Below are 226,242 nucleotides of genomic sequence, written 5' to 3' on the forward strand. Positions count from 1 at the left end.
CTGAACCCACCGTCCCTTCAGCTACACAATACTTAATGACCCTGAACCCACCGTCCCTTCACCCACACAATACATAATGACCCTGAACCCACCGTCCCTTCATCCACACAATACATAATGACCCTGAACCCACCGTCCCTTCAGCCACACAATACATAATGACCCTGAACCCACCGTCCCTTCACCCACACAATACTTAATGACCCTGAACCCACCGTCCCTTCATCCACACAATACATAATGACCCTGAACCCACCGTCCCTTCATCCACACAATACATAATGACCCTGAACCCACCGTCCCTTCATCCACACAATACATAATGACCCTGAACCCACCGTCCCTTCATCCACACAATACTTAATGACCCTGAACCCACCGTCCCTTCATCCACACAATACATAATGACCCTGAACCCACCGTCCCTTCATCCACACAATACATAATGACCCTGAACCCACCGTCCCTTCATCCACACAATACATAATGACCCTGAACCCACCGTCCCTTCATCCACACAATACTTAATGACCCTGAACCCACCGTCCCTTCACCCACACAATACTTAATGACCCTGAACCCACCGTCCCTTCAGCCACACAATACATAATGACCCTGAACCCACCGTCCCTTCATCCACACAATACTTAATGACCCTGAACCCACCGTCCCTACATCCACACAATACATAATGACCCTGAACCCACCGTCCCTTCATCCACACAATACTTAATGACCCTGAACCCACCGTCCCTTCAGCCACACAATACTTAATGACCCTGAACCCACCGTCCCTTCATCCACACAATACTTAATGACCCTGAACCCACCGTCCCTTCAGCCACACAATACTTAATGACCCTGAACCCACCGTCCCTTCATCCACACAATACATAATGACCCTGAACCCACCGTCCCTTCATCCACACAATACATAATGACCCTGAACCCACCGTCCCTTCAGCCACACAATACTTAATGACCCTGAACCCACCGTCCCTTCACCCACACAATACTTAATGACCCTGAACCCACCGTCCCTTCATCCACACAATACTTAATGACCCTGAACCCACCGTCCCTTCAGCCACACAATACTTAATGACCCTGAACCCACCGTCCCTTCATCCACACAATACATAATGACCCTGAACCCACCGTCCCTTCATCCACACAATACTTAATGACCCTGAACCCACCGTCCCTTCAGCCACACAATACTTAATGACCCTGAACCCACCGTCCCTTCATCCACACAATACTTAATGACCCTGAACCCACCGTCCCTTCAGCCACACAATACTTAATGACCCTGAACCCACCGTCCCTTCAGCCACACAATACTTAATGACCCTGAACCCACCGTCCCTTCATCCACACAATACATAATGACCCTGAACCCACCGTCCCTTCAGCCACACAATACATAATGACCCTGAACCCACCGTCCCTTCAGCCACACAATACTTAATGACCCTGAACCCACCGTCCCTTCATCCACACAATACATAATGACCCTGAACCCACCGTCCATTCATCCACACAATACATAATGACCCTGAACCCACCGTCCCTTCATCCACACAATACATAATGACCCTGAACCCACCGTCCCTTCAGCCACACAATACTTAATGACCCTGAACCCACCGTCCCTTCAGCCACACAATACATAATGACCCTGAACCCACCGTCCCTTCACCCACACAATACATAATGACCCTGAACCCACCGTCCCTTCAGCCACACAATACTTAATGACCCTGAACCCACCGTCCCTTCAGCCACACAATACTTAATGACCCTGAACCCACCGTCCCTTCAGCCACACAATACTTAATGACCCTGAACCCACCGTCCCTTCATCCACACAATACATAATGACCCTGAACCCACCGTCCCTTCAGCCACACAATACTTAATGACCCTGAACCCACCGTCCCTTCATCCACACAATACATAATGACCCTGAACCCACCGTCCCTTCAGCCACACAATACATAATGACCCTGAACCCACCGTCCCTTCAGCCACACAATACATAATGACCCTGAACCCACCCCACAGATATAACTGCGGGGACTGCGGGTTACGAGTCAACCCGCGCATCAATAGTATGCATGGAAATGCTGACTACACTGTTGACAATGTCTGTGTTGGCATTTTCTCTGGGCCAGGTGACTGATGATTTGGCTGTTGGTCTTTGATCAAGCATAACATTGACTTTCTCATACTATTATAAAAAATACAAGGCTCACAAACAACTAGTAGCCTTCATAAAATTACCTCAAGCGGTTTTAATTGAACTAAAAGACAATCATACTGAAACGCAGTGGTGTAAAGTTCTTAAGTAAAAATACTTTGAAGTACTACTTAAGTAGTTTTTTTGGTATCTGTACTTTACTCTATATTTGTAACTACTTTTACTTTTACTTCACTACATTCCTTAAGAAAATAATGTACTTTTTAGTCCATATATCTTCCTTGACTCCCAAAAGTACTTGTTACATTTTGAATGCTTAGCAGGACAGGACAAGGGTCCAATTCACGCACTTATCAACAGAACATCCCTGGTCATCCCCCCTGCCTCTGATTTGGTAGACTCATTAAACACACAGGCTTCATTTGTAAATGATGTCTGAATGTTGGAGTGTGCCCCTGGCTATCCGTAAATTTAAAAAATGCTTAATATAAGGCATTTTAAATTATTTATAATTTGACTTTTTATACTTAAGTATATTTTTGAAATTACATATACTTTTGATACTGAAGTATATTTAAAACCAGATACTTTTAGACTTTTACTCAAGTAGAATTTTACTGGGTTACTTTTACTTTTACTTGAGTCATTTTCTAAGAATGTATCTTTACTTTTACTCAAGTATGACAATTGGGTACTTTTTTCACTACTGCTGAAAGGGCTATAACATATTTAGATATGATTCTGCAAGTCATCATGGCTACAGACAAGTATGGCCTAAAAATGGGCTGACACCAACAAACTCCACTAAAACAATGGGCGTAATGGAAACAGGTTGTCTTTGTCCCTTTTCCCGCATGGTGTTCCTACTGGTTTCTGTTATGTGTTTTCCCTCTCTTTCTTTCCCTGTAACAATCTCTCTCTCTCTCTCTCTCTCTCTCTCTCTCTCTCTCTCTCTCTCTCTCTCTCTCTCTCTCTCTCTCTCTCTCTCTCTCTCTCTCTCTCTCTCTCTCTCTCTCTCTCTCTCTCTCTCTTTCTCTCTCTCTCTCTCTCTCTCTTTCACCCACAGAACCTGTTTCTACTGTGAGACTGGTGGCCAACAACAAAAGCGATTTATTGGAATTCAAAGCTATGTCAGTCTGTTTTGCTCTTCCTCTGGCTCCTCCCTCTCTTACCTCTTACCGCAACTCTGAGTCACAGCCAGTAATGGAATTCAGCTTAGTGATGGGAACAGCACTCTCACCATAGTCAATGTGACTCGATACAATGGTGGGCCGTTTAGCTGTAATGCTTTCAACGCGTCAGTAATGGAACCACTGAGCCTCTACATCTCAGTATCAGCTGTGAGTATGAGAGTATGCACACACACTCACTTGATGAATTCACATATTTTGGCTGCAGTCCACGTCAAGCTTTGACTGACACTTTACAGTGATTTGGTAATGACACAATAACATAGCTACAATCATACGGCCAGTGATGTATGATCTATCATGATCAATTGATTTTGTACTATAACACATCGGCTCCCTGAATATCCCTTCAAGCCACGGGTTCCTCTCTACCACCAGGCCTACTTGGGTATCATGACAATAATTCCTATCTCCCTACACAGACAGTTCAGACGGTGTGTCCTTCACAGTCAACGGGCTGAACACCACTACCTCTTTCCTGATCGGGTCTATTCTGACCATGTCCTGCTCTGCCCAGTCCAACCCTCAGGCTGAGTTTCAATGGACTTTCAATGGGAAGCATCTGAATTGGACGAGTCTAGATCTGAAGCTATACAGTGCTGTGGAGAGCCAGAGTGGCCTATGCTCCTGCCTGGCCTTCAACAACAGGACCATGAGCTACATCAACGTCACTAGACAGATCACCATCAGCAGTGGGTCAGTGTCAGAACAGCTGGGGGTCAGTGTCTGGCTCCTTCTCCTCTCCTCATTTTCTGGGGTCCTCTTCTGAACGCCAATGGGAAAGCAAGTCTCACTGACTGAAAAATAACACACAGACCAAAAAATGCTTTCAGTTAAGTGAACCCATAAAATATATTTATTCAAACGTTAATTTAATTTACGTAGTGCCATGGGCCAGGGCAATGTGAATAAATTATGCAATTGACAAAAAAATTGTTTTATAATATGGTGAAATAATGTCATAGATATTGCTATAACCGAACATGGTCACTCTTGTGCAATGATCTCTTATTGATGTCACTTGTTACAGTACATCCACTTCAATCAGTGTAGATGAAGGGGAGGAGACAAATTAAATACGGATTTTTAATCCTTGAGACAATTGAGACATGGATTGTGTATGTGTGCCATTCAGAGGATGAATGGGTAAGACAAAATATTTAAGTGCCTTTGAATGGGGTGTCATGACGTTGGCCTGGGGGTAGGTTTATGACAGTCATAAATACCTCTTCCCCCCTTTTTCCTCTCTCTACCCTACTGATGTGAAATTTGAAAACCCCTTGGTTGACATAGAGATTCTGGGAACATCAGAAGGTGGGGGGAAATGAACTATATTCTGGTAATCCGACCAATTGAACATATGCGGTGGTACTTAATGAATAGGATGTCAGTTCGGTTGTCATCTGGCACATTCTCATCAATGATAGGGTGACATAAACTCTACAGTGGAAGGTCTACACATCAGAGTTATCGGATTCACATGGAATTGTTGTTCAATTTAAATGTTTGAATATGAAATTATTCGTGATGGGATTAAATGTGATTTTAGCTTCTAAAATGTAAGAACTGGGTTTTCATGAGTGAATTAGGCCCGACTCAGTGGCCTGCCCACGTAAAGAGACATAGGTTGTAAATTATGAAACACACCCCTTTTCTCCCTCCACTATTTAAGCCCTTGACGAAAATTTAACCTCCTGTTCCAAGGATGTGAGGACGACGGTCCCTACGTTGAAAAGGACTAACATGTCAACTACAGAACTAAGCCAACATCAGCGTGAGCTTTGGTTGCGAATGGTATGAACTTTGAACTTTTATTCACTACAGAAGTGATACCGCCTAGACGTTGAGTTAGCAACAGCAGCTACAAAAGTAAATTAGGAAAGAACAGAGTATCCCCTCTACCACACAACGACGTTACTACAACGTATCCAATTTACCAGCAGAGACATTCTTCAAAGGACAAAGGACTCGGTTGGGCAACACGGCCTTCCATCTACCACCAACCAACCTACCGAAGCGCAGCTCAGAGTAAATATTTATTGCATTTTCCTTTTCCAAATGGGCGGTAATATAGAATGCATAGGATACTGTATTTACGATAGCATGGCTTCTCCCTTGGTTCCTCAAGTCTTCCCGCTCTTTCACTCAAACCCAGCCCCCTTTTCTTTTGTGTACCAGCTGTCATATCTGTTCCGCCCGCTAGGGACGTTTTCCTTTATGACGAAATGTGTAATCAAGGTATGATTCATTCTGTGTATATGTAATTCTGTGTGATTAGTTAGGTATTTAGTAAATAAATAATTAAACCCAATTTTGCATTGCTGATTCAACTTGTTAGCCAGGGTCCGTGAAGATAACCAAGAATTTACAACTTTCAGATGAGACTGAAATAAGGTGATGATTAATATTGACTGCTATTGATGTAAAATATTACTAGGTCTTTAAGAGTTTATTCGGAAGATAATAGCTCTATAAATATTATTTTGTGGTGCCCCGCCTCTCTAGTTAATTACATTTACATGATTAGCTCAATCAGGTAATATTAATTACGAAGAAAGGATTTTATAGAATAGCATGTCATATCACTTAATCCGGCATAGCCAAAGACACAACGGGTATGGTAGTAGGTCCCAGTCCAACAGTTTGAGTGTCAAGAACTGCAATGATTCTGGGGTTTTCACGCTCAACAGTTTCCCATGTGAATCAAGAATGGTCCACCAGCCAAAGGAATCCAGCTAACTTGACACAACTGTGGGAAGCATTGGAGTCAACATGGGCCAGCATCCCTGTGGAACGCTTTTGACACCTTGTAGTCCATGCCCCAGCGAATAAGGCAGTTCTGAGGCCAAAACAGGGTGCAATTAATTATTAAGAAGGTGTTCCTAGTGTTTTGCCAAATATTAACAGAGAAGAATAAAAAAGCAGTAGAAATAATAGAACATGTCAAATTTGTCTGCAAATCATGAATGCACTGTGTACCCTTACGGAACGTTTGGATTTATTCAATAACAACCACAAACATCTGCTTTCATATAGGCAATTAAGATATTTACTGTATGTTCAAGTCATATTACAACAAGAATGTTTGACATATTTTTGTTATTCCACCAGGTCTTAAGATAATTACAGTACTGAGGGGTGTTGAAATACATGTTATATGATTCCTCTCAGTGATACTAATCTGGATAAATAGAACTTGAATAAAGAAAAAATACAATACAAACTGTTTTCAGATAAATCATTCCTTTGCAATTACAGCAGAAATGTTCCTTCTCAGGATGACAGGTCCAAAAATCTGTGGAAAATACTTGTAAAAGATTGGGAAAGAATGGTCATTAGCCAGTTTCCCTAAGTTTTCACATGACTGGGCAGAGGCGCAGTCAATGAGGAGCCAGGCCCAGCCAATTAGAATGAGTTTTCCCCCACAAAAGGGCTTTTTGACAGAAATAAATCCTCCTCAGCACCCCACCCGCCTCCCCTCCCCTGAGTTGATCCTGCAGGTGAAGAAGCCAGACTTGTAGGTCCTGGGCTGGCTTGGTTACACGTGATCTGTGGTTGTGAGGCCGGTCGGACTTACTGCACATTTTAGAATGGCCTTTTATTACACAAAGTGCACCTGTGTAATGATCATGCTGTTTAATCATTTTCTTGATACGCCACACCTGTCAGGTGGATGGATTATCTTGAAAAATGCTAAAATGCTCACTAACAGGGAAGTAAACAAATTTTACAGAAAACTGTAAACATTTTACAGAAATACATTTCTGTGACCAACACTTTACATGTTGCGTTTATATTTTTGTTCAGTGTAGAAAGGAAAGGTATGTGTTTCTATGACAGGTCCAAATATGAATCAAGAATGGTCCACCACCCAAAGGAATCCATTTCTGTGACCAACACAGAAATGTGTTTCTAACACACCCTTGTTAGTCTACCTGTGCCAGGTGTATTTGAGTGGCCTTTTGTATAGAAGCCTTCCTGTTTGTGTCAATCAGGGGATCCTCTAACTGAGAGGACGGGAGCAGAGATGGTGTTTAAAAAAAAGTTCATATAAGAAATAGGAATCATTGTGAATGTAGTGCTTTTAGGCATTGGCACCCATCTTCCACCTCGATCTGCTCTGCTTCTCCCTGGACACTCCCTCCATGAGTGTTCCAAAACATTGTCTGTTTGAGTATGTAAATAAAACGTATGAACCTAGTGGTATTTGGTTGTGAGAAATCTGACATTGCTCTGTTGAAGTCTGTCTTGTAGGACAACTGTACGGACCTCATGGATCTGAAGATGCATTGAAATGATAAAGTCCTATTGAGATTGTACCTTTCTTGTGACGCTGAAAACGACAATAAATTGTTGCATCCTAATATTGTTGTCTGATTCCCATGCTCCACTCCTTCATGCAAAGAACCTTTAGCTCAGTCCTGAGGACCTCACCTCACATATAGAAGCTGTGTAGTATGGTTACAGGAATAGGTTACTGTTAAACCCCCTAAGTTACATGTTTTAACAGAACAATACCAAAAACATGTCATAAATTATGATTCATTTGAGAGTTGCTGCTAAAAAAAAGTTCCACTCATCACGCACTTCAAACCCTTGACCATAGATATACATGTTAATTTGTATTTATTTTTATTTCACCTTTATTTAACCAGGTAGGCTAGTTGAGAACATGTTCTCATTTACAACTGTGACCTGGCCAAGATAAAGCAAAGCAGTGCAACACAAACAACAACACAGAGTTACACATGGAATAAACAAAACATACAGTCAATAACACAATAAAAAAAAGTCTATATACAAATGAGGAAATGAGGTGGAGACAAGGGAGGTAAGGTAATAAATAGGCCATAGTGGCGAAATAATTACAGTTTAGCAATTAAACACTGGAGTGATAGATGCGCAGAAGATGAATATGCAAGTAGAGATACTGTGGTGCAAAGGAGCAAAAAAATGTAATAAATAAATAACAGTATGGGGATGAGGTAGTTGGATGGGCTATGTACAGGTGCAGGGATCTGTGAGCTGCTCTGACAGCTGGTGCTTAAAGTTAGTGAGGGAGTTATGGGTCTCCAGCTTCAGTGATTTTTGCAATTCGTTCCAGTCATTGGCAGCAGAGAACTGAAAGGAAAGGCGGCCAAAGGAGGAATTGGCTTTGGGGGTGACCAGTGAAATATACCTGCTGGAGAGCGTGCTACGAGTGGGTGCTGCTATGGTGACCAGTGAGCTGAGATAAGGCGGGGCTTTACCTAGCAAAGACTTATAGATGACCTGGAGCCAGTGGATATGGCGACAAATATGAAATGAGATACAGCCAACGAGAGCATACAGGTCGCAGTGGTTAGTAGCATATGGGGCTTTGGTGACAAAACGGATGGCACTGTGATAGACTACATCCAATTTGCTGAGTAAAGTGTTGGAGGCTATTTTGGAAATGGCATCGCCGAAGTCAAGGATCGGTAGGATAGTCAGTTTTACGAGGGTATGTTTGGCAGCATGAGTGAAGGATGCTTTGTTGCGAAATAGGAAGCCAATTCTAGATTTCATTTTGGATTGGAGATGCTTAATGTGAGTCTGGAAGGAGAGTTTACAGTCTAACCAGACACCTAGGTATTTGTAGTTGTCCACATATTCTAAGTCAGAACCGTCCAGAGTAGTGATGCTAGACGGGCGGGCGGGTGCAGGCAGCGATCGGTTGAAGAGCATGCATTTAGTTTTACTTGCATTTAACCTGTTATGGCTGCAAGGGAAATCTTGGTCTGAGGTGGAATAAAAGCTATTTCTTTGACGTGACCGTCCACTTCCGGTACTCTGAAGCGCGCGACTTGGACATGGATATGCCTTCTGTTTAGCTGTCGTTATGAACGACTAACATCTCCGTCTTAGATTTTATTTGATACATGTGACCATATCATAGTAACGTATGTTTTTTCAATATAGTTTAATCAGATTATTGAAATTTTTTCGGGAGTTTTGCCGTGTTCCGTTCTCTGACTTTGTTGACGTTGGAGAGATCCGTACCACTTGGCAAGTGCCCATGCTAAATGAAGAGGGATATTTGCCGTTCCATATCAAAACAACGACTCTTCTGGACAAAGGACACCTTGTCCAACATTCTGACGGAAGATCACCAAAAGTAAGAAACATTTTATGATGCTATTTCTAATATCTGTCGTGCATGTGAACTGGTGAACTCCGATTTGACACACTGAACTCTGTCTGAGAAGTAGTTGGTGAACTTGGCGAGGCAGTCATTTGAGAAACCAAGGCTGTTGAGTCTGCCGATAAGAATGTGGTGATTGACAGAGTCGAAAACCTTGGCCAGGTCAATGAATACAGCTGCACAGTATTGTCTCTTATCGATGGTGGTTATGATATCGTTCAGGACCTTGAGCGTGGCTGAGGTGCACCCATGACCAGCTCAGAAACCAGATTGCATAGCGGAGAAGGTACGGTGGGATTCGAAATGGTCAGTTGTCTGTTTGTTAACTTGGCTTTCAAAGACCTTAGAAAGGCAGGGTAAGATAGATATAGGTCAGTAGCAGTTTGGGTCAAGAGTGTCTCCCCCTTTGAAGAGGGGGACCGCGGCAGATTTCCAATCTTTGGGGATCTCATTCGATATGAAAGAGAGGTTGAACAGGCTAGTAATAGGGGTTGCAACAATTTTGGCGGATAATTTTAGAAAGAGAGGGATGTATGTCTTGATCAGCAACTGATGGCTGGCAGAGGAACAAAAGTGGGTACACCCTGTTGTGTTCCAGGACCAGGATTGTTGACCACTGGATGCTAAAGACCCATCTTTCCCCTCTTCACCTGGTGTGCTGAGCTCCAGCACTGTGGAGGTGCTTCCCTCTGAGAACCCAGGCTGTGGGGACAACACATTGACCCTAACCTCCATTAAAGAGGTCAACTCGGGGGTCTATGTGGTCCAGAGCACCAGCCCACAGCTCACAGCCACTTCCACCCTCACTGTGATAGGTGAGACACATCAGACACATCAGCTGATCTTACTATTAGATTAGTTAGATTAGTAATATCCTGCAGGCCCTGTGGGTCTATACTGTAACTACTGTTAACCTGTTTGGGCTGCAGGGGCAGTATTGAGTAGCCAGATAAAAGGTGCCCATTTCAAACGGCCTCGTACTCAATTCTTGCTCGTACAATATGCATATTATTATTACTATTGGATAGAAAACACTCTCTAGTTTCTAAAACCGTTTGAATTATATCTGTGAGTCAAACAGAACTCATTTGGCACAAACTTCCTGACCAGGAAGTGGAAAGTCTGAAATCGAGGCTCTGTTCTACTTCCTGCCTATAAATGGGCATGATACGTATTAGTATACATGCACTTCATAGACCTTCCCCTGGATGTCAAGAGGCGGTGAGAGAAGAAATGTAGTGTTTATCTTGGTCTGAAGTGGAATACAAGCTCTTTGTATGACGTGTCCCCCATTTCCTGTTTTCTGGAGAGCGCGAGGAGGTACATGGATTTGCCTTCTGTTTAGCTGCCGTTATAGGCGACTACTATCTCCGGCTTTGATTTTATTTGATACATGTGACCATATCATCGTAAAGTATGTTTTTTCAATATAGTTTAATCAGATTATTGAAATTTTTTCGGGAGATTTGCCGTGTTTCGTTCTCTGACTTTGTTGACGATGGAGAGATTCGCGCCACTTGGCTAGTGCGCTTGCTAATTCAAGAGGGAAAATGGACGTTCTAAATCCAAACAACGATTGTTCTTGACAAAGGACACCTTGTCCAACATTCTGATGAAAGATCAGCAAAAGTAAGAAACTTTTTATGATGCTATTTCATATATCTGTCGTACATGTGAACTAGTCGTCGGCGCCCAACTTTTGGGTACTCTAGCTATACCGAAGCTGGATGTCGTAATGAAGTAATTTTTTAGAATTCTAACACGGCGATTTCATTAAGAACTAATGGATCTATAATTTCCTATACAACATGTATTTTTTAGTTATGTTTATGAATAGCTATTTGGTCAGAATATGTGTGTCAGAAAAAGTGTCAGAAAAATATCCGGACGTTGTGGGAAAAAGATGCTACGTTAGCACATTGTATAACCACTGATTTCAGCTCTAAATATGCACATTTTCGAACAAAACATAAGTGTATGTATAACCTGATGTTATAGGACTGTCATCTGATGAAGAATATCAAGGTTAGTCAAAAATTATATATCTTTTACTGGTTTGTCACGATCGCTAACTTTTACTGCTGGGAAATGGCTTGTATTTTTGGCTATTGTGGTAAGCTAATATAACGCTATATTGTGTTTTCGCTGTAAAACACTTAAGAAATCGGAAATATTGGCTGGAATCACAAGATGCCTGTCTTTCATTTGCTGTACACTATGTATTTTTCAGAAATGTTTTATGATGAGTAATTAGGTATTTGACGTTGGTGTCTGTAATTATTATGGCTGCTTTCGGTGCAATTTCTGATTGTAGCTGCAATGTAAACTATGATTTATACCTGAAATATGCACATTTTTCGAACAAAACATAGATTTATTGTATAACATGTTATAAGACTGTCATCTGATGAAGTTGTTTGTTGGTTAGTTTGGTTGGTTCTTGGTTAGTTAGGTTGGCTTTGTGCATGCTACCTGTGCTGTGAAAAATGTCTGTCCTTTTTTGTATTTGGTGGTGAGCTAACATAAATATACGTGCTGTTTTCGCTGTAAAACATTTTTTTTAAATCGGACATGTTGGCTGGATTCACAAGATGTGTACCTTTCATTTGCTGTATTGGACTTGTTAATGTGTGAAAGTTAAATATTTAAAAAAATATATATTTTGAATTTCGCGCCCTGCACTTGAAGTGGCTGTTGTCATAAGTGTACCGACACCGGGCTGTTAAGATAGCCTGGCTTGTACCATGACTTGCAGTGTAATACAACAATTCTGCCTGTCTGATATGACGTAGAGATACTGGTTTCATTTGAGTGTGCACCTGTGTGTGTCCTTGTCTCTGTTTGTACTTTTGTGTGTGTGCATAGAAATGCTGACTTAATTGATGACCATGTCTGTGTTGACATTTTGTCAGGGCCAGGTGACTGATGACTTGGCTGTTGGCCTTAATCATCTACATCAAGCTGTGTGAATTGAGTATGGTTGTTTGAAGGTCAGCCATACTCATGGCAAGTATCGGTATAATTCTGCAAGTCACCATTGTTATAGACACGTTTGTAATCAAAACTGGTTGTCTTTGTCCTTTTCCAGCATGGTGTTCCCTCTGGTTTCTGTTAAGTATCCCATCCCCCTCTCTCTATCTCTCTCTATCTCACCCACATGACCTGTTTCTGCTGTGAGACTGGTGACCAACAACACAGACAACTTAGTGGAGTTCAATGGAACCGCTGAGCCTCTTTATCTCAATATCAGCTTTGAATGTCAAGCTTTGACTGACTCTTTACAGTGATTTGGGAGTGACACAATAACACAGCTACAATCATATGGCCAATGATGTATGATTTATCATGATCAATTGATTTTGCTCAAAAACACATAGTTTCCCTGAATATCTCTTTAAGCAACTGGTTCCTCTCAACCACCAGGCCTCATTGGGTATCTACTACATTTCCATAGTAGATACACCGTATATACAAAAGTATGTGGACACCCCTTCAAATTAGTGGATTCGGCTATTTCAGCCGCACCCATTACTAACAGGTGTTTAAAATCGAGCACACAGCCATGCAATCTCCATAGACAAACATTGGCAGTATAATGGCCTTACTGAAGAGCTCAGTGACTTTCAACGTGGCACCGCCATAGGATGCCACCTTTCCAACAAAGTCAGTTGGTTAAGTGTCTGTCCTGCTAGAGCTGCCCTAGTTAACTGTAAGGGCTGTTAATGTGAAGTAGAAACGTCTAGGAGCAACAGCGGCTCGGTCGTGTAGTGGTAGGACACAAAACCTCACAGAGCGGGACCGCCGAGTGCAGAAGCACGTAGCGTGAAAAAATCGTCTCTCCTCTTCAGCATGACAATGTTCCTGTGCACAAAGCGAGGTCCATACAAAAATTATTTGTTGAGATCGGCGTGGAAGAACTTGACTGGCCTGTACAGAGCCCTGACCTCAACCCCATCGAACACCTTTGGGATGAATTGGAATGCCGACTGCGAGACAGGCCTAATCGCCCAGCATCAGTGCCCGACATCACTAATGCTTTTGTGGCTGAAAGGAAGCAAGTCCGCGCAGCAATGTTCCAACATCTAGTGGGAAACCTTCCCAGAAGAGGGAGGCTGTTATAGCAGCAAAGGGGGGACCAACTCCATATTAAATCCCATGATTTTGGAATGAGATGTTTGACAAGCCGGTGTCCACATACTTATGGTCATGTAGTGTACCAACACTGTCTGTTGAGTTATGATAGTAATGCATATCTCCATACACAGATGGTCCAGACAGTGTGTCCTTCATGGTCTTCAACAACAGAACCATGAGATACAGTAACGTCACCAGACAGATCACCATCAGCAGTGGGTCAGTGTCAGTACAGTTGGAGATCAATGTCAAGAAATGCATTCAGTTAAGTGAACCCATAAAATATATTTATTTAAACACTCATTTCCTGTACGTAGTGCCATGGTCCAGGGCAATGTGAATACATTAGGTAATTGACTGAAACAAAACTATTTGAGTTTTATATTATGGTGAAATAATGTCATAGATATTGATAAAACCGAACATGGTCACTCTTGTTTAATTCTATACTACAGTGTACTTGCTGTGATAAAAGTAGAATGGCTATGTTATCGGGAGGGTGTGTGTCCCCACTGGCTTGAAATATATAGAAAGAGAAAATACATTGCACCATAATCAACTATTTAAATATATATTTTGTCAAATATTAACAGAGAATAATACCATGGTATTTACAGGAGCAAAACTTAGGGAAACTGACTCATGACTCTTTCACAATTTCTTACAAATATTTTCCACGGATTTCTGGACCTGTCATCCTGAGAAGGAACATTTCTGGACCTGTCATCCTGAGAAGGAACATTTCTGGACCTGTCATCCTGAGAAGGAACATTTCTGGACCTGTCATCCTGAGAAGGAACATTTCTGGACCTGTCATCCTGAGAAGGAACATTTCTGGACCTGTCATCCTGAGAAGGAACATTTCTGGACCTGTCATCCTGAGAAGGAACATTTCTGGACCTGTCATCCTGAGAAGGAACATTTCTGGACCTGTCATCCTGAGAAGGAACATTTCTGCTGTAATTGCATCCTGATACAGAATATTTCTCTAATTACACTATCATGCTGTCAATGGAATTATTTCTCTGAACATTTTAGCAAAACTTTTTTTCTTTTTTCTTTATTGAAGGTTTATTCTTCCAGATTAGTATCACAATGAGGAGTCATATATCATGTACAGTATTTTAACACCCCTCAGTACTGTCATTTTCTAGAGACCTGGTGGAATAACCAAAATATATCAAGCATTCTTGTTGGAATAGGACTCTGACTTGAATATAAAGTTCTTAATTGTTTTGATAAAAGTTGTTTTAAACAAATTATTATTTTAAATAAATCTAAATGTTCCAAAATGGTACACAGTATATTCATTCGACATATTCTTACAGTATATGGAAGGGAAAGGTATGTGTTTATTTAACAGAACAATACTAACACATCACTAATACTCCTTATTATTTTGTGCTGACTGAAAACTAGTCAAAAAGCATGCCTCATTTGAGACAGTATAGATGATCCTAAAAAAAGTTCCAAGCATCACACACTTCAAAACCTTAACCATAGTTATAAAGCAGTGTGTTATGTGCCCTTGACCCTGTTCAGTGTTTACATCTGCCAACATGTTGGTGACATTCATAAGGAATGACTCTTCACAGCAACACAGCATGTGAGCTGAATCTGCTGGGTAGGACCAATATACCATTATTCAGACGAATGTCATTTACCTGTCAGGAACACGAAGATGGTCACAAAGTTCTGGATGTTTTTAGCTTTACAAACAAAACTCATGACATAGTGTTCTTGGAAGAAACTATTAAATACCTTCAAATTATAACTTTAGCTCTAAAGATTATCGACAGAATTACAATAATTCTATGTGGTAGTTATCTTGTTCTTGGCCCTCATGCCCAGCAGTAACACTCAGACACCTGATACTACTACTCCTAAATATAGTCTGCGTGTTTGGTTAGATAGTGAGATATACAGTGAGCTCCAAAAGTATTGGGACAACGACACTGTTGTTGTATTGGCTCTGTACTCCAGCACTTTTCCATATAGGGTACATCGTGTAAGGAGTGCGTACTGGCGGCAGAGAAGTCAGACGCAGGAGAGCAAAAACTGTGTTTCCAAACGGCGCAGTTTAAAAACAAAAAAACGGATGCACAAGCACTTACAATAAACAATCACCGACAAGGACATGAGGGGGAACAGAGGGTTGAATACACAACATGTAATTGATGGGATTGGAACCAGGTGTGATGGAAGATGAGACAAAACCAAAGGAAAATGAAAAGAGGATCAGCGATGGCTAGAAGGTCGGTGACTTCGACCGCCGAACGCCGCCCGAACAAGGAGAGGGACCGACTTCGGCGGAAGTCGTGACACATCGTTTAGAAATGACAGCACTTTTTGTAAATAGTCCCCCCCATTTTAGGGGACCAAAAGTATTGGGACAAATTCACTTATGAGTATTAAAGAAGTCAAAAGTTGAGTATTTGGTCCCATATTCCTAGCATGCAATGACTACATCAATCGTGTGACTCTACAAACTTGTTGGATGCATTTGCTATTTGTTTTGGTTGTGTTTTCTATTATTTTGTGCCCAATAGAAATTAATGGTAAATAATGTATTGTGTCATTTTGGAGTCACTTTTATTGTAAATAAGAATAGAGTATGTTTCTAAACATTTCTACATTTAATCATATGCAAAAAGTGCTGTAATTTCTAAATGGTTTACCCGATATACAGTAGATGAAAAGACCCTCAACGTCACGGAACCCTCTGGTACTGTTACTCATTCCGTGCACCAGTTTTGGACGTCACCGGCCTCTAGGCACTGAACTGTCTAATTATGCACACCTAGTTCCTTTTTCCCACTGATTGTATTGGTATAAATTTGCCCTTTGTTCTCCATTGGGCTGTTGATTATTGTTCCGATGTCCGTTGGTTGTGTGAGTACCTGTGCCTTGTTGTTTTGGCTTTCGTGCCGCTTGTATTGTGCAGATGATTACAGGTCTCGTTGTGGGTTCTAGTCCCAGATACTGTACATTTCGGTGTTCCTCAAGGTTCCGTTTTAGGACCACTATTGTTTTCACTATATATTTCACCTCTTGGGGATGTCATTCGAAAACATAATGTTAACTTTCACTGCTATGCGGATGACACACAGCTGTACATTTCAATGAAACATGGTGAAGCCCCAAAATTGCCCTCGCTAGAAGCCTGTGTTTCAGACATAAGGAAGTGGATGGCTGAAAACTTACTTTGTGAAACTCTACTTTTAAACTCGGACAAAACAGAGATGCTTGTTCTAGGTCCCAAGAAACAAAGAGATCTTCTGTTGAATCTGACAATTAATCTTGATGGTTGTAAAGTCGTCTCAAATAAAACTGTGAAGGACCTCGGCGTTACTCTGGACCCTGATCTCTCTTTTGACGAACATATCAAGACTGTTTCAAGGACAGCTTTTTTCCATCTACGTAACATTGCAAAAATCTGAAAAATTCTGTCCAAAAATGATGCAGAAACATTAATCCATGCTTTTGTTACTTCTAGGTTAGACTACTGCAATGCTCTACTTTCCGGCTACCCGGATAAAGCACTAAATAAAATTCAGTTAGTTAAAATTTGATCATATTACTCCAGTGTTAAGGCAAGGGCTGATTTCAAGGTTTTAGTGTTAACCTACAAAGCGTTACATGGGTTTGCTCCTACCTATCTTTCCTAGTTGGTCCTGCCGTACATACCTACACGTACGCTACGGTCACAAGACGCAGGCCTCCTAATTGTCCCTAGAATTTCTAAGCAAACAGCTGGAGGCAGGGCTTTCTCCTATAGATCTCCATTTTTATGGAATGGTCTGCCTACCCATGTGAGAGACGCAGACTCGGTCTCAACCTTTAAGTCTTTACTGAAGACTTATCTCTTCAGTGAGTCATATGATTGAGTGTAGTCTGGCCCAGGAGTGTGAAGGTGAACGGAAAGGCTCTGGAGCAACGAACCACCCTTGCTGTCTCTGCCTGGCCGGTTCCCCTCTCTCCACTGGGATTCTCTGCCTCTAACCCTATTACAGGGGCTGAGTCACTGGCTTATTGGTGCTCTTTCATGCCATCCCTATGAGGGGTGCGTCACTTGAGTGGGTTGAGTCAATGACGTGATCTTCCTGTCTGGGTTGGCGCCCCCCTTAGGTTGTGCCGTGGCGGAGATCTTTGTGGGCTATACAATGCCTTGTCTCAGGATGGTAAGTTGGTGGTTGAAGATATCCCTCTAGTGGTGTGGGGGCTGTGCTTTGGTAAAGTGGGTGGGGTTATATCCTTCCTGTTTGGCCCTGTCCGGGGGTATCATCGGATGGGGCCACAGTGTCTCCTGACCCCTTCTGTCTCAGCCTCCAGTATTTATGCTGCAGTAGTTTATGTGTCGGGGGGCTAGGGTCTGTCTGTTATATCTGGAGTATTTCTCCTGTCTTATCCGGTGTCCTGTGTGAATTTAAGTATGCTCTCTCTAATTTTCTCTTTCTCTCTTTCTTTCTCTCTCTCGGAGGACCTGAGCCCTAGGACCATGCCTCAGGACGACCTTGCATGATGACTCCTTGCTGTCCCCAGTCCACCTGGCCGTGCTGTTGCTCCAGTTTCAACTGTTCTGCCTGCGGCTATGGAACCCTGACCTGTTCACCGGACGTGCTACCTGTCCCAGACCTGCTGTTTTCAAATCTCTAGAGACTGCAGGAGTGGTAGAGATACTCTTAATGATCGGCTATGAAAAGCCAACTGACATTTACTCCTGAGGTGCTGACTTGCTGCACCCTCGACAACTACTGTGATTATTATTATTTGACCATGCTGGTCATTTATGAACATTTGAACATCTTGGCCGTGTTCTGTTATAATCTCCACCCGGCACAGCCAGAAGAGGACTGGCCACCCCTCATAGCCTGGTTCCTCTCTAGGTTTCTTCCTAGGTTTTGGCCTTTCTAGGGAGTTTTTCCTAGTCACCTTGCTTCTACACCTGTATTGCTTGCTATTTGGGGTTTTAGGCTGGGTTTCTGTACAGCACTTTGAGATATCAGCTGATGTACGAAGGGCTATATACAGTGGGGCAAAAAAGTATACTTATTTTCCACCATAATTTGCAAATAAATTCATAAAAAATCCTACAATGTTATTTTCTAGATTTCTTTTTCTCATTTTGTCTGTCATAGTTGAAGTGTACCTATGATGAAGATTACAGGCCTCTCTCATTTTTTTAAGTGAGAGAACTTGCACAATTGGTGGCTGACTAAATACTTTTTTGCCCCACTGTAGGTGGCATTTTTTGAAAATACATTTTACCATTTGGTAAATTTCGAACTTCCTTCCTATCGCAACCCTGTTCATCTCTCCAGTCCTGGATGGTTACGGTATTTATGTCTGACCTTAGAGTTATTTACAGCTGGACCGTGTAGATACAGTAAACAGTGACTAGAGTGCTGTGTGTGGAGGCAGAACCTGTGGTTAGTGGGTTTGTATAATAAAGGGTAAACAGAGAGACAGACGGATTCATGTCTCTATTAAATCCCAGTCAATATTACTGAGTGCGAAGCAGTCCATGAGCAAACATGCAATAATAAAGGAACAGCAAAAGGCTTTGATGTAGATGGCATATTCACTCTTAGACAAAAGGATTCCAAAAGGGTTCTTTGCTAAGGGATAGGGTTCTGCCAATAACCATTTTCATCTGAAGAACCCTTTTTCGAAGACGAGGGTTCTTTGTAAGGCAAAGGCTTCTACCTAAAACCTTTTGCCATCCTTCTAAGAAAGGTTTCTACCTAAAACCTTTTTACCATCCTTCTAAGGAAAGGGTTCTACCTAAAATCTTTTTACCATCCTTCTAAGGAAAGGGTTCTACCTAAAACCTTTTTACCATCCTTCTAAGAAAGGGGTCTACCTAAAACCTTTTTACCATCCTTCTAAGAAAGGGGTCTACCTAAAACCTTTTTACCATCCTTCTAAGGAAAGGGTTCTACCTAAAACCTTTTTACCATCCTTCTAAGGAAAGGGTTCTACCTAAAACCTTTTTACCATCCTTCTAAGAAAGGGGTCTACCTAAAACCTTTTTACCATCCTTCTAAGGAAAGGGTTCTACCTAAAACCTTTTTACCATCCTTCTAAGAAAGGGGTCTACCTAAAACCTTTTTACCATCCTTCTAAGGAAAGGGTTCTACCTAAAACCTTTTTACCATCCTTCTAAGGAAAGGGTTCTACCTAAAACCTTTTTACCATCCTTCTAAGAAAGGGGTCTACCTAAAACCTTTTTACCATCCTTCTAAGGAAAGGGTTCTACCTAAAACCTTTTTACCATCCTTCTAAGGAAAGGGTTCTACCTAAAACCTTTTTACCATCCTTCTAAGAAAGGGGTCTACCTAAAACCTTTTTACCATCCTTCTAAGGAAAGGGTTCTACCTAAAACCTTTTTACCATCCTTCTAAGGAAAGGGTTCTACCTAAAACCTTTTTACCATCCATCTAAGGAAAGGGTTCTTTGATGGTTCTTTGGAAGTCAAGAAGGGTTCTAGATGAATAAGCTATTTTATAGTATTTTTGTATTTCTATTAAATAGTGAAATAAGACTTGAAATGTCTATATTTTTTAAACTTTTGTGAGTGTAATATTTAAAGTTAAATTCAAATCGTTTTTTGTTGATGTTGTTTTGTGTCTTCTCACTATTGTTGATTGTTTATTTAACTTAATGTGGCTGTTTAAATAAAGTCCCTTTGAATTTAATTGAATAGTGCCTGAGCATTACTGTTTACCTAAATATCTATATCTATATGGAAATTGTACCTATATGGGAATATTTGTACATGTACAGCAAAAACAGGTTTTTAGAATCTTTTGCAAATGTATTAAAAATAAAAAACTGAAATATCACATTTACATAAGTATTCAGACACTTTACTCAAAACGTTGTTGAAGCACCTTTTGCAGCGATTTCAGCCTCGATTCTTCTTGGGTATGATGCTACAAGCCTGGCACACCTGTACTTGGGGAGTTTCTCCCGCTCTTCTCTGCAGATCCTATCAAGCTCTGTCAGGTTGGATGGGGAGTGTCGCTGCACAGCTATTTTCAGGTCTCTCCAGAGATGTTCGATTGGGTTCAAGTCTGGCCTCTGGCTGGGCCACTCAAGGACATTTAGAGACTTGTTCCTAAGCCACTCCGGTGTTGTCTTCACTGTGTGCTTAGGGTCGTTGTCCTGTTGGAAGGTAAACTGTCACCCCAGTCTGAGGTCCTGAGCACTCTGGAGCAGGTTTTCATCAAGGATCACTCTGTACTTTTCTCTGTTCATCTTTCCCTCCATCCTGACTAGTCTCCCAGTCCCTGCCGCTGAAAAACATCCCCACACCATGATGCTACCACCACCATGTTTCACCAAAGGATGTTGCCAGGTTTCCTCCAGACGTGACGCGAGTTCAATCTTGGTTTTATCAGACCAGAGAATCTTGTATCTCATGGTCTGAGACTTTTTAGGTTCCTTTTGCAAACTCCAAGCGGGCTGAGGAGTGGCTTCCAAATGGCCACCCTACCATAAAGGCCTGATTGCGGGAGTGCTGCAGACATGGTTTTCCTTCTAGAAGGTTCTACCAATCTCCACAGAGGAACTCTGGAGCTCTGTCAGAGTGACCATTGTGTACTTAGTAACCTTCCTGACCAAGGACCTTCTTCCCCGATTGCTCAGTTTGGCCAGGGGGCCAGCTCCAGGAAGAGTCTTGATGGTTCGCCAGGCATAATGGGATCCATGTCATCCAAAACGTTGATTCAAGTTTGGCAAAAATCATCTGGATGCACCTGGATGATCATCAAGACTTTTGGAAGAATGTTCTATGGACAGATGATTCAAAAGTATACCTTTTTGGATGAGATGGGTCCCATTATGCCTGGCGAAAACCAAACACTGCATTCCACAATAAGAACCTCATACCAATGGTCAAGCATGGTAGTGGTAGTGTGATGGTTTGGGGATGCTTTGGTGCCTCAGGATCTGGACAACGTACCTTAACAGAAGGAACCAGGAATTCTGCTCCATTTCAGAGAATTCCACAGGAGAATGTCATCTAGCTGTGAGCTGAAGCTGAAGCGCAGCTGAGTCATGCAGCAAGGAAATTATGCAGAACACAACCTGATGTTTTGGAATGGCCTAGTCAAAGTCCAGACCTAATCCCAATTGAGATGCTGTGCCAGGACTTGAAATGAGCAGTTCATGCTTGAAACCCAAAAAAATATCTGAGTAGGAAGAGTGGGCCAAAATTCCTCCACATTGAGGTGAGAGACTGATTGCGTTTGGTTGCAGTCATTGCAGCTAAAAGTGGCACAACCAGGTATTGGGTGTAAAGGAGCAATTACTTTTTCACACAGAGGAATTGGGTGTTGCATAACTTTTTTAATTAAATAAATAAAATAAGTATCAATTTATTTTGTTATTTGTAAACGCAGGCTCCCTTTTTCTAAAATTGGGTTTTGGTTGAAGATCTGATAACATTCAGTATCAAAACTATGCAAAAATATAGAAAGTCAGAAAGGCGGCAAATACTTTTTCATGGCACTGTAAGTGTTTTCTTGACAGGTTCAATGTGAACAGTGTCTTATGAGCCCACTTTGCCTTAGCCGCTGTGGATGGATCATGAGTTTCAACAGGGTCAGAGAACCTATACCCGGCCTCATTGGCCATGTACCATCCAGCCTTCTCCCAGGACCCGTATAGTACAGACAGAGTTGACCAGATTTACAGTAAACCATAATCAACTTGAAAACACCCCTGTGTGTCAACAGAAAACACAGTGGGGAAAATGTGTGTGGGCAAAACAGGGCGTGGGTAGTTGGGTAGGTGTGTGTGAGTGTGTTCTGGCGACAGGTAGGGTGGATAGGTACATTTGCATCACCTGACTCCAGCAACATTACATGATCCTGAATAAATATTTGCTGATTGAGAGGAGACTGTGACTGAGCAGTATCGACATTTTCGGATTTACCAAGAAGTCTGGACAGTCATTTGTTTAATAGGAAAGTGTCCCGTTCACTTCTGATCCGTGGTGTTTGATAAGTGGCAGAACTATGGAGTATCCTCTGGTGTGGGTTCTCATCCTGGTGCTGCTCAACTTCACTACAGGTAAAGTGGACAATAAGCTCATTCTGGAAATATATTGATGCCTATTTGTGCTTTATGGTACAAACACTTGATTAAATAAGTAACAGGTTGTTCAAATGTCTCTGTTTGGTTCATGCACATCAGTCAAACAGTATCAAGTCAGAAAGGTGGAGATTTCTATTTATCTGCCATTGACAACAATGTCTAGAGTAGACATTAGAAATAGATAGTAGGTCATGTTGTAAATTGTGTGTTCAACTTGAAGGCAATAATTTAAACAAAAGCTTGTATTTCTGTTAAAGTGCCATAGTCTAAAGATTTGATTAATCTCAATTAAAATATTTTAAAGAACTTTAAAGACTTTTGTACTGATTAATAATATCTCAAAACATGAACTAAACTCATCAATCCATACTCTTCTAGGTGTCTCTGGCCAGGTGGTGGTTCCCTCTATGAACCCCTTAGCTGTGGGCAGTAATGTCACACTGAACCTAGTTCCTCAAAGCCACATCAACATAGGGACCTGGTCATATGAAACTACAATCATCGCACTTTTCTATCCTGGTGGCATTAGTGTGAGTACAAGTTATCGAGGCAGAGTCTCATTCAACAGCTCCTCCTCAGAGCTGTCCATAAGCTCTCTCCAACTCAACGACTCAGGACGATATACCGTGCAGGGAATGGAGCCAGCCCTGACAGCTGTGGTGACTTTGTCTGTCCAGGGTAAGGAACTGTCTGTTTATCTTTCTATGATTGTAGACTCTCACTCACTGGCACACATCGTCACTTATGCGCACACATGCTCACCCGCACACTTACTTACCCATTCACATACTTTATTGCAAGCAGGTTCACATGCAAACATACTTGCACATCAGAGGAGGCTGTTGAGGGAAGGACAGCTAATAATAATGGCTGGAATTGAGTGTAATGGAGTGAATTGAATGGTATCAAACACATGAAAACCATGTTTTGATACCATTCCATTTACTCCATTCCAGACATTATTATGAGCCGTCCTCCCCTCACCAGCCTCCACTGATGGGCATACATTATCTATCAGTGATTCATCTCTGTCACAATAATAAAAGTCATTTTCCTGACATGGAAAGCTAACACTTAAATGTGTCAATGTTTTCTGAACCTATAGCGAAGTTGGCCAACATAATACCTTTGAAAAGAATGAACCTGAACAGATCACAGAGCAAACTGTTCTTTTCAAGACATACACAATACTTTTTATGTGTGTGCAAAGAGACTAAGGGCTCTACAAGGCTCAATCCTGAAACTTAGTCTCCATGATAAGTAAACAAAATAGCATATTTAGATTGATTTCCAAAACTAGTTTTACAGTGTGAAAGCAATATCAACTATATGGTTGTAATTCAGTAAGACACAAAAAAAACTTTCTTGAGACACATCCATCTTATCTTGACTGCCATCTACTCTCTCACCCACAGAGCCCATTTCAAACGTGACTCTAAGGGCCAACGCCACTGATCTAGTGGAATTAAACGACACTGCAATTTTCACCTGCTCTGTCTCCTCTGGCACCTCCCTCTCCTACCGCTGGCTGAATGGCAGCTCAGAGGTCACAGCCAGTGACAGAGTTTGGCTTGGTGTTGGGTACAACACTCTTACCATAGTCAGTGTGACACGATACGATGAAGGGCCGTTCAGATGTGAGGTCATCAATGGAATCAGCAATGGCACCAGCCAGCCCATTGGCCTCAATGTTAGATGTGAGTATCAGAGTATGCAGTATACTGTACATTAATCATACACAACAGACATGGATTGTACCTTGTCATTGAGATCCAGCATTCCATGCAATGATGTAATATGCCTATTTTCATCCCAAACCATTCCTCTGTGATCACATGATCCAGATCATTATTTGGAGAGATCATTAGTAGACTGTATTCAGTAGAGCAGGACAGAAACATATTCTAGGTAATGTTTACCCAACACTTCATTGTTATTTGTTCCTCCCATAGATGGCCCAAGTAACCTCACCATGATGGTAGTTCCTGAGATGACCGTAGGACATACAGCCTACAAGACGGGCTCTGTCATCACTCTGTCCTGCTCCGCTCAGTCCAAACCCACTGAGTCCTTCAAGTGGAGGTTTAATGGGACGTTCCTCAATGAGCAAAGCCCACAGCTCAGCCTGCAGAACACCAGAGAGAACCAGACAGGAAGTTACGCCTGCTTAGCCTACAACAATGTCACACTCCGATACGCCACCATGACCACAATGATAAAGATCGTGGGTGAGGCAACATTCATCGTTACGAAATGTCACATAGTTGGTAGTGAATATTTGATTATTGATGGTTATGAATACAATGTTATATCATGGTATTTTTTACCACCAATCGAGTGAAGTTCTCCTCTTCTTTTCACCATAGAGCCGATATCAGCGGTGTCGTTGAACCGTGATGGGAATCTACCGATACTGGATCAGTCCTTCACTCTGCGGTGTGAGGTGACTGGACCTGTAGACTACATTCACTGGCTGATGAACGGCCAGCTCATCTCCCTAAACAACAGAACATTCTTCTCTACGGACAACAACACAATGGTTATCAACCCAATCCAGTTGTCTGACAATGGAGAATATCTATGTGAGGCCTTTAATGCTGTTAGCAACCTGACCAGCATGACATACAAGCTTGTGGTGAACTGTGAGTATTACAAGAGCTGGTAGTCTTTGTCTGATAAAACCAATTCAATGGCCTTGTAGTTAAGAGTGTCCACCCTGAGATTAGAAGGTTGGGAGCTTGAAGTGGTGTAAAGTCCTTAAGTAAAATACTTTAAAGTACTACTTAAGTAGTTTTTGGGGGTATCTGTACTTTACTTTACTATTTATATTTTGGACAACCTTTACTCCATTACATTCCTAAATAAAATTATGTACTTTTTACTCCTTACATTTTCCCTGACCCCAAGAGTACTTGTTACATTCTGAATGCTTAGCAGGACAGAAAAATGGTCCAATTAATGCACTTATCAAGAGAACATGCCTGGTCATCCCTACTGCCTCTGATTAGGCGGACTCACTAAACACAAATGCTTGATTTGTATATGGTGTTTGAGTGTTCCCCTGGCTATCTGTAAAATTTTAAAACAAGAAAATGATGCAGTCAAATTTGTTTAATATAAGGAAATTGAAATGATTTATACTTTAACTTTAACTTTTGATACTTAAGTATATTTTAGGAATTACATTTACTTTGATACTTAAGTAGATTTCAAACCAAATACTTTTAGACCTTTACTCAAGTCGTTTTTTACTGGCTGACTTTCACTTTTACTTGAGTCATGTTTTATGAAGGTATCTTTACTTTAACTCAAGTATGACAATTGGGTACTTTTTCCACCACTAGGAGCTTGATCCCTGGATGAGTCATACCAGCGACTGTAAAAATAGGACCCAATATGTCTTTACTTGGCGCTCAGCATTAAGGATATAGTTTGGGGGTAAAGGCCTGTGATTGACTAGCGACCTGTCCAGGGGATGTACTTGTAAATCAAGCTGCAACACGCTACAGAAATAGGAGATACTGAAGGCTCCTGCTCCTATGAGCTGTTCCAACTTGCACAAGCCAAGGATTGTGGAAGACTACTTATTTACTAAACTTTGTCAAAATAGTAAAACCATAAGATTAACCATACTGTCTTGTGTTTATTAATAGTTGGACCAGAGAGACCTGCTGTAACTAGTCCGGATATAGCAATGACAGGACACATCGTGACCTTCAACTGCTCAGCCTCCTCTCAGCCTCTCAGTCAGTTCAGCTGGTTCTTCAATGGCTCCCAGGTGGCGACTGGCTCAGAGTATGAGACTGTCCCATTGACCTTAGCCAGTAATGGGGAGTACACCTGTGTGGCCTTCAACAACGTCACTGGCAGAAACAGAACTGTCTCCAAGATGCTCACTGTTGTTGGTAAGACGGAAGAGACATCTAAACTGTTTAACTTGTAGATATAGGCCATTCAACATACAGTGGTTGAAGTCAATATCTTGTGATACTCTAACGTTTTCTTCACAGATCCAGTCACTATGACCATGGTGAAAGCCATGGGATCCCAGCCAATACTGAACCAGACATTCTCTCTGACCTGTGAGACCACTGGAACAATTTACTCCATTCATTGGATGAGGAACGGCTGGCCTCTGTATGCTGACAACAGAACAGACTTCTCTATGGACAACAAAACACTGACCTTCAACTCTGTCCAGCATTCTGACAACGGAGACTATCAGTGTTCTGCTTCCAACCCCCTTAGTAACATGACCAGCCCAAACTATAGACTGATCGTGAACTGTGAGTAGTTATTATGGCACAAAACCAAACTTGATATCTGCCATTTAATTCTAATTTTGACCTATAATGAAGGCTAGATGGAATTCATAGTAATGGAGTTGGGGTAAGTTTTGATGCCACTTCTGACACCAATGTAATAAAGCCAAGGGGATGGACTAATGCACTAATGGCAGTTCCAATAGCTAATCTCTATCAATATCTTCATTACCTTGTGTTTCCAGATGGTCCAGAGAGACCTGTTATCATGAGTCCGAATATAGCAATGACAGGATACATTGTGACCTTCAACTGCTCAGCCTCCTCTCAGCCTCCCAGCCAGTTCAGCTGGTTCTTCAACGGCTCCCAGGTGGCGGCTGGCTCAGTGTACGAGACTGGCCCACTGACCTTAGCCAGTCGTGAGGAATATACCTGTGTGGCCTTTAACAACGTCACTGTCAGAAACAGCACTGTCTCCAAGATGCTCACCGTCATTGGTGAGTCAGTAACTGCTACTTAAAATCAAGGGACTAAAACTTCCTTTACTTTGTTTGTGTTAATTTGGTTTTAGACAGTATATGTGCTGTTGAACCTACAGTATAATTAGATGGAAGTTGAGATATAAAGTGCTGAAAAACCATTTGACCTACTTTCCACAGCACCTGTGACCATGACCATTGTGAAAGTCATTGGAGCCCAGCCAATACTGAAGGAGAGATTCTCTTTGACCTGTGACACCGCTGGAACGGTTTACTCCATTCACTGGATGAGGAATGGCTGGCCTCTGTATGCTGACAACAGAACAGACTTCTCTATGGACAACAAAACACTGACCTTCAACTCTGTCCAGCATTCTGACAACGGAGACTATCAGTGTTCTGCTTCCAACCCCCTTAGTAACATGACCAGCCCAAACTATAGACTGATCGGCAACTGTGAGTACACTCTTAGAAAAATGGGTTCCAAAATGGGTTTGCTGCTGTCCCCATAAGAGAACCCTTTTTGGTTCCAGGTAGAACTCTTTTTGGTTCCATGTATAACCCTCTGTGGAAAGGGTGCAACATGGAAGCCAAAACAGTTCTACCTGGAACCAAAAGGGTTTTTTCAAAGGGTTATTCTGTGGGGACAGCCAAAGAACCCTTTTTTGGTTCTAGATAACTACGCTCTTGGAAAAAAAGGTGCTAACAAGTGCTATAAAGTTCAACTTTAACCCCACGGCTTAAGGTGGAATCTTTGAGAACTTCCTTAATAAATATTGTAGTAAAGTCAATGTAAATGTTTAGATCCCAACTCTAACATCATTAAAATATTTTGAAGACCCTTGACCTTCTGGCCAATAACCTCTATTGACAGTCAGATGTTGGGTCTAGCTGATTGTTTTTTGTATTATAGATGGACCAGAGATGCCTGTTATAACGGGACCAGCAATAGGAGTAACAGGACACAACTTGACCTTAAACTGCTTGGCCTCCTCTCAGCCTCCCAGCCAGTTCAGCTGGTTCTTCAACGGCTCCCAGGTGGCGACTGGCTCAGAGTATGAGACTGGCCCACTGACCTTAGCCAGTCATGGGGAGTACACCTGTGTGGCCTTTAACAACATCACTGGCAGAAACAGAACTGTCTCCAAGATGCTCACCATCATTGGTAAGACAGAAGAGACATCCAAACTGTTTAACTTGTACATGTAGATATAGGCCATTCAACATACAGTGATTGTGAATGTAGTCAATATTATTGTGACACTGATGTTTTCTTCACAGTCCCAGTAACCATGGCCATGGTGAAAGTCATGGGTGCCCAGCCAATAGCAGACTACATGTTTGTTCTGACCTGTGAGACCACTGGAACCATTTACTCCATTCACTGGATGAAGAACGGCTGGCCTCTGTATGCTGACAACAGAACAGACTTTTCTATGAACAACAATACACTGACATTCAAATCCATCCAGCATTCTGACAACGGAGACTATCAGTGTTCTGCCTCCAACCCCCTCAGCAACATGACCAGCCCAAACTACAGACTGATCGTCAACTGTGAGTAGTTATTATTGCCCAAAACCAAACTTATCTGCAAATTAAATTCTACATTTGACCTATAATGAGCGCAAGATGGAATTCATAGTAATGGAGTTGGGGTAAGTTTGGATGCCACTTCTGACACCAATATAATAAAGTCAAGGGGATGGTTGGGTATTGCTGGGGTCAGACCAAGCCAATGCACTAATGGCAGTTCCAATAGCTAATATAATACTTCTATCTTCATTATTTTGTGTTTCCCAGATGGTCCAGAGAGACTTGTTATCATGAGTCCGGATATAGCAATGACAGGATACATTGTGACCTTCAACTGCTCAGCCTCCTCTCAGCCTCCCAGCCAGTTCAGCTGGTTCTTCAACGGCTCCCAGGTGGCGGCTGGCTCTGTGTACGAGACTGGCTCACTGACCTTAGCCAGTCGTGAGGAATATACCTGTGTGGCCTTTAACAACGTCACTGTCAGAAACAGCACTGTCTCCAAGATGCTCACCGTCATTGGTGAGTCAGTAACTGCTACTTAAAATCAAGGGACTAAAACTTCCTTTACTTTGTTTGTGTTAATTTGGTTTTAGACAGTATATGTGCTGTTGAACCTACAGTATAATTAGATGGAAGTTGAGATATAAAGTGCTGAAAAACCATTTGACCTACTTTCCACAGCACCTGTGACCATGACCGTGGTGAAAGTCATTGGAGCCCAGCCAATACTGAAGGAGAGATTCTCTTTGACCTGTGACACCGCTGGAACGGTTTACTCCATTCACTGGATGAAGAACGGCTGGCCTCTGTATGCTGACAACAGAACAGACTTCTCTATGGACAACAAAACACTGACCTTCAACTCTGTCCAGCATTCTGACAACGGAGACTATCAGTGTTCTGCTTCCAACCCCCTTAGTAACATGACCAGCCCAAACTATAGACTGATCGTGAACTGTGAGTACACCCTTAGAAAAATGGGTTCCAAAATGGTTTTGCTGCTGCCCCTATAGGAGAACCCTTTTTGGTTCCAGGTAGAACTCTTTTTGGTTCCATGTATAACCCTCTGTGGAAAGGGTGCAACATGGAAGCCAAAACGGTTCTACCTGGAACCAAAAGGGTTTTTTCAAAGGGTTATTCTGTGGGGACAGCCAAAGAACCCTTTTTTGGTTCTAGATAGCACCTTTTTTTTCTCCAAGAGCGTAGTTAACAAGTCCTATAAAGTTCAACTTTAACCCCACGGCTTAAGGTGGAATCTTTGAGAACTTCCTTAATAAATATTGTAGTAAAGTCAATGTAAATGTTTAGATCCCACCTCTAACATCATTCAAATATTTTGATGACCCTTGACCTTCTGGCCAATAACCTCTATTGAGTGACAGTCAGAAGTTGGGCCTAGCTGATTGTCTTTTGTATTATAGATGGACCAGAGATGCCTGTTATAACGGGACCAGCAATAGGAGAAACAGGACACAACTTGACCTTAAACTGCTTGGCCTCCTCTCAGCCTCCCAGCCAGTTCAGCTGGTTCTTCAACGGCTCCCAGGTAGCAACTGGCTCAGTGTACGAGACTGGCCCACTAACCTTAGCCAGTCATGGGGAGTACACCTGTGTGGCCTTCAACAACATCAATGGCAGGAACAGCACTGCTTCCAAGATGCTCACCGTCATTGGTAAGCTAGACTTCAGATTCTTTGCTTTGTTGTGTTCATTTACAATCTGATAAGAATTACAATAAACATACTGTCAGGACCCGGTGCGAGAAACAGTCACTAATAATCGTCAGAACCCAGAAGATGAGGCAGACACAGCAGTACTAGAGATGGTGGTTTAATTAAAGAACAAAATCTTCAGGCAAAGAATCTAAATCCACAATGTCCAAACATAAAGCCAAGAAGCACAAAATGGATATCCTCCAAAATACAAAGAAACTCCAAAGTGGTAAAAACAGCAGGGAAAAACAAACCTCAAAAGACTACTCAAAAATACACAAGAACTAAACCAGAGAACCTCTGGAAAATCCAATAAGAGAATCATATGTTCAGAACAAGGCTTGGGCTGGGGCTGGGTGCTAACATACAAACACTGAGCAAGGAACTGAGGAACACACAGGGTTTAAATACTAACAAGGGAATGACACACAGGTGCAAACAATAATTAGAGCAAGGAAAAACAAAAGGTACAAAAAAGGTGCAATGGGGACATCTAGTGACCAAAACCTGAACAGTCCTGGCCAAAACCTGACAGAATCCCCCTCCTAGGAACGGCTCCTGACGTTCCTACCAGCCTTCTCAGGGTGGAGGGTCCTGAACTGACGAATGAGGTCAGGGTCCAGTATGTCCTTGGCAGGAACCCAGGAGCGCTCCTCGGGACTGTAGCCTTCCCAGTCCACCAGATACTGCCAGGACCGCTGCACCCGGCGGGAATCCAGTATCCGGTGGACGGTATAAGCCGACTGGCCACCGATGACACGGGGCGGAGGGGGAGGTCTGCCTGCCGGGATAAGGGGAGAAAAAACAACAGGTTTTAATAAAGAAATGTGAAATGTTGGATTGATCTTAAGGGATCTGGGTAAGTGCAGGCGAAAAGTAACGGGATTGACTCTCCTGGCAATCTTAAAGGGACCGATGAATCTCTGGGACAGCTTGCGAGACTCCACCCGTAGCGGTAAGTTCTTTGTTGAGAGCCATACTCTCTGGCCGGGGTACAGGGTAGGACCGGGACGGCGACGTCTGTTGGCTTGTCGTTGGTACTGCTGTGAGGAACGCAGAAGATTAAGACGTGCCTTCTTCCACGTTAGCCGACAGCGTCTGATGAACCTCGAGGCTGAAGGCACTCTGACTTCTGCCTCCTGGTCCGGGAACAATAGAGGAGCATAGCCAAACTGACACTCATGCGGGGATATTCCAGTGGAGGAGGAGCACAAGGTGTTGTGCGCGTACTCGGCCCAAACAATGAAGGATGACCATGTGGACGGGTTGTTGGAAACCATACATCTGAGGGTGGTTTCCAGCTCCTGATTCATCCTCTCAGTTTGGCCGTTGGACTCTGGATGGTACCCTGAAGATAAACTGGCCGTGGCCCCTATGAGTTGGCAGAAGGCCTTCCAAAACCTTGAGGCGAACTGGGGACCTCTGTCGGAAACCATATCTTGCGGAATGCCAAAGACTCGGAACACATGGTTAATCACCAACTCAGCTGTTTCCTTGGCAGAAGGTAATTTGGTCAAGGGAACAAACCTGGCCGCCTTAGAAAACCTGTCGATGATGACTAGGATCGTAGTATTACCATGGGACGGAGGAAGGCCAGTAATAAAGTCCAACGAGATATGGGACCAGGGTCGGTGGGGAATAGATAAAGGGTGAAGGAGTCCTTGAGGGCGGAGGTGAGAAGATTTGCCCTGGCAGCACACGGAACAGGCCTTGACGAAAGTAGCAACGTCTTCTTTTATGGTGGGCCACCAGAACTTACGCTGGATGAACTCCAAGGTGCGACCTACGCCCGGGTGACAGGTGAGGCGAGAGGAGTGCCCCCACAGAAGGACTTGGGACCTTGCTGCCTTGGGAACAAACAACCGATTGGCAGGACCTCCTCCAGGGCCCGGTTCGATGGCTTGAGCTTGTTTCACGGTATCCTCCACTTGCCACGAGATCGGAGCCACGATCTTAGCGGCAGGAAGGACAGTCATGTCAGTATCTTCTCGAATGGCAGGAGAGTAGATTCGTGACAAGGCGTCCGGTTTGAGATTCTTCGACCCGGGTCTATAGGTGAGGATAAACTGAAATCGGCTGAAGAAAAGAGACCATCGAGCTTGTCTGGAGTTCAACCGCTTCGCCTGCTGGATATACTCCAGATTTTTGTGGTCCGTAAGCACTTGAAACGGTTGAGAAGCCCCCTCGAGCCAGTGTCTCCATTCCTTCAATGCCATCTTAACCGCTAGGAGTTCACGATCCCCCACATCGTAATTCCTCTCGGCCGGGGTAAGCCGGTGAGAGAAGAAGGCGCAAGGATGAAGCTTCTTGTCTTCACCCCTCTGAGACAGGACAGCTCCAACACCAACCTCTGATGCGTCTACCTCCACCACAAAAGGTTCATCCGCCGTTGGTAGTGTCAGGATGGGAGCAGAGAGGATGCGCTGCTTGAGTCCTTGGAAGGCCGTCTCAGCTTCTCTTCCCCACAGAAACCTTGTGTTGCCACCCTTGGTTACAGCTGAGAGAGGGGCTGCCACCGAGCTGAAGTTCTTGATGAACTTGCGGTAAAAGTTGGTGAAGCCCAGGAAACGCTGAACTTCCTTAACGGACTTGGGGGTGGGCCAATCCGCTACCGCCCCTACCTTCTTGGGGTCCATCTGGACTCGACCGGGTTCTACTATAAATCCCAGGAATTGTACTCGAGAGGAATGGAATTCACACTTTTCCGGCTTAACGTACAAATGGCTGTCTAGGAGGCGTTTGAGCACTTGTCTGACATGCTTAGTGTGTTCTTGAAGGGAGCTCGAAAAGATGAGGATGTCATCCAAGTAAACAAACACGAAGATGTTAAGCATATCCCTAAGCACATCGTTTATGAGCGCTTGGAACACAGCCGGGGCGTTGGTCAGGCCGAAGGGCATCACCGAGTATTCGTAGTGACCAGTAGGCGTGTTGAAAGCGGTCTTCCACTCGTCCCCGGGTTTGATCCGCACAAGATGGTATGCGTTCCGCAGGTCAAGCTTAGTGAAGACAACTGCTTCCTGGAGCAGCTCAAAGGCTGTGGCCATAAGGGGTAGCGGGTAGCGGTTACGGACGGTTATGGCATTGAGTCCCCGGTAGTCGATGCAAGGTCGTAATCCACCGTCTTTCTTGGCCACAAAGAAAAACCCTGCTCCCGCCGGCGAGGTAGATGGACGCATGAGGCCTGCTGCCAGAGCGTCCTTGATGTAGGTATCCATAGCAGCTCGTTCGGGAGGAGAAAGGGAAAAGATCCGACCCCTGGGAGGGCAGGTCCCTGGAAACAGGTCGATGGTGCAATCGTAAGGTCTATGGGGTGGTAGTTTGGTGGCCCTCTGTTTGCTAAATACCGGTTTGAGGTCATGGTAACACTCGGGAACTCGGGACAGGTCGATGGATTCTAGAGACTCGGGAGGGGAACTCGGGGAACTCGGGAAGATACAAGTGGCTTGGCACGTAGGACCCCACTGCTTGATAGTGCCCACAGACCAGTCGATGTGAGGGTTATGGCTGTGAAGCCAGGGGTAACCAAGGACGAGAGGGAACTCGGAACAGGAGATCAGATGAAAGTTCATCACTTCCTGGTGTTGGGAAACTGAAAGTCGCAAGGGGGTAGTGGCACGAGTGACAAGTCCAGATCCCAAAGGGCTTCTATCCAACGTAGTAACCCTTATGGGGTCACTTAGAGGTTCAGAAGGAACGCCATTCTCCTTCGCCCAGACCTCATCCATGAAGTTACCTGCGGCTCCAGAGTCTACCAAGGCTTGAAGAAGAAACTCGTGGTCGTCCCAGGAAAGGGTAACTGGAATGAGCAGGCGGGAGTTGGATGGATGGGAGGAGGTTATGTTTCCCGTTACAGTCCTCCCAGGCCTGCACGGGAGAGTGCGTTTCCCTGGAGCCCGGGACACGTGGAGCGGAAATGGCCCGGTTTGCCGCAATATAGACAGCATCGCTCCCTCATCCGGCGGTCTCTCTCAGCCTGGGAGATGCGTCCAACCTGCATGGGTTCTGGTGGAGCCAGCGAGGATAAAGGTGGAGACTCGGAGCTGGAACCGATAGGAGCTAGGGTGAGAGGTCTACGGTTGAGGTCTCTCTCTCAGACGCTGGTCTATGCGCGAAGCCAACTTGATAAGGGACTCGAGGTTGTCCGGTGGTTCCCGAGTGGCCAGTTCATCTTGGATGGTGTCAGAAAGACCCTTCAAAAAACACACTGTGAGCGCCTCGTCGTTCCAGCCACTTGCTGCTGCCACAGTGCGGAACTGGATGGCATAGTCCGTCACGCTGCGCCGACCTTGGCGGAGAGTCAGGAGCTGTTTGGCTGAGTCAGAGCCGTTGGTAGGACCTTGAAACACTCGCTTGAATTCTTCAGCAAAGGTAGAGTAGCTGGCACAGCAGGGACTTTGGGCATCCCACACAGCAGTAGCTGGAGGTCATTTTGCAGGGCTCTGGCAGTGCACCTCCTTGCACTAAGGCGGAGGTAGCGGTACTGCTGCTGGGTTGTTGCCCTCCTACGGCCTCCTCCACGTCTCCTGATGTACTGGCCTGTCTCCTGGTAGCGCCTCCATGCTCTGGACACTACGCTGACAGACACAGCAAACCTTTTTGCCACAGCTCGCATTGATGTGCCATCTTGGATGAACTGCACTACCTGAGCCACTTGTGTGGGTTGTAGACTCCGTCTCATGCTACCACTAGAGTGAAAGCACTGCCAGCATTCAAAAGTGACCAAAACATCAGCCAGGAAGCATAGGAACTGAGAAGTGGTCTGTGGTCACCACCTGCAGAACCATTCCGTTTTTGGGGGTGTCTTGCTAATTGCCTATAATTTCCACCTTTTGTCTATTCCATTTGCACAACAGCATGTGAAATTTATTGTCAATCAGTGTTGCTTCCTAAGTGGACAGTTTGATTTCACAGAAGTGTGATTGACTTGGAGTTACATTGTGTTGTTTAAGTGTTCCCTTTATTTTTTTGAGCAGTGTACATCAATTCAGTACAGTGCAGTGTTCACTTATACCTTGAGCTCTCACCCCCTCCTTCCACAAAGATGTGCTTTTCCATCAGCCAGGATTTATCTGTGCTCCTCCGTGCATATCATCAGTCAGGATTTATCTGTGCTCCTCTGTGCATATCATCAGCCAGGATTTATCTGTGCTCCTCTGTGCATATCATCAGCCAGGATTTATCTGTGCTCCTCCGTGCATATCATCAGCCAGGATTTATCTGTGCTCCTCCGTGCATATCATCAGTCAGGATTTATCTGTGCTCCTCCGTGCATATCATCCGCCAGGATTTATCTGTAATCCTCCGTGCATATCATCAGCCAGGATTTATCTGTGCTCCTCCGTGCATATCATCAGTCAGGATTTGTCTGTGCTCCTCCGTGCACATATCATCAGCCAGGATTTATCTGTGCTCCTCCGTGCATATCATCAGTCAGGATTTATCTGTGCTCCTCCGTGCATATCATCAGTCAGGATTTATGTGTGCTCCTCCGTGCATATCACAGGACTTCTCATCAGTCAGGAGAGGCCTTGGGAGTATACATTCCTACTGTACACTGCAGTCCACTAAATAATTAAACTCTTCTCATACACAGAGTTTGAACCTAACACTACTTTTAATCTCTAAAGATATAAAAACTCATACTAAGAGGATATTATGATATAAAACAGGAAATATATAAAACAGTAATATAAAACAGTATTTTACAATCCATCAGATCGTACAACCATTTGTTTTATATATATATAAACTCAGCAAAAATAGAAACGTCCTCTCACTGTCAACTGCGTTAATTTTCAGCAAACTTAACATGTGTAAATATTTGTATGAACATAACAAGATTCAACAACTGAGACATAAACTGAACAAGTTCCACAGACATGTGACTAACAGAAATTGAATAATGTTTCCCTGAACAAAAGGGGGGTCAAAAGTAACAGTCAGTATCTGGTGTGGCCACCAGCTGCATTAAGTACTGCAGTGCATCTCTTCCTCATGGACTGCACCAGATTTGCCAGTTCTTGCTGTGAGATGTTACCCCACTCTTCCACCAAGGCACTTGCAAGTTCTAGGACATTTCTGGGGGGAATCGCCCTAGCCCTCACTCTCCGATCCAACAGGTCCCAGACATGCTCAATGGGATTGAGATCCGGGCACTTTGCTGGCCATGGCAGAACACTGACATTCCTGTTTGCAGGAAATCACGCACAGAACGAGCAGTATGGCTGGTGGCATTGTCATGCTGGAGGGTCATGTCAGGATGAGGCTGTAGGAAGGGTACCACATGATGAGGATGTCTTCCCTATAACGCACAGCATTGAGATTGGCTGCAATGACAACAAGCTCAGTCCGATGATGCTGTGACACACTGCCCCAGACCTTGACGGACCCACCACCTCCAAATCGATCGATGAATGGCCTATATCTCCCGCTCCAGAGTACAGGCCTTGGTGTAATGCTCATTCCTTTGAAGATAAACGCGAAATCCGAACAGTACCCTTAGTGAGACAAAACCGCTACTCATCAGTGAAGAGCACTTTTTGCCAGTCCTGTCTGGTCCAGCGACGGTGGATTTGTGGCCATAGGCGACATTGTTGCCGATAATGTCTGGTGAGGACCTGCCTTACAACAGGCCTACAAGCCCTCAGTCCAGCCTCTCTCAGCCTATTGTGGACAGTCTGAGCACTGATGGAGGGATTGTGCTTTCCTGGTGTAACTCGGGCAGTTGTTGTTGCCATCCTGTACCTGTGATGTTCGGATGTACCGACCCTGTGCTGGTGTTGTTACACGTGCTCTGCCACTGCGAGGTTGATCAGCTGTCCGTCCTGTCTCCCTGTAGCGCTGTCTTAGGCGTCTCACAGTACAGACATTGCAATGTATTGCCCTGGCCACATCTGTAGTCCTCATGCCTCCTTGCAGCATGCCTAAGGCACGTTCACGCAGATGAGCAGGGACCCTGGGCATCTTTCCTTGGTGTTTTTCAGAGTCAGTAGAAAGGCCTCTTTAGTGTCCTAAGTTTTCACAACTGTGACCTTAATTGCCTACTGTCTGTAAGCTGTTAGTGTCTTAATGACCGTTCCACAGGTGCATGTTCTTTAATTGTTCATGGTTCATTGAACAAGCATGGGAAACAGTGTTTAAACCCTTTACAATGAAGATATGTGAAGTTATTTATCTTTGTAAGACAGGGTCCTGAAAAAGGGACGTTTCTTTTTTTGCTGAGTTTACACACACACATATATATATATATATATATATATATATATATATATATTTGTTTTATGTATCCAACTATTGCATCGCTGGAACTAAACATTTGATCAAATGACAAATCTTGATACTGTACATAAAGCAATACACTTCCTCTGTCCTCACAGAGGCTATAAAGTCAGTGATGGTGAAACGAAACAAAATACCAATATCATCTGACAACCTAACCCTGACCTGTGATGTCACCGGGCGTTATGACACCATCTACTGGATGAAGGACAACCGGTCTCTGGTCCTGAACAACACCTTGAACTCTGACATCACCATCTCTAACAACTCTCTGCACTTCAGTCCAGTCAAGGTGTCTAACGATGGAAACTATCAGTGCGTTGCCACCAACCTCTTTGGTCCACACACCAGCCCTAAATACCAGCTACTGGTGAACTGTAAGTACTGGTGTTTTAGTCATATTTAAAATAAGCATGTTTATATAATGTAGAAACAGTCAGAAACCCACCACTGGTATGATGGTTAGTGCTATCTGGGATACTTGGAATGTCCCTAGCCTAAACCCTGACATTAACTGTTTTAAATTTCAACCTCAATGGGTTGATGTAAGAGTTGGATGTCCCAAGTATCCTTTATAGACATTTCCCTATTATGACCCCCCCCCCCCCCCCCCTCTCTCTCCGTAGATGGCCCTCTGAGTGTGAACGTCTCTGGCCCAGTCTCAGTGGTGATTGGCTCAGTAATCACAGTCACGCTGAAGTGCTCTGCCGACTCCCGGCCAACCAGCGAGTACGGGTGGATATTCAACAACCAATCAGTGCTAGGGACTGGTCCTTTGATGGCTGTTATCGCCTCCTTGGAGAATGCAGGGGACTACACTTGTGTGGCCAAGAACCCTGTGACCAACATCTCAATGTCCAAGACCATTAGTCTGGATGTCACTGGTAAGTGGGTGGGTTCTTATACTAAGACCTAGGTGGGATGTACCGAGTAATTAAATGTCACAAAGTTGTTTTTATTATGTTGGATTTAATTTGGTTCTAGTTTGCGTACGTGTTTGTGCAGGGATAATTTTCATACATCATGGAAATGCAATACAGAAATTTTCTGAACTGGGGGGTACAGACAGGAATAAAAACAAATACAGTTTTTCAAAAAACGTACTCACTCATTCGCTTTGTCCCCCTCCTCTCCCATTCTTCGTCCCCTCCTCTCCCATTTTTCGTCCCCCTCCTCTCCCATTATCTTCGTCCCCCTCCTCTCCCATTATCTTTGTCCCCCCCTCTCCCAATCTCTTTGTTCCCCTTATCTCCCTTTCTTCTTTCTCCCCCAGGCCACTCACCCGCCCCTCCATTCCTGTCCAGAGTTGGTCTGATGCTGACGGCCCTGCTAGCCCTCTCTCTCTGCCTCTGAGCAACCACTGAGACCACCACAGTAAGCACACTGCATGTCTGTCTGCTGGCTGGGAGCCAATCACTCCCTTCCCTCTACCCTCACTGACTCCCCTCACTGATCTGAAAAAGGACTGGATAGAAATAAGTGGTTTTGTTGATATTGTAATTGCCCCATCTTGCCACTATAGGGCTGGGTTTAGTGTGCTCAGCTCCTTTCCAATGCTTTTACGTTGTGAGGAGAGAGTCAACAAGAGGTCAGATGGGAGGGGTCTATCCCCTTAGAATAGAACCCACCTCGACAGTGTGTTTTTATGTCAATCATCTCTATAAACTGATATTCTTTTTAAAAACTGGTCTTCAACAAGGTAATTGAAGGGGCAAACATCCACTGCTCAGCAGCAGCAGCAGTTCTGTTTCTAAAAGTTCTTAGATATTCACTGCCCTTGTGACTGACTGTTGCCCTGGAGTCCATTCACTAAGTCCCTTTCTGTGTTGTTCTGTGTTTGATCATGTATGTAAACTCTGTTATTTAAGTACAAATTCAGGTGTATTTAACTTGTAAATACCTTAAAGGTAAACATTTCAATTGATAGTACAGTTAACTGGTGTTTATGTAAAATATGGCTTGTTTTTGCATAAGCTTGTAAATTCTCGGAGGAGATGAAGGCTTGTGCTCTTGTCTTATGTTTATATTTCCTCTTCAGTAATTATTGTCTTAAATAAAGTGTTGTCTTTTCACACCTGTCCTACTGAATGGTGCAATCTTGGTTGATTTCTTTATCGGCAGAATTGCTGTGAAGAAATGTGGATCTTGGGCCTCCTGAGTGGCGCAGCGGTCTAAGTCACTGCATCGCAGGCGCTAGAGGCTTCACCACAGACACACTTTCGATCCCGGGCAGTATCACAACTGGCCGTGATTGGGAGTCCCATAGGGCGGCGCACAATTGTCCCAACGTCGACTGGGTTAGGGGAGGGTTTTGCCGGAGGGGGGGGGGGGGGCTTTACTTGGCTCGTCGCGCTCTAGCAACTCCTTGTGGCGGGCCGGGTGCCTGCAGTCTGAACTTGGTTGTCAGGTGAACGGTGTTTCCCCCGAGACATTGGTGCAGCTGGCTTCCTTGTTAAGCAGTTAAGAAGTGCGGACTGGCGGGTCATGTTTCGGAGGACGCATGACTCGACGTTACCCTCCCGAGCCCGTTGGGGAATTGCAGCGTGAGACAAGATCGAAATCGGGTAGAAAAGGGGGTAAAACACAGAAATAATGTGGATCTAATGAAGTAGCAACAGAGGGATTTAGAGTTGCATGATACACGCAAAAGGAAATATAAAATCTAATGATAAAATGCTAAAATAATACATTGGAAATCACTCCACATACACATTAAAAAAAGGTATTACAAAGGACTATAATTATATAATATATATATATTTTTTAAACTAGTCATATTTCTTGAGAGAGCAACATGAGATTACGAAACATGGTTACAAGGTTTATAAAGTAGTTATTAAAGGTCAACTCTTTAAATTGGGATACTCATGAAGTTTTTGCCTTGATCACCCTTTGACATCTCTACCATTTCCATGATCTTCTGGCATTTCCAATGATTCTGGAATCCTTTCCTTAGGCACATTGCCACAACTGGATTGCGTATAGGTCAGAGAGGATGGGAGAGAGATACACAGATTGGTGACTTTGGGAGCGTCCATGGTAACAAGTGTTGTAGAAACTCTTCAATGTACTGCTGTTAGTGTTACAGAAACACAGGACTACTCACAGGCCTTCCTGGGCTTGCGGTAGGATTCCTGGCAGAGGCAGCCTCCACTCAAACCCTCTCTCCTCCTCCCTGAGTGACACAAAGCAAACTGCTGTATTAGCCTGAGTACCATTCAGTTTCTGCCAACTATTTGACATCCAAAAACATTACTATCATGGGCTGTCAGAAACAGAGTGACAAGCAGGCTAGGATTGTATCCACTTACTGGACAAATAGCACTGAGTTCCTAATCACTCACCCTTACAGTCACACAGTCTGTCATGGTGTCTGGGGGGGTTGATCTGGTCTCCAACTCTCCCTGGGTACTACACTGTACCTGTAGCGGCACTGACACCGGAACGTTGTACATCAGTTTCAGGAATCCCTTGGTAGAGAGGATGAGAGAGAGAAAGGTTGATCAGAATGGATATGTACAGTGCATTTGGAAAGTATTCAGACCCCTTGATTTTTTTCAACATTTTGTTTTTACGTTACAGCCGTATTCTAAAATTGATAAAATTATTTTTTCCCCATCATCAATCTACACACAATACCCCATAATGACAAAACTGTTTATTTTTATTTTTTGCAAATGTATAAAATTAAATAAAAAATATCACATTTACATAAGTATTCAAACCATTTACTCAGTCATTTGTTATAGCACCTTTGGCAGTGATTACAGCCTTGAGTCTTCTTGGGTATGACGCTACAAGGTTGGCACACCTGTACTTGGGGAGTTTCTCCCATTCTTTTCTGCAGATCCTCTCAAGCGCTGTCAGGTTGGATGGGGAGGGGCACTGCACAGCTATTTTCAGGTCTCTCCAGAGATGATTGATCGGGTTCAAGTCCGGGCCATTCAAGGACATTCAGAGACTTGTCCCAAAGCAACTTCTGCGTTATCTTGGCTGTGTGCTTAGGGTCGGTGTCCTGTTGGAACGTGAACCTTGGCCCCATTCTAAGGTCCTGAGCACTCTGGAGCAGGTTTTCATCAAGGATCTCTCTGTACCTTGCTCCGTTCATCTTTCCCTTGATCCTGACTAGTCAACCAGTCCCTGCCACTGAAAAACATCCCCACAGCATGATGCTGCCACCACCATGCTTCACTTTAGGGATTGTGCCAGGTTTTCTCCACATGTGACACAAGGCATGCAGGCCAAAGATTTCAATCTTGGTTTCATGAGAGCAGAGAATCTTGTTTCTCATGGTCTGAGAGTCCTTTGGGTGCCTTTTGGCAAACTCCATGTGGGCTGCCATGTGCCTTTTACTGAGGAGTGGCTTCTGTCTGGCCACTCTACCATATGGGCCTGATTGGTGGAGTGCTGCAGAGATGGTTGTCCTTCTGGAAGGTTCTCCGATCTCCACAGAGGAACTCTGGAGCTCTGTCAGAGTGACCATCGGGTTCTTGGTCACATCCCTGACCAAGGCAATTTTCCCCTGATTGCTCAGTTTGGCCGGGCGGCCAGCTCTAGGAAGTGTCTTGGTGGTTCCAAACTTCTTCAATTTAAGAATGATGGAGGACACGGTGTTCTTGGGGACCTTCAATGCTGCAGACATTTATTGGTACCCTTCCCCAGATCTCTGCATTGACAGAATCCTCTCTCTGAGCTCTACGGACAATTCCTTCAACCTCATGGGATGGTTTTTGCTCTGATATGCGCTGTCAAATGTGGGACGTTATATGGACTGGCGTGTGCCTTTCCAAATCATGTCCAATCAATTGAATTTACCATAGATGTACTCCAATCATGTTGTAGAAACATCTCAACAATGATCAATGGAAACAGGATCAAATCAAATGTAATTTGTCACATGCTGAATACAACAGGTGTAGACCTCACCGTGAGATGCATACTAACAAGTCCTTAACCAACAATGTATTTTGAGAAATAGAGATAACATAATATTTCCAAAATAAACTAAAGTTAAAAAAATATACAGTTGAAGTCGGAAGTTTACATATACCTTAGCCAAATACATTTATACTCAGTTTTTCACAATTCCTGACATTTATTCTAAGTAAAAATTCCCTGTCTTAGGTCAGTGAGGATCACCACTTTATTTTAAGAATGTGAAATGTCAGAATAACAGTAGAGAGAATTATTTTTTTCAGCTTTTATTTCTTTCATCACATTCCTAGTGCGTCCGAAGTTTACATACACTCAATTAGTACTTGGTAGCATTGCCTTTAAATTGTTTAACTTGAGTAAAACATTTCAGGTAGCCTTCCGCAAGCTTCCCACAATAAGTTTGGGGAATTTTGGCCCATTCCTCCTGACAGAGCTGGTGTAACTGAGTCAGGTTTGTAGGCCTGCTTGCTCGCACATGCTTTTTCAGTTCTGCCCACACATTTTACATGGGATTGAGGTCAAGGCTTTGTGATGGCCACTCCAATACCTTGACTTTATTGTCCTTAAGCCATTTTGCCACAACTTTGGAAGTATGCTTGGGGTCATTGTCCATTTGGAAGACCCATTTGCGACCAAGCTTTAGTTTCCTGACTAATGTTTTGAGATGTTGCTTCAATATATCCACATAATTTCCCTTCTCATGATGCCACCTATTTTGTGAAGTGCACAAGTCCCTCCTGCAGCAAAGCACCCCCACAACATGATGCTGCCACCGCCATGCTTCATGGTTGGGATGGTGTTCTTCGGCTTGCAAGCGTCCCCTTTTTTCTCCAAACATAACGATGGTCATTATGGCCAAACAGTTCTGTTTTTGTTTCATCAGACTAGTGGACATTTCTCCAAAAAGTACGATCTTTGACCCCATGTGCAGTTGCAAACCGTAGTCTGGCTTTTTTATGGCAATTTTGGAGCAGTGGATTCTTCCCTGCTGAGCGGCCTTTCAGTTTATGTCGATATATGACTCGTTTTACTGTGGATATAGATACTTTTGTACCAGTTTCCTCCAGCATCTTCACAAGGTCCTTTGCTGTTGTTCTGGGATTGATTTGCACTTTTCGCACCAAAGTACGTTCATCTCTAGGAGACAGAATGTGTCTCCTTCCTGAGCGGTATGATGGCTGCATGGTCCCATGGTGTTTATACTTGTATGCTATTGTTTGTACAGATGATTGTGGTACCTTCAGGCATTTGGAAATTGCTCCCAAGGATGAACCAGACTTGTGGAGGTCTACACTTTTTTTTCTGAGGTCTTGGCTGATTTCTTTTGATTTTTCCATGATGTCAAGAAAAGAGGCACTGAGTTTGAAGGTAGGCCTTGAAATACATCCACAGGTACACCTCCAATTGACTCAAATGATGTCAATTTGCCTATCAGAAGCTTCTAAAGCCATGACATAATTTTCTGGAATTTTCCAAGTTGTTTAAAGGCATAGTCAACTTAGTCTATGTAAACTTCTGACCCACTGGAATTGTGATGCAGTGAGTTATAAGTGAAATAATCTGTCTGTAAACAATTGTTGGAAAAATTACTTGTGTCATGCACAAAGTAGATGTCCTAACCGTCTTGCCAAAACTGTAGTTTGTTATTAACAAGAAATTTGGAAAGTGGTTGAAAAACGAGTTTTAATGACTCCAACCTAAGTGTATGTAAACTTCCGACTTCAACTGTATATGAAAAAGTAACACAAGACAATTCCGTACAATAACGAGGCTATATACAGAGGTTAGCGGTACCGAGTATATGTGCTGGGGTACAGGTTAGTCAAGGTAATATGTAAAGTGACTATGCATAGATAATAAACAGCGAGTAGCAGCACTGTAAAAACAAAAGGGCCGGGGGTCAATGTAAATAGTCCTGGTGGCCATTTGATTAATTGTTCAGTAGTCTTATGGCTTGGGGGTAGAAGCTGTTACAGAGCCTTTTTGGTCCTAAACTTGGTGCTCTGCTACCACTTGCTGTGCGGTAGCAGAGAGAACAGTCTATGACTTGGGTGACTGGAGTCTTTGACACTTTTTTGGGCCTTCCTCTGACACAGCCTAGTATATACAGTAGGTCCTGGATGTCAGGAAGCTTGGCCCCAGTAATGTACTGTGCCATATGCATTACCCTCTGTAGCACCTCACGGTTAGATGCCGAGCAGTTGCCATACCAGGCAGTGATGCAACCGGTCAGGATGTTCTCAATGGTGCAGCTGTATAACTTTTTGAGGTTCTGGGGACCCATGCCAAATCTTTTCAGTCTGCTGAGGGGGAAAAGGTGTTGTCGTGCCCTCATCACAACTGTCTTGGTGTGTTTGGACCATGATAGTTTGTGATGTGAAGTGGACACCAAGGAACTTGAAACTCTTGACCCGCTCCTATTCAGCCCCGTCAATGTTTATGGGGACCTGTTCGGGCCTCCTTTTCCTATAGTCCACGATCAGCTCCTTTGTCTTGCTTACACTGAGGGAGAGGTCGTTGTCCTGGCACCACACGGCCAGGTCTCTAACCTCCCCCCTATAGGCTGTCTCATCATTGTCATGATGTTCTGATGTCCAGAAGCTATTTTCGGTCATAAGAGAAGGTAGCAGCAACATTATGTACAAAATGAGTTACAAACAATGCGAAAAAACTAACAAAATAGCACAGTTGGTTAGGAGCCCGTAAAATAGCAGCCATCCCCTCTGGCGCCATTATTGCACCTGAGCTCAATTTTGAGTCTCATAGCAATGGGTCTGAATACTTATGTAAATAAGGTATCTGTTTTTAATTTGTATTTTATTTGCAAAAATGTCTAAACCTGTTTTCGCTTTGTCTTTATGATTGATGAGGGGGAAAAACAATTTAATACATTTTAGAATACTGCTGTAACATAACAAAAACTGGAAAACGTCAAGGGGTCTGAATACTTTCCGAATGCATGGATTATTCTGCATGATTGATGTTTCTGTATGATGGATATTTCTGTATGATGGATATGTCTGTATAATAAATATGTCTGTATGATGGATATTTCTGTATGATGGATATGTCTGTATGATGGATATTTCTGTATGATGGATATGTCTGTATGGTGAATATTAATGTATGATGGATATTTCTGTATGATGGATATGTCTGTATGATAAATATGTCTGTATGATGGATATTTCTGTATGATGGATATGTCTGTATGGTGAATATTAATGTATGATGGATATTTCTGTATGATGGATATGTCTGTATAATAAATATGTCTGTATGATGGATATTTCTGTATGATGGATATGTCTGTATGATAAATATGTCTGTATGATGGATATTTCTGTATGATGGATATGTCTGTATGGTGAATATTAATGTATGATGGATATTTCTGTATGATGGATATGTCTGTATAATAAATATGTCTGTATGATGGATATTTCTGTATGATGGATATGTCTGTATGATAAATATGTCTGTATGATGGATATTTCTGTATGATGGATATGTCTGTATGATGAATATTAATGTATGATGGATGTCTGTATGATAAATATGTCTGTATGATGGATATTTCTGTATGATGGATATGTCTGTATGATGAATATTAATGTATGATGGATATTTCTGTATGATGGATATGTCTGTATGATGAATATTAATGTATGATGGATATTTCTGTATGATGGATATGTCTGTATGATGAATATTAATGTATGATGGATGTCTGTATGATAAATATGTCTGTATGATGGATATGTCTGTATGATGGATATGTCTGTATGGTGAATATTAATGTATGATGGATGTCTGTATGATAAATATGTCTGTATGATGGATATGTCTGTATGATGGATATGTCTGTATGGTGAATATTAATGTATGATGGATGTCTGTATGATGGATATGTCTGTATGATGAATATTAATGTATGATGGATGTCTGTATGCAACTACTATGAGATGGCTATGTCTGTCTGCAGCGCTTCATGAAACACTCAAAACATCAGAAAGAAACAATCAAATTCACATGTCAATTTGTCTATAAGACTCCCTATGAGTTAAGAGTTAAATGTAGTGCTTTCACAGACACTTCAAATAATGCACACCAGTAGCAGTTGTATTACGTGTAACCTAACTCACTGTACATGATGAAGCCAAATACATTCAACAGTAAATCAAACAGAATGTTCAATATTTTACCTTGTCCTTGACCGGTGAATGCCAATACACAGAACAGCATTAGCATCTTTAATCCCATTCCTATGGCCACAATATCCTTGTGAATGTGCAATATAACCTCTGCAGCTTCTGCTGAATGAACAACTAAACTCTGCAGTTACTTCAGCCCTTTATATAGACGTGTGTCTCAGTTTGAGATGAAAGGGCCATGTTGTATGAAGCGCGTGCCCCTACCTAAACCAACACCTGCCTTGTGGCTTGTGTTAAATACGCCAAGAGTTTTGGAAAGAGTGGACGTTGGCCAAAACAACACCTCATAGTGCTACTGATGGGTGAAGTCAGCCTGACAGGTGGATGAGGGCCCTTCATGATATTGACCTGTGAAAGTGTCTATAGCAAAACACTCTTCATGACTCTTCATGGCTTATGTTCAATAAATATACTTTATCAGAGCAAACAAATAACATTCTTTAGGTTGAATGTTCACCTGAAGACTTGAAGGCCGCTTGAAACTGTCAGCCAGACACTGATTGCGGTCCCTTGGCAAACATTAAGACAATGATCAAATATTCCTCTAATGAGGAAATAAAAGTATCATTGATCTGATCGGTCAATTTGCTACCCAGATCATCATTCAAGCGATTTGAGCAAACTCAATGACAGTGTATTTGCATGAAAGCATTAGAGAAGTTGTTTGCACCGAGTCAAACCTCACATTGACTATCACAGGACATGAACATTCTTTCACGGCATAATGGTTTGGTGCTCTGCTGGATTCCATTAATCAGTCACGGTATTGGGCTCCACACCGCTACGCTGGATTGGCTGGATCATTCACCCCCATGTCGATGATATCTCTGATTCTCTGAAGACCAACTTAAAAACAGATATTTACACTTGGTCTCTTGAGCTTCCATTTTCAGGCATGTTAGAAGCTATATGGTGGAACAGGTAAATAAATACTTTTTAACAACTGACAACGCCAACTAACCATACGAAGAAGTGGGTCCAATGTCTCATCACAGTACAGTGTGTCACTAGACAGCTCTCTTGTGGTTCTCTGCTCAGGCATAACTCAATTCGTACAGGTACCGTATCTTGGATGTGCTCAGGACATCACATGCAGGTATAAAACTGTTTGGTCATCCCAATCCAATACATCACTCCATTGTTGTGTTTAAGTGTACTCTTGCTGCACCCATTAGTTTGAGTACATTAATCAAACACACTGGATGTTTTGACAAGCTACAGCTAAAGGTCAATTATTTTGGTTTAAAAAAACTTCTTAGCAGAGCCATCATGCAGACACAATTCAGTGGTTGGAAGCTGCAAACAAAGCAATGTCCACAAACACTGCAAGCTTTCATTGGTTTTAATGCACTGCATTTTGACAATCACCATTCAAGATCAACAACACAAACATGGTCAAGTGCAGAGGCTGGTAGGCCTACATACACAGTACATACACAAACAGTCAAAGCAGCCTTTTATAGGGAGTCTTGGGTCTCGTGGGGTGACTGCCTTTGAATAAAGAGTATAAGACAAGTATAAGCCAGCTACTGTACAAGACATCCATACACACTGACTATAGTATTATATCCAAGCCAAATACCCACCAGTCTCAGCGCTACTTTGAAATGCCCTCATCATTCACCATACCCTTCCCCATATGTGTGCAGCCAAAATAAGACATTCAGGGTAAGTCTTCACAAATAAAAAGCAACGGTGGTAAACAGATACAGGAAATTAGTAATGCTTTAACAGTAGAGCGAACTGATGCCTTATTGCACCGTCTCCGTGAATGGTCTACGTGTTTAAACACATGACACCATTAAAGGGATTTTAAATTATATTATTAGTAACCAAATCAGATCAATAGGACTGTACATGTTTTCAAAGTTAAGAGAAAAAGACAGGAAATGTGGTTATTTGACAGAGGAAACAAAACAAACCTTTAGTATGGTAGCTTTCAGATTCTCTTAACCTTTGCGGGGAAGCTCTTATAATGTATCTATCAGCCAGAGGAGAGATCCTGGCATATTATTCATCATATCCACCATACAGCATGAAACTAAAGCGAAGGATAATCTCTCAAATCAGCTCAATCAAATCTCAGTTGGTGATAAGCGGTTAAATCTGATTAGCAACACAGATGTTTGATCCTATTAGTGCTTAGTGGTCTTCTACTCAGCCATTTTGGTGGTAAGTTACAGTATCGTCCCATAGAATAGAGTAGTGCAGTGGTTACCAACCCTGGTTCAGGAAAGCCTTTTTAGAGCACGATTTTTTCCTGTCACGCCTGCTCCTGCTCTCCTTCCCCAGGATTACGCACTCCTGCCACCAACAGTACGCACACCTGCTTTTCCCCATCACGTGCATCAGCGATTGGACTCAATCACCTCTGTCATTACCTCCTTTATATCTGTCTGATTTCCCGCTCTGTTCCCTGCTGCAGCATTGCTTGTCGCATGTCCTTGTTCACCTGTGTGCTGAAGCTGTGCCTGTCTTGTTACCCGTTTGTTCCTGATTATATGTTGGCTCTCCGTACCTGCTTCTCATCACCAGCGTCGGTTACTTACACTTCCAACCTAGTATTTAAAACATAAAACGTGATTCAACCAATCAAGGACTAGATATTATTTGAATCATGGGATGGAACAAAAGGCTGTACTAAAATACTAAAAAGTGTTCTTAAAGTAGTGAATGTGCTAAAAGCCTGTACTCTTGTGGCTCTCCAGGACCAGTGTTTTTACCTCTGATGTAGTGAGTCATTTGGTTATTGGCCATCAGTTCTCCATCAGTTGGTCTTTGGCCTTCAGTTTTCAGCCTGTTTCTCCAGCAGGCTCTTGAGGTGGGCGTGTAGCGGCTGGCACACAGCCTGGTAGCCCTGCGGGGTGAGGTGGAGGTAGTCATACAGGTCCTGGTGGGAGATGCTGCCGTCCGAGTGCACAAAGCCGGGGTCCACGTTGAGGAGGGAGGTGTGGGGGAGAGAGGACACAGCCTCCTGAACCAGCTTGTTGACCTGGGCGTTCCTCTCCCGCAGGGAGTTGGGCATCTTACCCCTGGGCAGCACTCCCTGTGGTTGGAAACATACATGATAGCACAGGAGGCTGCTGAGAGGCAAAGAGCTCACAATAATGTCCGGAATGGCGCAAATGGAATGGCATCAAACACCTGAAAACCATGTGTGTGATAGCATTCCACTGATTCAGCTCCAGCCATTACCACAAGTCCGTTCTCCCAAATTAAGGTCCCACCAACCTCCTGTGCATTGTAGTCACTAGATTCCCATGCTAGAAAGGACAAATGTGACAATATGGTTAGCAATGATAATGGAGTCCATAAAGTATGCAGTTCATAATTTAAGTTTGTGTTATCAAAAAGGTTCATGGTTGTAAAGGGGATTTTCCAGGTGAACAAAAGGGAGAGCAGTCAATCATATTAATCTAAATCCTTTCAGTTTATTACAAGAATTCAAGGAGAACATCTCCAGAACAGAAGCCAAGAGAAATGTCTAACGGGCTTCTCTGAGAGGGCACTTATATATTAATCCTACAGCAACGAGTGTTGAATAAACAAGTCACAACATCAGCGGCTACAGAATCAGTGTGTCCTCTGCAAAGTCAGCTTGTCTTTGATGAGTTGGACTATGGCCATGATGCCTCCACAGATCTGTTCTGCAGTGTGACCGTGATTATTGGTGCCCACCCACAGCACCACAACCTGGTGGAGGCAGAGGCACAAACATCAACTTGGTGGGCAGTTTCATTCATACCACTTGATTTAAAAGCATGTTCAATGATTGATACTGAAAGTGCTTTTTGGCCCAGGAACAGGCTTGGGACCATGGGTCTGTGCAGCCATTAGGGTTTAAATCTGAACAAGGAGTAGTGTACTATCAACTCTAATGTAATGTACTAACGTGTTGTCTTCGTGTATACATACCTTTGCCGCTGATGTGGGTCAACTCTCCATTGCTCAATCTCCACAAGGCATGCTGTGTTGCATCACCTACTCAGCAAACTGGATGCAGTCTATCACAGTGCCATCCGTTTTGTAACCAAAGCTCCTTATACCACCCACCACTGCGACCTGTATGATCTCGTCGGCTGGCCCTCGCTTCATACTCGTCGCCAGACCCACTGGCTCCAGGTCATCTACAAGACCCTGCTAGGTAAAGTCCCCCCTTATCTCAGCTCGCTGGTCACCATAGCAGCACCCACCTACAGCACACGCTCCAGCAGGTATATCTCTCTGGTCACCCCCAAAGCCAATTCCTCCTTTGGCCGCCGCTCCTTCCAGTTCTCTGCTGCCAATGACTGGACCGAACTACAAAAATCTCTGAAACTGGAAACAATTATCTCCCTCACTAGCTTTAAGCACCAGCTGTCAGAGCAGCTCACAGATTACTGCACCTGTACATAGCCCATCTATAATTTAGCCCAAACAACTACCTCTTCCCCTACTGTATTTATTGATTTATTTTGCTCCTTTGCACCCCATTATTTCTATTTCTACTTTCCACATTCTTCCACTGCAAATCTACCATTCCAGTGTTTTACTTGCTATATTGTATTTACTTCGCCACCATGGCCTAGTTTTCCTTTACCTCCCTTATCTCACCTCATTTGCTCACATTGTATATAGACTTATTTTTCTACTGTATTATTGACTGTATGTTTTGTTTATTCCATGTGTTGTTGTATGTGTCGAACTGCTATGCTTTATCTTGGCCAGGTCGCAATTGTAAATGAGAACTTGTTCTCAACTTGCCTACCTGGTTAAATAAAGGTGAAATGAATAAATAAATAAAAACACATGAACTGTGTGATATTTGACAGAGTCAACATGGAGGCAGTACACATGGGCCCATGTGAGGGAGAACACCATCTCTCTGGCAAGATTAGATAGGTTTTATTGTTTTGAGCATCAATCTCAGGTCTGTAAATCAAGTGTGATAACCCCAGTTGGATCTTCTGATCATTGTTAAATAACCGAGGTGATGTTCATTAACGCTGTAAAACCCAAAAGTGCATACTGGCATTTTAATATACATTTATTGAGTGATGCTCACTTCAGGAAATGTTTTTTCTGGAAGAGGTGGAGATCTCAAAAGGCCAGTTTTGTATCCCTTCAACAGTGGTGGGATATAAGGAAAATCCAGATTCAACAATTCTGTAATCAGTACACGATGAATGTCACCAGAGACATCACCAGATCAATGAACGCCCTAGTGTCTGAAATAACGGAACTCCTGACGTTGGTTGAGACCACAGGAAATCGAGGCCATATTTAGGCCCTCAAGAGAAAAAAAAGCCACATTGGCAGACCTGCTGGGTATCAGAGCACAGGGGGCGTTGGCAGACCTGCTGGGTATCAGAGCACAGGGAGCGTTGGCAGACCTGCTGGGTATCAGAGCACAGGGGGCGTTGGCAGACCTGCTGGGTATCAGAGCACAGGGGGCGTTGGCAGACTTGCTGGGTATCAGAGCACAGGGGGCGTTGGCAGACCTGCTGGGTATCAGAGCACAGGGGGCATTGGTGAGAAGTACGTTTCAGGGAATCTCTGAAATGGATGCCTAATCCAAATTTTTCTTCGGTTTAGAGAAAAAGAATGGACAAAGAAGAATTATTCGTTGCCTCAAATCAGCTGTTGGACAAGAGCTCACTAGCCCTAGTGAAATTAGAAAGAGGACAGTAGAGTTCTATGCTGAGCTCTACAAGTGTGCGTACAAAGAGGATAAAACAGTGACACAGCAGTTCCTTGATGGACTCCCACTGCTGGCTGCATTAGCTCAGGTTGAGCTAGAGCAACCATTGTTTTTGCAGGAGCTATACACTGCATTAAAAGGCATGGAAAATGGAAGGGCACCAGGCATTGATGGGCTTCCCATTGACTGTTTTGGGTCTTTTTGGGCCATGTTGGGAGAGGATTGGCTAGCAGTAGTTAACAATAGTTTGACAGGAGGGTTACTACCGATAAGCTGCAGGAGGGCTGTCCTCACCCTACTGCCAAAAAAGGGTGACTCTAGGGAGGTGAAGAACTGGAGGCCGGTGGCTTTATTGTGCACTGATTATAAGACCTAGCAGGCAGATAGGGGATAACATTTTCCTGATTCAGAAGTTTTTGGACGTCTCTAAGGCTATTGGGTTGGATGCTGGTCTAATTTCAATTGATCAGGAAAAGGCATTTGACCGAGTTGAACATCAATACTTATGGCACACTTTTGAGGCGTTTGGTTTCAGCTCTGGTTTTACTGCCATGATCAGGGTGATATATGGTGACATTGAAAGTGTACTGGAAGTTAACGGTGGCTTGAGTGCTCCATTTAAAGTGTGTAGAGCTATTAGGCAGGGGTGTTCTTTGTCAAGAATGTTATATGCCATCGCTATAGAGCCACTACTAAATAGCATTAGAAGTCGCATTGAAGGGGCGTACCTTTCAGAGGATATTCCTCCTATTCGTCTCTCAGCTTATGCTGATGTAGTTATTTTAGTGAAAAATCAAGTAGAGGTGGATAGTTTGAGTCTCATGGTTGATCGGTTTAGGGGAATATCCACTTCAAAGGTAAATTGTGGAAAAAGTTGTGCTTGACAGATTGGAAAATGTTCTGAAGGGATCATTGCTTTGCCAGAGGGGCTGGAATGGTATAAAGGAGGGTTTACGTATCTTGGAGTGTACCTAGGGGATGAGGGGACAATGGGAAAACATTGAAATAGTGGAAAGGAGGATGAGGAGATGGCGTTGGTTGTTATCTCGTATGTCATACAGGGGGGCGTACTATTATTATTAATAATGTGGTTGCCTCTGCACTATGGCATCGGTTGTCATGTTTAGACCCACCATCTGGACTTTTGGCTAAGATACCGGCGATTGTTGTAGATTTCTTTTGGAATAAATATCATTGGGTTCCACAAAGTGTTTTGTATTTGTCAAAAGAGGAGAGGGATCAAGGTCTTGTACATCTTGCAAGTAGGGCTGATGCTTTATGGTTTCAGTTTATTCAAAGGTTGGTTTATGGACTGGAAAATGGAGAGGGGAGACAGCTCTTGCATTACAGAAGGTCGGGATTAGGTTTAAAGAAGGCTTCGTTTTTGTTTGATAGTAGCCAGATTTCTAGGGAGGGAATACCTCCGTTTTACAGAGGCCTTCTTAGGGTTTGGAGTATAATGAAGGTGTCCAGAAGCACTCCAGCGGAGTCAGTGCATTGGCTGCTGGAGGAACCTCTGGTGTATGGGGCAAGACTGGTTTGTACAACTGCAGCTGTTCCACATTTCTCCAAAATTCTGGTGAAAGGGAAAATCATCACCCTAAAACAGTTAATGGTCATGGCTGGGCCCAGCTTAATGGATGGAGGACGGGTGGCTAAACATTTGGGGGTCAGGTCGGAAAGAATTGTCGGGAAGCTGCAGGAAGGCTCTGTCAGTAGAAGAGTGGTTTCTGCTTAATAATCACAAGAAGAAGGTACAAGATGAAAAGTACAATTTCCAAGAATAGGGATTACACCCAATATCCCAGAGTCAGAAAGAAAGGCATTATTACTGAATTTGAGAGGGTTGGAAGAGGTGGGTTTGGATGAGGTGAATAGGAAAGACTTATATAGGGGGTGTGTCAATGTTTTGAATAAAGATAAATTGAAGAATAGAAAAGACACTCCTTGGAGGGGAAAACTGGGTATTGGTGACAAGGTAAAGTCAGCATGGAGAGCACTGTACAAGCCACCGTTACAAAAGGGCACTGGTGACATGTAATGGATGGTTTTGCATGGCATCATTGCAGTTATTGCTTTTGTATCTGTTATTAACTCAGATGTTGGAGATGGATGTCCTTTTTGTAACAAAAGAGAAACAATTGTTCACTGTTTTACGGAGTGTGAGAGGATAAAGCCTCTCTTTGTTTACAGCTGTAGGTATAAGGGCACAGAGCGAGACCCAGATGCAGACATGGGATGCAGATGGTTCGAGTGTCTGATATTTATTATAATCCAAGGGGCAGGCAAGAGAATGGTCGTGGACAGGCAAAAGATAATAAACAAGGTCAGAGTCCAGGAGGTACAGAGAGGCAGGCAGGCTCGAGGTCAGGGCAGGCAGTATGGTCAGGCAGGCGGGTTCAGCGTCAAGGCAGGCAAGGATCAAAATCGGGAGGACTAGCAACAGAGAGATAAGAAAAAGCAGGCGCACGGAAAAACACGCTGGTTGAGAAGACAAGACGAACTGGCAACAGACAAACAGGGAACACCGGAATAAATACCCAGGGACTAATGGGGAAAACAGGTGACACCTGGAGGTGGGTGGAGACAATCACAAAGACAGGTGAAACAGATCAGGGCGTGACAGTAGGGGAGATTTTAAATAACATTGTTTTTCATTGGGGGTTTCAATATAGTAATAAACAGAAAAGAAAATGTCAACTATTACATTTTATTTTGGGACTAAGATGTCAATTTATCTGAGTAGGCATGGGATATGGGCAGGATGTAAGATCTGTTTTTAAAGGATTAGTCAAAGCGAGAATAAAAGTGGATTTTGAGTTCTTCTCGCCTGTAAAAGATCTCCCAGTGTTTGAGGAGAAGTGGGATTATGAAGGAGCAGTTTGTTTTGTGGAGGAGGGGAAACTATTTTTTGTTGATGAAATGAGTTGAATGTATATATATATATGTATATATACAGTATATATATATATATATATATATATATATATATATACATATATATTCATGCTTTCTCTCTCTCTCTCTCTCTCTCTCTCTCTCTCTCTCTCTCTCTCTCTCTCTCTCTCTCTCTCTCTCTCTCTCTCTCTCTCTCTCTCTCTCTCTCTCTCTCTCTCTCTCTCTCTCTCTCTCTCTCTCTCTCTCTCGCTCTCTCTCGCTCTCGCTTGATCTCTCTCGCTCTCTCTCTCTCTGGGAGGCCTTGATCCTTCCAGTGTCTCAACAGCATGTACTTATCCAAGTCAGTATCCAACTACCTAAAACCATTAAACACTACCTCTAATCTCTTACCATTACTACCAAAACAATTATGTTAACTCCCAATTATATAGAGCCACATTTTATTATATGTGTAGTAACATAGTGTTTGGCATTGTGTTATATGTTCGCTATTTTGTTATGACATTGCGACAGTGGTTATTATGCTGTAACAATGAAGTGAAGAGTAAATCAATCTCCCTGGAAAGTTGACCTGATTTAACAGTTCTGTCCTATGTGGGTCGAGTGAGAGCTGAATTCAAGACAACCTTCACCTGTACCTCCAACCGCATCCCAGGATACACTACACCTGGTTGTTGAAGGGGCCCACTTTATATGAGAGTGAGTTGACCTGTTGTTTCTACTGCTGGTCATCTGTATGGGACTGCTGTTCCTCCTGGATCCCTAGAGGGGACGCTATAGGACAACAGCAGATTGGAAATACTTAGGAGAACGTTGAATGAGGCCAGGTTCACATTCAGAACGAACAATAAAACAGGAAACTAACATTTTTTTATTTAGTCCTGTCCAAAAAGAATGCTCATTACTCATTTCCATAATAATGTTTCCTTTGTGATGGCATAATGATAGTTGAGTAATTGGAAGTTATCCAGTGAATTATGTTTATCATTCACATGCAGTGGATGATGATGGGAAAATAATAAACCAACATATTTATATGTTCTATGTAATATTTTCTGGTTTTCAATAAAGTGGCTTGCCGAAAGTATTCACCCCCCTTGGCATTTTTTCTATTTTGTTGACTTACAACCTGGAATTAAAATGGATTTTTGGGGGGGTTGTATCATTTGAGTTACACAACATGCCTACCACTTTGAAGATTAAGAATATGTTTTATTTTGAAACAAATAAGAAATAAGACAAAAAAAACTAAAAACTTGAGCGTGCATAACTTATTCATCCCCCCCCCCCCCCCCCCCAAGTTAATACTTTGTAGAACCTCCTTTTGCAGCAATTACAGCTGCAAGTCTCTTGAGGTATGTCTCTATAAGCTTGGCACATCTAGCCACTGGGATATTTGCCCGTTCTTCAAGGCAAAACTGCTCCAGCTCCTTCAAGTTGGATGGGTTCCGCTCGTGTACAGCAGTCTTTAAATCATACCACAGATGCTCAATTGGATTAGGCTTTGGGCTTTGACTAGGCCATTCCAAGACATTTAAATATTTCCCCTTATACAACTTGAGCGTTGCTTGAGCAGTATGCTTAGGGTCATTGTCCTGCTGGAAGGTGAACCTCTGTCCCAGTCTTAAATCTCTGGAAGACTGAAACAGGTTTCCCTCAAGAATTTCCTTGTATTTAGCGCCCATCCATCATTCCTTCAATTCTGACCAGTTTCCCTGTCCCTGCCGATGAAAAACGTCCCCACAGCATGATGCTGCCACCACCATGCGTCACTGTGGGGATAGTGTTTTCGGGGTGATGAGAGGTGTTAGACATAGCATTTTCCTTGATGGCCAAAAAGCTAAATTTTAGTCTCATCTGACCAGAGTACCTTCTTCCACATGCCTTTTCTTTAAGCAATGGCTTTTTTTCTTGCCACTCTTCTGTAAAGCCCAACTCTGTGGAGTGTACGGCTTAAAATGGTCCTATGGACAGATACTCCAATCTCCGCTGTGGAGCTTTGCAGCTCCTTCAGGGTTATCTTTGGTCTCTCTGTTGCCTCTCTGATTAATGTCATCCTTGCCTGGTCCGTGAGTTTAGGTGGGCGGCACTCTCTTGGCAGGTTTGTTGTGGTGCCATATTCTTTCCATTTTTAAAGAATGGATTTAATGGTGCTCCATGGGATGTTCAAAGTTTGGGATAAGCTTTTATAACCCAACCCTGATCTGTACTTCTCCACAACTTTGTCCCTGACCTGTTTGGAGAGCTCCTTGGTCTTCATGGTGCAGCTTGCTTTGTGGTGCCCCTTGTTTAGTGATGTTGCAGACTCTCAGGCCTTTCAGAACAGGTGAATCAAATCAAATCAAATTCTATTTGTCACATACACATGGTTAGCAGATGTTAATGCGAGTGTAGCGAAATGCTTGTGCTTCTAGTTCCGAGCATGCAGTAATATCTAACAAGTAATCTAACCTAACAATTTCACAACAACTACCTTATACACACAAGTGTAAAGGAATGACTAAGAATATGTAGATAAAAATATATGAATGAGCGATGGCCGAACGGCATAGGCAAGATGCAGTAGATGGTATAGAGTACAGTATATACATATGAGATGAGTAATGTAGGATATGTAAACATTATATGAAGTGGCATTGTTTAAAGTGGCTAGTGATACATTTTTCATACATTTTTACATTATTGAAGTGGCTGGAGTCAGTATGTTGGCAGCAGCCACTCAATGTTAGTGATGGCTGTTTAACGGTCTGATGGCCTTGAGATAGAAGCTGTTTTTCAGTCTCTCGGTCCCCGCTTTGATGCACCTGTACTGATTTCGCCTTCTGGATGATATCGGGGTGAACAGGCAGTGGCTCGGGTGGTTGGTGTCCTTGATGATCTTTTTGGCTTTCCTGTGACATCGGGTGGTGTAGGTGTCCTGAAGGGCAGGTAGTTTGCCCCCGGTGATGCATTGTGCAGACCACACTACCCTCTGGAGAGCCTTACGGTTGTGGGCGGAGCAGTTGCCGTACCAGGCGGTGATACAGCCCGACAGGGTGCTCTCGATTGTGCATCTGTAAAAGTTTGTGAGTGTTTTTGGTGACGAGCCAAATTTCTTCAGCCTCCTGAGGTTGCACTGCTGCGCCTTCTTCACCACGCTATCTGTGTGGGTGGACCATTTCAGTTTGTCCGTCATGTGTACGCCGAGGAATTTAAAACTTTACACCTTCTCCACTGCTGTCCCGTCGATGTGGATAGGGGGCTGCTCCCTCTGCTGTTTCCTGAAGTCCAGGATCATCTCCTTTGTTTTGTTGAAATTGAGTGTGGGTTTTTTTTCATGACACCACACTCCGATGGCCCTCACTGTAGGCCGTCTCGTCGTTGTTGGTAATCAAGCCTACCGCTGTAGTGTCGTTTGCAAACTTGATGATTGAGTTGGAGGCGTGCATGGCCACTCAGTCATGGGTGAACAGGGAGTACAGGAGAGGGCTGAGAACGCACCCTTGTGGGGCCCCAGTTTTGAGGATCAGCAGGGTGGAGATGTTGTTACCTACCCTCACCACCTGGGTGCGGCCCGTCAGGAAGTCCAGGAGCCAGTTGCACAGGGCGGGGTCGAGACCCAGGGTCTCGAGCTTAATGAAGAGTTTGGAGGGTACTATGGTGTTAAATGCTGAGCTGTAGTCGATGAACAGCATTCTCACATAGGTATTCCTCTTGTCTAGATGGGTTAGGGCAGTGTGCAGTGTGATTGAGATTGCGTCGTCTGTGGACCTATTGGGGCGGTAAGCAAATTGGAGTGGGTCTAGGGTGTCAGGTAGGGTGGAGGTGATATGGTCCTTAACTAGTCTCTCAAAGCACTTCATGATGACGGAAGTGAGTGCTAGTGATAGTCATTTAGCTCAGTTACCTTAGCTTTCTTGGGAACAGGAACGATGGTGGCCCTCTTGAAGCATGTGGGAACAGCAGACTGGGATAAGGATTGATTGAATATGTCCATAAACACACCAGCCAGCTGGTCTGCGCATGCTCTGAGGACACGGCTGGGGATGCCGTCTGGGCCGGCAGCCTTGCAAAGGTTAACACGTTTAAATGTTTTACTCACGTTAGCTGCAGTGAAGGAGAGCCAGCAGGTTTTGGTAGCGGGCTGTGTCAGTGGCACTATATTGTCCTCAAAGTGAGAAAAGAAGTTGTTTAGTTTGTCTGGGAGCAAGACATCCTGGTCCGCGACGGGGCTGCTTTTCCTTTTGTAGTCCGTGATTGACTGAAGACCCTGCCACATACCTCTCGTGTCTGAGCCGTTGAATTGCGACTCTACTTTGTCTCTATACTGACACTTAGCTTGTTTGATTGCCTTGCGGAGGGAATAGCTACACTGTTTGTATTCGGTCATGTTTCCTGTCACCTTGCCCTGCTTAAAAGCAGTGGTTCGCGCTTTCAGTTTTGCGCGAATGCTGCCATCAATCCACGGTTTCTGGTTGGGGAATGTTTTAATAGACGCTGTGGGTACAACATCACCGATGCACTCGCTAATAAACTCGCTCACCGAATCAGCGTATTAATCTATGTTATTGTCCGACGCTATGCGGAACATATCCCAGTCCACGTGATCGAAGCAATCTTGAAGCGTGGAATTCGATTGGTCGGACCAGCGTTGAACAGACCTGAGCACGAGCGCTTCCTGTTTTAGTTTCTGTCTATAGGCTGGGAGAAACAAAATGGAGTCGTGATCAGATTTTCCGAAAGGAGGGTGGGGGATGGCTTTATATGCATCGCGGAAGTTAGAATAACAATGGTCCAAGGTTTTGCCAGCCCGGGTCGCGCATTCGATATGCTGATAAAATTTAGGGAGCCTTGTTTTCAGACTAGCCTTGTTAAAATCCCCAGCTACAATAAATGCAGCCTCAGGATATGTGGTTTCCAGTTTACATAGAGTCAAATGAAGTTCTTTCAGGGCCGTCGATGTGTCTGCTTGGGGAGGATATACACGACTGTGATTATGATTGAAGAGAATTCTCTTGGTAGATAGTACGGTCGGCATTTGATTGTAAGGAATTCTAGGTCAGGTGAACAAAAGGACTTGAGTTCCTGTATGTTGTTATGATCACACCACGTCTCGTTAGTCATAAGGCATACACCCCCGCCCTTCTTCTTACCAGAGAGATGTTTGTTTCTGTCGGCGCGATGCGTGAAGAAACCAGGTGGCTGTACCGACTGATGACGTATGCCGAGTGAGCCATGTTTCAGTGAAACAAAGAACGTTACAATCTCTGATGTCTTTCTGGAAGGCAACCCTTGCTCGGATTTTGTCTACCTTGTTGTCAAGAGACTGGACATTGGCGAGTAGTATGCTAGGGAGCGGTGCGCGATATGCCCGTCTACGGTGCCTGACCAGAAGACCGTCTGCCCCTTCCGTCTGCGGCGCCGTTGTTTTGGGTCGCCTGCTGGGATCCTATCTATTGTCCTGGGTGGTGGACCAAACAGAGGATCCGCTTCGGGAAAGTCGTATTCCTGGTTGTAATGTTGGTGAGTTGACGTTGCTCTTACATCCAATAGTTCCTCCCGACTGTATGCAATAAAACCTAAGATTTCCTGGGGTAACAATGTAAGAAATAACACATGAAAAATGTAATACTGCATAGTTTCCTAGGAACGCGAAGCGAGGCGGCCATCTCTGTCGGCGCCGGAAGTACTATATAGAATCTATACTGAGATCAGGTGACAGATCATGTGACACTTAGATTGCACACAGGTGGACTTTATTTCTGTAATTATGTGACTTCTGAAGGTAATTGGTTTCACCAGATCTGATTTAGGGGCTTCATAGCAAAGGGGGTGAATATATATGCACGCACCACTTTTCAGTTGAATTTTTTAAAACATTTTTAAAACAAGTTATTTTTCTTATTTCACTTCACCAATTTGGACTATTTTGTGTATGTCCATTGCATGAAATCCAAATAAAAATCTATTTAAATTACAGGTTGTTATACAACAAAATAGGAAAAACGCCAAGGGGGATGAATACCTTTGCAAGGCACTGTACGTACTTTATTATTATTATTATTCATATTTCTGTACATTGTTGTTGTTGAGATGACCTTGTAAAATAAACCCCCAAATGACTGGTAATAGATACCTGTGTCTGTGTGGAGTTGTCATCTTTGGTCTTTGATTGTGGCAGATTTAAGTGGCCAACTACTGTACAGTGGCACATTATATTAAAAGAGGGACCCACCATACCTCCAGATCCACTCCCAGACGTACCAGTAGAGTACACTGTACTGTCCCTCCCCTCACTAGGGAGCAAAGACAACCCTGCTGTCTTCAAGGAAAAGTCCTATGAAAATCTGCTGTTATAATCACAACATCTTCACACCATAACATCACTTGATTGTGGGACAGTTGTTAGCAGTTGATGTTACTCTACAATAACACAGACCCCAAAGCAAATAAGGTGGAGGAAAATAGTTGTATTTAGAGGATGAATCATGCAGGGAGGTAGATGGTAGATGTTCATGCTCCCCTGTTCTCAGTGATTCTCCCTCAGTGATTCTCTCCTGTGATTCTCACCTGTGATTCTCTCCTGTGATTCTCTCCTGTGAACAAAGGGACAGGATGTAGTTTATAACCCAGCCCTAGCCTGTGGTTGACCAATTAGAAATCCTTGCAATATAACAAGTATCATATTTCAGGCTCACTGTACAGACAAAATCTTCCCATTTCTCTGACCCATTGCTCATTAATTCCCTATTACAGAAAAAACACTGTAGACTTGTTGCACCCATGACAACTACTGTGATTATTATTATTTGACCATGCTGGTCATTTATGAACATTTGAACATCTTGGCCATGTTCTGTTCTAATCTCCACCCGGCACAGCCAGAAGAGGACTGGCCACCCCTCATAGCCTGGTTCCTCTTTAGGTTTCTTCCTAGGTTTTGGCCTTTCTAGGGAGTTTTTCCTAGCCACCGTGCTTCTACACCTGCATTGCTTGCTGTTTGGGGTTTTAGGCTGGGTTTCTGTACAGCACTTCGAGATATTAGTTGATGTACGAAGGGCTATATAAAATAAACTGGATTGATTGATTGATGTAAGAAGGGCTATATAAATACATTTGATTTGAATACAACTGGCACAAAGCCATTGGTTATTTATCATTTACAGGGTAACCTATACTGGATGCATCATACTCCAGCATCTGTTTAGATATACTCCTTTATCTATGACCACATCACTTGCCTTCTATTGGAAGTCAAAGCATTATTCAAACAGTATCTGGTAGTTAGTGTGCCTATCCCTAACCATGACCCTGACTAACCCTAACCCTAGCTTCATGTTCACACCCCAGCTCAACCCTAATCCTAAGAACCTGTCTGCCACCATATTCACCCATTAGGGATTCTATCAGGGAATAGCGTTGAGCAGGGCTGTGGACATTAATTTAAGGGAAGTGAAAATTAATTTAAGAGAAGTTAGGATTCACGCCCTAGATTTCCTTGAGTATTAGATAATAAGACTGCTGATATGTAAATCATGCCATTTAAAATATTGTGGGTGAAACCAGTGTAGGTTGCCTCTGCATTGTGTTTGATTGGCTTACATTTGACCAAAGGATCAGGGTTGGTGTTGATCTTTACTTCTCTGAAAAGGAAAAGAAAAACTTCCTTAAAAAAATGCTGTGCTTCCCTTCTACACCATCTCCTCTCTTCCACCTGAGTACAGTAGACAGGGCAGGGCAATATAACAATAATCTCCTTTCACAAAGCAGTGCAATATAATGAAACACAATGTACAGTATGAAATGTAAATGTACAGTAGCATATGGACCTAGGCTATCCAACTTTCCCAATGACAGCCAGGCGTTACGTACAGTACAGTAGTGCCATACATAGCTAGCCTTGGACAGTAAATATATGTTCCACATATCCTAAAGGCCCAGTGCAGTCAAAAACATGTTTTCCCTCTGTTTTATATATATATTGACACTATGAGGTTGGAATAATACTATGAAATTGTGAAAACGATGATAATGTCTGTTTAGTGTAAGAGCTGTTTGAAAAGACTTTCTGAAATGTCAGCCTGTTTTGGTGGGATGGAGTTTTTTGCCTTCAATGGTGACATCAACATGCTGTCTTACTTAATAGACCAATAAGAAAGAGAGTTCCAAACCTACCTGCCAATAACAGCAAATTTTCTCTCTGCCAAACCTCTCTGCCAATAACAGCTAACCTCCCCACTCAGACCACATTCAGACAGTACTGGAACAGTTCTTGCTTCAGAAATGTCCTTTTGCTAAGAAGCTATCGCTGTTTCTTTTTGACAATTTTAATTGAAAACAATCACAATAAAGTAATGAATTGTTACTCAGAATTGTTTTGATATTGAGATAAAACGTCTGCTTCGGACCTTTAACAAGCATAGCACATGACATACCTGATAAGGAAAGGAAAAACATCCATAAACAAATGCTGTGCTGCCCGTATACAGTACACTAATTCCTCTGTAAGGTATAAATTAACAAGGAAAGGGGACATGAATACACATGCTAGTCCAATGACGCCATGTACAGTAAAAAGTACAGTAGCTAGCTAACATGTACAGTATTCATAGATTACAAGATTTAAAAAATGCCAATATAATTGTAGGATGCCATAATAATAATATGTCAGGGACCATATACATTCATTATTGGAGCTTTTACATATATACTGAGTGTACAAAATGTTAGCAACACCTGCTCCTTCCATTACATAGACTGACTAGGTGAATCCAGTTGAAAGCTATGAACCCTTATTGATGTCACTTGTTAAATCCACTTCAATCAGTGTAGATGAAGGAAAGGAGACAGGTTAAAGAAGGATTTTTAAGCCTTGAGACAATTAAGACATGGCAAAACAAAATATTTAAGTGCCTTTGAACGGGGTATGGTTGTAGATGCCAGGAGTGTGTCATGAACTGCAGTGCTGTTTGCTTTTTCACCCTCAACAGTTTCCCGTGTGCATTTTATTTTTTATTTTTTTTATTTTTATTTTTATTTTTTTTCACCTTTATTTAACCAGGTAGGCTAGTTGAGAACAAGTTCTCATTTGCAACTGCGACCTGGCCAAGATAAAGCATAGCAAGTCGACACATACAACAACACAGAGTTACACATGGAATAAACAAAACATACATGTAATACAGTAGAAAAATAAGTCTATATACAATGTGAGCAAATGAGGTGAGATAAGGGAGGTAAAGGCAAAAAAAGGCCATGGTGGCGAGGTAAAAACAATATAGCAAGTAAAACACTGGAATGGTAGATTTGCAGTGGAAGAATGTGCAAAGTAGAAATAGAAATAAATAAATACAGTAGGGGAAGAGGTAGTTGTTTGGGCTAAATTATAGATGGGCTATGTACAAGTGCATCAAGAATGGTCCACCAACCAAAGGACATCCAACCAACTTGACACAACTGTGGGAAACACTGGAGTCAACATGGGCCAGCATCTCTGTGGAACGTTTTTGACAACTTGTAGAGTCCATGCCCCAACGAATTGAGGCAGTTCTGAGAGCAGAATCAAATCAAATGTATTTATGAAGCCCTTTTTACATCAGCAGATGTCACAAAATGCTTATACAGAAACCCAGCCTAAAACTAAAAACAGCAAGCAATGCAGATGTAGAAGAACAGTGGCTAGGAAAAACTCCCTAGACAGGCAGGAACCTAGGAAGAAAACAAGAGAGGAACCAGGCTCTGAAGGGTGGCCAGTCCTCTTCTGGCTGTGCCGGGTGGTTATTATAAGAGTACATTGCCATTAAGGCCAGATTGTTCTTCAAGATGTTCAAACGTTCATAAATGACCAACAAATTCAAATAATAATCACAGTGGTTGTAGAGGGTGCAACAGGTCAGTACCTGAGGAGTAAATGTCAGTTGGCTTTTCATAGCTGAGCATTCAGAGGTCGAGGGGGATTAACTCAATATTAAGAAGAATTGATTATGATTTCCATGGGATAATTTCACTGTAACCTACCTCTTCCACAACAGTGTACAGTAGACAGGGTAGACAGGGAAGAGGTAAGGGGGCAGGGGATGTTTATGAGGGGGAACACAGAAGGAGAGCGAAGTGTGCGACAGTAAAAAGGGCACTTACACCACCAAAAGGAATGTACACTAATATCAGGCATGGGAACTGTTCAGATTTTGTGTAATTAAATGACATGAAATACAACACTTGTTACATGAGCAGGCAGAACATTCAGGCTCTGAATAGAGATTAGTACAAAATCCCACTGTTCAACTCAGCTCTCATGTTTTGATGTTGTTATCATTGGGTGCCTGTTCTCTTTCTCAGGGCTTTATGTTGGTTAAAATGACCTCTTACCCTCAATCTGAGAGAGCTTTGTAATACAGCATGTGGGTACTTATGTTGGTTTCATAGAATAGCTGAATGTCTTTCGCATGACCAGTTTGCTCCTCTATTCATGCTCCTTGGTTGGACAGTGAGATAATGACAGGCAGCATACCTTTTCCTCCACTGTTCATAAATCAAACCTGATCTGGCATAGACACACATAGGTGTGCTCAGGTGTTCCCTGATAGGGACCTGTCCCCACAGATTACACAATTATACAGGTGTTGACCTGGGAGATGTGAAGGGAATGTGTTGTTGCCTTGTTACACAAACACTGCCAGGAATAACAGAGGGAGATTTCTCAATATTTGGGAAAATTGTGAAATGGGAATGTCAATGATATAGGTACTGTATGTTAAAGTTTTACGTTACAATATCACAGACACGATATATGATACTTGATTTACAGTGTGGACCGTTCTATTCTGTAATTGTTGACTATATAAACATTTAACACATTTTGTTGTCATGGTGTTTTTGTAAGAGACTAGCCCTTTCCAATCTAGTAAAGCTGTCATCAGAACATATATATATGTATAAAAAATGGTATCACCTTTATTTAACCAGGTAGGCCAGTTGAGAACAAGTTCTCATTTACAACTGCGACCTGGTCAAGATAAAGCAAAGCAGTGCGACACAAACAACAACACAGAGTTACACGTGGAATAAACAAACATACAGTCAATAACACAATATAAAAAAATCTATATACAGTGTGTGCAAATGAGGTAAGATTAGGGAGGTAAGGCAATAAATAGGCCATAGTGGCAAAGTAATTACAATTTAGCAATTAAACACTGGAGTGATAGATGTGCAGAAGATGAATGTGCAAGTAGAGATACTGGGGTGCGAAGGAGTAAAACAATAAAATAAATAACAATATGGGGATGAGGTAGTTGGATAGGCTATTTACAGATGGACTATGTACAGTTGCAGTGATCTGTGAGCTGCTCTCACAGCTGATGTTTAAAGTTAGTGAGGGAGATTTGAGTCTCCAGCTTCACCGATTTTGGCAATTCGTTCCAGTCTTTGGCAGCAGAGAACTGGAAGGAAAGGCGGCCAAAGGAGGAATAGGCTTTCAGGGTGACCAGCGAAATATACCTGCTGGAGCGTGTGCTACGGGTGGGTGCTGCTATGGTGACCAGTGAGCTGAGATAAGGCGGGGCTTTACCTAGCAAAGACTTGTAGATGACTTGGAGCCAGTGGGTCTGGGGACGAATATGAAGCGAGGACCAGCCAACGAGAGCATACAGGTCGCAGTGGTGGGTAGGATATGGGGCTTTGGTGACAAAACGGATGGCACTGTGATAGACTGCATCCAATTTACTGAGTAGAGTATTGGAGGCTATTTTATAAATGATATCGCCGAAGTCAAGGATTGGTAGGATAGTCAGTTTTACGAGGGTATGTTTGGCAGCATGATTGAAGGATGCTTTGTTGCAAAATAGGAATTGGATTCTAGATTTAATTTTGGATTGGAGATGCTTAATGTGGGTCTGGAAGGAAAGTTTACAGTCTAACCAGACACCTAGGTATTTGTAATTGTCCACATATTCTAGGTCAGAACCGTCCAGAGTAGTGATGCTGGACGGGCGGGCAGGTGCAGGCAGCGATCTGTTGTAGAGCATATATTTAGTTGTACTTGCATTTAAGAGCAGTTGGAAGCCATGGAAGGAGAGTTGTATGGCATTGAAGCTCGTCTGGAGTTTACCTAACACAGTGTCCAAAGAAGGGCCAGAAGTACACAGAATGGTGTCATCTGCGTAGAGGTGGATTAGAGAATCACCAGCAGCAAGAGGGACATCATTGATGTATACAGAGTAAAGAGTCGGCCCGAGAATTGAACCCTGTGGCACCCCCATAGAGACTGCCAGAGGTCCGGACAACAGGCCCTCCGATTTGACACACTGAACTCTGTCTGAGAAGTAGTTGATGAACCAGGCGAGGCAGTCATTTGAGAAACCAAGGCTGTTGAGTCTGCCGATAAGAATGTGGTGATTGACAGAGTCGAAAGCCTTGGCCAGGTCGATGAATATGGCTGCACAGTATTGTCTTTTATCGATGGCGGTTATGATATCGTTTAGGACCTTGAGCGTGGTTGAGGTGCACCCATAACCAGCTCGGAAACCAGATTGAATAGCTGAGAAGGTACGGTGGGATTCGAAATGGTCGGTGATCTGTTTGTTAACTTGGCTTTCGATGACCTTAGAAAGGCAGAATAGGATAGATATAGGTCTGTGACAGTTTGGGTCTAGAGTGTCTCCCCCTTTGAAGAGGGGAATGACCGCGGTAGCTTTCCAATCTTTGGGGATCTTAGACGATACGAAAGAGAGTTTGAACAGGCTAGTAATAGGGGTTGCAACAATTGCTGCAGATAATTTTAGAAAGAGAGCGTCCAGATTGTCTAGCCCAGCTGATTTGTAGGGGTCCAGATTTTTCAACTCTTTCAGAACATCAGCTATCTGGATTTGGGTGAAGGAGAAATGGGGGAGGTTTGGGCAAGTTGCTGTGGGGGGTGCAGGGCTGTTGACCGGGGTAGGGGTAGCCAGGTGGAAAGCATGACCAGCCGTAGAAAAATGCTTATTGAAATTCTCAATTATCGTGGATTTGTCGGTGGTGACAGTGTTTCCTAGCCTCAGTGCAGTGGGCAGCTGGGAGGAGGTTCTCTTATTCTCCATGGACTTTACAGTGTCCCAGAACTTTTTGGAGTTTGTGCTACAGGATGCAAATCTCTGTTTGAAAAAGCTAGCCTTTGCTTTCCTAACTGCCTGTGTATATTGGTTCCTAACTTCCCTGAAAAGTTGCATATCGCGGGGGCTATTCAATGCTAATGCAGTATGCCACAGGATGTATTTGTGCTGTTCAAGGGCAGTCAGGTCTGGAGTGAACCAAGGGCTATATCTGTTCCTGGTTCAAAAATGTTTTAATGGGGCATGCTTATTTAAGATGGTGAGGAAAGCACTTTTAACGAATAACCAGGCATCCTCTATTGACGGAATGAGGTCAATATCCTTCCAGGATATCCAGGCCAGGTCGATTAGAAAGGCCTGCTCGGTTGAAGAGAGAGAGAGGGAGCGTTTGACAGGGATGAGGGGTGGTCGTTTGACCGCAGACCCACACACAGGCAATGAGGCAGAGATTGCTGAGATCCTGGTTGAAGACAACAGTGTATTTAGAGGGCAGGTTGGTCAGGATGACATCTAAGGGTGCCTGTGTTTACAGATTTGGGGTTGCACCTGGTAGGTTAATTGATCATTTGTGTGAGACTGAGGGCATCTAGCTTAGATTGTAGGATGGCCGAGGTGTTAAGCATGTCCCAATTTACGTCACCTAACAGTACGAGCTCTGAAGATAGATGGTGGGCAATCAATTCACATATGGTGTCCAGGGCACAGCTGGGGGCAGAAGGTGGTCTATAACATGTGGCAACGGTGAGAGACTTGTTTCTGGAAAGGTAGATTTTTAGAATTAGAAGCTTGAATTGTTTGGGCACAGACCTGGATAGTATGACATAACTCTGCAGGCTGTCTCTGCAGTAGATTGCAACTCCGCCCCCTTTGGCAGTTCTATCTTGTCGGAAAATGTTATAGTTAGGGATGGAAATTTCAGGATATTTGGTGGCCTTCCTAAGGCAGAATTCAGACACGGCTAGGACATCCGGGTTGGCAGAGTGTGCTAAAGCAGTGAGTAAAACAAACTAAGGGAGGAAGCGTCTAATGTTAACATGCATGAAACCAAGGCTTTTACAGTTACAGAAGTCAACAAATGAGATCGCCTGGGGAATGGAAGTGGAGCTAGGCGCTGAAGGGCCTGGATTAAACTGCACATCAAAAGATGAATAGAGGAGGAGTAGGATAAGGGTATGGCTAAAGGCTATAAGATCTGGTCGTCTAGTGCGTTCGGAACAGAGAGAAAAAGGAACAGGTTTCTGAGTGCGGAAGAATAGATTCAAGGCATAATGTACAGACAAGGGTATGGTAGGATGTGAATACAGTGGAGGTAAACCTAGGCATTGAGTGACGATGAGAGAGGTTTTGTTACTAGAGACATCATTTAGACCAGGTGATGTCACCGCATGTGTGGGAGGTATAACAAACGGGCTAGCTAAGGCTTATTGAGCAGGGCTGGAGTCTCTACAGTGAAATAAGACAATAATCACTAACCAAAACTGCAATGGACAAGACATATTGACATTAGGGAGAGGCATGCGTAGCCGAGTGATCATAGGGACCAGTGGGAGGCTAGGCGAGCTGGAGACACGGTGATTCAGGGTTAGCGGGCCAGGGCTAGCAGGCTATCAGAAGGGCTTTAGGGGGGACGTTGCGATGGAAGAAGTCTGTTGTAGCCCCCTCGGACAGTTACGTCGGCAGACGAGTCGTGTTGGATTGGCAGGGTTCCGTGTAGGCATTAAAAGGGTCCAGGCCAATTGGCAAAATAGGTATTGTAGCCCAAGAATTTGGCTGGCGGTCCTCTTCAGCTAACAGTCCGATATGCTCTAGACAGCTAGCAGTCCGCGGCTAGCAGGCTAGCGGATGGGCCTTCAGAAGACGTCGCAACGGAGGAGCCTGTTGAAACCCCTTTTGGGCGGATTACGTCGGTAGATCAGTGGTGGTGGAATCGGCGGGGCTCCGTGTCGGCAGTAAAAGGTGTCCAGGCCAATTGACAAAATGTGTATTGTAGCCCAAGGAGTGGCTGATGGACCTCTTCAACTAGCCGGGAGATGGGCCTAGCACGAAGCTAATTCCAGGCTCACTGGTGCTCACTTCGGGACAGAGACGTTAACCAGAGGGTAGCCACTCGGATTGCAGCTAGTTAGCTGCGATGATCCAGGTGAAAAGGTTCAGATCTTGCGGTAGGAAGCCGGAGATGAGGAGAAAGAGCAGTCCGGTATGCTCTGGGTTAAAACGCGCTATGCAGACTGGCAGGAGTTGACCAGGCTAAGGTTAGCTGATGACCGCTAGCAGTGGCTAACTGACTATTAGCTAGTAGCTAGTTAGCTGGCTAGCTTCTGTTGGGGGTTCCAGTTCTAAAGTATAGAAAATAGCAGATCCATACCACATTGGGTGAGGGGGGTCAGGAGAGTATGTTCAAACTGAGGTAAAAAATATTAGAAAAATATACAAAATATATACAAAGGGCAAAAAATTACATATGAACAGGACACGACAAGACAAAGACAAAGATGTCTACGACTACACATAATTAAATAGTATAGAAGGAATCCTATTTATACATATATTTTGATGTCCAATTGATCGGTGAAAATATTTGCAATGATTCTTTACTACAATATCATTGCCACAATAAGGCTACATACTGTATCAAAGTGTGAAGGAGTCAGACAGGAGGGATGAAGGGGGATAGGCGACTCAGAGATGACACACACTCTCTGTCACCATTTGTCAACCAGATTACCTTAATAGGTCATTCACACCATGCCACCAAGGAAAATGTTTGTAGGCGGAAAAAACGACTAAATATGAGACCTCTTGTAGTTTGACAAGAACAAGTACTATATGATGGACACTGGCATATAAAGATATGATATTAACTTGTTTCCTGAGGAGTTTGTGTAGGGGGCTGGACCCCAAAATATCAATATAAAAGAGTAGGTGCACTCATAGACCACCAAAACACAATGGGGGAGACAAGAGGAAGGGTCCCACATGTTCTTCTACTGGCTTTGATACAAGGTAACATGTCTTATTTTTCAATAATACAAGTAACTCAGGGAGGTAAGTTTCAGTTTCATTTACTGTGAATTCACAAGTCCAGAAGATGGAGAAATGAAAGTGTAAGATAGAGACATTGGGGAAAAAATGGAATTTAGTCATTACAACTGGTGGATACAGTTTAAGACTAGATAGTCTGTGAAAACTTTATTTGATTGAGTACCTGTTTATTGTATTTGTATTATATCATTACCTAAGAAATTACAAAGTTGTATTTACCCGGTAGACTCTACCAATTGTAGACTAGTGACCTCAAGTTCATATTTGACAATCATGATATTGTAAGAAATTGTAATAGATACTGGTAACTTGTTTTAACAACTTCTCAACACTAGCTATACTTGGCACAACATGCACCCATCCCCCACTATACCCCCACACTTTGTACCCTTATAAATAACCACAGACCCACACACACTCCCCTCCCCCATGAATAGGCCCCTGTTAAAACAAACGCACATGCATTCTGAGACTTTAAGACAAAGAACTGTGTGAAGAGCCAATGGAACGTCGACATCAGGCCCGGACAGGACTACCCACGACCCAGATCGACCAATCGGAAGGCCAGACTACAAGATCAACCTACTTTACTTGTTGCCTATATAACCAGCACAAACTGTTTAGAGCGCCCTCTTTTTTCCGACGATTCCATACGAGTCAGACAGAAGGGACCGTGCTGCACGATTTCAAAGATATTTTTACCTGTGAATAAACTGCCTTATTATACAATTATCCACCTCGTCCTATGTCTCAACTTGATCTCCTGTCTCCAGTAAACGTTTTATCAACAATATCACCTCAAAATAACAAAAATCTGTGAATTCGAATAATGTATGTCTTATTCGGCAACTGATTAGCTGGAAGAGGAACAAAAGTGGGCACATCCTGTTCTGTTCCAGGACCAGGATTGTTGACCTCTGAATGCTAAAGATCCATCTTTCCACTCTTCTCCAGGTGTGCTGAGCTCCAGCACTGAGAATGTGCTTCTCTCTGAGAACCCGGGCTGTGGAGGCAACACGGTGACCTTGACGCTGTCTCCGGCCACTCAGCTGCAGAGCGGCAGCTGGGCTGTGGGGGACGCTCAGGTCCTGACCTGGTCGGGGGGCCAGCAGGCTGTGTTCCCGAGCCACAATGGCAGTGCCTCGGTGGACGTCAGCACGGGGACTCTGACCCTGACCTCCATCACAGTGGTCGACTCAGGGGACTATGTGGTCCAGAGCACCAGCCCTCAGCTCACAGCCACCTCCACCCTCACTGTGATAGGTGAATCAGAGACATCAGCCCAGCTCACTATTAGATTAGTTAGATTAGACAAGTAATATCCTGAAGGCCCTGTGGATCTTAATTGCCAATATAAAAGCTGTTTTTTGTTGTTGTTGAATAAATCAGAATGTTCTTAAGGGCTTATAGTGCATTCATGATTCATTTGACAAGCAAAAATATAAATGCAACATGCAATAATTTCTCAGATTTTTCTGAATTACAGTTCATATAAGGAAATAAATAAATTAGGCCCTGTTAGGTTCTTATTTTTCAGAGTAATTAACTCACGGAAACGAGAGAAGCTTTAACTAAGTTTAATCTTCCCAATGGTTCTGTACAGCTGAAACCAGACAGCTTGTAACGGCTTTCTTCCTGGGATGAAGGAGAGGACCAAAACGCAGCGCGGCTAGTGTTCAACATGATTTAATAAAGAATAATATTAGAACACTACAAACAACAAAACAAGAAATGTGAAAACCAAAACAGTCCTATCTGGTGCAGAACACAAAGACAGAAGACAACCACCCACAATCCCCAACACAAAACAAGCGACCTATATATGATTCTCAATCAGGGACAACGATTGACAGCTGCCTCTGATTGAGAACCATATTAGGCTGAACACAGAAATAGACAAACTAGACACACAACATAGAATTCCCACCCAGCTCACGTCCTGACCAACACTAAACAAGCAAAACACATAAGAACTATGGTCAGGACGTGACACAGCTAAAGATTTCAGACTTCACAGTTTATATACATCCTACTTAAAACACTACCCTTTCTCTCCAATCCTTACATTTTATGGCTCTACGGGAAGCTAATAAAGAGGGTAACAGGATTCCAAACATTTATTACTCTATAAAGAGAATCTGTCCTCACCTCCTGACCTCAACCCCTCTTTCATCTAATACACAGATGTCCATCTGTCTCCCCTGTATCAACACATCACTCTCGTCTCCTCCATCAAACACATTCCAAAGCCTTCTGTCTTTCTTCTGAGAACCCTTCACTTCTAACATAACTCAGTCTCTTTCATTTCCTATCATTCATTTAATATCTCAATGTTCAAAGTTTAGCTGATCCCAACAGCCCTAATCTATGGATCTCACATGACTGGGCAGAGGCGCAGCCATGGGTGGGCCTGGGAGGGCATAGGCCCACCCACTTGGGAGCGAGGCCCACCCAAAGGGGAGCCAGGCCCAGCCAATGGGGAGCCAGGCCCAGCCAATCAGAATGAGTTTTTCCCCACAAAAGGGCTTCTTAACAGAAATAAATACTCCTCAACATCCCGCCCCTCCTCCCCTCAGTCGATCCCGCAGGTGAAGAAGCCAGATGTGGAGGTGTGGTTACACGTGGTCTGCGGTTATGAGGCCGGTCGGACGTACTGCCAAATTCTCTAAAATGACTTGAATAAAGAAAAAATGCACGCTCCCTCAAAACTTGAGACATCTGTGGCATTGGGTTGTGTTACAAAACTGCACATTTTAGAGTGGCCTTTATTTATCCCCAACACAAGGTGCAACTCTGCAATGATAATGCTATTTAATCATTTTCTTGACATCCCACACCTGTCAGGTGAATGGATTATCTTGACAAAGGCTAAAATGCTCACTAACAGAGATGTAAACAGATGTGTGCACACATTTTGAAAGAAATAAGATTTTTGTGTACATGGAACATTTCTGGGATCTTTTATTTCAACTCATGAAACATGGGACCAACACTTTACATGTTGCGTTTATATTTTTGTTCGGTGTAGAAATGAAAGGTTGTTTCTAACGGTGTAGAACCGTCAACCTATGTTGAACACACCCTTGTTGGTCTACCTGTGCCAGGTGTATTTGAGTGGCCTTTTGTATACAAGCCTTCCTGTTTGTTTCAATCAAGATTTCTGATAGGACTGGAGGTTTGGTGGTTTAAAGTTAATAGGAATTATTGTGAATGTAGTGCTTTTAGGCAATGGTGCCCATATTCTACCTAGAACTGCTCTCTTTCTCCCTGGGCACTTCCTCCGTGAGTGTCCCAACACATTGTCTCTCAATAAAATGTAGTGATATTTGTTAGTGAGAAATCTGACATTGCTGTGTTAAAGTCTGTCTTGTAGGACAACTGTACGGAGCTCATGGAGCTGAAGATGCATTGAAATGATAAAGTCCTATTGAGATTGTACCTTTCTTGTGACGCTGAAAATGAAAATAAATTGTTGCATCCTAATATTGTTGTCTGATTCCCATGCTCCACTCCTTGATGCAAAGAACCTTTAGCTTAGTCCCGAGGTGTTATGCAGGTGAATGAGGACCCAAAAGCGACGTAATAGAAACAGAGTCTTTATTCCAGTATCAAACAAACAATGATTCTCCTGGATATATCAAAGGTAAATCCAAAACAGGAAACTGAAATCCTCTCGTCAGTAGAGAGGAACGACAGGAGACGCGACCACAGACTGCAGGTCGCTTCAGGAAGGCACAGGCCGTAGCTGACATAGACACCTGCTCACACGCAGCATCTGAAGAAGGCAAAAACACGACAGGGCGGAACAAGGACACAGGAACAGCAAACATCAAACAAGAATCCGACAAGGACAGAAGCGGAAAACAGAGGGAGAAATAGGGACTCTAATCAGAGGGCAAAATAGGGGACAGGTGTGAAAGAGTAAATGAGGTCGTTAGGAGAATGAGAAACAGCTGGGAGCAGGAACGGAACGATAGAGAGAGAGAGCGGGAGAGGGAGAGAGGGAGGAGGAGAGAGAGAGAGAGAAAGAGGAAAAGAACCTAATAAGACCAGCAGAGGGAAGCACAGGGACAAGACATGATGATCAAAGACAAAACATGACAGTACCCCCCCACTCACCGAGCGCCTCCTGGCGCACTCGAGGAGGAACCCTGGCGGCAACGAAGGAAATCATCAATCAACGAACGGTCCAGCACGTCCCGAGATGGAACCCAACTCCTCTCCTCAGGACCGTAACCCTCCCAATCCACTAAGTACTGGTGACCACGTCCCCGAGAACGCATGTCCATGATCTTCCGTACCTTGTAAATAGGAGCGCCCTCGACAAGGACGGGGGGGGGGGGAGGGAAGACGAACGGGGGCGCGAAGAAAAGGCTTGACACAAGAGACATGGAAGACAGGGTGGACGCGACGAAGATGTCGCGGAAGAAGCAGTCGCACAGCGACAGGATTGACGACCTGAGAGACACGGAACGGACCAATGAACCGCGGAGTCAACTTGCGAGAAGCTGTCGTAAGGGGAAGGTTACGAGTGGAAAGCCACACTCTCTGACCGCGACAATACCTAGGACTCTTAATCCTACGTTTATTGGCGGCTCTCACAGTCTGCGCCCTGTAACGGCAAAGTGCAGACCTGACCCTCCTCCAGGTGCGCTCACAACGTTGGACAAAAGCCTGAGCGGAGGGAACGCTGGACTCGGCGAGCTGGGACGAGAACAGAGGAGGCTGGTACCCAAGACTACTCTGAAACGGAGATAGCCCGGTAGCAGACGAAGGAAGCGAGTTGTGAGCGTACTCAGCCCAGGGGAGCTGTTCTGCCCAAGACGCAGGGTTTCGAAACGAAAGGCTGCGTAATATGCGACCAATCGACTGATTGGCCCTTTCTGCTTGACCGTTAGACTGGGGATGAAACCCGGAAGAGAGACTGACGGAAGCACCAATCAAACGACAGAACTCCCTCCAAAACTGTGACGTGAATTGCGGACCTCTGTCTGAAACGGCGTCTAACGGGAGGCCATGAATTCTGAACACATTCTCAATGATGATTTGTGCCGTCTCCTTAGCGGAAGGAAGCTTAGCGAGGGGAATGAAATGTGCCGCCTTAGAGAACCTATCGATAACCGTAAGAATCACAGTCTTCCCCGCAGACGAAGGCAGACCGGTAATAAAGTCTAAGGCGATGTGAGACCATGGTCGAGAAGGAATGGGAAGCGGTCTGAGACGACCGGCAGGAGGAGAGTTACCTGACTTAGTCTGCGCGCAGTCCGAACAAGCAGCCACGAAACGGCGCGTGTCCCGCTCCTGAGTAGGCCACCAAAACCGCTGGCGAATAGAAGCAAGCGTACCCCGAACGCCGGGGTGGCCAGCTAACTTGGCAGAGTGAGCCCACTGAAGAACAGCCAGACGAGTAGAGACAGGAACGAACAGAAGGTTACTAGGACAAGCGCGCGGCGACGCAGTGTGAGTGAGTGCTTGCTTTACCTGTCTCTCAATTCCCCAGACAGTCAACCCGACAACACGCCCTTCAGGGAGAATCCCCTCGGGGTCGGTAGAAGCCACAGAAGAACTAAAGAGACGGGATAAGGCATCAGGCTTGGTGTTCTTATTTCCCGGACGATAGGAAATCACGAACTCGAAACGAGCGAAAAACAACGCCCAACGAGCTTGACGTGCATTAAGTCGTTTGGCAGAACGGATGTACTCAAGGTTCTTATGGTCAGTCCAAACGACAAAAGGGACGGTCGCCCCCTCCAACCACTGTCGCCATTCGCCTATGGCTAAGCGGATGGCGAGCAGTTCGCGGTTACCCACATCATAGTTGCGTTCCGATGGCGACAGGCGATGAGAAAAGTAAGCGCAAGGATGGACCTTATCGTCAGACTGGAAGCGCTGAGACAGAATGGCTCCCACGCCCACCTCTGAAGCGTCAACCTCGACAATGAATTGTTTAGTGACGTCAGGAGTAACAAGGATAGGGGCGGATGTAAAACGCTTCTTGAGGAGATCAAAAGCTCCCTGGGCGGAACCGGACCACTTAAAGCAAGTCTTGACAGAAGTCAGAGCTGTGAGAGGGGCAGCCACTTGACCGAAATTACGAATGAAACGCCGATAGAAATTAGCGAAACCGAGAAAGCGCTGCAACTCGACACGTGACTTAGGAACGGGCCAATCGCTGACAGCCTGGACCTTAGCGGGATCCATCTGAATGCCTTCAGCGGAAATAACAGAACCGAGAAATGTGACAGAGGAGACATGAAAGGCGCACTTCTCAGCCTTCACGTAGAGACAATTCTCTAAAAGGCGCTGGAGTACACGTCGAACGTGCTGAACATGAATCTCGAGTGACGGTGAAAAAAATCAGGATATCGTCAAGGTAAACGAAAACAAAAATGTTCAGCATGTCTCTCAGTACATCATTAACTAATGCCTGAAAGACAGCTGGAGCATTAGCGAGACCGAACGGCAGAACCCGGTATTCAAAATGCCCTAACGGAGTGTTAAACGCCGTTTTCCACTCGGCCCCCTCTCTGATGCGTACGAGATGGTAAGCGTTACGAAGGTCCAACTTAGTAAAGAACCTGGCTCCCTGCAAAATCTCGAAGGCTGACGACATAAGGGGAAGCGGATAACGATTCTTAACCGTTATGTCATTCAGCCCTCGATAATCCACGCAGGGGCGCAGAGTACCGTCCTTCTTCTTAACAAAGAAAAACCCCGCTCCGGCGGGAGAGGAAGAAGGCACCACGGTACCGGCGTCGAGAGAAACAGACAGATAATCCTCGAGAGCCTTACGTTCGGGAGCCGACAGAGAGTATAGTCTACCCCGAGGGGGAGTGGTCCCCGGAAGGAGATCAATACAACAATCATACGACCGGTGAGGAGGAAGGGAGCTGGCTCTGGACCGACTGAAGACCGTGCGCAGATCATGATATTCCTCCGGCACTCCTGTCAAATCACCAGGTTCCTCCTGAGTAGAGGGGACAGAAGACACAGGAGGGATAGCAGACATTAAACACTTCACATGACAAGAAACGTTCCAGGATAGGATAGAATTACTGGACCAATTAATAGAAGGATTATGACATACTAGCCAGGGATGACCCAAAACAACAGGTGTAAAAGGTGAACGAAAAATCAAAAAGGAAATGGTCTCACTGTGGTTACCAGATACTGTGAGGGTTAAAGGTAGTGTCTCACATCTGATACTGGGGAGAAGACTACCATCTAAGGCGAACATGGGCGTGGGCTTCCCTAACTGTCTGAGAGGAATGTCATGTTTCCGAGCCCATGCTTCGTCCATAAAACAACCCTCAGCCCCAGAGTCTATCAAGGCACTGCAGGAAGCAGCCGAACCGGTCCAGCGTAGATGGACCGACAAGGTAGTACAGGATCTTGATGGAGAGACCTGAGTAGTAGCGCTCACCAGTAGCCCTCCGCTTACTGATGAGCTCTGGCTTTTACTGGACATGACATGACAAAATGTCCAGCAGAACCGCAATAGAGGCAAAGGCGGTTGGTGATTCTCCGTTCCCTCTCCTTAGTCGAGATGCGAATACCTCCCAGCTGCATGGGCTCAGTCTCTGAGCCGGTGGGAGGAGATGGTTGAGATGCGGAGAGGGGAAACACCGTTAACGCGAGCTCTCTTCCACGAGCTCGGTGACGAAGATCTACCCGTCGTTCTATGCGGATGGCGAGTGCAATCAAAGAGTCCACGCTGGAAGGAACCTCCCGGGAGAGAATCTCATCCTTAACCTCAGCGTGGAGTCCCTCCAGAAAACGAGCGAGCAACGCCGGCTCGTTCCAGTCACTGGATGCAGCAAGAGTGCGAAACTCTATAGAGTAATCCGTTATGGATCGATCACCTTGACATAGGGAAGCCAGGGCCCTGGAAGCCTCCTTCCCAAAAACTGAACGATCAAAAACCCGTATCATCTCCTCTTTAAAGTTCTGATAAACGTTAGAACACTCAGCCCTTGCCTCCCAGATAGCTGTGCCCCACTCCCGAGCCCGACCAGTAAGGAGTGATATGACGTAAGCGATCCGAGCTCTCTCTCTTGAGTATGTGTTGGGCTGGAGAGAGAACACAATATCACACTGGGTGAGAAAGGAGCGACACTCAGTGGGCTGCCCAGAGTAACATGGTGGGTTATTAACCCTAGGTTCCGGAGACTCGGAAGACCAGGAAGTAGCTGGTGGCACGAGACGAAGACTCTGAAACTGTCCTGAGAGATCGGAGACCTGAGCGGACAGGGTCTCAACGGCATGACGAGCAGCAGACAATTCCTGCTCGTGTCTGCCGAGCATTGCTCCCTGGATCTCGACGGCAGTGTTGCGAGAATCCGTAGTCGCTGGGTCCATTCTTGGTCGGATTCTTCTGTTATGCAGGTGAATGAGGACCCAAAAGCGACGTAATAGAAACAGAGTCTTTATTCCAGTATCAAACAAACAATGATTCTCCTGGATATATCAAAGGTAAATCCAAAACAGGAAACTGAAATCCTCTCGTCAGTAGAGAGGAACGACAGGAGACGCGACCACAGACTGCAGGTCGCTTCAGGAAGGCACAGGCCGTAGCTGACATAGACACCTGCTCACACGCAGCATCTGAAGAAGGCAAAAACACGACAGGGCGGAACAAGGACACAGGAACAGCAAACATCAAACAAGAATCCGACAAGGACAGAAGCGGAAAACAGAGGGAGAAATAGGGACTCTAATCAGAGGGCAAAATAGGGGACAGGTGTGAAAGAGTAAATGAGGTCGTTAGGAGAATGAGAAACAGCTGGGAGCAGGAACGGAACGATAGAGAGAGAGAGCGGGAGAGGGAGAGAGGGAGGAGGAGAGAGAGAGAGAGAAAGAGGAAAAGAACCTAATAAGACCAGCAGAGGGAAGCACAGGGACAAGACATGATGATCAAAGACAAAACATGACACGAGGACCTCATCTCACGTATAAAAGCTGCGTAGTATGGTTACAGGAATAGGTTACTGTTAAACCCTATGTTAAATATTTTAACAGAACAATACCAACAATCACTAATGTTCCTTTTCATTTTGTGCTGACTGAAAACATGTCATAAATTATGATTCATTTGAGATGGCAGAGTTGATGCTAAAATAAGTTCCACTCATCACACTCTTCAAATCCTTGACCATAGATATACAGTGGCTTGCAAAACTATTCACCCCCCTTGGCATTTTTCCTATTTTGTTGCCTTACAACATGAAATTAAAATTGATTTTTGGGGGGTTTGTATCATTTGATTTACACAACATGCCTACCACTTTGAAGATGCAGAATATTTTTTATTGTGAAACAAATAACAAATGAGACAAATAAACAGAAAACTTGAGCGTGCATAACTATTCACCCTCCCAAAGTCAATACTTTGTAGAGCCACCTTTTGCAGCAATTACATCTGCAAATCTCTTGGGGTATGTCTCTATAAGCTTGGCACATCTAGCCACTGGGATTTTTGCCCATTCTTCATGGCAATACTGCTCCTGCTCCTTCAAGTTGGATGGGTTCCACTGGTGTACAGCAATCTTTAAGTCATGCCACATATTCTCAATTGGATTGAGGTCTGGGCTTTGACTAGACCATTCCAAGACATTTAAATGTTTCCCCGTATACCACTCAAGTGTTGCTTTAGCAGTATGCTTAGGGTCATTGTCCTGCTGGAAGGTGAACCTCCGTCCCAGTCTGAAATCTCTGGAAGACTGAAACAGGTTTCCCTCAAGAATTTCCCTGTATTTAGCGCCCATCCATCATTCCTTAAATTCTGACCAGTTTCCCAGTACCTGCCGATGAAAAACATCCCCACAATATGATGCTGCCATCACCATGCGAGGTGGTGGTGTTGCGCCAGACGTAACGTTTTCCTTGATGGCCAAAAAGCTAAATTTTAGTCCCATCTGACCAGATTACTTTCTTCCATATGTTTGGGGAGTCTCCCACATGCTTTTAGGCAAACACCAAACGTGTTTACTTATTTTTTTCTTTAAGCAATGGCTTTTTTCTGGCCACTCTTACATAAAGGCCAGGTCTGTGGAGTGTACGGCTTAAAGTGGTCCTATGGACAGATACTCCTATCTCCACTGTGGAGCTGTGCAGCTCCTTCAGGGTTATCTTTGGTCTCTTTGTTGCTCTCTGATTAATGCCCTCCTTGCCTGGTCCATGAGTTTGGGTGGGCGGCCCTCTCTTGGCAGGTTTGTTGTGGTGCCCTATTCTTTCAATTGGTTTGTAATGGAACACAATTTCTAATTTATAAGCTCCGTGGGATGTTCAAAGTTAGGGATAATTTTTTATAACCCAACCCTGATCTGTACTTCTCCACACCTTTGTCCCCGAACTGTTTGGAGAGCTCCTTGGTCTTCATGGTGCAGCTTGTTTAGTGGTGTTGCAGACTCTGGGGCCTTTCAGAACAGGTGAATATATATACTGAGATCATGTGACAGATCATGTGACACTTAGATTGCACACAAGTGGACTTTATTTAATAACTAATTATGTGACTTCTGAAGGTAATTGGTTGCACCAGATCTTATTTAGGGGCTTCATAGCAAAGGAGGTGACTACATATGCATGCACCACTTTTCCATGTAGAAATCTTTTGAATTTTTTGAAACAAGTTATTTTTCTAATTTCACTTCACCAATTTGGACTATTTTGTGTATGTCCATTACATGAAATCCAAATAAAAATCAATTTAAATTACAGGTTGTAATGCAACAAAATAGGAAAAACACCAAGGGGGATGAAAACTTTTGCAAGGCACTGTAACTACTGTTAAGATAGTAGCAAGGCCTGGTTGTACAATGACTTGCAGTGTAATACAACAATTCTGCCTGTCTGATATGGTGTAGAGATACTGGTTTCGTTTGAGTGTGCACCTGTGTGTGTCCTTGTCTCTCTTTGTACTTTTGTGTGTGTGTGCATAGAAGTGCTGACTTAATTGATGACCATGTCTGTGTTGGCATTTTGTCAGGGCCAGGTGACTGATGACTTGGCTGTTGGCCTTAATCATCTACATCAAGCTGTGTGAATTGGGTATGGTTATTTGAAGGTCAGCCATACTCATGGCATGTATCGGTAGAATTCTGCAAGTCACCATTGTTATAGACACGTTTGTAATCAAAACTGGTTGTCTTTGTCCTTTCCCAGAATTGTGTTTCCTCTGGTTTCTGTTAAGTGTTTCCCTCTATCTCTCTCTCCCTCTCTATCTCACCCAGAGAACCTGTTTCTGCTGTGAGACTGGTGGCCAACAACACAGGAGACTTAGTGGAGTTCAATGGAACCGCTGAGCCTCTACATCTCAATATCAGCAATGATTATGTCGAGCTTTGACTGACTCTTTACAGTGATTTGGGAGTGACACAATAACACACCTACAATCATATGGCCAATGATGTATGATTTATCATGATCAATTGATTTTGCTCAAGAACACATAGGCTCCCTGAATATCCCTTCAAGCGACTGGTTCCTCTCTACCACCAGGCCTCATTGGGTATCTACTACAATTCCATATTAGAGACATTATATATAGGATGCCACTTTTCCAACAAAGTCAGTTGGATAAATTTCGGTCCTGCTAGAGCTGCCCCGGTCAACTGTAAGGGCTGTTATTGTGAAGTGGAAACGTCCAGGGCAACAACGGCTCAGCCGCGTAGTGGTAGGCCGCACAAACTCACAGAACGGGACAGCAGGTTTCTGAAGCACATAGCGAAAAAATATTATCTATCCTCGGTTGCAACACTCACTACCGAGTTCCAAACTGCCTCTGGAAGCAACGTCAGCACAAGAACTGTTCGTCGGGAGCTTTATAAAATGGGTTTCCATGGTCGAGCAGCCGCACTCAAGCCTAAGATCATCATGCGCAATGCCAAGCATCGGCTGGAAATTTAGAGGGGTTGGGTTAAATGCAAATGACACATTTCAGTTGAAGGCATTCAGTTACACAACTGATTAGGTATCCCCCTTTCCCTATCCCTTCATCTGCTGTGGTGTAAAAGTCAACGAGTCACACTTTGTTTGTTAAGGTGACCTTGTGTGTATCGAGGTGTGTTACTCTCTCTCAGGTGGGTTGTGGGTTCTAGTCCCAGATACAATACAACATATCTGTTGTGTTTGACACCTGTGTTGTATTAATGTACATTTACATCAAAACCCCAAGCCAATATGGAAGCCCAGAGATTAGTATTGAAATTACTCTCCATCAAGGGATAGATGGCAGGTTTTGGAAAAACATTTTACCATTTGGCTAATTTCCAACTTCCTTGTATCGCAACCCCATTCATCTCTCCTGTCCAGGATGATATCTGACTTTAGAAGAGTTACAGCTGGACCGTGTAGATACAGTGACTAGAGTGATATGTGTGGAGGCAACACCTGTGGTTAGTGGGTTTCTATAATAAAGGGTAAACAGAGAGACAGACGGATTAATGTCTCTATTAAATCCCAGTCAATATTACCGAGTGCAAACATGCAGTAATAAAAAAACTGCAAAAAGCTTTTCTTTTTACTTTTCTAAAGTCAGTAGATGGCATATTCACTCTTAGACAAAATAGTTCCAAAAGGGTTCTTTGCTAAGGGATAGGGTTCTGCCAAGAACCGTTTTCATCTGAAGAACCCATTTTTGGTCATTTGTTTATTTAATTCCCACTAAGCACAAACCAGATGGGATGGCGTATAGCTGCAGAATGCTGTGGTAGCCATGCTGGTTAAGTGTGCCTTGAATTCTAAATAAATCACAGACAGTGTCAACAGCAAGCACCCCCACACCATCACACCTACTCCTCCATAATTCACAGTGGGAACCATACATGCAGAGATCATCCTTTCACCTACTCTGGGTCTCACAAAGACACAGCGGTTGGAACCAAAAATCTCAAATATGGACTCATCAGACCAAAGGACAGATTTCCACAAATCTAATGTTCATTGCTGGTGTTTCTTGGCCCAAGCACGTCCCTTCCTATTATTGGTGTCCTTTAGCAGTGGTTTCTTTGCTGCAATTTGACCACGAAGGCCTGATTCACGCAGTGTCCTCTGAACAGTTGATGTTGAGATGTGTCTGTTACTTTAACTCTGTTAAGCATTTATATGGGCTGCAATTTCTGAGGCTGTTAACTCTAATGAAATTATCCTGTGCAGCAGAGGTAACTCTGAGTCTTCCTTTCCTGTGGCGGTCCTCATGTAAGCCAGTTCCATCATAGCGCTTAATGGTTTTTGCGACTGCACTTGAAGAAACTTTCAAAGTTTTTGACATTTTCTGGATTGACTGACCTTCATGTCTTAAAGTAATGATGGACTGTCGTTTCTCTTTGCTTATTTTAACTGTTCTTGCCATAATATGGACTTCGTCTTTTACCAAATAGGGCTATCTTCTGTATACCACCTCTATCTTGTCACAACACAACTGATTGGCTCAAACGCATTAAGAAGGAAAGAAATTCTACAAATCAACCTTTAACAAGGCACACCTGTTAATTTAAATATATTCCTGGTGACTACCTCATGAATCTGGTTGAGAAAATGCCAAGAGTGTACAAAACTGTCATCAAGGCAAAGGGTAGCTACATTGAAGTTACTACATGATTCCATTTGTGTTTTTTCATAGTTTTGATGTCTTCACTATTATTCTACAATGTATAAAATAGTAAAAATAAAGAAAAACACTGAGTAGGTCTGTCCAAACTTTTGACTGTTACTATTTATATATATATAAAGGTAGGGGTGGAATACACATCTCATGAAAAAAGAAACGTCCTCTCACTGTCAACTGCGTTTATTTTCATGTATAAATATTTGTATGAACATAAGATTCAACAACTGAGACATAAACTGACCAAGTTCCACAAACATGTGACTAACAGAAATGGAATAATTTGTCCCTGAACAAAGGGGGGGGGTCAAAATCAAAAGTAATAGTCAGTATCTGGTGTGGCCACCAGCTGCATTAAGTACTGCAGTGCATCTCCTCCTCGTGGACGGCACCAGATTTGTCAGTTCTTGCTGTGAGATGTTACCCCACTCTTCCACCAAGGCACCTGCAAGTTCCCGGACATTTCTGGGGGGAATGGCCCGAGCACACATCCTCTGCTCCAACAGGTCCCAGACGTGCTCAATGGGATTGAGATCTGGGCTCTTCGCTGGCCATGGCAGAACACTGACATTCCTGTCTTGCAGGAAATCACGCACAGAACGAGCAGTATGGCTGGTGGCATTGTCATGCTGGAGGGTCATGGCAGGATGAGCCTGCAGGAAGGTTACCACATGAGGGAGGAGGATGTCTTCCCTGTAACGCACAGCATTGAGATTGCCTACAATGACAACAAGCTCAGTCCGATGATGCTGTGACACACCGCCCCAGACCATGACGGACCCTCCACCTCCAAATCGATCCCGCTCCAGAATACAGGCCTCGGTGTAACACTCATTCCTTCGACGATAAACGTGAATCCAACCATCACCCTTGGTGAGACAAAACCGCGACTCGTCAGTGAAGAGCACTTTTTGCCAGTCCTGTCTGGTCCAGTGACGGTGGGTTTGTGCCCATAGGCGATGTTGTTGCCGGTGATGTCTGGTGAGTACCTGCCTTACAACAGGCCTACAAGCCCTCAGTCAGCCTACTGTGGACAGTCTGAGCACTGATTGAGGGATTTTGCATTCCTGGTGTAACCCGGGCAGCCATCCTGTACCTGTCCCGCAGTTGTGATGTTCGGATATACCGATCCTGTGCAGATGATGTTACACGTGCTCTGCCACTGCGAGGACAAACAGCTGTCCGTCCTGTCACCCTGTAGCCCTGTCTTAGGCATCTCACAGTACGGACATTGCAATTCATTGCCCTGGCCACATCTGCAGTTCTCATGTCTCCTTGCAGCATGCCTAAGGCACGTTCACGCAGGTGAGCAGGGACCCTGGGCATCTTTATTTTGTTGTTTTTCAGAGTCAGTAGAAAGGCATCTTTAGTGTCCTAAGTTTTCATAACTGTGACCTTAATTGCCTACCGTCTGTAAGCTGTTATTGTCTTAACAACCGTTCCACAGGTGCATGTTCGTTAATTGTTTATGGTTCATTGAACAAGCATGGGAAACAGTGTTTAAACCCTTTACAATGAAGATCTATGAAGTTATTTGGATTTTTACAAATTATCTTAGAAAGACAGGGTCCTGAAAAAGGGACGCTTCTTTTTTTGCTGAGTTTATATATATACACTACCGTTCAAAAGTTTGGGGTCACTTAGAAATGTCTTTGTTTTTTAAAGAAAAGTACATTTCTTGTCTGTTAAAATAACATCAAATTGATCAGAAATACAGTGTAGACATTGTTCATGTTGTAAATGACTATTGTAGCTGGAAACGGCAGATTTTTGTTATGGAATATCTACATAGGCGTACAGAGGCCCATTATCAGCAACCATCACTCCTGTGTTCCAATGCCACGTTGTGTTAGCTAATCCAAGTTGATCATTTGAAAAGGTGCAACGCTGTGTACTACTTCCTTCACAGAACAGCACAAACTGGCTCTAACCAGAATAGAAAGAAGAGTGGGAGGTGCACAACTGAGCAAGAGGACAAGTACATAAGAGTGTCTAGTATGAGAAACAGATGCCTCACAAGTCCTCAACTGGCAGCTTCATTAAATAGTACCCTCAAAACATCAGTCTCAACGTCAACAGTGAAGAGGCGACACCGGGATGCTGGTCTTCTAGGCAGAGTTCCTCTGTCCAATGTCAGTGTTCTGTGCCCATCTTAATCTTTTATTTTGATTGGCCAGTCTGAGATATGGCTTTTTCTTTGCAACTCTGCCTAGAAGGCCAGCATCCCAGAGTCGCCGCTTCACTGTTGATGTTGAGACTGGTGTTTTGAGGGTACTATTTAATGAACACAGGAGTGATGGTTGCTGATAATGGACCTCTGTACGCCTATGTAGATATTCCATAACAAAAATATGCCGTTTCCAGCTACAATAGTCATTTACAACATGAATAATGCATGCAAATCACAATTTGATGTTTTGGTATGGCCTAGTCAAAGTCCAGACCTAATACCAATTGACATGTGGCAGGATTTGAAACGAGCAGTACATGCTTGAAAACCCCCAAAAGTCTCTGAGTTAAAACAGTTATTTTTGCTAGGTAAAGTCCCGCCTTATCTCAGCTCACTGGTCACCATAGCAGCACCCACCCATAGCAAGCGCTCCATCAGGTATATTTCACTGGTCACCCCCAAAGCCAATTCCTCGTTCGGCCGCCTTTCCTTCTAGTTCTCTGCTGCCAATGACTGGAACAAACTTCAAAAATCACTGAAGCTGGAGACTCATATCTCCCTCACTAGCTTTAAGCACTAGCTGTCAGATCAGCTCACAGATCACTGTGCCTGTACATAGCTCATCTGTAAATAGCCCATCCAACTACTGGATAACTACTGTTATTTATTTTGTTTATTTTGCTACTTTGCACCCCAGTATCTCTGCTTGCACATTCATCTTCTGCACATCTATCATTCCAGTGTATAATTGCTATATTGTAATTATTTCACCACTATGGCCTATTTATTGCCTTATTGCCTTGTACAGTGAGGGAAAAAAGTATTTGCTCCCCTGCTGATTTTGTACGTTTGCCCACTGACAAAGAAATGATCAGTCTATAATTTTAATGGTAGGTTTATTTTAACAGTGAGAGACAGAATAACACAAAAAAAATCTAGAAAAACGCATGTCAAAAATGTTATAGGCTTTTTTTATTGTATTATTGACTGTATGTTTGTTTATTCCATGTGTAACTCGGTGTTGTTGTTTGTGTCGCACTGCTTTGCTTTATCTTGGCCAGGTCACAGTTGTAAATAAGGACTTGTTCTCAACTAGCCTACCTGGTTAAAGGGTAAATTAAAAAATTTAAAAAGTTACGCATGGAAGAGTGGGCCAAAATTCCTCCACAACAATGTGAGAGACTGATCAACAACTACAGGAAGCGTTTGGTTGCAGTAATAAGTTGCAGAACTGTGGAGTATCCTGTTGTGGGTTCTCATCCTGGTGCTGCTCAACTTCACTACAGGTAAAGTGGACAATAAGCTCATTCTGGAAATATATTGATGCCTATTTGTGCTTTATGGTACTAACACTTGATTAAATAAGTAACAGGTTGTTCAAATGTCTCTGTTTGGTTGATGCACTATAGTTTGTTTGCAGTCATTGCAGGTATAGGTGGGACAACCAGGTATTGAGTGTAAAGGGGCAATTACTTTTTCACACAGGGGAATTGGGTGTTGCATAACTTTTTTGATTAAATAAATAAAATAAGTATCAATTTATTTAAAAAAAATTGTAAACTCAGGTTCCCTTTATCTAAAATTGGGTTTTGGTTGAAGATCTGATAACATTCAGTATCAAAACTATGCAGAAATACAGAACATCAGAAAGGGGGAAAATACTTTTTCACGGCGCTGTAAGTGTTTTCTTGACAGGTTCAATGTGAACAGTGTCTTATGAGCCCACTTTGCCTTAGCCACTGTTGATAGATCATGAGTTTCGACAGGGTCAGAGAACCTATACCCGGCCTCATTGGCCATGTATCATCCAGCCTTCTCCCAGGACCCGTATAGTACAGACAGAGTTGATCAGATTTACAGTAAACCATAATCAACATGAAAACACCCCCCCGTGTGTCAACAAAAAATACAGTGGGAAAAAGGTACTTGAGCAAAACAGGGCGTGGGTAGTTGAGTAGGTGTGTGTGAGTGTGTTCTGGTGACAGGTAGGGTGGGTTGGTACATTGGCATCACCTGACAATTTGTTGATTGAGAGGAGACTGTGACTGTGCAGTATCAACATGTTTGGATTTACCAAGAAGTCTGGACAGTCATTTGTTTAATAGGAAAGTGTCCCGTTCACTTCTGATCCGTGGTGTTTGATAAGAGGCAGAACTATGGAGTATCCTCTGGTGTGGGTTCTCATCCTGGTGCTGCTCAACTTCACTACAGGTAAAGAGGACAATAAGCTCATTCTGGAAATATATTGATTCCTATTTGTGCTTTATGGTACAAACACTTGATTAAATAAGTAACAGGTTGTTCAAATGTCTCTGTTTGGTTGATGCACTTCAGTCAAACAGTATCAAGTCAGAAAGGTGGAGATTTCTATTTATCTGCCATTGACAACAATGTCTAGAGTAGACATTAGAAATAGATAGTAGGTCATGTTGTAAATTGTGCGTTCAACTTGAAGGCACTAATTTAAACAAAAGCTTGTATTTCTGTTAAAGTGCCAGAGTCTAAAGATTTGATTCATCTCAAGTAAAATATTTTCAAGAACTTTAAAGACTTATGTACTGATTAATAATATCTAAAAAAAACATGAACTAAACTCATCAATCCATACTCTTCTAGGTGTCTCTGGCCAGGTGGTGGTTCCCTCTATGAACCCCTTAGCTGTGGGCAGTAATGTCACACTGAACCTAGTTCCTCAAAGCCCCATCAACTTAGGGACCTGGTCATATGAAACTACAATCATCGTACTTTTCTATCCTGGTGCCATTAGTGTGAGTACAAGTTATCGAGGCAGAGTCTCATTCAACAGCTCCTCCTCAGAGCTGTCCATAAGCTCTCTCCAACTCAACAACTCCGGTTTATATACCATTCAGGGAATGGAGCCAGCCCTGAAAGCTGTGGTGACTTTGTCTGTCCAGGGTAAGGAACTGACCTCTGCCTGTCTGTTTATCTTTCTATGATTGTAGACTCTCACTCACTGGCACACATCGTCACTTATGCGCACACATGCTCACCCGCACACTTACTTACCCATTCACATACTTTATTGCAAGCAGGTTCACATGCAAACATACTTGCACATCAGTGGAGGCTGTTGAGGGAAGGACAGCTAATAATAATGGCTGGAATTGAGTGTAATGGAGTGAAATGAAAACCATGTTTTGATACCATTCCATTTACTCCATTCCAGACATTATTATGAGCCGTCCTCCCCTCACCAGCCTCCACTGATGGGCATACATTATCTATCAATGATTCATCTCTGTCACAATAATAAAAGTAATTTTCCTGACATGGAAAGCTAACACTTAAATGTGTCAATGTTTTCTGAACCCATAGTGAAGTTGGCCTACATAATACCTTTGAAAAGAATGAACCTGAACAGATCACAGAGTATGAGCAAACTGTTCATTTACATTTCAGATAAGACGTACACAAGACGTTTTATGTGTGTGCAAAGAGCTCTACAGTGCTCAATCCTATAACTTGGTCTCTATGATAAGTAAATTTAAAAAAATAGCATATTTAGATTTCCAAAACAAGTTTTACAGTGTGAAACAAATATAAACAATATGGTTGTTATTCTAATCTCTCACCCACAGAGCCTATTTCAAACGTGACCCTAAGGGCCAATGCCACTGATCTAGTGGAATTGAACGACACTGCCATTTTCACCTGCTCTGTCTTCTCTGGCACCTCCCTCTCCTACCGCTGGCTGAATGGCAGCTCAGAGGTCACAGCCAGTGACAGAGTTCGGCTTGGTGTTGGGTACAACACTCTTACCATAGTCAGTGTGACACGATACGATGAAGGGCCGTTCAGATGTGAGGTCATCAATGGAATCAGCAATGGCACCAGCCAGCCCATCGGCCTCAATGTTAGATGTGAGTATCAGAGTATGCAGTATACTGTACATTAATCATACACAACAGACATGGATTGTACCTTGTCATTGAGATCCAGCATTCCATGCAATGATGTAATATGCCTATTTTCATCCCAAACCATTCCTCTGTGATCACATGATCCAGGTCATAATTTGCATGGATCATTAGTACACTGTGTTATGTTCCTCGGCCTGCACAATAGAGCAGGATGGAAACATATTCTAGGTAAAGTTTACAATTGGCTCATTCATCCCCCTCCTCTCCCCTGTAACTATTCCCCAGGTCGTTGCTGCAAATGAGAACGTGTTCTCAGTCAACTTACCTGGTAAAATAACGGTAAAATAAAAAATAAATAAAATAAAAATGTTTACCCAACACTTCATTGTAATTTGTTCCTCCCATAGATGGCCCAAGTAACCTCACCATGATGGTAGTTCCTGAGATGACCATGGGACATACAGCCTATAAGGCGGGCTCTGTCATCACTCTGTCCTGCTCCGCTCAGTCCAAACCCGCTGAGTCCTACAAGTGGAGGTTTAATGGGACGTTCCTCAACGAGCAAAGCCCACAGCTCAGCCTGCAGAACACCAGGGAGAACCAGACAGGAAGATACGCCTGCTTAGCCTACAACAATGTCACAATCCAATTTGCCAATATAAACACAATGATAACGATTGTGGGTAAGGCAACATTCATCGTTACGAAATGTCATATAGTTGGTAGTGAATATTTGATTATTGATGGTTATGAATACAATGTTATATCATGGTATTTTTACCACCAATCGAGTGAAGTTCTCCTCTTCTTTTCACCATAGAGCCGATATCAGCGGTTACGTTGAACCGTGATGGGAAGCCACCGATAATGGATCAATCGTTCACTCTGCGGTGTGAGGTGACTGGACCTGTAGACTACATTCACTGGCTGATTAACGGCCAGCTCATCTCCCTAAACAACAGAACATTCTTCTCTACGGAGAACAACACAATGGTTATGAACCCAATCCAGTTTTCTGACAATGGAGAATATCTATGTGAGGCCTTTAATGCTGTTAGCAACCTGACCAGCATGACATACAAGCTTGTGGTGAACTGTGAGTATTACAAGAGCTGGTAGTCTTTGTCTGATAAAACCAATTCAATGGCCTTGTAGTTAGAGTTTCCGCCCTGAGATATGAAGGTTGGGAGCTTGATCCTTGGACGAGTCATAACAACGACTGTAAAAATGGGACATTTATGGGACCCAATGTGTCTATGGGACCCAATGTGTCTATACTTGGCAAGCAGCATTAAGGAGATAGATTGGGGGGTAAGGGCCTGTGATAGACTAGCGTCCTGTCCAGGGGATGTACTTGTAAATCAAGCTGCAACACGCTACAGAAACAGGAGATACTGAAGGCTCCTGCTCCTATCAGCTCCTTCTCCAACCCTAACCCTAACCCTAACCCTAACCCAACTCACACAAGCCAAGGATTGTGGAAGGCTGCTTACTTACTAATCTTTGTCAAAATAGTCAAACCATAAGATTAACCATACTGCCTTGTGTTTAACAGTTGGACCAGAGAGACCTGGTATATCTAGTCCGGATATAGCAATGACAGGACACATCGTGACCTTCAACTGCTCAGCCTCCTCTCAGCCTCCCAGCCAGTTCAGCTGGTTTTTCAATGGCTCCCAGGTGGCGACTGGCTCAGAGTTTGAGACTGGCCCACTGACCTTAGCCAGTCATGGGGAATATACTTGTGTGGCTTTCAACAACGTCACTGTCAAAAACAGCACTGTCTCCAGGATGCTCACCATCATTGGTAAGACAGAAGAGACATCCAAACTGTTTAACTTGTACATGTAGATATAGGCCTTTCAACATACATACAGTGATTGTGATTTTAGTCAATATTATTGTGACACTGATGTTTTCTTCACAGTTCCAGTAACCATGGCCATGGTGAAAGTCATGGGTGCCCAGCCAGTAGCAGACTACATGTTTACTCTGACCTGTGAGACCACTGGAACCATTTACTCCATTCATTGGATGAGGAACGGCTGGCCTCTGTATGCTGACAACAGAACAGACTTCTCTATGAACAACAATACACTGACCTTCAACTCCGTCCAGCATTCTGACAACGGAGACTATCAGTGTTCTGCCTTCAACCTAATGAGCAACATGACCAGCCCAGAATACAGACTGATCGTCAACTGTGAGTAGTTGTTATGGCCCAAAACCAAACTTGATATGTGAAAATGTAATTCTAAATTTGAACTTTAATGAGGGTAATGTGGAATTTATAGAAATGGAGTTGAGGTAAGTTTGGATCCCACTTCTGACACCAATGTAATAAAGCCAAGGGGATGGATGGGTATTAATGGGGTCAGACCAAGCAAGCACAATAATGTCAGTTCTAATAGCTAATCTCATTCAATATCTTCATTATATTGTGTTTCCCAGATGGTCCAAAGAGACCTGTTATCATGAGTCTGGATACAGCGATGACAGGACACATCGTGACCTTCAACTGCTCAGCCTCCTCTCAGCCTCCCAGCCACTTCAGCTGGTTCTTCAATGGGTCCCAGGTGGCGACTGGCTCAGAGTATGAGACTGGCCCACTGACCTTAGCCAGTCATGGGGAGTACACCTGTGTGGCCTTCAACAACGTCACTTGCAGAAACAGCACTGTCTCCAAGTTGCTCACTGTCGTTGGTGAGTCAGTAACTGCTACTTAATATCAAGGGACTATAAGTTTCTTTAATTTGTGTTCTGTTGGTTTTAGACAGTATTTGTGCTGTTGAACCTACAGTATAATTAGATGGAAGTTGAGATATAAAGTTATGAAAAACCCTTTCATCTGCTTTCCACAGCACCTGTGACCATGACCAACGTGAAAATCATTGGAGTCCAACCAATACTGAATGAGAGATTCTCTCTGACCTGCGACACAGCTGGAACGGTTTACTCCATTCACTGGATGAGGAACGGCTGGCCTCTGTATGCTGACAACAGAACAGACTTCTCTATGAACAACAATACACTGACATTCAACTCTGTCCAGCATTCTGACAACGGAGACTATCAGTGTTCTGCTTCCAACCCCCTCAGCAACATGACCAGCCCAAACTATAGACTGATCGTGAACTGTGAGTAGTTATTAACAAGTTCAACTTTGACCCCATGGCCTGAGGTGGAATCTTTTTAAACTTCCTTTATAATTATTGTAGTAAAGTCAATGTGATGGTTTGGATCTCACCTCTATTACCATCTGACAAATGTTGATGACCTTTGACCTTCTGGCCAATGAAAGATGTTGCGTTTAACTCACATGTGTCAAACTCATTCCACAAAGGGACGACTGTCAGTGGGTTTTTCAAACCTAACTTGAACTTGATATACATTTTAACGTCCCTTATTAGTAAGGAACTCCCCAAACCTGGTTGTCTAGGTCTCAATTGAAAGGAAAAAACAAAAACCAGCAGACACTAGGAACTCCATGGAAGGAATTTGACACACCTGGTCTAACTGATTGTCTTTTGTATCATAGATGGACCGGAGATGCCTATTATAACAGGACCAGCATTAGGAGAAACAGGACACAGCGTGACCTTCAACTGCTCAGCCTCCTCTCAGCCTCTCTGCCACTTCAGCTGGTTCTTCAATGGGTCCCAGGTGGCGACTGGCTCAGAGTATGAGACTGGCCCACTGACCTTAGCCAGTCATGGGGAGTACACCTGTGTGGCCTTCAACAACGTCACTTGCAGAAACAGCACTGTCTCCAAGTTGCTCACTGTCGTTGGTGAGTCAGTAACTGCTACTTAATATCAAGGGACTATAAGTTTCTTTAATTTGTGTTCTGTTGGTTTTAGACAGTATTTGTGCTGTTGAACCTACAGTATAATTAGATGGAAGTTGAGATATAAAGTTATGAAAAACCCTTTCATCTGCTTTCCACAGCACCTGTGACCATGACCATTGTGAAAGTCATTGGAGTCCAACCAATACTGAATGAGAGATTCTCTCTGACCTGCGACACAGCTGGAACGGTTTACTCCATTCACTGGATGAGGAACGGCTGGCTTCTGTATGCTGACAACAGAACAGACTTCTCTATGAACAACAATACACTGAGCTTCAACTCCGTCCAGCATTCTGACAACGGAGACTATCAGTGTTCTGCCTCCAACATCTTCAGCAACATGACCAGCCCAGAATACAAACTGATCGTCAACTGTGAGTAGGCATTAACAAGTTCAACTTGGACCCCATGGCCTGAGGTGGAATTTTTTTGAACATCCTTTATAAATATTGTGTTGGAGTCAATGTGATGGTTTGGATCTCACCTCTTAAATCATCTGACATATGTTGATAACCTTTGACCTTCTGGCCAATGACAGACGTTGGATTTAACTCAAATGTGTCATACTCATTCCACAGAAGGTTGAGTTTTTCGATCCTCCCTTGAACTTGCTTGATGTATTAAGGTCCCTTATTAGTAAGGAAATCCCCAAACCTGGCTGTCTAGGTCTCAATTGAAAGGAAAAACTAAAAACCAGCAGACACTAGGAACTCCATGGAATTAATTTGATGCACCTGGTCTAACTGATTGTCTATTGTATCATAGATGGACCAGAGATGCCTTTAATAACAGGACCAGCTTTAGGAGAAACAGGACACAGCGTGACCTTCAACTGCTCAGCCTCCTCTCAGCCTCTCTGCCACTTCAGCTGGTTCTTCAATGGCTCCCAGGTGGCGACTGACTCAGTGTATGAGACTGGCCCACTGACCTTAGCCAGTCATGGGGAATACATCTGTGTGGCCTTCAACAACATCACTTGCAGAAACAGCACTGTCTCTAAGATACTCAACATTGTTGGTGAGTCAGTAACTGCTACTTAAAATCAAGTGACTAAAAGTGTATTTACTTTGTTTCATTTGGTTTTAGACACAGTATACGTGCTGTTGAACCTACAGAATAATAAAATGGAAGTTGAGATAAAAGTGCTGAAAAAAACATTTGATCTGCTTCCACAGCACCTGTAACCATGACCAACGTGAAAGTCAATGAAGCCCAGCAAATACTGAACCAGAGATTCTCTCTGACCTGTGACACCGCTGGAACGGTTTACTCCATTCACTGGATGAGGAACGGCTGGCCTCTGTATGCTGACAACAGAACAGACTTCTCTATGAACAACAATACACTGACATTCAACTCTGTCCAGCATTCTGACAACGGAGACTATCAGTGTTCTGCTTCCAACCCCCTCAGCAACATGACCAGCCCAAACTATAGACTGATCGTGAACTGTGAGTAGTTATTAACAAGTTCAACTTTGACCCCATGGCCTGAGGTGGAATCTTTTTAAACTTCCTTTATAATTATTGTAGTAAAGTCAATGTGATGGTTTGGATCTCACCTCTATTACCATCTGACAAATGTTGATGACCTTTGACCTTCTGGCCAATGAAAGATGTTGCGTTTAACTCACATGTGTCAAACTCATTCCACAAAGGGACGACTGTCAGTGGGTTTTTCAAACCTAACTTGAACTTGATATACATTTTAACGTCCCTTATTAGTAAGGAACTCCCCAAACCTGGTTGTCTAGGTCTCAATTGAAAGGAAAAAACAAAAACCACCAGACACTAGGAACTCCATGGAAGGAATTTGACACACCTGGTCTAACTGATTGTCTTTTGTATCATAGATGGACCGGAGATGCCTATTATAACAGGACCAGCATTAGGAGAAACAGGACACAGCGTGACCTTCAACTGCTCAGCCTCCTCTCAGCCTCTCTGCCACTTCAGCTGGTTCTTCAATGGCTCCCAGGTGGCGACTGGCTCAGAGTATGAGACTGGCCCACTGACCTTAGCCAGTCATGGGGAGTACACCTGTGTGGCCTTCAACAACGTCACTTGCAGAAACAGCACTGTCTCCAAGTTGCTCACTGTCGTTGGTGAGTCAGTAACTGCTACTTAATATCAAGGGACTATAAGTTTCTTTAATTTGTGTTCTGTTGGTTTTAGACAGTATTTGTGCTGTTGAACCTACAGTATAATTAGATGGAAGTTGAGATATAAAGTTATGAAAAACCCTTTCATCTGCTTTCCACAGCACCTGTGACCATGACCATTGTGAAAGTCATTGGAGTCCAACCAATACTGAATGAGAGATTCTCTCTGACCTGCGACACAGCTGGAACGGTTTACTCCATTCACTGGATGAGGAACGGCTGGCTTCTGTATGCTGACAACAGAACAGACTTCTCTATGAACAACAATACACTGAGCTTCAACTCCGTCCAGCATTCTGACAACGGAGACTATCAGTGTTCTGCTTCCAACCCCCTCAGCAACATGACCAGCCCAGAATACAAACTGATCGTCAACTGTGAGTAGGCATTAACAAGTTCAACTTTGACCCCATGGCCTGAGGTGGAATCTTTTTGAACATCCTTTATAAATATTGTGTTGGAGTCAATGTGATGGTTTGGATCTCACCTCTTAAATCATCTGACATATGTTGATAACCTTTGACCTTCTGGCCAATGACAGACGTTGGTTTTAACTCAAATGTGTCATACTCATTCCACAGAAGGTTGAGTTTTTCGATCCTCCCTTGAACTTGCTTGATGTATTAAGGTCCCTTATTAGTAAGGAAATCCCCAAACCTGGCTGTCTAGGTCTCAATTGAAAGGAAAAACTAAAAACCAGCAGACACTAGGAACTCCATGGAATTAATTTGATGCACCTGGTCTAACTGATTGTCTATTGTATCATAGATGGACCGGAGATGCCTTTAATAACAGGACCAGCTTTAGGAGAAACAGGACACAGCGTGACCTTCAACTGCTCAGCCTCCTCTCAGCCTCTCTGCCACTTCAGCTGGTTCTTCAATGGCTCCCAGGTGGCGACTGACTCAGTGTATGAGACTGGCCCACTGACCTTAGCCAGTCATGGGGAATACATCTGTGTGGCCTTCAACAACATCACTTGCAGAAACAGCACTGTCTCTAAGATACTCAACATTGTTGGTGAGTCAGTAACTGCTACTTAAAATCAAGTGACTAAAAGTGTATTTACTTTGTTTCATTTGGTTTTAGACACAGTATACGTGCTGTTGAACCTACAGAATAATAAAATGGAAGTTGAGATAAAAGTGCTGAAAAAAACATTTGATCTGCTTCCACAGCACCTGTAACCATGACCAACGTGAAAGTCAATGAAGCCCAGCAAATACTGAACCAGAGATTCTCTCTGACCTGTGACACCGCTGGAACGGTTTACTCCATTCACTGGATGAGGAACGGCTGGCCTCTGTATGCTGACAACAGAACAGACTTCTCTATGAACAACAATACACTGACATTCAACTCTGTCCAGCATTCTGACAACGGAGACTATCAGTGTTCTGCTTCCAACCCCCTCAGCAACATGACCAGCCCAAACTATAGACTGATCGTGAACTGTGAGTAGTTATTAACAAGTTCAACTTTGACCCCATGGCCTGAGGTGGAATCTTTTTAAACTTCCTTTATAATTATTGTAGTAAAGTCAATGTGATGGTTTGGATCTCACCTCTATTACCATCTGACAAATGTTGATGACCTTTGACCTTCTGGCCAATGAAAGATGTTGCGTTTAACTCACATGTGTCAAACTCATTCCACAAAGGGACGACTGTCAGTGGGTTTTTCAAACCTAACTTGAACTTGATATACATTTTAACGTCCCTTATTAGTAAGGAACTCCCCAAACCTGGTTGTCTAGGTCTCAATTGAAAGGAAAAAACAAAAACCACCAGACACTAGGAACTCCATGGAAGGAATTTGACACACCTGGTCTAACTGATTGTCTTTTGTATCATAGATGGACCGGAGATGCCTATTATAACAGGACCAGCATTAGGAGAAACAGGACACAGCGTGACCTTCAACTGCTCAGCCTCCTCTCAGCCTCTCTGCCACTTCAGCTGGTTCTTCAATGGCTCCCAGGTGGCGACTGGCTCAGAGTATGAGACTGGCCCACTGACCTTAGCCAGTCATGGGGAGTACACCTGTGTGGCCTTCAACAACGTCACTTGCAGAAACAGCACTGTCTCCAAGTTGCTCACTGTCGTTGGTGAGTCAGTAACTGCTACTTAATATCAAGGGACTATAAGTTTCTTTAATTTGTGTTCTGTTGGTTTTAGACAGTATTTGTGCTGTTGAACCTACAGTATAATTAGATGGAAGTTGAGATATAAAGTTATGAAAAACCCTTTCATCTGCTTTCCACAGCACCTGTGACCATGACCATTGTGAAAGTCATTGGAGTCCAACCAATACTGAATGAGAGATTCTCTCTGACCTGCGACACAGCTGGAACGGTTTACTCCATTCACTGGATGAGGAACGGCTGGCTTCTGTATGCTGACAACAGAACAGACTTCTCTATGAACAACAATACACTGAGCTTCAACTCCGTCCAGCATTCTGACAACGGAGACTATCAGTGTTCTGCTTCCAACCCCCTCAGCAACATGACCAGCCCAGAATACAAACTGATCGTCAACTGTGAGTAGGCATTAACAAGTTCAACTTTGACCCCATGGCCTGAGGTGGAATCTTTTTGAACATCCTTTATAAATATTGTGTTGGAGTCAATGTGATGGTTTGGATCTCACCTCTTAAATCATCTGACATATGTTGATAACCTTTGACCTTCTGGCCAATGACAGACGTTGGTTTTAACTCAAATGTGTCATACTCATTCCACAGAAGGTTGAGTTTTTCGATCCTCCCTTGAACTTGCTTGATGTATTAAGGTCCCTTATTAGTAAGGAAATCCCCAAACCTGGCTGTCTAGGTCTCAATTGAAAGGAAAAACTAAAAACCAGCAGACACTAGGAACTCCATGGAATTAATTTGATGCACCTGGTCTAACTGATTGTCTATTGTATCATAGATGGACCGGAGATGCCTTTAATAACAGGACCAGCTTTAGGAGAAACAGGACACAGCGTGACCTTCAACTGCTCAGCCTCCTCTCAGCCTCTCTGCCACTTCAGCTGGTTCTTCAATGGCTCCCAGGTGGCGACTGACTCAGTGTATGAGACTGGCCCACTGACCTTAGCCAGTCATGGGGAATACATCTGTGTGGCCTTCAACAACATCACTTGCAGAAACAGCACTGTCTCTAAGATACTCAACATTGTTGGTGAGTCAGTAACTGCTACTTAAAATCAAGTGACTAAAAGTGTATTTACTTTGTTTCATTTGGTTTTAGACACAGTATACGTGCTGTTGAACCTACAGAATAATAAAATGGAAGTTGAGATAAAAGTGCTGAAAAAAACATTTGATCTGCTTCCACAGCACCTGTAACCATGACCAACGTGAAAGTCAATGAAGCCCAGCAAATACTGAACCAGAGATTCTCTCTGACCTGTGACACCGCTGGAACGGTTTACTCCATTCACTGGATGAGGAACGGCTGGCCTCTGTATGCTGACAACAGAACAGACTTCTCTATGAACAACAATACACTGACATTCAACTCTGTCCAGCATTCTGACAACGGAGACTATCAGTGTTCTGCTTCCAACCCCCTCAGCAACATGACCAGCCCAAACTATAGACTGATCGTGAACTGTGAGTAGTTATTAACAAGTTCAACTTTGACCCCATGGCCTGAGGTGGAATCTTTTTAAACTTCCTTTATAATTATTGTAGTAAAGTCAATGTGATGGTTTGGATCTCACCTCTATTACCATCTGACAAATGTTGATGACCTTTGACCTTCTGGCCAATGAAAGATGTTGCGTTTAACTCACATGTGTCAAACTCATTCCACAAAGGGACGACTGTCAGTGGGTTTTTCAAACCTAACTTGAACTTGATATACATTTTAACGTCCCTTATTAGTAAGGAACTCCCCAAACCTGGTTGTCTAGGTCTCAATTGAAAGGAAAAAACAAAAACCAGAAGACACTAGGAACTCCATGGAAGGAATTTGACACACCTGGTCTAACTGATTGTCTTTTGTATCATAGATGGACCGGAGATGCCTATTATAACAGGACCAGCATTAGGAGAAACAGGACACAGCGTGACCTTCAACTGCTCAGCCTCCTCTCAGCCTCTCTGCCACTTCAGCTGGTTCTTCAATGGCTCCCAGGTGGCGACTGGCTCAGAGTATGAGACTGGCCCACTGACCTTAGCCAGTCATGGGGAGTACACCTGTGTGGCCTTCAACAACGTCACTTGCAGAAACAGCACTGTCTCCAAGTTGCTCACTGTCGTTGGTGAGTCAGTAACTGCTACTTAATATCAAGGGACTATAAGTTTCTTTAATTTGTGTTCTGTTGGTTTTAGACAGTATTTGTGCTGTTGAACCTACAGTATAATTAGATGGAAGTTGAGATATAAAGTTATGAAAAACCCTTTCATCTGCTTTCCACAGCACCTGTGACCATGACCATTGTGAAAGTCATTGGAGTCCAACCAATACTGAATGAGAGATTCTCTCTGACCTGCGACACAGCTGGAACGGTTTACTCCATTCACTGGATGAGGAACGGCTGGCTTCTGTATGCTGACAACAGAACAGACTTCTCTATGAACAACAATACACTGAGCTTCAACTCCGTCCAGCATTCTGACAACGGAGACTATCAGTGTTCTGCTTCCAACCCCCTCAGCAACATGACCAGCCCAGAATACAAACTGATCGTCAACTGTGAGTAGGCATTAACAAGTTCAACTTTGACCCCATGGCCTGAGGTGGAATCTTTTTGAACATCCTTTATAAATATTGTGTTGGAGTCAATGTGATGGTTTGGATCTCACCTCTTAAATCATCTGACATATGTTGATAACCTTTGACCTTCTGGCCAATGACAGACGTTGGATTTAACTCAAATGTGTCATACTCATTCCACAGAAGGTTGAGTTTTTCGATCCTCCCTTGAACTTGCTTGATGTATTAAGGTCCCTTATTAGTAAGGAAATCCCCAAACCTGGCTGTCTAGGTCTCAATTGAAAGGAAAAACTAAAAACCAGCAGACACTAGGAACTCCATGGAATTAATTTGATGCACCTGGTCTAACTGATTGTCTATTGTATCATAGATGGACCGGAGATGCCTTTAATAACAGGACCAGCTTTAGGAGAAACAGGACACAGCGTGACCTTCAACTGCTCAGCCTCCTCTCAGCCTCTCTGCCACTTCAGCTGGTTCTTCAATGGCTCCCAGGTGGCGACTGACTCAGTGTATGAGACTGGCCCACTGACCTTAGCCAGTCATGGGGAATACATCTGTGTGGCCTTCAACAACATCACTTGCAGAAACAGCACTGTCTCTAAGATACTCAACATTGTTGGTGAGTCAGTAACTGCTACTTAAAATCAAGTGACTAAAAGTGTATTTACTTTGTTTCATTTGGTTTTAGACACAGTATACGTGCTGTTGAACCTACAGAATAATAAAATGGAAGTTGAGATAAAAGTGCTGAAAAAAACATTTGATCTGCTTCCACAGCACCTGTAACCATGACCAACGTGAAAGTCAATGAAGCCCAGCAAATACTGAACCAGAGATTCTCTCTGACCTGTGACACCGCTGGAACGGTTTACTCCATTCACTGGATGAAGAACGGCTGGCCTCTGTATGCTGACAACAGAACAGACTTCTCTATGAACAACAATACACTGACATTCAACTCCGTCCAGCATTTTGACAACGGAGACTATCAGTGTTCTGCTTCCAACCCCCTCAGCAACATGACCAGCCCAAACTATAGACTGATCGTGAACTGTGAGTAGTTATTAACAAGTTCAACTTTGACCCCATGGCCTGAGGTGGAATCTTTTTAAACTTCCTTTATAGTTATTGTAGTAAAGTCAATGTGATGGTTTGGATCTCACCTCTATTACCATCTGACAAATGTTGATGACCTTTGACCTTCTGGCCAATGAAAGATATTGCGTTTAACTCACATGTGTCAAACTCATTCCACAAAGGGACGACTGTCAGTGGGTTTTTCAAACCTAACTTGAACTTGATATACATTTTAACGTCCCTTATTAGTAAGGAACTCCCCAAACCTGGTTGTCTAGGTCTCAATTGAAAGGAAAAAACAAAAACCAGAAGACACTAGGAACTCCATGGAAGGAATTTGACACACCTGGTCTAACTGATTGTCTTTTGTATCATAGATGGACCGGAGATGCCTATTATAACAGGACCAGCATTAGGAGAAACAGGACACAGCGTGACCTTCAACTGCTCAGCCTCCTCTCAGCCTCTCTGCCACTTCAGCTGGTTCTTCAATGGCTCCCAGGTGGCGACTGGCTCAGAGTATGAGACTGGCCCACTGACCTTAGCCAGTCATGGGGAGTACACCTGTGTGGCCTTCAACAACGTCACTTGCAGAAACAGCACTGTCTCCAAGTTGCTCACTGTCGTTGGTGAGTCAGTAACTGCTACTTAATATCAAGGGACTATAAGTTTCTTTAATTTGTGTTCTGTTGGTTTTAGACAGTATTTGTGCTGTTGAACCTACAGAATAATAAAATGGAAGTTGAGATATAAAGTTATGAAAAACCCTTTCATCTGCTTTCCACAGCACCTGTGACCATGACCATTGTGAAAGTCATTGGAGTCCAACCAATACTGAATGAGAGATTCTCTCTGACCTGCGACACAGCTGGAACGGTTTACTCCATTCATTGGATGAGGAACGGCTGGCTTCTGTGTGCTGACAACAGAACAGACTTCTCTATGAACAACAATACACTGACCTTCAACTCCGTCCAGCATTCTGACAACGGAGACTATCAGTGTTCTGCTTCCAACCCCCTCAGCAACATGACCAGCCCAGAATACAAACTGATCGTCAACTGTGAGTAGGCATTAACAAGTTCAACTTTGACCCCATGGCCTGAGGTGGAATCTTTTTGAACATCCTTTATAAATATTGTGTTGGAGTCAATGTGATGGTTTGGATCTCACCTCTTAAATCATCTGACATATGTTGATAACCTTTGACCTTCTGGCCAATGACAGACGTTGGATTTAACTCAAATGTGTCATACTCATTCCACAGAAGGTTGAGTTTTTCGATCCTCCCTTGAACTTGCTTGATGTATTAAGGTCCCTTATTAGTAAGGAAATCCCCAAACCTGGCTGTCTAGGTCTCAATTGAAAGGAAAAACTAAAAACCAGCAGACACTAGGAACTCCATGGAATTAATTTGATGCACCTGGTCTAACTGATTGTCTATTGTATCATAGATGGACCGGAGATGCATTTAATAACAGGACCAGCTTTAGGAGAAACAGGACACAGCGTGACCTTCAACTGCTCAGCCTCCTCTCAGCCTCTCTGCCACTTCAGCTGGTTCTTCAATGGCTCCCAGGTGGCGACTGACTCAGTGTATGAGACTGGCCCACTGACCTTAGCCAGTCATGGGGAATACATCTGTGTGGCCTTCAACAACATCACTTGCAGAAACAGCACTGTCTCTAAGATACTCAACATTGTTGGTGAGTCAGTAACTGCTACTTAAAATCAAGTGACTAAAAGTGTATTTACTTTGTTTCATTTGGTTTTAGACACAGTATACGTGCTGTTAAACCTACAGAATAATAAAATGGAAGTTGAGATAAAAGTGCTGAAAAAAACATTTGATCTGCTTCCACAGCACCTGTAACCATGACCAACGTGAAAGTCAATGAAGCCCAGCAAATACTGAACCAGAGATTCTCTCTGACCTGTGACACCGCTGGAACGGTTTACTCCATTCACTGGATGAAGAACGGCTGGCCTCTGTATGCTGACAACAGAACAGACTTCTCTATGAACAACAATACACTGAGCTTCAACTCCGTCCAGCATTCTGACAACGGAGACTATCAGTGTTCTGCTTCCAACCCCCTCAGCAACATGACCAGCCCAAACTATAGACTGATCGTGAACTGTGAGTAGGCATTAACAAGTTCAACTTTGACCCCATGGCCTGAGGTGGAATCTTTTTAAACTTCCTTTATAATTATTGTAGTAAAGTCAATGTGATGGTTTGGATCTCACCTCTATTACCATCTGACAAATGTTGATGACCTTTGACCTTCTGGCCAATGACAGACGTTGGATTTAACTCAAATGTGTCATACTCATTCCACAGAAGGTTGAGTTTTTCGATCATCCCTTGAACTTGCTTGATGTATTAAGGTCCCTTATTAGTAAGGAAATCCCCAAACCTGGCTGTCTAGGTCTCAATTGAAAGGAAAAACTAAAAACCAGCAGACACTAGGAACTCCATGGAATTAATTTGATGCACCTGGTCTAACTGATTGTCTATTGTATCATAGATGGACCAGAGATGCCTTTAATAACAGGACCAGCTTTAGGAGAAACAGGACACAGCGTGACCTTCAACTGCTCAGTCTCCTCTCAGCCTCTCAGCCAGTTCAGATGGTTCTTCAATGGGTCCCAGGTGGCGACTGGCTCAGTGTATGAGACTAGCCCACTGACCTTAGCCAGTCATGGGGAGTACACCTGTGTGGCCTTCAACAACATCACTTGCCTTAACAGCACTGTCTCCAAGATGCTCACTGTTGTTGGTGAGACTCGTTCTAACCGTAATCCTTTAAATGATTCGTTTGGTGTACTTTCTTGAGAACAAATAATCCCTCTGCAGCCATTAAACCTACTGCAACCATTGAAACAATTTCACTTTGTTCTCAGCGCCAATAACCTCAGTGTCCATAAGCACCAGTGGAACCCAGGCGATAGAGGGTGACCCCTTTACAATGACTTGCAATATCGTTGGTGATCCTAGCTCCATTCACTGGTGGAAGAACCTCACGTTAGTGCATCTGGACAACAGAACCCACGTCTCTTTCGACAACAGAACACTGACCTTCAACCCTGTCCAGTATTCTTCCTATGGAGAATATCAGTGTATGGCCAGAAATAGTGTGAGCAACAGAACTAGCAACCGCTACACACTCCTAGTGAATTGTAAGTAATAATGGGGATCTATTCTTGTCAAAGATAGAGAAGGAAATAACTGTGATGACATATTAAGAAGTCAATAATCAACCATAAGGTAGTTAAAGTTGAATGTTTCGATGTCGTTATCTGATTTTCACAGATGGACCCAAGAAACCTGTGATAGCTGGTGCACCCATTGCCGAAACAGAACAAAGAGTGACCTTCAACTGCTCAGCCTCCTCTCAGCCTCCCAGCCAGTTCAGCTGGTTCTTCAATGGCTCCCAGGTGGAGACTGGCTCAGTGTATGAGACTGGCCCACTGACCTTAGCCAGTCATGGGGAGTACACCTGTGTGGCCTTCAACAACGCCACTGGCAGAAACAGCACTGTCTCCAAGATGCTCACCGTCATTGGTAAATCAGACTACAGATTCCCATAAATTGTCCTTATGCACAAAAAGTGTATTTCTCTCAAAAGTTATGCACAGATTTGTTTACATCAAAAATCTAATTCATTTATATAGCCCTTCTTATATCAGCTGATATCTCAAAGTGCTGTACAGAAACCCAGTCTAAAACCCCAATCAGCAAGCAATGCAGGTGTAGAAGCACGGTGGCTAGGAAAAACTCCCTAGAAAGGCCGAAACCTAGGAAGAAACCTGGAGAGGAACCAGACTATGAGGGGTGGCCAGTCCTCTTCTGGCTGTGCCGGGTGGAGATTATAACACAACATGGCCAAGATATTCAAATGTTCATAAATGACCAGCATGGTCAAATAATAATAATCATAGTAGTTGTCGTGGGTGCAGCAAGTCAGCACCTCAGGAGTAAATGTCAGTTTGCTTTTCATAGCCGATCATTAAGAGTATCTCTACCGCTCCTGCTGTCTCTAGAGAGTTGAAAAAACAGCAGGTCTGGGACAGGTAGCACGTCCGGTGAACAGGTCAGGGTTCCATAGCCGCAGGCAGAACAGTTGAAACTGGAGCAGCAGCACGGCCAGGTGGACTGGTGACAGCAAGGAGTCATCATGCCAGGTAGTCCTGAGGCATGGTCCTAGGGCTCAGGTGCTCCGAGAGAGAGAAAGAAAGAGAGAAAGAGAGAATTAGAGAGAGCATACTTAAATTCACACAGGACACTGGATAAGACAGGAGAAGTACTCCAGATATAACAAACCAACCCTAGCCCGCCGACACATAAACTACTGCAGCATAAATACTGGAGGCTGAGACAGGAGGGGTCAGGAGACACTGTGGCCCCATCCGATGATACCCCCAGACATGGCCAAACAGGAAGGATATAACCCCACCCACTTTGCCAAAGCACAGCCCCCACACCACTAGAGGGATATCTTCAACCACCAACTTACCATCCTGAGACAAGGCCGAGTATAGCCCACAAAGATCTCCGCCACGGCACAACCCAAGGGGGGGCGCCAACCTACCATCCCTACCATACATTCCTGTTAGTGAGCAGTTCTTTATTGCCAAGATAATCCATCCACCTGACAGGTGTGGCATATCAAGAAGCTGATTAAACAGAATGATCATTTCACAGTTGCACCTTGTGCTCGGGACAATAAAAGGCCACTCTAAAATGTGCAGTTTTGTCACACAACACAATGCCACAAATGTGTCATGTTTTGAGGGAGCGTGCAATTGTCATGCTGACTGCAGGAATGTCCACCGGAGCTGTTGCCAGATAATTTAATATTAATTTCCCTACCATAAGCCATTTTAGAGAATTTTTCAGTACATCCAACTGGCCTCACAATCACAGAACAAGTGTAACCATGCCAGTCCAGGACCTTCACATCCAGCTTGTTCACCTGCAGGATTGTCTGAGACTAGCCACTTTGAAAGCTATTGAAACTGAGGAGTATTTCTGTCTGTAATAAAGCCCTAATAAACAGTAATTTACAATCCATCAGATCATACAACCATTTGTTTTATATACACTGCTCAAAAAAATTAAGGGAACACTTAAACAACACAATGTAACTCCAAGTCAATCACACTTCTGTGAAATCAAACTGTCCACTTAGGAAGCAACACTGATTGACAATAAATTTCACATGCTGTTGTGCAAATGGAATAGACAACAGGTGGAAATTATAGGCAATTATCAAGACACCCCCAATAAAGGAGTGGTTCTGCAGGTGGTGACCACAGACCACTTCTCAGTTCCTATGCTTCCTGGCTGATGTTTTGGTCACTTTTGAATGCTGCCGGTGCTTTCACTCTAGTGGTAGCATGAGACGGAGTCTACAACCCACACAAGTGGCTCAGGTAGTGCAGCTCATCCAGGATGGCACATCAATGCGAGCTGTGGCAAGAAGGTTTGCTGTGTCTGTCAGCGTAGTGTCCAGAGCATGGAGGCGCTACCAGGAGACAGGCCAGTACATCAGGAGACGTGGAGGAGGCCGTAGGAGGGCAACAACCCAGCAGCAGGACCGCTACCTCCGCCTTTGTGCAAGGAGGAGCAGGTGGAGCACTGCCAGAGCCCTGCAAAATGACCTCCAGCAGGCCACAAATGTGCATGTGTCTGCTCAAACGGTCAGAAACAGACTCCATGAGGGTGGTATGAGGGCCCGACGTCCACAGGTGCGGGTTGTGCTTACAGCCCAACACCGTGCAGGACGTTTGGCATTTGCCAGAGAACACCAAGATTGGCAAATTCGCCACTGGCGCCCTGTGCTCTTCACAGATGAAAGCAGGTTCACACTGAGCACATGTGACAGACGTGACACAGTCTGGAGACGCCGTGGAGAACGTTCTGCTGCCTGCAACATCCACCAGCATGACCGGTTTGGCGGTGGGTCAGTCATGGTGTGGGGTGGCATTTCTTTGGGGGGCCGCACAGCCCTCCATGTGCTCGCCAGAGGTAGCCTGACTGCCATTAGGTACCGAGATGAGATCCTCAGACCCCTTGTGAGACCATATGCTGGTGCGGTTGGCCCTGGGTTCCTCCTAATGCAAGACAATGCTAGACCTCATGTGGCTGGAGTGTGTCAGCAGTTCCTGCAAGAGGAAGGCATTGATGCTATGGACTGGCCCGCCCGTTCCCCAGACCTGAATCCAAATGAGCACATCTGGGACATCATGTCTCGCTCCATCCACCAACATCACGTTGCACCACAGACTGTCCAGGAGTTGGCGGATGCTTTAGTCCAGGTCTGGGAGGAGATCCCTCAGGAGACCATCCACCACCTCATCAGGAGCATGCCCAGGCGTTGTAGGGAGGTCATACAGGCACGTGGAGGCCACACACACTACTGAGCCTCATTTTGACTTGTTTTAAGGACATCACATCAAAGTTGGATCAGCCTGTAGTGTGGTTTTTCACTTTAATTTTGAGTGTGACTCCAAATCCAGACCTCCATGGGTTGATACATTTGATTTCCATTGATAATTTTTGTGTGATTTTGTTGTCAGCACATTCAACTATGTAAAGAAAAAAGTATTTAATTAGAATATTTCATTCATTCAGATCTAGGATGTGTTATTTTAGTGTTCCCTTTATTTTTTCGAGCAGTGTATATATACATGTTTTATATATCCAACTTTTGCGTCGCTGGAACTAAACATTTGATCAAATGGCAAATCTTGATACTGTACATAAAGCAATACACTTCCTCTGTCCTCACAGAGGCTATAAAGTCAGTGATGGTGAAACGAAACAAAATACCAATATCATCTGACAACCTAACCCTGACCTGTGATGTCACCGGGCGCTATGACACCATCTACTGGATGAAGGACAACCTGTCTCTGGTCCTGAACAACACCTTGAACTCTGACATCACCATCTCTAACAACTCTCTGCACTTCAGTCCAGTCAAGGTGTCTAACGATGGAAACTATCAGTGCGTTGCCACCAACCTCTTTGGTCCACACATCAGCCCTAAATACCAGCTACTGGTGAACTGTAAGTACTGTTTTTTTAATCTGTTGGTAAAATATTTTAAAAGATAGGCATTTGATGTTATATTATGTAGAAAGTCAGAAACCCACCACTATTATGATGGTTAGTGCTTCTGGGATCTTTGGGACGTCCCTACCCAAGACCCTAACCTTAACCATAACTCTTACCTAACTCTGACCTTTACCCTTACCTTAACCACTTTACATTTCAACTTCAATGGGGTGATTTCAGAGTTGGATATCCCAAGGATTCCGTTTAGACTTTTCCCTATTATGACCCCTCCTCTCTGAACCTCTCTCTGTAGATGGCCCTCTGAGTGTGAACGTCTCTGGCCCAGGCTTAGTGGTGATTGGCTCAGTAATCCCTGTCAATCTGAAGTGCTCAGCCGACTCCCGGCCAACCAGCGAGTACCGATGGAAATACAACAACCAATCATTGCCCGCGACTGGTCCTTTGATGGCTGTAGGCGTCTCCTTGAAAAATGCAGGGATATACACCTGTGTGGCCAAGAACTCTCTAACTAACATCTCAATGTTCAAGACCATTAGTCTGGATGTCACCGGTAAGTGGGTGGGTTCTTATAATTAAATGTCACAAAGTTGTTTTTATTACGTAGAATTTAATTTGGTTCTAGTTTGCGTACGTGTTTGTGCAGGGATCATTTTCATACATCATGGAAATGCAATACAGACATTTTCTGAACTGGTGGGTACAGACAGGAATCGAGAAGATATATACAATTGAATTTGGAAGTTTACATATCCCCCTCTTCTCCGATTATCTTTGTCCCCTCCTCTCCCATTATCTTTGTCCCCCTCCTCTCCCAACCTCTTTGTCCCCCTTCTCTCCCAATCTTCTTTCTCTTTCAGGCCACTCACCTGTCCCTCCATTCCAGTCCAGAGTTGGTCTGATGTTGATGGGCCTTGTAGCTCTCTCTCTGCCTCTGATCAACCACTGAGACTACCACACTGCACGTCTGCTGGCTGGGAGCCAATCACTCCCTTCCCTCTACCCTCACTGACTCCCCTCGATGATCTGAAAAAGGACTGGATAGAAATAAGTGGTATTGTCAATATTGTAATTGCCCCATCTTGCCACTATAGGGCTGGGTTTAGTATGCTCAGCTCCTTCCCAATGCTTTTACATTGTGAGGAGAGAGTCAACAAGAGATCAGATGGGAGGGGTCTATCCCCTTAGAATAGAACCCACCTCGACAGTGTGTTTTTATGTCAATCATCTCTATAAACTGATATTCTTTTTAAAAACTGGTCTTCAACAAGGTAATTGAAGGGGCAAACATCCACTGCTCAGTTGTGCTGCCTATTTCTGTTTCTAATTAAATGTTCTTAGATATTCACTGCCCTTGTGACTGACTGTTGCCCTGGTGTCCATTCACTGAGTCCCTTTCTGTGTTCTGCGTTTGATCATGTATGTAAACTCTGTAGTTCAAGTACAAATTCAGGTTTATTACCTTATAAATACCTTAAAGGTAAAACGTTTCAAAACGATAATACATTTAACTGGTGTTCATGTAAAACATGGCTTGTTTTTCACATTTAATATATAAGCTTGTAAATCCTCGGAGGAGACTAAGGCTTGTGCTCTTGTCTTATGTTTATACTTCCTCTTCATTAATTATTGTCTTAAATTAAGTTTAGTCTTTTCACCCATGTCCTACTGAATGGTGCAATCTTGGGTGATTTCTTTATCGGCAAAATCGCTGTGAAGCAATGTGAATTTAATGAAGTAGCAACAGAGCTATTTAGGGTGGCACAAAAAACGCAAAAGGAAATATGAAATCTAATGATAAAATTATAAAATAATACATTGGAATTCAATTCACACACATAGTGAAACTTGTTATAAAACATGTATTTCAAAGGAGTATAATTATATAATACATTTTTATTAAAAAAACTAGTCATGGTTCCTGAGCGAGCAATATGAGATTACAAAACATTGTTACAAGGTTTATAAAGTAGTTATTAAAGGTCAACTCTTTAAATTGGAATACTCATGAAGTTTTTGCCTTGGTCACCCTTTGACTTCTGTACTCTTTCCATGAGCTTCTGGCATTTCCACTGATTCTTAAATCCTTTTCTTAGGCACATTGCCACAACTGGATTGTGCGTAGGTCAGAGAGGATGGGATGGGAGAGAGATACACAGATTGGTGACTTTGGGAGAGTCCATGGTAACAAGTGTTGTAGAAACTCTTGAATGTACTGCTGTTAGTGTTACAGAAACTCACAGGCCTTCCTGGGCTTGCGGTAGGATTTGGCAGACTCCTGGCAGAGGCAGCCTCCACTCCAACCCTCTCTCCTCCTCCCTGAGTGACACAAAGTAAACTGCTGTATTAGCCTGAGTACCATTCAGTTTCTGCCAACTAATTGCCATTCAAAAACATTACTATCATGGTTTGTAAGAAACAGACTGACAAGCAGGCTAGGATTGTAAAAAAAACTAAACAACACAAACTACTGTATACCCTTAAAATATACATAATGGACAAATAGCAATGACTTCCTAATCACTCACCCTTACAGTCACACAGTCTGTCATGGTGTCTGGGGGGGTTGATCTGGTCTCCAACTCTCCCTGTGTACTACACTGTACCTGTAGCTTGACTGACACCTGAATGTTGTACATCAGTTTCAAGAATCCCTTGGTAGAGAGGATGAGTGAGAGAGGTTGATCAGAATGGATATGTACAGTAAGTATGATGGATATTTTTCAATGATTGATGAGTCTGTATGATGGATATGTACAGTTGAAGTTGGAAGTTTCCATACACCTCAGTCAAATACATTTAAACTCAGTTTTTAACAATTCCTGACATCTAATCCTAGTTAAAATGACCTGTCTTATGTCAGTTAGAACACCACTTTATTTTAAGAATGTGACATGTCAGAATAATAGTAGAGAATGATTTATTTCAGCATTTCTTTCTTTCATCACATTCCCAGTGGGTCAGAAGTTTACATACACTCAATTAGTATTTGGGTTGCATTGCCTTTAAATTGTTTAACTTGGGTCAAACGTTTCAGGTAGCCTTCCACAAGCTTCCCACAATAAGTTGTGTGAATTTTGGCCCATTCCTCCTGACAGAGCTGGTGTAACTAAGTCAGGTTTGTAGGCCTCCTTGCTCGTACACGCTTTTTCAGTTCTGCCCACAAATTTTCTATAGGATTGACGTCAGGGCTTTGTGATGGCCACTCCAATACCTTGACTTTGTTGTCCTTAAGCCATTTTGCCACAACTTTGGAAGTAGTCTTGGGGTCATTGTCCACTTGGAAGACCCATATCCGACCAAGCTTTAACTTCCTGACTGATGTCTTGAAATGTTGCTTCAATATATCCACATAATTTTCCTTCTCATGATGCCATCTATTTTGTGAAGTGCACCAGACCCTCCTGCAGCAAAGCACCCCACAACACGTTGCTACCACCCCCGTCCTTCACAGTTGGGATGGTGTTCTTCGGCTTGCAAGCCTCCCCGTTTTTCCTCCAAACATAACGATGGTCATTATGGCCAAACAGTTCTGTTTTTGTGTCATCAGACCAGAGGACATTTCTCCAAAAAGTACGATCTCTGTCCTCATGTGCAGTTGCAAACCATAGTCTGGCTTTTTTTATGGTGGTTTTGGAGCATGGTGGATTTGGAGCCTTTTCCAAGCTTCTACCTTGCTGAGCGGCCTTTCAGGATATGTCGATATAGGACTCGTTTTACTGTGGATATAGATACTTTTGTACCTGTTTCCTCCAGCATCTTCACAAGGTCCTTTGCTGTTGTTCTGGGATTGATTTGCACTTTTCGCACCAAAGTACGTTCATCTCTAGGAGACAGAACGTGTCTCCTTCCTGAGCGGTATGACGGCTGCATGGTCCCATGGTGTTTATACTTGCATACTATTGTTTGTACAGATGAACGTGGTACCTTCATGCGTTTGGAAATTGTTCCCAAAGATGAACCAGACTTGTGGACGTAAACAAAAAAAATCTGAGATCTTTGCTGATTTCTTTTGATTTTCCCATGATGTCAAGCAAAGAGGCACTGAGTTTGAAGGTAGGCCTTGAAATACATCCACAGGTACACCTCCAATTGACTCAAATAATGTCAATTAGCAGAAGCTTCTAAAGCCATGATATCATTTTCTGGAATTTTCCAAAATGTTTAAAGGCACAGTCAATTTAGTGTATGTAAACTTCTGACACATTGGAATTATGATACAGTGAATTATAAGTGAAATAATCTGTCTGTAAACAATTGTTGGAAAAATGACTTGTGTCATGCACAAGACAGATGTCCTAACCGACTTGCCGAAACTATAGTTTGTTAACAAGAGATTTGTGGAGTGGTTGAAAAATGAGTTTTAATGACTCCAACCTAAGTGTATGTAAACTTCCGACTTCAACTGTATGTAATCAAATCAGATTTCACAACATACCCAATACACACAAATCTAAGTAAAGGGATGGAATTAAGAATATATAAATATATGGACGAGCAATGTCAACACGGCATAGACCAAGATACAGTAGAATAGTATAGAATACAGTATATACATATGAGATAAGTAATGCAAGATATGTTAACTATTAAAGTGACTAGTGTTCCATTTATTAAAGTAGCCAGTGATTTGAAGTCTGTATATATAGTCAGCAGCCTCTCTGTGCTAGTGATGGCTGTTTAACAGTCTGATGGCCTTGAGATAGAAGCTGTTTTCAGTCTTTTGGTCCCAGCTTTGATGCACCTGTACTGACCTCGCCTTCTGGATGATAGCGGGGTGAACAGGCAGTGGCTCGGGTGGTTGTTGTCCTTGATTATCTTTTTGGCCTTCCTGACAGGTGCTGTAGGTGTCCTGGAGGGCAGGTAGTTTTCCTGGCACCACACTCCCAGCGCCCTCACCTCCTCACTGTAGGCTGTCTTGTCGTTGTTGGTAATCAAGTCTACTACGGTTGTGTCGTCTGTAAACTTGATGATTGAGTTGGAAGCGTAATTGGCCACGCAGTCATGGGTGAATAGGGACTACAGGAGGGGTCTGAGCATGCACCCTTGTGGGGCCCCAGTGTTGAGGATCAGTGAAGGTGTCGTTTCCTACCTTCACCACCTGGGGGCGGCTCGTTAGGAAGGCCAGTACCCATTTGCACAGGGAGGGGTTCAGACGCAGGGCCTCGAGCTTAATGATGAGCTTGGAGGGTACTATGATGTTGAATGCTGAGCTTTAGTCAGTGAACAGCATTCTTACATAGGTAATCCTCTTGTCCAGATGGGATAGGGCAGTGTGATGGCGATTGCATCGTCTGTGGACCTATTGGGGCGGTAAGCAAATTGAAGTGGGTCTAGGGTGACAGGTAAGGTGGAGGTGATATGGTCCTTGACTAGTCTCGCAAAGCACTTCATAATGACTGAAGTGAATGCTACGGGGCAATAGTCATTTAGTTCAGTTACCTTTGCCTTCTTGGGTACAGAAACAATGGTGGCCATCTTGAAGCATGTGGGGATAGCAGACTGGGATAGGGAGAGGTTGAATATGTGCCAGCTGATTGAATATGGACATTTTGGATATATATCGACGGAATTAATCGAACAAAAGGACCATTTGTGATGTTTATGGGACAAATTGGAGTGCCAACAACAGAAGCTCGTCAAAGGTAAGGCATGAATTATATTTTTATTTCTGCGTTTTGTGTCGCGCCTGCATGGTTGAAATATGCTTCTCTGTCTTTGTTTACTATTGTGCTATCCTCAGATAATAGCATCGTTTGCTTTCGCCGAAAAGCCTATTTGAATTCTGACATGTTGGCTGGATTCACAACCAGTGTAGCTTTAATTTTAATTTTAATTTGGTGCTCTGCATTTTGCCAAGTGAGACAGTAGCGTCCCGCCTAAACTCAGATTTTTGGATATAAATATGAACTTTACCGAACAAAACATACATGTATTGTGTACAATGAAGTCCTATGAGTGTCATCTGATGAAGATCAAAGGTTAGTGATTAAATTTCTCTCTATTTCTGCTTTTTGTTACTCCTCTCTTTGGCTGGAAATATGGCTGTCTTTTTCTGTGACTTGGCTCATACCTAACATAATCGTTTGGTGTGCTTTTGTCGTAAAACCTTTTTGAAATCGGACACTTTGGCTGGATTTACAACAAGTGTATCTTTAAAATGGTGTAAAATACTTGTATGTTTGAGGAATTTAAATTATGGGATTTCTGTTGTTTTGAATTTGGCGCCCTGCAGTTTCACTGGCTGTTGACGAGGTGGGACGCTACCGTCCCACATACCCTAGAGAAGTTAAGAGCTAAATGTAGTTCTTTCACAGACACCTCAAATAATGCACATCAGTAGCATCTGTAATAAGTGTAACCTGCTATAGCTCACTGTACATGCAACAGTAAATCACACAGAATATTCCATACTTTACCTTGTCCTTGACCGGTGAATGCCAATACACAGAACAGCAAAAGTATCTTTATTCCCATTCCTATGGCCACAAAATCCTTGTGAATGTGCAATAAAACCTCTGCCGCTACAACTGAATGAACAACTAACCTCTGCAGTTACTTCAGCCCTTTATATAGACGTGTGTCTCAGTCTGAGATGAAAGGGCCATGTTGTGTGAAGCGCGTGCCCCTACCTAAACCAACACCTGCCTTGTTATATACGCCAAGAGTTTTGGAAAGAGTGGACGTTGGCCAAAACAACACCTCATAGTGCTACTGATGAGTGAAGTCAGCCTGACAGGTGGATGAGGGCCCCTTATGATACTGACCTGTGATAGACACTATGACAAAACACTCTTCTGCCTTCATGGCTTATGTTCAATAAATATACCTTCTTTGAGAGCAAACTAGCAAATAACATTCATTAAATAGAATGTTCACCTGACTTGAAGGCAGCTTGAAACTGTCAGCCAGACACTGTGATTGTGTTTCCTTGGCAAACATGAAGACAATGATCAAATGTTCCTCTAGCAAAACAATGAGGAAATTAAAGCATCATTGATCTGATAGGTCAATATGCTGCCCAGATCATCTTTCAAGCGATTAGGCCAAACTAAAATGACAGTTTGTGTGAAAGGGTTAGAGAAGTTCTGTTTGCACCTAGTCAAATCTCACATTGACTATCACAGGACATGAACATTCTTTCACGGCATAATGGTTTGGTGCTTGCTGGATTCCATTAATCAGTCACGGTATTGGGCTCCACACCGCTACGCTGGATTGGCTGGATCATTCACCCCCATGTCGATGATATCTCTGATTCTCTGAAGACCAACTTAAAAACAGATATTTACACTTGGTCTCTTGAGCATGTTAGAAGCTATATGGTGGAGCTGGTAAATAAATACTTCTTGACAACTGACACTGCCAACTAACCATACAAAGGAGTGGGTCCAATGTCTCATCACAGTACTGTGTGTCACTAGACGGCTCTCGTGGTTCTCTGCTCAGACATAACTCAAGTTGTGGTATCTTGGATGTGCTCAGAACATCACACGCAGGTATAAAACTGTTTGGTCATCCCAATTCAATAAATCTCACCATTATTGTGTACTCTGTTAGAATCGGCTAACCTTTGAACATTGAGATATTAAATGATAGAGAAGAAGCCTTAAATAGAAAGAGTCTGTAGAAAGCCAGAAGGCTTTGGAATGTGTTTGATGGAGAGGAGAGCGACGTGTTGATATAGGGAAGACAGATAGATATCTGTGGATTAGGTGAAGGAGGGGTTGAGGTCAGGAGGTGAGGTCAGTTCCCCTTAAGGGAGTAATCAGGGTTTAGTATCTGGTTACCTTCTTCCTGTTGGGCTAAAACTATAAGGAATGGAGAGAGGAAGTGTCTTAAGTAGGATGTATATAACTGTGATGGAGAGAAATGTTTTGCTGTCTGATTACAGCTGACCAGAACCTTTGGGAAGAATTAAACTTGGTCAAAGCTTCTCTAGTGTCCGTGGGTTATTTACTGAAAAATAAGAACCTAACAACTCTCACCGCACCCATTAGTTTGAGTACATTAACAAATCAAACACACACAGGACGTTTTGACAAGCTACAGCTGAAGGTCAATTATGTTATTATTTTGGTTTAAAAACTTTTCTTTGCAGAACCATCGTGCAGACACACTTCAGTGGTTGAAAGCTGCAAACAAAGAAGCAATGTCCATAGTGTAAGCCTTCATTGGTTTTAATGCATTGCATTTTGACATCACATATTCCACAATCAACATTCAAAATACAGAGGCAGGTAGGACTACACAGGCAGTATATACAAACAGTCAAAGCAGCCTTTTACAGGGAGTCTTGGGTCTCGTGGGGGGACTGCCTTTGAATAAAGAGTATAAGCTAGCTACAACACATCCATACACACTGACTATGGTATCATATCCAAGCCAAATACCCACCAGTCTCAGTGCTACTTTGAAATGCCCTCATCGTTCACTCCAAAAACACCATACCCTTCCCTTTCATTCTCCATATTTGTACAGCCAAAATAAGACATATTGAGGGTAAATCTTCACAAGAAACAAAAAGTTATGGTTGTAAACAGATACCGGAAACAAGTAATGCTTTAACAGTGGAGCCAACTGGCCAAGTGACGCCTTGTTGCATCGTCAACATAAATGGTCTCTGTGTCTAAACACATGATACCATTAAAGGGATTTTAAATGATACTATTAGTAACCAATCAGATCAATAGGACTGTATATGTTTTCAAAGTTAAGAGAAAAAGACAGGAAATGTGGGTATTTTGACAGAGGAAACAAAACAAACCTTTAGGATGGTAGCTTTTCAGATTCTCCTAACCTTTGTGGGGAAGCTCTTATAATGTATCTATCAGCCAGAGGAGAGAGATCCTGGCATATTATTCATCATATCCACCATACAGTATGAAACTAAAGAGGATAATCTCTCAAATCAGCTCAATCAAATCTCAGTTGGTGATAAGCAGTGAAATCTGACTAGCAACACAGATGTTTGATCCTATTAGTGCTTAGTGGTCTTCTACTCAGCCATTTTGGTGGTAAGTTACAGTATCGTCCCATAGAATAGAGTTGTGCAGTGGTTACCAACCCTGGTTCTGGAAAGCCTTTCAAGAGAAGGCTTTTCTTCCAGCCCAGCATTCAACACATTCAACCAATCAAGGACTAGATATTATTTGAATCATGGGATGGAACAAAAGGCTGTACTAAAATACTAAGTGTTCTTATTAAAGTAGTGAATGTGCTAAAAGCCTGTACTCTTGTGGCTCTCCAGGACCAGTGTTTTTACCTCTGATGTAGTGAGTCATTTGGTCATTGGCCATCAGTTCTCCATCAGTTGGTCTTTGGCCTTCAGTTTTCAGCCTGTTTCTCCAGCAGGCCCTTGAGGTGGGTGTGTAGCGGCTGGCACACAGCCTGGTAGCCCTGCGGGGTGAGGTGGAGGTAGTCATACAGGTCCTGGTGGGAGATGCTGCCGTCCGAGTGCACCAAGCCGGGGTCCACATTGAGGAGGGAGGCGTGGGGGAGAGAGGACACAGCCTCCTGAACCAGCTTGTTGACCTGGGCGTTCCTCTCCCGCAGGGAGTTGGGCATCTTACCCCTGGGTAGCACTCCCTGTGGTTGGAAACATACATGATAGCACAGGAGGCTGCTGAGAGGCGAAGAGCTCACAATAATGTCCGGAATGGAGCAAATGGAATGGCATCAAACACCTGAAAACCATGTGTGTGATAGCATTCCACTGATTCAGCTCCACCCATTACCACAAGTCCGTTCTCCCAAATTAAGGTCCCACCAACCCCCTGTGCATTGTAGTCACTAGATTCCCATGCTAGAAAGGACAAATGTGCCAATATGGTTAGCAATGATAATGGAGTCCATAAAGTATGCAGTTCATAATTTAAGTTTGTGTTATCAAAAAGGTTAATGGTTGTAAAGGGGATTTTCCAGGTGAACAAAACAGAGAGCAGTCAATCATATTAATCTAAATCCTTTCAGTTTATTACAAGAATTCAAGGAGAACATCTCCAGAAAAGAAGCCAAGAGAAGTGTCTAACGAATTTCTCTTAGAAGGCGCTTATTTTTTATTTTACCTTTATTTAACCAGGTAGGCTAGTTGAGAACAAGTTCTCATTTACAAATGAGCAGTTCGACACAAACAACAGAGTTACTCATGGAATAAACATACAGTCAATAATACAGTAGAAAAAAAAGAAGTATATATACAGTGTGTGCAAATGAAGTAAGGGAGGTAAGGCAATAAAATAGGCCATAGTGGTGAGGTAATTACGATATAGCAATTAAACACTGGAGTGGTAGATGTGCAGAAGATGAATGTGCAAGTAAAGATACTGGGGTGCAAAGGGGCAAAATAAATACAGTATGGGGATGAGGTAGTTGGATTGGCTATTTACAGATGGGCTATGTACAGGTTCAATGATCTGTGAGCTGCTCTCACAGCTGGTGCTTGAAGTTAGTGAGGGAGATAAGAGACTCCAGCTTCAGCGACTTTTGCAGTTCGATCCAGTCATTGGCAGCAGAGAACTGGAAGGAAAGGCGGCCAAAGGGGAAGTGGCTTTGGGGATGACCAGTGAAATATACCTGCTGGAGCGCGTGCTGCGGGTGGGTGCTGCTATGAGATAAGGCGGGGCTTTACCTAGCAAAGAATTGTAGATGACCTGGAGCCAGTGGGTTTGGCGACGAGTATGAAGCGAGGGCCAGCCAACGAGAGCATACAGGTCGCAGTGGTGGGTAGTATATGGTGCTTTGGTGACAAAATGGATGGCACTGTGATAGACTACATCCAATTTGTTGAGTAGAGTGTTGGAGGCTATTTTGTAAATGACAATGCCGAAGTCGAGGATCGGTAGGATAGTCAGTTTTACGAGGGTATGTTTTGCAGCATGAGTGAAGGATGCTTTGTTGCGAAATAGGAAGCCGATTCTAGATTTAATTTTGGATTGGAGATGCTTAATGTGCGTCTGGAAGGAGAGTTTACAGTCTAACCAACACCAACACCCACATATTCTAGGTCAGAACCGTCCAGAGTAGTGATGGACGGGCGGGCAGTGATCGGTTGAAGAGCATGCATTTAGTTTTACTTGCATTTAAGAGCAGTTGGAGGCCATGGAAGGAGAGTTGTACGCCATTGAAGCTCGTCTGGAGGTTAGTTGGCACAGTGTCCAAAGAAGGGCCAGAAGTATACAGAATGGTGTCGTCTGCGTAGAGGTGGATCAGAGAATCACCCGCAGCAAGAGCGACATCATTGATGTATACAGAGAAGAGAGTTGGCCCGAGAATTTAACCCTGTGGCACCCCCATAGAAACTGCCAGAGGTCCGGACAACAGGCCCTCCGATTTGACACACTGAACTCTGTCTGAGGAGTAGTTGGTGAACCAGGCGAGGCAGTCATTTTAGAAACCAAGGCTGTGGAGTCTGCCGATAAGAATGTGGTGATTGACAGAGTCGAAAGCCTTGGCCAGGTCAATAAATACGGCTGCACAGTATTGTCTTATCGATGACAGTTTTGATATTGTTTAGGACCTTGAGCGTGGCTGAGGTGCATCCATGACCAGCTCGGAAGCCAGATTGCATAGCGGAGAAGGTACGGTGGGATTCGAAATGGTCGGTGATCTGTTTGTTAACTTGGCTTTCAAAGACCTTAGAAAGGCAGGGTAGGATAGATATAGGTCTGTAGCAGTTTGGGTCTAGAGTGTCTCCCCCTTTGAAGAGGAGGATGACCGCGGCAGCTTTCCAATCTTTGGGGATCTCAGACGATACGAAAGAGAGATTGAACAGGCTAGTAATAGGGGTTGCAACAATTGCGGCAGATAATTTTAGAAAGAGAGGGTCCAGATTGTCTAGCCCGGCTGATTTGTAGGGGTCCAGAATTTGCAGCCCTTTCAGAACATCAGCCACCTGGATTTGGGTGAAGGAGAAATGGGGAGGCTTGGGCGAGTTGCAGTGGGGGGGTACAAGGCAGTTGACCGGGATAGGAGTAGCTAGGTGGAAAGCATGGCCAGCCGTAGAAAAATGCTTATTGAAATTCTCAATTATCGTGGATTTATCAGTGGTGACAGTGTTTCCTAGCCTTCAGTGCAGTGGGCAGCTGGGAGGAGGTGCTCTTATTCTCCATGGACTTTAGTGTCCCATAACTTTTGGGAGTTTGTGCTACAGGATGCAAATTTCTGTTTGAAAAAGCTAACCTTAGCTTTCCTAACTGCTTGTGTATATTGGTTTCTAACTTTCCTGAAAAGTTGCATATCGCAGGGGCTATTTGATGCGAATGCAGTACACCACAGGATGTTTTTGTGCTTGTCAAGGGCAGTCAGGTCTGGAGTGAACCAAGGGCTATATCTGTTCCAGGTTAAAAAATAATAATAATAATGGGGCATACTTATTTAAGATGGTGAGGAACGCACTTTTAAAGAATAACCAGGCATCCTCTACTAACGGGATGAGCTCAATATCCTTCCAGGATACCCGGGCCAGGCCTGCTCACTGAAGTGTTTTAGGGAGCGTTTGACAGTGATGAGGGGTGGTCGTTTGACCGCAGACCCATTATGGGTGCAGGCAATGAGGCAGTGATCGCTGAGATCTTGGTTGAAGACAGCAGAGGTGTATTTGGAGGGCATGTTGGTTAGGATGATGTCTATGCCCGTGTTTACAGATTTGGGGTTGTACCTGGTAGGTTCATTGATAGATCATTTGTGTGAGATTGAGGGCATCAAGCTTAGATTGTAGGATGGCCGGGGTGTTAAGCATGTTCCAGCTTAGGTCATCTAGCAGCACGAGCTCTGAAGATAGATGGGGGACAATCAATTCACATTTGGTGTCCAAGGCACAGCTGGGGGCAGAAGGTGGTCTATAACAAGTGGAAACAGTGAGAGACTTGTTTCTGGAAAGGTGGATTTTTAGAAGTAGAACCTTGAATTGTTTGGGCACAGACCTGGATAGTATAACATAACTCTACAGGCTATCTCTGCAGTAGATTGCCACTCTGCCCCCTTTGGCCGTTCTATCTTGTCGGAAAATGTTATAGTTAGGGATGGAAATTTCAGGGGTTTTGGTGGTCTTCCTAAGCCAGGATTCAGACACGGCTAGGACATCCGGGTTGGCAGAGTGTGCTAAGGCAGTGAATAAAACAAACTTGGGGGGAGGCTTCTAATGTTAACATGCATGAAACCAAGGCTTTTACAGTTACAGAAGTCAACAAATGGGAGCGCCTGGGGAATGGGAGTGGAGCTAAGCACTGCTGGGCTTGGATTAACCTCTACATCACCAGAGGAAGAGTAGGATAAGGGTACGGCTAAAGGCTATAAGAACTGGTCGTCTAGTACATTCGGAACAGAGAGTAAAAGGAGCATGTTTCTGGGCGCGATAGAATAGATTCAAGGCATAATGTACAGACAAAGGTATGGTAGGATGTGAATACAGTGGAGGTAAACCTAGGCATAGAGTGACGATGAGAGAGATATTGTCTCTAGAAACATCATTTAAACCAGGTGATGTCACTGCTTGTGTGGGAGGTGGAACTGAAGGTTTAGCTAAGGCATATTGAGCAGGGTTAGAGGCTCTACAGTGAAATAAGACAATAATCACTAACCAGAAGAGCAATGTACAAGGCATATTGACATTAGGGAGAAGTATGCGTAGCCGAATGATCATAGATGTCCAGTGAGTAGTTAAGCTGGCTGGAGACACAGCGATTCAGACAGCCAGCGGGCCGGGGCTAGCAAGCTAGCAGAATGGCCTTAGAGGTACGTCGCGACGGAAGAGGTCTGTTGTAGCCTCCTCATGCGGAGCCTCGCTGTGATGGATTAGTAGGGTTCCGTGTAGTAAAGGTGCCCAGTCCAATTGGCAAAATAGGTATAGTGGCCCAAGAAAATTGGCCGATGGACCTATTCAGCTAACAGTCTGATATGCTCTGGACAGCTAGCGGGCCGTGGCTGGCAGGCTAGCAGATGGGCATTCAGGGGACGTCGCAACGGAGGGGCTTGTTGCAAAAAGAACCCTCGGGCAGATTACGTCGGAAGTCCAGTCGTGATGGATTAGCAGGGCTTCGTGTAGTGAAAGAGGTCCAGGCCAATTGGCAAAATAGGTATTGTAGCCCAATGAGTGGCTGAAGGACCTCTTCAGCTAGCCGGGAGATGGGCCTAGCATGGGAAAGCTCAAGGCTAATTGGTGCTTGAGACAGAGACGTTAGCCAGGAGTAGCAACTCGGATTGCAGCTAGCTAGCTGCGATGATCCAGTTGAAAAGGTTCAGAGCTTGAAGTAGGAATCCAGGAATATGGAGAGAAAATAAGTCCGGTATGCTCTGGTTTGAATCGTGTTCAAACTGGCACAAACTGGCGAGAGATTTCCGAGCTAGAGGTTAGCTGATGTCCGCTAGCAGTGGTTAGCTGACTACTACCTAGTAGCTAGTTAGCTGGCTAGCCTCTGTTGGGGGATTCTGGTTCAAAAGTAAAGAAAAATACTTGAGAAAATAGCAGATCATACCACATTGGGTGAGGCGGGTTGCAGGAGAGTATATTGAAGTTGAGGTTTAGGAAAAATATAAAAAAGATATGCAAGAAAAAAGATATATACATGGGACACGGGACAAGACGAGGACAAAGACATCTGACTGCTACGCCATCTTGGAATCTATTAATCCTACAGCACTGAGTGTTGACTAAACACCAGCCCGAAGGAAGTCACAACATCAGCGGCTACAGAATCACAGTGTAATAGATACAGTTGAAGTCGGAAGTTAACATACACTTAGGTTGGAGTCATTAAAACCCGTTTATCAACCACTCCACAAATTTCTTGTTAACAAACTACAGTTTTGGCAAGTTGGTTAGGACATCTACTTTGTGCATGACCATTAATTTTTCCAACAAATGTTTACAGACAGATTATTTCACTGTATCACAATTCCAGTGGGTCAGAAGTTTACATACACTAAGTTGACTCTGCCTTTTAAACAGCTTGGAAAATTCCAGAAAATTATGTCATGGCTTTACAAGCTTCTGATAGGCAAATTGACTTCATTTGAGTCAATTGGAGGTGTACCTGTGGACGTATTTCAAGGCCTACCTTCAAACTCAGTGCCTCCTTGCTTGACATCATGGGAAAATCAAAAGAAATCAGCCAAGACCTCAGAAAAAAAATTGTAGACCTCCACAAGTCTGGTTCATCCTTGGGAGCAATTTCCAAATGCCTGAAGGTACCACGTTCATCTGTACAAACAATAGTACGCAAGTATAAACACCATGGGACCACGCAGCCGTCATTACCGCTCAGGAAGGAGACGCTTTCTGTCTCCTAGAAATGAACGTACTTTGGTGCAAAAAGTGCAAATCAATCCCACCTAGAACAACAGCAAAGGACCTTGTGAAGATGCTGGAGGAAACAGGTACAAAAGTATCTATATCCACAGTAAAACAAGTCCTATATCGACATATACTGAAAGGCCGCTCAGCAAGAAAGAAGCCACTGCTCCAAAACCGCCATAAAAAAGCCAGACTACGGTTTGCAACTGCACATGAGGACAAAGATTGTACTGTTTGGAGAAATGTCCTCTGGTCTGATGAAACAAAAATAGAACTGTTTGGCCATAATGACCATCGTTATGTTTGGAGGGAAAAGGGGGAGGCTTGTAAGTCGAGGAACACCTTCCCAACCGTGAAGCACGGGAATGGCAGCATCATGTTGTGGGGGTGCTTTGCTGCAGGAGGGACTGGTGCACTTCACAAAATAGATGGCATCATGAGGTGGAAAATGATGTGGATATATTGAAGCAACATCTCAAGACATCAGTCAGAAAGTTAAAGCTTGGTCGCAAATGGGTCTTCCAAATGGACAATGACCCCAAGCATACTTCCAAAGTTGTGGCAAAATGGCTTAAGGACAACAAAGTCAAGGTATTGGAGTGGCCATCACAAAGCCCTGACCTCAATCCCATAGAAAATGTGTGGGCAGAACTGAAAAAGCGTGTGCGAGCAAGAAGGCCTACAAACCTGACTCAGTTACACCAGCTCTGTCAGGAGGAATGGGCCAAAATTCACCCAACTTATTGTGGGAAGCTTGTGGAAGGCTACCCGACACGTTTGACCCAAGTTAAACAATTTAAAGTCAATGCTACCGACTACAAACTGAGTGTATGTAAACATCTGACCCACTGGGAATGTGATGAAGGAAATAAAAGCTGAAATAAATCTTTCTTTCTACTATTATTCTGATATTTCACATTCTTAAAATAAAGTGGTGATCCTAACTGACCTAAGACAGGGAATTTTTACTAGGATTAAATGTCAGGAATTGTGAAAAACTGAGTTTAAATGTATTTGGCTAAGGTGTATGTAAACTTCCAACTTCAACTGTACATTATCATTGTGTCCTCAGCGAAGTCTGGCAGCAAACTTTAACCAGAACATTCCACACCGGCAGACATTTGATATTGGCAGTTAAACAGGTCAAATATAGAACATCAGTACTTAGTAACAGTAAATCAAATACAGGAAAATTATTAATCAAACATTTCCCATTAATGGTTTAAGTCACATTTGTGGTAGAAAAGAGGTAATACAACCTACCAGTACGAGAGTGTAAGCCTTCGGCAGCTTGTCCTTGATGAGTTGGACTATGGCCATGATGCCTCCACAGATCTGTTCTGCAGTGTGACCATGATTATTGGTGCCCACCCACAGCACCACAACCTGGTGGAGGCAGAGGCACAAACATCAACTTGGTGGGCAGTTTCATTCATACCACTTGATTTAAAAGCATGTTGAATGATTGATACTGAAAGTGCTTTTTGGCCCAGGAACAGGCTTGGGACCATGGGTCTGTGCAGCCATTAGGGTTTAAATCTGAACAATGAGGAGTGTATGATCAACTCTAATGTAACATCCTAACATGTTGTCTGTATGTATACATGCCTTTGGGCTGATGTGGGCCAACTCTCCATTGCTCAATCTCCACAAGACATGCTGTGTTGCATCACCTCCCACCCCAAAGTTGAGAGCGTGGAGAGGGGAAAACAGGTCTCGCCACACCTGACAAAGACACATCAACAACATTATGTCAACTAGCATAACATAGCAGCTAACATGTACTTTCTTCAGACTTGTAATCAGAAAATATTTCAATGTGGCAAATGATGTTAGCTTCAGTTTCAAACAACAAACGTCACCAATGTTTGCAGTCCCCTTACAGCTGTCAGGATAGAGAGATTACCTCAAACTGGTGCAAGAGCTGGACAAGAGAGTCTCCTACAAACAGGACATCAGGCTCCTTGTCCTTGCTGTTAGACACAAAGTGGTTATGCTGTATGCAGAGGGAGAGAGGAATGGAGATACCTAGTCAATGCATTCAACCCGAAATGTGTCTTCCACATTTAACCTAACCACTCTGAATCAGGACACGAGAGGAAATTGACCTTCCAAGACTAGAACTGCTGCTGTTATTCTAAAATGGCAGATGTAATGTATTGGTGAGGCAAACAGCAGGATACACACCAAAGACATCCATCGCCCATCTCCCTGGGTGTCCACACCAGGAGTGGGTGTGGCGGCGGGGTTGGAGTCTCCTGAGCTCATCACTTTGTCTGTCTAGTGTCAGAAAGAATCAAAGTGAAAATCATGGCTTGGTAGATTAGAGCTGATGGATGGATGCTTATTGTATGTGAATCAATGAAGCAACTAACTATAGGTAGCTAGCTAGGTCACTACAGTAGAATAGCGCAAAACAATTCCAAGTGAAATGTGTAACCCTATTCACAAATGGGCGTACACTGGCATTATGGGGGCTAATAATAATATATAACGAATAACGATGTCAGAAAATAATACTTTAGCACAAGTAACCAAAACACGAGCTAGCTAGCTGACCATTCCTGTAGCCTGGCATATTTCAAGCCAGGCTACAGGAATAGTCAGCTAGCTATACACTACTGTAGCTAGCTAATCATTCAGTTAGCATAAAGTGCTATGAACCAATGATGCATTGGCAATGTGGTGCATCAACATACAGGCGTACAGACTTTTTCATATTAATAGGTGAGATCGCTGAATAGCTAACAATTATTATTGTTCTACAATACCGTAATGGTGGTTCGGTCCGCCTGATGTTCCTGAAAGTAACATTTCAAGTCACTACAGAATGTACCATTGGCCACTCATAGGTGAGCTACTTCAGTAAAATACCGTTTTGTTTTCAGTCTAGTAATATGTGTACGCATATAAGTAGTAATGTGTATGAATACCTCCCTAAAACACGATTTTCACAGTAAATTACGGCTATCAACGTGACTGCCAAAGGGAATTATAGTTGCGGATAAAATGTAGCCTACCTCCGCATGTCTAGATTTGGACTAGTTCGATGGTGTTCACGAGGTAAGAGGCGTGCCGCCGTTGCGCAGATTTGACGTTTTAGTCATTTAGCAGAAGCTCTAATTCAGAGCAATAGAGTTCTTACATTTTCATACTTTTTCCCGTACTTGTCCTCCGTGGGAATCGAACCCACAACCCTAAAGCTGGTAGGCGCCGTGCGCTGCTATGTGAGCTACACGGGACCAACTATCTGACAGACAAGGAGAGCTTCTCAACTTCTTAATTCAAACATATAACTTTACAAAGACCTCTCGCATCATTAGTCAATCCAATCATGTCCATTTTACGTCTCCCCAATTTCACAAACGTGTATGGTTGTTTCATTGAACGTGATTGCAATTGCAAGATTGTTTAGTCAGCTACAACGTTACTCTGTATATTACATTTAGTTCGCCCTAGCTAGCTAGTCAAAACTGCACGTACCACTTGCTGAGGAAATTATGCAAATTAAATGTGCTATTTTACTAAGTTTGGTGATATTGTTGAATATATCCTACACACACGCAGTCTCATTGATTAGCATCACTTTTTCAATGTGATATTGGCGGCTAGTCCGGGACTTTGCTGGGCAACCCAACAACTTCAAATGCAAAACTAGAACGTTTACCCCAACTTCCATTTTTGGATAGTTTGCGAAATTGTAGATTACACGTTTTCTGAGTCTTGCTAGCTAACGTTACAGTGTTGCGTTTACCAGTAATATTATGTATCAGGGTGTCTTTCTGTGTTGTCTTTTTTAAATTTGCCTTGATTTCCTGCACGTGTGCCTAATTTATCCAGAAAGAAATGATGTCGAGTGACTGCTGTTTGTTTACTAACGTTGGCCAACATAAGCTAGCTAGCTAATCAACAACATTATTTTGCTAATGTGTGCTGATTGAAGACTTTTTGTTATTGTGAACTGTTGTCCTGGTCTTCTTGCTAACTTGATGATGTTGGCTAGATCAAGTAACTAGGTTTGCTAGTTGGAGTGCTTTTTCTGACAGTGTAACGTTAGCTAATGTTCCAGGTTTCATTCATTTGTGTTAATGACCAAAATGATTCTGTTTTCCAATAATACTTATGCATGTGAACCAACAGCCATCTAGAATTGTTTTAAATTATTCAGTCTTTTCTGTGCACCTAGCATTCCACCTCATGATTAGCCATCTACATGGCAGAGCCTTAACAGAGAAGCAGAATGTCCTGCATGTTTTTAGCAAGCAATTCAAGTCTACAGATAAAAACCTGTTGCCCAACCAACAGATCCACTCCACACTGCTGCTCTTCAAGCCATACCAAGAACACAGAAGCACAAAACAGCCAGATGAACAAGACCAAACGACTGAAAACACACAAAGAGAAGGACCCCTGTCATGGTTGCTGTCAAAGCAGCTGTTGCCCTCCTCCACGGAGAGATGCCCTGTTAGCCCGCGTCTTCCCCTTTGGGCTCTTGCCCAGCATCATCACGAACAACCGCCTCATCGGCCACCATGGCTTGTTCAACCATGAGGTGAACTCCATTGACATTGAGCGGCTGCTGAGTGAGCAGAGGAAGTTGGAGAAGCTTGGGCAACGCGGGGGGCGAGGCAAAACCACGACTACTCTGCCTCCCCTTCCACCTTCATCTTCCCTTCCTTTCTCCTCTCCTGGGCCTGATTCAGATGTGGGTGAAGTTGCTGTTCCTGACAATGTTTAGGAGGCTCCAGTTAAAGGGAGAGTAGAAAGAGTAGTAGCAAAGAGTAGTACTAAGGCCAACACGCGTGATGAGTGTAGGTCTAATTCAGAAAGCAGACTTTTTAAGTGTTCTCATGGGGATACACAAGAGGATTTCAGAAGAAAATTTACATCTATTCAGGTTTGTCTGGAGAAGAATGTAGCGTGTCACTCTAACAGCCAAGAGTCTGGTATCACACCAGGACATACACATCACAGCGGTCTGACATCAGAGGGCGACGTAGTTACCCTATCATCCACAGAGAGTCCCTCACGTGTGGTACGAAACAAGAGCAAGGGGCCCAGGCCTGTAGTCCGTGAAACACTGTTGTCACCCAGTGGAAAGAATGAAAATGAGAGACCACCTGACACAAGGGCCGAGGTTAAGCCCGTTGTCCTCACTTTGGAGCAGACCCCCCAAAACAATGGACTTATTCTTCCACACACACAGCCATTCAGGCCCAGTCCAAACATCACAGTGTCTTCCTTCCCAGCAAGAGGTGGAAGCAGTGAGAGCTCAGACAATCAGATGCAGCAAACTGTCACCAACCCTGTCAGTGTGGTAGCTGTGCGTCTGTGCAGGTCTCTGCAGCTGCCACTGCTCCGCAGGAGACACCTGGTGGCGGAAGGTAGGGAGGTGCTGTTGCAGGCCCTACGGGAGAGGCACGGGCTCCAGCTGCAGGAGAACATCCTCAGCATGCAGCGACATCTCACCTTCTGTACAGGACCTACCACAACCAGGGCCAGCCAGGGGCAGAGCACAATCGTAGATGCAGATGGAGGCTGGCCTGCAGGTACGGTATATAATGTGCTTGTGGTTGTGAGTGTTGGGTTGAGGACCGCAATAAGAAATGGAATCCTCTATACTCTTGATCATATAATCATACTGTAACTAATCAGATCATATTGATTGTAATGTTGGCCTATCTGTATTATTTGTCAAATGTTTTATTGGTCTAACTGCATTTGGATATCGATAGTATTGTACACCAAAGTGGGGACTTTGAAAATATCTTCAGTGGTGTAGTTTAGTTGAATGATTTTTCAACTATGTCTTCCTATCACAGCTCCATTGGATGGTGGTTTTGGAGAGAGCATGGTGGAGCATTCGTGCCTGGACTCCCAGAGGTCACCCCCCAACAAGAGGAGAAGGAAGCAGCTATGCTGCTTTGGGTCGCAGCACAGCCTGGACACGGTACGAGCATAAGACATTGGGCTATCAGTCATCATCAGCTATATAGTGTAATAGTAAATTAAAATGGTGAATTTACATCTAATATATAACATCAGTCATATAGCGTAATAGTACATTAAAATGGTGAATTTACATCTAATATATAACATCAGTCATATAGCATAATAGTACATTCAAATGGTGAATTTACATCTAATATATAACATCAGACAAATAGCGTAATAGTACATTCAAATGGTGAATTTACATCTAATATATAACATCAGTCGTATAGCGTAATAGTACATTAAAATGCTCAATTTACATGTAACATATAATTGGTAATTGTAGGGTTATTATGATAGGATTTCCTAAATAAATTAGCAATAGAACGTGCCACTATAATGCTACAGTACATTTTGTTCGTGAAATTGTCACAGAATGTTCTAAATGACAGTCTTCTTTGCAATACTTAGATGTACTGTATGATAACAAACCAATTGCTGCCACACTTGCTTCTCTTTAGGCTGCTGCATGGAACCCCAACCCCAGTGTCGAGCAGGTTGGGGAACTGATCAGAGAACTACTTAGGCCCGCTTCCTCCTCGCACTTCCTCATGGACCTCCAGCCCTCTGGTTCCCCCTCTCGCCACCACGTCTTTGCACCCCTGCCTCACCTTGGGCAGCTCAATCTGGTCCGCCTCAGCCCTGGGATGACGTATTCTACAGGGAAAGCATGAGATAGTCAACCAGGGAGGATCCATTTGAGAACTGGAGGTATGACCCAGATTTGAGGTTTCTAAACCAGACAGAAACAGTGAGGGAGAGAAGCAGTGGGCCTTTCTATCAGAGGAGTATGCAGTGTTTCCTGCAGTATCCCACAGGGCCACCAGGGGGACACAGAGACAGACACTTGCCACAGCAGCAAGATCCATACGACATTGAAAGAGGCCATTCCTTTTGTGCTCCCACCCACTATCAACTACTAGACAGTCATCAGCTCCACCCTTTTTATCGCTTCAACCGCCGCCCCCCAACCAGCCCTGTAAACTCCAGGTCCCACCTTCCTGACATGGCTTACTATCCCCCCTCCCACATGCTGGAGAGTGGCCTGTCCCCTCCTCTGCTCCCCGGGTCCCTGCCTGCTTTCCCCAGCCCTGAACGCTGGTCTTTCCCCCGGATGAGACTGTACTGATCCACATCCACTGTGCCTGTCCAGAGACTGCATAGTGATGCCTCTGTGTAGTAGAGACATGCATAAGCGCAATGCTGTTGAGTATTTTCCAAATGCATACCATCAAGTCTAATTGTTTACAATTACAACTGACTTGATTTATTTATTGTTATTGAATATCATCATATGAGGGGCAGAAAGACAAAGTGCCATCCAGGAAATGTTGTTTGTATTTTTACAAATATAAGTTAAATGAGAAAACATTACTATTTTAAATAATATTTTCTTTCATGTTTCACATACTCTAAAACTACTTACAGACTGGAGAATGTATTTTTTATTGCATGAATACTTCTAAATGAAATATGCGCATGTAAAAACATACAGAAGCACTGTAAGAGAAAATGCATTGCAGAACCTATGCAGTATGTTGTTTACAGACAGCTACAGTGGACAAGTCAACTTTGGCAGCACATGTGAATGTGTCCCTCGTTATTTTTGTGGCCAATGGGCATACTCAAAGTATACTTTATTATTTTTGACAAGCAGAATGCTTTAGCTCAGATTATAAAAGACATGAATCAGCATTAATGCATTATGCAGAGGATTGTCTGCTGTCCATGGTTAGATCCCAATTGCATGTTCCTCGCCTCGTCTCCTTCTCAAAACCCATTGGATGAGAAAGCCAGAGGTCCCTCCCCTCTGGAGAAAAAGGTCAATTGGTTTTGAGAAGGAGCGAGGACACGAGGAGTATACAATTCTCTCCCTGTAAGATGGACTGAATATAATGAACCTGTGAATAAAAGACTACATAGTCACTCACTGTGTCTTATATTAAAATCTAATAATAGATTATTTATTTACTTGTTTTAGTTTGTGTACTACTGATTGAGACAGTGATATTTTCCAACAAGAAGTATACTTATAGAATATTTAAATTCACTTTGCAACATGATTTGTCAAGGTACGCCTGATCATCTTATTTCCAATTTCCATTTTGCATCTTTTAAATGTACATACAGTATTACAATATTAAGTACTGATCACAACAGGATTAAGTTCATTTTTTCCATGACAGCAAATTACAAATGCAAACAAATGATGGCTTTAGCTTATTATAGCAGTCAATCAAAGCATCAACAATGCTGAATTTCAAGCAAGTAGAACAAACAACCAAATAACGTAAAATGTTATTTGTCACATGCACCAAATACAACAGGTGTAGACCTTACAGTGAAATGCTTACTTACAAGCCTTTAACCAACAATGCAGTTTTAAGAAAAAAATAAGTGATAAGTACATTTAAAAAAATAAAAGTAACAAATAATTAAAGAGCAGCAGTAAAATAACAATAGCGAGGCTATATACAGAGGGTTCCGGTACAGAGTCATGGCACGGAGGACACATTTATAAGATTTTCAGTTCCTCTCTCTGTTTCTATATGTGGGTAGGCATAATGTCAGTACTTTTACTACATTGAACTTTGTTTAATGTCCTGGAAACAGGCTGCTGCCAGGGCCAAGCGTGTCCTCTAACCCTTTCCTTAAGTCATTAAGTAATAGGTCTCATCTGTCGGTGTATTGCTGATTTGAGACAGTGATATTTACCAACAAGAAGTATACTTAAAGAATACTTTAACTTTGCAACATGATTTGTCAGGGTATGTCTGATCATCTTATTTCCATTTTCCTCTGCATCTTTTAAATATACATACATTATTACAATATTATTTAGTACAGAACAGGATTAAATGTGTTTTTTTTCCATGAGCAAATTACAAAAGCCCCCCAAAAATGAATTAAGCTTATTATAGCAATCAATCAAAGCATAGACAATGCTTGATTTCAAGCAAGTAGAAAATCATGGCACAAAGAACATATTTACAAGAGATTCAGTTCCTCTCTCTGTCTTTGTATGTGTCTGTGTGTGTGCATAATTTCTGTACTTTTACTACATGGAACTTTGTTTCATATCCAGGAATCAGGCTGCTGCTAGGGCAAAGTGTGTCCTATAACCCTTTCCTTAAGGCATTAAGTAATAGTTATCATCCGTCGGTGGCTGATTGAAGTATTCCTCCCTCCCCTCATCCTCCTCTTCAAACCTGCTGCTCCCGCTCCTCAGTGCCCTCCTCAGATGGTTCCAAAACAGTTCCTGGGCTTTGACCGGGTCAGTGCAGTCTGACCCCGGCCACTGCAGGTAGGTCTTCTTCAACATGACCTTTCTCATACGGTGGTAAGCCGACAGCTGTCTTTCAGGGATGGGCTCCAGGAAGATGAGCAGGAGCACGTCCCGGAGCTCGTGGAAGAGCCTGTAGCTGGCCAGCTGGATCTCCAGGGAGCACCACTCGCTGCACAGGAAATTCCTACTAACCACGCAGATGGTCTTGCGGCTGCTGTACACGGCGGAGACGATGTTGTCCACAATGTTGCGGCCCAGCTCAAAGTCACGGTGGTGCAGGCACAGCCGGAAAGAGGCTCCGTTGCCCTCCAGGTTGGGAAGTAGCTGGTCTAGTACCCAGGGCTCGTCCGCCGAGTTATAGGAGATGAAAGCATCGTATTTGCAGTGCTCCTCTTTCTGCCTCAGCCTGCGCCAGTGTTGGCCGAACCAGGAGCGGAACACATAAAAGCTATACTTCAGTTTCCAATACAGCTTGTTGTAGAGAAGCGGGATTATAGTCAGCAGTAAAATCACAGTGGTTGTGGTAGCAAAAAGGTACTTTCCCAGGTCCAGGTAGCAAACATTGGTGTCAAAGTTGTAGAAGCTTTTTTGGAGTTTTTTATCTTGGCACTGTAGACTGTATTGTAAGACTAACTGGACTCTCTGGTTAGTCAAAGTCCAGTTCTGCAGGTCATAGTTGATGCAGGTGCAACTAAGAGGAATGTTGCGCAGGTCCAGGTAGCGCAGTTTAGGGAGAGCCTCCAGCACTTTCACATCTAAGGATTGCATTACGTTTTGGTTGAGAAGCAAGATCTGCAGCTCTGTCAGATTCCCAAAAACCTCATTTGAGAAGGACTGGATGCCCATGTTCCTTGCACTGAGCTTGCTCAATTTCCGCAGGTTTTTGAAGACGCCCGGCTGCAGCTGCATCACCCCGGCACAGGAGTTGTCCAAGGAGAGGAAAGTCAAGTTGGTCAGATCGTCAAAAGTGTCTGCTGCGAAGCTGAAGATGTGATTGTCGGTGAGGTAGAGCGATTGGAGGGAGTTGAGACCACGGAAAAAGGCATAAGGCAGCATGTTGAGGCCGTGGGGCATCTGCGCATCTAGTTTGAGGTTGCGAAGTTTTGTTAGATTCACGAAAGGAGAGTTGGTACGTTTAGAGGAGAAGCTAACCTGATTCCCATGTAGATCAAGAACTTCAAGTGTGGCGTGGAATGGTTTAAACTTGGCGCTGTCGATCTGTTTGAGATTGTTTCCGTCGAGGTACAAATTGGCCAGGTTAACGAGCCCCACAAAGGCTGACTCTTCAAAATGACTGATTTTGTTCCCTCCAAGATCCAAAATGTGCAGGCATTTGAGTGAATGGAAAGTCTTGTTGAAAATAACAGCTATCTGATTGTTACGTAGATTAAGTATTTCCAGGCTATGCAGATCTTCAAAGCTATCCTTGTACAGATCGGTCAGGAGGTTATTGTCCAGACGCAGTGTGACAAGACTAGTCAGCCCACTGAAAGCCTTATGGTCAAGATAGGCGATTATGTTTATGTTGAGTTGTAGGGTCTTCACATTTGGTGTGTGGTGGAAAGCAAAAGAGTTGACTTTGAGTATGCGATTGTAACGGTAGCTCAGATCTGTCAGATTTGGGAAAGAGAGGTTCTGTCTGTTGCAGGACATTAGGGAGGTGAGGTGGTTTTTCTCTGCTGTGAAGTTCTTGATTTGATCCTGTCCTTTAAGAAAGTGGAGGCATCTTACCTTCCTCAACTGGTTGAAGGAAAGGTCCAATAAACCTCGGATTGGTGGACAGTTTGAAAGTGTGTTCTTTCGCAATGACAGAATCCCATTGCTTCCCAGACTCAACTTTTTAACAAATGTGACCTTTGTACTCAAAAGGCTGCATAACTCCATGAGCAGATTGTCAGTCTTCAACCCCATACCAGAGAAGTCTATGTTCCCAGCTCTAACATTGCTGACATTCAAAAGCTCTGGCACTGTAACATTGGTTGAACGCAAACGCATGTAGTTTAGCTTCTGCAAGTCCAGACCTTGAAAAGCCCTCGAAGGGAGCTGGTTATTGTAGGAGAGATCCAGCAGTAGTACATGGCTGAGGAAGCCCCACTCACATGCTAAAGTGACCAGTTTGTTTTTACAGAGATAGAGGGAGGTGAGGGACTCCGGTAGGTCTGTATCGTTAGAATGATGGAGGGACGTTAGATAGTTATTGCACAGGTCTAGTTTTGTCAGCTTCGTTAAGTGAGTCACAGATTCTGCCACCGCAGAGAAGTTGTTCAGGTAGTTCTGCCGTAATATGAGGACATCCAGATTGGAGAGTGAAGAGAAAATACCCGGAGGGAGCATAATCAGTGAGTTATTATTTAGTGACAGGTTGACAAGGTTTTTGAGGTCTTGAAATACAGAGGAGCTGAGATTTGATATTTTGTTCAAGGACAGGTTTAGGCTCTTCAGTTGGCTCATATTTTGGAATGGCTGGTTATCTATGGTCTCCAGATGGTTATTGTCAATCTGAAGAGTCCTGAGGTTAGGAAAGTGATCAAAGGTATTGTCAGGTATGTGTTTTATCAGGTTTACGGAGATTATAATTGTGGTGGCATAAGGTGGCAGGTCACCTACAATGGTAGAAATGTTCTTTGCCTGGTGACGGATGCAAATGAATTTTGTGTGGTTTGAGGTTGGATCCTCAGTGCAATTCCTGAAGCTATAGCCAACTGTGAACTGGGCAATGTGAAGGACAATTGCCACTGATGCCAATATTTTATATTTTAGCCCGGCCATGTTGTCTGACGTGTGCAGCAGGAGAGTAATAAGGTGAGTAATGTTCTACATCTCCTCCAATGGTTCTGAACTCTTTCCAAGGGGAATCTTGTCCTTTAAAATCACAGTACGTTCATTTTAAGTTCCAGGAAATGCATGCATTGGGAAAATAAAGCTGTTGATTTTCTTTCTTCAAAAGAGCTGTATGGCTGTCATAATCATCCTGAATTATACTTCTTTATTCTCCATGGTTGAGAATGCTGATAAGAAAGCCAGCTAAATGGAAGAAGGGAAAAACACATTTTAGCAACTTTACAATACATTTCTCAGTGACTTCACTGGAAAACAAAAGTCTTAGTTCTCGTGGCTTTCAGGTTCCTCTTTTCCATTAGGTACAGTGGCTTGCGAAACTATTCACCACCCTTGGCATTTTTCCTATTTTGTTGCCTTACAACCTGACTTATTTTTTGGGGGGGGGTTGTATCATTTGATTTACACAACATGTCTACCACTTTGAAGATACAGAATAGTTTTTATTGTGAAACAAATAAGACAAAAAACAGAACTTGAGCATACATAACTATGCAACCCTCCCCCAAAGTCAATACTTTGTAGAGCCACCTTTTGCAGCAATTACAGCTGCAAGTCTCTTGGGGTATGTCTCTATAAGCTTGGCACATCTAGACACTGGGATTTTTGCCCACTCTTCATGGCAATACTGCTCCAGCTCCTTCAAGTTGAATGGGTTCTCCTGATGTACAGCAATCTTTGTCACACCACAGATTGTCAATTGGATTGAGGTCTGGGCTTTGACTAGGCCATTCCAAGACATTCAAATGTTTCCCCTTAAACCACTCGAATGTTGCTTTAGCAGTATGCTTAGGGTCATTGTCCTGCTGGATGGTGAACCTCCGTCCAAGTCTCAAATCTCTGGAAGACTGAAACAGGTTTCCCTCAAGAATTTCCCTGTATTTAGCACCATCCATCATTCCTTAGATTCTGACCAGTTTCCCAGTCCTTGCCGATGAAAAACACCATCCTGAGAGGATGTTTTCAGGGTGATGAGAGGTGTTGGGTTTGGCCAGACATAGCGTTTTCCTTGATGGCCAAAAGGCTCAATTTTAGTCTCATCTGACCAGAGTACCTTCTTCCATTTGTTTTGGGAGTCTCCCACATGCCTTTAGGCAAACACCAAACGTGTTTACTTATTTTTTCTTTTTAAGCAATGGATTTTTCTGGCCACTTCCGTGAAGCCCAGCTCTGCGGAGTGTACGGCTTAAAGTGGTCCTATGGACAGATACTCCAATCTCCGCTGTGGAGCTTTGCAGCTCTTTCAAGGTTATCTCTGGTCTCTTTGTTGCCTCTGATTAATGCCCTCCTTGCCTGGTCCGTGAGTTTTGGTGGGCGGCCCTCTCTTGGCAGGTTTGTTGTGGTGCCATATTCTTTCCGTTTTTAAATAATGGATTTAATCTTGCTCCGTGGGATGTTCAAAGTTTCAGATATTTTTTTATAACCCAACCCTGGTTTGTACCTCTCCACAACTTTGTCCCTGAACTGTTTGGAGAGCTCCTTGGTCTTCGTCGTGTCGCTTGCTTGGTGATGCCCCTTGTTTAGTGGTGTTGCAGACTCTGGGGCCTTTCAGAACAGGTAAATATATATATATATATATATATATATATATATATATACACTGCTCAAAAAAATAAAGGGAACACTTAAACAACACAATGTAACTCCAAGTCAATCACACTTCTGTGAAATCAAACTGTCCACTTAGGAAGCAACACTGATTGACAATAAATTTCACATGCTGTTGTGCAAATGGAATAGACAAAAGGTGGAAATTATAGGCAATTAGCAAGACACCCCCAATAAAGGAGTGGTTCTGCAGGTGGTGACCACAGACCACTTCTCAGTTCCTATGCTTCCTGGCTGATGTTTTTGTCACTTTTGAATGCTGGCGGTGCTTTCACTCTAGTGGTAGCATGAGACCGAGTCTCGGGGCTGTCGCTGGGCAATACGGACTTTCAGCTCCCTCCAAAGATGTTCTATTGGGTTCAGGTCTGGAGACTGGCTAATCCACTCCAGGACCTTGAGATTTTTCTTACGGAGCCACTCCTTAGTTGCCCTGGCTGTGTGTTTCGGGTCGTTGTCATGCTGGAAGACCCAGCCACGACCCATCTTCAATGCTCTTACTGAGGGAAGGAGGTTGTTGGCCAAGATCTCGCGATACATGGCCCCATCCATCCTCCCCTCAATACGGTGCAGTCGTCCTGTCCCCTTTGCAGAAAAGCATCCCCAAAGAATGATGTTTCCACCTCCATGCTTCACGGTTGGGATGGTGTTCTTGGGGTTGTACTCATCCTTCTTCTTCCTCCAAACACGGCGAGTGGAGTTTAGACAAAAATCTCAATTTTTGTCTCATCAGACCACATGACCTTCTCCCATTCCTCCTCTGGATCATCCAGATGTCATTGGCAAACTTCAGACGGGCCTGGACATGCGCTGGCTTGAGCAGGGGGACATTGTGTGTGCTGCAGGATTTTAATCCATGACGGCGTAGTGTGTTACTAATGGTTTTCTTTGAGACTGTGGTCCCAGCTCTCCAGGTCATTGACCAGGTCCTGCCTTGCATGGAGCCCCAGACCGAGGGCGATTGACCGTCATCTTGAACTTCTTCCATTTTCGAATAATTGCGCCAACAGTTGTTGCCTTCTCACCAAGCTGCTTGCCTATTGTCCTGTAGCCCATCCCAGCCTTGTGCAGGTCTACAATTCTATCCCTGATGTCCTTACACAGCTCTCTGGTCTTGGCCATTGTGGAGAGGTTGGAGTCTGTTTGATTGAGTGTGTGGACAGGTGTCTTTTATACAGGTAACGAGTTCAAACAGGTGCAGTTAATACATGTAATGAGTGGAGAACAGGAGGGCTTCTTAAAGAAAGACTAACAGGTCTGTGAGAGCTGGAATTCTTACTGGTTGGTAGGTGATCAAATACTTATGTCATGCAATAAAATGCAAATTAATTACTTAAAAATCATACAATGTGATTTTCTGGATTTTTGTTTTAGATTCCGTCTCTCACAGTTGAAGTGTACCTATGATAAAAATTACAGACCTCTACATGCTTTGTAAGTAGGAAAACTTGTAAAATCGGCAGTGTATCAAATACTTGTTCTCCCCACTGTATATACTGAGATCATGTGACACAATATGTGACACAATGTGTGACACTTAGATTGCACACAGGTGGACTTTATTTAACAAATTATTTGACTTCTGAAGGTAATTGGTTGCACCACATACATGTGCACGCACCACTTTTCCGATTATAATTTTTTTTACATTTTTTGAAAAGTTATTTTTCTAATTTCACACAAAATAGTCCAAATTGGTGAAGTATGTCCATCACATGAAATTCAAATAAAAATATATTTAAATTACAGGTTGTAATGCAACAAAATAGGAAAAACACCAAGGGGGATGAATACTATTGTAAGGCACTGTACTTTCCTTCACCTTATCATGATACACCTCAACCTCACCTCAGACATCTCCCAATGGGTCTTTTAAGTTGGACAGAGTTCAGTTTTGTTATTAAATCTTTTATTCATTTACATTTTTTATAAAATGTAGTCGGAAATGTGGAGGGGAGGCAGATGCAGAGAGGACGGGTTAAGAGGGAATTGTACCCATATCGCCAGGGGTATATGTGGCCCAGAGTCTTGGAGGATAACCACTAAACCAGACTGCCACAGTTCACAGTTTTAGTGTTTAAAAAGATTTCACTTCAGTCAATTCGGGAAGCAATTTGAAATTCCAATGACATAATTTAAATGAGAATTTATCTAAAATGAATTGCAATTATTATACTTGCATCCTTGAAAGTATGAATAGTATGACAATTTGAACTGACATTTTAGTTCTAATCCTGAATGACACAAAATTAAGTTGGAAATGACCCCAATCCAGATCAAGAAATGGATCATACAGCTCGTGTCATAGGTATGAATGCTGCTCAAGGGTTTTTCTGTAAATAGTGGGGCCCAAGTGTAACATTGGGATCAAATCAGTCCATTTCATTAAGTTAGGCCCTAGTCTATGGATTTCACATGACTGGGCAGGGGTGCAGCCATGGGTGGGCCTGGGAGGGCATAGGCCCACCCACTGGGGAGCAAGGCCCAGACTCTCCGCAAAAGGGCTTTATTACAGACAGAAATACGCCTCAGCACCCCCCCTCTCACCCACAATTGCACACTCCCTCAAACTTGAGACATCTGTGGCATTGTGTTGTGTGACAAAAATGCACATTTAAAGTGGCCTTTTGTTGTCCACAACACAAGGAGCACCTGTGTAGTGATCATGCCGTTTAATCAGCTTCTTGATATGCCACACCTGTCAGGTGGATGGATTATCTTGGCAAAGGAGAAATGCTCACTAACAGGGATGTAAACAGATTTGTGCACACAATTTGAGAGATGTTTTTTGTGTGTATGTTGGGACCAACACTTTACATGTTGTGTTTATATTATAGTCTGCCGACACAATGCGCGTTAGACTGTGTTCAATCCGAGGCACAAAAACGTCTGAAAGTTATGATTTGGAAAGGCACATACCTGTTTATATAAGGTCCCACAATTGACAGTGATGTCAGAGCAAAAACCAAGCCATGAAGTCGATGGAATTGTCCGTAGAGTGCCGAGACAGGATTGTGTCGAGCCACAGATCTGGGGAAGGGTACCAAAAAAATGTCTGGAGCATTGAAGGTCCCCAAGAACACAGTGGCCTCCAATATTCTTTAATGAAAGAAGTTTGGAACCTCCAAGACTCTTCCTAGAGCTGACCGCCCTGCAAAACTGAGCAATCTGGGAAGAAGGGCCTTGGTCATGGAGGTGACCAAGAACCCGATGGTCACTCTGACAGAGCTCCAGAGTTCCTCTGTGGAGATGGGAGAACCTTCCAGAAGGACAACCATCTCTGCAGTACTCCACCAATCAGGCCTTTATGGTAGTGGCCAGATGGAAGCCACTCCACAGTAAAAGGCACATGACCGCCCGCTTGGAATTGGCAAAAAGGCACCTACAGTAAAGATTCTCAGACCTCTGGTCTGATGAAACCAAGATTGGAGGAAACCTGGCACCATCCTTACGGTGACGCATGGTGGTGGCATAATCATGATCCTTGATGAAAACCTGCTCCAGAGCTCTCAGGACCTCAAACTGGGGCGATGGTTCACCTTCCAACAGGACAATGACCCTAAGCACACAGCCAAAACAACGCAGGAGTGGCTTTGGGACAAGTCTATGAATGTCCATGAGTGGCCCAGCCAGACTTAAACCTGATCGAACATCTCTGGAGAGACCTGAAAATAGCTGTGCAGAAACGCTCCCCATCCAACCTGACAGAGCTTGAGAGGATCTGCAGAGAAGAACGGGAGAAACTCCCCAAATACAGGTGTGCCAAGCTTGTAGTGTCATACCCAAGAAGACTGGAGACTAATTGCTTCCAAAGGTGCTTCAACAAAGTGCTGAGTAAAGGGTCTGTTTTCCGGGTTTTATTTTTAATAAAATTAGCCAACATTTCTAAACCTGTTTTTGCTTTGTCATTATGGGGTATTGTGTGTAGATTTGATGAGGGGCAAAAAAAATTGAATACATTTTAGAATAAGGCTGTAACTTAACAAAATGTGGAGAAAGTCAAGGGGTCAGTATATTTTCTGAAGGCACTGGAACTTGTGAACCCAAAATGCACGAACACGACAGTTGATCGTCACTTGACTATCATTCAGAAATGTTCTTCCTGATGATGTGGAAAAATGGCAAAATGTAGGCTAATTAAACAGCTAGTACCCTCGTTTATTGAAAGACCCTCAACCACTGTGAGAAATCAAAGCATTGACTTTTGTAATGCTGCATGCAGCAATTTTCATAATCTGACAAATTAGTTTAATTTCATTCATCATAATCCATAGCAACTTCTACAGCTTTCATTTGCCTATCATAATCCATCATAACATAATTGAATGAAGGGTTATCAAACACGTTTCAAGAGTTATTTTACAAATCACATTAAAATAAAGCAAAATCATATCTCAAGTCCCATTTCATCTTTAATTAAAAGCCTTGAGTCCAGCCTTACCTCCGTTCTGGGGGCTGTATCATGTCTGTATCATGTCCTTTCTGCTACATTATGAAAGCTAGGCTCTTATTCATCGTGTAATGACTGCCTCGCTTTGGTTGTACAGAAAGAGGAAGGAAAGGGACAACGGACATGGAGTCATGCGACACGATCAAATAAAAGTTGTTCTCCATTTATTGTTCTTCATGTACATGGCGAGGGAGAGGAAAACCCAGGGACTCCAGTCAACAATGTGCCAAACACAATATACACAGATTCAACAGCATATACAATCTCTTTATTCTGCTGGGGAAGGTTTTCATTTTTAAAACTCAGTAAATAAATATTTGTTTATTGAATTATTTCAAAATAACTGTGAAACACTATTATACACTAGAAGGATTGATTGCAAAAGAAAGTGGGAGGTCTCAATATTCTACTGATAAGTAGGACCAAATAACGCGTTAAGAGGGATGGGTCTTATTTCATATAAAAAGGAAAGGTGTTCCTGGTTGGCAGTTATGACAATTAAAGTTTTTGTTTGTCGTATTTCTAAAATATTTTTTTATATCTATATATTTTTTTACGTAATTCCTGTTTGTGTTTTTGTAGTTGGTTGGATTAATTGTGTCCACCACACCGAGGTAGTTGGCTGAAGAGGGTGTGGCAGGTAGTCTGGAGGACCATGAACATTTAGCAAACCTTTACAAATAAAAAATTGCCAAAAGAGGCTTTGGTAGAAGCTTTATTTACTCAGGTAATCAGGTACTTTTCAGACAAACAAATACACACATTTCTTAACTGAATCATGATATAAAACAACACTATACAAAGTACATCCTTTGAGGAAACTGTAAACTGGCCGTCTGACAGATTCTGCAGAGAGGCAGGCAGGCAGGCCATGACTACCCAGCAGTGGTGGAAAAAGTATCCAATTGTCATACAGTACTTGAGTAAAAGTAACACTGTTTCCCATGCTTGTTCAATGAACCATAAACAATTAATGAACATGCACCTGTGGAACGGTCGTTAAGACACTAACAGCTTACAGATGGTAGGCAATTAAGGTCACAGTTATGAAAATGTAGGACACTAAAGAGGCCTTTCTACTGACTCTGAAAAACACCAAAAGAAAGATGCCCAGGGTCCCTGCTCATCTGCGTGAATGTGCCTTAGGCATGCTGCAAGGAGACATGAGAACTGCAGATGTGGCCAGGGCAATACATTGCAATGTCTGTACTGTGAGACAGTGCTAAGACAGTGCTACAGGGAGACAGGACGGACAGCTGGTCGTCCTCGCAGTGGCAGACCACATGTAACAACACCTGCACAGGATCGGTACATCTGAACATCACACCTGCGGGACAGGTACAGGATGGCAACAACAACTGCCCGAGTTACACCAGAAATGCACAATCCCTCCATCAGTGCTCAGACTGTCCACAATGGGCTGAGAGTGTCTGGACTGATGGCTTGTAGGCCTGTTGTAAGGAAGGTCCTCACCAGACATCACTGGCAACAAAGTCGCCTATGGGCACAAACCCACCATCGCTGGACCAGACAGGACTGATCTCGCTCTGGAGCGGGATCAATTTGGAGTTGAAGGGTCCGTCATGGTCTGGGGCAGTGTGTCACAGCATCATCGGACTGAGTGTTGTCATTGCAGGCAATCTCAACGCTGTGCGTTACAGGGAAGACATCCTCCTCCCTCATGTGGTACCCTTCCTGCAGGCTCGTCCTGACATGACCCTCCAGCATGACAATGCCACCAGCCATACTGCTCGTTCTGTGCATGATTTCCTGCAAGACAGGAATGTCAGTGTTCTGCCATGGCCAGCGAAGAGCCCAGATCTCAATCCCATTGAACACATCTGGGACCTGTTGGATCGGAGGGTGAGGGCTATGGCCATTCCCCCCAGAAATGTCTGGGAACTTGCAGGTGCCTTGGTGGAAGAGTGGGGTAACATCTCACAGCAAGAACTGGCAAATCTGGTACAGTCCATGAGGAGGAGATGCACTGCAGTACTTAATGCAGCTGGTGGCCACACCAGACACAGACTGTTACTGTTACTTTTGATTTTGACCCCCCCTTTGTTCAGGGACACATTATTTAATTTCTGTTAGTCACATGTCTGTGGAACTTGTTCATTTTATGTCTCAGTTTTTGAATCTTATGTTCATACAAATATTTACACATGTTAAGTTTGCTGAAAGTAAACGCAGTTGACAGTGAGAGCACGTTTATTTTTTTGCTGAGTTTATTTGGTTTTAAATATACTTAAGTATCAAAAGTACAAGTAAAAGCATAAATCATTTCAAATTCCTTAAATTAAGCAAAACAAACTGCACCATTTTCTTGTTTTTAAACTGTATGGATAGCCAGGGGCACACTCCAACATTATTTACAAAAGATGCATTTGTGTTTAGTGAGTCTGCCAGACCAGAGGCTGTAGGGATGAGCACGTGTTCTCTTGATAAGTACGTGAATTTCACAACTTTCCTGTCCTGCTAAGCATTCAAAATGTAATGAGTACTTTGTGTTGTAAGGAGAAATGTATGGAGTAAAAAGTACAGCATTTTCTTTAGGAATGTAGTGAAGTAAAAATATAAATAGTAAAGTACAGATACCCCCCAAAAATACTTAAGTAGTACTTTAAAGTATTTTTTACTTAAGTACTTTACACCACTGCTACCTAGTCATCACGCACGGATCCCTGGATAAAAACAAACAAACAAACATAAATCTTGACATCACACACTATGAAACCACTTAAAGGTAGGGCCTTGACTTTTTCTTGACTAAGTGACCTTTAAGAGAGAGATCTCAGCCAGGCTGCAGTTTTAGGCTGTAAATACGGTCTTGGCCCTAAAATAAAGAACAACTATAACGGAGGGTGAAGACACAGAGACAGACACTTGCCACAGCAGCAAGATCCATATGACATTGAAAGGAGCCATTTTCCTCATCCTCATCTGCTCTCACCCACTATCCACTAGACAGTCATCAGCTCCACCCTTTCAATCGCTTCAACCGCCGCCCCCCAACCAGCCCTGTAATCTCCAGGTCCCACCTTCCTGGCATGGCCTACTATCCCCCCTCCCACATGCTGGAGAGTGGCCTGTCCCCTCCTCTGCTCCCCGGGTCCCTGCCTGCTTTCCCCAGCCCTGAACACTGGTCTTTCCCCCGGATGAGACTGTACTGATCCACAACCACTGTGCCTGTCCAGAGACTGCATAGCGATGCCTCTGTGTAGTAGAGACATGCATAAGTGCAATGTTTCGGCTATATGCTATGTTGATGAGTGAGTATTTTCCAAATGCATACCATCAAGTCTAATTGTTTACAATTACAACTGACTTGATGTTTTATTTCTCTGTTGAATAGCGTCAGGCCATATGATTGGCAGGAAGACAAAGTGCCAGCCAGGAAATGTTTGCATTTTTACAAATATTTTGAAATCTTTTCTTTCATATGTTTTCCATACTCTAAAACTACTTACAGCCTGGACAATAAAAACACAATTATGCTGTGGAAAAGTAACAGCAGCAGATTGTATTTTTTATTGTATGAATACTTCTAATTGAAACGTGTGTATGCAAAAACATATAGAAGCACTATAAAATAAAATGGATTGCATAACTTATACAGTATGCTGTTTACAGACAGCTACAGTGAGAACTTTGGCAGAACAAAATATCCACAAATGTGTCCCTCAGGTTTTTTTTGCCACTGGGCCTACTCAAAGTATATTTTAAATTATTTTTGACAAGCAGAATTCTTTATCACAGATGATCAAAGACATAAATCAACATGAATGCGTTATGCAGAGGATTGTCTGCTGTCCATGGGAAGATCTCAATTACATACTTCTCACATCTTCTCTTCTCAGAGGTCCCTCCCCTCTGACCTTTTCCTCTGGGTTTTGAGGATGAGAGAGGATGCGATTATGTAATTGAGATTCTCACCATTTAAGATTGACCGAATAAAATTAAACCTGTGAATATAATACTGTACATAGTAACGCACTATTTTATATTCAAATCTAATAATAGATCATTCATTTATTTGTTTTATTTTGTGCATTCCTCATTGAGAAAGTGATATTTACCAACAAGAAGTATACTTATAGAATATGTAAATTAACTTTGCAACATGATTTGTCTGATCATCCTATTTCTCATGTCCATATCCATTTTCCTGTAATACATACAGTATTACAATATTATTAAGTACTGATCACAGCAGGATTAAGTTAGTTTTGTCCATTACAAAAGCTGGATTTCAAGCAAGTTGTCACGATCGTCTATGGGTGAGAGAGAGGACCAAGGCGCAGCGTGTGGAAAATACATATTTTATTTAGAAGAGAGAAAACACGAAACGAACACTATACATAAACTGAAACAAAACAACAAACGACCGTGAAGCTACAAACGTTAGTGCACACACAAGCTACAAACGTTCAACATAGACAATTACCCACAAACACCTAAAGCCTATGGCTGCCTTAAATATGGCTCCCAATCAGAGACAACAATAAACAGCTGTCTCTGATTGAGAACCAAATCAGGCAACCATAGACTTTCCTAAACACCTACACTGAACACTACCCCATACCTACTACAAAACCCCCTAAACAATACACACACCCTAAACTAGACAAAACCCACAAACATTCCCCATGTCACACCCTGACCTAACTAAAATGATAAAGAAAACAAAGAATACTAAGGCCAGGGCGTGACACAAGTAGAATGTTGTGGTAATGAAGGCACTTTCACAAGATATTCAGTTCCTCTCTGGCTTTGTATGTGTGTGGGTAGGCATAATTTCAGTACTTTTCTACATTGAACTTAGTTTCATATCCTGGAATCAGGCTGTTGCCAGGGCAAAGTGTGTCCTCTAACCATTTCCTTTAGTCATTAAGTAGTAGATCTCATCTGTCAGTGTATTACAATTTGAGCCAGTGATATAATTATTATAGAATATTTAAATTAACTTTGCAACATGATTTGTCAGGGTACGTCTCATCAATTTAATACCCATTTCCATTTCCCTCTACATCTTTTAAATGTACACACAGTATTACAATATTATTAAGTACTGATCACGACAGGATTAAGTTTGTTTGCCATGAGAGCAAATTAAAAAAGGAAACAAATTATGACTAGCTTATTATAGCAATCGATCAAAGCAAGTAGAACATCATTGTACTGAGGACACATTTACAAAATATTCAGTTCCTCTCTCTGTGTATGTGTGCCTCATTTTAGTACTTTTACAACATTGAACTTTGTTTCATATCCAGGAATCAGGCTGCTGCTAGGGCAAAGTGTGTCCTCTAACCCTTTCCTAAAGGCATTAAGTAATACTTAGCATCATCGTCGGTGGCTGAATTAACTATTCTTCCCACCCCTCTTCCTCTTCAAACCTGCTGCTCCCGCTCCTCAGTGCCCTCCTCAGATGGTTCCAAAACAGTTCCTGGGCCTTGACCGGCTCAGTGCAGTCTGACCCCGGCCACTGCAGGTAGGTCTCCTTCAACATTACCTTTCTCATACGGTGGTAAGCCAACAGCTGCCTTTCAGCGATGGGGTCCAGGAATATGAGCAGGAGCACGTCCCGGAGCTCGTGGAAGAGCCTGTAGCTGGCCAGCTGGATCTCCAGGGAGCAACACTCGCTGTGCCGGAAGTGCCTGTTAACCACGCAGATGGTATTGCGGCTACTGTACACGGCAGAGACGATGTTGTCCACAATGTTGCGGCCCAGCTCAAAGTCACGGTGGTGCAGGCACAGCCAGAAAGAGGCTCCGTTGCCCTCCAGGTTGGGAAGTAGCTGGTCTACTAAGCGGGATTATAGTCAGCAGTAAAATCACAGTGGTTGTGGTGGCTTAAAGGTACTCTCCCAGGTCCAGGTAGAAGACATTGGTGTCAAAGTTGTGTATGGTTTGTTGGAGTTTTTTTCTGGGCAATGTAGTCAATAGAGTAAGACTAACTGGACTCTCTGGTTTGTGAAAGTCCAGTACTGAAGATCGCTGTTGAGGCAGGTACAACTAAGAGGAATATTACGCAGAGCCTCCAGCACATTCACATCTAAGGATTGCATTACGTTTTGGTTGAGAAGCAAGATCTGCAGCTCTGTCAGATCCCTAAACTAACTAAAATGATAAAGAAAACAAAGAATACTAAGGCCAGGGCGTGACAGTAACCCCCCCCCCCCAAAGGTGCGGACTCCGACCGCACAACCTGACATAGAAGGGGGGGATCCGGGGTGGGCCTTATTATGGTGGCGGCTCGGGTGCGGGACGTGGCCCCCACTCCACCATTGTCAATACCCGCTTTGGTGGCGCCTCTGGAGCGGCGACCCTTGTAGCAAGTCCCGGACTGAAAACCATCCCAGATGGCGCCACCGGACGGATGGGTAGCTCCGGACTGAGGGGTAGCTCCGTACTGAGGGGTAGCTCCGGACTGAGGGACGGCAGCTCCGGACTGAGGGACGGCAGCTCCGGACTGAAGGACGGCAGCTCCGGACTGAGAGACGGCAGCTCCGGACTGAGGGACGGCAGCTCATGGCTGGCTTACGGATCTGGCTGCTCATGGCTGGCTGACGGATCTGGCTGCTCATGGCTGGCTGACGGATCTGGCTGCTCATGGCTGGCTGACGGATCTGGCTGCTCATGGCTGGCGGACGGATCTGGCTGCTCATGGCTGGCGGACGGATCTGGCTGCTCATGGCTGGCGGACGGATCTGGCTGCTCATGGCTGGCGGACGGATCTGGCTGCTCATGGCTGGCGGACGGATCTGGCTGCTCATGGCTGGCGGACGGATCTGGCTGCTCATGGCTGGCGGACGGATCTGGCTGCTCATGGTTGGCGGACGGATCTGGCTGCTCATGGCTGGCGGACGGATCTGGCTGCTCATGGCTGGCGGACGGATCTGGCTGCTCATGGCTGGCGGACGGATCTGGCTGCTCCTGGCTGGCGGACGGATCTGGCTGCTCCTGGCTGGCTGACGGATCTGGCTGCTCCTGGCTGGCTGACGGCTCAGACGGTGCTTGGCAGACGGGCGGCTCAGACGGTGCTTGGCAGACGGGCGGCTCAGACGGTGCTTGGCAGACGGGCGGCTCAGACGGTGCTTGGCAGACGGGCGGCTCAGACGGTGCTTGGCAGACGGGCGGCTCAGACGGTGCTTGGCAGACGGGCGGCTCAGGCTGATCCTGTCTGGCGGACGGCTCTGGCTGATCCTGTCTGGCGGACGGCTCTGGCTGATCCTGTCTGGCGGACGCCTCTGGCTGATCCTGTCTGGCGGACGGCTCTAGCGGCTCGGGACAGACGGGCAGCTCTGACGGTGCTTGGCAAACGGGCAGCTCAGACGGTGCTTGGCAGACGGGCAGTTCAGACGGTGCTTGGCAGACGGGCAGTTCAGGCGCCGTTGGGCAGACGGGCAGTTCAGGCGCCGTTGGGCAGACGGGCAGTTCAGGCGCCGTTGGGCAGACGGGCAGTTCAGGCGCCGCTGGGCAGACGGGCAGTTCAGGCGCCGCTGGGCAGACGGGCAGTTCAGGCGCCGCTGGGCAGACGGCAGACTCTGGCCGGCTGAGACGCACTGTAGGCCTAGTGCGTGGTGCCGGAACTGGAGGTACCGGGCTAATGACACGCACCATCAGGCTAGTGCGGGGAACAACAACAGGGCACACTGGACTCTCAAGGCGTACTATAGGCCTGGTGCGTGGTACCGGCACTGGTGGTACCGGGCTGAGGGCACGCACATCAGGGCGAGTACGGGGAGAAGGAACAGTGCGTACAGGGCTCTGGAGACGCACAGGAGGCTTGATGCGTGGTGCCGGAACTGGAGGCACTGGGCTGGAGACACGCACCACAGGGAGAGTGCGTGGAGGAGGAACAGGGCTCTGAAAATGCACAGGACTCTGGAGACGCACAGGAGGCTTTGTGCGTGGTGTAGGCACTGTCTCAACCAGATGGCTAGCACGCACCTCAGGACGAGTATGGAGAGCTGTTCCCGGTGACATTAACTCACCAACACGTTCAGTCGGACGGATGCCGTGCCTCATGCACCAAACCAGTACATCCCTCATAACTCTCTCCTCCAATTTCTCCTTTACTGTCTCTGCGTCACTCACCTCCAAATCCGCCCTCACCAGCTCCTTACGGTAAGCAGGAGGAGTTGGCTCACGTCTCCTGACTGACCCAACTACACTACCCGAGAGCCCCCCCCCCCCCCCAATAAATTTTTGGGTTTGACTTACGGGTTTCCAGCCTTGTTTCCGTGCTGCCTCCTCATATCGCCGCCTCTCCGCTTTAGCTGCCTCCAGCTCTTCACGACGGAGGCGATATTCTCCCGGTTGTGCCCAAGGTCCCTTTCCATCAAATATCTCCTCCCATGTCCATGAATCCTTTATGCACTGCTCCCGTTGTTGTTTTACACGCCGCTTGGTCCGATTCTGGTGGGTAATTCTGTCACGATCGTCTATGGGTGAGAGAGAGGACCAAGGCGCAGCGTGTGGAAAATACATCTTCTTTTATTTAGAAGAGAGAAAACACGAAACCAACACTATACATAAACTGAAACAAAACAACAAACGACCATGAAGCTACAAACGTTAGTGCACACACAAGCTACAAACGTTCAACATAGACAATTACCCACAAACACCTAAAGCCTATGGCTGCCTTAAATATGGCTCCCAATCAGAGACAACAATAAACAGCTGTCTCTGATTGAGAACCAAATCAGGCAACCATAGACTTTCCTAAACACCTACACTGAACACTACCCCATACCTACTACAAAACCCCCTAAACAATACACACACCCTAAACTAGACAAAACCCACAAACATTCCCCATGTCACACCCTGACCTAACTAAAATGATAAAGAAAACAAAGAATACTAAGGCCAGGGCGTGACACAAGTAGAATGTTGTGGTAATGAAGGCACTTTCACAAGATATTCAGTTCCTCTCTGGCTTTGTATGTGTGTGGGTAGGCATAATTTCAGTACTTTTCTACATTGAACTTAGTTTCATATCCTGGAATCAGGCTGTTGCCAGGGCAAAGTGTGTCCTCTAACCATTTCCTTTAGTCATTAAGTAGTAGATCTCATCTGTCAGTGTATTACAATTTGAGCCAGTGATATAATTATTATAGAATATTTAAATTAACTTTGCAACATGATTTGTCAGGGTACGTCTCATCAATTTAATACCCATTTCCATTTCCCTCTACATCTTTTAAATGTACACACAGTATTACAATATTATTAAGTACTGATCACGACAGGATTAAGTTTGTTTGCCATGAGAGCAAATTAAAAAAGGAAACAAATTATGACTAGCTTATTATAGCAATCGATCAAAGCAAGTAGAACATCATTGTACTGAGGACACATTTACAAAATATTCAGTTCCTCTCTCTGTGTATGTGTGCCTCATTTTAGTACTTTTACAACATTGAACTTTGTTTCATATCCAGGAATCAGGCTGCTGCTAGGGCAAAGTGTGTCCTCTAACCCTTTCCTAAAGGCATTAAGTAATACTTAGCATCATCGTCGGTGGCTGAATTAACTATTCTTCCCACCCCTCTTCCTCTTCAAACCTGCTGCTCCCGCTCCTCAGTGCCCTCCTCAGATGGTTCCAAAACAGTTCCTGGGCCTTGACCGGCTCAGTGCAGTCTGACCCCGGCCACTGCAGGTAGGTCTCCTTCAACATTACCTTTCTCATACGGTGGTAAGCCAACAGCTGCCTTTCAGCGATGGGGTCCAGGAATATGAGCAGGAGCACGTCCCGGAGCTCGTGGAAGAGCCTGTAGCTGGCCAACTGGATCTCCAGGGAGCAACACTCGCTGTGCCGGAAGTGCCTGTTAACCACGCAGATGGTATTGCGGCTACTGTACACGGCAGAGACGATGTTGTCCACAATGTTGCGGCCCAGCTCAAAGTCACGGTGGTGCAGGCACAGCCAGAAAGAGGCTCCGTTGCCCTCCAGGTTGGGAAGTAGCTGGTCTACTAAGCGGGATTATAGTCAGCAGTAAAATCATAGTGGTTGTGGTGGCTTAAAGGTACTCTCCCAGGTCCAGGTAGAAGACATTGGTGTCAAAGTTGTGTATGGTTTGTTGGAGTTTTTTTCTGGGCAATGTAGTCAATAGAGTAAGACTAACTGGACTCTGGTTTGTGAAAGTCCAGTACTGAAGATCGCTGTTGAGGCAGGTACAACTAAGAGGAATATTACGCAGAGCCTCCAGCACATTCACATCTAAGGATTGCATTACGTTTTGGTTGAGAAGCAAGATCTGCAGCTCTGTCAGATCCCTAAAAACCTCCTTTGAGAAGGACTGGATGCCCATGTTCCTTGCGCTGAGCTTGCTCAACTTCCGCAGGTTTTTGAAGACGCCCGGCTGCAGCTGCATCACCCCGGCACAGGAGTTGTCCAAGGAGAGGAAAGTCAAGTTGGTCAGATTGTCAAAAGTGTCTGCTGCGAGTTGTAGGGTCTTCGCATTTGGTGTGTGGTGGAAAGCAAAAGAGTTGACTTTGAGTATGCGATTTGTAATGGTTGCTCAGATCTGTCAGATTTGGGAACGAGGTTCTGTCTGTTGCAGGACATTAGGGAGGTGAGGTGGTTTTTTTCTTTGGTGAACTTCTTGATTTGATCATGTTCTTTGAGAAAGTGGAGGCATCTTACCTTCCTCAACTGGTTGAAGGAAAGATCCGATAAACCTCGGATTGGTGGACAGTTGGAAAGTGTGTTCTTCCGCAATGACAGTATCCCATTGGTTTCCAGACACAGCTTTTTAAAAATGTGACCTTTGTACTCAAGACTGCATAACTCCATGAGCAGATTGTCAGTCTTCAACCCCATACCAGAGAAGTCTATGTTCCCAGCTCTAACATTGCTGACGTTCAAAAGCTCTGGCACTGTAACATTGGTTGAATGCAAACGCATGTAGTTTAGCTTCTGCAAGTCCAGACCTTGAAAAGCCCTCGAAGGGAGCTGGTTATTGTAGGAGAGATCCAGCAGTAGTACATGGCTGAGGAAGCCCCACTCACATGCTAAAGTAACCAGTTTGTTTTTACAGAGATAGAGGGTGGTGAGGGACTCCGGTAGGTCTGTATGGTTAGAATGATGGATGGACGTTAGATAGTTATTGCACAGGTCTAGTTTTGTCAGCTTCGTTAAGTGAGTCACAGATTCTGCCACCGCAGAGAAGTTGTTCAGGTAGTTCTGCCGTAATATGAGGACACCCAGATTGGAGAGTGAAGAGAAAATACCCGGAGGGAGCATAATCAGTGAGTTATTATTTAGTGACAGGTTGACAAGTTTCTTGAGGTCTTAAAATACAGAGGAGCTGAGATTTGATATTTTGTTCAGATCATATTTTGGAATGCCTGGTTGTCTATGGTCTCCAGATGGTTATTGTCAACCTGAAGCGTCCTGAGGGTTGGAAGGTGGTCAAAGGTATTTACATTACATCTTTTACTCCGGCCATGTTGTCTGACGTGTGCAGCAGGAAAGGGAAAAGGTGAGTAATGTTCTACAAGGGAAAATAAACGTGTTATTTTTGTTTCTTTAAATGAGTTAGACTCCTATATTCTCCATGGGTATGCATGCCAATAAGACAGCTCAATTGGGAAGGGAGAAACACATTTTAGTGACTTTACAATACATTTCTCAGTGACTTCATTGGAAAATAAAAAAAGAACTGTGCCATTGTTAATTGTTAGTTCTCTTGCGGCTTTATGTTCCTCTTTTCCATTAGGTATTTTCCTTCACCATATCATGATACACCTCAACCTCACCTCAGACATCTCCCAATGATGTCTTTGTAAGTTGGACAAAGATCACAGTTTTGTTTTTAAATAAATCTTTAAAAAATGTTATTGTTTTATGGACAGTGATAGTCGAAGATGTAGAGGGGAAGCAGATACAGAGGGAGACAGAGAGGACGGGTTGAGAGGGAATTGTATCCACATCACCAGGGGTATATGTGGTCCAGTGTCTTGGGGGCTAACCACTACACCAGACTGCCACAGTTTGGTGGCATGTAATTTTAGTGTGTACATTATATTGTAATTATAGTTTATGTAATTATAGTGTACAGTATATAGTGTTTAAAGATATTTCACTTTAGTCAATTCGTGAAGTGAATTGAAATTCCAATTACATCATTATACTTGCATCATTCAAAGGGTATGAATGGTACATTTATATTGCACATTTCCATTTACAGTATGTTTACATACACCTTAGCCAAATACATTTAAACTCAGTTTTTCACATTTCCTGACATGTAATCCTACTAAATAGTCCCCGTCTTAGGTCAGTTAGGATCACCACTTTATTTTAAGAATGTGAAATGTCAGAATAATAGTAGAGAGAACGATTTATTTCAGCTTTTATTTCTTTCATCACAGTCCCAGTGGGTCAGAAGTTTACATACACTCAATTAGTATTTGGGTAGCATTGCCTTTAAATTGTCTCTTAAATATCTTGGGTCAAACATTTTGGGTAGCCTTCCACAAGCTTCCCACAATAAGTTGGGTGAATTTCTGCCCATTCCTCCTGACAGAGCTGGTGTAACTGAGTCAGGTTTGTAAGCCTCTTTGCTCACACATGCTTTTTCAGTTCTGCCCACAAATTTTCTATAGGATTGAGGTCAGGGCTTTGTGATGGCCCCTCCAATACCTTGACTTTGTTGTCCTTAAGCCATTTTGCCACAACTTTGGAAGTATGCTTGGGGTCATTGTCCATTTGGAAGACCCAGCATTGGCTTCTTCCTTGCTGAGCGGCCTTTCAGGTTATGTCGATATAGGACTTGTTTTACTGTGGATATAGATAATTTCATACCTGTTTCCTCCAGCATCTTCACAAGGTCCTTTGCTGTTCTCGCACCAAAGTAGGTTCATCTCTAGGAGACAGAACACGTCTCCTTCCTGAGCGGTATGACGACTGTGTGGTCCCATGGTGTTTATACTTGAGTACTATTGTTTGAATAGATGAACTTGGTACCTTCAGGCGTTTGGAAATTGCTCCCAAGTATGAACCAGACTTGTGGAGGTCTACAATTTCTTTCCTGAGGTCTTGGCTGATTTCTTTTGATTTTCCCATGATGTCAAGCAAAGAGGCACTGAGTTTGAAGGTAGGCCTTGAAATACACCCACAGGTACACCTCCAGTTAACTCAAATAATGTCAATTAGCCTATCAGAAGCTTCTAAAGCCATGACATCATTTTCTGGAATTTTCCAAGCCGTTTAAAGGCACAGTCAACTTAGTGTATGTGAACTTCTGACCCACTGGAATTGTGATACAGTGAATTATAAGTGAAATAATCTGTCTGTAAACAATTGTTGGGAAAAATAATGGTGTCGTGCACAAAATAGATGTCCTAACCGACTTGCCAAAACTATAGTTTGTTAACAAGAATTGTGTGGAGTGGTTGAAAAACGAGTTTTAATGACTCCAACCTAAGTGTATGTAAACTTCCAACTTCAACTGTACATGAAGGTAGAGTTATTAAAGTGACTATGGTGTAAAGACGGGGGGGGGGGGGGGGGGGCAATGCAAATAGTCTGGGTAGCCATTTGACTAGATGTCCAGGAGTCTTATGGCTTGGGGGAAGAAGCTGTTTAGAAGCCTCTTGGACCTAGACTTGGCTGTGCGGTAGCAGGGAGTATAGTCTATGACTAGGGTGGCTGGAGTCTTTGACAATTTTTAGGGCCTTCCTCTGACACAGCCTGGTGTAGAGGTCCTGGATGGCAGGAAGCTTGGCCCCAGTGAAGTACTGGGCAGTTCGTACTACCCTCTGTAGTGCTTTGCGGTCGGAGGCCAAGCAGTTGCCATACCAGGCAGTGATGCAACCAGTCAGGATGCGCTCTATGGTGCAGATGTAGAACCTTTTGAGGATCTGAGGACCCATGCCAAATCTTTTCAGTCTCCTGAGGGGGAATATGTTTTGTCGTGCCCTCTTCACAACTGTCTTGGTGTGCTTGAACCATGTTAGTTTGTTGGTAATGTGGACACCAAGGAAGTTGAAGCTCTCAACCTGCTCCACTGCAGCCCCGTTGATGAGAATGGGGGCGTGCTCTGTCCTCTTTTTCTTGTAGTCCACAATTATCTCCTTTGTCTTGATCACACTGAGGAAGAGGTTGTTGTCCTGGCACCACACGGCCAGGTCTCTAATCTCCTCCCTATACGCGGTCTCGTCGTTGGCGGTGATCAGGCCTACCACTGTTGTGTCATCGGCAAATTTAATGATGGTGTTGGAGTCGTGCCTGGCCGTACAGTCATGAGTGAACAGGGAGTACAGGAGGGGACTGAGCACGTGCCCCTTCACATTAATTATTCGAATATTACTTACTATTCTGTATTTATATCAGTTTTGTAGTGGTAAAAAAAAATAACGGTGATGGGTAAACTATAATATCCAGTGGGCGATGGAGATAAGACAAACAAACATCGATATAAACAAAAACGTATTACATTTTTACATTGTTGATTGCATTTTAAATAGGCCTATAGGGAAGATAGGCCATGTGGATATGTTCATATTTAAATAAATCTCCTTTTTTAAAGTTCTTAACTTGTTTGATAAGATTAGTACAGATTTTCTCAGGAGACCCCACATGGGGCCCCACCCCAAGTTTGGGAACCACTGTACAAACCTCTCTCTCTCTTCTGCTTCCTTCTGCATGCATTGCAGCCTGCCTCAGCCTCACCACTGACGCTTCTATCACACCAACAGCGTTTTTGCATTTTGGACCAGAATTACATTCATTTCCAATGAAACGCTGCTTTTGCTTTGCAGCATTGTGCGTTCGTTCGGTGTGGTGCTATCGAACGTATGCTCAAACTGTATGTGTAGACGGCTTGACAGAAATTGGATGAATGTTTAACTTTTGTTGCATACATATCCAGATGATGCTGCATACTACGGTGTATTCGAAGCGTGAGAGCTACATCGCGGGTCTGTCTCAGTAGCCTCCTCTCTGTAAAGCAAAGTTATTGTGAGAATTTAGTAGTTTATTTTTTGCTCAGTTTAGGCACTGTTTTAAAGCTGCAATATGTAACTTTTTGGGCCACCCGATCAAATTCACATAGAAATGTGATTTGTAGTTGTATACACCAGCTTAAAACAGCTGGAAATACAATATTTTGGTTATTTGGTTTTCGGCACAACACCTGCTCTGAGCTGGGGTAGTCCGTTTCATGTCTCAGGCCCTCCGCCTGTGCCGCGTGAGGGCGGAGTTGGCCGTTTGAGGGAGTGGTGAATGTGCTGCTAAAAAGGACAAATCCGAGGGACACAAGCAAACATAACGAACAAACCACTGTTAATGATTCCACTTGTTCACAAAGGCAGGCGTGATTAGAACTCTGTCAGATCAAGAAGATAAATAAGCCTTCTGAGCTTTGATCGACGCTGGAAGCAATATTTAGAAGTTGAACAATCACTTATTTTCTTTATTGTGTACAAATTATATATTTTATTATTATTTTCAAATGAGAAAAAATGACCGAGGTCCGGACCTCGGTGTCGTCATATGTAGTTATGTGTTACTGGCTTTGGTTTTTCCATTTATATATGTCGAGGTTGGACGTTAGCCCGTGGGGCGCACCGATTTGGGTCTACTCGTTAGTCAGTATGTGTTACACCTAAGCTGGTTTGTCATCTCGTTCTTGGGAAGGTGTTTCACCCGTGCTAGCCCTGGTGCTATTTAAGAGTGGCTGGCCCAGTGCTCCAATTGTCTTGAGAGACGTTGAGGGTTAACGCCTTTAGTTGGCTCTACCTATTTGATTTCTATACAAACAATCCTTTAACTGATCTTCCCTGTTTTTGATTTGGTCCACTTTTTGGTTTGCTTCCTTTAAGTTTGGTGTGGGTTTTTCTTTTCTTTACCTCTTCTTGGCCAATTTTTGTGGCTGCTCATGGTGGATGTTTTTTTAGGTCCTATTTGTTGCTAGTCAACTTTCAGTGGACCCCACCTGCATAATCTACAACTTTCATTAACCTATCATAATCCATCATAACATAATTTGATTATGAGTTATCAAATACTTTTGTTCTTTTTAGGTTAAGAGAGTCTAAATATAACATTAAAATAAAGCAAAATCATATCTGAAGTCCCATATAATCTTAATCAAAAGCCTCCAGCCCCGCTTTACCTGTGCTCTGAGGGCTGTGTCATGTTGGTCCTTTCTGCTACATTATGAAAGTGTGTCTCTTAATACTTGATTAATGACTGACACGATTTTCACTTTGGTTGTACAGAAAGAGGAAGAAAATATACAACTGACCTGAAGTCATGGGACACATTCAATTGAAAGTTGCTCTCCATTTATTGTTCTTTATTTACATCGAGAGGGAGATGAAAACCCAGGGACTCCAGTCAAGAATGTGTCAAAAAAAGCTTTGTTAGAAAAGCACATTCTTGACTTTTCTACCCCTGGATTTTCCTCTCCATCTCCATGGAAATGAAAAAAAGTGGAGAACAACTTTAATTTGAATGTGAAAATTGTGCTTTATTGAAATCCGAAACATCTCAATCATTTTCAGACAAGAAAATACACACCATTGGATCATGATCCAAAACACCACTATATAAAGTACCTCATAGTAGTAAACTATAATGTATAGTTTAAGCTACGGTTCTTTAGTAGTATAATGGTATTATAAGAGTATTACACAGCTCATAATAAATATAGGATGGACTGGCCACAGTCAAGGCAATACTTCAACAAAGTTGTGTACAAAGCAAAGGATATTCCAACCAGGCTGTGACATCGTACCTGTGACGTCAGAAGGCACACAGTGTTTTTTCCCCCATGACTGGATGCATGATTGTCATTAAGCCTGTCCCTATTCCCCTCATTTAACCGATCAGCCTCTCATCTTCTGCTCCCTGGCCATCTGACAGAGTCCGCAGAAAGGCAGGCAGGTCATGACTACCCAGTCATCACACACGGAACCCTGAGTAAAAACATAAAAGGTTAACATGTCAAGCATAACATAAACACTATGACAACACTTATAGGTAGGGCCTTGACTTTTGCTTGACCATATGACCTGAAAAGTAAAATCTTAGTCAGGTCGCAGTTAGGCTATAAATAGGGTCAGAGTTTTTCTTGGTCGGGTCATGTTGTCAGGAAAAACTCCTGACCCTATTACAAGGGAGTTCTATAAAGGAGGGTGGAGAGAGAACAGGGGGGGGGGACCCATAAGATTGACTTGTCTAAACTCTCATCTCTTTGCATTCTTTTTTTCACCATCTTTTTTTGCATTCTATGGTCTGCAGTAGAAAAACAGAATGAAAACACCCAGTTGTGGCTAACTGTAAACTTGCACATCCTTGACTGCATTGTTTTTTAATACGAATAGCCAACTGTTGACTCCTTCAGTCTTCACTACTAGACTAAGGCCAGTATTCAATTAAATCGGAGGTTATATGCATTGCATCTCAGGCAATGTTCCTGTGTTCACAGAGATCGCACTCACGGTAAATGCTACATATATTGTCTCAATTGGATTGCCTTTAAAAAACGTAATGCCTATCAACCCGAGATCGGAATGATACTCGCTAACATTCAGTTAGAGTGATAAAGGAAATATTTAAATACTCTTTGAGGAGGCTTAGAATTGTATTTTTCCCATTATATTTAAGTCCTGGACATAGGGTTTGTATTGAGGATGTAGTAGGGTCACTCACAGGGATGCGGTATTTGCTGCGGATGCTTGTCCTCAGGGCGATCAAGGCTCCAGGGAGGAAAGGCACACAGCAACTGTCCCCATTGTCCTGTGCAACCTTACAGCCCAGGATACAGGGCACGAAGGTCGCACACAGACCTGGAAGAAAAAACATTAAAGTCACACACTGTCTCCACCATTAATTGTTGGTGTGGCCGTTTGAGTGGTCATCACGGTTACATTAGTTGTGCAGAACTCCTGATACCGAGTAACCTCACCCAGTCTATGGATTTTTAAACAGTGTACTCAACACAATGCAAACATTGTGCTTGCATAATTTTACACACACAGAGGGGGACTCACAGATGCCGCAGTCATCGCAGCAGTCACAAACGTTGGAGCTCCAATCTGAAGACCCAGAGGAGGTCACGGTGTAGTTGTTGATGGTGACCTGAGGCTGGGAGCTGATCACCATCTCACTCTGATAAGCCATTACTATCAGAGAGACGAAGAAGAAGTTTGGACAAAGTTCTACATCCGTTTACACCTCCACACACTGATACCATTCAATATTCATATTCAAAGCCGACTAGAGTCCCAATGGTTATCTCCTGCCACTTACCTGCTGGTGCTCAATCCCTGTCAGTCTCCACTGGGGCCTTAGATATCCTGGGTGAGCTTTGGGAAAAGCTGTGAATGGGAGCGCCACGGGGGCCCTTTGCTCTTATACCCATGATGACATCATCATATGGTGACAGTGCCATTTCCATGGAATATGACGAGACGAAGAGTACCTGCGTTCTGCCCACCCATTTGGAACTGTAGGAACACCTCATAAAGAGAAATGTCAAATGTTTGGTTTCTGGGCGTAGAAGTTTCAGCCCTTTCAAAAGTCAACCTCTTTATTTGCTTGTTGTTATCAGTATGGTAAATGGAACAAAGCAGGAACATAGTGCGGCACCTTGTACTTCAGCCACTCAGGTGTGTGCATGTGCGTGTTTGTGTGTTTAATGATGAATGTACAAGCCAAGTTTGTGTTGTGTACACTCTCTTAAAAAATACATAGACTGGGTGAGGATAATCAAGACCAGCAGTTCTGTACATCTAATGCAAGAGTGATGGCCATTAACAGACTCAACGGCCCCATCCAATATCAGAAATTGAACAAATGATCAGGGATACAACACTACTGACAGGGCATTTTGGGGGGCCCTAAGGGAGATTTGGTTGGGGGGCCACCTACATCGCGGCAAAACATTTTAGTGACCCCCTCTTGATGGCGGAGAGACAAATGTAAGTTTGAAAGTTTATTTCCTGCAATTCCACACATTTTGCCATGGGGGGAAGATAATTGTTTTGCAATTTTGTAACAAAATTCATGCAATTGTCTCATGGGGCAGAGGTTAAAAAAATTCTGTTTTACAGGTAATTTCATTCAATTCTACCCATTTTGGCATGGGGTGGAGAGACATTTTTACAGTTTTAAAGAGAATTTCCTGCAATTCTACACATTTTGCCATGACTTATGCCATATTAATATGATATCTGAGTGAGAATGACAGAACATATATGGGGTCTCCCTGGCTATTGACATTTGTGTGGTAACTGTCAAGAAAACAATCATCTTCACAATTAAATCTCATACTACCCACTGAGGTCATTTTGACCAGGAGGCATATTTTTTTATCATAGCCCAAAGGCTATCATAGCCCATTCAGTTCTTCAAAATATTCATGACTTTGTCAATCAATTTATCAATCGATTAGGCCTACTTCTAGGATGCCTTTTAAATTCAGAAAGGAGTTTCACGAAATGTCCATTTGATACCTTTCTGTTTTCTCAATGAAATTCAAATCAGCATTGGAAAAAGGCGCAAGTTTAAATTTGTTCAGCCTGAGCGAGTCTGACCACAAGTCGGAGACCACTATGATGACACACCAAATGGGTTTGATGGATTGCGGGAAAAGAGCAGGAATAGGCTTGTAGGCTACAGTCTACTGTAGGCTACAGTCTTTTCCCTACTGTATATCTTCCAATGGTGCGACTGCTGTTGGTATCCAAAGATGATCCAACTTGAATAAACGCTTGGAGGTAAAGAAGACAACAGTGGTGTAGCCACGGGGATACGGATATTGCTTATTGATATCTACATAGCGCATTGATGTGAATCACACTTCTGCTCGCATTTAACGTTTTGCACTTTACAGATTGTGGTTGTTGTGGATGGCTTTTCACAAATTTAGACTATATGTGTATTTTAACCCAATAATGGTTAAATTGAAGAAGTTTAAACTGCCTATCAAGCTTGTTTTTGCGACCAGTGGAGAGTCAGTGAAAAATAAGCTCTTAAAGCAGCTGCCTAGTGCGGACCACAGTCTTTGGAAAACAAGTTTGAGGGAGTTCCTGGTGTTGTGCTCCATACTGTCAAAAATTACTTTAATTTAAGAAGACCACGAGTGGGGCTTTTATTGCTTAATCTACAGTAATTCGTGCTGATTTTGAAAAAAAACATGTCATAGGCCTACACTGTATAAACAGAAAGACTTAAAACACCATGATTGTGTAGTGAAAGTAGTTTACCAGGCCATGCAGCGCCTAGCTCCACTCCCATTCCCCAGGCGCTCTCATTTGTTGACTTCTGTAACTGTAAAAGCCTTGGTTTCATGCATGTTAACATTAGAAGCCTCCTCCCTAAGTTTGTTTTATTCACTGCTTTAGCACACTCTGCCAACCCAGATGTCCTAGCCGTGTCTGAATCCTGGCTTAGGAAGGCCACCAAAAATCGTGAAATTTCCATCTCTAACTATAAAATCTTCCGACAAGATAGAACTGCCAAAGGGGGCGGAGTTGCAATCTACTGCAGAGATAGCCTGCAGAGTTCGGTCATACTATCCAGGTCTGTGCCCAAAAAATTCAAGCTTCTAATTCTAAAAATCCACCTTTCCAGAAACAAGTCTCTCACCGTTGCCGCTTGTTATAGACCACCTTCTGCCCCCAGCTGTGCCCTGGACACCATATGTGAATTGATTGCCCCCCATCTATCTTCAGAGCTCGTACTGTTAGGTGACCTAAACTGAGACATGCTTCACACCCTGGCCATCCTACAATCTAAGCTAGATGCCCTCAATCTCACCCAAATTATCAATGAACCTACCAGGTACAACCCCAAATCCATAAACACGGGCACCCTCATAGATATCATCCTTACCAACCTGCCCTCTAAATACACCTCTGCTATCTTCAACCAGGATTACAGCGATCAATGCCTCATTTTTTATTTTATTTTATTTTTTATTTTACCGTTATTTTACCAGGTAAGTTGACTGAGAACACGTTCTCATTTGCAGCAACGACCTGGGGAATAGTTACAGGGGAGAGGAGGGGGATGAATGAGCCAATTGTAAACTGGGGATTATTAGGTGACCGTGATGGTTGAGGGCCAGATTGGGAATTTAGCCAGGACACCGGGGTTAACACCCCTACTCTTACGATAAATGCCATGGGATCTTTAATGACCTCAGAGAGTCAGGACACCCGTTTAACGTCCCATCCGAAAGACGGCACCCTACACAGAGCAGTGTCCCCAATCACTGCCCTGGGGCATTGGGATCTTTGTTTAGACCAGAGGAAAGAGTGCCTCCTACTGGCCCTCCAACACCACTTCCAGCAGCACCTGGTCTCCCATCCAGGGACTGACCAGGACCAACCCTGCTTAGCTTCAGAAGCAAGCCAGCATTGTCTGCGTCTGTAATGGGTCTGTGGTCAAACGACCACCCCTCATCACTGTCAAACACTCCCTAAAACACTTCAGCGAGCAGGTCTTTCTAATCGACCTGGCCCGGGTATCCTGGAAGGATATTGACCTCATTCCGTCAGAAGAGGATGCCTGGTTATTCTTTAAAAGTGCTTTCCTCACCATCTTAAATAAGCAAGCCCCATTAATTTTTTTTTTTACCAGGAACAGATATAGCCCTTGGTTCACTCCAGACCTGACTGCCCTTGACCAGCACAAAAACATCCTGTGGCGTACTGCATTAGGATCGAATAGCCCCTGCGATATGCAACTTTTCAGGGAAGTTAGGAACCAACATACACAGGCAGTTAGGGAATCAAAGGCTAGCTTTAACAAACAGAAATTTGCATCCTGTAGCACAAACTCCAAAAAGTTCTGGGACACTGTAAAGTCCATGGAGAATAAGATTACCTCCTCCCAGCTGCCCACTGCACTAAGGCTAGGAAAAACTGTCACCACTGATAAATCCACGATAACTGAGAAATTCAATAACCATTTTTCTAAGGCTGGTCGTGCTTTCCACCTGGCTACGCCTACCCCGGTCAACAGCCCTGCAACCCTCACAGCAACTTGCCCAAGCCTCCCCCATTTCATTTCTCTTTCACCCAAATCCAGATAGCTGATTTTCTGAAAGAGTTGCAAAATCTGGACCCCTACAAATCAGCTGGGCTAGACAATCTGGACCCTCTCTTTCTAAAATGATAAGCTGCAATTGTTGCAACCCTTATTACTAGCCTGTTCAACCTCTCTTTCGTATCGTCTGAGATCCCCAAAGATTGGAAAGCTGCCGCGGTCATCCCCCTCTTCAAAGGGGGAGACACTCTAGACCCAAACCGTTACAGACCTAGATCTACCCTACCCTACCTTTCTAATGTCTTTGAAAGCTAAGATAACAAACAGATCACCGACCATTTCGAATCCCACCGTACCTTCTCCGCTATGCAATCTGGTTTCCGAGCTGGTCATGGGTGCACCTCAGCCACGCTCAAGGTCCTAAACGATATCATAACCGCCATCGATAAAGACAATAATGTGCAGCCGTATTAATCGACCTAGCCAAGGCTTTCGACTCTGTCAATCACCGCATTCTAATTGGCAGACTCAACAGCCTTGGTTTCTCAAATGACTGCCTCGCCTGGTTCATCAACTACTTCTCAGACAGAGTTCAGTGTGTCAAATCGGAGGGCCTGTTGTCCGGACCTCTGGCAGTCTCTATGGGGGTGCCACAGGGTTCAATTCTCAGGCTGACTCTTTTCTCTGTATACATCAATGATGTCGCTCTTGCTGCTGGTGATTCTCTGATCCACTTCTACGCAGACGACACCATTCTGTATACTTCTGGCCCTTCTTTGGACACTGTGGTAACTAACCTCCAGACGAGCTTCAATGGCATACAACTCTCCTTCTGTGGCCTCCAACTGCTCTTAAATGCAAGTAAAATTAAATGCATGCTCTTCAACCGATCGCTGCCCGCACCTGCCCGCCCATCCAGCATCACTACTCTGGACGGTCTAACTTAGAACAATTACAAATACCTAAGTGTCTGGTGAGACTGTAAACTCTCCTTCCAGACTCACATTAAGCGTCTCCAATCCAAAATTAAATCTAGAATCGGCTTCCTATTTCACAACAAAGCAACCTTCACTCATGCTGCCAAACATACCCTCGTAAAACTGACTATCCTATTGATCCTCGACTTCGGCGATGTCATATACAAAATAGCCTCTACTCAGCAAATTGGATGTAGTCTATCATAGTACCATCCGTTTTGTCACCAAAGCCCCATATACTACCCACCACTGCGACCTGTATGCTCTCGTTGGCTGCCCCTCACTTCATATTCGTCGCCAAACCCACTGGCTCCAGGTCATCTATAAGTCTTTGCTAGGTAAAGCCCCAGATCACTGGTCACCATAGCAGCACCCACCCATAGCATGCGCTCCAGCAGGTATATTTCACTAGTCACCCCCAAAGTCAATTCCTACTTTGGCCGCCTTTCCTTCCAGTTCTCTGCTGCCAATGACTGGAACAAATTGCAAAAGTTACTGAAGCTGGAGACTCATATCTCCATCACTAACTTTAAGCATCAGCTGTCAGAGCAACTCACAGTTTATTGCACCTGAACACAGCCCATCCAACTACCTCATTCCCATATTGTTATTTTTTTTTTTGCTCCTTTGCACCCCAGTATCTCTACTTGCACATTCATCTTCTGCACATCTATCACTCCAGTGTTTAAATGCTAAATTGTAATTACTTCGCCACTACGGCCTATTTATTGCCTTACCTCCCTAATCTTACCTCATTTGCACACAATGTATATAGATTTTTTACTATTGTGTTATTGACTGTACGTTTCTTTATTCCATGTGTCACTCTGTTGTTGTTTGTGTCGCACTGCTTTGCATGATCTTGGCACGGTTGCATTTGTAAATGAGAACTTGTTCTCAACTGGCCTACCTGGTTAAACCAAGATGAAATAAAATAAAAAATACAACTTTGTAGGCTTCCTTTCTCGCACCCCCACAACATGATGCTGCCATTCCTGTGCTTCACGGTTGGGAAGGTGTTCTTCGACTTACAAGCCTCTCCCTTTTTCCTCCAAACATAACAATGGTCATTATGGCCAAACAGTTCTATTTTTGTTTCATCAGACCAGAGGACATTATTCCAAAAAGTACGATCTTTGTCTTCATGTGCAGTTGAAAACCGTAGTCTGGCTTTTTTATGGCGGTTTTGGAGCAGTGGCTTCTTCCTTGCTGAGCGGCCTTTCAGGTTATGTCGATATAGGACTCATTTTTACTGTGGATATAGATACTTTTGTACCTGTTTCCTCCAGCATCTTCACAAGGTCCTTTGCTGTTGTTCTGGGATTGATTTGCACTTTTCGCACCAAAGTACGTTCATTTCTAGGAGACAGAACGCGTCTCCTTCCTCAGCGGTATGATGGCTGCGTGGTCCCATGGTGTTTATACTTGCGTACTATTGTTTGTACAGATGAACGTGGTACCTTCAGGCGTTTGGAAATTGCTCCCAAGGATGAACCAGACTTGTGGAGGTCTACAATTTTTTTTCTGAGGTCTTGGCTGATTTCTTTTGATTTTCCCATGATGTCAGGCAAAGAGGCACTGAGTTTGAAGGTAGGCCTTGAGATACATCCACAGGTACACCTCCAATTAACTCAAATAATGTCCATTAGCCTATCAGAAGCTTCTAAAGCCATGATATCATTTTCTGGAATTTTCCAAGCTGTTTAAAGGCACAGTCAACTTAGTGTATGTGAACTTCTGACCCACTGGAATTGTGATACAGTGAATTATAAGTGAAATAATTAGTCTGTAAACAATTGTTTGAAAAATGACTTGTGTCATGCACAAAGTAGATGTCTTAACCGACTTGCCACAACTATAGTTTGTTATCAAGAATTTGTGGAGTGGTTGAAAAACGATGACTCCAACCTAAGTGTATGTAAACTTCCAATTTCAACTGTAAGTGTTAGGATACAGAGAAAGTATTTTTTTTTATGAATAGAAGTACTCTGAATCACCCAAAGTGGTTCTTCAATCTGAATCTTGTTGTTTTTAAGAGAGTAGTTGGAAAACAATTTTTTGTGTTTCTGTGCATGTAAAAATCTGTGTCAAAACACAAAAAGAATGCTTTGGCATACTGTGTCACTCATAGAATCAAATGGTGAAATACAAATAGTTTACTGTTATCTATTTATTGATACTGATTTTTTTATAAATATTTTACAAAAAAAAATCTAAAAAGATTTAGATACAGGTCTGTTATATTTTCCCACAATTTTCAAAAATATGTTAACACTTTAAAGGACACTGGGAACTAAACCATTTTCCAATGATAGTCTAATTACTGTGTAGGCTACAGTTCACAGGCCCATTGTGAGATTATATACTATGTTACAATCAAAATTGTAGGTGATATGTGAATTTCGAAATGTGTTTTATTGCATATCCCGCTCCTATAGATAGTGGGGTCAAAGCCATTATTAACTTAAATTGGGATTATGTGCCTTGCTCAAGGACACAACCATTTTTCTGCACCAGGATGCAAACCATCCACCTTCCGGCTACTGGACCATCTTTCTAACTTCAATACTATTTTCCACCCCAAATGTGTAGAGAAGGGTGAAATTATGGAGAGGAAGTGAGACATGAGCAGTGTCATCAATAGCAGTGCATGGGTAAAATCACTAGGGAAGCCAAGCTAGAAAAAAATCCATATTACAATCTGTGTGTTGCAATAATTGCGTTGTTTGCCCTATAACCCGTTAGTTCATATGCCTTTCCACCGTGACCTAAGGCCGAGACAATAAGACACTGTGGCAGAATAATTTCAACCACACCTTTATTTTATCACAAAACCGGAGAGCAACATCTGTCCGGTGAAGTCCACAAAGTATATTGCATTTAACAAACTGTTACATGGCCTACAGCATGGTCAAGCAAGTTAATGTTTCCGAAATTTTCAGACTCCTAAACAACTATTGATTTAAAACCACAGAGAGTTACCGTAAGTCGCAAAGGAGCTGGCTAGATTATTCCAGCACCATTTTAACTTCAACATTTCAACATCATCAAAGCACCTATGCTTAGTCTAATACAGTGACAAATAAAAGATAGTGGGGGTGCGAGTAGAAAAAACATGTTGACTCACCTTACTGGTAGAGAATCACCAATGCCATCCTCCTCTCTTTCATGTTAACGAAACGGTCTATGACTGTCATACAGTACATGCTTTTAGTTGTTGTTCTAGGCTACCTAGTTAAAATGCTTCCTTGCAAGCCTAACTTCCTTTTATGATCAACAATGAGCCAGCTAATCAACATTAGCCTACTACATCTAGCTATCCTACATGTTGAACTTCCATCCTCTCAGGCCAGGGGTGCAATGTATGAATTTACGGTTGGATCAGAATCACCGTTATAATCATTGGCCAGTATGGAGAATTAAGTAAAATCACAAGTCCAAATCCCTATCTCCATCCATGTCTATTTTTTTTTTTTTAATGGCCAATTTTAGCTAGCTAGCTAGCCACCAGAGAACAACGACAAAAGGAGATGCAACAAAAGTTTTCTGTCAATGACGTTTTGCTTTTGATGTGATTGGCCTGAAGCCGAATCCAACCTGGCTATTTTTGACACTTTTGTTTTGGTGCTCACTCAGTTTAGCTCAACGCTAATTGGCTATTCTTTTTTTATCAAAGGAGGCCAAATGCTCGGTGGCTTCCATTGCATTCAATGGAAGGGCAGCCACAATATCATACTCTTTTTGACCAGGCAGCATTAGATACAATGCCTTCGGAAAGTATTCAGATCCCTTTACTTTTTCCACAGTTTGTTAGGTTACAGCCTTATTCTAAAATGTATTCAATCGTTTTTTTCCCTCATCAATCTACGCACAATACCCCATAATGACAAAGCAAAAAAACGTTTTTTAGAAATGTTGGCAAAATTATTTATTTTAAATAAAAAAATATCACATTTACATAAGAATTCAGACCCTTTACTTAGTACTTTGTTGAAGCACCTTTTGCAGAAATTATAGCCTTGAGTCTTCTTGGGTATGACGCTACAAGCTTGGCACACCTGTATTTGGGGAGTCTCTCCCATTCTTCTCTGCAGCTCGTCTCAAGCGCTGTCAGGTTGGATGGGGAGCGTTGCTGCACAGCTATTTTCAAATCTCTCCAGAGATGTTAGATCGGGTTCAAGTCCGGGCTCTGGCTGGGCCACTCAAGGACATTCAGAAACTTGTCCCGAAGCCAGTCCTGCGTTGTCTTGGCTGTGTGCTTAGGGTCATTGTCCTGTTGAAAGGTGAACCTTCACCCCAGTCAGGTCCTGAGCGCTCTGGAGCAGGTTTTCATCAAGGATCTCTCTGTACTTTACTCCGTTCATCTTTCCCTCTCCCAGTCCCTGCCGCTGAAAAACATCCCCACAGCATGATGCTGCCACCACCATGCTTCACTGTAGGGATGGTGCCAGGTTTCCTCCAGACGCGACGCTTGGTATTCAGGTCAAAGAATTCAAACTTGGTTTCATCAGACCAGAGAATCTTGTTTATCATTATCTGAGAGTCCTTTGGGTGCCTTTAGGCAAACTCCAAGCGGGCTGTCGTGTACCTTTTACTGAGGAGTGGCTTCCGTCTGGCCACTCTACCATAAAGCCCTGATTGGTGGAGTGCTGCAGAGATGTTTGTCGTTCTGGAAGGTTCTCCCATCTCCACAGAGAAGCTCTATCAGAGTGACCATCGGGTTCTTGGTCAGGGAGGTACCCTTCCCCAGATCTGTGCCGTCGGCACAATCCTGTCTCGGAGCTCTAAGGACAATTCCTTCGACCTCATGGCTTGGTTTTTGCTCTGACATGAACTGTCAACTGTGGGACCTTATATAGACAGGTGTGTGCCTTTCCAAATTATGTCCAATCAATTGAATTTGGACTCCAATTAAGTTGTAGAAACATCTCAAGGATGATCAATGGAAACAGGATTCCCTTGAGCTCAATTTCGAGTCTCATAACAAAGTCTCTGAATACTTATGTAAATAAGGTATTAGTATTTTTATTTAATACATTTCAGAATAAGGCTGTAATTTAACAAATTGTGGAAAAAGTCAAGGGGTCTGAATAGGCACTGTATATTCAGCAAAGTCTTATTTTGATTTCAGAGATCAATTCTTATCTGCCATGTGGGTGAATAAAACAACACCTGAGGGGTATGTTGCTGTCTGCAGTTGTTGACGAAGCACTGCAGTATGCAACATATCCTGAAAAGTATCATAAAATTCTAATTGCAAATGCCATAATCTTGAAATGGCCACACCTGAAGGCCAAATGGGGTTCACCCACCATGGTGTGGTTTACGTGCATTACGGACAAACTAAAGAACAGACGGTGAGGCATAGTCCCGTGTTTTAGGAGAAGAGCAGCAGTGGGTGAGATCCCAGACATCAAAAGCAAAAAGGAGGACTGACACTCCAACCAGTGTGAACTTGGAGCCACCGCCATGCCAGATCCCATCAGATGCAGTATCACTAATGAAAGAAGAAATGAGGAAGATAGAGGCAAGAGGGATTTGAACAAGCTATCAAGTATTCTTGAGGAAACATTCACACAAAGGAGATAGTTACTTAACACGTGAAAATAAAGATGAAATACTGGAGGAACACCCCTTTTTAATTCAAGACTTTGAGCTACTCACTAACTCAACTTTTGAGCTTAGGTACTTTCACAGACATGCTGGCACTCTGGCGGTGAAGTTATTGGATATGGGTGGAGCCAAAATAGAAATAATGGAGTGCAACCAACAGCTAAGGATCAATTCAAAGCAAGCAGTCCTCAAAGACATTGTGGAGAGAATGAACATTGCCTTGGATGAAGACATAACGACACAAGACCCAAGTTGGACGGTAACACGCCACCATTCAGTAGCTGGCCTCCCGATGCTTCCCCATCTCCTTGGGGAAGACAGCACACTTTTTCTACAGGAGTTTTCATTAAGTTACTCTTTATGGTATTTCATGTATTGGCGTATGCTACATTCTTTTTCATTCAATTTTATAATATATTGTATTTTATTCATTTAAGGAGACTTCCACACCATCTGATGTCACCACAGGACCTCAATCTCCCAATGTTGCGAGTATTGGCTCAGTCCCTTCTTCAACACGTTTCTACTTAGTGGTGGAAAACAAAGCAGTACTTGTTCTGCATGATTTTGTGGATGCTATTGCAGCATTATAATTTTAATTTGACATATTTTGGATTCTGTACCCAAATAAGTGTGACTGTACTTTCAAATGTATACAGGTGCAGATACTGAAAAGGCCAACTTCAAAAACATGTCTTGAGAATCACTTTTTTAATTTGCTATTTTTTTTAATATCATTTTGAGTATTAAAGTTAGGCAGTTCATTTATGTTTATAAATATTGTGAATAGAGTTTAATGATACTTTTTGTCCTTCCAGATGAAATGTTGTATACCATGTCTCTTTTATCATGTTGAAGTTAGTACTGTACTTCTTGTTTGTTTGTGCAAATGTGTGTATAGATGATGTAATGTACCAATAATGTATATATGATATAATGTATTATAGATGATGCCAAAGGAAATACTGTACTATGTTTGACTATGATGTTTTTTAGTGTCTCACAACTCTTTGAGCAGTCTGCAATGTGTGTGTTTTTTTTTCTTCTGTATTTTGTATATTCAATTGATGTATCATTGTGGAGTAACACTTTAAATCTGATAGTGTTCAGGGGTTTTCAAGAGGAAACAACACCAAAATAAAGGGTTCCAATTCTGCAGTAAACAGAACTCGTAACACCAAAATAGTGCTCAGGAGCTTTAGAGAGAGGAAACAACACCAAAAACCGTTTCAATTCCACACTAAGGGAGTGAAAATTGGGGAGGGTCATGCTTTTTAAATTTCAGCTAGGGTGAGAGTTTAGTATTTATTTTATTTAGTCCAGGGCAGGGTCATGTAATTTGTCATTTAAATGTCATATTGCTCAGGGTTTGAGAATGAGTTGCTTATTATAGTATATTGATGTGTGCCCGATGATTCCCCTCATCCCTGATTCTCTGCTGGGCGAGCAATATCAAGTGTGCCTAGTGTGGTCTCAATAAAATGATCCATAGCCTATTCTATACACTTTAGGCCTAGACTATACGAAGAGGATGCTCGGAGAAGCACTGGGAAAAGTTGTATTTCTAAGAAAATCTACTTCCTTCCCGAGTTTATGCGCTACTGGGATAGTGTATATAAAACTAGGCTATACTGCATTACACATTGCAATGGATAGGCGTTCCCAATCATGAGCCCCGGCCTGCACTGCTCTTGCTGATGTGAACCCTTTTGTGCTGCCTAACCAATGACTGTGCTGTGTACGGTGGCACTTCAGGAGGCGAGTCAAAGGCTTCTTCTGAAAATAATTTTATATTTGTCCAAAACATTCTGTATCTGTGTGTGGATTAGGCCTACTGAGAGAGAGAGGGCGAAGATGAGGAGGACCAGTGGTAAGCTTGCTACTGCTATAATTTATTTTAATATAAACATTGCCCATAATAAAGATTTTTTATCCGAGATATACAGATATTGACCTCAAAATAAGCCATATTTGAGTAATTTACATAACTTACGAATTGGCAGCCGCAGATATGGACAGAGCATGGGTGCTGAAAGTAGGCTAATTCGAGAAAGCCTAATTAATTGGAACATTCTTCATTTTAATTTGACTTTAGCTACTAACAACAAGAGGCCTTTGTGTTGGAGCCTATTTATTCCTATTCAAGAAATAAGAGGTATTAGCTACCTTTTAGAGAGATAATTATAGTCTACTATTCATTTTGTCAGCAAATTCCTTCAATCAACATGCATTCCTTAAATATCTAGTTGTCAGTGAAGAGTTTGGTGTGTTAAATTAAAAACCAGGGCTGTAATTGAGGGAGTATGTGATGGTATTGTGGCTTTTGTTAAAGAAAATGGCTAAAAGCATAGGCCTTGTAAGCTTAAGATTTTGAATGAAATTAAATGGACCTGATTATATTAAACAATCTATAATGACGCTTTAGTCTGCAATGCTTTATGCTAGAAACAAGCTGTAAAATGCAGGGGAAAGACGTGACTCCGATGCATATAGGATATATTTGGTTTGTCTTTATGACATTCAGAGGCTGCGCTACAACCTATAACGGATGAGAGAAAAAAATTACTTTGCTTGGGAAGTAATGTGTGATTCTGTCACTTTCAATTGACATTCAACATTTCAACAGAATATTAAACAACATACTAACTCTAAATCAGTCAGGAGCAAGCCAGGTAGTCTAAGAAGGAACAAAAACAAATTATTTCGGCAATATTATAATTATTTCAAGGCTATGGCCTGCCATTTAAGCAATCAATTGTGAATCATTTGTGACACGCTACAGGCTGGTAGGAGCGCTCAGCATTTCAACAACACATCAACAACAGCACTTCAACAACATGCCTATAAATGTTGCATTTAGGCTCTATAAATTACATAAATTACAAAAATTACATAAATTAAGGGAAAACCCAAAATATTTTGGTATTTGTTTCATTAGTCCATTGTCGACATAGTCCTAAAATGTTTTGCTTGTCAGCAATCAACTTTTGAAGATAGGTAACATTCCAAATACAGAATTCATCCCCACATGATGCATTTACCATCATATGATGCTGCGTTTTGCATCATATGATAAAAAATTCATCATAGGGAGAGGATTTCCCTATTTTGAAAGTTACATGTCTTGAAAACTTGATTGCTGACAAGCAAAACATTTTAGGACTATGTAGACAATGGACTAATGAAACAAATACCAAAATATACTTTTTGGGTGGAATTTTCCTTTAAGGGGAAAGTAATCTAAAAGTAACTAGATTAGTAATCAGATTACGTTACTGAGTTTGGGTAGGTCAAAAGTTACGGTACTGATTACAATTTTGGACAGGTAAGGCAGCCATAGGCATTAGACAGGTTGTGGGTAATTGTCTATGTCTAAACGTATGTTGCATGTGTGCACGTAGGTTTTGTAGCTTCACGTTCGTCGGTTTGTTGTTTTGTTAGTTTGTAATAGTGTTTGTTTCGTCTTCATTTCATTAAAGAAGATGTATTCGTATCACGCTGCGCCTTGGTCCTCTCTTCCACGTAAAGACGATCGTGACAGAATTACCCACCACAAAAGGACCAAGCAGCGTGTTAAGCAGCAGCAGGAGCAACATACACAGGATTCATGGACTTGGGAGGAAATACTGGACGGTAAGGGACATTGGGCACAACCGGGAGAATATCGCCTCCCTCGTGAAGAGCTGGAGGCAGCTAAAGCCGAGAGGAGGCGATATGAGGAGGCAGCACGGAAGCGAGGCTGGAAGCCTGAGAGTCAAACCCAAACATTTCTTGGGGGGGGGCTACAAGGGAGTGTGGCGAAGTCAGGTAGGAGGCCTGCGCCAACTCCCCGTGCTTACCGTGGGAAGCGGGAGTACGGGCAGACACTGTGTTATGCGGTAGAGCGCACGGTGTCTCCTGTACGTGTGCATAGCCCGGTGCGGTACATTCCAGCTCCTCGTATCAGCCGGGCTAGATTGGGCATTGAGCCAGGTGCCATGAAGCCGGCTCAACGCGTCTGGTCTCCAGTCCGTCTCCTCGGGCCGGCATACATGGCACCAGCCTTACGCATGGTGTCCCCGGTTCGCCAACACAGCCCAGTGCGGGTTATTCCACCTCCCCGCACTGGTCGGGCTACGGGGAGCATTCAACCAGGTAAGGTTGGGCAGGCTCAGTGCTCAAGGGAGCCAGTACGCCTGCACGGTCCGGTATATCCGGCGCCACCTCCCCGCCCCAGCCCAGTTCCACCAGTGCCAACACCACGCACCAGGCTTCCAGTGCGTCTCCAGAGCCCTGTTCCTCCTCCACGCACTCGCCCTATGGTGCGTGTCTCCAGCCCGGTACCACCAGTTCCGGAACCACGCACCAAGCCTCCTGTGCGTCTCCAGAGTCCTGTGCGTCCTGTTGCTGCTCCCCGCACTAGCCTTGAGGTGCGTGTCCTTAGCCCGGTACCACCAGTTCCGGCACCACGCACCAGGCCTACTGTGCGCCTCAGCCGGCCAGAGTCTGCCGTCTGCACAGTGCCGTCTGCGCTGTCCGTCTGCCCAGCGTCGCCTGCACTGCCCGTCTGCCCAACGCCGTCTGAGCTGTCCGTCTGCCAAGCGGCGCCTGCGCTGCCCGTCTGCCCAGCACCGTCTGAGCTGCCCGTCTGTCCTGAGCCTTCAAAGCCACCCGTCTGTCCTGAGCCTTCAAAGCCGTCCGTCAGTCAGGAGCCGCTAGAGCCGTCCGCCAGTCAGGAGCCGCTAGAGCCGCCCGCCAGTCAGGAGCAGCCAGAGCCGCCCGCCAGTCAGGAGCAGCCAGAGCCGCCCGCCAGTCAGGATCTGCCAGAGCCGCCCGCCAGCCAGGATCTGCCAGAGCCGCCCGCCAGCCAGGATCTGCCAGAGCCGCCCGCCAGCCAGGATCTGCCAGAGCCCTCAGTCAGCCAGGATCTGCCAGAGCCGTCTGCCAGTCATGAGCTGCCCTTCAGTCCGGGCTGCCCCTCAGTCCGGAGCTGCCCCTCAGTCCGGAGCTGCCCCTCAGTCCGGAGCTGCCCCTCAGTCCGGAGCTGCCACTCCGTCCAGTGGCGCCCTCTGGGATGGTATTCAGTCCAGGACTCGCTGAAAGGGTCGCCGCTCCAGAGGCGCCACCAAAGCGGGTAGTGACTATGGTGAAGTGGGGGTCACGTCCCGCACCCGAGCCGCCGCCATAAGAAGGCCCACCCGGACCCTCCCCTTCTGTGTCAGGTTTGCGGCCGGAGTCCGCACCTTTGGGGGGGGGGTTACTGTCACGCCCTGGCCTTAGTTATCTTTGTTTTCTTTATTATTTTAGTTAGGTCAGGGTGTGACATGGGGGATGTTTTTGTCTAGTCGAGGGTGTTTGTAGTGTCTAGGGGGTTTTGGTAGAGTTTATGGGGTTGTGTTCAGTGTAGGTGTTTAGGTATGTCTATGGTTGCCTGAGTGGTTCTCAATCAGAGACAGCTGTCTATCGTTGTCTCTGATTGGGAGCCATATTTAAGGCAGCCATAGGCATTAGACAGGTTGTGGGTAATTGTCTATGTCTAAACGTATGTTGCATGTGTGCACGTAGGTTTTGTAGCTTCACGTTCGTCGGTTTGTTGTTTTGTTAGTTTGTAATAGTGTTTGTTTCGTCTTCATTTCATTAAAGAAGATGTATTCGTATCACGCTGCGCCTTGGTCCTCTCTTCCACGTAAAGACGATCGTGACAACATGTATATATATTCAGATCATGTGACAGATCATGTGACACAGATTGTACACAGGTGGACTTTATTTAACTAATTATATGATTTCTGAAGGTAATTGGTTGCACCAGATCTTATTTAGGGGCTTCATAGCAAATGGGGTGAATACATATGCACGCACCACTTTTCCGTTTGTTATTTAAATGTTTTTTTTTAAACAAGTAATTTTTTTCATTCCACTTCACCAATTTGGACTATTTTGTATATGTCCATTACATGACATCCAAATAAAAATCCATTTAAATTACAGGTTGTAATGCAACAAAATAGGAAAAACACCAAATGGGATGAATTATTTTGCAAGCACTGTACCATGAGTTAGAAGATTATGAATATTAGACGTTAGTGAGCATTAAAAATAAATCACAATCAGTAAAACTAAATATTTAGCTAGCTAACTACCAGATTCACATCAATCATTAACATCAATGGCCAGATTATAGCCTACCCTCTTTTCCCGATGTCAATCATGTCTTTAGGAGGCACTGTAACCATAGCAGCGGGAAGTAGAGGTGCTGAGGATGCTACAGCACCCCCTGAATAAGAATAACATATATTTTTTAAATAAAATGTCAATAACAAAACATTCGCACCAAATTAGTACACTGGGCCTTTATTACTCCTGTATGAGCAGACAAAAATATTTGTCAGCAGTGTGGGGAGAAAAATTTCTACCAACACCCCATTTTCCTCAGCACCCCCACCCCGAAATATCTTCCCTCTGCCATGATTGTAACTAGCTTGCTTACAATTTGTGATTGTAAGTGAGGGTGTTGTTGCAGAAATAATCAGTTCTAATCTAATCCAAGATGGCGTAGCAGTCGGACGTGTCTTTGTCATGTCCTGTCCCGTGTAAATAGTCTTCGTATTTTTCGTGTACATTTCGTATATATTTTAATTTCACTTTCCATCTAGGAACTGAATATACATTCCTACATTCCGCCTCACCCAATGTGGTACGGACCTGCTATTTTTTTATACTTTAGAACCGTAACCCCAATCAGAAGCTAGCCAGATAACTAGCTACTAGCTAGTAGTCAGTTAGCCACTGCTGCGGTCTTCACCCTCAACTCGGACACAGCCAGCTTCAATACCGGGCCAATACCTGCCAGTCTGCAAGCGCGATATCAACCCAGAGCATATAGGACTGCTTTTTCTCTACCACATCACCGGATTCCTGACGCAAGCTCTGGACAATTACACCGTATCATCACAGCTAGCTAGCTGCAACCGAGTGGCTACTACTGGCTAACACCTCTGTCCCGAAGCAAGCACCAGTTAGCCTTGAGCTAGCCTCGAGCTAGGCCCATCTGCCGGCTAGCTGAAGAGGTCTACCAGCGAATTCTTGGGCTACAATACCAGCTACAAGCTAATTTAGCCATTTTTTTTTTGCCGCTGCTAGTAGCTTTTACCTTCTGCACAGACACCAGCCCTGTTATTAGCCTGGATATTACTCACTGCTAGCGCCACTGCCACGAAGCTAGCACCAGTTAGCAAACACAATTCTACAATTCACAACCTCTCTTTCGCCATCGCCATCTGGCTTGGATTCTCTGTCGACACGACCACGTCTGAGCAGACCCCCTCCGTCTGAGCAGACCACCCCCCGGGCTACTAACTTTAAACGCCGCGTGCTAGCTTAGTGGAGGCCTCCCTGCTCCATCTACGGCTGCCCCCTGGACACTATGATCACTTGGCTACATAGCTGATGCATGCTTGACTGTCCATTAATTCACGGTACTCCATTCTGTTTATTTGTGTTTTATCTGTCGGCTCTGTGCTTTAACTCAGGATCTGTGTGTAGTTAATCCGACCCTCTCTGCCTAGTCATCGCCATTTTTACCTGTTGTTGCTGTGTTAGACTAGCACCCTGTTATTGCTGCTGTTATCTTACCTGTTGTTTTAGCTAGCTCTCCCAATCAAGACCTGCAATCACTTTATGCCTTATTGTATGTCTCTCTCAAATATCAATATGCCTTGCATACTGTTGTTCAGGCTAGTTATCATTATCATTGTTTTGGTTTGCAATGGACCCTGTAGTTCCACTCTCCGTACCTCTGATACCTCCTTGGTCCCACCCCCCACACATGCGGTGACCTCACCCAATGAGACCAGCATGTCCAGAGATACAACCTCTCTTATCATCACCCAGTGCCTGGGCTTGCCTCCGCTGTACCCACGCCCCACCATACCCCTGTCTGCACATTATGCCCAGAATCTATTCTACCACGCCCATAAATCTGCTCCTTTTATTCTTTGTCCCCAACGCTCTAGGCGACCAGTTTTGATAGCCTTTAGCCGCACCCTCATCCTACTACTCCTCTGTTCCTCGGGTGATGTGGAGGTAAACCCAGGCCCTGCATGTCCCCAGTCACCCTCATTTGTTGACTTCTGTGATCGAAAAAGCCTTGGCCTCATGCATGTCAACATCAGAAGCCTCCTCCCTAAGTTTGCCTTACTCACCGCTTTAGCACACTCTGCCAACCCTGATGTCCTTGCCGTGTCCGAATCCTGGCTTAGGAAGGCCACCAAAAATTCTGAGATTTCCATACCCAACTATAACACTTTCCGTCAAGATAGAACTGCCAAAGGGGGAGGAGTTGCAATCTACTGCAGAGATAGCCTGCAAAGTTCTGTCATACTTTCCAGGTCTATGCCCAAACAGTTCGAACTTCTAATTTTAAAAATTAATCTCTCCAGAAATAAGTCTCTCACTGTTGCCGCCTGCTACCGACCCCCCTCAGCTCCCAGCTGTGCCCTGGACACCATCTGTGAATTGATCGCTCCCCATCTAGCTTCAGAGTTTGTTCTGTTAGGTGACCTAAACTGGGATATGCTTAACACCCCGGCAGTCCTACAATCCAAGCTTGATGCCCTCAATCTCACACAAATCATCAAGGAACCCACCAGGTACAACCCTAAATCCGTAAACATGGGCACCCTAATAGACATTATCCTGACCAACCTGCCCTCCAAATACACCTCTGCTGTCTTCAATCAAGATCTCAGCGATCACTGCCTCATTGCCTGTATCCGCCACGGGTCCGCGGTCAAACGACCACCCCTCATCACTGTCAAACGCTCCCTAAAACACTTCTGCGAGCAGGCCTTTCTAATCGACCTGGCCCGGGTACCCTGGAAGGATATTGACCTCATCCCGTCAGTTGAGGATGCCTGGTCATTCTTTAAATGTTACTTCCTCACCATATTAGACAAGCATGCTCCGTTCAAAAAATGCAGAACCAAGAACAGATATAGCCCTTGGTTCACTCCAGACCTGACTGCCCTCGACCAGCACAAAAACATCCTGTGGCGAACTGCAATAGCATCGAAGAGCCCCCGCGATATGCAACTGTTCAGGGAAGTCAGGAACCAATACACGCAGTCAGTCAGGAAAGCAAAGGCCAGCTTTTTCAAGCAGAAATTTGCATCCTGTAGCTCTAACTCCAAAAAGTTCTGGGATACTGTAAAGTCCATGGAGAACAAGAGCACCTCCTCCCAGCTGCCCACTGCACTGAGGCTAGGTAACACGGTCACCACCGATAAATCCGTGATAATCGAAGACTTCAACAAGCATTTCTCAATGGCTGGCCATGCCTTCCTCCTGGCGACTCCAACCTTGGCCAACAGCCCCGCCCCCTCCGCTGCTACTCGCCCAAGCCTCCCCAGCTTCTCCTTTACCCAAATCCAGATAGCAGATGTTCTGAAAGAGCTGGAAAACCTGGACCCATACAAATCAGCTGGGCTTGACAATCTGGACCCCCTATTTCTGAAACTGTCCGCCGCCATTGTCGCACCCCCTATCACCAGCCTGTTCAACCTCTCCTTCGTATCATCTGAGATCCCCAAGGATTGGAAAGCTGCCGCGGTCATCCCCCTCTTCAAAGGGGGAGACACCCTGGACCCAAACTGTTACAGACCTATATCCATCCTGCCCTGCCTATCTAAGGTCTTCGAAAGCCAAGTCAACAAACAGATCACTGACCATCTCGAATCCCACCGTACCTTCTCCGCTGTGCAATCCGGTTTCCGAGCCGGTCATGGGTGCACCTCAGCCACGCTCAAGGTACTAAACGATATCATAACCGCCATCGATAAAAGACATTACTGTGCAGCCGTCTTCATCGACCTGGCCAAGGCTTTCGACTCTGTCAATCACCATATTCTTATCGGCAGACTCAGTAGCCTCGGTTTTTCTAATGACTGCCTTGCCTGGTTCACCAACTACTTTGCAGACAGAGTTCAGTGTGTCAAATCGGAGGGCATGTTGTCCGGTCCTCTGGCAGTCTCTATGGGGGTACCACAGGGTTCAATTCTCGGGCCGACTCTTTTCTCTGTATACATCAATGATGTTGCTCTTGCTGCGGGCGATTCCCTGATCCACCTCTACGCAGACGACACCATTCTATATACTTCCGGCCCTTCCTTGGACACTGTGCTATCTAACCTCCAAACGAGCTTCAATGCCATACAACACTCCTTCCGTGGCCTCCAACTGCTCTTAAACGCTAGTAAAACCAAATGCATGCTTTTCAACCGTTCGCTGCCTGCACCCGCACGCCCGACTAGCATCACCACCCTGGACGGTTCCGACCTAGAATATGTGGACATCTATAAGTACCTAGGTGTCTGGCTAGACTGCAAACTCTCCTTCCAGACTCATATCAAACATCTCCAATCCAAAATCAAAGCAAGAATCGGCTTTCTATTCCGCAACAAAGCCTCCTTCACTCACGCCGCCAAACTTACCCTAGTAAAACTGACTATCCTACCGATCCTCGACTTCGGCGATGTCATCTACAAAATAGCTTCCAATACTCTACTCAGCAAACTGGATGCAGTTTATCACAGTGCCATTCGTTTTGTTACTAAAGCACCTTATACGACCCACCACTGCGACCTGTATGCCCTAGTCGGCTGGCCCTCGCTACATGTTCGTCGTCAGACCCACTGGCTCCAGGTCATCTACAAGGCTATGCTAGGTAAAGTGCCGCCTTATCTCAGTTCACTGGTCACGATGGCTACACCCACCCGCAACACGCGCTCCAGCAGGTGTATCTCACTGATCATCCCTAAAGCCAAAACCTCATTTGGACGCCTTTCCTTCCAGTTCTCTGCTGCCTGCGACTGGAACGAATTGCAAAAATCTCTGAAGTTGGAGACTTTTATCTCCCTCAACAACTTTAAAAATCTGCTATCCGAGCAGCTAACCGATCGCTGCAGCTGTACATAGTCCATCTGTAAACTACCCACCCAATTTACCTACCTCACCCCCCATACTGCTTTTATTTATTTACTTTTCTGCTCTTTTGCACACCAGTATCTCTTCTTGCACATGATCATCTGATGATTTATCACTCCAGTGTTAATCTGCTAAATTGTAATTATTCGATTTATTGCCTACCTCATGCCTTTTGCACACATTGTATATAGATTCTCTTTTTTTTTCTACCATGTTATTGACTTGTTTATTGTTTACTCCATGTGTAACTCTGTGTTGTCTGTTCACACTGCTATGCTTTATCTTGGCCAGGTCGCAGTTGCAAATGAGAACTTGTTCTCAACTAGCCTACCTGGTTAAATAAAGGTGAAAAATATGCTTAAATAGAAATGTAAGTAGATTTTTCTTTAAACAATGGGGGAGTGCCCTTTTTTCATTTTGAGCACCTCGCCCCTGAATGGTCTGTGCACGGCCCTGTGCACTGCTCACAGTACTAATGCAAACCTTTGAATAGGATGATAAATGAGAACTCAGCTGTGCAACTTCTGTGAGGGCTTTTCTGCAGTGAGTTTTTGTCACGTGCCACTGAAAACACATAGAGCAGGAGCATGTGGTGGCCTCTTTCATTCTCCCTCTGACTCATTCTAAATATATTTTCGCTAAAAGGCTCTCTGTGTGGCCTTATCTGTCTGAATATTGTTTGTGGAGATATGCTCTGATGAAGGTCGACTGACCGAAAGCTTAGCTATAATTAAAATACATTTGCATTAAGGATGTGAAATCTTACACTATTGTGTGTGCAATGTAGTTGCTTTCCGGTTGGTTTCCTTAAACAAATAGTATTCTATGTTGATACACTATTAGATCAAGCGAAAAGCTTTCTCTCAATTGGATAGAAAAGAAACACAGAGCCTGAGAGTTTTAATGATTTTCAACCAACGTTTACATAATCCCTTTTAAACTTTACTTATGACTAATAACACCAACGAATTACTCATTAATATAATAAGAAAGTTATTTCCCCACATACCATGAATAGTTTACCAAAACATACTTTGTACATTATCTTACTCTCAATGCCCAACAATCTGTTGCCTTTTTCCATTGACTAACATCACACCTCTCATACAGCCCTGTGAGTCACAGAGTGTAGAGGAAGGAAACAGCAGCTATGAAGTTGCACAATAATAGTATAAGCCACCACTCCAAACAGTAACAACCTCAACATGCTATAATGTCCCTCTCAAATGCAGCCTTGTCTCTGCACTGCTTTAAAAATAACAAGGTCTAATTTTGTGTATGCTATGTAATGAGTTTCTACTAAGATTAAGAGCAAAGGTGTTGCAGGTATTTTCAGATTATTGCTTCTTCCATTTGTGCTCCTGTTTAGTGCCTCTACATACCCCACCCCCTGTGTAATATTGACCTCACAACCCAGAGTAAAAACCTTGTAGCGTCTTTATTCTTTACCAAAGTGAATAAAGAAAACCTGACAGCTCCACCACCTAACGTCATTTATCTGAACACCTATGACATCCATCCACATCTGAATAAACTGAATTGCACAAAAAGTATCTATGTGGATTGAGATCGTTACCCTAAGTTAGAGGTCGTTGTTGCACATGGTGACATGCTACTTTGATACCCCAGCGGTGGTAAAATAAATAAATAATGTGTGACATTTTCTTCACACTGATGCTCACTACATGGTGTGGTTGTGGACAGAAAAAATGAACATTTCCTTGCGGCTGGATAACAGTTGCTCTATGACTATTTACGATCACACCATCTAAATAAGGCCGGATTCTAGATAACATATTTACATGCAGTATCTATGTTTAAGGGAAATAGTGAGTAAACCAGTAAATCGTATAAGTAGCTGATCTATTCCAGTTCCTTGGGGCGTTGCATGGGTGACACAGTGTGAAAGCACATCAGAGGTAACTCTGTGACCTGAAACAGAGGTACATTTTCTTCCTCACCTAACTGCAAGCGATATCAAACCTGCTCAATCTCCTCAGGGGTCCAGGTCCCCAACACGTCAACACTCCGACAGAGAGCAAGTGAGAGGCTTTTACATCACTAATGATATAATACATCTTTGCATTTAGTTATGTGTAAAGACTTTAACAGATTGTTCTATGCTAGACACTCTGTCTTTTTCACTATCCTGTTTTTGCAATGGTTCCACAGTGGGGAATATCTTTAGAATGATTTTCATGCTCTTGGAAACTGTATCGAAAACTGAATCGCATGGCCGCAAGGTTAGAAATAACTGGATATCAAAGTGAGCTCAGAGAAATGCTTACAGAAATCAAAGCACGTCTGATTGTATCCATCCAACAGATTCATATCCACAAACAATGCAAATGTTTGTCTCGTTTTAGCCACAATAGACAGGGTCGAAACTGAATAATACCACAGTACAGACAGTAAAAACACAACTCCTGCAAAACACAGATTTCACTTCCCCAGATGGGGCAAGTTCAAAACATTTCCCAACGTTATGGGAACGTGCATCAGACATTCAGTCTCTCTGTACTCAATTAGACTGGCTAGCAGTCAGGGATTTGTATATCTGTCTCTGCATCTAGTCCGCTCATAGACATTTGAATACACTTTCTTTCGGGGGGTTTTCTCAATGTTTGTGTGTAACGGCTGTCGTAGTCGTTCTCCTCCTCAGACGAGGAGGAGCATGGATCGGACCAAGATGCGGAGAGGTAAGTGTTCATTATTTAATGAAACAACAACAAGACACTACAAAATACAAACAACAAACGTGACTAACCCGAAACAGTCCTGTGTGGCCCAAACACTGACACAGGAACAAACACCCACCCAACACAAGTGAAACCCTGGCTGCCTTAGTATGATTCTCAATCAGGGACAACGATTGACAGCTGTCTCTGATTGAGAATCATACCAGGCCGAACACAAAATCCCAACATAGAAAAACAAACCTAGACCAACCCACCCAACTCACGCCCTGACCAACTAAAACAAATACATGACAAAGGAAAACAGGTCAGGAACGTGACATTGTGTGTGTTTTTTCTTAGAATGTAGGCTACTACACTGCACATAAAACATACAGTGCATACGGAAAGTATTCAGACCCCTTTACTTTTTCTACATTTTGTTACGTTACAGCCTTATTCTAAAATTGATTAAATAGTTTTTTCCCCTCATCAATCTACACACAGTATCCCATAATGACAAAGCAAAAACAGGTTTTTAGACATTTTTGCAAATGTATTAAAAACAGAAATATCACCTTTACATAAGGATTCAGACCCTTCACTCAGTACTTTGTTGAAGCACCTTTGGCAGTGATTACAGCCTTGAGTCTTCTTGGGTATGACGCTACAAGTTTGGCACACATGTATTTGGGGAGTTTCTCCCATTCTTCTCTGCAGATCCTTTCAAGACCTGTCAGGTTGGATGGGGAGCATCGCTGCACAGCTATTTTCAGGTCTCTCCAGAGATGTTCGATCGGGTTCATGTCCGGGCTCTGGCTGGGCCACTCAAGGACATTCAGAGACTTGTTCTGAAACCACTCCTGCATTGTCTTGGCTATTTGCTTAGGATCGTTGTCCTGTTGAAAGGTGAACCTTCGCCCCAGTCTAAGAGCTCTGGACCAGGTTTTCATCAAGGATATCTTTGTACTTTGCTCCATTCATCTTTCCCTCATACCTGACTAGTCTCCCAGTCCCTGCCACTGAAAAAAAATCTCCACAGCATGATGCTGCCACAACCATGCTTCACCGTAGGGATGTTGACAGGTTTCCTCCAGACGTGATGCATGGCATTCAGGCCAAAGAGTTCAATCTTGGTTTCATCAGACCAGATAATCTTCATTCTCTTGGTCTGATTCCTTTAGATGCCATTTGTCAAACTCCAAGCGGGCTGTCATGTACCTTTTACTGAGGAGTGGCTTCCATCTGGCCACTCTATCATAAAGGCCTGATTGGTGGAGTACTGCAGAGATGGTTGTCCTTCTGGAAGGTTCTCCCATCTCCACAGATAAACTCTAGAGCTCTGTCAGAGTGACCATTGGGTTCTTGGTTACCTTCAGGACCAAGGCCCTTCTCCCCCAATTGCTCAGTTTGGCCGGGCGGCCAGCTCTAGGAAGAGTCTTGGTGGTTCTAAACTTCTTCCATTTAAGAATGATGGAGGCCACTGTGTTCTTGGGGGCCTTCAATGCTGCAGACATTTTTTGGTACCCTTCCCCAGATCTGTGCCTCTGTGCCTCGACACAATCCTGTCTCGGAGCTCTGCGGACAATTCCTTCGACCTCATGGCTTGGATTTTGCTCTGACATACACTGTCAACTGTGGGGCCTTATATAGACAGGTGTGTGCCTTTCCAAATCATGTCCAATCAATCGAATTTACCACAGGTGGACTCCAATCCAGTTGTAGAAACATCTCAAGCATGATCAATGGAAACAGGATGCACCTGAGCTCAATTTCGAGTCTCATAGAAAAGAGTCTGAATACTTTTGTAAATAAGGTATTTCAGATTTTTTGTTTTAATAAATTTGCAAAAATTTCAAAAACCTGTTTTCACTTCATCATTATGGGATATTGTGTGTAGATTGCTGAGGAATTTTTAAAATATATATATTTTAGAATAAGGCTGTAACTTAACAAAAACATTTTAAAGTTAAGGGGTCTGAATACTTTCTGAAGGCACTGTGTGTACTGTACATGTGCAATGTACTACATATCGCCAATATAACCTAGGAATAACAGCTAGAGATAGACAGAGAAAACTTTTTCTAGTCATGCATTGTCTGTCTCTGTTGAGTCAGCCACATACATTTAGTTTTTTAAACCTTTGATATGTCACAGTCCCCTTTGGACAGTCACCGGTTCCTAACAGCTGTCTTTGAATAGGTCTGCTTGGCCTAAAATATGAGAGGATTCAGTTCCTGAATTACTATCTTCTCTTTTTTATTTGGTTCAGAGTGGCAAAAGAAGAGAGGAACGCGGGTGAGACTACGAGAAGAGTATCCTGAGTCTGTGAAGGTGTTTCAGGTGTTCCGCTGTTTCGTTGGTAACAATGGATCACGTCAAGGCAACAACAGATTACTATGTGAGTAACGGTCTTGTTATGCCACATACTGATTAATGTAGTTCTTTATGACTACAAGAGCTATAGATGCTGCAAGAAATAATTGGGAGTAGTAGACTAAAAAAAATTATTAGCCAAATAAGTCAAATAAGAAATTATATTTTACAACAACATGGTTGGTCAAGAAATGAACAGAATAAAAATAAATATGACAATGTATAACAATCTGTACATTAAAACGTTTATTTTAAAACAATGGTTAGAGAATCTGAAGCCACTTAAAATATTGTTCAAAATCATAGAAGCTACAAGTGTATGATCTTAATTTGATCATGCTTTTGTTGCTGAGAATTTTCCTGCACCACAGGATATGCAGATAAGCTTTGTAATTTACATTAATTCACTGACAACTTACACTAACACACGGTTATATTGACATTACTTTTCATGTAGACTACTTTTGTCCAGCTAATATTCTAACCACCGATCAAGCACCATTATGGACTAAATGTTCATATCCTGTGGCTTCAGAACAATTTTGCTGTGACTATATAGGTAAAATTAAGATGTGTAATATCTGTATGAATTTAGCACTGCATCATCTTGAGTTTAGTCAGAGATACAAATGCGCTCTGTCCTATGAGGAGAATCCAGGGCCTGTATCCATAAAGCGTCTCAGAGTAGCAGTGCTGATCTAGGATCAGCTTTACCTTTTAGATCATAATGAACAAGATTATATGGGCAGGGGGAATGCTTTATGCATACGGACCCAGAACATTGTTGTAGTTAGCTAATTTTCCTTCCTCTCACTCTCTTTTCCTCTCCTATGTCTCCAGTTTTATGAAGACAGCTACAGCTTTTCACCTGAAACAGGCAGTAGCCAATCCAGTGGCGTGCCCTGCAACCAGGATGGCATCATGGACTTCACCCGGAGCTACTCCCCTGTGGTCTACAGCCTGGTGTTTGTGCTGGCGCTGGTGGGTAACATCCTGGTGCTGTGTGTGCTGATGCGCTACCGCACCTCTCAGACAGGTGGGACCTGCTCCTTCTCCCTCACCGACACCTTCCTGCTCCACCTGGCCGTGTCCGACCTCCTGCTGGCCCTCACGCTGCCCCTGTTCGCCGTCCAGTGGGCCCACCTGTGGGTGTTCGGCGTGGCCGCCTGCAAGATTTCCGGAGCCCTGTTCTCTCTGAACCGCTACAGCGGCATCCTGTTCCTGGCCTGCATCAGTTTCGACCGCTACCTAGCCATCGTCCACGCCATCAGCACCGGCTGGAAACGCAACACCTGCCATGCCCAGATTGCCTGTGCCCTCATCTGGACAGTGTGCTTTGGCCTGAGTGGGGTGGACATCGCCTTTAGACAGGTGGTGAAGGTGGAAGTGGGGCGCTCGGGGGATCATCAGGGCTTGCTGGTGTGCCAGACGGTGTTCCCCCACAGCTCAGTGCAGTGGCAGGTGGGGATGCCGCTAGTCAACTTGGTGCTGGGTTTTGGGCTGCCCCTGCTGGTCATGCTCTACTGCTACATCCGTATCTTCCGCTCCCTTTGCAACGCCTCGCGCCGCCAGAAGAGGAAGTCCCTTCACCTCATCGTCTCCCTGGTGTCCATTTTTGTGCTCTGCTGGGCACCCTACAACTCCTTCCAATTGGCCGAAAGCCTGAAGAAGCTGGGCGTGATTAGTGGAGACTGCCAGTTCGGCCGCACGGTGGACATCGGGATCCTGGTGTCTGAGAGCATGGGGCTGTCACACTGTGCCTTGAACCCGCTGCTGTACGGCTTTGTGGGGGTGAAGTTTAGGAGGGAGCTGACCAGAATGTGTAAGGGGCTGCTGGGACAGAGGTTCTATCCAGGGATGAACAGATGGGGAGGACAGAGGAGAGCACGGAGGACCACTGGGTCCTTCAGCTCAGCAGAGAGCGAGAACACCTCCCACTTCTCTGTCATGGCGTGAGCCAGCCACGTGCACAGAGAGGGGTCTACCTGTGCCCGAGCACGTTTTTGTTGTTGTTCTGAACCCACAAGTCATCGTAAAGTCGTCAAGTTCACCACCCCCCACCCCCCATCCCATTGGTCTGCCCTGTACAGAGCTTGCGTGTGCCTGGTATCCAAACATGCATGGCGTGAGATGCAGTCACCGGTCGAGTCTGTGTAGCAAGCTACCTAGTTTAAATATCAAGAGTACTGCCACAGCAGTATAACATTTGATCTACATCATCATCAATATTTGGTTTGGCCTACATAGCCTTCGCACAGCAGAGAGGCAGAAGACATAGAGAGGAGCAGCTGCATTCAGGCTCTACGACTCTCTACGACCCTCTGACCCAACTCCATCCCTTCATCAGTCGGGTGTTGCACATGTGTGTCAGGGCAGCAGCAACACAGGTAGTCTGGACTTTAGCTAACCACCATATACTAAAATATCCACACAAGCCACCAGCTAGCCAGCCATATACCGTAGCATGAGTTAGAAGAGTATGAATATTATACTATATAATGTAGTTATTATTAGGGAGCATTGAAGAGAAATCACAAAAAATGCTAGTTAACTATCAGGTTTACATCAATCATCAACACAATGATCAGCTGATAGCCTATCGTCTTTACCCGATGTCAATCATGTGTTTAGGAGGCACTGTAACTAGCGTGCCTACAATTTTTGATGAGTGAATGTGTTGTTGCAGAAATAAATAGGTTTATGTTTTTTTTATTTCTACAAAAGCAGGTAGTATGTTATGAATTTAGAGTACTTTTTTAAAGGTGGTTGTCACTAGTTACCACAGCCAAAAAAGTCAAAATTGGCTCTAATGTAAAAATGTATGAAAACAAAAATTTACTTTTTTGGTCTTAATTTAAGGTTAGGGTTAGGCATAAGGTTAAAAGTGTGGTTAGGGGTAAGGTTAGGTTTAAAATCAGATTTGAAGAAGAGAAATTGTAGAAATAGGCGGGGTTTAACCATAATTATGACTTTGTGTCTCTGGTAACTAGTGACGACCGTGAAAGGTCTGTGCATCACAGCCCTGGTGAGAGCCTGGAGAGTGGGAGAAAGAGAGAGAGGGAGGGAGAGGGGGATGTGGAGACTGACAGAAAAAGAGAGAGGAAGAGAGAATACAAGACAAAAGGGGGACAGGGAGTCATGAAAAGAGGGAACAGAAATTGGAATGATTGTGAAAATGACAAAATGGGGAAGAAATACAGATGTGCACATTGTGTCAAAGTGAGGAAAAAACGTATGTTATTTTGTTGTGATTCGTTCCTCTGGTGCTTCCTGATAGTGGCCTTGCTCCTAGTAGCTCAAAATGATGGTACTTTTTAAGACCACACCTTCTCAGGACGGGGAATTTTTCATATAGTAGCCTACTTTTGCTCTCTTCTTGTAAATACAATTTTGCGGTCATTTTTGTTCATGAGATTCTACAGTCCATCCAATCGCATAGCCTTCCATGTTAAAATCTGCCTCTAGTGTGACCATGTTAACCCATCTGCCTCTAGTGTGACCATGTTAACCCCATCTGCGTCTAGTGTGACCATGTTAACCCCATCTGCCTCTAGTAGTGTGACCATGTTAACCCCATCTGCCTCTAGTAGTGTGACCATGTTAACCCCATCTGCCTCTAGTGTGACCATGTTAACCCCATCTGCGTCTAGTGTTTGGCTTTATGATAAATTGATGACTATAATTTCAAGGAACTGGATAATCTCTTGCAAAATAGATTTTTTAAATGTTTGAAACCCACTCCCTCAAAAGGGCCAAGTCATCACTATATGTGTTACTCATATATTGCCTTGTAGTTTTGAAGGCAGCAAATACTTATACATTTCAAATCCTCGCAGCAATAATTTTTTCTTTGGTTGATTGCTTCATTTTGTCACTTGCTGAAGAGTGGAAACAAAGGTGTTAAGTCATGACAGACATGCAGCTTTACCGATGGCAAATGTTCACGTGTCCTTTGGTACCAGACTGTTATTCAACATTTGCTAATTTACCTATTTAGATGAGATTGTTATAAATCAGTCAGCACAACAGATATGTACATAGGATTGTATACATGTATTTCTCTGTTGTAGAAATTTGAGGAAGTAGAATAAAACATTGGGGGAAATGTACTTTTCATATATCAATAAATAAATGATATGCAAATATCTTGTTACATCTCTAGATATTTTTGGCTATACAATATTTCAAGGTTAATTTACCTGCATTAATGTAGCAAGTAGTATCAGGAAACATTCAAGTAGTACTTACCAAAAAAGGCCAATCTCGCCATCTGGTGGACAACGTATAAAATAATGAATGTTATATTTCTTTCCTTATCCTCTTAATCTGTAGGATACGTTATCTCTACTTCGAAACAACATGGCAGGTAAAAACAAATTCCCAGGACATTTAACTTGGTCTCAGAGCATTTCGTATTATTCTGTATGTAAATCCGAGACACTCCATTTAGTATGATATGTTATGTTTGGTATGGTTACCAGTTGAGGCCCCTCAGAGAAGGAAGGGGAGGACCATCCTCCTCAGTGAATTTCATACAATTAAAACATTTCAAAAGTGATCCTTTTTAGATAAAACTATACTAAATATATTCACATGTCACCAAATAATTGATTAAAACACATTGTTTTGCAATGAAGGTCTACAGTAGCCTCAACAGCACTCTGTATGGTAGCACCATCATGCAGCCGGAGAACAGCTAGCTTCCATCCTCCTCTGGGTACATTGACTTCAATACAAAACCTAGGAGGCTCATTGTTTATTGTTCATCATGACAACTTCCGTAGGACATCCTTCCATCTATCAGAGCTCTTGCTGCATGAACTGACATGTTGTCCACCCAATCAAAGGATCAGATAATGAATCTAGTACAGAAGGCATAAGCTACAGAAGCAAGAGAAAGATAGAGATTTCCAGATTTTTTTTCACTTTCTGTTTCAATTACTTAGCTAGCAAATGCAGCGAGCTAGTTTAGCCTACTCAAACACCCTGCTCAAATAGAGGGATGCTATGTTAGCTAGCTGGCGATGAATATCCAACACAACACTGGAACTCTTCCAAGTCAAGGTAAGCTTTTGGTTTTACTAATTTATTGCCACTAGGGCTCGCTGAGGTAACTGCTACACTGCTTACTGACTGTATGATTGTAGCAGGTTAAATAACATGTTAGTTCTAGTATTAGCTATGCTGACTATGACATTATTTTAGCCAATATGGTGACAACGATGTAGGCTGTATGTAGGGGTTATGATATGGTTTTGCTTGTAAAGGTTTTTTCGCCTGGTCACATACAGCTGATGTGTAGTGCAGTGAAGTCCACAAGGGAAGGGAAACGGTGAGAGGAGGGGAGCGCATAGAAGCGAAAAGGAAAACAGTGGCTGCTATAAAAGTGAATCATCTGGGGGTGTATTCATTCTGACGATTCTGTGGAAAATAAGTTTATTAATCTTGTCACTATAGGGGGTGCTGTTTCAACTTGGACATTTATCGTTCCCAAATTAAACTGCCTCGTACTCAATTCTTACTCGTACAATATGCATATTATTATTACAATTGGATAGAAAACAATCTCTAGTTTCTAAAACCGTTTGAATTATGTCTGTGGGAGAAACAGAACTCTTTCTGCAGTGAAATTCATGACAGGAACTGCGAAGGTCTGAAAACGAGGCTCTGTTCTCAGATCAGTTTAAAGCTCTGTATGTATCCTATGGGTCGACATGAACTGCACGCGCCTTCCCCTGGATGTCAGTAACCAATGAGAATTGGAATGGAGTTTCTACGTAGATCTCAGACCTTATAAAGCCGCAAGGAACGGAGGGAGCTCTCTTTTTGACGTTCGTCATGACGCAAAGCAAGACCTCAGGATGGCATTTTGAAACGCTCAGTTATCGGCCTTAGATATATCCGTCTGTAATTTAATTCGATATAGGTGTTAGAAACATCATAACGAAGTTATTTTAAACCGAGTTATATCAGTTTATGCGAGTATATTGCAATTTTCGGAATTTCCTTAGTATTGCGTTTTAAACATTTGGGCACGTCTTCGCCACATGGCTAATGTTTGCTGCTAATTCCTAAGTTGAAGACGGCAATCTACAACCGAGCAACGATGATTCTGGACAAAGGACCACTTGCCCAAGATTCTGATGGAAGCTATTTATGATGTTATTCCGTATTTATGTGGAAAAATGTAAAAGGATTTGTCCGCCATTATTGCGGCACTGGTCTGGCTGTAACGCACACTGTATGTCTAGTAACGTTAATTTTAAAAATCTAACACAGCGGTTGCATTAATAACTAATGCATCTTTCAATTGCTGTCCAACCTGTATTTTTTAGTCAAGTTTACGATTATTTATCGATTAGATTAGGTGCCTCTCCAAGATGGCGCCGGCCAGAATGCATGAAATGCTGCTACTGTTCACATTGTATAACCACGATTTGTGCCGCTAAATATGCACATTTTCGAACAAAACCTATATGCATTGTGTAATATGATGTTACAGGACTGTCATCTGATGAAGTTTATCAAGGTTAGTCCAATTATATATATTTTGCTGGATTGTTACGATCGCTAACATTTGCTGCTGGTAAATGCGGTTGTGTTTCTGGCTATTGTGGTAAACTAATATAATGCTAAATTGTGTTTTCGCTGTAAAAATCTGACATATTGGCTGGATTCACAAGATGTTGGGCTTTCATTTGCTGTACGCTGTGTATTTTTCAGAAATGATTTATGATGAGTAATTAGGTATTTGACGTTGGTCTCTGTAATTATTCTGGCTGCATCGACGCTATTTCAGATTGCAGCTGCAATGTAGAACTGTGATTTATACCTGAAATATGCACATTTTTCTAACAAAACATATGCTATACAATAAATATGTTATCAGACTGTCATTTGATGAAGTTGTTTCTTGGTTAGTGGCTATTTATATCTTTATTTGGTCGAATTTGTGATAGCTACTGATGGAGTAAAAAACTGGTGGAGTAAAAAAAATGGTGTCTTTTGCTAACGTGGTTACCTAATAGATTTACATATTGTGTCTTCCCTGTAAAACATTTTAAAAATCAGAAACGATGGCTGGATTCACAAGATGTGTATCTTTCATCTGGTGTCTTGGACTTGTGATTTAATGATATTTAGATGCTAGTATTTACTTGTGACGCTATGCTAGGCTATGCTAGTCAGCTTTTTTACTGATGGGGGTGCTCCCGGATCCGGGTTTGGGAGGAATTAGAGGTTAAACGGAAGCAAAAGGAACAAAACGGGGATAAACATACCTGAATTTGTCTAATATAAACTGTTATTTGCAACTGTTGGACTAATGATTACACCCTAGATCAGCTAGATGCTGGCAAGAAGAGTGTGCAAGGCGATATTGAATGTGTCACTGTCTGTCCATGTGTCACTGTCTGTCACCTAAAAAAATTATCTCGACCTGTGTGCACCTACGTTGTAAACTTTCATTCATAGGCTAGGTTGTAGCAACCTCATGATGTGTATAGGGAAAATTTGAGAATCATGTAGTAGCCTAAACTTATCACTGTCACATTGAACTGGATGAAAGGAATATGAATGACAGTCATCCAATGTACTGTAATAGAAATAAGCTATTCTCATGAAAAAAAATTGTCCTCCCTCATCTTAAACGGCACTGACCGCAACTGATGGGTACATAAGACAGATGGTTACTTAAGGGTGGTTGGTCGGGGTGGATGGGTGGGCGAGTTTGAAACTCATCACAGTCAACTTAGTATTTTAGTTAATTAGACATTTTTCAACTACATACTACTTTTTAGCTACTTTGCAACTATGTATAACGCAAATGTCTAGCATCCAAAGGTTGTGAGTTTGTATCTCATCACGGCCAACTTTAGCATTTTAGCTAATTAGCAACTTTTCAACTACTTACTACTTTTTACCACCTTTACAACTACTTAGCATGCTAGCAAACAATTACCCTAACCCTAACCTTAACCATTTAACCTAACCTAGGGGTGGCAGGTAGCCTAGTGGTTAGAGTGTTGGGCTAGGAACTGAAAGGTTGCTTGATCGAATCACTGAACTGACAAGGTAAAAATCTGTAATTCTGCCCCTTAACAAGGCAGTTAACCCACTGTTCCTAGGCTGTCCTTGTAGATAAGAATTTGTTCTTAACTGACTTGCCTGGTTAAATTAAACTTAACACTAACACCTAGCTAACATTTGCAAGCTAGCTTATGTTAGCCACCTAGCCAGAACTCGTAACATATCATACATTTTGCAAATTCCAAATATATTGTAAATTTTTGCAAATTTGTAACATATAATATGTTTTGCGAATTCATAACTTATTTTGCATTTTGCATATTCGTAACATATAATAGGAATTGTAATTCGTAACATATCATACAAAATGGGAGATGGACATCCACAAATGAATAAATACCATACTCAGTGGTGACCTGTCATTCAGGGCAGGTGGGGCAGAACCCCACCTGTTTTGAGCCCCACATTTATAGCAAAAAATATATATATGTACACTGCCGTTCAAAAGTTTGGGGTCACTTAGAAATGTTCTTGTTTTCCCATGAAAACATATATGAAATTATTTGCAAAATGAATAGGAAATATAGTCAAGACATTGACAAGGTTATAAATATAGATTTTTAGTTGAGATAATAATTGTGTCCTTCAAACTTTGCTTTTGTCAAAGAATCCTCGATTTGCGCCAATTACAGCCTTGCAGACCTTTGTCATTCTAGTTGTGAATTTGTTGAGGTAATCTGAAGAGATTTCACCCCATGCTTCCTGAAGCACCTCCTACAAATTGGATTGGCTTGATGGGCACTTCTTACGTACCATACGGTCAAGCTGCTCCCACAAATCCTTAATAGGGTTGAGATCCGGTGACTGTGCTGGCCACTCCATTATAGACAGAATATCAACTGACTGCTTCTTCCTTAAATAGTTCTTGCATAGTTTGGATCTGTGCTTTCGGTCATTGTCCTGTTGTAGGAGCAAATTGGCTCCAAAAAAGCGCCGTCCACAGGATATGGCATGGCATTGCAAAATGGGGTGATAGCCTTCCTTCTTCAAGATCCCTTTTACCCTGTACTAATCTCCCACTGTACCACCATCAAAGCGACCCCAGACCATCACATTGCCTCCATCATGCTTGAAAGATGGCATCAAGCACTCCTCCAGCATCTTAAATTTTTTTCTGCATCTCACAAATGTTCTTCTTTGTGATCCAAGCACCACAAACTTAGATTTGTCTGTCCTTAACACTTTTTTCAAATCTTCCTCTGTCCAGTGTGTGTTCTTATGCCCATCTTAATCTTTTATTTTTATTGGCCAGTCTGAGATATGGCTTTTTCTTTGCAACTCTGCCTAGAAGGCCAGCATCATTTCTCAGGACAAGAATAGACTGACGAGTTTCAGAATAAAGTTCTTTGTTTCTGGACATTTTGATCCTGTAATCGAACCTTCAAATGCTGACACTCCAGATACTCAACTAGTCTAAAGAAGGACAGTTTTATTGCTTCTTAAAACCTCTTGGAAATAGGGTGCGCCATTTTCACTTTTGGATAAAATGGTGCCCAAATTAAACGGCCTCGTACTCTGTCCTAGATCATATGATATGCATTTCATTATTACTAGTGGATAGAAAACACTCTGAAGTTTCTAAAACTGTTTGAATTATATCTGTGAGTAAAACAGAACTCATTTGGCAGGCAGACTTCCAAACAGGAAGTGAGAATTCTGAAATGGGTCGCTGTGAAAGGCATCGCCTATTCAATTGCCTAATATTTATGGATATGTATGCACTTCATACGCCTTCCACTAGATGTCAACAGGCAGTAGAACGTGGAATGAAGTGTCTAGCCTTATGTGGGACCGAATGAGAGCTTTTGGAGTGACAGGTCAGTCATATTGCCAGTTTTTGGCCACGCACTTGGGTATGTCATATCTTTGTCTGCAAATCGTTAGATAGACACGAAGAAATGCTCCGTCTGGGACGTTATTGGATATATATGAGAAAAACATCCTGAAAATTGATTCTCAACTGAGTTTGACCAGTTTATTCGACTTTTATTATCACATTTAAAAGTTTTCGTTCATTGCGTCAAATCTTCATGGACACGTGAGCTACACATGCTAGCCAAAGTTGCTAATTCGACAGAAGAAATGGACATTATAAAACAAAACAACGATTTATTGTGGAACTAGGATTCCTGGCACTGCATTCTGATGAAAGTTCATCAAAGGTAAGGGAATATTTATGATGTTATTTCGTATTTTTGTTGACTCTGTTGACTCCAACATGGCGGAGAATGGCTGAGCGCTGTCTCAGATTATTGCATGCTGTGCTTTTTACTAAAGTTATTATTTTTTTCTAACACAGCGGTTGCATTAAGAACCAGTGTATCTTTAATTATATGTACAACATGTATTTTTCATCAAAGTTTATGATGAGTTTTTCTGTTAGATTACGTGGCTCTCAAAAATTTCTCCGTATATTTTGGAGCCATTTCTGAACATGGCGCCAATGTAAAACCAAACACCATGTGTTTTGGGCTATTGTGGTGAGCTAACATAAATATATGTTGTGTTTTCGCTGTAAAACATTTAAAAAATCGGACATGTTGGCTGGATTCACAAGATGTTTATCTTTAATTATGTGTACAACATGTATTTTTCATAAAAGTTTTATGATGAGTATTTCTGTATTTCACGTTGCTCTCTGTAATTATTCTGGCTGTTTTGGAGCCATTTCTGAACATGGCGCCAATGTAAAACCACGATTTCTGGCCATAAATATGCACATTTTCGAACAAAACATAAATGTATTGTATAACATGATGTCATAAGACTGTCATCTGATGAAGTTGTTCAAAGGTTAGTGATTAATTTTATCTCTATTTGTGGGTTTTGTGAAAGCTATCTTTGCGGTGAAAAAATGGCTGTGTTTTTGGGGATATGGTGGTGAGTTAACATAAATATATGTTGTGTTTTCGCTGTAAAACATTTTAAAAATCGGACATGTTGGCTGGATTCACAAGATGTTTATCTTTCATTTGCTGTATTGGACTTGTGATTTCATGTATTTATATTATATGATATCCCTGTTGCGCTAGGCTAGGCTATTCTAGTCAGCGTTTCTGATGAGAATGATCCCAGATCCCGGTAGAAGTTTTAATCAGAACAGTTTTCAGCTATGCTAATATAATTGCAAAAGGGTTTTCTAATGATCAATTAGCCTTTTAAAATTATAAACTTGGATTAGCTAACACAACGTGCTGCTGAAACACAGGAGTGATGGTTGCTGATAATGGGCCTCTGTACGCCTATGTAGATATTCCATTAAAAATCTGCCGTTTCCAGCTACAATAGTCATTTACAACATTAACAATGTCTATACTGTATTTCTGATCAATTTGATGTTATTTTAATAGACAAAAAATGTGCTTTTCTTTCAAAAACAAAAACAATTCAGTGACCCCAAACTTTTGAACAGTAGCAGGGCTCTACAGTGCGAGTATTTCACTCGCATTTGCCCTTAAAAGTAAAATTATTTATGAGCACAGTGTGCGAGTAAAGATTACAACCTACCGTAATCTATTTTTCCCCCCCTGCTATTTGTTTAAAAACTACATGTCCCACATTCCACAAGCGGCATGCGCCAACCACTGTAGGGTTTTCAGTGATGACGCAGTCCAGTCAGATTGAAAGAAAGTTGAACAACACTGGAAAAAAGTATCCGTATATACTGTAGGCTATAACTGACCATACTAAATGTAACATATCAAACTAAATTGCATCTCTCAGAATTACTTATAGAATAATACAAAATGCTCTGAGACCAGGTTTAAAAGCCTGTTGCTTTTAGTAGGCTAATCTTACCAAGGTAAAAACAGTTTCAAGTTGGATATTCGACGGATATTCACGCTTTCAAACCTCAAAAGCTTTCAAAGCACTTGAGCCACAGACTCCAAATAAGTGTCATGATGTTGGAAAAATTGCGCACAACATTGCACAGGTCATATTTTCACGATTTGGACATTAATTCGCTTTCCAAAGCCAATAAACATGTGGAAATGTGAGCAGCATTTTGTATTCCAAGTTGAATTAGTTAGGGACCGTAAAGTACAAACTTTTTTTACATTCAAATTTCAATAGCTCCTTGGTCATGTGACCTACTGACTTCAAACAAGGTTCAGAATGTCCACTGACTACCCTTCTATATTGCACACCCTTTCGTTTGTCCATTTTCATCTCACATGGTTTTACATTAATTTTTCAAAATGTAAAGTTTCAATAGCTCCTTGGTCATGTGACCTAATGACTTCAAACAAGGTTCAGAATGTCCACTCAGTGGGCCTACACATTGCACAGCCTTTAGTTTGTCCATTTTTATCTCATATGGTCTCATATGGCTCCTTGGTCATGTGACCTAATGTCCGCTGACTACCCTTCTATATTGCACACTCTTGTTTGTGTACTGTAAAATCATGTGGTGTAACGTACATTTTTCGTAGTTTCACATTTGCAATAGCTCCTTGGTCATGTCAATTACACACCTAAGAAGCGTGCAGTGGATATACACCCATATTGCATAACCTCTAGTCATGTATCTTCTATATTGTTGTACATTATTATCAGTTTGACAATTAGGGGGTTCAGTCCAGTGTTGTGTTTACCCTTTTCTTTAATATTTATCTACAAGAATTGGTAGTTCTAAGTTTCGTCCTCTTCGTCTGAGGAGGAGTAGGAGATATCGGACCAATACGCAGCATGGTAAGTGTCCATTATATTTTAATAAAACTGAACACGACAAAAATACAAAAATATCAAAGTGAATGAATATGAAAACCGAAACAGTCCTGAAATGTGAAACAAACACTAACACAGGAAACAATCACCCACAAAACACAATGAAAAACAGGCTACCTAAATATGGCTCCCAATCAGAGACAACGATAGACAGCTGCCTCTGATTGGGAACCACACCAGGCCAAACATGGAAATAGACAACCTAGACATACAACATAGAATGCCCACCCACATCACACCCTGACCAAACAAAACATAGAAACATACAAAGCAATCTATGGTCAGGGCGTGCAGTACCCCCCCCCCCCCCCCCCAAAGGTGCGGACTCCGGCCGCAAAACCTGAACCTATAGGGGAGGGTCTGGGTGGGCATCTGTCCGCGGTGGCGGCTCTGGTGCGGGACGTGGATCCCACTCCACCATAGTCTTAGCCCCTTTGGAGCGGCGACTCTCGCCGCCGACCCCGGACTGGGAATCCTATCAGAGGGCCCCGAATAGACGGGAGACTCCGGCAGCGCCGGAGTGAAGGGCGGCTCAGGCAGCTCCTGACAGGAGGGAGACTCCGGCTGCTCCGGACAGGAGGGGGACTCCGGCTGCTCCGGACAGGAGGGGGACTCCGGCTGCTCCGGACTGGAGTGAGACTCCGGCTGCTCCGGACTGGAGGGAGACTCCGGCTGCTCCGGACTAGAGGGAGACTCCGGCTGCTCCGGACTAGAGGGAAACTCCGGCTGCTCCGGACTAGAGGGGGACTCCGGCTGCTCCGGACTAGAGGGAGACTCCGGCTGCTCCGGACTAGAGGGAGACTCCGGCTGCTCCGGACTAGAGGGAGACTCCGGCTGCTCCGGACTAGAGGGAGACTCCGGAGGCTCCGGACTAGAGGGAGTCGCCGGAGGCTCCGGACTAGAGGGCGTCGCTGGAGGCTCCTTCGTTGGAGGCCTCATGCCATGGATCCTCACCGGAGGCTTCGTGCCATGGATCCTCACCGGAGGCTTCGTGCCATGGATCCTCACCGGAGGCTTCGTGCCATGGATCCTCACCGGAGGCTTCGTGCCATGGATCCTCACCGGAGGCTTCGTGCCATGGATCCTCACAGGAGACTTCGTGCCATGGATCATCACTGGAGGCTTCTTGCCATGGATTAGCACTGGAGGCTTCGTGCCATGGATCATCACTGGATGCTTCGTGCCATGGATCATCACTGGAGGCTTCGTGCCATGGATCATCACTGGAGGCTTCGTGCCATGGATCATCACTGGAGGCTTCGTGCCATGGATTATCACAGGATTGGAGAGACACACAGAAGGCTCTGGGAGAAGGCACAGGACTCACCAGGCTGGGGAGACATGCAGGAGGGTTAGTGCTTAGCACAGACACAGAACTCACCAGGCTGGGGAGACATGCAGGAGGCCTTGTCCTTGACAGATAATATCTCCTTTCATCGTTAATATCAACCATAAAGGAAAAGGGCAAAGTATGAGAGTCATGCTATTAATTGTCCAAAGCAGGGATGGAGAGTGAGCTAGTGAGGTAGGCTGCAGTGGGTTTGCTGGTCAATACATATACTGAACATGTAACCACAGTGATGGTGGCCAGTAAATCAATGAATTGTAGACCTTTAATCTTTTCCAACATATCAACAGACACTTAACTTCAATTAAGTATTGTAGTAGTAACATAAGGCAACTGGATGCTAATGGTAGAAGAGACATATAGTCTGACAATTCCAATAAGACACATACCAGAGAAATATGCCTAAGACAATTGGACACATTAATGAAAGGGGGAGACACATGGTCTGCTGACCTGACACACTAATGATAAAAAGGACCCATAGTCAGCTCCTTCTAAAAAGAAGGCGTATAGGACAGAATCTGCTCATTCCAATAAAGGCAAACTGAACAAAGAGTACATTGACACATTAATGAAAGGAAGTGACAAATTATGCTGACACACTAATGATAGATATGCTGACACACTAAGATAGAGGGTCCGGTCACCATTATAAACTAATTGAAAGCAGATATGGGCGTTATTGGGCGTGAACAAGTAGGAAGCTTGAACTAAAAGATAATGGTGGTGAATGACTTAAAAAAGAGAAACTTCATTTGCATAAGGGATGGACATAATACTATGTGTGTATAAATATAAGAGCTAGAGTTCTGGGAAAGGGTGTGTTCCGCGGACATTCCAGATTGCAATACAATTTGTATTAAAAATCATATTTGAGTTCACAAAGTTCTTGTAAGAGTTATATTTGAAGTGATTTTCCACGACATAATTGGCGAGCTGGTCCAGGAGTGACAGGGACGGAGATGTTCTTGGCTGACGGGTTCTTTGGACAATCTAAACAAACAGAGGTGGCCACCCAACTATATACGGTAAGCAAGTTCTTACAATAGTTGAAATGTTTGTGTAGATTGCTTCAGAGTCCTGTCTCAGCGGGAGGAATGTCATGTAGGTCTCTCTCTCAAATTTCCTAAAAACGATAAAAACGAAAGAACTTTTGAATTCAAATAAATGTGCATGCATGTGTGAGTTTGGGTTTTGTATGAATGCGCATGTCTAGAGATTGAGTGAACTGGAACTGTGAACTTTGCTTGTGTCGGGTGTTTGGCTGGGGGGAGCGGGCATTTGTTCTGGTTGGACTGCTCGAGACAGGTTCATGTGTCTGGTTTGATTGGGGGAGTTGTTCCGTCTGATTCTGCTTGGCCGGGTTCGACCGTATCAGGATCTGTTTTGGGATGTGCGTAAACACACCTCAGTCAACCTGAGCGGGCGACTCGTGTCGGGTGTGTGTGATTCGGACTGCCCCTCTCGTCGGACCATTCATTTTGAGCAGCCTTGTGTGGGCTGATCGGCGCAACTGTTTGTACTCTCTAGTTGAGCGGCTGGGCTCAGGCGCAGGGCTACAACTAGTAGCTGATACGGTCAAAGCATAAATCAGTAGGTTGTAGGAAAACGTTAGCCCGATTGTGCGGCGTTCAACTGCAAAAGTAACTTATACGGTCAAAGCATAAATCAGTAGGTTGTAGGAAAACGTTGGCCCGATTGTGCGGCGTTCAACTGCAAAAATAACTTATACGGTCAAAACATAAATCAGTAGTTAAATAAATATTCATAGTTTCCGCTCTGAAAGGAGGACTGTATGAGTGAAGTAGTAGGTGCAGGAAAAACGTTGGCCCGATTGTGCGGCGTTCAAATGCAAAAGAAATCCTGCGAATAAAAAACCGCTCTGTCTAGCTACCAGGGTTTGGTAATTCAGTAGGTCACGCCACAATACTACTCTAATAATAGAAGAAAAGATAAGTATTGGGGGTTGAATAGGATATGAAGACAAGCTGATCCGATTAGACAGTAGTCTCGTCATATTGTTAGAAGTCTAGGCTTATGTAGGAGGAAGTGAATTAAGTTAATAAAGAAAGACTGAGTTGTTTTGAGGTAAAAACAAAGGGATTGAATGAACGGATGAAACATAAAAGGATGAATGATAATGTTGTAAGAAATGAGTAGATCTGTGTAAAAATAGAAGATTAGGAAGGAAAGACAAGTTGTGTGTGCGTCTAGGCAGAACGTCCAGGAGAGGGAGCGCGCAGCTCTCCTGTGACAGAGTAGAGTTGATGAAGGGTGTCGTTAACTGCTATTAGGCAGAGGGAAAGAAGTTAAGAAACATCGAAGTAAAATAAGTTATAAGCAAGGATAAAAACACTGATGTGATAAAGTAGTAAGCGACCATAGTAAAATTACTAAAAAGGTATCAAAATAAATAATGAATAAAAATAATTAAAGAGGAGTTAACCGAATAGTATAATATGAATAGAACAGTGTGGTAACAAAACAGAAAGTAGAATCGTTGATAAAATGAAATTGTACTATAAAGTTAAAAACGAATCTAGGTTAGTTAAGATAAATAGTGATAAATAGTGAAATTCAGGACAGATTAAGGATTCACGAACGGTGTAACAAAGGAAGAGGAAAAAACAGGCTGTCGATCACTCTGTGTCTACAGAAGCTACGGTCTAAAAATAGCCTGATGAGGAGACAGTGGTGCAAAATCGAGTGACCAGGATAAAAAGGAGACAAGGGGAGGCTTGATACACTAATCAATTGAATTTAGGATCAAGCAATAAGGAACATGAAGTAGAGGTAAGAAAGTATAAACAATATAAATAAATAAAGATAAAGATAAGGTATTAAAAAGAAATCATAAAATTGATTAGAACTATAATAAAATGAATAGAACACCAGTAGAGATCTTAGGGGCAAGGCATCCCTTGAGTAAAAAAGAAATAATAAAAACTTCAATAAAATGGGAGAAACGCACAAGAAAACTAAATACCAAATGGCCAGCGGTGGGAACATTGGATGTCTCGGTGTGTGAGGAAATGGAGACACTAATAAAGAACCACAAACCAAATGACAAGAAACAAAAAAGAAGAAATAAACGAGAAAGAGAAAATGAAATACTAAAAATGTTCAAAGAAGAAGGATCTGGTTTGTTAAAAAGCATGAAAAAGGCAAGAGAAATGCTGAAGAAAGATGATAAAACAATGAAAATGAAAAATGAATGGATGCCTAACCCCCCACCTTATTTCAATGGACAATTTCCAATGATAAAGGGTCATTTGGATATACAAGGCGAAATAGACTTAACAGAAGGGGAAGAAAGGGCTGAGCCTGAAGCAGCATGTGCATCATCTTATTCAGCAGACAAGGACCAGAGAAAGACTACAAGAGATTCTAGGATTGAGGGAGATGGCTTCAATTGTTATGGGGGTTTAAGAAAGGCTCTGGCAGCATTAGAAACAGCAAGAGTAGATAAGGAGTTATCAGAAGAAGAAGAGGAAGATAGTGATAGACAATATAGGGATAGACTAGAAGAAGAGGGTCAATTACTTGGACAAAAAATAGATAAGGAATTGGGACTATTAAAGTCAAACCTAGAAGAAAGCAAGAGAAGACTAGATAAACAAGAAAAAGCTCGGGCCCGCAGCACCAATAAGGATTTAACTGATGAGTTGGTGGAAAACTACCCCAGGGCTCGTAGAGAAGGGTCAAGAAAAGAATCTGGCTTTTATGGAAAACAATGTCCGATTCTGATAAAAGGCGATCAGGGACATTATACGCCATGGGCTACACAGGATTTGGAGGGTTTGGTTGTTCGTCTACCTGATTTACATGAGGGGGCAGGTAAATGGATCAGAACATTTGAAGAACATACAGTGGGGAAATTGCTGGCGGTGGGGGACATAAGGGCACTACTGGCCAGGGTGACGAGCATGCATACTATGGGAGAGATCATGCAGGACGGTGGCATCGATGGTACAGATGGGGGAGTGATAAATGATGGATTACTGTTCGACAGATACAGACCAGTCATCTGGCGTGCTTTAAGAGAAACATATCCAACAAAAGTGGATCCCAAAGCACTAAGAGGTGGAATTATCGGGGACACAGAAAACCCAGCTACCTACCTACATGGACAGTTGAAAAGGTGGAGGATGGAAACAGAGCAAGACCCTGAGGGCAATGAACTAATGACAACTATGTTCCGAAATTCAATAATAGAAGCCATGCCCCAGCCAGTAAGGAGAAGGCTGGAGGATGTGGTGGGACTTACATCAAAACCTTACAGGGAATTCTGTGACTACGTGGTCCATGCAGTAGAGAAATACAGAAAAGATGAACAGAGACAGATAGATCAGTCTTCAGAGAAGACTGACCCTGCTGCAGTTGGATGAACTAACCAACAAAGGGAAAAAGAAAGTCCAGGCTGTCGTCACTACCCCTGGGCCAGAGATGGGAACAATGGCTGCTGTCTCCCCAGGAGAGCCACAGCTGTTCGGCCCTGGTCGGGCTCAAGTGTTACCTGCACCGCCAGTAGTAAATGTGTACACACAGCCCCCGATTTGGAATGGGGGGAAAAAACAACAGAAAACTGTACAATTTGATAAAGGCAAGGGATCTGTAGACTCTCGAGGGCCACCAGGCACCTGTTGGGGATGTAGGCAACCAGGACACAACAGGCGAGAGTGCCCTACACGCCCATGGCAGAATCGAACTGAGGGAAATAGAAATAGTAGATCGCCACCGACGTATAATACCCCAAACTTCCAACAAAATCAGAATGGTTGGAATCAAAATAACGATTGGCAGGGCAACCCTAACCAACCTTCAGGTCCTGTGAACACATGGTCAGGGCCTAATCAACAAAACTAGAGATGCCCAGGGAATCTCAAAGGGGAGGGTCAGTTTCCAATAATAACAACAAGGGCTGATCAAGAACCTATACTGCAGGTTCAAATAGAAAACAGAGGTACACCCATGATGATAGATACTGGAGCTACTTATACATGTGTGAGTCCAAATTATGCCTCTCATCTCCCCATGTCTGGTAAATATGCCAAAACAATAGGATTCTCGGGAAATACGCAGTTAATTCCAATGACCGCTCCAGTTCGGCTAACGACTGATGGTAAATCAGTCACAATTCCAATTTTAGTGTCAGATCAAACACCAGTTAATCTATTAGGAAGAGACGCATTATGCAAGTTGGGCTTACAAATTAAATGTTCTCCTGATGGAGTAATAATTGAAAAAACAGGATTACAATTACCAGTGATGGGTACAGAAGGAACAGCTAATGTATATTGGCTAGGAGGCATTGAAGCAGATGTGGATAGAACTGTCAGGAAATGGGGTAAATTCATCCAGGCCCAAATACCTAACGCAGTTAGAGCTAAATCTGAATATCATTGCACAATGCAATTTGACCCACATCTGGACCCATTGCTTGAACAATTTTGGGTTATGGGGGCATATGGAAGGAAAGCACCAATAATGTCTCAAATTATAGTTATTGGAAAGCAGGGAGCCGCAATGGATGTGATGGATGGAGACGGGTCTGAATTTGTGAAGACATGGTTCAATGTCTCTGACTCTGTTCCTCACATTACTTTACTGGTAAATCAGGGTTATACATCTAAAGATCTAGGATCGATGATGAAGGAAGTTGAGAAACAGAAGTGGGATAAAACTGACAATCCACTAATCTTTCATTCAAAGGATAAATCATTCATCAAAATAGTTACCACTACTATGTTGATTGGTGATCCAAGGGAGGTAGAGGTTAGTGCAGGCCAGCAGGTAGTGTTAGGTGAAGGAATAGGATTAATCAGTGAACTTAGAGCAGAAATGGAGAAAACCATACCAACTGAGGTATGGTCGCAACACGATACAGACGTAGGACTAGTTAAATCTGCTAGTCCCGTTTCTGTCAAAATAAAACCTAATGCCAAACTTCCATGGAAAACCCAGTATCCTATGAAGCCTGAGGCTGAAGAAGGAATAAGATTGACAATAGAAGGACTGCTCAGGGCAGGAGTATTGATAGAGATGCCCAGTGATTGCAATACACCCTTGCTACCTGTTCTTAAAGCCGATGGTAAAAAATGGAGACTGGTCCATGATCTAAGAGCTGTTAACGATATAGTGCAGGATTGTCCTGCTGAAGTCCCAAACCCTCACACTCTGCTGACCAATGTTCCCCCGGAGGCCAAATACTTCACGGTTATTGACCTATGTGGAGCGTTTTTTAGTATACCCCTGGCGGAGGAGTGCAGACATTTGTTTGCATTTAGATATAGGGGCAAAACTTTGTCTTATACTAGGACCCCACAGGGTTTTAAGGATAGTCCACATTTTTTCAATCAGATATTGAGAGCAGACCTGGAAGAATTAATGTTAGATGGCACACTGATCCAATATGTGGATGACCTGTTGATCTGTGCCTCAACTTTGGAACAATGTCATTCTGACTCACTAAAAGTACTGCAACGCTTAGCAGAAGGAGGACACAAAGTCTCTAAAACAAAACTACAGTACTGTCAACCTCAGGTTGAGTACTTAGGCAGAACAATAGCTCATGGAACTAAAGCAATAGCTCCTGGACAGCTAGAGGGTATTAGCAAAGCACCGTTACCACAAACGGTAGCTCAAATGATGACCTTTTTGGGAATGACAGGATTTAGTTCTGATTGGATAGAAGAGTATGTAGTTAAAACAGCTCCTCTGAGAGAAATAATGAAAGAAGCTGGACAGCTTAATCTAAGAGCAAGACTAGATTGGAACACTGATGCGTTGGTTGCATTTGAAACACTTAAAACAGAAATGCAAACAGCACCAGCTCTAGCCACCCCAGATTACACTAAACCATTCTTGTTATACGTCGCAAACAGGTGCAACAATTATGCAGCAGCTGTTCTTATGCAAGAAACTTGTAGTGGTAGGAAGAAACAACCTATTGCTTATTATAGCTCTAAATTGGATCCGGTAGCTCAGGGATACCCACCGTGTTATCAGGGATTAGCGGCATTGCATTATGCATATGACAAAGCATCAACTATAACCATGGGGTATCCGGTGATTATCAGCACTCATCATAAAATAGTGGAGTTGATAGAACAGGATAAATTTGTGTTAACTAATGCAAGGACGATGGATTATATGAGCTTACTCACGTACCCTGACGTTCTCATTAAAAGATGTAACACTGTGAATCCGGCAGAAAGGATTCCATTTGATTTTGAAGGAGAAGCACATGATTGTGTAGCCGAGGCTTTAACATTTACCAAACTACGTCCAGACTTAGAATCAATTCCATTAATAGGTCAAGAGGGATATGACCTGGAAAGTTACTTTGTAGATGGTTCTTGTTTTAAAGATTATACAGGTACTCATGCAGGGTTTGCGGTAGTTAAGCAAAAGGGGAAAGCTTTCACTGAGGAAATATTAGAGCATTGTCCTCAGCCTTGCTCTGCCCAGCTAGCTGAATTACAGGCTCTGACTGCAGCATGTGGGCTAGGAAGAGGTAAAACCGTTAATATCTATACTGATTCCGCTTACGCACACGGCGTATGTCATTTGTTTGGTGCAGTCTGGAAACAGAGAGGTTTTCGAAAGAGTGATGGAACTCCCATCCAACATCATGCTCAAATTGTTAAATTAATGACAGCATTAATGTATCCTCGGAAGTTAGCTATAATCAAGTGTCAAGCGCACAAAAAAGGTAATGATTTTGTTATTAGGGGCAATAATGCAGCGGATGAAGCTGCCAAAAAAGCATCTAAATGTATTGTTCCTATTCTCATTGCACCATTAATGGACATGGTTGCTATTGCACCTCTTACATCTCCGGCTGAGCTAATTCAAATTCAGGCTCGTGCTGGTATTACTGAACAGAATACCTGGCTACAGAGGGGGGCCTCGGTAGATAGACATGGGATATGGAGAACACATGATGGTGCCATATTGGCCACCACCACTCTACTGACGCTACTTATTAATGATGCACATGATATTGATCATTGTGCAAGGGGGGAGGTGATAAGAAAAATCAAAAAACAAGGTTTTTGGTCACCTTATCTACAGGCAACAGTAGATGAGATTTTGTCAAAATGTGAAATATGTGCAAAAAACAACATACGTAAAGGTATAGCTACGCCTATAGGTCACATACCGGTTCCAGAAGGCCCATTTAGACATATTGTGATGGACTATGTAGACATGATAAAACCTATAAGGGGTAAAAGGTACATGTTAGTTATCATAGACAGGTTCAGCAGATGGGTGGAAGCAGTACCATCAGTGGATCAGGGGTCAGGAACAGTGATAAAATTCTTATCAACAGAAGTAATTCCCAGATTCGGGATTCCGTCCGAAATTAGCTCAGACAATGGTTCAGCGTTTATACAAAAAGTTGTAAAAACAATAATACAGCAGCTAAGGATGAAACAAAGGCTGGGATGTGTCTATCATCCCCAATCGCAGGGGATGGTTGAGAGAGTTAACGGTTTTCTGAAAAACAAGATAACAAAGATTTGTAGATCTACAGGGCTTAATTGGGTGGATGCTTTACCGCTTGCACTAATGAGTTGCCGCATGGAAACTAACAGAAACACGCATCTATCGCCGCATGAAATGCTTACGGGTCGACCCATGCCTATACCAATGTTAGGAGGATTGTATAAAGGTCCCTCCTTGGATATATTGCAAAGTGAATTAACCTTTCACGGCTACTAACCCCGGATCCGGGATCACCCCCCACCCCCCACACACTGATTAGCATAGATAGAATAGCTTCACAAGTAGATAGTAGCATCTAAATATCATTAAATCACAAGTCCAAGACACCAGATGAAAGATACAGATCTTGTGAATAAAGCCACCATTTCAGATTTTTAAAATGTTTTACAGGGAAGACAAAATATGTAAATCTATTAGCTAAACACGTTAGCAAAATACACCACTATTCTAACTCCATCAGTTTCTTACTCCTTCAGGTGCTATCACCAATTCGGCTCAACTAAGATATTGATAGCCAATAACCTATAAAAAAAACCATCAGATGACAGTCTGATAACATATTCATGGTATAGGATAGTTTTTGTTAGAAAAAAGTGCATATTTCAGGTAGAAATCACAGTTTACAATTGCACCGACCATCACAAATCCACTAGAATTACTAGATAGAGCAACGTGTATGACCAATTTACTCATCATAAAACATTTCATAAAAATAGACAAAGCATAGCAATGGAAAGACCCAGTTCTTGTGATTTCAGACCATATTTCAGATTTTCTAAGCGTTTTTCAGCGAAAACACAATAAATCGATAAGTTAGCATACCACATGTGAAAACGTTACCAGAGCATCGATTCCAGCCAAAGAGCGCTATAACGTAATCACCGCCAAAAGATATTAATTTTTTCACTAACCTTCTCAGAATTCTTCCGATGACACTCCTGTAACATCATTTTACAACATACATATACAGTTTGTTCGAAAAGGTGCATATTTAGCCATACAAAACCGTGGTTACACAATAAAAATACTAGGAAATCAAGCCTCAATATGTCTGACGTCATCTATCAGAGTGATCTAGTTTAATTGAAAGCTAATCATATACTTGACTAAAAAATACAGGGTAGACAGGAATCGAAAGACAAATTAGTTCTTAATGCAACCGCTGATTTACATTTTTAAAATTATCCTTACTTTTCAATACAGGGTTCGCCAGGTGAAGCTATACCAAACAAAATGGCGAAATATGCGTTTAAAATATTTCGACAGAAACACGGTTTATCATATTAAATATTGCTTACTTTGAGCTGATCTTCCATCATATTCTTGGGCAATGTATCCTTTCTATGTTATAAACGTCTTTTGGTCGATAGATGTCCTCTGTCCTTCGAAATGTCCACCACCAACGACCGACACCCCGAAACGTTTCCAAAGCTAAAAAGGGCACGACAAATAAATTCCTCAAAATCGCACTAAACGGATATAAATTGCTATAAAACGGTTCAAATTAACTACATTATGATGTTTTTAACAACTATAACGACTGAAAACATGACCGGAGAAATATCACTCTCTAAAAAACGATTTGGAACGAGGCAAGTCCGATGGCCTTCACGCTTCAGGCGCACGATGAGAAAGGGGGGTCTCTGTACATTTTGGGCTTTTATAATGGCTGGGAATATCCCATCGAGTTCATTGAAAACGTGATGACGTACAGACACCCAGAGGAAGACGTAGGCAGTGTCGGTTTCTTCATAGCATTCACTGTCGCCTTAAAAACAGACCCCAGATCAGAGGTAAAAATTTCTGAAATCTGAACCCTGTCATGAAAAGTGCTGTAGAAATTGTTCTGTACCACTCAGAGACAAAATTTCAACTCCTATAGAAACTATAGACTGTTTTCTATCCAATAATAACAATAATATGCATATTGTACGATCAAGAATTTAGCACGAGGCAGTTTAATTTGGAGACACAAATATGCTAATGCGGAACAGCACCCCCTATAGTTGCAAGAAGTTAAAATCGTATGTGATGTATCTAACCAAAATACACAAAGCTATATATTCACAGGAGAAAAAGACGGTGCCGGAGCCTGGACCTGAAGGACCTCTCCCAGTGATACCAGGAGATCTGGTCTACGTTCGAGTGTTCCGAAGGAAGTGGGATCAGCCGAGGAGAGAAGGACCCTACGAGGTGGCCGCAGCCACAAAAACAGCAGTCCAGGTGAAAGGAAGCAAGACGTGGTATCATCTAAACCACTGCACACGAGTCCCAACAGAGAAAAGGATACAACCACATAGAGATGAGAACACAGAGGATGCTGATACACCAGGCGGGAGCCCGGAGGGAGCAGGAGCAGAGGAAACGATCAAAACACCAGGGAGGAGTCAAGAAAATGGCAGACCAGATACAAGCCAAGATACGACGAGTGCATCAATTCAAAATCTCAGAAGAAGTACCAGGGGAAAACAGTCTAAACAGGAAAGGGACAAACAACCAAAGCTTCCTCAGGTATGGTCAGAGAGCCCAGAAATGGGGGGGAGTAACATGCCTGTTACTCCTGATGACATACCTGCTGTGGCAGACCTCTTTGATAGAAGCCCTCCACAATGGGATCCCGAAGTACCACCTGCAGAATGGGAACATCTCTTCCCTGAAATTGATACCCTTCCAGATGAAAGCCCAGTTCGGCCTGAGGAGGGAGCCTCAGGGGAAGAAACAGGAAGAGAAGCCTCACAAGAGAGGGAAGGGGATTTCCCCACAATTGACTTTTCAACTCTTGAAGGGTCCCCCTAACAAACAATTGAAGTTAGAACGGCAGAAGAAAGACATTGACATAGCAAAAATAATAATCAACACTAGTACAGTAACAACAGACTCACACACAATCAAGAAGTATGGTGGAAGCAGGAAGAGAAGAGAGGAATCAGCCGAACAATTAAAAAAGACTGACAAGGTTAGAATCTCTGTTCCACCTCAACTCATAACTGAAACAGGAGAACAGAAGACAATCTCAATCAAAAGGATCAAGCCTCTACCTGAGATTGCATTCTGTGGATGGACACATCACCAAACAAAGGGAGAAGTCATTTGGGACCCAAAAGGATGTGACCTGACATTAACCAAAGAAGTAGACGAGTGGGTGCTCACCATGAATCAGATTGAACCAGTTGAAGGTGAAGACTTAATAGTTGAAATAACGAGAACCAGATTGACCAAAGGGAGTAGCACCACAGTCATTAGAATTGGTCCTACGCCAATACCTAAACAGGAAGAGCTGGTGATAACTAAAACGACAACAACAGTGGAAACTGCTGCAAGGATTACAGCGGTTACTACCAAGGTATCATCCATTGCTATTAACAAACAGTCTAATGTACCCACAAAGAAACCTGAGGCATCAGAACCAAAAGGGTTTTTTACTGACATTTGGAACTTTCTGAAAAACACTAACAATCTGCCTCGAGAAAAGGACAATGTGACTCCAACTGATGCTTTAACCCCAGAACTATACAAGGACAAATCATTGAAGAAATTAGTAGGAAATGAATGGTATGAATGGGCTCAATATACAGCAATGAAATTAAAATTGACAAATTGCTTACTATGTGCACCCTCTCCGCTGACAGAATTAGTGGTGGTACCAAGTCCTTATGATTACAAGGACTGTGCTGATTTTAATAAGAACTTTTGTCATTTGAGTAGACCAGAAAGGCCTTATTGCCCAGCTGAATGTTTGTCATATTTGGGTAATCCATATTATCATCAGTATTACAATCAAACTGGTTGGGGAAAGTGGTGTAAAGAATTGGATATAAGGATGGAAGTACAGAAGCTAGAGGTCCCACATAAATATCGGATAGATTATCAACAAACATATGAATGTTTTAACAGCACAAAAGGACAGAATGAGATGGGGAAGTTTAAAGGTCAATGCGAGATCACATGGCACTTAACTACGGATACCACATGGAATGCAGACACTCCAAGAAGGGCTACTTATCAAGCAGCTGGAAGTTGGGTGGGAAAAGTGGTCATTCATGATAGTTGTCAAAATCAAACTCTAGCACTACCTTTAATTGCACCATATGAAGAACAGACCAAGGTAGTTGCAGATTTCTTCTGGATATGTGGGGGAAAGAGATTAAGGGCAACATTGCCAAAGGGATGGACAGGTCTCTGTGCAAGAGTTAGGTTGATTCAACAGATAACTATCATTGAATGGGATCCTAGTGATGCTAGGCAACAAAATACTAAAAATAGAGTAAAAAGAGAATATGAGTCTGACCCCAAGGTCTATTTGGATGCAATAGGCCAACCTAGAGGTGTTCCTAACGAGTACAAAGCAAGAGATGAGATTAAATCAGGATTTGAATCAATCTTTTTGTGGATAACACCTAATAAGAATTTAGAGTGGATTAATTATATTTACTATAACCAACAGAGATTTATTAACTATACCGACTCGGCTCTAACAGCGTTGGGGGAACAGGTACAGGCTACAAGTAAAATGACTTGGCAAAACAGACAGGCTCTCAATTGGCTATTAGCGGAGAAGGGTGGAGTTTGTGTTATGTTTGGAGATGATTGTTGCACTTTTATTCCCAATAACACTGCGCCTAATGGATCCTTCGCAATCGCTATGGCTAAACTTAAAGGTTTACGTGCAGAGGTTAAGGCAAATGCTGGGTTTGACTCTCATGTTTGGGATTGGTTGGATCTAGCATTAGGAAAGTGGGGAGCTGTGTTTGCTAGGATGGCTATTGTGCTGGGAGGGGGGTTATTGGCTCTGGGTCTTGTATTTAGTTGTGTTTTACCCTTGATAAAATCACTTGTGGTCCAGACAACAGTTAAACAGATGTCTGTAAGGAGTGCTGACCCTCCAGTGATAATTAATCCTGTACCTGGGAGCCCAGGCCATTATACCAATAAATATGGAAAACTTTGCAATGCAGTTGGTGGACCTCTGGACTGCCCCTTTGGCAATCCAAACTGTCTCTATGGAGTGATGCCGGGAGGTGGTTATGCTTGCCATGATTTCAGTAAGGATGGTCTGCCTGTATATGCTGTATTCCCAAATTCAGACGACTGTCTACTGGTACATGTCCACAAAAAGTGTCATTTGCGCCGTAGGTGCAAGTGGTGCACAAAATTTAATGTGGAAGGCCATGACCATCACGGAGACCCCGTGTTTTGCGCAAAATGTCAAAGAGGTGATTGTAGAATCTGTCAGGATGAGGACTGTGCTCCTATGTAAGGATTTTAGTATATCTATTTTTGTTTAAGGCCTTGTGTTTCTGTATGTTTGGTTGAATTTTTAGATATGTATATCAATGAATATATATATGGTTTCCTTTAATTAAAGCTAGTTATGCCTTCTAAAAACTAGGTTAATTTCAAAAAAACATGTTAGGTAACAAAGGGTATTCCGGTTACAAGTGTCTATGGACCATGTCCTTAATCTTCTAAACAAAGGTTGATATCATTGATATCACTTTATTAGAGAGGTGTCTGCGAGGGAGGATCATGTTGAAATGCTTAAATTTAGAATGATGTTGTGTCAATTTTCTTTTGTAACTGCATGTAGGTCTTTGATTTTTTTCTTATTCATTTATTATTATACTCCTTGTATTATTTTGATTTTCACATAACTGAGATAACCTCAGGCAAGGCTATGTACCTACACGCTCATGCTTCATCAAATATGTAATATTTTATCCTTATATTTTTTATACCAAATTTGATCTATTATTCTTATGACAATTGGAGATGTTTGGTCTAGTTAGTTTTTGTTTTTTTATGTTTCTGATTAGATCTTTTACTCCTATTTCACATTGGAGATGTTTGGTCTAGTTGGTTTATATGCTTCACTTTGTTTTTATTTTTTGTATTTTCTTGTTTATCATAGGTATTTTCTTTTACTATCCCAAAGTCTTATTTGTATCATTTATGTGGCTAAATAGCCCCAGAGGGGGGATTGTAGTAGTAACATAAGGCAACTGGATGCTAATGGTAGAAGAGACATATAGTCTGACAATTCCAATAAGACACATACCAGAGAAATATGCCTAAGACAATTGGACACATTAATGAAAGGGGGAGACACATGGTCTGCTGACCTGACACACTAATGATAAAAAGGACCCATAGTCAGCTCCTTCTAAAAAGAAGGCGTATAGGACAGAATCTGCTGATTCCAATAAAGGCAAACTGAACAAAGAGTACATTGACACATTAATGAAAGGAAGTGACAAATTATGCTGACACACTAATGATAGATATGCTGACACACTAAGATAGAGGGTCCGGTCACCATTATAAACTAATTGAAAGCAGATATGGGCGTTATTGGGCGTGAACAAGTAGGAAGCTTGAACTAAAAGATAATGGTGGTGAATGACTTAAAAAAGAGAAACTTCATTTGCATAAGGGATGGACATAATACTATGTGTGTATAAATATAAGAGCTAGAGTTCTGGGAAAGGGTGTGTTCCGCGGACATTCCAGATTGCAATACAATTTGTATTAAAAATCATATTTGAGTTCACAAAGTTCTTGTAAGAGTTATATTTGAAGTGATTTTCCACGACAGTATGAAAAATTTCACAGTGTTAACTTTCTCTTTATCCCTGGTTGATGTACATTTCAGAGCCTCTTCAGTGTGGATGGGGTATAGCATACATTTTCAACAACAAAGAATGCACTTCCAGTTTGTGTTCTTTACTCTGTTGAACTCTTTTGTCATCATTCCTAGGCACAGCACATGGAACCACCATTGGCATGCAAAACATTCAATCAAAACAAAACAAAGCCTAATACGTTATAAATAATATCAAATATCAACGAATTTCGAATTAGCCATCCATTGTGTTATATCATAAATTGTCTTACATGCCGTCATTGTTGTCAAAAGATTATAAACATGTTAAATAAAGTTACTAACCCAGTCAGTCTTTGGGCCACATCCAGGTTCTTTATCAGTGGCACACATGAAGCAGTTGTTGGCTTTGTTGAACTCTGAAATCATAGGCATGAACTGAACATATGGCTGTCCCACACAACTACATAAAAATAAAGAATTTACATTTACTTTGAATTAAATGTCATTGCATACCAGACATTTTTAGTATATCCTCAGCCATTTCTTTTCGCAGTTGCTCCATGTGTTTTTGAAGGTTCCATATCAATTTGGGAGGGGATGTTGGGGAAGTTCTGTGCAACTTCCTTGGCCATCTACACCAAAAAATAAAATTTAGTTTTTGACCTAATTGTCACATAACAGCTAACCATTCATTATTGAAAATATAACTATCAAACCTGCATTACAAAGACCCCACAGCTGAAGGTGTCCTGCTGCATGGTGTGAGTTATTTCCCCTCCTTTACACTTTATGTCCGCCCAGTCGTCTTTTCCATGGCAGGATCTTCTCATTTTGAAGTATTCTCTTTTTTATGTAAAAATAATGGAATTATGATTAGCTATAGGCAAATGAATACACAAGCCAAATTTGTATGCTGTTTTCCTTATCACTATAATCTAGTAGTAATTTATTAGTAGAGGTAATTTCCTTTATGCCCCATTCTACACACAGCCTAAATTATAGGCACTGAACCATTTACAGGACAATAAAAGTAGTGTAACGGCTGTCGTCCTCCTCATCTGAGGAGGAGGAGGAGAAGTTTGAAGGATTGGAAGAACAATGCGCAGCGTGGTAAGTGTCCATAACGTTTATTTTAAAACATAAACTGAACACTACGAAATACAAAACAATAAATGTGAACATGAACGAAACCGAAACAGTACCGTGTGGCAACAAACACTCACACGGAAACAAACACCCACAAAACACAACAGAAAACAGGCTACCTAAATAGGGTTCCCAATCAGAGACAATGACTAACACCTGCCTCTGATTGAGAACCATATCAGGCCAAACGAGAAACCCAACCTAGAAACAGAAAACATAGAACCCACCCAACTCACGTCCTGACCAACACTAAAACAAAGAAAATACAAAAGAACTAGGGTCAGAACGTGACAAGTAGCATATAGGATCCAACCCTATCACAGAGTGAATAAATGTACAGTCGTGGCCAAATGTTTTGAGAATGACACAAATATTAATTTTCACAAAGTGCTGCTTCAGTTTGTATGATGGCAATTTGCATATACTCCAGAATGTTATGAAGAGGGATTAGATGAATTGCAATTAACTGCAAAGTCCCTCTTTGCCATGCAAATGAACTGAATCCCCCAAAAACATTTCCACTGCATTTCAGCCCTGCTACAAAAGGACCAGCTGACACCATGGCAGTGATTCTCTCGTTAACACAGGTGTGAGTGTTGACGAGGACAAGGCTGGAGATCACTCTGTCATGCTGATTGAGTTCGAATAACAGACTGTAAGCGGCAAAAGGAGGGTGGTGCTTGGAATCATTGTTCTTCCTCTGTCAATCATGGTTACCTGATTGACAGAGGAAACACGTGCCGTCATCATTGCTTTGCACAAAAAAGGGCTTCACAGGCAAGGATATTGCTGCCAGTAAGATTGCACCTAAATCAACCATTTATCAGATCATGAAGAACTTCAAGGAGAGCGGTTCAATTGTTGGGAAGAAGGCTTCATCAAGCACCAGGACCGTCTACTAAAGTTGATTCAGCTGCTGGATCGGGGCAACACCACTACAGAGCTTGCTCAGGAATGGCAGCAGGCAGGTGTGAGTGCATCTGCACACACAGTGAGGCAAAGACTTTTGGAGGATGGCCTGGTGTCAAGAAAGGCAGCAAAGAAGCCACTTCTCTCCAGGAAAAACATCAGGGACAGACTGATATTCTGCAAAAAGTACAGGGATTGGACTGCTGAGGACCGGGGTACTGTCATTTTCTCTGATGAATCCCCTTTCCGATTGTTTGGGTCATCCGGAAAAAAGCTTGTCCGGAGAAGACAGGGTGAGTGCTACCATCAGTCCTGTGTCATGCCAACAGTAAAGCATCCTGAGACCATTCATGTGTGAGGTTGCTTCTCAGCCAAGGTAGTGGGCTCACTCACAATTTTGCCCAAGAACACAGCCATGAATAAAGAATGGTACCAACACATCCTCCGAGAGCAACTTCTCCCAACCATCCAGGAACAGTTTGGTGACGAACAATGCATTTTCCAGCATGATGGAGCACCTTGCCATAAGGCAAAAGTGATAACTAAGTGGCTCAGGGAACAAAACATCGATATTTTGGGTCCATGGCCAGGAAACTCCCCAGACCTTAATCCCATTGAGAACTTGTGGTCAATCCTCAAGAGGCGAGTGGACAAACAAAAACCCACAAATTCTGAGAAACTCCAAGCATTGATTATGCAAGAATGGGCTGCCATCAGTCAGGATGTGGCCCAGAAGTTAATTAACAGCATGCCAGGGCGGATTGCAGAGGTCTTGAAAAAGAAGGGTCAATACTGCAAATATTGACTCTTTGCATCAACTTCATGTAATTGTCAATAAAAGCCTTTGACACTTATGAAATGTTTGTAATTATACTTCAGTATTCCATAGCAACATCTGACAAAAATATCTAAAGACACTGAAGCAGCAAACTTTGTGGAAATTAATATTTGTGTCATTCTCAAAACTTTTGGCCACGACTGTGGAGCGTTTGTAGACTTTAAGAAAAAAATATTAAGTGACAGTTTCATCAGTACGTGCTTAAAGAAAGTAATATCACAAAGATCACAGATGACAGTGCCCACCAAATCTATGACAATAGAGAATGAATTGTAAGCACCAAAGTGTGTGTGTCAAAATAATATCTGAAAAAGTCAGATGTTGAACATAATACTTCTATTTGCAATAGCAATTTATGATATATGCAGTTGAGGAATAGTCCATGTACCAACACTACATGTAGGACGGACATAAGACATTCCCACATACAGTATTTAAAATAAAATAAAATCATCTTTCTTCAACCAGGTAAGCCAAATGAGAACAACTTATCATTTACAACTGCGACCTGGCCAAGATAAAGCAAAGCAGTGTGACACAAACAACAACACAGAGTTACACATGGAATAAACAAACGTACAATCAATAACACAATACAAAAGTCTATATACAGTGTGTGCAAATTAAGTAAGATTAGGGAGGTAAGGCAATAAATAGGCCGTAGGGGTGAAATAATTACAATTTCGCAAATAAACACTGGAGTGAGATGTGCAGAAGATGAATGTGCAAGTAGAGATACTATGGTGCAAAGGAGCAAAAAAATTAATATATATAAATAAAATAAATAACAATATGGGGATAAGGTAGTTGTATGGGCTATTTACAGATGGGCTACGTACAGGTGCAATGATCTGTAAGCTGCTCTGATAGCTGATGCTTAAAGATAGTGAGGGAGATATGAGTCTCCAGCTTCAGTAACTTTTGCAATTTGTTCCAGTCATTGGCAGCAGAGAACTGGAAGGAAAGGCGGCCAAAGGAAAAATTGGTTTTGGGGGTGACCAGTGAAATATACCTGCTGGAGCACGTGCTATGGGTGGGTGCTGCTATGGTGACAAGTGAGCTGAGATAAGGCGGTGCTTTACCTAGCAAGGACTTATAGATGACCTGGAGCCAGTGGGTTTGGCGACGAATATGAATCGAGGGCCAGCCAACGAGAGCATACAGGTCGCAGTGGTGGTTAGTATATGGGACTTTGGTGACAAAACGGATGGCACTGTGATAGACTGCATCCAATTTTCTGAGTAGAGTGTTGGAGGCTATTTTGTAAATGACATCGCCGAAGTCAAGGATCGGTAGGATAGTCAGTTTTACGAGGGTATGTTTGGCAGCATGAGTGAAGGATGCTTTGTTGCGAAATAGGAAGCCGATTGTAGATTTAATTTTGGATTGGAGATGCTTAATATGAGTCTGGAAGGAGAGTTTAAAGTCTAACCAGACACCTAGGTATTTGTAGTTGTCAACATATACTAAGTCAGACCGTCCAGAGTAGTGATGCTAGGCGGGTGGGCAGGTGCGGGCAGCGATCGGTTGAAGAGCATGCATTTAGTTTTACTTGCATTTAAGAGCAGTTGGAGGCCACGGAAGGAGAGTTGTATGCCATTGAAGCTCGTCTGGGGGTTAGTTAACACAGTGTCCAATGAAGGACCAGAAGTATACAGAATGGTGTTGTTTGCATAGAGGTGGATCAGAGAATCACCAGCCGCAAGAGCAACATCATTGATGTATACAGAGAAAAGAGTCGGCCTGAGAATTGAACCCTGTGGCACGCCCATAGAGACTGCCAGAGGTCCGGACAACAGGCCCTCCCATTTAACACACTGAACTCTATCTGAGAAGTAGTTGGTGAACCAGGCGAGACAGTCATTTGAGAAACCAAGGCTGTTGAGTCTGCCGATAAGAATGCGGTGATTGACAGAGTCGAAAGCCTTGGCCAGGTCGATGAATACGGCTGCACAGTATTGTCTTTATCGATGGCAATTATGATATCGTTTAGGACCTTGAGCGTGGCTGAGGTGCACCCATGACCAGCTAGGAAACCAGATTGCATAGCGGAGAAGGTACGGTGGGAATCGAAATGGTCGGTGATCTGTTTGTTAACTTGGCTTTCGAAGACCTTAGAAAGGCAAGGTAGGGGGCCTCCCGGGTGGCGCAGTGGTCTAGGGCACTGCATCGCAGCGCTAGCTGTGCCACCAGAGACTCTGGGTTCGCGCCCAGGCTCTGTCGCAGCTGGCCGCGACCGGGAGGTCCGTGGGGCGACGCACAATTGGCCTAGCGTCATCCGGATTAAGGAGGGTTTGGCCAGTAGGGATATCCTTGTCTCATCGCGACCCCTGTCGGTGCACCAGCGACCCCTGTCGGTAGGATAGATAGAGGTAGGATAGATATAGGTCTGTAACAGTTTGGGTCTAGAGTGTCTCCCCCTTTGAAGAGGGGGATGACCGTGGCAGCTTTCCAATCTTTATGGATCTCAGATGAAACGAAAGAGAGGTTGAACAGGCTAGTAATAGGGGTTGCAACAATTGCGGCGGATTATTTTAGAAAGAGAGGGTCCAAATTGTCTAGCCCAGCTCATTTGTAGGGGTCCAGATTTTGCAGCTCTTTCAGAACATCAGATATCTGGATTTGGGTGAAGGAGAAATGGGGGAGGCTTGTTGCTGTGGGGCGTGCAGAGCTGTTGACCGGGGTAGGGGTAGCCAGGTGGAAAGCAAGCCCAGCCTTAGGGAAATGCTTATTGAAATTCTCGATTATCGTAGATTTATCGGTGGTGATAGTGTTTCCTAGCCTCAGTGCAGTGGGCAGCTGGGAGGAGGTGCTCTTATTCTCCATGGACTTTACAGTGTCCCAGAACTTTTTGGAGTTTGTGCTACAGGATGCAAATTTCTGTTTGAAAAAGCTAGCCTTTGCTTTCCTAACTGCTTGTGTATATTGGTTCCTAACTTCCCTGAAAAGTTGCATATCGTGGGGGCTATTCGATGCTAATGCAGTACGCCACAGGATGTTTTTGTGCTGGTCAAGGGCAGTCATGTCTGGAGTGAACCAAGGGCTATATCTGTTCCTGGTTCTACATTTTTTGAATGGGGCATGCTTATTTAAGATGGTGAGGAAAGCACTTTTAAAGAAAAACCAGGCATCCTCTACTGACAGAATGAGGTCAATATCTTTCCAGGATACCCGGGCCAGGTCGATTAGAAAGGCCTGCTCGCTGAAGTGTTTTAGGGAGCGTTTGACTGTGATGAGGGGTGGTCGTTTGACCACGGACAAATTACTGACACATTCAATGAGGCAGTGATCGCTGAGATCCTGGTTGAAGACAGCAGAGGTGTATTTAGAGGACAGGTTGGTCAGGATGATATCTATGAGGGTGCCCGGGTTTACGGATTTGGGGTTGTGCCTGGTAGGTTCCATGATAATTTGGGTGAGATTGAGGGCTTAGATTGTCGGACGGCCGGGGTGTTAAGCATATCCCAGTTTAGGTCACCTAACATTACAAACTCTGAAGATAAATGGGTGGCAATTAATTCACTTATGGTGTCCAGGGCGCAGCTGGGGGCTGAGGGGGTTCTGTCACAACAGTGAGAGACTTGTTTCTGGAAAGGTGGATTTTTAAAAGTAGAAGCTCGAACTGTTTGGGCACAGACCTGGATAGCATGACAGAACTCTGCAGGCTATCTCTGCAGTAGATTGCAACTCCACCCCCTTTGGCAGTTCTGTCTTGGCGGAAAATTTATACACATACATAAAGGCATTTTTCAGCTATGATTTTACCACTCAGAATCCAGAATAGATATGACAATGGGGCCAGCACAGGATGTAATACACCCTTACAACAATCTACTTTTTGTTCTTCTTGACTTGTTATCTGGTAAACTGCTACTATGTGTCAAGAAAAGAGACCCAATTAGGGGTTAGTGTACTCCAGTAAAAAGGGCTGGTTTAGATTAAAAACAATTGCCCTGTGTCCCCGTTCATAGGGGCATGAGAGACTAGTCAGTGGTAGAATTGAGTTGGCACTTTATTGGTCCAAACACCCATAGACCCACAAGGTTGAGGTTACTCATGGACAGTAATTAGTAATACATTTGTGTTTGCATTGATGCATTGTGTCTTCTAACTGTCCAAGAATAGGATCCAAAGTGTTAGGAAATATTTGTTCCCATAAATACAAAGGAGGGTGTCTCTCCTCATACCTCTGGCACTTTAGTCAGACTGCCAGACTGTGCACCACAGAGGCAATCAGGAGAGAATACATACAGGTTAACGGTGCCAAATGAAAGTCAAGGGGTGTGTCTGTGCCTTTTGGATTACTCTCTCTTTACAGAGAGCCCCTGTGGTTCAAGTCTGCTCTGCACATGTCTGAAAGTGACAGAGCCAGCAGCCAAGAGAGTTTTTCACAGTACGTCATAAAAAAGTATTACACTTATGAATGTATGTAAAATGCTAATATGTATTAGATCCAGTACAATGGAATAACTAAGACCTGAATTTAAATGCAGCGTGTTCCGATTCCCCCTTCTGTCCAGCAGGGTCAACCAAAAACACTTGGCCTGATGGTTCATGCAGACACTGGGGAAGCAATATAGAAATGTATTGATCCCTTAAATGATTTTACTATTAAATGACACATATCACAACCCTCATACCTCTTCACAAAAAGGTACCTAAATCAATTTTGGGAAAAGGATTTTACTCACAAAAGACGTAGGAATTTATTTTCCCAGTTAGAAATAGTAGGCCCTGCATCAAATAACTATTTTCATTAGAAAAACGAACCCTCAAATGCACTATTGCATTTTGTAAGTTGTCTGCAGGTGGCTTGTTGTATCAAGTATCAAGTCATTATCAGGTTATGTAAACTGCGTTCTAATACTCAACGTAGAAGGATTTGTCTTAATGTACAGTATATGAAAGTGATGCTATGAAAAGGATGCTTTCATGTTATCAAGCTGACTGACAAATCACTGCCTATTACTGTGATTAAAAAGAGCATATGAAACATTGTTTTTCATTAGGCCTACCTGTGCACCTTCCTTTAAGCACCTCTGTTTGAACACCCTGTCCTTGATCCATACCACATACAGCCATTTGCGGATCTTTTCAGTGTCCATGTGAAAGATAGTTATTGCGAGGATGGAACATTTGTTGACTTAACAAAAAAATATTTAACACCCATGTAAAATGAGGGCCTGCAAAGCTTACAGATTTAAGTCTAATAGCATGAGATGAAAGTAGACAAACATCAGAGTGTGCGATATGAAGGTATAGTCAGTGGACATTCTGAACCTTGTTTGAGGTCAGTAGGTCACATGACCAAGAAGCTATTGAAATGCTAAATTTTGAAAAATGTATGTTAAACCATGTGAGATGAAAATGGACAAACTAAAGGGTGTGCAATGTGTAGGCCCACCGAGTAGACATTCTGAACCTTGTTTGAAGTCACTAGGTCACATGACCAAGGACCTATTGAAATTCTACATTTTGAAAAATTCATTTATAACCATATGAGATGAAAATGGACAAACTAAAGGGTGT

General features: G+C 43.3%; 13 protein-coding genes, 3 long non-coding RNA genes and 1 pseudogene across 22 annotated transcripts; 9 read left to right on the plus strand and 8 right to left on the minus strand.

Annotated features, from left to right (window-relative positions):
* Positions 1-22,539: 22,539 nt before the first annotated feature.
* On the plus strand, positions 22,540-40,134 carry LOC139573382 (hemicentin-1-like). 2 transcript variants are annotated; one of them, XM_071396757.1, is made up of 17 exons: positions 22,540-22,768; positions 23,171-23,470; positions 24,208-24,489; positions 24,745-25,020; positions 25,159-25,434; positions 26,446-26,697; positions 26,803-27,078; positions 27,300-27,551; positions 27,714-27,989; positions 28,447-28,698; positions 28,815-29,090; positions 29,337-29,588; positions 29,751-30,026; positions 30,491-30,742; positions 38,161-38,439; positions 38,689-38,946; positions 39,336-40,134. In XM_071396757.1, the coding sequence occupies exons 1-17, from the start codon at positions 22,714-22,716 to the stop codon at positions 39,413-39,415; spliced, it is 4,170 nt and encodes a 1,389-aa protein (XP_071252858.1). In that variant the 5' UTR covers positions 22,540-22,713; the 3' UTR covers positions 39,416-40,134. The 2 variants fall into 2 exon arrangements, with proteins under 2 accessions (XP_071252858.1, XP_071252860.1); XM_071396759.1 differs by lacking the exons at positions 27,714-27,989; positions 28,447-28,698.
* Positions 40,135-40,277: 143 nt separating this feature from the next.
* LOC139573389 (uncharacterized) lies at positions 40,278-47,544 on the minus strand. 2 transcript variants are annotated; one of them, XR_011674588.1, is made up of 4 exons: positions 47,203-47,544; positions 41,407-41,532; positions 41,169-41,237; positions 40,278-41,032 (listed from the first exon to the last, which is right to left on the minus strand). It is a non-coding gene; the product is annotated as an uncharacterized lncRNA (long non-coding RNA). The 2 variants fall into 2 exon arrangements; XR_011674587.1 differs by having other exon boundaries at positions 41,374-41,532.
* Positions 47,545-49,799: 2,255 nt separating this feature from the next.
* Positions 49,800-50,658, minus strand: LOC139573387 (platelet-activating factor acetylhydrolase IB subunit alpha1-like). The gene has a single exon (XM_071396781.1). The coding sequence runs from the start codon at positions 50,234-50,236 to the stop codon at positions 49,997-49,999; it is 240 nt and encodes a 79-aa protein (XP_071252882.1). The 5' UTR covers positions 50,237-50,658; the 3' UTR covers positions 49,800-49,996.
* A 1,371-nt stretch (positions 50,659-52,029) lies between these two features.
* Positions 52,030-95,787, plus strand: LOC139572568 (cell adhesion molecule CEACAM5-like). Its single transcript, XM_071395277.1, has 12 exons — positions 52,030-52,038; positions 52,458-52,728; positions 72,853-73,161; positions 91,274-91,555; positions 91,963-92,238; positions 92,376-92,651; positions 93,111-93,362; positions 93,483-93,758; positions 94,007-94,258; positions 94,417-94,692; positions 95,094-95,345; positions 95,504-95,787. The coding sequence occupies exons 1-12, from the start codon at positions 52,030-52,032 to the stop codon at positions 95,785-95,787; spliced, it is 3,015 nt and encodes a 1,004-aa protein (XP_071251378.1).
* Positions 95,788-96,181: 394 nt separating this feature from the next.
* LOC139572569 (cell adhesion molecule CEACAM5-like) lies at positions 96,182-98,609 on the plus strand. The gene is made up of 5 exons (XM_071395278.1): positions 96,182-96,422; positions 96,581-96,856; positions 97,258-97,509; positions 97,668-97,943; positions 98,335-98,609. Exons 1-5 carry the CDS (start codon positions 96,182-96,184, stop codon positions 98,607-98,609), a joined length of 1,320 nt encoding a protein of 439 aa, XP_071251379.1.
* A 145-nt stretch (positions 98,610-98,754) lies between these two features.
* On the plus strand, positions 98,755-100,773 carry LOC139572570 (cell adhesion molecule CEACAM1-like). Its single transcript, XM_071395279.1, has 4 exons — positions 98,755-99,020; positions 99,422-99,673; positions 99,832-100,107; positions 100,499-100,773. The coding sequence occupies exons 1-4, from the start codon at positions 98,756-98,758 to the stop codon at positions 100,771-100,773; spliced, it is 1,068 nt and encodes a 355-aa protein (XP_071251380.1). The 5' UTR covers position 98,755.
* A 145-nt stretch (positions 100,774-100,918) lies between these two features.
* On the plus strand, positions 100,919-102,937 carry LOC139572571 (cell adhesion molecule CEACAM1-like). Its single transcript, XM_071395280.1, has 4 exons — positions 100,919-101,184; positions 101,586-101,837; positions 101,996-102,271; positions 102,663-102,937. Exons 1-4 carry the CDS (start codon positions 100,920-100,922, stop codon positions 102,935-102,937), a joined length of 1,068 nt encoding a protein of 355 aa, XP_071251381.1. The 5' UTR covers position 100,919.
* A 145-nt stretch (positions 102,938-103,082) lies between these two features.
* LOC139572572 (cell adhesion molecule CEACAM1-like) lies at positions 103,083-104,443 on the plus strand. Its single transcript, XM_071395281.1, has 3 exons — positions 103,083-103,348; positions 103,750-104,001; positions 104,160-104,443. The coding sequence occupies exons 1-3, from the start codon at positions 103,084-103,086 to the stop codon at positions 104,441-104,443; spliced, it is 801 nt and encodes a 266-aa protein (XP_071251382.1). The 5' UTR covers position 103,083.
* An 803-nt stretch (positions 104,444-105,246) lies between these two features.
* Positions 105,247-111,804, plus strand: LOC139573390 (cell adhesion molecule CEACAM5-like). Its single transcript, XM_071396782.1, has 7 exons — positions 105,247-105,512; positions 105,904-106,155; positions 106,280-106,555; positions 106,689-106,940; positions 110,172-110,450; positions 110,752-111,009; positions 111,317-111,804. The coding sequence occupies exons 1-7, from the start codon at positions 105,248-105,250 to the stop codon at positions 111,403-111,405; spliced, it is 1,671 nt and encodes a 556-aa protein (XP_071252883.1). The 5' UTR covers position 105,247; the 3' UTR covers positions 111,406-111,804.
* Positions 111,805-111,892: 88 nt separating this feature from the next.
* On the minus strand, positions 111,893-113,932 carry LOC139573391 (uncharacterized). Its single transcript, XR_011674589.1, has 3 exons — positions 112,985-113,932; positions 112,698-112,775; positions 111,893-112,566 (listed from the first exon to the last, which is right to left on the minus strand). It is a non-coding gene; the product is annotated as an uncharacterized lncRNA (long non-coding RNA).
* Positions 113,933-118,620: 4,688 nt separating this feature from the next.
* LOC139573418 (platelet-activating factor acetylhydrolase IB subunit alpha1-like) lies at positions 118,621-132,313 on the minus strand. 4 transcript variants are annotated; one of them, XM_071396835.1, is made up of 7 exons: positions 128,769-129,649; positions 128,520-128,549; positions 127,936-128,028; positions 127,655-127,744; positions 127,357-127,473; positions 127,012-127,134; positions 118,621-120,044 (listed from the first exon to the last, which is right to left on the minus strand). In XM_071396835.1, the coding sequence occupies exons 3-7, from the start codon at positions 128,014-128,016 to the stop codon at positions 119,784-119,786; spliced, it is 672 nt and encodes a 223-aa protein (XP_071252936.1). In that variant the 5' UTR covers positions 128,017-128,028; positions 128,520-128,549; positions 128,769-129,649; the 3' UTR covers positions 118,621-119,783. The 4 variants fall into 4 exon arrangements, with proteins under 4 accessions (XP_071252936.1, XP_071252934.1, XP_071252935.1 ...); XM_071396833.1 differs by lacking the exons at positions 128,520-128,549; positions 128,769-129,649 and adding an exon at positions 132,175-132,313; XM_071396834.1 differs by lacking the exon at positions 128,769-129,649 and having other exon boundaries at positions 128,520-128,762.
* On the plus strand, positions 129,830-133,668 carry LOC139573419 (uncharacterized). The gene is made up of 3 exons (XM_071396837.1): positions 129,830-131,297; positions 131,571-131,698; positions 132,204-133,668. The coding sequence occupies exons 1-3, from the start codon at positions 131,033-131,035 to the stop codon at positions 132,414-132,416; spliced, it is 606 nt and encodes a 201-aa protein (XP_071252938.1). The 5' UTR covers positions 129,830-131,032; the 3' UTR covers positions 132,417-133,668.
* LOC139573416 (toll-like receptor 13) lies at positions 133,170-144,022 on the minus strand. 2 transcript variants are annotated; one of them, XM_071396831.1, is made up of 2 exons: positions 143,913-144,022; positions 133,170-138,052 (listed from the first exon to the last, which is right to left on the minus strand). In XM_071396831.1, exon 2 carries the CDS (start codon positions 137,795-137,797, stop codon positions 134,873-134,875), a length of 2,925 nt encoding a protein of 974 aa, XP_071252932.1. In that variant the 5' UTR covers positions 137,798-138,052; positions 143,913-144,022; the 3' UTR covers positions 133,170-134,872. The 2 variants fall into 2 exon arrangements, with proteins under 2 accessions (XP_071252932.1, XP_071252933.1); XM_071396832.1 differs by lacking the exon at positions 143,913-144,022 and adding an exon at positions 142,391-142,501.
* A 4,250-nt stretch (positions 144,023-148,272) lies between these two features.
* Positions 148,273-155,535, minus strand: LOC139572573 (toll-like receptor 13; annotated as a pseudogene).
* A 4,654-nt stretch (positions 155,536-160,189) lies between these two features.
* cnfn (cornifelin) lies at positions 160,190-162,335 on the minus strand. The gene is made up of 4 exons (XM_071396783.1): positions 162,198-162,335; positions 161,939-162,070; positions 161,598-161,734; positions 160,190-160,861 (listed from the first exon to the last, which is right to left on the minus strand). The coding sequence occupies exons 2-4, from the start codon at positions 162,066-162,068 to the stop codon at positions 160,772-160,774; spliced, it is 357 nt and encodes a 118-aa protein (XP_071252884.1). The 5' UTR covers positions 162,069-162,070; positions 162,198-162,335; the 3' UTR covers positions 160,190-160,771.
* A 26,026-nt stretch (positions 162,336-188,361) lies between these two features.
* LOC139573395 (C-X-C chemokine receptor type 3-2-like) lies at positions 188,362-192,687 on the plus strand. The gene is made up of 2 exons (XM_071396785.1): positions 188,362-188,569; positions 189,385-192,687. Exons 1-2 carry the CDS (start codon positions 188,537-188,539, stop codon positions 190,498-190,500), a joined length of 1,149 nt encoding a protein of 382 aa, XP_071252886.1. The 5' UTR covers positions 188,362-188,536; the 3' UTR covers positions 190,501-192,687.
* Positions 192,688-218,127: 25,440 nt separating this feature from the next.
* LOC139572471 (uncharacterized) lies at positions 218,128-218,665 on the minus strand. The gene is made up of 3 exons (XR_011674421.1): positions 218,537-218,665; positions 218,334-218,452; positions 218,128-218,236 (listed from the first exon to the last, which is right to left on the minus strand). It is a non-coding gene; the product is annotated as an uncharacterized lncRNA (long non-coding RNA).
* Between the last annotated feature and the right edge of the window lie 7,577 nt (positions 218,666-226,242).

Source organism: Salvelinus alpinus, chromosome 4 (genome assembly GCF_045679555.1).
Source record: "Salvelinus alpinus chromosome 4, SLU_Salpinus.1, whole genome shotgun sequence".
Taxonomy (NCBI): domain Eukaryota; kingdom Metazoa; phylum Chordata; class Actinopteri; order Salmoniformes; family Salmonidae; genus Salvelinus; species Salvelinus alpinus.

Coding starts and splice junctions, on each gene's coding strand:
- LOC139573390 (XM_071396782.1), top strand. CDS start 105,248: ATGACCAACGTGAAAGTCAATGAAGCCCAGCAAATACTGAACCAGAGA. Junction 105,513..105,903: donor CTATAGACTGATCGTGAACT/GTGAGTAGGCAT, acceptor ATTGTATCATAG/ATGGACCAGAGATGCCTTTA. Junction 106,556..106,688: donor CTACACACTCCTAGTGAATT/GTAAGTAATAAT, acceptor TGATTTTCACAG/ATGGACCCAAGAAACCTGTG.
- LOC139572570 (XM_071395279.1), top strand. CDS start 98,756: ATGACCAACGTGAAAGTCAATGAAGCCCAGCAAATACTGAACCAGAGA. Junction 99,021..99,421: donor CTATAGACTGATCGTGAACT/GTGAGTAGTTAT, acceptor TTTGTATCATAG/ATGGACCGGAGATGCCTATT. Junction 100,108..100,498: donor ATACAAACTGATCGTCAACT/GTGAGTAGGCAT, acceptor ATTGTATCATAG/ATGGACCGGAGATGCCTTTA.
- LOC139573418 (XM_071396833.1), bottom strand. CDS start 132,213: ATGCAGCAGCCTAAAGAGAAGCAAGTGTGGCAGCAATTG. Junction 127,745..127,935: donor ATGGGCGATGGATGTCTTTG/GTGTGTATCCTG, acceptor CTCTGCATACAG/CATAACCACTTTGTGTCTAA. Junction 120,045..127,011: donor AGGCTTACACTCTCGTACTG/GTAGGTTGTATT, acceptor TTCCAACCACAG/GGAGTGCTACCCAGGGGTAA.
- LOC139572569 (XM_071395278.1), top strand. CDS start 96,182: ATGCCTTTAATAACAGGACCAGCTTTAGGAGAAACAGGACACAGCGTG. Junction 96,423..96,580: donor TAAGATACTCAACATTGTTG/GTGAGTCAGTAA, acceptor CTGCTTCCACAG/CACCTGTAACCATGACCAAC. Junction 97,944..98,334: donor ATACAAACTGATCGTCAACT/GTGAGTAGGCAT, acceptor ATTGTATCATAG/ATGGACCGGAGATGCCTTTA.
- LOC139573419 (XM_071396837.1), top strand. CDS start 131,033: ATGCAGCAAACTGTCACCAACCCTGTCAGTGTGGTAGCTGTGCGTCTG. Junction 131,298..131,570: donor AGATGGAGGCTGGCCTGCAG/GTACGGTATATA, acceptor TTCCTATCACAG/CTCCATTGGATGGTGGTTTT. Junction 131,699..132,203: donor CGCAGCACAGCCTGGACACG/GTACGAGCATAA, acceptor GCTTCTCTTTAG/GCTGCTGCATGGAACCCCAA.
- LOC139573395 (XM_071396785.1), top strand. CDS start 188,537: ATGGATCACGTCAAGGCAACAACAGATTACTAT. Junction 188,570..189,384: donor AGGCAACAACAGATTACTAT/GTGAGTAACGGT, acceptor CTATGTCTCCAG/TTTTATGAAGACAGCTACAG.
- LOC139572568 (XM_071395277.1), top strand. Junction 73,162..91,273: donor CTCCACCCTCACTGTGATAG/GTGAATCAGAGA, acceptor TCTCACCCACAG/AGCCTATTTCAAACGTGACC. Junction 95,346..95,503: donor CAAGTTGCTCACTGTCGTTG/GTGAGTCAGTAA, acceptor TGCTTTCCACAG/CACCTGTGACCATGACCATT.
- LOC139572571 (XM_071395280.1), top strand. CDS start 100,920: ATGACCAACGTGAAAGTCAATGAAGCCCAGCAAATACTGAACCAGAGA. Junction 101,185..101,585: donor CTATAGACTGATCGTGAACT/GTGAGTAGTTAT, acceptor TTTGTATCATAG/ATGGACCGGAGATGCCTATT. Junction 101,838..101,995: donor CAAGTTGCTCACTGTCGTTG/GTGAGTCAGTAA, acceptor TGCTTTCCACAG/CACCTGTGACCATGACCATT.
- LOC139573382 (XM_071396757.1), top strand. CDS start 22,714: ATGGAGTATCCTCTGGTGTGGGTTCTCATCCTGGTGCTGCTCAACTTC. Junction 26,698..26,802: donor CAAGATGCTCACTGTTGTTG/GTAAGACGGAAG, acceptor TTTTCTTCACAG/ATCCAGTCACTATGACCATG. Junction 27,079..27,299: donor CTATAGACTGATCGTGAACT/GTGAGTAGTTAT, acceptor TTGTGTTTCCAG/ATGGTCCAGAGAGACCTGTT.
- LOC139573387 (XM_071396781.1), bottom strand. CDS start 50,236: ATGCCCAACTCCCTGCGGGAGAGGAACGCCCAGGTCAACAAGCTGGTT.
- LOC139573416 (XM_071396831.1), bottom strand. CDS start 137,797: ATGGCCGGGCTAAAATATAAAATATTGGCATCAGTGGCAATTGTCCTT.
- cnfn (XM_071396783.1), bottom strand. CDS start 162,068: ATGGCTTATCAGAGTGAGATGGTGATCAGCTCCCAGCCTCAGGTCACC. Junction 161,735..161,938: donor CTGCGATGACTGCGGCATCT/GTGAGTCCCCCT, acceptor TTTTTCTTCCAG/GTCTGTGTGCGACCTTCGTG. Junction 160,862..161,597: donor GCAGCAAATACCGCATCCCT/GTGAGTGACCCT, acceptor GTTTTTACTCAG/GGTTCCGTGTGTGATGACTG.
- LOC139572572 (XM_071395281.1), top strand. CDS start 103,084: ATGACCAACGTGAAAGTCAATGAAGCCCAGCAAATACTGAACCAGAGA. Junction 103,349..103,749: donor CTATAGACTGATCGTGAACT/GTGAGTAGTTAT, acceptor TTTGTATCATAG/ATGGACCGGAGATGCCTATT. Junction 104,002..104,159: donor CAAGTTGCTCACTGTCGTTG/GTGAGTCAGTAA, acceptor TGCTTTCCACAG/CACCTGTGACCATGACCATT.